The sequence below is a fragment of the Hemitrygon akajei genome, chromosome 12 (genome assembly GCF_048418815.1).
Source record: "Hemitrygon akajei chromosome 12, sHemAka1.3, whole genome shotgun sequence".
NCBI lineage: Eukaryota > Metazoa > Chordata > Chondrichthyes > Myliobatiformes > Dasyatidae > Hemitrygon > Hemitrygon akajei.
In genome coordinates this window covers 12,180,031-12,468,388 of record NC_133135.1, presented here as the reverse complement: position 1 = coordinate 12,468,388, position 288,358 = coordinate 12,180,031, and the positions used below count along the sequence as shown (strand labels likewise).

The window sequence follows — 288,358 nt, the reverse complement described above, 5'->3', positions numbered from 1 at the left end:
CTGAAATAAATAAATCCCTCTACCACCTTCCCAATCACAGACAGCTTGTTTTCACCCAGATGTTGGCAACTTTCCTTTCTATCCCCTGATGTTGGCACAAGCCTAAGTTTGAGTCTGTGAATCATCCAGGGATATTTCCCACATTAGAGGTCGTTTATGAGAAAGGAGAATTGAGCCACTTAGTTTTAAGCCATCTCTATCATCCATCAAAATCATGGCCGATCAATAGATCTGAGTTATACGAAAAGGTTGCCCAGGCAATGGAATATAGGAGAAAGGAGGGGAACCTTATAGGAGAGTTTAAAGTTATAAGGCATAGATAAGGTGGATGGTAATAGAATTTTTCCCAGGTCTTTACATTGTATTCTTGCCATGAAGCAACAGATTTCACGGCATATGCCAGTCATACTAAACCTGATTCGGATTCTATTAGAGTAGGGAGCACTGGGTTCGAGTGGGAGGGGCAAGATTTAAAAGAGACCTGAGGGGCAACATTTTCAGAGGGTACTTGGAATTTAGAATGAGCTGCCAAAGCAAGTTGTTGAGGCAGATACAATAGTATCACTTAAGCAGCATACAGTCGGATGGGGCTTAGAGGGATATGGAGCAAATGCAGGAAATTGGAAGTAGCTGGGTGGACACTGTGATCGGCATGGACTCATTGGGTTGAAAGGCTTATATCTACGCTGTATTGCTCTACAATCCTTAAACATTATTTTCCTGCCCTAACCCCACATCTTTCAGGACCTGAGGGGGTGGGAGAGCAGCCAAGTGTCTTGGATGAGAAACTGGTTAGGAGGGAAAGGGTGAAATATGAAAGCAAGCTAGCAAGCAGTATCAAAATGGATAGTAGAAGCCTTTCCAAGTATGTAAAAAATAAAAGAGAGATGAGAGTGGATATAGGACCGCTAGAAAATGAGAACAGATATAATAATGGGGGCTAAGGAGATGGCAGATGAACTAAATGAGTAATTTACATCAGTCTTCACTTTGGAAGGCACTAGCAGTATGCCTGATGTTGAAGGGTTCTGAAAGAGGTAGTGGTAGAGATTGTGGAGGCATTAATAATGATCTTTCAAAAATCATTTGACTCTGGCATGGTGCCAGAGGACTGGGAAATTGCAAATATTACTCCACTCTTTAAGAAAGGAGGAAGGCAGCAGAAAGGAAATGATAGACCAGTAAGTCTGACCTCAGTGGTTGGAAAGATGTTGGAGTCAATTGTTAAGGATGAGGTGATGGAATACTTGGTGACTCAGGACAAGACAGGACAAAGTCAGCATGGATTTCTTAAGGGAAACTCTTGCTTGATGAACCTGTTGGAATTCTTTGAGGAGATTACAAGTAGTATAGGTAAAGGGGGATGCATTGGATGTTGTATATTTGGACTTTCAGAAGGCCTTTGACAAGATGTCACACATGAGGCTGCTTACCAAGTTAAGAGCCCATGGTATTACAGGAAGGTTACTGGCATGTTTAGAGCATTGTCTGATTGGTAGGAGGCAGCAAGTGGGAATAAAAGGATCCTTTTCTGGTTGGCTGCCAGTGACTAGTGGTGTTCCGCAGGGGTTGGTGTTGGGACCACTTCTTTTTGTGCTGTATATGAGGGAATAGGTGGCATTGTTGCCAAGTTTTCAGATGATACGAAGATTTGTGGAGGAGCAGGTAGTGTTGAGGAAACAGGAGGGCTGCAGAAGGACTTAGGCAGATTAGGAGAATGGGCAAGAGAGTGGCAAATGAAATACAATGTTGGAAAATGCATGGTCATGCACTTTGGTAGTAGAAATAAATGTGCAAACTATTTTCTAAACAGGAAGAAAATCCAAAAATCTGAGATGCAAAGAGACTTGAGAGTCCTTGTGCAGAACACCCTAAAGGTTAACTTGCAGGTAGAGTCAGTGGTGAGGAAGGCAAATGCTTTCATTTCCAGAGGTCCAGAACACAAGAGCAGAGATGTGATGCTGAAGCTTTACAAGGTACTGATGAGACCTCACCTTGAGTATTGTTAACAGTTTTGGGCTCCTCATTTAAGAACAGATATGCTGACATTGGGGGAGGATTCAGAGGAAGTTCACAAGGATGATTCTGGGAATGAAAGGGCTATCATACAAGGAATGTTTGATGGCTCTGGGTCTGTACTCACTGGTATTTAGAAGGATGAGAGGGGATCTCACTGAAACCTTTCAAATGCTGAAAAATCTAGACAGAGTAGACGTGCAAAGGATGTTTCCCATGGTGGGGGAGACTAGGACAATTCGGCACAGCCTCAGGATAGAGGAGCATCCATTTGAAAAAGAGATGCGGAGAAATTTCTTTATCCAGAGGGTGGTGAATTTGTTACCAAAGGCAGCTGTGGAGGCTGGGTATACTTAAGGCAGAGATTGATAGGTTCTTGATTGGCCACGGCATCAGAGGTTATAGGGAGAAGGCTGGGGAGTGGGGCTGAGGAGGGGATTCAATCAGCCATGATTGAATGGCGGAGCAGACTCAATGCACCAATTGGCCTAATTCTGATCCTAACTCTTCTGGTCTTATGGTCTTATATCAATCATGCCTATGTACAGGGAATGAATAAGCAGTTTGTGGTTCATTTTGGAAAAAGATCATATTCCAATTTCTTTCAAAGTACACCGCGCTTATGAATCTTCCCTTGACAGACTTCTCTTTAAAAACATGTCATGAATTCCATTGCAATCTTTTGTCGGTACACTCCTCTGACACAACAAAAGATCAGATGAGAAAATGCTGGAAATAGTCTCTGGGTTGGGCTGTGGATAAAGAGACATGGTTAGGGTAGAGAAGGCTGATGTCCTTTCATTGGGAACATCCTGGGGAAAGGGTATTGGACTGAGATGTTAAATTTGTTTCATTTCTACAGATGATTTGATGACTTGTACTGCCAGCATTTTTTCTTCAGGTTTCATCTCAAGTTTAAGTTTATGGTCATTCAACCATACACATGTATACAGCTAAATGAAATATCGTTCCTCTGGGGCCAAGGTGCAAAACACAGTGTATATAGTTATGATCCAGCACCCATACAGTCACAAAATAATATTAGCACAAGTCCCTGAATGGCAAGGCTGACATAAAGTGTGAGGTGCATGTTTATGCAAGACAGGATAATGACACTATTATAATAAAACAAATAGTCATAGAAATATGTGAAACAGCAGCAATAAAAGATGAAAAGTGTCAAGGGCACGATGAGAGTGTGTCTGTGAGTTGGGGTGTGGGGGTGGGGGCAGCACACCCAGTGAGATAGTGAGACCCGCTGAAAAGATCTTTGGGGTCTCTCGCTCCCCATTTCAAGACATATATCAGGAACCATGCATGCAGAGTGTCTCCAACATTGTCAAATATCCCTCTCTTCCTTCCCACAACCCTTTTGACCACTTCACACACCTTTTGAAAAAATAACAGAAGGATTTTGGGAATGTGAGCTCAGTGGGATTAGTGTGGGAGATGTATTGGAATAGAGGGCTATAAATCACTGAAAATAGTTGGGCATTATTGTTAATGCTAGGAATGTTTCATGTCAGCTAGTGTGCATCCTCTCATAAATCAATGCATTCTACACTTGAGGATTAAATGTAAACAACTGCCAAATGTCTGATGGAATTTTTTTCCATTAACCGTCCTTGCTTTGATATTAGCTGGCAAAGTTGAAACCAGATGCTGAAGAGAAAGTTCTCATTATTCTCGAGACTTCCACAAAGAAGTAGAAGTCCAGTCCCTTCTGCTTTGGTCCAGCCAGTCTGGTGAGACAGGTGAACAGCGGAGTGTACTTTAACTGGCTGCATCACCGCCTCGTATGAAAACAACAATATCCAGGAACAGATATAGTCTACAGAAAGTGGTGGATACAGCCTAGTCCACACCAGTCAAAGCCCTCCTCGGCGTTGAGCACATCTACAAGGAGCCGAGGTACAAGAAAGCATCATCCATCATCAAGGACTCCACCATCCAGGCCATGCTCTGTTCTCACTACTATAATCATGTAGGATGTACAGAAGGCTAAGGTTCCACACAACCAAGTTCAGGAACAGTGATTACCCCTCAACCTACCAGTGAGGATAACTTCATTCACCTCATCTTTGAACGGATTCCACCTCCAAGGCACTCACTTTCATGAACTCTACAACTCATATTCCCAATATTATTTATTTATTTAAAAAACATACTTACATGATTTGCCTTTTGTACATTGGATGTTTGTCAGTCTTTGTTATTTGTAGTTTTTCATAAATTCTATTGTATGCATTTATTTTCCTGTAAGTGCCGGCAAAAGGACAGGGGGAGAAGGCAGGAGAATGGGATTGAGAGGGATAATAAATCAGCCATGATGGTATGGTGGAGCAGGCCCAATGGCCTGAATGACTTAATTTGCTCCTATGTCTTATGGTCTTTTGATCATATAGTCTTTTCATTGTTTTTTTCATAAATTTTATTGTATTTTCTGGTAAATGTCTGCAAGAAAATGAATCTCAAGGTAGGATGTGGTGACATATAACTTACACTGGTTTTGGCTTTGATTTGCAGAATGGCTTGAAGTTGGTAAGACATCCAACTGCTAATAAACAGGGATTTTCACGCTGATCAGTCTCTAGAGTTTACAGAGAATGGTGCAAAGAACAAAAAAAAAACATTCAGTGAGCAGCAGTTCTGTGGGGGAAAACATCTTGTAAATGAGAGAGGGCAGAGGATAGACTTGTTCAAGCTGACAGGAAGGCAACTGTAAATTAAATAACCACACGTTATTTAATATAGTTTCATGGTATTGCATATGGTACATATTATAAAACAGCAGTGCTTGACAGTACATAGGAGTAGAATTAGGCCATTCAGCCCATCTAGTCTATCATGGCTGATTTATTTTCCTTCTCAACATCATTCTCCTGTTTTCTCCTAATATACCCAATGATCTGGCCTCCACAACCAGCTGTGGCAATGAATTCCTCAGATTCACCATCTTCTAGCTAAAGAAATTCCTCTTCTCTGAGACTGTGCGCCTTGGTCCTAGACTTCCCCCACTATTGGGAACATGCTCTCCACCTCCACCCTATCAAGTCCTAACAATATTGGGTAGGCTTCAAAGAAACCCTCCCGCTTCTCATTTTTCTAAACTGCAGTGAGTACAGGTCCAGAGCCATCAACTACTTCTCATATGTTAACCCTTTTATTCCCAGGTTAATTCTTGTAAACCTCCTCTGCACCCTTACTTGGATGTGGAGCCAAAAGGCTAATGAACCTCTGGAATTCGTAGTATCTGTGGGTAGTGGAGTACAGATCACTAGACATTTTTCAAGCGGAAAGAGTAAGTATTTGAAAGACTGAGAAAGTGAATGTAATGGGGAACAGACACAGAAGTGGAGTTGAGTCCAACATAGATCAGCCACAATCACATTGAATGGTGAGATTGGATTGAAGGATGGAATGGCCTACTCCTACCCCTACCAGGCAAGTTGATGAGCTAGTAAAGAATGTGTATGACCTGATTGCCTTCACTATTCAGGGTAATGAGTATAAGAATGAGGTGATGTCACACCTGTATAGGGTGATAGAGAAGTATAGCACAGAAACAGGCCCTTTGTCTCATCTAATCCATACTGACCCATTTAAATTCCCTACTCCCATCAACCTGGACCAAGGCTATTGCCTTCCATACCCTACCATCCATGTACCTATCCAAAATTCTCTTAAACATTGAAATCGGGTTTGCATGCATCACTTGCGCTGGCAGCTCAACACCCTTTGAGTAAAGCAGTTTCCCCTCCAATTCCCCTTAAACCTTTCACCTTTCACCCTTAACCCATGACTTCTAGTTGTAGTCCCACCCAGCCAACCTCAGTTGGAAAAGCCTGCTTGCATTTACCCTATGCATGCCCTCATAATTTTGAATACCTCTATCAAATTTTCCCTCAATCTTACATATTCCAAGGAATAAAGACCATAAGACCATAGGACATAGGAGCAAAATTAGGCCATCTGGCCCATCAAGTCTGATCCACCATTCAATCATGACTGATCCTTTTCTCTTCTCCTCAACCCCAGTTCCCGGACTTCTCCCTGTAACCTTTGATGCCGTGTCCAATCAAGAACCTATCAATCTCTGCCTTAAATACACCCAATGACCTGGTCTCTACAGCTGCATGTGGCAACAAATTCCAGAAATTCACCACCCTTTGGCTAAAGAAAATTCTCTGTATCTTTGTTTTGAAAGGGTGTCCCTCTGACCTAGACTCTCCCACCATGGGAAACATCCTTTCCACATCTACTCTGTTTAGGCCTTTCAACATTCGAAAGGGTTCAATGAGATCCCCCCTCATCCTTCTGAATTCCAGTGAGTACAGACCCAGAGCCATCAAACATTCCTCATATGATAACCCTTTCATTCCTGGAATCATCATTGTGAACCTCCTCTGGATCTTCTCCAATGCCAGCACATCTTTTCTAAAATGAGGGGCCCAAAGCTGTTCACAATACTCAAGGTGGGACCTCACCAGTACTTTATAAAGCCTCAGCATCACATCCTTGCTCTTGTATTCTAGACCTCTTGAAATGAATGCTAACATGGCATTTGCCTTCCTCACCACTGACTCAACCTGCAAGTTAACCTTTAGGGTGTTCTCCTAATTCCCTTTGCATCTCAGATTTTCCAACATTGTATTTCATTTGCCACTTTCTTACCCATTCTCCTAATCTGTCTAAGTTCTTCTGTATCCTACCTGTTACTCCAAATTAGGTCTCACCGATATTTACCCAACTTCAATATAGATTTTTGGTTAGCCCACACTTGGAGTACAGTGTGCAGTTCAGGTCACCCTATTATTGGAAGGATGTGGAGGCTTTGGAGCGGGTGCAGAAGAGACTCACCAGGATGTTGTCTGGTTTAGAGGGTATGAACTATAAGGAAACAGAAAATACTTTTGGTTCATTTTCTCTGGAGCAGCGGAGGCTGAGGAGAGATCAGATAGAAGTTTATAAAATTATGAGAGGTGTAGAGACAGAGTGGAAATGCTTTTCCCAGGGTTGAAATGTCTAATTTCAGACTGCCTGCATTTATGTTCAAAAGGGGTGAAGCTTTTTATACAGAGAGTGTTCGGTGCCTGGAATGCATTGCAGGGGTGGCAATGGAGGCAAATACAACAGAGGCACTTAAGAGGTTCTTAGCTAGGGTCATGTGTGTGCAGAGAATGGAGGAAAATGGACATTGTGTAAACAGAAGGGACAAGTTTAGATAGGTGTTCAGTTGCTATTTTAATTGGCTCAACACGACATTGTGAGCCGAAAGGCTATTCCTGTACTGTACTGTTCTGTGTTCCATGGTCTGTGTGCATTTATGCCATTTACTCTGTGCACTTCAGGCCAGCAAGGAATTTCATTACACTTTCAAAGATTCAAGTTATATTTATTATCAAAGTTTGTATGCAGTATACAACTCTGAGATTTATCTTCCCATAGACGGCTTCAAAACAAGGAAAAAAAAAACACAGAATCTGTTCAAAGAAAAACATCAAACATCCTACGCACAATAAAAAAAAGCAATTCACACAAACAGCAAAAAAAAAGAGGAAGAAACACAGATTATAAAACATCAAACCACAAATCATCAGAACAGTCCAGGCATATTAATTTCAGCTCAGTTTAGTTCAATCTAACACTGTGCCTTCGTTAACTTCAGGCCTGGACAGTCCACCTTAGTGTGTATGACAATAAATTAAGCTGAATCTTGAACATTTCTGAATTGAAACCCTTTGATGCCTGGAATTAACTTGCACAATCTCCATGACTTGGAGTATTACGTTCACCTCTGGTCACCTCATTACAGGAAGGAAGTGGAAGCTGTAGAGAGAGTGTAAAGGAGAATTACTTGGATTGGTTGAGAGAACTAGGGTCTTTCTTTGGAGAGAAGGAGGGTGGAAGGTGAATTGATAAGGTGTACAAGGTAATAAGATACATAGATAGAGTGGAGAACTAGAGACTTTTTTCCAGGGCTGAAAGAGCATAATTTTAAGGTGGAGGGAGTGAATGTCAGAAGTAGGTTTTTTTAACACAGAAATTGGTGGGTGTGTGGAACACACTGCCAGGGGTGGTAGTAGAGGCAGATATGTTAGGGATAGTTAAGAGACTTTTAGACAGGCACCTAGAGGAAAGAAAAATGGAGGGCTATGTGGGAGCGAAGGGTTAATTTGATCTGAGAGCAGGTTTAAAGGTCAGCACAACATTGTGGGCCGCAATGTAAGGGTCACTAGCAAACTCGTGCAGGAATCAAGGATACTTCAGCAATTCAAATAAAACTAAAAATTGATCACAAAAATTAATTAGAAAATCTAACAAGAGCTCAGGCAAACTGTACAGAATTTGATGAACAGAAATCATTGACGATACACAGAAGAACTCAAGTTTGAATTTCACCCGACATGGAACCACAATGACCCAACAAAGAGGGCTTGGCATGTCCTCCCGGAAATGCACCCTCGGACATTGACAGTACCTTGCTAAGCAAATGATGCCAATTTGAATTAGTGATCAAAACAACGAGTTTGACAATGCCCAGGATCCGGAATGACACACCTACAAAACAAAGTGAAAAACTAGAGCCAGTGCAAAGGCAAAAACTAAACATAAACGAAACATAACATAGACATAACATAAATCCAAAAGGACAACGCAGACGCACACGGTGACATTGAGAAATTACAGACTATATACTGACAAAAAAGATGTATTTTTTTAAAAACGATCCCTGCTTGGGACCTGAAGGGCCTCTGCTGGGGTGTACTGTTCTATGTTTTTTGATATGTGCTGTTTTGTAGTGTTCTGTGAGCACGGTGGATGGGGATTAGAATGTGTGGCAACACTTGCGGGCTGCCCTCGGCACATCCTCGGGTGCGCTGGCTGTTAGTGCAAATGACACGTTTCTCTGTCGGTGTCGATGTACATGTGGCAAATAAATCTGAACCTAAATAATCCATGTTCTATGCTCACACCGCTCTCCTCCTTTACAACCTGTGTGCTCAAGTCCATCGTTAGCTCTCCTTTTGGGTGTGAGGTCAATTTGTTTGGAAGCAACTTTGAGAGTTATCAGGATCAGATTTAATATCATTGGCATATTTTGTGCTATATTTCATTAGGAGCTTGAGGAGATTTGGTAGGTCACCCACAGCACTTGCAGGTTTCTACAACTGTACCATGGAGAGCATTCTAACTGGCTGCATTAACGTCTCGTATGGGGGGTGGGCACTGTTGGGGTTCGAAATAAGCTGTGGAGTGTTATAAACTCCATCATGGGTACTATCCTCCAACTATCCAGGACACCTTCAAGGACCAAAGCCTCACCAAGATGGCTTCTGATTCTGATTCTAAAATGTGCTGTCTTGCAGCAGCAGTACGTTGCAAAATATGATAAAACATAAACTACAATAAGTACTGTATATATAAAAATAAATAAGTCGTGCAAAATTAAAATAAGTAGTGAGGTGGTTCATTGTCCGTTCAGAATCTAACAGTGGATGGGAAAAAAGCTACTCGTGAATCGCTGAGTCTGTCTCTTCAGGCTCCGTACCTCAGTGAAGAGAGCATGCCATGGGTGATGGGGATCCTTAAAATGGATACGGACTTCTTGAGGCATCGCCTTTTGAAGATGTCCTCGATTCTGGGGAGGCTATTGCCCCTGATGGAGTTGTCTGAGTTTCTAACTTTCTGCAGCTTGCATTCTTGGAGAAGTCTTGCCTCCAGGACGAGTGGTGCTCAACTCCGCCGCGTCACTGGGCGGCGAGGGGAGCACGGTCCAATCCTGATAAGGAAGCGCACCCGACTCAAGTTTAACTCGGGCTGAGAGGCCAGTTCACTGGGAGCGGGCTCTGCGACGAGCGGCGTCGGGGTTTTGGACCGCACGGAGCATACAAGTAAGCATTTAATCTTTTACGGTATGGACGTTTCTGAAAGCCGAATTCAGCTTATATCGACACTTAAACTGCGAGAATTCTGATTAAAACAAGATTGCGGAAACACCCCTTTAGGAGGCTCTACAACACGTTTGAAACTTCATTTTTACATAATCGAACCTGGAAAGCGGTATATAGATTCCAGATTTAATACAGACCCTGGAACTTCCCGAAGTTCAAAGAGATGCGGCTGTTTGCCTTTCTCTATCCTGCTTTCTCCGTGGCGAGATCTCCCCTCGAATTTACGCACCACCGTTAGTGATCGATGGTCGCAGGTGCAATCTGGGGAGAAGATTAATAACCCGAAGAGAGATGGGGCAATTTTAGGGGGTAGAATTTTTCATTGCAAACCCGGGTCTCGGCAGCCTTGACCGAGATGATGGAGGTTCCATGCAAAGTGGACGGGGCGACAACACTTGCGCTAAATGCTAAATTCTAAATACGTAAATTACCGAAACCAGATCTTAAACTGGGTGTTTCCGCATTTCTCCTGCTCCTGTAGTTTGTTGTAGCAAATTACCTTGATATTTTTCACATTTAGCATCTGCTCCGAAGAACTCAACGTATGTATTTTGGGGAAATCTTTGTTTTTGCGGTATTGGAAAGGATTATGGATTCCCCAATCTGAGTTTATATATTCAGCATAAGTGTTCGTATATATGAAGTATTTTTATATATAAAAGTGTTAAGTAGCGACTGCCCGTATTCCATTGTATTTATCCCTCTGCAGAAAGGTGTAGGATTTTATGGTGGGCGGGGTAGTCGTTAGGAGATACAGTATGTTTCAAAATTCACTGGACCATGAAAACAAGAGGAGCGGAATTAGGCCGTTCGGCCCGTTGACTCATATGCAATTACGTATAAAGAAAGAACTTCAGCGGCTATATTTCTTTAGGAGTTTGAGGAAACTTGAGGACCTAACCTGGTCCCAACATAGCGATGCAGCTGTAAAGAAGGCCAGACAGCGACTATATTTCATTAGGAGTTTGAAGAGATCTGGTATGTCTGCAAAAGCACTCGAAAGCTTCTATAGATGTACCGCGGAGAGCATTCTGACAGACTGCATCACTGTCTGGTATGGAGGGGGTGTGCTGCTACTGCACAGGACCGAAAGAAGCTGCAGAGGGTTGTAAATTTAGCCAGCTCCATCTTGGGTACCAGCCTACAAAGTACCCAGGACATCTTCAAGGAGCAGTGTCTCAGAAAGGCAGCGTCCATTATTAAGGACCTCCAGCACCCAGGGCATGCCCTTTTCTCACTGTTGCCATCAGGTAGGAGGTACAGAAGCCTGAAGGCACACACTCAGCGATTCAGGAGCAGCTTCTACCCCTCTGCCATCCGATTGCTAAATTGAATTTTTGGACACTACCTCACTATTAAAATTATATTATTTATGTTTTTGAGGGATTAAAATCTATTATATATAGATTTACTTATTTTTCCCCTTCTATATTATGCATTGTATTGAAATGCTGCCGCAAAGTTAACAAATTTCACGACACGTGCCGGTGATAATAAACCTGATTCTGATTCTGGTATGTCACCAAAGACACTCGCAAATTTCAGATGTACAGTAGCGAGCATTTTAACTCGTTGCATCCCCGTCTGGAATGGCGGGTCCACTGCACAGGATCGGGAAAAAAAACTGCAGAAATTTGTGAACTCTGCCAGTTCCACCATGGGCTCGAGCCTCCCCAGCACCGAGGAAACCTTCAGAAACTGATACCTGAAAAAGGCGGCCCACCGACCACGCCCACCATCATTCAGGACACGTAGATACATAGAAAATAGGTGCAGGAGTAGGCCATTCGGCCCTTCGAGCCTGCACCGCCATTCAGTATGATCATGGCTGATCATCCAACTCAGAACCCTGTACCTGCTTTCTCTCCATACCCCCTGATCCCTTTAGCCACAAGGGCCATATCTAACTTCCTCTTAAATATAGCCGATGAACCGGCCTCAACTGTTTCCTGTGGCAGAGAATTCCACAGATTCACCACTCTCTGTGTGAAGAAGTTTTTCCTCATCTTGGTCCTAAAAAGGCTTCCCCTTTATCCTTAAACTGTGACCCCTCATTCTGGACTTCCCCAACATCGGAAACAATCTTCCTGCATCTAGCCTGTCCAATCCTTTTAGAATTTTATACGTTTCAATAAGATCCCCCCTCAATCTTCTAAATTCCAGTGAGTATAAGCCTAGTCGATCCAGTCTTTCTTCATATGAAAGTCCTGCCATCCCAGGAATCAATCTGGTGAACCTTCTCTGTACTCCCTCTATGGCAAGAATGTCTTTCCTCAGATTAGGGGACCAAAACTGCACACAATACTCTAGGTGCAGTCTCACCAAGGCCTTGTACAACTGCAGTAGAACCTCCCTGCTCCTGTACTCAAACCCTTTTGCTATGAATGCCAACATACCATTTGCCTTTTTCACCACCTGCTGTACCTACTCATCCTCCTCTCATTGTTATCATCACGGAGGAGGTACAGGAGCCTGAAGACACACACACTTCCCATCCACCCTCAGATTTCTGAACGGGCAATGAACCCCAAAACACTCTTTGTTTCCCTTTTTGTATTACTTATTCAATTCAATTTTCTTTTCTTATGCTGTATATACTTATTGTAATTTATAGTTTTCATTATTATGTATTGCTGCAGCAGGACAACAAATTTCACCACATATGCCAGTGATATTAAACCTGATTCTGATTCTGAGTCTGCTCCACCATTCCATCATGGCTGATTTATTTTCCTTCTCAACTCCTTTCTCCTGCCTCCTTCCCATAATCTTTGACACCCTTACTAATCAAATACTTATCAACCTTCGCTTTAAATACGTACTGTATACCCAATGAATTGGCCTTCAGAGTCATCCCTGGAAATGAATTCCACAGGTTCACCACCCTCTAGCTAAAGAAATCACTCCTCAATTCTGTTTTAAAGGGAGATCCTTTTATTCAGAGACTGTGCCCTCTGGTCCTAAACACCCCCACTATAGGATACATCACCTCCACATTCGCTCTATCGAGGCTGTAGGTTTCAATGAGATCCCACCCTCATTCTTCTCAACTCCAATGATTACAGGCTCAGAGCCATCAAATGCTCCTCATCTGTTAATACCTTCATCCCAGGATCATTCTCGTAAACCTCCACTGGACCTTCCCCAATGCCAGCACATCCGTAGTTGAATGTGGGGCCAAAAGGGAATGAATCTCTGGAATTCTCTGCATCTGTGTGTGGTGGGGCACAGACCATTAGACAATTTTAAGACAGAGATGGTTAAGTATTTATAAGGTATTCCCCCACCATAGGAAATATCCTCTCCGCCTCTGTTCTAACTGGGCTTTTTAATATTTGATGGGTTTCAATGAGATCCCCCTCATTCTTCTAAACTCCAGTGAGAACAGGCACAGAGCCATCAAATGCTCTTGGTACATTAACTCTTCAATTCTGGGGTCATTCCTCTGCACCCGCTTCAGTCCTGTTTTCTTAGCCAAGGGACCCAAACTGCTCCTGGTGTAACCAGGATCGTTAAGAGAGTCTGTAGATGCTGAAGTTCGGAGGAACAAACTAACTGCTGGAGGAACGCAGCAGGCTGAGCAGTGCACCTCGAGGCAGAGGGCTCTGGCCAAGCCCCAACATCAGGGACTTAAATTCAGTTAATGTGATTAAGGTTGTCATAGCCAGGGGTGGTAATGGGGACAGGCTCCCACCACCAATTAATGTTCCCAATGGTGTGTGCCTCAAATAGCCAAGTCCAGCTCCTGATCTTCACATGTGGCTTAGCTACTAAGCCCAGTAGAACCATTTCTACTAACAGGAGCAGGGGCAAAGACAGGTTACTGGTGCTGTAAAACCAGTCACTTCGGGCAGATGGGGCTCATTAGCCGTGGTTGGCAGCTCATCTAGGAGAAGGAAAACTCTGATGTCAAACCTCCAGTGCTTTGTGGCTATACCCACTCATGGGGGAAGGCTCCAGGAGGAAACCCCCAAGGGAAAATTCCAGAGCTGGAGTCCCTAAGGCAGTCCTATGTTGAGTTCAATGCTGACTGGCAACTCCTGCGATGCTGCTGGTGCCAAACTGTATCGGTCTCTGCCATTCCTTTGGGTTCATCAGATGCGTGGAGAGAGGGAGCTTGCTACATGGGCAACAGCTTGCTCTCCATATCGTACTGCCCAGGCTTGTGTATCTAGACAGCTGGAACGCAATGCCTATGGTCAATTCTGACTAACAGAGACCCTCCTCACAATTAGTTCAAAATTGGAGCTGAGAACTACATGTACAGACGTCGGATTCACCAAGGTCTTCTATAGTACCACCATTCTATTTGAAAAGCATTTAAGGGATGTGCTGTATATGTGTCTAAAAATAGATTGTGGGATATTCTAGCACCTGAGGGCACAGCCTCAGGACAGAGAGATGTACAATTAGACAGACATGAGGAATTTCTTTAGCCTGAGGTTGGTGAAGCTATTTAATTCATTGCCACAGGTGTCTGTGGAAGGCAGGTCGTTGGATGTATTTAAGGTAGAGGTTGACAGGTTATTGATTAATCAGGGTGTGAAAGGTTATCGGGAGAAGGCAGGAGAATGGAGTTGAGAGGGAAATGGATCAGATGTGATGAAACAGCTGAGCAGACTCCATGGGCTGAATGGCCCAGTTCTGCCCCTGTGTCTTCTGGTCTTGTGCGGATGTGGAGCCAGTGATGTAGCCTGCTCTGTAACTACGCAAGCTTGCTCTGCTATTCAACACAGAACTGTTACATTGACTTAACCACATTCCTGGCTGAGCCCCTCATCCCCTGATCACCTTAAGGTCCAAAGTCAAAGTACATTTCTTTGTCAAAGTACATAAATATTACCACATAGTACCTTGGGATTCATTTTCTTGTAGGTATCTACAGGAAAATAAAGCAATACAATAGAATCTGTGGAATTCTGTCGAGGCCAAGTATATTGGGTATATTTAAAGCAGTGGTTGATAGGATCTTGATTAGTAAGAGCATCAATGGTTACAGGGAGAAGGCAGGAGAAGAGGTTGATGGGGATAATAAATCAGCCATGATGGAATAGAAGGTCAGACTCGATGGGCTGAATGGCCTGATTCTGCTCCTTTGTCTTATGGCCTTATAGTCTAATGGAGGCTCTAGAAAAGATGGTTTTAGCAATGAGGGATTTCACCAACAGATTTAGAAGAAAATAAATAATGAGTTGTAGAGTCCTTGAAAGTGAGTCTATAGTCTGTGGAACTACAAAAGAGAAAACCTGCAGATGCTGGAAATTCAAGCAACACACATGCTGGGGGAACTCAGCAGGCCAGACAGCATCTATGGAAAAGAGCAAACAGTTGATGTTTTGGTCCAGGGTAAGAAGATACACTGCTTACTCCGACTTCTCATCTTTTTTTCCAGTCCTGATGAAGAGTCTCGGCCCAAAACGTCAACTGCTTGCTCTTTACCATAGATGCTGCCTGGACTGCTGAGTTCCTGCAGCATTCTGAATGTGTTGCATAGGTTGTGGAATCAGCTCAGTGTTGTGGTGAGTAAAGTTATCCATGTCGGTTCTGGAGCCTGATGGTTGAGGGGTAATCTCTGTTCCTGAACCTGTGATGTGGGACTTAAGTCTGTTCTACCTGCTGCCCAATGAAGTGGGAAGAAGAGAAGATGGCCTGAATGATGGGTCCGTGATGATGGATGCTGCTTTCTTGTGGCAGTGCTCCTTGTAAATGTGCTCAGTGGTGGAGAGGGCTTTGTCTGTGATGGACTGTGCTGTGCCATCAATTTCTGTAGACCTTTCCATTCCTGGGCATTGATGTTTCCATACCAGGGTGTGATGCAACCTGCTAGGATACTCTCCAGTGTGCAACTACAGAAGTGTGTCAGAGTTTTTGGTGACCTGCTGAATCTACACAAACGTCTAGTAGACGCACTGCTCTAGCTTTTTTGTAATGGGGCTTGCCTGCTGGTCCCAGGACAGATCCTCTGCTATGTTAATGCTGAGGAATTTAAAGTTACTGACCATCTCTACCTCCGATCCCCTAATGAGGACTAGGCATGTATCGGCCTCCATCTTGGATCTGTGCTTGGCCAGAACTCTTCGGGTTCTGAGGGTTTACAAACCTCCGAGTATGGAAACTTCCCAATCCCGGTTCTTAGTGGCTAGATGCTTTAATGCATGTAAGTGTAAAGTTTCAGTTATGAGGAGGGGTTGGATGGGCTGGGCTTGTTTTCCTTGAAGTGGATTTCTGAACAGTTCATAAACCCATGAATAGCATCTCACTATTTCTCCTGGCACTGTTGTTAGTTTTTCATAACTTACAGTAATTTGAATGACTTGAACTGAACTGCTGCTGCAAAACAACAAATTCCATGACATACGTCAGTAATAATAAACTTGATTTTTCCTCTGCCAGCACTCCTGGCAGTGTGTTCCATCCACCCACCACTCTCTGTGTATAAAAAAAAAACAAACCAAACAGACCTACACTTGACATCGGCCCCCCCCCCAATACTTTCCTTTAATCACCATAAAATTATGTCTGCCTTTAAAAGCTATTTCCACCCTGGAGTAAGTCTTAGGCTGTCCAATCAAAAAATGCCTTTTTTGATATTGTATGTAGCCTCTCATCCTCCTTTGCTCCAAAGAGGAAAACGCTCTAGCTTGCTCAACTTCTCCTCATAAGACATGGTCTCTAATCTAGGTGTTTTCCTGGTAAATTTCCCCTGCACCCTCTCTAAAGCTTCCATATCCTTCCTCTAATGAGGCAACCAGAATTGAACACAATACTTTGTGTGGTCTGACAAGAGTGTTATAGAGCTGCAATCTATCCCCTTTGGTTCATGACTCTTGAACCAAGGGGATAACTTCACTAGCCCCACCATTAAAATGTTCCAATAACTTATGGACTCACTTTCAAAGAACCTTCATATCATGGTCTTGATATTGATTGCTTATTTAATATTATTTATTTCTTTTTTAAGATTTCTCATCCTCCTTTGTTCCAAAGAAAAAAGCCCTAGCTCACTCAACCCATCTTCATGAGACATGCTCTCTAATCCAGGCAGCATCCTGGTAAATCTTCTGTGCATCCTCTTTAAAGCTTCCACACCCTTCCTGTAAGGAGTCAACTGGAACTGAACACGATATACCAATGAATAAATAATCATTAAAATAAATTGCCAATTGCCAAGAGTCCAGCCCAAATCCTTGTGGTGTGAGACTAATAGCTTATGTTAACCTGAAAACAATTTTATTTTGAAACGTTACGGGAGTGTAACGTGTCTTGAGTAGGTCAGGCAGCACCTGTGGGAAGAGAAACTGTTGATGATTTAGGTCCATGACTCTTCATCACTGCTCTAGGCAGAATCAGGTAAAATATCACCAGTGTGTGTTGTGAAATTTGTTGACTTTGTGGCAGCAGTACAATGAAATACATAATAATAGAGAAAAAACTGTGAATTACAGAAAATATATATATATGAAACAGTTAAATTTAATAAGTAGTGCAAAAAGAGAAATAAAAAAAGTAGTGAGTTAGTGTTCATAGGTTCAATGTCCTTTCAGAAATTGGCAGAAGGGTAGAAGCTGTTTCTGAATTGTTGAGTGTGTGCCTTCAAGTTTCTGTACCTCCTTTCCCATCTGCCTATCATCTGGATCCACCTATTACCTGCCAGCTCTTGCTCTACCCCTTTCATTCACTCATTTTTTCCTTACAGAGGGAAATGTGGGTGCTTGGAATGGGCTGTCCAGGGTGGTGGTAGAGGAAGATACATTAGAGCCTTTTCAGAGATGTTTTGATGGTGTGACCAGGTGGAGATATGTCTCTACTTGGGAGGTGCAATGTGCTCTTTTCCTCTGCTAGCCTAATTTAGTTGACCAATTGATTAATAATTTAATTGGTTTTGGCACAACATTGTGGGCCAAAGGGCCGATTCCTGTGCTGTTCTGTTCTGTTTTCTTTATTCTGCCTATTGTCGCTAAATCTTTCAAAGTCAAAGTTGACTTTGTTGTCACCTGCACATGTCCATATACTGTATGCACCAGTGCAACGAGAAACACGTAAGATCATATAAGCAATGTTCACAAAAAATCACAAAGGATACACAATTTTTCACAAGAAGGAACAAAACTAGATCAAAGTGAAACAAAGTCTATTTTAGTGCAGCCTTATCAAAATGGTTATGGTGTTGCTAAATTGAGTGATTAGGGTTGTCCCAATTGGTTTAAGAACCAAATGGTGAGGAGAAGTAGCTGTTCTTGAACCTAGTGGTGTGGGACTCCCTGCCTGATGGTAGCTATAGGAAGATGGCCTGGTGTGTGGGGATTTGAGATACTAGATGTTGCCTTCTTGATGATGCTTCCAAAGGTGGGGTGGATGTGTCGGTATTGATTTATTATTGTCATATGTACCACGATACAGTGAAAAGCTTGACTTTCTTGCAAACAGTTCTTGCAGCCCAGATCATTACACAGTGTATTGACGCAGAACAGTAACGATGCAGAATGAAGTGTAACAGCTACAGAGGAAGGGCAGAATAACACACACAAAATGCTGGAGGAACTCAGCCGAGGAAGTGCAGTGTAGGTTCAAAGTACATTTATTATCAAAGTATGTATAAATTGTACAACTTTGAGATTCGCCTGCTTACAGGCAGCTACAAAACCTGAATGAACCCAATTTAAATAAAAAGACCAACACCCGATGTGCAGAGAGAGAAAAAAGAAAAATAAAGTGCAAGATCATAACAAGGGAAGATTGTGAGGTCAAGAGTCCATCCTACCATACAAAAGGTCCCTTCAAGAATTTGATAACAGTGGAGTAGAAGCGGCCCTTGAGCCTGGTGGTACATGCTTTTAGGCTTTTGTATCTTGGGCCTGATTGGAGAGTTGAGATGAGAGAATGTCCATGGTGGGTGGGGTCTTTGATTATGTTGCCTGTTTTACTGAGGCAGCAGGAAGTGTAGAGAGAGTCCGTAGAGGGTAGGCTGGTTCCTGAGCTCTGTATATTGTCCCTCTGCAGTTTCTTGCAGTCACATGCAGAGCAGTTGCTATACTAAGCTGTGCTGCATTTAGATAGTGCTTGTGATATATTGGGCAGAGTCCAGATGAAGGGTCTTGGCCTGAAATGTTGGTTGTCTATTTCCCTTCACAGATGTTGTCTGAGCTGACAAAAGGTAGTGGATACAGCCCGGTCCATCACAGCAAGCGTCCACCCCACCATTGAGCACATCTGTGAGGCGCACTGTCACAGGAAAGCATCATCAAAACCCCCCACCATCCAGGCCATGCTCCCTTCTCACTGCTACCATTGAAAAGGAGATATAGGAGCCTTAGGTTCCACACCACTAGGTTCAGGATTAGTTATTACTCCTCATCCATCAGGCTCAAGTTCAAATTTATTGTCATCTGACCGTATATCTATACAACCAAATGAAACAGCGTTCTGCTGGACCATGGTGCACCCATATCACACACAGCACATCAAACAACATATTAGCACAGATACGTTCATAAAATATAATTCAAAATGCATGTGAATTGGGAAGCACAGGTAAACAGCTCGCTGTCTTAGTGAAGAGAATTTGGTGGTGGCAGGGTATTCATTAGTCTCACAGCCTGAGGGAAGAAACTGTTACCCAGTCTGGCAGTCCTAGTCCTGATGCTCCTGTACCTCCTTCCTGATGCGAGTGGGTCAAGGAGATTGGGATGCGTGGTAGGGAACTCCGGAAACAGTGTGGATAACTTCACTCACCCCAACACTGAATTGATTTCACAACCTATGGGCTTTCAAGGGTTCTACAACTCATGTTCTCAATATTACTTATTTATTATTTTGTTTTTCTTTTTGTATTTGCACAATTTGCCTTCTTTTGCACATTGGTTGTTTGTCTGTCTTTGTTTGTATACAATTCTTCATTGATTCTGTTGTGTTTCTTTATATCTGTTTGAATGCCATCAAGAAAATGCATCTCGTGGTGTCAGGATCATATCACTAGCATTTGTTGTTTGTGGCAGCAGTAAATTGCAAGACATGATAATAAAACTATAAATTAAATTAAAAAAGTAGTGCAGAAAAGAGAAAAATAGTGAGGTAGTGTGCATGGGTTCATTTTGATAATAAATTTAATTTGAATTTTGAACTTCTAATCTTTGAGACTACAGAGCTGGTGTGTTGCTGAAGGTACCAACCAACACTCTGAAACAGGTCTTATTCTCACCCTTCTCCAATGCCAGGCTTGCTAACACTGTGTCTCACTTTCAGAGCCCTGGGCTGGAAGAATGCTGCAACATGGATTTTGGTGAACCACCCTGAATGGATCTCTTCCGAACAATGTCTGAGGCCAACATCAATTCTACTGATCCCAGCTCCAATAGATCTGTTTGTATGAAAAACTCTGTATCAGTCAGCTTCCCAATTATCTTCATGAGTGTAGGGATATTATCCAACAGCATTGCCTTTGTGATTCTGGTGAAGGCCTACAAAAGATTTCAGCAAAAATGGAGAGCTTCATTCCTCCTGTTTGCCAGCGGACTAGTCTTCACGGATTGCTTGGGACACCTCATCGCAGGGGCCATAACAGTCAGAGTGTATGCACTGGACAGGGACTGGCAGGAGCTTGACCCCTCTGGGTATCTCTGCTCTATTTTAGGGACCTGCATGGTTTTCTTTGGCCTCTCTGCCTTGTTCCTGGGCAGCATCATGGCACTTGAGCGGTGTCTCAAGATCACGCATCCTTTCCTTCACTCGACCAAGATGACCATCCGTTGCGCCAAGTTTATCCTGGGATTCACCTGGTTGTTCGCATTGTGCATCGCTCTGCTGCCCAACTTGAACTTCGGAGAATATACAGTTCAGTGCACCCTTACCTGGTGCTTTATGAAAACAAAAGACATCTCCTTTGGGAAAGAAAGTGGGATTCTGCTCCTGTTCTCCTTACTGGGGTTGAGCTCCCTTGGCATCTCCTTGATATGCAATACAATTAGTGGCATAACGTTGGTGAGAGCACGTGTGAAGAGCAAGTCCCACAGGAAAGGAAAGTCTCAGCATGTGGAAATGTTAGTACAGCTGGTGACCATTATGTGTGTCTCCTGTGTCTGCTGGGGCCCATTCTTGGTAAGATATTGTATCCTCTATTTCTAATCTTTTAAATATTAAGAGTTTGTCTCCAAATATTTATAAGCACTAAATATTTGACTCCAATTTTTTTCAATGGCTGCATAGTGTCCAAGAGAGTCAGAGTTATAATGGATGTCTATCATTATCCAACAATGACAGGAAACTTGTGCAGATTTTTTAAAGTGGGAAAAGCCATTGCACTGGGTCAGATCCACTCTCTCAGCCTCAGCACTCTGGGTCCAGTGGTGTTAGTGGTCATCAGATCTGGGTCTTGCTTGGTTACTGTGACAACCCTTTCTTCCTGTCATGACCTCTGCTCTCCACAGAGCTTGGCCAAACCGGTTTTCCTGGATCTCACTGTAGATCTCATTTGGCTGCTCTGTTGGAGCTGACTTCACGTGCTAGGATGGGCGTGTCCCTATCTCACTGGGGTATGAGGCCTGCTGGCTGCCCTCAGCTGGTTTAGCCCGCAGTACCAGGGTGTGGCTGCTGTTGCATGCAAACAGCTACTTGGGGCCACAGGTGAGAGTTAAGTGTCTGGTGGGGACCAAAGGTGAGTGAGCTGGAGGTGATATCCCTCCCAGGACACCCATACACCCTATACAGCATGGAAATAGTCCTTTCAGTTCTGGCTACCTCATTACAGAAGGACATGGAAGGAAAATCACCAAATTGGCAGTGACTATAACCAATTCCAGCTGATTCCCTGAACCAGTCTTTCCCACATGTTCATCATACGCAGCATAAATCAACTTCATCCGGATCTCATCCACATGGCTTTGTGCTATGCTATCTAGTTCTGCAGTTAGATCAGCTTTAAACATGTTCTCTGGTTTATTTTTGACTACTCTGTGAAGCAAACCACGAGTATGAAGTGACACACATTGGAAGATTGAACTTGAGGACAGTGACGATAGAAGGATTCTTAGCAGTGTGGAGGGACAGAGGAATATCAGGGCCCAAATCCATAGACCCTCATATGTGCCGTGCAAGTTGATCAGGTGGTTAAGAAGTCATATGGTGAGTTGCCCTTCATTAGTCAGGGGATTGAGTTCAAGAGCCAGCTCTATAAAACTCTAGTTAGACCACATTTAAATTATTGTGTTCAGTTCTGTTTGCCTCATTACAGTAAGGATATGGAAGTTTCAGAGGGGGCACAGAGGAGATTTACCAGGATGCTGCCTGGATTAGAGAGCATGTCTAACTGAGGAAAGGTAGAACAAGTTAGGGCTTTTCTCTTTGGAGTGGAGTTACAGAGAGTAGTGGATGTGTGGAATGCCTTGGCAGGGGTGGTTATAGAGGTAGAAACATTAAGGACACTGAAGAGACTCTTAGATAGGCACATGGATGATAGAAAAATGGAGGGTTATGTGGGAGGGAAGGTTTAGATTAACCTTTGAGTAGGTTAAAAGGTCAGCAGAAGGGCTTGTAGTGTGCTGCAGTTTTCAATGCTCCATATTGAATTCTGAATATGCGCAGACTAAATAATAGAACAAACTGAAGAATAGAACTTTATTGTATCAACGCCTTTTGCTGCTCAGAAAGTTATGTGGTTGAGGTAGTTGGTTTATAAACAAATATAATGTGTCTTGAGACTCCAAACAAGGGGAGGCTGTTGATAGTGGATGCTGGATTACAGGAGGGGTATTTCTAGAGTGCCGATGAGATGGCTTTTTAGAGCAGCTCGTGGTTGAGCCCACTAAAGGTTCAGCTATTCTGGATTGGGTGTTGTGCACTGAATCAGAATTGATTAGAGAGTTTAAGGTAAAATAACCCTTAGGGGTAAGAGATCATAATATCATCAAATTCACCCTGAAATTTGAGAAGGGGAAGCTAAAGCCAGATGTTTCAGTATTACAGTGGAGTAAAGGGAACTACAGAGGCATGAGAGAGGAGTTTGCCAGAATTGATTGGAAAAGAACACTGGCAGGGATGATGGCAGAGCAGCAATGGCTGGAATTTCTGGAAGCAATTTGGAAGGAACGGGATACATATGTTCCAAAGATGAAAGATGACACAACCATGGCTAACACATAAAGTCAAAGCCAACATAAAAGCCAAAGAGAGAGCATATAATATAATAAAGATTAAGGGAAGTTAGAGGATTGGGAAGATTTTAAAACCAACAGAAGGCAACTAAATATGTAATTAAGTTAAAGATGGAATACAACAATAAGGTAGATAATAATATTAAAGAGGATACCCAAAGTTTCTTCAGATACATATAGTGTAAAGGAGAGGGGAGAGTAGATATCAGACTGCTGGGAAAACAATGCTGGAGAGGGACAAGGAAATGGTGGACAAACTGAAAATGTATTTTGCATCAGTCTTCATTGTGGAAGACAACTAACAGTATGTTGGGAGTTTCAGGTGACAGGGGTCATGAAGTGTATGAAGTTACCATAACTAAAGAGAAGGTTCTTGGGAAACTGAAGGATCTGAAGGTAGATAAGTCATGTAGACCAGATGGTGTACACCTCAGGATTCCGAAAGAGGTGGCTGAAGAGATTGGGGAGGCAGTACTAATGATCTTCTGAGTCAGCAGGAGACGCTCATGGAGTGAGCATTGTTTCAGATTCGCTCCATAACCTTTACTTTTTTTAACCTATGATCACCCTTATTTAACTTACTTTTACCTGCACCAAAAGATTCTTGCTACTTTTTTGGACTTATCTTTAAGAGTTTATTGTGAATTTTTGAAGAAATGAATACAGAAATGGCTCCTAGATCTAAAGGGCGAGAACCTGGGAAAGATCCTAACGGGAACGGGAAGAAGAAAATGACCAATCCTAAGTGCACTGAATTGACTTATGAAATATTATTGGAGGTTTTAAATGAAAAATTTGAAGAACAACGACAAATTTTCAAACAAGATATAAAGGCTTTTCAAGATTATATGGATAAGACGGATTCAGTAGTTAACCAGCACCAAGTTCTAATCGCAACTTTGCAAGAGGACGCTCGGAAGCGAGACTTGATAATTGAAAAACTGGAGCAGAAATTACTTTCGACGATTAAACAGGTGGAAACACTTAAAGCCAAGAGTGTCGACTTTGAGAATCGGTCCAGAAGACAGAACTTACGCATACTTGGTCTCCCGGAAGGTATTGAACAAGGGGACCCCTCGAAGTACTTTGCTCAACTTTTAAAGGATGCGTTCCCTTCTGTATTCCCAGACAGTCCTCCATTACTTGATCGCGCTCACAGAATTATGCGTCGATCACCAAGTGCTTCAGCTAAACCACCGATTGTAATTGTCCGATTTCATTATGTGCATGTTAAAGAGCAACTTATTCGTGTGGCTCGGCGTGTAGGGATGGTCAAATTTCAAGAATTCAATTTTCGATTAGTGGAAGATTTTAGTCCAGAAGTAATGAAGGCAAGGCTTCTTTTTAAACCTCTGATGTCCGAATGTTATGAGAAAAATCTAAAACCTGCACTCTTATACCCTGCGAAGTTCAGAATATCGCCTCCCAATGCATCTCAGCATGTTTTCTTTTCTACATCTGAAGTGAGAAGCTTTTTGAATGAGAACCTCCCTACTGCTACGGATTCTCATCTCTAATAAATGAGTGATTTTGATCGTTGTAAGATGGGTTTTGTTTCCAAAACCAGATTTTGTTTCTGGCTATTGGTGTAGGTTTACTCTATATTTTATACTCTAATTAAAGTTTTTTTTCGACATACTAATCTTTTTATTTTACTTACTTCAACCACTGTACTTTATCTTTGGTCATTATTATTAATCCTTTGAAGGCGAGTTTTTTTTTACTAAGATGGCGGTTTCTTTAAAATATTTTTGGCTTTTTTTAATTTCGCCTTTTTTCCTCTCGTCTTCTTCCTATAATGCATTTCTTATCACAGTTTAAATTTTTTTTTGGTTTGTTTGGGTTTTAACCCGATTTATAAGTTACTAGTGATTATATTCTTTTTGTTTTTTTTACTACCAATTATATTAAGAAGTTTGGGTTTAGTATAGTGATTATTATTTCTTTAGAGTTTGGGTGGATCTTTTTTATCCTTTATATAAGGAGTTGTCTTCTGCTGATATGGGGGTAGATTTAGTTTCATTTCTCCTTTTTCCCAGCCTTTTCCTGGCTGGGGAGATCTTTCTCTTCTTGGGTGGGGGGTGGTTTTCTTTTTCTAAATCTTATGTTCTTTACACCAGTTTTTTTTAGTTTCTTCATTTGGGCTGATTTTAAACTACTAAAATGTCCGCGATGTCATCACTTCTGGGTCCGCCCCTTATTTTTGTTCCTCTTCCGGGTGCATGAGTTCATAATTTGGTTAACCCTTTATATACCAAAGGGTTGATTTAGAAATATGGCTCAGACCATTAATTTTGTCTCTTGGAATACTAATGGCTTAAACCATCCGATTAAACGGAAAAAGATTTTCAAAGTATTCCAAAGACTTAATGCTCATATTATTTTTGTACAAGAAACTCATGTGAGGAAAGAGGACAATTATCACTTTTTTAGGTTTTGGAGGGGTCAACAGTACCATTCGAATTCGAATGCTAAAGTAAAGGGAGTTTCAATTTTTATTGACTCCCCTATTGCATTTGTCCAACACGACATCTTTTCGGATCCGAATGGTAGATTTTTGTTAATTAATAGCTTTTTAACAAAAAGGTTGCTATGGTTAATGTTTATGCTCCAAATGTGGATTGTCCTGATTTTTTTAAGTCCTTATTTACTTCTCTACCTAATCTAAATGAATATAAGTTAATAATGGGTGGTGACTTTAATTGTTGTTTAAATCCTTTGTTGGACAAATCTATATCTACTCAGACGTTACCTAATAAGTCGGCCACTTATATTAACTCTTTTTTGACTGATAATGGAATTTTTAATATTTGAAGATTTCAGCATTCTAAGGACAAAGAGTTTTCATTTTTCTCACATGTTTATCAATCCTACTCGAGAATTGATTTTTTTTAATTGACTCTTGTTTTATTCCATCGGTAATTGGTTGTAATTATGATATTATAGCCATCTCTGACCATGCTCCATTAAAACTTTCTATTAAATTTATGGATACAGCTTCTAGTGCTAGACAATGGTGACTTGATTCTACCTTACTGCAAGATCTGGATTTTATTAAATTTATGAAGGAACAGATTGATTTCTTCTTTTCAACTAATTCCACGGATGATATTTCTTGCGGAATACTTTGGGACACTTTTAAAGCATATATACGTGGACAGATTACCTCCTACTCTGTTGGTCTGAGAAAACGCATTAAGAAGGAAACTCTTTTATTGGTTGATAAAACTAATGATCTTCCAAGGATCACTAGATTCTGGAATGGTTCTTGAAAACTGGAAAATTTGAAAATGTCACTCCACTCTTCAAAAAGGGAGCGAGTCAGAAGAAAGGAAATTATAGGCCAGTTAGTCTGACCTCAGTGGATGGGGAGATGTTGGAGTTGATTTTCAGGATGTGGTCTCAGGGTACTTGGAGGCACATGATAAAATAGGCCGTAGTCAGCATGGTCTCCTTAAGGGAAAATCTTGCCTGACAAATCTGTTGGAATTCTTTGAAGAAATAAAAAGTAGGATAGACAATGGAGAATCTGTTGGTATTGTGCACTTGGATTTTCAGAAGCCCTTTGACAAGGTGCTACACATGAGGCTGCTTAACAAGTTAAGAGCACATGGTTTTACAAGAATGATTAAAGCAGTGGTTGATTGGCAGGAGGCAAAGAGTGGGAATAAAGAGAGCCATCTCTGGTTGGCTGCCAGTGACTAATGGTGTTCCACAGGTCTGTGTTGGGATTGCTTCTTTTTACGTTATATGTCATTGACTTGGATGACAGAATTTACGGCTTTGTTGCAATGTTTGCAGATGATACAAAAATAGGTGGAGGGGCAAGTAGGTTTGAGGAAATAGAGAGGCTACAGAAAGACTTAGACAGATTAGGAGAATAGGCAAAGAAACGGCAGATGAAATACAGTGTCAGAAAGTGTATGGTCATGTACTTTGGTAGAAGAAGTAAAAGGGTAGACTCTTCTAAATGGAAAGAAAATTCTCAATTCTGAGGTGCAGAGGGACTTGGGAGTCCTCATGCAGGGTTCCCTAAATGTTAATTTGCTGGTTGAGTCAGTGGTGAGGAAAGCAAATGTGAAGTTAGTATTCATCTCAAGAGGACCAAAATATAAAAGCAAGGATGCAAAGTTGAGGCTTTATAAAGTACTGGTGAAGCCTCACTTGGAGTATTGTGAGCAGTTTTGGGCCCCTTATCTTAGAAAGGATGTGCTGACATTGGAGAGGTTCAAAGGATGTTCATGAAAGTGATTCCGGGATTGAAGAGTGTTTAACGTATTCTCTGGAATTCAGAAGAATGACGAGTAACCTTATTGAAGCTATCAAATGTTGAAAGGCCTTGATAGAGTGGATATAGTGAGGATGTTCCCATGGTGGGGGAGTCTAAGACCAGAGGATACAGCTTCAGAATAGAGGGGTGTCCTTTTGGAATGGAGTTGAGGAGGAATTTATTTAACCAGAGAGTGGTAAAACTGTGAAATTTGTTGCCATGTGTGGAAGTCGAGACAAAGTCATTAGGTATATGATTGTTTACTGGTCAGGGCATGAAGTGATACAGGGAGAAGGCAGGAGATTGGGTCTGCGAGGAAAATTGGGTCAGCCATGATGTAATGGCAAAGCAGACTTGATGGGCCAAATAGCTTAGTTCTGCTCCCAAGTCTTATGGTCTTATGGTATATTTAAGGCAGAGGTTGATAGAATTTTGATTGGTCAGCGCATGAAGGTATATGGGGAGAAGGCAGGAGATTGGGGCTGAGAGGAAAAATGGATCAGTCATGATGAAATTATGGAGCAGACTCAATGGGCAAAATGGCCTAATTATGCTCTATATCATATTGTCTTATGGTTTTATGCAACAGTAAGACCTTAGTGAATCAGCTGAAAGAAAATAATTATTCCTGCACTGCCCTACACAAGCTTAGGACTTCTCAAATTATTTTCCAGTGAATGAAACACCCTGCTTTCTGGGTTTAATAGAGGAAATTCTGTGGTCCTTTTATGGCTTTGGGCCTTTATTCATAGGAATTCAGAAGAGTGAGGGGTGGCCTCATTGAAACCTATTGAATGGTGAAAGGCCTTGAAGGAGTGGATGTAGAGAGGATGTTTCCTATGATGGGACTCTCTAAGACCAGAGGACACAGCTTCAGAATAGAGGGGAGTCCTTTTTGAACGGAAATGAGGATGAATTTCTTTAGCTAGAGAGTGGTGAATCTGTGGAGTTCAATGCCACAGGCAGCTGTGGAGGCCAAGTCTTTATATATATTTAAGACAGAGGTTGATAGATTCTTGATTGGTCAGGGCATGAAGGGATACGGGGGGAAGGCAGGAGATTGGGGCTGAGTAAAAATGGATCAGCCAAGATGAAATGGTGGAGTAGACGCAATGAACCAAATGGCCTAATTCTGCACCTATATTTTATGGTCTTATATACAACCCTGAGATTCACCTTCTTGCAGGCATTTGCAGAACAAAATACAACAGAATCCAGAATAAAAACCCACTCAGCAAAGACTGACAAAAAGTATCCAACGTTTGAAAAGAAAAAATAGGGCAAACAATAAAAACGTAAACTAAGTAAACTGAATATGAACTGCAGAGTGAGTCCACAGCCACAGACCAGTTCAGCCCTAAGGCGAATCAAGGGGCAATCCGCTGGCTGCAGGCCGCAGTTGTGGAGGCGAGCGAAGCCAGTCCAGGAGCTCACTGGTCATCGACGCCTTAATCTTTTAATCTGGTTTAGCGGTTAAATTTGCTATATATTGTTCTTCACTCTCCGGCCTTGTCACAATGTGGAGGGGCAAGAATGCTGGAGGAGGACCCAAGTGCAGGACACAAGCACGTTTTGTAAGGTTAACTAAATAGAGTTTATTACTATTGACAAGGAGAGCTGTGATGCAAGGATAGAACAGAGAGAAATTAAGGAGCGCAAAGAGCAAGCAGGAATAGGCGTAATAGACGAGGACTCAGGCCTGGGACTAGGCTGGGACTTAGGGTCTGGGGGCCAGGACTTGGAGCTCGGAGATCAGAGACAGGATTCGGAACCCGGACCTTGGACCCGGACTGGACTTGGACACAGAGCCAGGACTTGATACTTGGAACACCAGAGCCAGGAGGATAGAACAGAGAGAAATCAAGGAGAGCAAAGAGCAAGCGGGAATAGGCGTAATAGACGAGGACTCAGGCCTGGGACTAGGCTGGGACTCAGGATCTGGGGCCAGGACTTGATACTTGGAACACCAGACACAGAGCCGGGACCCCTCCTTAGGAACAGGATGTAGGGCCGGGGCTTTACACAGAGTCAGGACCCCTCCTTGGGGACAGGACATAGGGCCGGGACTCATACACGGAACACAAACGACAGTCCATTTGAGTAGTGGCAAACGGCCTGCCTACTGAGTTGGATATGAGACCACACAACAATGGACGGTACTATAACTGGGCCCAAGTTTGTTCCAAGCAGCGGGAGCTCTTGACTCACCCTGGCGAGTTAACCCTGCCCTGACCCTCTCTGGCAAGGGAAGGTGGCTTGCTGGCACTTGCTTTGGGAGGAGTCTTGGCTTGCTCTGGCAAGAAACTTAGTTGGCTCCGGCTAGATGACTTTGGCTCGCACCGGCTTCGGTGACTTCGTTAACGCTCCATAACGCTCTCGCCCCGAACGGCTGAAGCCGGACATTTATAAACTGCCTGTTTGGTCGAGAGTAAATTGCCTTCAATCACCAAGCCTGAGGGACACGGGAAAACAGGGAATTAAAGGGAAACAAGGAGTCAACGGTCCGGATCGTAACACAAACTAGATAAATTTAAAGGGAACCCAATCCGGACCATGACAGGCCTGGGCCCCAACACTTCAATCTGGCTGAAGTCTGCCCTAGCAACAGTGAGCATTGGTGTGCCTGGATTCTTGGAAGTCCAGTTTACTGAATCCTTCAGATGACTGCAAAAATGCCAGATCGTTCAGACGGTTCAAAAGCACAGTGGCCGAAGGAAAATTGCAGCCTATGGATTGCAGTGGTTGTAGTCTAGAAGAGGTATATTTAGTAGAATAGCTAATAGTTTTGTGAGCTGCCTGTAAAACATTGCCCTGTATCATCAGCTCCATCTTAAACATTAAATGGTGGGTTGTCTTTTTTATAGCTGATAGTGATGCAGGTGGATGCTTTCCTGGTGTCATGGATTATTGATTACCTGATTGGCAGACCACAGTTCGTGCGCTTGCAACACTGTGTGTCAGACAGAGTGGTCAGCAGCACTGGGGCTCCACAGGGGACTGTCCTGTCTCCCTTTCTCTTCACCATCTACACCTCGGACTTCAACTACTGCACAGAGCCTTGCTATCTTCAGAAGTTTTCTGATGACTCTGCCATAGTTGGATGCATCAGCAAGGGAGATGAGGCTGAGTACAGGGCTACGGTGGGAAACTTTGTCACATGGTGTGAGCAGAATCATCTGCAGCTTAATGTGAAAAAGACTAAGGAGCTGGTGGTGGACCTGAGGAGGGCTAAGGCATCAGTGACCCTTGTTTCCATCCAAGGGGTCAGTGTGGACATAGTGGAGGATTACAAATACCTGGGGATACGAATTGACAATAAACTGGGCTGGTCAAAGAACACTGATGCTGTCTACAAGAAGAGTCAGAGCCGTCTCTATTTCCTGAGGAGACTGAGGTCCTTTAACATCTGCCGGACGATGCTGAGGATGTTCTATGAGTGTGTGGTGGCCAGTGCTATCATGTTTGCTGTTGTGTGCTGGGGCAGCAGGCTGAGGGTAGCAGACACCAACAGAATCAACAAACTCACTCGTAAGGCCAGTGAAGTTGTGGGGGTGGAACTGGACTCTCTGACGGTGGTGTCTGAAAAGAGGATGCTGTCCAAGTTGCATGCCATCTTGGACAATTTCTCCCATCCACTCCATAATGTGCTGGTTAGGCACAGGAGTACATTCAGCCAGAGACTCGTTACACTGAGATGCAACTGAGCGTCATAGGAAGTCATTCCTGCCTGTGGCCATCAAACTTTACAACTCCTCCCTCAGAGTGTCAGACACCCTGAGCCAATAGGCTGGTCCTGGACTAATTTTCATTTGGCATTATTTACTTATTATTATTTAATTATTTATGATTTTATATTGCTATATTTCTACACTATTCTTGGTTGGTGCGACCATAAAGAAACCCAATTTCCCCGGCATCAATAAAGTATGTCTGTCTGTCTGTAATTATTTTCACGAAACTTCAGTTCATTCAGGCAGCTGCTTAATCGGGCCAAAATATACTTGTTCTGATGTGTCCCAATTAAACAGAATCTACTTTATTTTCATACATTTCTTAGTGTAATTTATAGTTTAAAAAAACTGCTCTTTCATGCTGCCGCAAAACAACAAAATTTCATGACGTGATATTAAACCTAATTCTGAGGCAAAAAAAAGTGAAATTTGATCCAAGTTGCAACTTAATTCAGATATTTACTCATGGAATATATAACAGGTTTTTCAACCTACCTGCCACAGAGTCATAGAACACTACAACACTGAAACTAGCCCTTTGGCCCATCTAGTTGGTGCTGAACAGTTAATTGGCCTGCTCCCAGCAGCCTGCACGAGGACCATAGCCCTCCATACCCCTCCCATCCATTTACTCATCCAAACTTCTAACTGTTGTGATCGAACGCGCATCCTCCACTAAACCAATGGCACCAATTTAAAACAGCAACACGAGAGTTTGCAATTGCTGGAAATTCAGAGCAACACACACAAAGTGCTGGGGGAACTCAGCAGGTCGCCAAGAAGGGGAATAAACAGTCATTGTTTTGGGTAGGACCTTCATCAGGACTAGAAAGGAAGGGGGCCAGAAAGGAAGCCAGGAGGAAAAGGTGGGGGGAGGAGTATAAGTTAGAAGGTGAAAGGGAGATTGGGTGAGGTGGGTGGGTGAAGGGGGAATGAAGTGAGAAGCTGGGAGGTGATAGGCTGAAATGGTTAAGGGCGGAAGAAGAAGAAATTTAATAGGAGAGGAGAGTGGACCATGGGGGGAAAGGGAAGGAGGAAGGGAACAGAGGGAGATGATGGGCAGGTGAGGAGGAGGGGTGAGAGGGGATCTAGAATTAGGGCTGAACAAAGAGAAAAAGGATGAGGGCAGAGAAATAACTGCAAGTTAGCGAAATTGATGTTCATGCCATTGGTTTTGAGGCTACCAGACAGTATCCCAAGTATCTTAAAAATATTAAGACTATAAGACATTGGAGCAGAATTAGGCCATTCATCCCATCAAATCTGCTTTGCCATTCCATCATGGTTGATTTATTTTTGCTCTCAAACCCATTCTCGGCCTCCACGACCATTTTTGGCAAAGAATTCCACCTTCTGGCTAAAGAAATTCCTCTTCATTTCTACTGTTCGCAATGGCAATATTCTGCAAACAACTGTATAACGTCTCTGGGTGACATGGTACACTGCAGTTAGCGTAATTCAGATTCAGATTTGGATTCAGTTTATTGTCATTTAGAAACCACAAATGCAATGCAGTTAAAACTGAGACAGCATTCCTCCAGAATGATATCTCAAAAGCATATGACAAAACAGACTACACCAGAAAATCCACATAACGTTTGGCAATCCCCAATCCAGAGTCCGGAGAGGATGCTGTGTATTAATATCGTACTATCATCTTAGCAAGTTCCCAGGAAAGGAGATCCAATCACACCAGACAAAACAAGACCAAAAACTAAAGCTACAAGACCTGCCCAAAACCACATAGTTACAACAGTGCAAACAACAGCATAATTGATAAAAAACAGACCATGGGCACAGTAAAAATAGTCCAAAGGTGTTAAAGGACTATAATTTCAAAAGAAATCACCACACAGTTTCCACTAGTCCCCAGGGTCCCGACAGACTCGCCATCCCACGCCGGCGGCAGAAGGGAATACCCCCGCTATGGACTTCCACAACACCGCCCGACTCAGCCTCGCAGACGCAGCCCACACCGAAAGCGACCTGACCGCAGCGGACTCCGAGTCCGTTGAACCTCCGAGCCGACGACCATCCCCTCCGGCACAGCTCCTCCGAGCACCATCGTCTGCCGAACGTATTAAGACGCCCCCGCCAACGGCCATCGGCAACGTGACCCCGAGGACTGGGGGCCTGTTCTTCCCAGCAGAGTCCCGGACCTCACAGCAGCAGCAGCAACGAAGAAGGTCTTCCTAGAGATTTCCAGATGTTCCTCCGTGCTCCCACGTCTGTTTTCAATCGACTATGATTGCGCACGGCACCCCGCTTCACAAATAACAGATAATCAGCTCCGGAGTGGCCGCTGCAAGCTGCGTCGCACCGCCATCTTGGATCACCATCATTATATATATATGGCTAGTATAGCGCCAGAAACGAGTGATCACTGTTCAATTCCTGCCGTTGCCTTTATGGGGTTAGTATGTTCTCCAAGTGGCTGTGTGCATTTTCTCTGGCTGCTCCGCCTTCCACCCACATTATGAGTTGTGGGCTAATGAGTTGTGGGCATGCGATTTTGGCGCCTGGAGCACAGTGACACTTGTGGAACACTTGATGCAAAGTGACGCATTTCACTACATGCTTTGTTTTACATGCGACAAATAGAGTTAATTCTTTATCTTTTTTGAATGATCTGCCTTTGAATTATATCACTGGTAGTCAGCCATGTGGGCTCAATTCCCAGACTGAGGATTGAACCCAGAATGTCTGACTCATTTCTGTCGATAAATCACTACTCCAGGTTGACAGATTATATGCCTAACTATCTCGAAATGTTGTACTCATCTTTACGGTCAGTGATGATGCGTCATTAACCAGTTTACCATGAAAACTCCTGGTAGTTAATGCTTGGTGATGGGGCGATTTCGATGGGGTTTCAGCTTCAGAGTTAAAATCGGAACTCAGGGTTCTTTGAGTTTAATGAATAATGTATTTCTTGTACCTCAAGTCCCAGAAGGAGACAAAAGTGAGATTTTAGATTGCGTACAGAGTGTAACGGAGGTAAAGAAGTGTCCTAATGAAGGGTCTCTGTCCAAAATGTTGAGTGCTGACCCCACTCCATGATGCTGCCTGCCTTATTGAGTTCCTCCAGCACTGCTCAAGATTTCCAGCATCTGCAGAACCTCTTGTGTTAAAGGGAGATTCATGTCAGTGCTCTCATGAGAAGCGTTTGATGCCTCTGGGCCTGTACTTGCTGGAGTTTAGAAGAATTTTAGGGGAACCGAAAGGAAGTTCTGTGGGCGAGAATGAGATTCCTGGATGGTAAGTTGTCAACCAGGTGCCAGGGTTCAGGACACCTCGGATCGAGTCCTCAGCATTGTTGAGTGGGATGGTGGGCAGCCAGAGGTCATCGTCCATGTAGATACCAATGACGTAAGTAGAAAGAAGGACGAGGTTCTGCAAAGTATGTTCAGGACCTGCAGGATTGTGACCTTAGGATTGCTTCCCATGCCATGTGCTAGTGAGGCCAGAAATAGGAGAATCTTACAGCTTAACACGTGACTAAGGAGTTGGTGTAGGAGGGAGGTCTTCAGATTTTTTAGGTCATTGAGCTGTTTTCAAGGGAAAGCAAGATCTGTGCAGAAAAGGTGGCTTGCACCTAAACTGGAGGGTGACAAGTATCCTAGTGGAAAGTTTGCTACTACCGCATGGGGGGGGGGGAGGTGTGGTGGGAGTTTGGTGGGCTATTAAACTAGAGTTTCGGGGGGTGGGAACCAGAGTGCCAGAACAGATAGTGGAGAAGTTGTGGAGACAGATGTTTAAGATCTCAGAGAGAGTCAGGAATCAAAAGGTTGTGCATGATGCAACTAATGTCCTGAGCTGCATATATTTCAATGCAAGAAGTAATGTAGGAAAGGCAGATAAGCTCCAGACGTGACAGAGCAGAAGGGATTAATGTGGGAAACATGGTGTTACTAGTCAGAGAAAATGTCATGCCAATGCTCAGTCAGGACAGACTGGAGAACATGTTTAGTGAGTCTTTATGGGTGGAAGTAAGGAATAAGAAAGGTATGACCACATTAAGGGGGCTTTATTAGAGACCACCCAAAAGTCCGAGAGAAACAAATTTGTAGAGAGATCACATACTGTTGCAAGAAACACCCATACTGTAAAAGGACTAAATGGGATAGGGTTTGTCAAATGTGTTCAGGAAACTTTCCCTAATCTGTACATAGAATCAGTCTAGTCACCATGGGCTCAACTTCACTGCTGAGCAGGTGAGAAGGGCTCTGGGGAAGCTCGGACAGGGCAAAGCATTGGGGCTGGATGGTGTGAACCCCAGGGTCCTACAGGGTTGTGCTGAGCAGCTGTGTGGAGTTCTCCAGTGCATTTCCAGTCTGAGTCTCAGCCTGGAAAGGGTCCCGACTGTGTGGAAAACATCATGTATGGTCCCAGTACCCAAGAAGGGCCAACCGAAAGCCCTGAATGACTACCGTCCGGTGACTTTGACCTCACACATCATGAAGACCCTAGAGAGGCTGGTCCTGGCTCACCTCCAACCCTTGGTCAGATCAGCCTTTTAAACCCCTGCAGTTTGCCTACCAGGAACACATTGGAGTCGATGATGCTGTCATCTAGCTGCTGGACGGAGCCGACTCCCATTTGGATAAGCAGGGCAGCACGGAGAGGGTCATGTTTTTTGATTTCTCAAGTGTCTTCAATACCATCCAGCCCTCATTGCTGGGGAAGAAGCTCCGTTCAATGTCGGTTCACATTTCCATTGTATCCTGGATAATGGACGACCTGACTGGCAGACCACAGTTTGTGCGGCTTCAGAGCTGTGTGTCAGACATGGCTGTAAGCAGCACTAGGGCCGCACAGGTGACTGTATTGGCTCACTTCTTTTTTACCCTGTCTACCTTGGACTTTAGATACAACACTGAGTCATATCATCTGCAGAAAGTTTCTGGTGACTCAGCAATAGTTGAGAGAATTGAAGGATGAGTACAGGGCCCTGGCGGAGGACTTTGTCAAATGGTGCAAGCTGAATCATCTGCAGCTCAACATAGTTAAGACAAAGGAAGTGGTGATGGATTTTAGGAAGACTAAGCCTGCATTGAACATAGAACATGGGTATCTACTGCTCATTACGAGCCATTCGACCCACAATGTTATGCCGACCATGTAACCCAATCTAGAGACTGCCTAGAGTTTCCCCAGCACATAGCCCTCTATTTTTCTAATCTCCATGTCCCTAGCTAAGAGGCTCTAAAAAGACCCTATTGTGTCCGCTTCCACCACTACCGCCAGCAGTGCATTCCACACACCCACCACTCTCTGTGTGAAAGACTTACCCCTGACATCTCCTTGGTACCTATGTCCATTGCTCCCTGTTACTATTGATGGTAAAGACATGGATGTGGTGAGGACCTATAAGTACTGGAGGGTGCACTTGGATGATGAACTTGAGTGGAACACCAACACGGAGGCTGTGTAAAAGAAGGACCAGAGTTGCCTCTACTTGTTGAGGAGACTGGGGTCCTTTAGAATATGCAGACCTCTCCTTCATGTGTTCTACCAGTCTGTTGTTGCCAAAACAATCTTCTATGCGGTGGTGTGCTGAGGCAATGGCATCAACATCGGTGATGCCAACTGGCTTAATAAACTGATTAGAAAGGCTGGCTCTGTTATAGGAGTCAAACTGGACACACTGGAGGCTGTGGTAGAACAAAGGACCCTACAGAAAATCCTGGCAGTTCTGGACAATGTTTCTCACCCTCTGCATGCCACCTTGGCTGAACAGAGGAGCACTTCTAGTAGCAGACTAAGACAACTGCGCTGCTCCAAAGAGCGATAAATGAGGTCATTTTTACCCTCAACCATTAGGCTTTATAATGAGTCAACCTGTAACCGGGGAAGTAATGACCCCCTCTTGCTAGACTGTTTGTGGTAACTTTTTTTTTGTTCTTTCTACTTCTCTTCTAATATTTAAATCTGTGCACTTGTAATGCTACTGTGATAGAGTAATTTCCTTTGGGATCAATGAAGCGTCTATCTATCTAGAAGAGATAGATAGAATGAGACAGGGCAGGTGACAGAAGTCTGTGTAGGGGAACACTTTGCATTGAGTGATCACAATGCTATTTGTTTCAAGGTAATTATGGAAAAGGGTAGGTCTGGTCCTCAGGTTGAGATTCTAAATTGGAGAAAGGCCAATGTTGACAGTAAGGATCTAGCAAATGTTAATTGGGACAGGCTGTTACTGGCAAAGGTGTATTTCGTAATTGGGAGGCTTTCCAAAGTGAAAGTTTGAGAATACAAAGCATGTATATGCATGTTATAATAAAGGGCTAGGCTTGCAGGTTTAGGGAACCTCGGTTTTTGAGAGATATTGAGGGCCTGGTTAAGTAAAAAAGGTGTATTGCTAGTATAGACAGGTGGGAAGAAATGAGGTGCGTATGGGGTATAAGAAATACAAGAGAACACTTAAATAAATCAGGAGGGCTAAAAGAAGGCACAAGGTTGCTGTAGCAGACAAGGCGAAGGAGAATCCAGATGGAATTTGATGAAGGCAGGCAGTGAATGTTGTCTACATGGAATTCAGCAAGGCATTTAACAAGGTCCAACACAGGAGGTTGGTCAAGAAGGTTCAATCATTTGGCATCCATAATGTGGTAGTAAATTGGATTAGACACTGGCATCGCAGGAGAAGCCAGAGAGAGGTATTAGATGATCGCCTCTCTGACTCCAGAGGTCTAGTCATAGAAACATAGAAAACCTACTGCAGAATATAGGCCCTTCAGCCCATGATGCTGTGCCGAACCTGTACTTATTTTAGAAATCACCTAGGGTTACCCATAGCCCTCTATTTTTCTAAGCTCTTTGTCATTGGGTATATTTAAAGCAAAGGTTGATAGGTTCTTGATTAGTCAGTGAGTCAAAGGTTATGAGGAGAAGGCAGGAAAGTGGGGTTGAGAGGGATAGTAAATCAGCCATGATGGAATGGCAGAGCAGACTCAATGGGCTGAATGGCCTAATTCTGCTCCTATGTCTTATGGTCTTATTGTCTTAAAGAAGTGTAAGCTGCCTTTTTCTCAGGGGTAACGTTCATTAATATGCTGAAAACGGATGGTTATTTCAGATTCAGAATCAGGTTTATTATCACCGGCATGTGACGTGATATTTGTTAACATAGTAGCAGCAGTTCAATGCAATACAAAATCTTGCAGAGAGAAAGAATAAATAAAATAAAACATAATAATAAATAAACAAGTAAATCAATTACGTATATTGAATAGATTATTAAAAAATGTGCAAAAACAAAAATCGTTGCCGTTAGGTCGCATCTCGAATTGCCAGTTGGCGGACGATTTCCCTCCACATTGCTCTGGCCCAACACTTGTCCACAACATCCCTAGTCTTGTCCAGCTTGGTCCAATCCTTGATGTTATCCAGCCATGTTGTTCTTTGCCTTCTTCTTCCTTTCTTTCCCTCCACCTTTCCATATAGCAAGTCCGACAAGATGTTATCTCTCAGCGTAACGTGTCCACAACAAGCAACCTTTAACTTCATTATCTTCTCCAGCAATGTCTGTGGTCTATCAACTTCGGACAAAACCCTCTCGATTGAAACTTTCTCTACCCAGCTAATCATCAACATTCGTCGATAGCACCACATTTCAAAAGCATTAATTCGTTTCATGTCATCCTTCTTCAGGGTCCATGTTTCTGATCCATACCTCAGCACTGACCACGCGTAACACTCGAGGAAGCGGGTTCTACTTTGGATGGCTACCTTCCGATTGCATAGTAGATCTTTTAGCTTCATGAACTGGGTCATAGCCATACCTATTCCCCTCTGATCTCAACTTCACATCTCTCGTCATCTGGCAGACAACTGCCAAGATAATCAAACTTTCACACCTGTCGTGTCTTGTCCATTCACTTGTAACGATACCACATGAATGAGTCTTTAGTGCTTGTTTTGTTTACCTCCATCAATTTTGTTTTCTTGGGGTTGTTTTTAAATCCATAGTCAAGGCTTTTCTCATTCACTTTATTCAGCATAGTTTGCAGTTCGCATTTGCTTGTCAGCTAACAACGTGGTGTCGTCCGCATCCCTGATGTTATCCACCTTCCGGCCTCCAATTGGAACACCTGTCTCCTGATGGTCGCATTTCCAAAAAATCCATTCTCCGTAGCGGTTGAACAAATCCGGCGATCCAACATGCCTCATTTACTACATGCCCATGGTGATAGCTCATTTTCTACCCTGACTGCCGCTTTCTGTTTCCAATACAAGTTCCTTATTAGTTGCACATTCTCCCATCCCATCTGGGATGGGAGAAAAACAGAAATACTGGATATTAAAAAAAGTGAGGAAGTGTCCAAAGCTTCAAAAGTCCATTCAGAAATCGGATGGCAGAGGGGAAGAAGCTGTTCCTGAATCGCTGATTGTGTGCTTTCAGGCTTCTATATCTCCTACCTGATGGTAACAGTGAGAAAAGGGCATGCCCTGGGTGTTGGAGGTCTTTAATAATGGACGCTGCCTTTCTGAGACACCGCTCCCTAAAGATGTCCTGGGTACTTTGTAGGCATGTACCCAAGATGGAGCTGACTAGATTTACAACCTTCTGCAGCTTCTTTCGGTCCTGTGCAGTAGCCCCTCCATACCAGACTGTGATGCAGCCTGTCAGAATGCTCTCCATGGCACAACTATAGAAGTTGTTGAGTGTATTTGTTGACATGCCAAATCGCTTCAAACTGCTAATAAAGTATAACCACTGTCTTGCCTTCTTTATAACTACATCGATATATTGGGACCAGGTTAGATCCTCAAGAGATCTTGACACCCAGGAACTTGAAGCTGCTCACTCTCTCCACCTCTGATCCCTCTGAGGATTGGTATGTGTTCCTTTGTCTTACCCTTTCTGAAGTCCACAATCATCTCTTTCGTCTTACTGACGTTGAGTGACAGGTTGTTGCTGTGGCACCATTCCACTAGTTGGCATATCTCACTCCTGTACGCCCTCTTGTCACCACCTGAGATTCTACCAACAGTGGTTGTATCATCAGCAAATTTATAGATGGTATTTGAGTTATGCCTAGCCACACAGTCATGTGTATACAGAGAGTAGAGCAGTGGGCTAAGCACCACACTTGAGGTGTGCCAGTGTTGATCTTCAGTGAAGAGGATATGTTATCACTAATCTGCACAGACTGTGGTCTTCAGATTTGGAAGTCGAGGATCCAATTATAGAGGGACGTACAGAGGCCCAGGTTCTGCAACTTCTCAATCAGGATCGTGGGAATGATGGTATTAAATGCTGAGCTATAGTCGATGAACAGGATCTTGACCAAGGTGTTTGTGTTGTCAATGTGGTCTAAAGCCGTGTGGAGAGCCATTGAGATTGTGTCTGCCATTGACCTATTGTGGCGATAGGCAAATTGCAATGGTTCCAGGTCCTTGCTGAGACAGGAGTTCAGTCTAGTCATGACCAACCTCTCAAAGCATTTCATCACTGTCGATGTGAGTGCTATCGGGTGATAGTCATTAATGCAGCCTACGTTACTCTTCTTAGGCACTGGTATAATTGTGGCCTTTTTGAAGCAGGTGAGAACTTCTGCCTGTAGCAGTGAATGGTTGAAAATGTCCTTGAATACTCCTGTTACTTGGTTGGCACAGGTTTTCAGAGCCTTACCAGGTACCCCATCGGGACCTTCTACCTTGCGAGGGTTCACTCTCTTTAAAGATAGTCTAACATTGGCCTCTGAGATGCAGATCACAGGGTCACCAGGTGCAGCAGGGATCTTCACAGCTGTAGTTGTGTTCTCCCTTTAAAGTGTACATAGAAGGTGTTGAGTTCATCTGGTTGTGAAGCATCGCTGCCATTCATACTATGGGGTTTTGCTTTGTAGGAAGTAATGTCTTGCAGTCTCTTCCAGAGTTGCTGTGCATCTGATATCGCCTCCAACCTCGTTCAAAATTGTCCCTTCACCCTTGAAGTAGCCCTCTGCAAATCATACCTGGTTTTCTTATACAGGCCTGGGTTGCCAGACTTGAATGCCACAGATCTAGCCTTCAGCAGACGACGTACCTCCGGGTTCATCCATGTGTTTTGGTTTGGGAATGTACACTAAGTCTTTGTAAGCACACACTCATCCACACAGGTTTTAAACTTGATTCTTAGGTCAGCAAGGTTACGCAAGGAAGGTTTGAAACCACGATCAAAAAGCACTTTCATTACGCCTTTATACTCAGCGCGCATCTTTAAGGTCTGGGGTGCAAAATCTTCCACAAAGCGAATGGTTGTATCCTTGAAAGGAAGCGACCCTCTGTGATGCGCCTCTACGATCAGACTGTGTTTTACCTGGTATTGATGGAAACACAAGATTACTGGTCGCGGGCGGGAGCCCAGAATTCCGGGGGGAACGTAAACTCTGTGTGCCCGTTCGAGCTCGGGTGGCTTCGGAAGCAAATCTTTCCCGAATAACTCACAGAGAAACTCGGCGAAAAACTTCACGGTTGACCCCTTCTCAGTTGCCTCTGGTAATCCCAGAATTCTGATGTTGCAGCGTCTGCTGCGATTTTCGAGATCCACCATTTTGGAAAGAAGTTTATTAGATTTTTCCTCTAAGCTGGAACAGAGAGTCTCCAAGTATCGAACCCGACTTTCTAAAGCTTCAGAAGTCGAATCGATGCGAGATAAGTGTTCAGCATGTTTGTCCACTTTATCGTTGATCCGATCCAGTTTCTCTTCTAACTGTTTGAAAGCGGTTTTAAGTTCCTTTAAGATTTCGTCTCGGAGATTTTCAAGCGCCTCCATCGTCACGTCCGACGAGGTCATAGTTTCTTTTCTCCCGGATTTAGAACTCTTGCTAGACATTGTAGGTTAGATATATTCACAGGCAAGTAAAAGATACCGAAATAATTCCTAACTAAGCTTTAAAAGATGGAGACATTTAGTGCAAAGGTAGCGACAGTAACGGAACAAAAGTTCAGAGCAGCTAAGCAATCGCCATCTTACCGGAAGTCCATCCACACAGGTTTTAATGAAGTCGGTAACAGCTGCAGCTTACTCGTCCCAATTTGAAGATGAATCCCTGAATACAGTCCAGTCCACCGATTCAAAGCAGTCCTGTAGGCGCTCCTGTGCTTCCCTTGTCCAAACCTTCTTGGTCCTCACCACTGGTGCTGCAGTCTTCAGTCTCAGCCTATACTCAGGGAGTAGAAGTACAGCCAGGTGATCAGACTTCCCGAAGTGAGGCCGTGGAATAGCACGGTAGGCATTCTTGATGGTGGTGTAACAATGGTCCAGTGTGGTGTTTCCTCTGGTATTGCAAGTGATCTGTTGCTGATAATTGCTTAGTGACTTTTTCAGACTGGCCTTGTTAAAATCTCCCAAAATGATGGTGAAGGTGTTAGGGTGCACTGTTTCATGCATGTTGATCCCATTGCTCATATCATCTAAAGCCTGCTTGACATTGGCCTGAGGTGGAATGTAAACTGCAACCAGAATGATCCCAGAGAACTACCGTGGTAAGTAAAATGGATGATACTTTACTGCTAGATATTCCAGGTCTGGTGAGCAGAATTGGGACAGCATTGATATATTTGTGCACCAAGAAGAGTTGATCATGAGGCACACTCCTCCACCTCTGCTTTTAGAGACTCTATAGATCTATCCTGACGGTGTATGGTAAACTGTCGATCTGAATTGCTGCATCCAGTATGGAAAGGGTTAACCAGGATTCCGTGAAACAAAGGACACATGCGGTCCTAATTCACTGATCCTCTGATTCAGCACCCTGGCTCTGAGATCATAGATTTTCACCAGAGACTGCATGTTTGCCAGCAAGATCGTCGGTACAGGGAGTTTAAAATTCCATTTCCTTAAATGCACTTGTAATCCAAAGCTTACACGCTTTCTCCGAGGTTTTCTCAGTGGGACCTTTGGACCACAGACTACAGACATGGAAGCTAAGAGCCTTCTGTGCTTTTCATCTCTGAGAATCCGAAGAACCAGAATCCTGTTTATCGTCACTGTCTTACATGATGTGAAATTTGTGTAAAGACATAAAATTGCAGTGACTTGCAAAATAAATAAGTTGTGTAAAAAAAATAACAAAGTGGTATTCATGATTCGTGGACCATCCACAAATCTGATGATGGAGGGAAGAAGCTGCTTCTAAAAATGTTGAGTATGGGTCTTCAGTCTCCTGTACCTCCTCTCAGATGGCAGTTATGAGAAGAAGGCATGTCCTGGATGTTGAGGGTCCTTAGTGATGGATGCCACCTTCTTGAAGCAACACCTCATGAAAATGCCCTCAGTGTTGGAGAGGTGGTGTCTTGAGAAGTAAACAGTCTTCATTTCCACAGGAAAAGTAATGCCAGTGGTCCATATGTGACCAGAAAGGAAAATCAAATATATACATATATATTTAGTGGGTCCGAACTCAAAAAAATCGGTGAATTGGTTTGTTATTGTCACATGTATCCAGGTACTGTTTAGCATACCATCCATACTTATCCTTTATCATATCAGAACATTGAGGAAGTACAAGGGAAAACAATAACAGTACAGGCAGACAATAAGGTGCAAGGCCATGACGAGGTAGATTGTGAGGTCAAGATTGTACAAGGTTTATTGCTCAATCATCTTATAATGGCAGGACTGTCCTTGAGCCTGGTAGTGCAAGCTTTTAGGTTTTGGCATTCTCTGCCTGATGGGAGAGGGCAGAAGGCTAAACATCTGGGGTGGTAAAGAAATAATGGCCTCAAGGGGCATAGAGAAATAAACAGAATCAGAATTGACAAGATGGCCCTGACGATAAATGTGACTTTAGTGGCAGTTCACTAACCTACTAGGTATTCTACTTGATATGCTTTTTCTGAACTATGATCGCTGCAATCTGCACCCTTTAACAAATAAACTTTAAAACTGTTTAAATGAACTAGCGATTTTACGATCTCCTGAAGGATTCGCCGAACTTGGCTCTCAAGAATGCAGGTACCGCACCTTGAAGCGGATAAGGGTAGGCCGTCCCTGGAAGAGGGAGCGCTGGGATGGACTTCAAGCAGATTAAAGTGTCGAGGTCCGAGAGTGGAAAATGAACCAATGTTCAGCCCCAGTACTCTGTGCTAGCCTAGAGCTCCCCACTTGAGCCCCTACCATCTACCTGTGCATGACCTGTCTCGCTCTCCTCTTGCTACTACCACCGTGTCAGAGGTTCAGGAGTATTAGATCCCACACCATTGGGTTCAGGAAGAGTTGTTACCCTACAACCATTGGGCTCCTAGACTGGCATAGATGGCTTTACTCACCTCAGTGCTGAACCAATGCCATAGCCCTGTAGACCCATTTTCAGGGATCCTGCCTTTCATATGTGTGGTTTTTCATGGAATCTGTTGTATTTTTTTTATTTTCCTGTGGGTGCCCGCAAAAATATGAATCCAAAGGTTGTATATAGTATACGTACTTTGATAATAAATTTACTTTAACTGTGAACATATGTTGTGAAATTTGTTGTTTTGCAGAAGCAGTATAGTGACAAGCATTAAAAATTGTTGTAAGTTACAATAAGAATTATAAAAACAGAACAAAGTAGTGTGAAAAGAGAGCAAAATGTGAGGCAGTGTACATGGGTTCATGAATTGTTTAGGAATCTGATGGTAGAGGGGAGAAAGCTCTTCCTGAAACATTGAATGTGTGTCTTCAGTCTCCTGAACTTCCTCCCTGAAGATTGAAATGAGAAGAAGACATGTTCTAGATGATTCTTTCTTACTTTCTTTAAGCCCATCTCTCCTACTGTGGCATAGGTCATCAACAACAGCTCACCAGAGACCCCTGTCCTGGACCAGTCTTTCAAGTTGTCCCTTAGGTCTTCCAGGCGAAAATCCTTCCTCTCCCAGGGATGAGATCTGTCGAGCTTCTGTTCTCATTTCTGTAGCTCCGGCTGTTTATGGGATGGGGTTACTAACCCCATGTCCTGGATGATGAGGGTCCTTAATGATCGACCCCAACTTCTTGAGTCATCGCAGTTTGAAGATGGCCTCAATGGTGGGGAGACAAGTGCCAATGACGGAGTAGGCTGAGTTCACAACCCTCAGCAGCTTTTTCCAGTCCTGTGTATTGGCTCCTCCAAACCAGATGGTGGGTGATGAAACCAGCCACAGTGTTCTCCATTGTATGGGTCTTTGGTGCCATACCAAATTTCCTCAAACTCCTAATGAATTATAGCCACTGGCATGCCTTCTTCATAATTGCATCAATGTGTTGGGCCCAGGATAGACCCTCAGCGATGCTGACACCCAGAATCTTGAAACTGTTCACACTTTCCCCTGCTGATCCCTTGATGAAGACTGGTGTGTGTTCCCTTGACTTCCCCTTCCTGATGTCCACCAGTAATTCTTTGGACTTACTGATGTTTGAGTGCAAGATTGTTGTTACATCACCAATCAACCAGCTGATCTGTCTCGCTCCTGAACACCTCTTCTAAGGCTCACCAACAACAGCTGTGTCATCAGCAACTTTATAGATGACATCGGAGCTGTGCTTAGCCACACAGACATGGGTGTAGATGGAATGGAGCAGCGGGCTAAGCATGCATCCTCGAGGTGCGCCAGTGTTGATTATCAGCGAGACGGAGATGTTATTTCCAATCTGTACTGACTGGTCTTTCAATGAGGAAGTCAAGGATGCAGTTGCAGAGGGAGTAATGGAAGCCCATGTTTTGAAGTTTGTTTATTAGTGATGAGGAGATGACTCAGGATATGGACCTGGTCCCAGTAATATTTCCTCATTGCACTTGGCAGAGTATATGGAAATTATAATGCAAAGGGTTATGATAACAAGTAGCATTTACTGTCAACTTATTAGTTTTTGGTACAACTAACAACTAATTAGGTAGCTGGCCACTGTTATATAGAACACTGCAACACAGTATTCAATGTCTGACGAATCTTATAGAATTTTTTGAAGATGTAACTAGTAGAGTGGATAGGGGAGAGTCAGTGGATGTGGTAAATTTAGATTTTCAAAAGGCTTTTGACAAGGTCCCACACAGGAGATTAGTGTGCAAACTTAAAGCACATGGTATTGGGGGTATGGTATTGATGTGGATAGAGAATTGGTTGGCAGACAGGAAGCAAAGAGTGGGAGTAAACGGGACCTTTTCAGAATGGCAGGCAGTGACTAGTGGGGTACCACAAGGCTCAGTGCTGGGACCCCAGTTGTTTACAATATATATTAATGATTTAGACGAGGGAATTAAATGCAGCATCTCCAAGTTTGCGGATGACACAAAGCTGGGCGGCGGTGTTTGCTGTGAGGAGGATGCTAAGAGGATGCAGGGTGACTTGGATAGGTTAGGTGAGTGGGCAAATTCATGGCAGATGCAATTTAATGTGGATAAATGTGAGGTTATCCACTTTGGTTGCAAGAACAGGAAAACAGATTATTATCTGAACAGTGGCCGATTAGGAAAAGGGGAGATGCAATGAGATCTGGGTGTCATTGTACACCAGTCATTGAAGGTGGGCATGCAGGTACAGCAGGCGGTGAAAAATGCAAATGGTATGTTGGCATTCATAGAAAAGGGATTTGAGTACAGGAGCAGGGAGGTTCTACTGCAGTTGTACAAGGCCTTGGTGAGACAGCACCTAGAATATTGTGTGCAGTTTTGGTCCCCTAATCTGAGGAAAGACATTCTTGCCATAGAGGGAGTACAGAGAAGGTTCACCAGATTGATTCCTGGGATGGCAGGACTTTCATATGAAGAAAGACTGGATCGACTAGGCTTATACTCACTGGAATTTAGAAGATTGAGGGGGGACCTTATTGAAACGTATAAAATTCTGAAGGGATTGGACAGGCTAGATGCAGGAAGATTGTTTCCGATGTTGGGGAAGTCCAGAACGAGGGGTCACAGTTTAAGGATAAAGGGGAAGCCTTTTTAGGACCGAGATGAGGAAAAACTTCTTCACACAGAGAGTGGTGAATCTGTGGAATTCTCTGCCACAGGAAACAGTTGAGGCCGGTTCATCGGCTATATTTAAGAGGAAGTTAGATATGGCCCTTGTGGCTAAAGGGATCGGGGGTATGGAGAGAAAGCAGGTATAGGGTTCTGAGTTGGATGATCAGCCATGATCATACTGAATGGTGGTGCAGGCTCGAAGGGCTGAACGGCCTACTGCACCTATTTTCTATGTTTCTAGTATAGGTCTTTCGGCCAACAAGGTTGTGCCGACCTTTTTATCTACTGTAAGCCTTTCCTATCCATGTATTTGTCCAGGTACCTTTTAACTGCTCTTATCTATACCCGTCTGCACTACGTCCTCTGGTAGCACATTCCACATACTCAACATCCCCTGTTAGGACAATGTGCCCTTCATGACCCCTTTAAATCTTTCCCCTCTCTCCTTAAACCCCGGCAGTCCAGTTTTAGAATCCCCATCCTGGGGAAGTCTGACCCTTTAAGCCTCTGATGCTGCTGCAAGCAAGTTTTTCATTGTGCCCTTACCTCACCTTGTGAGACTCAGAGACAGGCACATCGGTGGCACGGTAGTGTAAGGCCCTCCATTGGCTGGGCTTGACCGTGGATATCGCGTCCCAGCTGTCTACGTGATATACAGACCAGGGCAGTACAAGATGGAGAGCAACGGCAGAAAGTGATACAGTTGGCATCAGCTGCATCGCAGGAGCTGCCACTCAACATTGGATTGCCTGGGGACTGTAGCTCCAGATTTTCCTCGGGGTTTATCCCAAAGACTTCCCCGTGAGTGAAGGCAGCAGAGTCTGAGATCAGAGTTTTCCTTCTCCTAGATGATCTGCCAACCACGGCTGATAAACCCCATCTGCCCGAAGTAACTGGCTTTAAGGTGCCAGTAACCTGCCTTTGCCCCTTCTCCTGTCAGTAGAAACGGTTCCACTAGGCTTAGTGTCTAAGCAACATGTGAAGGCCAGGAGCTGGACTTGGTTGTCAGAGGCTATTTGAGGTGTTGGCCATTGGGAGCATTTAATAGGTAGTGGGAGCCCATTACCCCATTACCCCCCCCCCCCCCCCCCCCCAGCCGTAACAACCTTAAGAAAGCATAGCTGTTAGCTTAACACTTTACGGCACCACTAATTGGAAGATTGGGGTTCAATTCCTGCCACTGTCTGTAAGGAATTTGTACATTCTCCACGTGAACACGTGAGTTTATTCCGAGTGCCCTGGTTTCCTCTGACAGTCCAAACAAAAAGGCATACAGGTTAGGGTTAGTAAGTTGTCAGCATGCTATGCTGGTGCTAGAAACATGATGACGCTTGCAGGCTGCTCCTGGCAACATTGCAAATGATGACACAAATGACACATTTCACTGTATGTTTCAATGTACACATGACCGATAAAGCTGATCTTTAAATATTTAAAGGTAGAGGTCTATGTGGGATTGAAGGGTTAGGTTGATCTTCGAGTAGATTTATACAGGCCGGCACAACATTGTGGGTCAAGGGGCCTGTAGTTTGTTCTACTCTTCTTTGTCCTACAACATTTCATGTTGAGCTCTTTCATCTGGACTGGAAAGAATGAGGAAAGGTAGCCCCCTTTTCAGTATAAAATGGTGTGGGGTGGGGGGGGGAGCAAGGGTTGGGATGGGATAGGTGGATCCAGGAGGGGCGGGTCGATCGGCAGGTGAGGGGTGGGAAGAGTGGGAATGATGTAAGAAGTGGGGAGATTATAGCTGGAAGCGAGAAAGGGCGGAAGACGATGGGATCGGATAGGAAAGGACAGTGGGCACGGAAGTGAGGAACTGAGGGGAGGAATGGTGGAATAAGTGAAAAGCAGACAGCAAATTGGTGACTGGAAGTAAGAGACATCAATGTTCATGCCTTTGGATTGGTGACTACAAAGGGAGAATATGAGGCGGAGTTCCTCTAATCTGTGAGGCAGTAGTAGTGTACTCTTTATTCAGTACTGGCTGAATGTTTATGGTGGAACCCTAATTAAATACTAAAGCACAAGCTGTGTTTATTGATGTATTCCACCACTTCACTAATGATAGAGAGGAATCTGATCTGTCAGTCTTTGGTGGTTTAGAATCATACCTCTTTTGTCTTCATTAACTTTGCCTCGAGGGTTTTTTGAGGTATTTTACACAAGACTTCTGATGCATGATGATTGTATTGTATATATGCGTGTCTCATATTTTACCTACTTTTAATGAAATTTAGTAAGTGGGCCCTGTTCCTTGCTGCGTTATCAACAAATGGGGGGGGGGGGGGTGGTGGCATGGTAGTGTAGTGATCAGCACAACATTTTACAGTACCAGTGACCCACGTTCAATTCCCGCCACTGCCTGTATGTTCTCCCGGGGACCACGTCAGTTTCCTCCCTCAGTTCAAGGATGTACAGATTGGTAGGTTAATTGGTCATTGTAAATTGTATTGTGATTAGTCTAGGATTAAATTGGGGCATTGATGGGCAGGCACAGCTCAAAGGGCTGGCTGTGGTGTATGTCAAGAAATAAATATAAAAAATTAACCATGGATATAGTGTGCTAGAGATCTATGTGACACACAAGCCAGGGCAGCACAACATGGAGAGCCCATGTAGCAGGATCTCTGTCTCTGTGCAGCTGATGAATCCAAAAGAACGGCAGAGGCTGATACAGTTTGGCACCAGTGACGTCACAGGAGTTGCCAGTCAATGTTGAACTCAATGTTGGACTCCCTTAGATACTCCAGCTCTGGATTTTTTCCTCAGTATTTACTCCAGAAACCTTCCCCATGAGTGGATATAGCTGTAAGGCAGCAGAGATTTGAGTTCAGAGTTTTTCTACTCCTAGATGAGCTGCCAATCATAGCTGATGAGCCTCATCTGCCAGAAATGACTGGTTTAAGGCACCAGTAATCCACCTTTGCTCCTTCTCCTGTCAGTAGAAACGGTTCCGCCAGGTGTAGTGACTAACCCACATGTGAAGGCCAGGAGCTGGATTTGGTTGTCAGAGGCTATTTGAGACACACTCCATTGGGAGCATTTAATAGGTAGTGGGAGCTTATCCCCAATATCCCCTTCCTCCCCTCCTATGACAACCTTAAGGAACCATTGATCTTATGGACGGCTATAAAATCATTAGGGCCATAGACAAGGCAAACGTACTCGGTCTTTTTTTCCCAAGGCTGGGGAATCAAGAACTGGATGACATATCTTTAGAGTGAGGGAGAGAGATTTAATAGGAACCCAAGGGGCAACTGTTTCATCCGGAGGTAGGGGTCAGTACATGGAATGAGCTGCCAGTGGAAGTGATTGGACAGGTACATGAATAGGAAGGGTCCAGATCAGCCTTTCTCAATCTTTCTGTCCTGGAGGAGTCCGTGAAATATTTTTCAGGTCTTGGGGATCCCTGTGTAAAAGTTATATCTACAGCTCACAGTACGTGATCAGGAAGTTGAAGATATAATAATCCAAAAATAATTGTTAGTGCTCTTTTGAGTAGGGAATGAATTTTTAGCCAGCCTTTCTTGAAAGAAAACAGGTAGTTAAGCTGAGCTTACTTTTTTTGAAATTAATCTTTCTCATAACTTATAAGGCACAATTTTATACAAGACTTTGAAAAAAAACATTTTCTTACTAAGTAACATGATCAGGCTCAAATATAGGCCTAGCTTCTGAAATCTGTGCTTGTAGTTTTCCACAGACTAGGCACAATGGAATAGGCCAACTTGGATCTCTAGTCCACGTAAAACCTATTGATAACCAGCTTTCATTGTAAAGATGGAATTATTTTGTGTCTGTTGTTGTACTAGTGCAGTAAAATAACTCAGAAGATTGTAAGTCTTCATCATTAATCTTATCAGAATTGTCCGTAGGCCTGGGCCTAGAATCCTCTTCCATCTCACACCTGTTCTTGAAAAATTGCCATAATGGACCACCTTTTGAAGGAAAATTTCCCCCAATTTTCTATCACACCAGCAGAGTTTGTTTGCTCCCATAAGTCAGTCAGTAATGGCAAGAGGAAGCCGGAGAGGTAATTCGGGGGGGGGGGGGGGGGTGGTGGGTGGGTGGTGGGAGAGACTGCTGACATAGCCCAATTTAGGTGAGTCCTTCCAATGCTCGGAAAATGCACTTCACGCTCCTCATCAGCCGACTGTCCTCCCTTCCATGCAATGCAGCGTTCACCAATTATCAACGGCCCCCCCCCTCATGGACTCACCTAAATAAACACAGTCTAACTGTGCACTGTCGTATTGGGCGGAAAGATTGCTAACGGGGCTGATCAGTCACTGCCCACCACTGTGAGCGCTAACATTGTGCATTGCATGAAGTTCAAAAAACAATGTTTATTTTTAAAAATCATGATCTTAGTCACCTCTCACGGAACCCTAAGGTTCCATGGAATGCCAGGTGAGAAACCCTGGTCTGGAGACAAATGGGCCAATTATGGACAAATAGGACTTGCTTTGATGGGTGTCTTAGTTGGTACAGACCTGTCTGGCCAAAGGGCTTGTCTTTGTGCTTTATGAATTTCTTTACATTGGTAAGGTGTAGGAGATTGTCCTCGTGCAGGCAAATGGGATTAGCATTGATTGGACAAAAATGGGCAAGGATTTTTTGGGCTGAATGGCACATTTCTATTCTGTGTGTTTCTATGGCTTTATGACAGAGTAAAACCTTCTTATGTCTGCAGCATAGTTTTCCATTGTGCCATGCTTGGAGGTATTTGGTGAGGTTATCAGTGGTATGACCAAGGCTGGAGGGTCTAACAAGCCTTTTAAAGTGGCACCACCCAAGTCTGATTGTCATTAATAGACCAAAGTAATTTTGGGCTTTACACAGAACCTGAATTGCAAGATGTGTAACTTTTGGCATGATATAGGGTGTGGAATAGGTTACAAAAACTGCTAACGCCTTCGTTATACTTATTTGTGTATTTTTAAGTGCAGGTTAGTCCTGTTCTCCAACCTATGAGACTATTTATTTAATTTCAGAGTGAAATATTAAATTTGATGTTCTACATTTTATAATCCAATGTGGCCTATGAATCTAAGGCTTTGTTGTGTTGCCTCAAAAGCTGATGGCATATTTGGGCCCCATGGTAGTGTTAGCAGTTAGCGTGACGTTATTATAGCTGGAGAGAGATAGCGGAGTTCGGAGTTGAATTCTGGTGTCCTGAGTAAGCCGGTTTGTCCATTGCTTCCTGTGTGCGTGAGGGTGCTCAGATTTTCTCCCAGGTCCATAGACGTACCGGTTAGTAGGTTAATTGGTCATTGTAAATTGTCCTGTGATAGGCCAGGGTTAATTTGGTGGATTGCTGCGTGGTGCAGTGTAAAGGGCCTATTCTCTAAATAAAATAAAATAAAGATTTGTTTTCATATTGGAGTGAGTATATTGCATTGGTTCTACTGAACAGTCCAATCACATGAATGAATTGGATGAGTTCTGAGCCATCTGATTGGATAACAACACTGCCTGCTCATCTCAGTGTGTCATTCATTATTTTGCAGGACCACATATGGGAGAACCATATCTCGTTCACTAAACAAAAGCCTCGGCAAAGGATGTACTTCTTGAAGCAGTTGTTTAAAATTCTGTCATCCCCAGACATACTGGTGCGATGTCAATAGTGAGAGCATCCTCACATCAGCCATAACTGTCTGATTTGGTGCAACGTCCTCTCACAATATCAAAAACTACAGTGGCCTGTTAGGCCAGCAGAAAAGGTTGTTGGCTGCAGTCTACGGGGCTTGTACACATCTTGGACGTATAAGAGGTGGGCAGGACAGATGCTACCCACCTTGGAAGCTGGCTTTTCCAAAACCTCCTTTCTGGAACGCACTATAGGGGTATTAAAACACAAACTTCACACGATTTTACTTAAATTTTTCTTCTCCCGGGCAGTGAATCTGATCAACCGTTATAGTCAGGCTACCCAGCCCACTCTATCTATTACCCTGTCACCACCCTGCACTTTAAACCATGTTTTATAATGCAATTTACATTGTGACTACTTGCTGGAATCTATGTATTTACGTACATTTTATTCCATCTTCATACTTTAACTTCTTAATTTATTTTTATATAATTCTTTATTCTTTATAAATGCTGGAAGTTGTTGTCTTTGTTGAATGTTGTGCCCTGTCCGGCACACAGCAACAATTCCTAAATCGGGTAAATGTGCATTCAGTTAATGCATATTTCTCACTCATTAATGCAAATATCTAATCAGCCAATCAAGTGGCAGCAATGCAGACATGGTCAAGAAGTTCAGTTGTTGTTCAGACCGAACATCAGAATGGGGAGGGGAAAGTGATCTAAATTACTTTGGAATGATTGTTCGTGCCAGACGGGGTGGTCTGAGTATCTCAAAAACTGCTGATCTCCTGGGATATTCATGCACAGCAGTCTCTAGAGTTTATGGAAAATGGTGCAAAAGACAAAAAAAAAAGTATCCATTAATACCTTGTTAATGAGAGGGACAGGGGCGAATGGTCAGACTGGTTCAAACTGACAGAAGGTGACACTAACGCAAATAACCATGTGTTACAACAGAAGAGTATCTCTGAATACACCACACATCGAGTGTTGAAGTGGATGGGCTACAGCAGCAGAAGACCGCACTGGTCTCCACCCCAGTGGTCACCTTATTAGGTAGATTCCTGTAACCTAAAATTGGCCACTGAGTGTATAAGCAAGCATAAGTGACAAAAAAAGGCAATTTTAAACATCGTCCACCAGCACTTAAGAATGAACCTTAGATGGAGGACAATCAATCCCTTGCTCCTCCCCTGTACTGAGCTCTTCATTTTGAATACTCAGCAGAAAATTGATGATCAGAATCAGGTTTAATATCACTGGCATATGGCATGAAATTTGTTGCCTTTGCAGCAGCAGTACGATGCAATACACAATAATAGAGAAAAACTGTGAATTACAGTAAGTGTATATATATTAAAGAGTTAAATAAATAGGTAGTGCAAGAATAGAACTAAAAAGTAGTGGGGTGGTGTACATGGGTTCAATGTCCATTCAGAAATCTGATGGCGGAGGGGAAGAAGCTGTTCCTGAATCATTGAGTGTGTGCCTCTTTCCTGATGGTAGCAATGAGAACAAGGCATGACCTGGTTGATGGGAGCCCTTAATAATGGATTCTGCCATTTTGAGGTGTTGCTTCTTGAAGCTGTCCTGGATACTATGGATGCTAGTGCCCTTGTTGGAGCTGACTGAGTTTACAAATCTCTGCAGCTTACTTTGATCCGGTGCACCAACCCCCCCCCCCCCCCCCCAATACCAGACGTTGATGCAACCCACACAATGCTCTCCATGGTACATCTGTAGAAATTTGTGAGCGTCTTTGATGACATACCGTATCTCCTCAAACTCCTGATGAATTAATGTTGCTGTTTTTGTAATTGCATCAATATGTTGGGTGCAGGATACATCCTTGGAGATACTGACAGCCAGGAACTTGAAGTCGCTCACTTGCTGTTGATGCTGTTAAATGGCTTCATTTCCATGTCTTCCTTTTCCTTTTTCATTGGTGGAATAGCAGTTGGCGAGACACTTCACAGCTCCAGCGGCATGAGGTCAAGTTCCCGCTGCTGTCTGTAGGGAGTTTTGTGTGTTCTCCCCATGATTGCGTGGGTTTCCTCCAAGTTCTCCAGTTTCCTCCCACAGTACAAAGATGTCACGGTTAGTGAGTGAACTGGTCATTGTAAATCGTCCTGTGATTAGACTAGGGTTAAATAGGTGGGTTGCTGTTCAGTGCGGCTTATTGGGATGGGAGTGCCAGTTCTGCAGTGTATCTCTAAATAAATAAATGTCAAGGACATACAGGTTAGGGCTTATACGCTGTGGGCATGTTATGTTGGCATTGGATACATGGAGATGCTTGCAGGCTGCCCTCAGCACAGTCTCAGACTGTGCTTGTCATTGATGCGAACGACACACTTTTTTTGTATGTTTCGAAGTTTCGGTGCACATGTGACTATTAAGCTAAGCTTTTTCTTTATCTTTTATTTTTATCACTCAGGTAACCATGGCGATGATAGGAAGCTTATATTCGGGCCCCAAGTCCGAAAAGTCACTTCTGATGGGTGTCCGGATGGCTGCTTGGAATCAGATCCTGGATCCCTGGGTGTACATCCTGCTCCGGAGAGCGGTGCTGAGGAGGATTTGCAAGGTGATTCAGCTGTGCTTGGGAAAGAAAGCCGTCCCCCAGCTGAACAGGTGGCGCTGCAGCACCTTCGAGAGCTCCATCAAGATAGCCACAATGGACATGTCACTGAGAAGACAGTCACGAATAAACCAAGCACAGCAATGATGCTGACTGACTTATGCATGACTTATATCAAGGCTTTGTAAGCCTTAGCTAGTAGGCCCTATGGGACATGTGGAATAGTCCAATGCAACTCTCAAAACCCTGCTTTGCACTAAAATCCCTTTGAAGGGTTTTGTCCATGGATCTCCAGCTTTGGTCATGGTTTGAATTGGATGGAGGAATCTGAAACCAGAGTGATATCAGCCATTAGCAATGAATGATGATTCATATCTTCTAAGTGGCCCACATCATGTATGGGACATGTGCCAAGATGGAATCTATGAAGGTTATATGCCTGGACACACCCATTTATTATTTGGTAATGAATGAGCATGATTAAGAGCTACATATTGTATATTGACACACATAAGGGCTTTCTTTGGTTATGTTTTGTATTAACACTTAAGCATGTTTGACCTGGTGGCAGAACTGTAGAAGCCTTGAAGTATCATTGTTGATTCGTGAAGAAAGAAAAATAATTGCGCATGCAGAAAAACTTCTCAGGCAATGAAACCCTTTCCTCGTCCAGTGGAAACCTCCTGATGCGAGGCTCTGCTCATTGGATGAACTCGGGACTCCTGGAGAGCGATCACAAGTGTGACTGACCAGTGGACCGGTCTGCCTTAAAGGTGCTGGTTCAAGGAGGAACATTGGCCAAGAAACTGAGAGAACAACCTCCTCTTCTTCAAATGGCGATCTCTTCCATTTGTTTTCACCGATTAGATAAGATGTTATGGAGGCATAGAGACAGCCCAATATCTCCATGCAACCCATCTCTGATTCCTATTCCTTGCCAGTTCCCCTTAACTTTCAAATATTCATTCTTTCAAATATTTATCATTCTCCACCTTAGACTCTTAAATTGACAACTTGTATAATGCAGATGAACTCCTGATATCTCAGCCTACCTTGACATAGCCCTTAATATCCATTTGTGATCATCATTGCACTTTCTTAGAATCAGATTTGATTTCATGGATATATGTTTTGAAATTTGTTGTTTTTGTAGAAGCAGTACAGTGAAATACATAATAATAAAAAAATTACAATATGAAACAGATATAATTTTTAAAAATTAAATAAGTAGAGCAAAACAGCAAAAAAAAAGGAGACAAAGTACTGAGGTAGTGTGCATGGGTTCATTATCCATTCATAAATCTGATGGTGGTGGAGAGGAAGCTGTTCCTAAAACATTGAGTGTGAGTCTTCAGGCTCCTGCACCTCCTCCTTGATTGCAGCGATGAGAAGAGGGCATGTCCTGGGCGACGAAGTTGTCCGTGATGCTGGGGAGGCTAGTGCCCCTGATGGAGCTGGCTGAGTTTTAACTTTCTGCAGCTTTTTCCGATCCTGTGCAGTGGCCCCTCCCCTCCATTCCAGACCGTGGTCCAGGCTTCACAGCGGCACGACTACATTCTGCACTCTGCTCATGCTTTTCCACTTTGTACTACCTTGATGTACTTACGTTTGGAACGATCTGACTGGAAGGCATGCAAAACAATTTTTTCACTGCTCTGTGCTACATGTGACAATAATAAACTGATTTATTGATTGATTGATTGGTTGTCTATTGTACGCGATGATGACAGTGAAACCTGCCTGGGAGAGTTTTTAAAGTGGAAAAGCCGTAGTAATGGGGAATTTGCACTCTCTTGACTTTGGATGTCTGGGCACAGTGGTATGAGTAGTCGTCACAGCTGGGTTCTCCTTGATTGAAGCGGATAATCGTGACATCTTCTGTGCCTTGTCATGCCCTTTGCTGTCCGTGATGTGTTACAGAGGTGCCTTCCTGGCTGTTGGACCTCACTGTTGTTATCATTCACCCAGTCCGTCTGGAGCTGCCTTCGCATGTTAGGACAGGCATTTCACCACCCCATTGGCATACAAGACTTGCTGGCTAGTATTGCTCAGCCCACCTATCGAAGCAGTGTACTGGGGGTGTGGCTGCTGATATATGTGAACAGGTATTTGAAGCCACAGATGAGAGCTGAGTGTTCAATTGGTGCCAAAGAATGGACACGGGAAGCCCCTTCACCTCCCTAGACACCTCATACATATTACACAAAAGAAAACGATTACCGATTAGTTAAATACATTCAATGGCATCTTTATTAGGAACAGGAATGGAGTCCGGTATGGTGTTCTGCTGTTGTAGCCCATCCACTTCAAGGTTTGACATGTGCATTCAGAAATGCTCTTCTTCTCATCATAGTGGTTACAAATGGTTATTTGAGTTACTGTCACCTTCATGGCAGCTTGAACCATTCTAGCCATTCTCCTCAGACCTCGCATATTATCAAGGCATTTTTGCCTGCAGAACTACTGCTCACCGGATGCTTTTTGTTTCTCACACTATTTTCTGTAAACTCTGGAGACTGTTGTGCATGAAAATTGCAGGAGAGCAGCAGTTTCTGAGATACGCACACCTCCCCAGCTGGCATCAACAATCATTCCACAGTTAAAGTCACTTAGATCACATTTCTTCCCTATCTTGAAGTTTGGTCTGAACAACGACCGAAAGTCTTGACCATGTCTGCATGCTTTTATGCTGCAACATGATTGGCTGATTAGATATTTGCATTAATGAGCAAGTGCTCAGGTGTACCTAATAATGTTCGAATAGAGTGTAGATTATAACAAGTCCCTCATTTTTTTTAAAAAAAGTTTCCCTTATATCACTTTTCTACTTCCCAACCATTGAGCTGATTTCCACGGAAATAGCTTCCATCATAAGAAAGCAGCTTCCATCATGGACTCCCACCATCCAGGTCATGCTCTTATCTTGCTTCTGCCATCAGGGAGGAAGTACAGGAGCCTCAGGTCCCCCACCACCAGGTTCAGGAGCAGTTATTACCCTACAACCATCAGGCTCCTGAACCAGTATAGATAAGTTCACTCACCTCAACCCTGAACTGAATCGACATTCTACAGGCTCGCTTTCAAAGACTCTACAACTTATGTTCTCAGTATTACTTATTTTATTTCCACAATTTATCTTTCTTTGCCCATTGCTTGTTTGCCAGACCTTGTTTATGTGTGGTTTGTTTTTGTAAATTCTGTACTTTCCTGAATTGCCTGCATGAAAATGGATGTGGAGAAGATGTTTCCAGTAATGAGAGCATCTCGGGCCAGAGGACACAGCCTCAAGAGTACAAGGTTGTCCCTTTGGAGTAGAGGTGAGGAGGAATATCATTAGCCAGAGGGTGGTGAACATGTGGAATTCATTGACACGAACGGCTGTAGAGGTCAAGTCATTGGGTATATTTAAAGTGGAGATTGATAGAATGAGGTTGAAATGGATAATGGGGTTGAGTGGCACGACAGAGCAGAGTTAATGGGCCAAATGGTCTAGAAAGTCTCCTTCCAGCTTTCTTTAGTCTAAGGAGAATCAACCCATCTTCTCCAAAATCTTATCCTACTGCCAAAGGTATATTTATTTTTATTTATTTTAATGATACAGCACAGAGCGCTGCCTTCCGGCCCTTCGAGCCCCACCGCCCCACCTACCCCACAACCCCGATCAAACGTAGCCTAATCACAGGACAATTTACAATTAAGTTACCTGGTACATCTTTGGACTGTGGAAGGAGACCTGAGCGACCAGGGAAAACCCTTGCACTCCACAGTACAGACTCCCTTCAGAACAGTGTGGAATTGAACCCTGAACTCCGTAATGCCCCCAGCTGTAACGGTGTTGCGCTAACCGCCACACTACCTTCTGGAAGGGCCGATCTCCAGAATGCCTCTTCTTACCCCTCTTTACTCTTAAGGAGAACCAACCATCTTCTCCCTTATCTTATCCTCATGCCCAAGATTTCTGGAAATGTCGAAGATGAGGGAGGTGAAGCAATAAATTCTAAAGGTGAGGAAGCTGAGAGTAAATTTTCCGAAGAGTTGTGGGCAGAAGCCCAGGGTCTCCGCAGTTTACGTATGACATTCCAGTAGTGGGTGAAACTTTTCTGCTGACACAGTTTTGTAAAATTGATCACATTACATTCTGGCTCAGGATGCACCAGTTTCCTCACGGTAAATTCTGACAGCACACTCAATTCGTTTTATTGTTGTTTTGTATATTTATTTTTCTGTAGCTATAAAATGAGGAGCTATCTCAGTTAGTCCACCAACCTAACCTATTCCGTTATGCTCACTGCTACGCTACCGAGCAGTGGCCTGTATGGCTATCGGAGGGACTACCCCTCATCCCCCCAGTTTCTCTTCAAAGAAACTATGGAGGATTTTACACCCAGCCAAAGTTAGTTGTAATCACACATCTTATTACAGGAATAAGGTGTGGCCTCTCCGTGGCCTCTTTATTAGGTACACCTGTATGTTAATACAAATATCTAATCAGCCAATCATGTGGCAGCGACTCAATGCATAAAAGCATGCAGACATGGTCAAGAGGTTCAGTTGTTCAGATTAAACTTCAAAATGGGGAAGAAATGTGACTTAAGTGGCTTTGACTACGCAGCAATTGTTTGTGTCGGAAGGGTTGGTTTGACTATCTCAGAAACTGATCTCCTGGGATTTTTACACACAAGTCTCCCAAGTTTACAAAAAATCAAAAAGCATTCAGTGAGTGGCTTCTCTGTGGGAGAAAATGCCTTATATTGAGAGATTATGGCCAGACTGGTTCAAGCTGGAAGTAGCTCAAGCAGCCACACGTTACAACTGTGGCATGCACAAGAGCTTCTATGGACACACAACATGTTGAAACTTGAAACTGATGGGTTACAGCAGCAGAAGACCACCCTGGGTTCCTCTGCTTTACCTGATGAAGTGACCACTCAGCGGTATTCCTAAATATTCTAGAAAGGTCAGATAATCTTAAACACAAGAAATTTGGCAGCTGTGGAAATCCAGACCTCAAACACAAAAATTTGGAGAGCTCAGCAGGTTAGGCAGCATCTATGGAGATGATTTGGGCCAAAACCCTTCATCCAGACTGGAAAGGAAGGGGGAAGAAGCCAGAATAAGAAGATGGGGAGAGGGGAAGGAATACAAGCTGGCAGGTGATTGGTGAGTCCAGGTGAGGGGGGAAAGTAGGTGGGTGGAGGAGGAGGGATGAAGTGAGAATCTGGGAGGTGATAGATGGAAGAGATAAAGGGAAAAGATGGAAGAGATGAAGAAGAAAGTATCTGATAGAAGAGAAGAGTGGACCGTAGGAGAAAGGGAAGGAAGAGGGGCAGCAGAGGGAGGTGATGGGCAGGTGAGGACAAGTAGTGGTAAAAGGTGAGCCAAAATGATGAATGGAAAAAAGAGTGAGGGGGGAGGAGAAATTACTGGCAGCTAGACAAATCAATGTTCGTGATGCCAGCAGGCCGGAGACTACCCAGACGGAATACGAGGTGTTGATCCTCTGACCTGAGAGTGGCTTTATCATGGTGGTAGAACAGGCCATGGGCTGACATGTCAGAATGGAATTAAAATGGGTGGCCACTGGGAAAACCTATCTTTTGTATCAGACAGAGTGAAGGTGATTGATGAAGCAGTCCTCCAATCTACATCGGGTGTAGAGGTGGCCAAACCAGGAGTGGTACTAGCTGTACAGCAGCCAACCCAGGTAGAGCAGATGTCCCAGTATACGGAGACGACCCCGACCGTGACTGCAATAAGATAGTCTTCTTTTGGTTTTGCAACACATAAAAAAGCTGATTATTTCTTTATAATAAATCTGAGGAAGAAGATTACGTGAATCAGCTGGAAACCATTATCCATTCCAACCAGTTTTGCTCTCTGCCCCTGGCTTTTGCTGGGGTTGAAGAAATAACAGGCAGGACAGACAAAGTTTGAGGAAGTAAAGTAAGCCAAAGTCAGTATGGCTTCCCTGAGGGGAGATCTTCCCTGACAAAGCTGTTGGAATTCTTTGAGGAAATAAGGAGAGTCAGTGCATGTGGTTTATTGGATTTACAGAAGGCCTTTGTCAAGGTACCACAAATGAGGTTGCTAAATAAGAGCCCACAGTATTACAGGAAAGATACTCGCATGCATAGGAAACTGGCCAACTGGTAGGAGGCAAGGCGTGGGAATAAAGAGCCTTTTCCAAATGGCTGCTAGTGACTAGTGGTGTTCCATAGGGGTATGTATTGGGACAGCTTCTTTTCATATTCCATGTTAATGATCTAGATAATGGAGTTGACGGCTTTGTGGCAAAGTTTGTGGATGATACGAAGATAGGTGGAGGGGCAGGTAGTGTTGAGAGAGCAGGGAAACTGCAGAAGGATATAGACAGATTAGGGGAATATGAAAGGAAGTGACAGATGGAATATAGTTTAGGGAAGTATATAGTCATATACTTTGGCAGAAGAAATAAAGGTGTAGACTATCTTCTAAACAAAGAGAAAATTCAGAAATCAGAGCTTCAAAGGGACTTTGGAGTCCTTGTGCAGAATTCCTTAAAGGTTAACTTGTAGGTTGAGGAAGTGGTAAGGGAAGCAAATTCAGTTAGCATTCATTTCAAGAGGACTAGAATATAACAGTAAGGCTACAATGTGGGCTGTACTTGGAGTATTGTGAGCCGTTTTGTGCCCCTTATCAATGAAAGATTGTGCTGGCATTGGAGATGATCCAGAGGAGGTTTATGAAAATTATTACAGGAATGTATAAGGGGTGTTTGATGACTTTGGGCCTGTACTCATTGGAGTTTAGAAGAATGGGGGTGGGAGTTCATTGAAACCTATTGAATATTGAAAGGGCTAGATAGAGTGAATGTGGAGAGGATGTTTCCTAGTATGCTGGAGTCTAGGACCTGAGGACACAGTGTCAGAATAGAAGGACACCCTTTAGAACAGAGCTGAGGATGAACTTCTTCAGCCAGAGGGTGGTGAATCTGTGGAATTCATTGCCACAGACAGCTGTGCGGGCCAAGTCATTGGGTACATTTAAAGTGGAGATTGACAGGTTGTTGATTAGTCAGGCGTTAAAGGTTATGGGGAGAAGGCAGGAGAATAAGAATCAAGTTTAATATCACTGGCATATGGCATGAAATTTGTTGTCTTTGCAGCAGTAGTACAACGTAATACATAATAATAAAGAAAAACAGTTGCGAAATACAGTAAGTTTATATATATTAAATAGGTAAATTAAATAAGTAGTGCAAAAATAGAAATAAAAAAAGTAGTGAGGTGGTGTTCACGGGTTCAATGTCCATTCAGAAATCAGATGGCAGAGGGGAAGAAGCTGTTCCTGATTTGTTGAGTGTTTGGCTTCAGGCATCTGCACCTCTTCCCTGATGGTAGCAATGAGAACAAAGCACGACCTCGGTGATGGGGGTCCTTAATGATGGATGCTGGTCTTCTGCACAATAGTTGTCAGTCTTTGTTTGTGCATAGTTTTTCATAAATTCCATTGTATTTCATTATTTTCTTGTAAGTAGCAGCAAGGTGGTGATGCACCATCAATAACTCACGCTGAGACTTAGGAAGCGAGATATCGGCTTTTATTGACTGGAAGAATAAACAACACTACCTCCTGGGGAAAATGAGGGAGAGCAGCAGCCCACAGTCGCCTTTATACAGGGGTCTGTGGGAGGAGCCACAGGAGCAGTCAGCAGGGTCTGTGGGAGGAGCCACAGGAGCAGTCAGACAGGTATATCCAGTTCACCACAGGTGGTAATCCTGAATGTTGTATATGGTGATGTAATACGTACTTTGATAATAAATTCACTGACTGACTTTGATCTACCTGTTTCTGCAGCAGGCAAATTTGCAGTGGGCCGAGATTGTCTGGAAGGCTGGAGGTAATATATACCATCACCAGCCTCTCGAACTACTTCATGCTGACCAGAGAGGAAATATTCTAACCGATCTCACCTCTGCTCAGGCCTCAGCTTTGTCAGTGCAATACTAGAGGAACTTCTCCAGGTGGATTCTGTTAAATATTCAACAGGGTTACACTCAATGGCCTCAATATTCTCTCTCAAGTGTTAATTAACCTTCCTTTAGAAGGCGCTGAATGGTTTTAATATCGCCACTTTTGTACACTTAGTGACCACTTCATTAGGGACCTAATAAAATGGCTGCCAAGTGTAGTACCTAATAAAATGGCTGCTAAGTGTAGGCTCTTAGTCCTCTGCAGCTGCAGCCCATACACTTCCAGTCTTGACATGTCGTACACTCAGAGGTGCTCTTCTGCACACCACTGTTGTAACGTGTGGTTATTTGAGTTACTGTCACCTTCCTGTCAGCTTGAACCAGTCTGGTCATTCTCCTCCGACCCCTCTCATTAACAAGGCAGTGATGTTCACTGGTTTTATTTTTGTTTGTTTTTTAATACCATTCTTTATAAACACTGGAGACTGTTGTGAATGAAAATCCCAGCAGATCAACAGTTTCTAAGATCCTCAAACCACCCTGTCTGGCACCAACAATCATGCCACAGACAAAGTTCTAAGTTCAAAGAATGTTCATTACAAGGAATGTATACACTATACAGCCTTGAGATTCGTATCCTTATAGGCAGCCACAAAACAAAGAAATCCAAAAGAACCCATTAAAAAAAACAACAAATACCCAATGCGCAGAGAGAAAAAAACAAATTGTGCAAACAATACAAGTAAGCAAATAGTAGTAAGAACAAAAGTGAGTCCTCAGACGCAAAGCCCGGAGCAGGCCAGCAGCTTCAGCCATAGTTCAGCTCATAGCAGAACTAACGTCATGGAGCCCACAGACAAGATGCCCAGAGCAGCTGGGGCAGGCCACAGCCTCAGGCCCAGTGTAGCGAAGAGCAAATTAAATGTCATGGAGCAGCACACAGAAGCGGCCTGACACCCTGTCTTTTCAGTCCATCTGGCCCAGTGTTTAAGTTGTCCCATCATCAGGTCATTCCTCACTCTAAGACCCGGACTCTGTTGCTTTGATACGCTCTGGGCCTGGACCCTCTCACCACCTTCCAGCCCATACCCGACCGTCCCAAATTGGTCCAATGCTTAGATTGATCAAACCTCACTCTCAGTTTAGGGGTCGGGCCCCAAATCTGTCTTTTCTCCTCTTTGCTCACTCCAACTCCCCCTCAAACATGCCTCAACCTCTCTCTAACTCGGTCTTGCACCCACATGCTTTGACTCTTGACTCAGCTTCGCCTTCGTATGCCAGTTCATTGTTCGCAGTGATCGTTTACCGTAAATTTTTTTTACAGAAGAAGTATTAATAATGTATTTAGTTGTATTTGTTGCTTTGGGACCAACCAGTAAATTGTGGCCTGCCTTCAGCAGTGCCATCTTAAACCAGAAGCCCCATTCTGATGTTTGGACTGAACAGCAACTGAGCCTCTTGACCATGTCTGCATGCTTTGATGCATTGAGCCACATGACTGGCTAATTAATTACTTACATCAACAAGCAGGTGTACAGGTATACAGTACCGTGGCCACTGAGTGTATGACTTATTATTGAAGCAGACGCCTCCACCTGCTGGTCATGGAGTGGAATGACAGTGTAAAGATTAAAGATTGGCTGGATTTGACATCCAAACACACAGTGTTTGTGTCAATGACTGATGCAGTTCTACATGTGCTGGTGTCAGCCTGTGAGTGTCGTCGTGCATGCTTCTGGAGCAAACACAATACGGCGACAGCTTACTAACTCATATGTCTCTGAAATGTGTGAGGAAGCTGGACCCCCTGAGGTCAAAGTTCAAAGTGCATTTATTATCAAAGTATATACACTGTATATTTACACCTTGAGATGCCACTTCTTGCAAACACCCACGAAATGAAGAAACACAACAGAACCCATTAAAAAACCCCACAGAACAAAGACTGTCAAATACTTAAACTGCGAAAAAAAAGAACAAATCATGTCAACAATAAAAAAGTAAACAAATAACACACAGAGAACATGAATTGCGAAATCCCCGAAAGTGGGCCCAGAGCCACAGAGCCAGTTCAGTGCTGAGGTGCTTAAGCGAGGAAATCCATACGGTCACGGAAATGGAATGCCGATCTTACAGCTGGCACTGTAGAACGTTGTGTTAACTGCTATGTAACCATGGAGCTGGGGAGGTTTGTATATCTAACTAATTTATTTATTTATTGACATACAGTGCAGAATAGGCCCTTCTGGTCCATTAAGCCACATCACCCAGCAACCCCTGATTTAACAGTAGCCTAAATCACAGGACAATTTACAATGACCAAGTTAACCTACCATCCGGTACATCTTTGGACTGTGGGAGGGAACTGGATCACCCAGAGCAAACCCACGTGGTCACGGGGAGAACGTACAAACTCCTCATAGGCAGTGGCGGGAATTGAACCCAGGTCGCTGTAGAGCATTGAGCTATCCGCTGCACCACCGTATATGGAATGAGCTGCCAGAGGAAGTGGCCGAGGCAGGTACGTAAACAACATTTAAAAACCAGTTGGACTGGGTACATGGATGGGAGATGTTTCGAGAGATATGGGCCAGAGGCCCATATCTTCAGCCAGAGGGTGGTGAATCTGTGGAATTCATTGCCACAGACAGCTGTGCGGGCCAAGTCATTGGGTACATTTAAAGTGGAGATTGACAGGTTGTTGATTAGTCAGGTGTTAAAGGTTATGGGGAGAAGGCAGGAGAATAAGAATCAAGTTTAATATCACTGGCATATGGCATGAAATTTGTTGTCTTTGCAGCAGTAGTACAACGTAATACATAATAATAAAGAAAAACAGTTGCGAAATACAGTAAGTTTATATATACTAAATAGGTAAATTAAACAAGTAGTGCAAAAATAGAAATAAAAAAAGTAGTGAGGTGGTGTTCACGGGTTCAATGTCCATTCAGAAATCAGATGGCAGAGGGGAAGAAGCTGTTCCTGATTTGTTGAGTGTTTGGCTTCAGGCATCTGCACCTCTTCCCTGATGGTAGCAATGAGAACAAAGCACAACCTCGGTGATGGGGGTCCTTAATGATGGATGCTGGTCTTCTGCACAATAGTTGTCAGTCTTTGTTTGTGCATAGTTTTTCATAAATTCCATTGTATTTCATTATTTTCTTGTAAGTAGCAGCAAGGTGGTAATCCTGAATGTTGTATATGGTGACATAATACGTACTTTGATAATAAATTCACTGACTGACTTTGATCTACCTGTTTCTGCAGCAGGCAAATTTGCAGTGGGCCGAGATTGTCTGGAAGGCTGGAGGTAATATATACCATCACCAGCCTCTCGAACTACTTCATGCTGACCAGAGAGGAAATATTCTAACCAATCTCACCTCTGCTCAGGCCTCAGCTTTGTCAGTGCAATACTAGAGGAACTTCTCCAGGTGGATTCTGTTAAATATTCAACAGGGTTACACTCAATGGCCTCAATATTCTCTCTCAAGTGTTAATTAACCTTCCTTTAGAAGGCGCTGAACGGTTTTAATATCGCCACTTTTGTACACTTAGTGACCACTTCATTAGGGACCTAATAAAATGGCTGCCAAGTGTAGTACCTAATAAAATGGCTGCTAAGTGTAGGCTCTTAGTCCTCTGCAGCTGCAGCCCATCCACTTCCAGTCTTGACATGTCGTACACTCAGAGGTGCTCTTCTGCACACCACTGTTGTAACGTGTGGTTATTTGAGTTACTGTCACCTTCCTGTCAGCTTGAACCAGTCTGGTCATTCTCCTCCAACCCCTCTCATTAACAAGGCAGTGATGTTCACTGGTTTTATTTTTGTTTGTTTTTTAATACCATTCTTTATAAACACTGGAGACTGTTGTGAATGAAAATCCCAGCAGATCAACAGTTTCTAAGATCCTCAAACCACCCTGTCTGGCACCAACAATCATGCCACAGACAAAGTTCTAAGTTCAAAGAATGTTCATTACAAGGAATGTATACACTATACAGCCTTGAGATTCGTATCCTTATAGGCAGCCACAAAACAAAGAAATCCAAAAGAACCCATTAAAAAAAACAACAAATACCCAATGTGCAGAGAGAAAAAAACAAATTGTGCAAACAATACAAGTAAGCAAATAGTAGTTAGAACAAAAGTGAGTCCTCAGACGCAAAGCCCGGAGCAGGCCAGCAGCTTCAGCCATAGTTCAGCTCATAGCAGAACTAACGTCATGGAGCCCACAGACAAGATGCCCAGAGCAGCTGGGGCAGGCCACAGCCTCAGGCCCAGTGTAGCGAAGAGCAAATTAAATGTCATGGAGCAGCACACAGAAGCGGCCCGACACCCTGTCTTTTCAGTCCATCTGGCCCAGTGTTTAAGTTGTCCCATCATCAGGTCATTCCTCACTCTGAGACCCGGACTCTGTTGCTTTGATACGCTCTGGGCCTGGACCCTCTCACCACCTTCCAGCCCATACCCGACCGTCCCAAATTGGTCCAATGCTTAGATTGATCAAACCTCACTCTCAGTTTAGGGGGTCGGGCCCCAAATCTGTCTTTTCTCCTCTTTGCTCACTCCAACTCCCCCTCAAACATGCCTCAACCTCTCTCTAACTCGGTCTTGCACCCACATGCTTTGACTCTTGACTCAGCTTCGCCTTCGTATGCCAGTTCATTGTTCGCAGTGATCGTTTACCGTAAATTTTTTTTACAGAAGAAGTATTAATAATGTATTTAGTTGTATTTGTTGCTTTGGGACCAACCAGTAAATTGTGGCCTGCCTTCAGCAGTGCCATCTTAAACCAGAAGCCCCATTCTGATGTTTGGACTGAACAGCAACTGAGCCTCTTGACCATGTCTGCATGCTTTGATGCATTGAGCCACATGACTGGCTAATTAATTACTTACATCAACAAGCAGGTGTACAGGTATACAGTACCGTGGCCACTGAGTGTATGCCTTATTATTGAAGCAGACGCCTCCACCTGCTGGTCACAGAGTGGAATGACAGTGTAAAGATTAAAGATTGGCTGGATTTGACATCCAAACACACAGTGTTTGTGTCAATGACTGATGCAGTTCTACATGTGCTGGTGTCAGCCTGTGAGTGTCGTCGTGCATGCTTCTGGAGCAAACACAATACGGCGACAGCTTACTAACTCATATGTCTCTGAAATGTGTGAGGAAGCTGGACCCCCTGAGGTCAAAGTTCAAAGTGCATTTATTATCAAAGTATATACACTGTATATTTACACCTTGAGATGCCACTTCTTGCAAACACCCACGAAATGAAGAAACACAACAGAACCCATTAAAAAACCCCACAGAACAAAGACTGTCAAATACTTAAACTGCGAAAAAAAAGAACAAATCATGTCAACAATAAAAAAGTAAACAAATAACACACAGAGAACATGAATTGCAAAATCCCCGAAAGTGGGCCCAGAGCCACAGAGCCAGTTCAGTGCTGAGGTGCTTAAGCGAGGAAATCCATACGGTCACGGAAATGGAATGCCGATCTTACAGCTGGCACTGTAGAACGTTGTGTTAACTGCTATGTAACCATGGAGCTGGGGAGGTTTGTATATCTAACTAATTTATTTATTTATTGACATACAGTGCAGAATAGGCCCTTCTGGTCCATTAAGCCACATCACCCAGCAACCCCTGATTTAACAGTAGCCTAAATCACAGGACAATTTACAATGACCAAGTTAACCTACCATCCGGTACATCTTTGGACTGTGGGAGGGAACTGGATCACCCAGAGCAAACCCACGTGGTCACGGGGAGAACGTACAAACTCCTCATAGGCAGTGGCGGGAATTGAACCCAGGTCGCTGTAGAGCATTGAGCTATCCGCTGCACCACCGTATATGGAATGAGCTGCCAGAGGAAGTGGCCGAGGCAGGTACGTAAACAACATTTAAAAACCAGTTGGACTGGGTACATGGATGGGAGATGTTTCGAGAGATATGGGCCAGAGGCCCATATCTTCAGCCAGAGGGTGGTGAATCTGTGGAATTCATTGCCACAGACAGCTGTGCGGGCCAAGTCATTGGGTACATTTAAAGTGGAGATTGACAGGTTGTTGATTAGTCAGGTGTTAAAGGTTATGGGGAGAAGGCAGGAGAATAAGAATCAAGTTTAATATCACTGGCATATGGCATGAAATTTGTTGTCTTTGCAGCAGTAGTACAACGTAATACATAATAATAAAGAAAAACAGTTGCGAAATACAGTAAGTTTATATATATTAAATAGGTAAATTAAACAAGTAGTGCAAAAATAGAAATAAAAAAAGTAGTGAGGTGGTGTTCACGGGTTCAATGTCCATTCAGAAATCAGATGGCAGAGGGGAAGAAGCTGTTCCTGATTTGTTGAGTGTTTGGCTTCAGGCATCTGCACCTCTTCCCTGATGGTAGCAATGAGAACAAAGCACGACCTCGGTGATGGGGGTCCTTAATGATGGATGCTGGTCTTCTGCACAATAGTTGTCAGTCTTTGTTTGTGCATAGTTTTTCATAAATTCCATTGTATTTCATTATTTTCTTGTAAGTAGCAGCAAGGTGGTAATCCTGAATGTTGTATATGGTGACGTAATACGTACTTTGATAATAAATTCACTGACTGACTTTGATCTACCTGTTTCTGCAGCAGGCAAATTTGCAGTGGGCCGAGATTGTCTGGAAGGCTGGAGGTAATATATACCATCACCAGCCTCTCGAACTACTTCATGCTGACCAGAGAGGAAATATTCTAACCAATCTCACCTCTGCTCAGGCCTCAGCTTTGTCAGTGCAATACTAGAGGAACTTCTCCAGGTGGATTCTGTTAAATATTCAACAGGGTTACACTCAATGGCCTCAATATTCTCTCTCAAGTGTTAATTAACCTTCCTTTAGAAGGCGCTGATTGGTTTTAATATGATTTGGATAGGGAGGTTGTAATAATCCCATCCTCACCCTCATCCAGCTGGTAGGACCTGTAATATTGGCGCAGTGCTGCACTCATGTGGACAATGCTGGTAATGCTACTGCTAACCTCATACAAACAGTCCCTTCAGTCAGCTCCGACCACCAAACATCCACTTACACAAACCCTACTCTAATAGCCGTGTATTCTCCCCAAGTTCCCATCAAATCCCACTGGATTCTACCTCTCACCGGTGCACTATGGGCAATTAATAGTAGCTGGTATTTTGGGCTTTTGGGATCACAGGGAGACTGGTGCACCCTGATGAAAAGCCTTGAGCCGCAGGGAGATTCACACACAATGCTAGTGAAACTCAGCAGGTCAGGCAGCATCTATGGAAGTGAATAAACAGTCGATGTTTTGGGCTTAGACCCTTCATAGGTACTGGAAAGGAAGTGGGGAAAGCTGGAAGGCGATAGGTGAAGCCAGGTGGGTGGGGTGGGAGAGGGTGGGATGAAGAAAGAAGTTGGGTATTGATAGGAGGAAAAGGTAAAGGACTAGAGAAAAAGGAGTTTAGTAGGAGGGGAGAGTGGACCATAGGAGAAAGGGCACCAGTAGGAAGTTGATAGGCAAGTGGGAAGTAGAATTAAGAGGCCAGGGTGGAGAACTGAAAAGAGCGAAAGGGGAGGAAACAAATTACTAGAAGTTGGAGAAATCGATGTTTTGGGTCACAGGGAGAAATTGCAAACTTTATATAGACAACACCGGGTTTCAGGAATGACCTAGGTGTCTGTAACTGTGAAGCCAAGGCTCTACTAGCTGTGTCAATAAGCCAACTTTATTGCTTCTTATACCAGGAAATAGATCAGTGTTAAGCGCAATTCTAGTCATCAAAATAGTTTTGAGCTATGGTTTCCGTCGAGATTGAGATCTTGTTTATTATAGTTCATGAGGACAGGTTTGGGGACAGAGGGGAGTTAGGGGTATGGTTAAGTTTTAGGGACAGTGATGTGGGGGAGTTAGAGGTCAGATTAGGGTTTAGGGACAGGGATATGGAGAGTCAGAGGTTTACCGTCCACTCTGCGCTTGAAGGCCAATGATGTGGACAGGTGACGAAGGGCATATGTGGATGTCAGGCTATCTTAGGTCAGTGGATCCTGGGCTTGGATGTCCATGAAAGCTCGAGGCACGAGGGCCAATGAGTTGCTGCAGCTGGGGTTCAGGCCTGGAGCTTAGGGTTCATTCATTGGTTGGTCCTGGTGTTGTAGACTGCAGCCCAAAGCTCAATTGGAAGTCTCCAAGTCGAGGCCCATTTGCTGACTGGAGGCCCGTTCTGTAGTTGGAGGACTGCCCGTGTGGGTGGGAGAGAGGGAGGGAGGAAAGGGACTTGTTTTGTTGCTTGTTGCGTTCTGTTTTGTGGCGCAGTTCTGTTGAAAATAACATATACTATGTTGGTGCTGGAGCATGCAGTGACACTTGTGGCCAGACCCACCACATCCTTGGGTTGTGTTGGTTGATAACAAATTTTCTACAGAAGTGGTTTGCCATTGTCTTCTTCTGGGCACTCTCTTTACAAGACGAGTGACACTGGCCAATGTCAATACTTTTTGGAGATTTTCTGCCTGATGTTGGTGGTTGCATAACCAGGTGCACCAGCTGCTCTTATGACAATCCACCGCCTGCTCCCAAGGCTTCACGTGACCCTGATCGGGGGGTTTAGCGGCTGCTACACCTTGCCCAAGGATGACCTACGGGTGAGCAGACGGAAGGATAGATAATATAGAGGTGGGAAAATTGTTTGCACTGGTAGGTGAAAATAGAACTAGGGGACAAGGCCTCAAGATTCATAGAATATAGAATACTACAGCAGAGTTCAGGGCCTTTGGTGCATGATCTTGTGCTGATATTTTAACCTACTCCAAGATCAATCTAACCCTTTCCTCCTACATAGCCCTCCATCTTTCTATCATCCATGTGCCTTTCTAAGATTTTCTGAAAAACCCTGAAATTACGTGCCTCCATCACCACCTCTGAAAGGTTGTTTAAGATCTCACCTATCTCCTCCAGCTCCACTCAAAGACAGCCACTTTGGTCTTTAAGGGGACCAATTCCTCCTTTGGTCGGGACATATATCCATCCCACCACCCACAGGGTCCATGTACATGCATCATTGTGATAAATAAATGAATCTGAAGTTACATCTAGCCCTGAGTGAGAAGGTTGGCAGGTTTCACTCCCTGAACAATTTCAAATTACTTTCTAGGATCTGGTCGTTTCTTGCAAAGCACCAATTAGTATTAGAAAAGCTTATTGTTGAGGATTCCTGCTGCCCTGGCTATTCCTTTTTCTCTTCTACCTTATGGGAGAAACCCAGAAGAGGACTACAAACTTGCCGTGGCTTGGAGGCTTGCTTGCATTGATGACCTGGAGAGCTGCTTTGGCTGGAGTCAGGGATTTATGCTTTGGCTTTTGGTAGGGTCACCCTTGCCAAGCAGGTCAAAGGGTAGAGGCCAGACGAAGAGTGGTCAACTGGTCCTCCAGGTTCAGGACTACAACCGTGACTGGTAAAAGAAAATTATTATGGAAGCAGCAATGAAGAATCCTTCAACATCTGAGTGCGACGGTATTCCTGAGTCTTAACCCAGGGCATGCATGGCTGACAGTAGTGACAACTGAGAGGAAGCGACTGGCACGATGAAGGAAGCCCTGAACACCATCAGAGACAGAGGACCTTCATTGCTGCCCTAAATGCTAGTGGTATAACAGGCAGTAAGTAAATAGGTCTGGGAGAAGATACAGGAACTTGAAAGACCAGATGTCCTGACTCAAGACCAGCTTCTTCCCTACAGCTATACGACACTTGAACCAATGAGCTCTTTCACATCCTTTTCCTGGCTGTTCTGCCATGCTCAAACTCTTAATTCTACCCCTACTGTTATTATACTAACCTTAGTTCTTGTTTCTGACTACAGTGCAGTCTCTTCACCACTCTGCCATATTGTGCTCCCGAATGTCTCTATTATATTTATTAATGTTGTTCAGGGTTTTCCCCAATCAGAAGCCCTGGATGAACAATGAAACGTGGACCCTGCTGAGAGCCAGGTCAGAAGCATTCAAGTCTGGGTATCAAGAACGCTACAAGAGGTGCAGGTATGATCTCCGGAAAGCCATCTCTTGGGCAAAGTGGAGATTCTGGACTAGACTGGAATCAACGAGCGAAGCTCATCAGCTGTGGTAGGGTTTGAATGCCATAAACTCCTATAAAATTAAGTCTTTCAACATAGGAGACAGCAGAGCCTCACATCCAGATGAGCTCAATGCCTTCTATGCTCGCTTTGATCACCAGAACAGGGAGGAGCCATTGAACAACCCCATGTCTCCCAAAGATCCTTTGGTCTCAGTATCCGAAGATGACATGTGGGCTTCCTTCAGGAGAGTGAATCCAAGGAAAGCATCCAGTCTGAACGGAGTACCTGGCGGAGTGTGGAAGACCTGTGCTGGTGTATTCACAGATATCTGCAACCTCTTGCTCGTGTGTGGTACCCACCTGCTTCAAACAGACTTCAGTCGTCCCAGCGCTCAAGAAGAGCGTGGTAACCTGTCTAAATAGCTATCGCCCCGTGGTACCCAGTGATGAGAGGCTGGTGTTGAAGCTCCCATCTGAGTGGCAACTTGGATCTGCTCCAATTCGCCTACCGAAGCAACAGGTCTACAGTAAATGCCATCTCATTGGCTCTTCACAATACCCTGGAACATCTGGACAGCAAAGGTGCGTACATCAGGATGCTCTTTATTGATTACAGACTGGCATTTAACAAGATTATCCCCTCTAAAGTAATCAGTAATCTCCAAAACCTAGGCTTCGATAACCTCTGGTGCAATTGGATCCTTGATTTCCTCACTTCAAAGGTTTCAAAGGTACATTTCATGTCAGCGAAATGTATACAATATACATCCTGCTTTTTCTTTGCAACCACCCACGGAAACAGAGGCATGTCCCCAAAGAATGAATGACAGTTAAATGTTAGAACCCCTAAGTCTCCCCCAGCTCCCCTCCCTCCCGTGCGTAAGCAGCAGTAAGCAACGATCTCTCCTCCCCCCACCAGCAAAACACAGCGTTGGCACCCACTACCGAGCTCTCAAGTGTACAGTGAAGCAACAGCGAAGACACAGACTTGCAGTACCCCAAAGACTGCTCATTCACCCGGTATTTGACACACCACAGGCTCTCACTCTCCCTAATAAGGGAGAAGGAGGTGTCTCCGTTTCACAGCAAGAGCATTTCACGGTGAGCTCATTGCCATTCAGACTGGCAAAAACATCTCCTCCACAACCTCCAGTAGCAGCGGAGCACCACTGTGATATGTACTTGGCCCCCTGCTCGACTCGGTTCACACCTACACCTAGGTACCACTCCAGCATCATATACAAGTTTGGTAATGACACCAATGTTATGGGTGTATCAACGGTGGTGATGAATCAAAGGTGGAGACTGAGTAATAACAACAATCTCTCACTCAATGTCAATAAGGCCAAGGAACTGATAGTAGGCTTCATGAGAGGGAAACCAGAGGATCATAAGCCTTTAGTCATTGGAGGATCAGAGGTGGAGAGGGTCAGTAACTTTAAATTCTTGGGTGTCACTATCTCAGAGGACCTGTCCTTGACCCATCATGTTTGTAAATATCAATGTGGAGAAAGCCTCTACTTCCTCAGGGGTTCTGCAGAGATTCAACATGTTATCGAAAACCTTGGCAAACTTCTATGCATGATTGGTGGAATGTGTGCTGACTAGTTGCATTATGGCCTGGTGTGGGAACACCGATGCCTTTGAGTGGAAAATTCTACAAAGGTAGTGGATTCGGCCCAGTACGTCATGAGTAAAGCCTTCCCAACCGTTGAGCACATCTACATGAAACATTGCTGTAGAAAAAGCAGCACCCATCATCAAAGATCCTCACCACCCAGCCCATGCTCTGTTCTCACTGCTACCATCAGGTAGAAGGTTCAAGTGACTCAGGACTTGCACCAGCAGGTTCTATAGATTTGCTAAGTTTGGCCCGCAGAAAAAAGAGTCACAGTGTTGTATGTGGTGACATGTATGCTCTCTGATAATAAATTTTACTTTGAATTTATAGAGAATCATAGAGCACAACAGCACAGAAACAGACCCTACATCCATCTAGTCCATGCCAACCTATTTCTCTGCCATTGACCTGAACTGGAGCCCGAGCCCTCCATACCCCTCTGTTAGTGTACTTATCCAAACTTCTCTTAAACTCCTCCTCAGGTTCATGAACATCATCCTGGGAATGAAAGGCTTAGCATTTGAGGACCGTTTGATCAGAATCAGAACCAGAATCAGGTTTATCATCGGCATGTGACATGAAATTTGTTAACTTAGCAGCAGCAGTTCAATGCAATACATAATCTAGCAGAGAGAGAGAGAAAAAATAAAACATAAGAATAAATAAATAAGTAAATCAATTACGTATATTGAACAGATTATTTAAAAATGTGCAAAAGCAGAAATACTGTATATTAAAAAAGTGAGGTAGTGTCCAAAGCTGCTAAGTCCGTTTAAGAATTGGATGGCAAAGTGGAAGATAGCTTTGGGCCTGTACTCCCTGGAGTTCAGAAGAATGGAGGGGTGGGGGAACCTCATTGAAACCAATCAAGTATTGAAAGGCCTAGATAGAGTGGATGTGCAGAGGATGTTTCCTATAGTGGGTAAATTCAGGACCAGAGTAGAAGGATCCCCCTTCACAGCAGAGATGCAGAGGAGTTCCTTTCTTTATTCAAGGGTGCTGAATTTGTGGAATTCATCATCAGAGTCATTGGTGGAAGCCGAGTCATTGGGTATATTAAAGTGGAGGTTAATAGGTTCTTGATTTGTAAGGACGTCAAATGTTACCGGGGGAAGGTAAGAGAATGGGGGTTGAGAGGGATAATATATCAGCCATGATGGAATAGCAGACAGACTTGATGGACTGAATGGCCTAATTCTACTCTTATGTCTGATGGTCTTAAGTGTTGAAATTGAACTTGCTACTTACCTTGTGTGCTTCACATAAGTAAGAAATTTCATTACACACTGGTGTATATGGCAAAAGAAACTAAGCTATTGTAAAAAGTACTTTTTAGCAAACAAATTGGGTTTTAAAAGTCATGTGGAATTTTTGGGAGAAAATTCATCTTTTCGATTACAAGTGTTTTCTTTTCCAGATCAGTGGTGTTCATTCCACAGAACCTGGACATCAGACCTGCTCTTCTCATCCGAAATCACTGGCCACTTTATTAGATTCACTGGTTCTTTAATTCATATATCAAACCAGCCAATCATGTGGCAGCAGCTCAATTCATGGAGACATGGTTAAAAGGTTCCGTTGCTGTTAAGAACAAATATCAGAAGGGGAATAAATGGGATCTAAATGACTTTGATCATGGACTAATTGTTGGTGCTAGATGGGGTGGTCTGAGTCTAGTAGAAACTGGTGATCTGGAAATATTATACACAATATTCTCCAGTGTTTCTGGAGAATAGTGTGAAAACAAACAAAATAAAATCGAATGAGTGGCAGTTCTGTGGCCGAAAATGCCTTGTTAGTGATGGAGGTCGGAGGAGAATGCCCAGTCTGGTTCAAATTGACAGGAAGGCAATAGTAACTCAAATCATCATGTGTTACAACAGCAGTGTGCAGAAGAGTTCTTTAAACGTACAACACGTCGAGACTTGTACAAGTGGATGGGCTACAACAGCAGAAGACCACGAGCCTACATTTAGCGGTGACTAACAGGTGTTTGCTAAGAGTATTAAATTTACAAAAGCGCGACCAGTTTCAGTTTCGTTTTCCGATGAAGCGAAATCAGTTCAGGAAAGTAGCCACTCCTCGCGTTTCTTGTCCTCCCATCCCTCTCTCCAAACAAGCGGACGGATCCTCTAGCGTTTCCGACATTTGCTTCTCGTCTCTTATCTGGTTGAGCGTTGCTTGTGCGGAAAACCAGGTGAAATGTGATTTTTTCTCTCGCTATTATTGTTATAAATACAATTATATTGTCCTTATTAAGCACCAAAGAGGAGCGATAATCGGGGAAACTAGCGAAGCGAATCTTGCGCGGCAGTTTTTGTGTTGATTATTCGGCGGCCTATTTTAAGTGATTTCGTAAACACAAAGTACACTGCCGATGCTGAACATGTACAACAACACGTACGCGTTACTTAAGTGATTCGTCGGAATGATGGCAGGAAGAAACTTTGCGAACAGACTTTTGTCGGATAGAGCCCTCTAGGCGGACAGTACCTTTGGAATGAGAAACAGCTACGCCCGCGACTCAGTGATCTTCCCCGAGGACCCACCGAGTTGCAGGCTGTCAGGGCGGCGAAAACAAATGATCACTTTTGAAGGCCGACCGCAAAGTTTCTTGCTGAGTTTGTGGCATGAGTGGTGGTAGAATGTGGTACTTTCGGGACATTTAAGAAACTCTTGATAGGCACTTGGATGATGGAAGAATGTAGGGCTATGTAGGAAAGATGGTGTGGTGAACTAGATATACCTGTCTGACTGCTCCTGTGGCTCCTCCCACAGACCCTGCTGACTGCTCCTGTGGCTCCTCCCACAGACCCCTGTATAAAGGCGACTGTGGGCTGCTGCTCTCCCTCATTTTCCCAGGATGTAGTGTTGTTCTTCCAGTCAATAAAAGCCGATATCTCACTTCCTAAGTCTCAGCGTGAGTTATTGATGGTGCATCAGATGGGTTATATGGATCTTGGAGTAGGGTACTCTCACTTAGAGGTTAGACTGTACCAACTACTCCTTAAAGGCTGGGTCACTTCCCTATTTCTCCTCCATGGCATGCTTAGCTGTCAATACCCGCTATTTGAGCAATGGGATCCTCTTCCCTAATAAAGAGGACATACTTCCATCTAACAAACTAGCTTAAACACTGCTAATTTATTTTTAATGATACACATTTAAATCTAGACTAAATTCTTAAAACACATTCAAAACTCATAGAGGATTTTCACCTTATAAAAGATGTCCTAATCACAAATGATTTCTAAAGCACTAAGGATTTCCAAAACACAGGTGTAATTCCTAAAGGTTATAAAGAGAATCTTGTGAGTTGCCAATGAATTAGCCATCTGTTGCAGAAACTGAAGGCAGTAGAAATCATGCCGGTGGGTAGATAGACTGAATACACTCGGTCTTTCTTTCCCAGAGATGGGGAATCAATAACTGAAGTGTGACACACACAAAATGTGGGAGGAACTCTACAGGTCAGACAGCATCTATGGAGGGAATAAACTGTGGGCAATTCAGGGTAAGATCCTTCATCAGGATTGAAAAGTATGGGGGCGAGGGAGGTGTATAGGTTGGAAGTAAGGGGGATGATGAATGGATGGGGAAGGGGGAGAAGTAAGAAACTGGGAGATAATAGGTGGAAAAGATAGAGCTGAAGAAAAAGGAATCTGATTGCGGAGGACATTGGACCATGGGAGAAAGGGAATGAGGCTTCTTCCCAGGGCTGGAATGGTTGCCACAAGAGGATACAGGTTTAAGGTGCTGGGGAGTTGGTATAGAGGAGATGTTGGGGTAAGTTTTTTACACAGAGAGTGGTGAGTACGTGGAATGGGCTGCTGGCAACGGTGGTGGAGGCGTATACAATAGGGTCTTTTAAGAGACTTTTGGATAGGTACGTGGAGCTTAGTAAAATAGAGGGCTATAGGTAAGCTGGGTAATTTCAAAGGTAGGGACATGTTTGGCACAACTTTATGGGCTGAAGGGCCTGTATTATGCTGTAGGTTTTTAATGTTTCTATGAAGTGGGGAACCAGGGAGAGGTGATGGGAAGGTTTTGAGAATGGAGGAAGAGTAACCAGAGCAGGGAATGGAATAAGAGAGAAGGGGGAGCACTTTCCCCAGGGTAGCCATAGCTAACACCAGAGGAGATCCATTTAAGGTGAGTGCAGTAAAGTTAGTGGAGATGTTGGCACTGTTCCCTCTAAGCTAAGAGGGTGTGCAACCGCACGGTAACTGAAATCCTGCCACACACATAGCCTTTGTTGCAGAACAGCTGTAATTTTATTTTATGTAATATTAATATAATTTTGAAATACCCTTTAATTATGTGTTAATGAATAATGTATAATCCATTAATTTTCTAAATAATAAACAACACAACCTTTACTTTGCAACATTTTAGAGCGCAATGTATTTACATTGTCAATGTTTCAAGTTGCAACACTCATAAATTGTAACAATAAGCACAGAATGGAAGTCAGTAGATCAATGTTAATAAACTGCCAACCTACTGAATGCCAATGGTGTCCAGTCAAAATGTTTTACTGTTGCCATTTTGCCTGTCAGTTGCTTTGACTTCCCGACATTTACTTGTGTTAATGAGCTGAGCTTTCTGTTTGATGTGTGTATTACAAAAAAAAAACATTTAAAGTGCCATGCATTTTTCAAACCCTGTTCACAGTAATGATTGGTCTGTACAGCTGTAAAATAAAAAGTCGAGAAGATGTTTGATGTCAGTGGTAGGTGCCTAGATCACACTGTTGGGGGTTGTGGTAGAGGCTGAGAGAGACATTTAGAAAATCCTTAGATTGCCATTTGGAGGTAAGAGAAATGAAGGCTGTGAAGGATTTATTGTGAAGTAGGATTGTATGTATCAGCCCATTGTTGCTTGTTAAAAGTTCCGTACTGTGCTACACTGTTCTATATTCTAAGGTGACCCCTCATTTTCCTGTTCTCCAGGGAATAAACTCCTAGTTTGCATATCTGTTTACAACCCGGGCTCTTGAGGCCTGGAAACATGGTAATAAATCTTGACATCATTCTTGTAAATTGTGCTGTGATGAGCTTGTGAAAGTAGATTTTAATCAAGTGTTTTTACTTTTTCAGCATGTCTGTGATAACATCCCATCTCACAGAAGAAGACTTGAAACTTGTGTTTGAAATTCTGGGTGAAATCAAGTTACACCTTCTCTATAAAGCCAGTGTCCATGGGTTTAGTAACAATTCCTTCAATGCTAAATGCTCTCAGCAGGGACCAACATTAACTGTAGGTTATGTAGACTCAAATTACATTTTCGGAGGTTACATTACCGAAGACGTCAGTTATTCTGTAAAAAACAATAAAGCTTTCCTCTTCCAAATAGCTAACAAAGGGTCAAAAAGAGTGCTTTCTAAGTTTGATGTGAATCCAGGTGCTGAGGCCTTTAGTTATCATTCAAAGGATGGCATCAGTTTTGGTGATAACCTTGAGTTCTTGTTGAATTACAAGCCCACTATGAAGATTAGGACTGGCAAGTCGTACAACCTGGATTATACTGGTCCATTTTGCTGTGATAAACCAATCACTCTCACTGAATTAGAAACTTACAGAGTGGAAGGTAAAGACACCCATTTCATCCAGAATGACTGGGAACTCAGGGGAAAGTCCACAAACAAAGCTAAACTTGATAAATTTCTCATCTTTTGCAGAGTTAAAAGTCCCCTTGAGGAAAATAGATTGGTCACCAAGGTAAGTTTCCTAATGAAAATTACTTCTTAAATAACGGATAGAAAACTAAACTGAGAAAAATCAATATAAAATAAATCAGCAGTGATTTTTTTTCCAAAGTCAAACCATTCATTCTTTTTCAGTGCATGGTTCAGAACTATTTTGATGCATGGAACTTTACAACACAGTGCAGGTGTTCAGTCCAGTGTTGTGCTGACCTTTTCACCTGCTCTAAGATCAATCTAACCCTTCCCTCCTGAATATCCATCTATTTTTCCACACTCCCATGTGCCAATCTGAGTTTCTTGCATGTCCCTAACATATCTGCCTCTACCACCACCCCTGGTGCCTACCACTCTACAAAAAAATACATATCTCTGACATACAACAATTACTGCACAGAAACAGGCCATCTTGGCCCTTCTAGACTGTGCCGAACGCTTACTCTCAACTAGTCCTACCGACCTGCACTCAGCCCATAACCCTCCATTCCTGTCCTGTCCATATACCTATCCAATTTTACTTTAAATGACAATATCGAACCTGCCTCTACCACTTCTACTGGAAACTCGTTCCGCACAGCTACCACTCTCTGAGTAAAGAAGTTCCCCCTCATGTTACCCCTAAACTTTTGCCCCTTAACTTTCAACTCATGTCCTCTTGTTTGAATCTCCCCTACTCCTAATGGAAAAAGCCTATCCACATCAACTCTATCTATTCCCCTCATAATTTTAAATACCTCTATCAAGTCCCCCCTCAACCTTCTACGCTCCAAAGAATAAAGACCTAATTTGTTCCACCTTTCTCTGTAACTTAGGTGCTGAAACCCATGTAACATTCTAGTAAATCTTCTCTGTACTTTCTCTATTTTGTTGACATCTTTCCTATAATTCGGTGACCAGAACTGTACACAATACTCTTTGGCCTCACCAATGCCTTGTACAATTTCAACATTACATCCCAACTCCTATGCTCAATGCTCTGATTTATAAAGGCCAGCATACCAAAAGCTTTCTTCACCACTCTATCCACATGAGATTCCACCTTCAGGGAACTATGCACCATTATTCCTAGATCCCTCTGTTCTACTGCGTTCCTCAATGCCCTACCATTTACCATGTATGTCCTATTTGATTAGTCCTACCAAATTGTAGCACCTCACACTTATCAGCATTAAACTCCATCTGCCATCTTTCAGCCCACTCTTCTAACTGGCTTAAGACTGCATCCACACTACACCGGATAAATCCGTAACCGAAGCTTATTTTTCTTCGTTTTTACCCTCCATGCACGCTAAAGTGGCGTTTTCGTCCCCCGAAACTGGAGATTTTCAGAAACGCTCTCCAAAGTGTGTAATTTTGAAAACATCAGTGTGGACGGGGTAACCGGAGAAATCTGACAATGCTGTCATGGGGTGCCGGAACAGATGGTGACAGCAGCGCAGAGTTTCATTGTTTTCATGAACGAAACCTCCAACACCAAAACAACAATGACGGATGGCTTCATGTGGAGTTTTTCTGTGTATTCCTCGCAGACATTGTTGAAAACTTCCTTTCACTGTTGTTGTATGAACTCTAGTTTTTGACCAACGGAAATAGAACAACGCCACAGCGGAAACGGAAATAGTAAACCGCTTCCTCTTCGGTTGTTTTTGGTAGATGTGTCCTGTGCATGCCCAGGAGAAGGAGATTCGCCGAAATATCCATTTTATTATGGACAGAGATATTTTTAAAAATGCATAGTGTGGACGCCTATCATTTTTATGCGAAACCGGCGTTTTCAAAATTATCCGGTCTAGTGTGGATGTAGCCTAAATCTCTCTGCAAGCTTTGAAAACCTATTTCATTATCTACAACACCACCTATCTTAGTATCATCTGCATACTTACTAATCCAATTCACCACCCCATCATCCAGATCATTAATGTATATGACAAGCAACATTGGACCCAGTACAGATCTCCGAGGCGCACCACTAGTCACCGGCCTCTGACCTGACAAACAGTTATCCACCTCTACTCTCTGGCATCTCCCATCCAGCCACTGTTGAATCCGTTTTACTACTTCAATATTAATACCTAACAATTGAACCTTCCTAACTAACCTTCCGTGTGGAACCTTGTCAAAGTCCTTACTGAAGTCCATATAGACAACATCCACTGCTTTACCGTCGTCAACTTTCCTGGTAACCTCTTCAAAAAATTCAATAAGATTTGTCAAACATGATCTTCCACACACAAATCCATGTTGGCTGCTCCTAATCAGACCCTGTTAATTATATATACCATCTCTAAGAATACTTTCCATTAATTTACCCACCACTGACGTCAAACTTACAGGCCGATAATTGCTAGGTTTACTCTTAGAACCCCTTTTAAACAATGGAACCACAAGAGCAATACACCAATCCTCTGGCACCATTCCCGTTTCTAATGACATTTGAAATATTTCTGTCAGAGACCCTGCAATTCTACACTAATTTCCCTCAAGGTCCTAGGGAATATCCTGTCAGGACTCGGAGACTTATCCACTTTTATATTCCTTAAGAGTGCCAGTACTTCCTCTTCTTTAATCATCATAGTTTCCATAACTTCCCTACTTGTTTACCTTACCTTACACAATTCAATATTCTTCTCCTTAGTGAATACCGAAGAAAAGAAATTGTTCAAAATCTCCCCCATGTATCTTTTAGCTTTTCTAATTTCTTTCTTAAGATTCTTTTTACATTCTTTTAATTCCTCGAGCACCTGATTTACTCCATGCTGCCTATATTTATTGTAGATATCTCTCTTTTTCTGAACCAAGTTTCCAATATCCCTTGAAAACCATGGCTGTCTCAAACTTTTAACCTTTTCTTTCAACCTAACAGGAACATAAAGATTCTGTACCCTCAAAATTTCACCTTTAAATGACCTCCATTTCTGTATTACATCCCTCCCATAAAACAAATTGTCCCAATCCACTTCTTCTAAATCCTTTCACATCTCCTCAAAGTTAGCCTTTCTCCAATCAAAAATCTCAACCCTGGGTCCAGTCCTATCCTTCTCCATAATTATATTGAAACTAATGGCATTGTGATCACTGGACCCGAAGTGCTCCCCAACACATACCTCTGTCACCTGACCTATTTCATTCCCTAACAGAAGATCCAACACTGCCCCTTCTGTAGTCAGTACCTCTATGTATTGCTGCAAAAAACTATCCTGCACACATTTTACAAACTCCAAACCATCCAGCCCTTTTACAGTATGGGCTTCCCAGTCTATGTGTGGAAAATTAAAATCTCCCACAATCACAACCTTCTGCTTACTACAAATATCTGCTATCTCCTTGCAAATTTGCTCCTCCAATTCTCGCTCCCCATTAGGTAGTCTATAATACACCCCTATACGTGTTACTACACCTTTCACATTCTTCAGTTCCACCCAAACAGCCTCCCTAGACGAGCCCTCTAATCAATCCTGCCAGAGCACCACTGTAATATTTTCTCTGACAAGCACTGCAACAACTCCCCCTCTTGTCCCTCCGATTCTATCACACCTGAAGCAATGAAATCCAAAAATATTTAGTTGCCAATCATATTCCTGCAACTATGTTTCACTAATAGCTACAACATCATATTTCCCGGTATCAATCCATGCTCTAAGCTCATTCACCTTTCTGACAATGCTCCTAGCATTAAAATAAATGCATTTAAGACATTTTCCACCTCTTACTCTCTGTTTATTACTAGTGGTGCAAACAACTTTGCTATCTTTTTCTTCCTTCTCCCCTACATCTGTTCCTACACTCCGGTTCCCCTCCGCCCTAGTATCTAGTTTAAATCCACTGGAGCCTCTCTAGCAAACCTACCTGTAAGAATATTTGTCCCCCTCCAGTTCAGAGGTAAACCATCCTGCTGGAACAGGTTCCACCTTCCCTGGAACATTGCCCGATTATCTATAAATCTGAAGCCCTTCCTCCTGCACCACGTCTTCAGCCACATGTTGATCTGCGCTATCTTACTATTTCTAAACGTGCCTGCACGTGGCACTGGGTGCTATCCTGAGATTGCTATTCTGGAGGTCCTGTCCTTTAACTTGGCGCCTATCTCCTTAAACTCACCTTTCAGGAACTCCTCGCTCTTCCTACTCATGTCATTGGTCCCTACATGGACCACGACATCCGGCTGCTCACCCTCGCTCTTGAGAATACTGAGAACTTGATCGGAAATAAGGCAGACCTTGGCACCAGGGAGGCAACAGACCATCTGGGATTCTCGATCTCTTCCACAGAACCTCTTATCTGTTCCCCTAACTATCGAATCCCCTAACACTACTGCTCTCTTCTTTTCCCTCTTTCCCTTCTGAGCTGAGGGTCCAGTCTCGGTGTCAGAGACGCAACCACTGCAACTTGTCCCTGGTAGGTCGTCCCCATCGACAGTATCCAAAATGATATACTTATTGTTGATGGGAACGGCTACAGGGGTGCTCTGCCCATTCTGTCTATTCCCCTTCCCTCTCCTGACAGTCACCCAGCTACCTGTCTCCTGACTCTTAGGGGTGACTATCTCCCTGAAACTCCTGTTTATTTCTGCCTCTGCCTCCCGAATGATCGGAAGTTCATCCAGCTCCAGCTCCAGTTCCCTAACTTGGTTTGTCAGGAACTGCAGCTGGATGCACCTTTTCCAGATGTAGTCATCAGGGACAACTTTCCCGTTGCCTCACGGGCGGACTTTCACGCGCTTGCGCAGTTGTGCCCTGTTCAACTGTCGAAGAAAACAAAACACCCCCCTATACTATCCTCCAAACAGGTTTACATTTATACCCTTGGGGAAAAAGTCTCTGGCTGTCATTCAGTTTATGCCTCTTATCATCTTGTATCAAATCACCTCTGATCCTCCTTGGCTGCAAAGAGAAAATCCTTAGCTCACTCAAGCTATCCTCATACGACATGCTGTCTAGTTCAGGCAGCATCCTGGTAGATCTCCTTTGCACCCTCTCTGAAGCAATGATGAGGAGACTAGAACTGAATGCAGTATTCCAAATCAGGTCTAACCCGATTGAGGTGCCACATGAACTTGGGGCTTTTGAATTCGATCCTCTAACTAATGAAGGTCAACACACCATATGCTTTCTTAATTTCAACTTGCACAGAAGATAGATAGTCCCTTACAGTGGCCTGTCTCATTCTTGCAGGCTGAGTTTCAGATCCTACCATTTTCTGGGTGGAAATAGTTTTCATTGTCTCCTTCTAAGCATGATCTTAAGTTTGTTCCTCCTGGTTGTGCTATTTATGGTTAAAAGATGAAGGATTAGAGATTAGCTTTATTTGTCATATGTACATTGAAACATCGCAGCAGACAGTGAAATCATTTCCTCTGGTGCTGACTTAGCATGCCCACAATTCACTAATAATAACCCGTGCATCCTTGGAATGTGGGATGAAACCAGTGCACCCAGAAGCAACCCCCACGGTCAAAGGGAGAAAGTACAAACTTCTTACAGAGAGTGGAGGGAATTGGTCCCCGATCAGTGATCGCTGGCGCTGTACACATCAATTAAATCACCTCTCGGCCTCTTATTTCCCAAATAAATTAAGCCTTGGCTTCTCTGATCTTTTCTAATGGCTAGAACTCTGACAAAGTCCTTCAGCACCTTGTCCAGTGCAATCTGTAATTCATCAGCCTGATCTGAATGCAGTATTCAGAGTATGTTTCTTTATTCATTCAGGGGATATCATAATATGATAGAATTCACCCTACAATTTGAGAAGGAGAAGCAAAAGTCAGATGTATCAGTATTACAGTGGAGTGAAGGGAATTACAGAGGCATGAGAGATGAGTTGGCCAGAATTGATTGATTGGAAAAGGGAAAGGGATAATGGTAGAGCAGCAATGGCTGGAAATTCCAAAAGCAATTTGAAAGGCACAGGATCTCTGCATGCCAAAGAGAAAGAAGCATTCTAAAAGAAAGCTGTCACAACCGTGGCTGACTAGAGAAGTCAAAGCCAACATAAAAGCCAAAGCGAGATTATATAATAGAGCAAAAATTACTGGGAAGTTAGACCATAAGACCATAAGATATAGGAGTAAAAGTAGGCCATTTGGCCCATCGAGTTTGGTCCGCCATTCAATCATGGGCTGATCCAATTCTTCCAGTCATCCGCACTCCCCTGCCTTCTCCCCATACCCTTTGATGTCCTGGCTAATCAAGAACCAATCTATCTCTGCCTTAAATACACCCAATGACTTGGCCTCCACAACCACTCGGGGCAACAAATTCCACAGATTTACCACCCTCTGACTAAAGTAATTTCTCCGCATCTCTGTTCTAAATGGACATCCTTCAATCCTGAAGTCCTGCCCTGTTCTCCTAGAATCCCCTACCATGGGAAATAACTTTGCCATATCTAATCTGTTCAGGCATTTTAACGTTTGGAATGTTTCTATGAGATCCCCCCTCATTCTCCTGAACTCCAGGGAATACAGCCCAAGAGCTGCCAGACGTTCCTCATACGGTAACCCTTTCATTCCTGGAATCAATCTCATAAATCTTCTCTGAACCATCTCTAATGTCAGTATATCCTTTCTAAAATAAGGAGCCCAAAACTGCACACAATACTCCGTGTGGTCTCACGAGTGCCTTATAGAGCCTCAACATCATATCCCTGCTCTTATACTCTGTACCTCTAGAAATGAATGCCAACATTGCATTCACCTTCTTCACCACTGGCTCAACCTGGAGGTTAACCTTTAGGGTATCCTGCACAAGGACTCCCAAGTCCCTTTGCATCTCTAGATTTTGAATTCTCTCCCCATCTAAATAATAGTCTCCGCATTTCTTTCTTTCACTGAAGTGTCTGACCATGCACTTCCCAACGTTGTATTTCATTTGCCACTTCTTTGCCCATTCCCCTAAACTATCTAAGTCTCTCTGCAGGCTCTCTCTTTTCTCAACACGACTTGCTCCTCCACCTATTATTTTATCATCGGCAAATTTAGCCAAAAATCTATTAGTCCCAATCATTGACATACATAGTAAAAAGCAGCGGCCCCAACACCGACCCCTGTGGAACTCCACTGGTAACCGGCAGCCAGCCAGAATAGGATCCCTTTGTTCCCACTCTTTGTTTTCTGCCAATCAGCCAATGCTTCACCCATGCTAGTAACTCCCCTGTAATTCCATGGGCTCTTATCTTGCTAAGCAGCCTATGTGAGGCACCTTGTCAAAGGCCTTCTGAAAACTCAAGTACACCACATCATCTGCATCTCCTTTGTCTACCCTTCTTGTAATTTCCTCAAAAAAGTGCAGTAGGTTTGTCAGGCAGGGTTTTCCTTTCAGGAAACCATGCTGGCTTTGGCCTATCTTGTCATGTGCCTCCAGGTATTCTGTAATCTCATCCCTAACAATTGATTCCAACAACTTCCCAACCACTGATGTGAGGCTAACAGGACTATAGTTTCCTTTCTGCTACCTCCCACCCTTCTGAAATAGAGGAGTAAAATTTGCAGTTTTCCAGTCATCCGGTACAATGCCAGAATCTAGCAATGCTTGAAATATCATTACTAATGCCTCTGAAATCTCTCCAGCTACTTCCTTCAGAACCCGAGGGTGCATTCCATCAGGTCCAGGAGACTTATCCACCCTCAAACCATTCAGCTTCCTGAGTTCCTTCTCAGTTGTAATTTTCACTGCACAAACCTCACTTCCCTGACACTCTTGAATATGCTGCCAGCGGTGGTGGTGGAGGCGGAAACGATAGGGTCTTTTAAGAGACTCCTGAATGGCTACATGGAGCCTAGAAAAATAGAGGGCTAAGGGTAAAGCCTAGGTAGTTTTAAGGTAGGGGCATGTTTGGCACAGCTTTGTGGGCCGAAGGGCCTGTATTATGCTGTAGGTTTTCTATGCTTCTATGTCCAGTATACTGCAGATGTCTTCCACTGTGAAGACTGATGCAAAATACGCATTCTGTTCCTCTATCTCTGCATCTCTCATTACAATATCTCCAGCGTCATTTTCTATTGGTACTTTATCTACCCTCACCTCTCTTTTACCCTTTATATCAGGTGTGACCAACCTCATGCGTCAATTTTTTCATGCACGAGTTCAGATGGGCCATACAACTCTTGTACACCCATTCAATTCTTGCAAAAATATGTTAATATAGACATATTTAGCATTTTTACATGATATATTGATTTAATATAAAAACAAGATAAACATTACTTACCTTAAGACTTTTTACAAATATATGTTGTCTTCTTTTGATTTCTTCCTTTTTACTGCTACTATGTTGACTCAGGCGTGGGGGCCTTTTTCTTAATCACATATTCCAATGTTGTCAGGCCGAGGTGTGGTAGTGGGGACAAGCTCTCACTACCTAAAAGTGCTTCTCACGGCATGCGCCTCAAATAGCCTCTGACAACCAAGTCCAACTCCTGGCCTTCTCATGTGGCTTAGCCTCTAAGCCCGGCGGAACTGTTTCCACTGACAGGAGAAGGGGTGAAGGCGGGTCCAGGTGCCTTAAAACCAGTGCTTTGGGTAGATGGAGCTCGTCAACCTAGGAAGGCAGTCCATCTAAGAGGAGATTTGTCCTCTGATTTCAAACCTCCGCTGCCTTGTGGCCATACCCACTCATGGGAAAGGCTTTGGGAGTAAACCCTGAGGACAAATCCGGAGCTGGAGTCCCTAAGGCAGTCCAACCTTGTCTTCAACTTCACTCTGGCAACTCCTGCAACAGCACTGGTGCCAAGCTGTATCGGCCCTTGCCCTTCCCTTGGACAACATTAGTGGGGTGGTAAACAAAAAGTATACTGCAGATGCTGTGGTCACATCAACACATACAAACAAGCTGGATGAACTCAGCAGGTCGGGCAGCATCCATTGAAAGGAGCAGTCAACGTTTCAGGCCGAGACCCTTCGGCAGGACTGAAGAAGGAGGGGGCAGGGGCCCCATAAAGAAGGTGGGGGGGGAGGGTAGAAAGCCAATCAGAGGAAAGATCAACGGGTGGGGGAGGGGATAGGCAGGAGAAGTGAAGAAGGAATCTAAGGGGAAAGCACTATGGGTAGTAGAAAAAGACAGAATCATGAGAGAGGTGATAGGCAGCTAGAAGAGGAGACAGTGAAAGTGGGATGGGGGAAGGGAGAGGGAGGGAATTACCGGAAGTTGGAGAATTCGATGTTCATACCAAGAGGCTGGAGACTACCCAGACGGTATATGAGGTGTTGCTCCTCCAACCTGAGTTTGGCCTCATCATGGCAGTAGAGGAGGCCATGTATGGACATGTCCGAATGGGAATGTGAAGCAGAGTTGAAGTGGGTGGCAACCAGGAGATCCTGTCTGTTGTTGCGGATGAAGTGGAGGTGCTCGACGAAGTGGTCCCCCAATCTGCATCGGGTCTCGCTGATGTAGAGGAGGTCACACCAGGAGCACCGGATGCAATAGATTACCCCAACAGACTCACAAGTGAAGTGTTGCCTCGCCTGGAAGGACTGTTTGGGGCCCTGAATGGTGATAAGAGAGGAGGTGTAGGGACAGATGTACAGGGATAAGTACCAGGTGGGAGATCTGTGGGGGGGGGGGGGTCGTGTGGACCAGGCAGTCACGGAGGGAACAATCCCTGCCAAAAGCAGAGAGGGATAGAGAGGGAAACAGTCTGTTCCCAGGATGAGGCTTTCCGTTCCAGGACATCATAAATGTCTTCTTTCTTTAAGAATCGTGGTTTCCCTTCTGTCATCATCAATGATGCCCTCACCTACATCTCCTCCATTTCCTGCACTTCAGTCCTCACCCCATCCTCCCGTCACCACAACAGGGACTGTGTTCCCCTTGCCCTCACCTACCACCCCACCAGCCTCCGGATCCAGCATATTATCCTCGGCAACTTCGCCACCTTCAACAGGACCCCACCACTAAGCACATCTTTCCCTCTCTACCTCTCTCTGCTTTTCGCAGGGATCGTTCCCTCCGTGACTGAGCTAAGCTAAGCTCACCTTTCCATAATAAGCTGTAGGTCATCAAGCCGCAGCTCTAGATCCCTAACATGGTCTCTCAGGAGCTGTATCTCGGTGCACCAGGTGCAGGTGTGGCCATCTGGAAAACTCAAAGATTCCCAGGATTCCCACATCTGATACCCAGAGCAAAGTAATAACCCTACAGATATGCTTTCTAATCCTCAAAAAATGCAAGGAGAAATGAAGTCCACTTGTCCGCTTGCCCACTTACCTCACCAAAGCCCGCTTTTGCCGAAGCCCGAATGAGCCAATGCCCTATCACTCTAACTCAGACCACTCTGATCATGACTGCTCACTAGGCTCTGTCTCCCTTTTATGCCGGAACCTTTCCTGCTCTCCAACACAGGATTGGTGCGCCGGTTATGGCTGAGTTTCCGCAAAGCTCTCCCTTCGCGCCCGGACCTGTGCGCTGCCTGTGTAGGCGGCTTCTTTTTTGTTAGTAGAGGATTGGGAAGCTTTTAAGTACTAACAGAAGGCAACTAAAATAAAAATCATTAAGAAGAAAAAGATGGAATAGGAAGTGTGGCTAGCTATTACTATTAAAAAGAATACCTAATGTTTCTTCAGATACATAAAGAGTAAGAGAGGTGAGAGTCTGGAAAATGATGCTGGAAAGGTAGTAATGGGGGACAAACTGAATACATATTTTGCATCACTTCACTGTGGAAGACATTAGCGGTACACTGGAGGTATCAAGGGGCAGAAGTGTGTGAAGTTGCCATTATTAGGGAAAGGTTCTTGAGAAAATGAAAGGTCTGAAGGTAGATAAGTTGCTTGGATGAGATGGTGTTTAGAGGGTTTTGAAAGAAGTGGCTGAAGAGATTGTGGAGGCATTAGTAATGATCTTTCAAGAATCACTAGACTTTGGTGTGGTTCCAGAGGACTGGAAAGTTGCAAATATCACTTCATTCTTCAAGAAGGGTGATAGATAGAAGAGAGGAAATTACAGGCCATTTAGTCTGACCTCAGTGGCTTTGGGGTACTTGGATACACATGGTTAAATAGTCCATAGTCAGCATGGTTTCCTTAAGGGAAAATCTTGCCTGAAAAATCTGTTGGAATTCTTTGAAGAATTAACAAGCAGGATAGACAAAGGAGAATTATTTGACGTGTACTTGGATTTTCAGAAGGTCTCTGACAAGGTGTCACACATGAGGCTGCTTAACAAACTACAGTGAGCCCGTGGTATTACAGGAAAGATTCTAGCATGGTTAAAGCAGTGGCTGATTTGTTGTTGTTCCTTTCTGCACCTTGTGTCACATCGGGCAGCAACCTTGCCATTTCTTGTGCATCTTTGTCTTTTTTATGAGGCAGAATTGCTAGGTCGTTGCTCAGCCAGCACGGATGGAAAGTGTGCAAGAAGCTAGCCAGATTTGAACCCTGGACCATTCGCCTTGAAGCCCAGTGTGGATGTCACTACACCACCAGTTGGCTAGTGGCTGATTGGTAGGAAGCAAAAAGTGGGAATAATGGGATCCTTTTCTGGTTGGCTGACAGTGTTTAGTGGTGTTCCAAAGGGCCTGTGTGGGACCACTTCTTTTTCGTTATGTCAATGACTTGGGTGATGGAATTGATTGCTTTGTGTCCAAGTTTGTGGATGATATGAAGATAGATAGAGGGCATATTGTTTTGAATAAGTAGAGAGACAATGGACTAAACAAATTAAGAGAATAGGCAAAGAAGAGGCAGATGGAATACAGTGCCAAGAAGTATATAGTCATGTACTTGGGTAGAAGAAATGGAAGGGTCAACTATCTTCTAAATGGAGGGAATATTCAAAAACAATCTGAGCTGCCAAGGGACTTGGGAGTTCTTGTGCAGGATTCCTTAAAGGTTAATTTGCAGGTTGAGTCAGCGGTGAGAAAGGCAAATGCGATGTTAGCATTCATTTGAAGAGGACTGGAGTATAAAATCAAGAGCGTAATGTTGAGGCTTTATAAAGCACTGGTAAGGCCTCACTTGGAGTACTGTGAGCAGTTTTGTGCTCCTTTTTCTAATAGAGAATGTGCTGACATGGGAGATGGTTCAAAGGACATTCACAAGAATTATTCTACAATTGAAAGACTTGTCAAATGAGCAGCGTTTGATGGCTCTGGCAATGTACTCACTGGAATTCAGAAGAATGAGGAGTGATCTCATTGAGACTTATCAAATGTTGAAAGGCTTAGAAAGAGTGGATGTGGAGTGGATGCTTCCTATGATGTTGTGGTCTAGGACCACAGGACACAGCCTTGGAATGGAGGGGTGTCCTTTTAGAATGTAGATGAGGAGGAATTTCTTCAGCCAGAGACTGGTGAATCTGGAATTTGTTGCCAGAGGCAGCTATGGATGTCATGTCATTTGGTGTGTTTGAGGCAGAGGCTGATAGATTCTTGATTAGTCAGCAAATGAAGGGATATGAGGAGAAGGCAGGAGGTTGGGGCTGAGAGGAAAAATTGGATCAGTCATGATGAAATGACGGAATAGTCTCGATGGGCTAAGTGGCTTAATTCTCCACCTATATGGATCTTATGGGATGTAGGCTTCACAGGTTGAACCGACATTTAATTGGTCCTCCCTACTTGCCCTTGAGAAGCTGGTGAGCTTCCCTCTTGAACAACTGCAGTCCTTGAGGTGTGGGTACATCCACAGTGGCATTAGGGAGGGGGTTCCAGGAGTGACAGTGCAGCAATGGCAATATATTTCCAGGTCTGGATGGTTTGTCCCTTTAAGGTGACTCCTAGGTAGTGGTGTTCCCCTGTTTTTTCAATTCTTGTCATCTAGCTGGCAGAGGTGGTGGGTTTGGAGGGTGAGTTTCTGTAGTGTGTTCTGCAGATGGTATAAACTGCTGCTGCTGTGTGTCTGTGATGGACTGAGTGAATAGTTGTGGAGTGGGCTTCTTATATGGTGCTAAGCTTAGAACCATAGAAAATTACAGCACAGAAACAGGCCCTTCGGCCCTTCTTGGCTGTGCCAAACCATTTTTCTGCCTAATCCCACTGACCTGCACCTAGACCATATCCCTCCATACTCCTCTCATCCACGTACCTGTCCAAGTTTTTCTTAAATGTTAAAGGTGAGCCCGCATTTACCACTTCATCTGGCAGCTCATTCCACACTCCCACCACTCTCTGTGTGAAGAAGCCCCCTCTAATGTTCCCTTTAAACTTTTTCCTTTTCACCCTTAACCCATGTCTTTTTTCTTCTCTATCCTCAGTGCAAAAAGCCTGCTTGAATTTACTCTATCTCTATCCATCATAATTTTATATACCTCTATCAAATCTCCCGTCATTCTTCTATGCTCCAGGGAATAAAGTCCTGACCTATTCAACCTTTCTCTGTAACTCAGTCTCCCAAGTCCTGGCAACATCCTTGTAAACCTTCTCTGCACTCTTTAAACCTTATTAATATCCTTCCTGTAATTAGGTGACCAAAACTGCACACAATACTCCAAATTCGGCTTCACCAATGTCTTATACAACCTCACCATAACATTCCAACTCTTATACTCAATACTTTGATTTATAAAGGCCAATGTACCAAAAGCTCTCTTTACAACCCTATCTACTTGTGATGCCACTTTTAGGGAATTATGTATCTGTATTCCCAGATCCCTCTGTTTTACTGCACTCCTCAGTGTCCTACCATTTACCTTGTATGTTCTACCTTGGTTTGTCCTTCCGAAGTGCAATACCTCACACTTCTCTGCATTAAACTCCATCTGACATTTTTCAGCCCATTTTTCCAACTGGTCCAAATCCCCCTGCAAGCTTTGAAAATCTTCCTCACTGTCCACTACACCACCAGTCTTTGTATCATCAGCAAATTTGCTGATCCAATTTACCACATTATCATCCAGATCATTGATACAGATGACAAATAACAATGGACCCAGCACTGATCCCTGTGGCACACCACTAGTCGCAGGCCTCCACTCAGAGAAGCAATCCTCCACTACCACTCTCTGGCTTCTCCCATTGAGCCAATGTCTAATCCAATTTACTACCTCACCATGTATACCTGGCGACTGAATCTTCTTAACTAACCTCCCATGCGGGACCTTGTCGAAGGCCTTACTGAAGTCCATGTAGACAACATCCACTGCCTTCCCTTCATCCACTTTCCTAGAAACCTCCTCGAAAAACTCTATTGGATTTGTTAAAAATGACCTACCATGCACAAAGCCATGTTGACTCTCCCTAATAAGTCCCTGTCTATCCAAATACTTGTAGATCCTATCTCTTAGTACTCCTTCCAATAATTCACCTACTACTGATGTCAAACTTACTGGCCTTTAATTTCCTGGATTACTTTTAGATCCTTTTTTAAACAACAGAACAACATGAGCTATCCTCCAATCCTCTGGCACCTCATCTGTGGATATCGACATTTTAAATATATCTGCCAGGGCCCTTGCAATTTCAACACTAGTCTCCTTCAAGGTTCGAGGGTATACCCTGTCAGGTCCTGGGGATTTATCTACTCTGATTTGCCTCAAGACAGCAAGCACCACCTCTTCTTCAATCTCTATAGGTTCCATGACCTCCTTACTTGTTTGCCTTATGTCCATAGACTCCATTCCAGTTTCCTTAGTAAATACAGATGCAAAAAACCCATGTAAGATCTCCCCCATTTCTTTTGGTTCCATACATAGCCCATCACTCTGATCTTCAAGAGGACCAATTTTATCCCTTACTATCCTTTTGCTCTTAATATACCTGTAGAAGCTCTTAGGATTATCCTTCACCTTGACTGCCAAAGCAACCTCATGTCTTTCAGCCCAGCTGATTTCTTTCTTAAGTATTTTCTTGCACTTTTTATACTCCTCAAGCACCTTATTTGCCCCTTGTTGCCTATACCTATCATATATCTCTCTTCTTCATCAGATTTCCAATATCCCTCGAAAACCAAGTTCTTTATTCTTATTTACTTTTCCTTTAATCTTGACAGGAACATACAAACTCTGCACTCTCAAAATTTCTCCTTTGAAGGTCTCCCATTTACCAATCACATCCTTGCCAAAGAACAACCTGTCCCAATCCATGCTTTTTAGATCCCTTCTCATTTCTTCAAATTTGGCCTTTTTCCAGTTTAGAACCTCAACCCGAGGACCAGATCTGTCTTTATCCATGATCAAGTTGAAACCAATGGCGTTATGATCACTGGACCCAAAGTGTTCCTCTACACACACTTCCATCACCTGTCCTAACTCGTTTCCTAATAGGAGATCTTGAATGTTGTGGAAGCTACACTTGGCCAGGCAGGTGGAGAGTGTTCCATCACACTCCTGACCTGAGGTGTTGAACAGGCTTTGGGAAGTTACTCGCTGTAAGTTCCTAGCCTCTGACCTGTTCCGGCTTGCTCTTGTAGTCACAGTGCCAATGACTACCCCAGCTCAATCGTCCAGCGTATTGCAACACACAAAATGCTGGAGTACCTAAGGGGGTCAGGAGGGAAATTGGTCATTAATATTTTGGCTGGACACCCTTTAGCAGGACTGGAAAGAAAGCGGTGAGAAGTCAGTATATACAGGTGAGGGGAAGAGGCAGAGTAAGAGCTGGTGGGTGATAGGGAGGGGCAGTGAGGAGTGGTGTAATTTATTGCATTCCGATGCTTCCAGTGTGGCCTCTGCTACATCACTGGGACCCAACGCAGACTACATCAAGTGGCCACACAATGTCTTTCATAACAGCCAGGATCATTTGGCGCCCAACTATTTTAACTCCATGTCTCATTCCCACACCTATATGCCTGAAATTGACTGATATAAATGTGCTTGTCAACAGGAGAAAAAATGAACTAATTGACATTATCAAGACATACAAGCCATTCCTAAACTCAAGCACTCGGCCAACAATTTTACTCATTGGACCACTAGGAGCAGGAAAATCCAGTTTCATCAGCTCTGTGGACTCGGTTTTCCATGATTATGTGACCAATCGGGCTTTCGCTGGAAATACCACCACCAAAGTAAGAATACAAATGTACTTCAGAACCAGAAACGCAATCAGGTTTAATAACATTAAGTTTATTTGTTGCGAAATTTGTTGTCTTTGCGGCAACAGTGGTATGTAGTATATAATAAAGAAAAAACAGTGAATTACTCTGTGTGTGTGTGTGTGTGTGTGTGTGTGTGTGTGTGTGTGTGTGTGTGTGTGTGTGTGTGTGTGTGTGTGTGTGTGTGTGTGTACACACATATATATGTATAATATTAGTTTAATTAAGTAAATTGGAAAATTAGAAATAAAGTACAAAAATACTGAGCTAGTGTTCATGTGTTCGGAAATCGGATGGCAGAAGGGAAGAAGCTGTTCCTGAATCACTGAGTGTGTCCCTTTAAGCTTCTGTACCTCCTTCCTGATGGTAGCAATGAGAAGAGGGCATGCCCTGGGTGAGGAGGGTCCTGAATGATGGATGCTGCCTTTTTAAGGCATTGCTCCTTGAAGATGAGCTGGATACTACAAAAGCTAGTGCCCATGATGGAGCTACCTAGGTTTACACATTCAGCATCTTCTTTTGATCGTGTACAGTATTCCATCAATACCAAACAGTGATGCAGTCAGCCAGAATGCTCACTGTGGTACATCTGTAGAAACTTGTGAGTGTCTTTGGTGACATACCAAATCTCCTCAAACTTCTAATGAAACGTTGTTGCTGTTGTGCCTTCTTTGTAGCTGCATTGATACATTGGGCCTAGGATAGATCTTCGAGAGATTGACACCCATGAACTTGAAATTGCTCACTCTTTCCTTTGATGATCCCTTGATGAGGACTGCTGTGTGTTCCCTTGTCTTACCTTTTCTGAAATCCACAATCAGTTGTTTGATATAATTGACATTGAGTGCAAGGTTGTTGATGCGACACCACTCGTCTAGCTGATATATCTTGCTTCTGTACGCCTCTTCATCACCATCTTATGCTCTATTATGGTCTTAAGCAATACAAATGCTCTCTGGCCTCCCACATCATGCCCTTCTGACATCCTGACAGATCAATGGCCATCGACAGGCTTTGAATCATAGAAAAGTACAGCACACAGACCCGCCCTAGACCGTGCCAAAATCATTTAAACTGCCGACTCTCATTAATCTGCTGGACCATAGCCCAACATACCCCTACCATCCATGTACCTAGTCAAACTTCACATAAATTTTGATATTGAGGTCACATGCACGACTTGTGCTGGCAGCACTCATTCCACACTTCCACGACTCTCTGAGTGAAGGAATTTCCCCTCATGTTCCACTTCAACTTCTCACCTTTCACCCTTAACCCATGACCTCTAGTTGTAGTCACAGTCAATCTCAATGGAAAACATTTGCTTGCATTTACCTTATCTGTACGACTCATGATTTTGTAAACTTCTATCAAATCTTCTCTCAGTCTTCAATGTTCTAAGGATTAAAGTCCTAACCTATTCAATCCTTCCTTATAACTCAAGATTTCCAGACTTTACAATATAGTTGAACATTTTTGCTGTACTCTTTCAATTTTACTTACACGTTTCCTGTAGGTAGGTGACCAGAACTGCGTACAATACTCCAAATTAGTTCTCACCAATGTCTTGTATAACTTCAACATAACATCCCATCTGATGTGCCAAATACTTTGATTTGTGAAGGCCAATGTGCCTAAAGCTTTCTTTACAATGCTACCTACCTGTGATGCCAGTTTCAATGAATTATGTACCTGTATTCCCAGATGCTTTTGTTCTATCACACTCCTCAGTGCCCAACCATTCACTGTGTAAGACCTACCCTGGTTGGTCCTACCAAAGCACAAGACCTTGCACTTATCTGCATTAAATTCCACCTGCTATTTTTCAGCACATTTTTCCAGCTAATCCTGATCCTTCAAGCCATGATAGTCTTCTTTGCTGTCCAGTACACCCAAATCCTGGTGTCATCTGAAAATTTGCTGATCCAGTTAACCACGTTATCACCCAGGTCATTGATATAGATGATAAACAACAATGGACCCAGCACTGATCCCTGTGGCACTCCACTAGTCACAGGCCTCCAGTCAGAGAGGCAACCATCTGCTACCACTCTCTGGCTTCTCCCACAAACTCATTGTCTAATCCAATTTTCTACCTCATCTTGAATGCTGAGCTACTGAACCTTCTTGACTAACCTCCCATGTGGGACTTTGTCAAATGCCTTGCTAAAGTCCATGTAGACAATATCCATTGCCTTGCTTCCATGTACTTTTTTGGTAACTTACTCAAAAGTCTATAAAATTTGTTAGACATGCCCTACCATGTGGAAGCCATGTTGAATATCCAATTGTACAGAATACCTTCCAATAACTTTCCCACAACTGATGTCAGACTCACCAGCTTATAATTTCCTGGTTTATGTTTAGAGCCTTTCTTAAACAGTGGAACAACACTGGCTATCCTCCAATCCTCTGGTATCTCTCCTGTCACTAAGGATAATTTAATATGTGCTAGGGCCCCTGCAATTTCTGCTCATGCCTCCCACTGAGTCTGAGGGAACACCTTGTCAGGCCCTGGGGATTTATCCACCCCGATTTGCCCAAGGACAGCGAACTCCTCCTCCTCTCTAATCTTCATAGATGAAGTTGGTGCTGCTTTGCCTCACTTCTATAGACTCTGTCTGTCTCCTGAGTAAGTACAGATGCAAAATATTTATTAGATAATCCCTTGTATAGGAGAATTTCCTGAACATTTGAGGAATCTGCAGCACGATCTTAGCTAGAGGTAAAGACTGTTTACGAATCTTGATAGAGAAATTGCCTTCCAACTTCTCCAGGGATGATTCCCACCACCCTCCTGCTGTCGGGTTGACCTGTGAATTCTGTATTCAGTACCAGTAGGCAGTGTTAAACCATGGGGCAAGTGGGCTGTTGGAAAGTACAACTGTTGAAACTTCAGTCCATCCGTACTCCCATTCTAGAAGTTGGCAGGTTTCTCCAATACGTCTTTAAATGACGTCAGAGTTGACAATGCAACCTTGTGTTTCAATTACAGTTTTCAAAGTACTCCTTCCAGGCAGGAAAAGCGACAGCAAGCCTAATCCTCTGTGATACATTGGGCCTTGCAAAAGTTGGAGAATTTGGGATTTCCGATGAAGAGATTATCAACATTCTTAATGGATTAATTCCCAACCAACATCAGGTATCGATGACTCTCTGACTCTAATAATAAATTCAATAGTAGATACAGAAGGGAAGCATGGTATGGCATAGAGCTGAGAAGAGTACAGCACAACAACAGGCCATTCAACAGTGTCACATCGAACCAGCTAAAAAGCAAATTGAAAACACCCAAGCACTATACCTTCCTACCTAATTCCATGTCCATTTCCCTCTATCTTCCTTACATCCATGTCTGTCCAAACATTTCTTAGAAGCCCCCAATGTATTTGCCTCTACCACCATACCAGGCAGCGCATTCCAGCCATCCATGACTCACTGAGTAAAACCAAACATACCCCTCACATCCCCCTTGAACCCACCCCTTCTCACCTTCACTGCATGCTGTCTGGTAAAGACTGGCTCTGAATCCTGCCAGGGGAATAGCCTTCAAAGTGCTCCAGCAGTGATTCCTGCTGTCAGAGTAACCTGTGATTTGTGTATTCAGTACCAGCAATCATTGTTAAACCATAGGGCAAGTGGGCTGTTGGGTTCTGTGTTGTTCTACCAAGCATTGTGGGAATTCTGTGTTGGCACCGGAACATGACGACATGTATGGCAAAGATGATATTGCAGTTCGAAATATTGCTAGAACAAGTCCTAAAGTGACAATAGTGGAAAAGGTAGAATTAAGGATTTGAGAACTTGACGACACCATTGGGAAGAAGATGTAAACAGGTAATTATGTCAGCAGTGGGGGTCCTGGGTCTGAATATCTTGGCTTTCAAGCTCATGCATCTTATCCTGGAAGGTAGAATAGAGAAAAGGGAATGGCTAGGGTGGCAGACATCTGCGACAACACTGTTCGCTTTCCTGATGCTAATTGTTGCATTACATGACAAGATCCCAGAAAAGAACTTGAAATCCTACAGGAAATGAAGTCTCCTATCCTAGAACATAGAATAGTACAGCACATTACAGGCCCTTCAGCCCTCAATGTTGTGCCGACCCTCGAACCCTGCCTCCCATATAAACCCCCACCTTAAATTCCTGCATGTACCTGTCTAGTAGTCTCTTGCACTAACTTCACTAGTGTATCTGCCTCCACCACTGACTCAGGCAGTGCATTCCACGCACCAACCACTCTCTGAGTAAAAGAAAACTTACTCTAATATCCCCCTTGAACTTCCCTCCCCTTACCTTAAAGCCTTGTCCTCTTGTACTGAGCAGTGGTGCCCTGGGGAAGAGGTGCTGGCTATCCACTCTTTCTATTCCTCTTAATATCTTGTACACCTCTATCATGTCTCCTCTCATCCTCCTTCTCTCCAAAACGTAAAGCCCTAGCTCCCTTAAACTCTGATCATAGTCCATACTCTCTAAACCAAGCAGCATCCTGATAAATCACCTCTGTACCCTTACCAATGCTTCCACATCCTTCCTATAGTGAGGTGACCAGAATTGGACACAGTACTCCAAGTGTGGCCTAACCAGAGTTTTATAGAGCTGCATCTTTACATCGCAATTCTTAAACTCTATCCCTTGACTTCTGAAAGCTAACACCCCATAAGCTTTCTTAACTATCCTATCTACCTGTGAGGCAACTTTCAGAGATCTGTGGACATGTACCCCCAGATCCCTCTGCTCCTCCACACTACCAAGTATCCTGCCATTTACTTTGTACTCTGCCTTGGAGTTTGTCCTTCCAAAGTGTACCACCTCACACTTCTCCAGGTTGAACTCCCATCTGCCACTTCTCAGCCCACTTCTGCATCCTATCAATGTCTCTCTGCAATCTTTGACAATCCTCTACACTATCTACAACACCACCAACCTTTGTGTCATCTGCAAACTTGGGTGCAAACCCACCCTTCTACCCCAACATCCGGGTCATTAATAAAAATCACGAAAAGTAGAGGTCCCAGAACAGATCCTTGTGGGACACCAGTAGTCATAACCCTCCAATCTGAATGTACTCCCTCCACCATGACCCTCTGCCTTCTGCAGGCAAGCCAATTCTGAATCCACCTGACCAAACTTCCCTGGATCCCATGCCTTCTGACTTTCTGAATAAGCCTACCATGTGGAACCTTGTCAAATGCCTTACTAAAATCCATGTAGTTCACATCCACTGCACTGCCCTCATCTATATGCCTGGTCACCTCCTCAAAGAACTCTATCAGGCTTGTTAGACACGATCTGCCCTTCACAAAGCCATGCTGACTGTCCCTGATCAGACCATGATTCTCTAAATGCCCATAGATCCTATCTCTAAGAATCTTTTCCAACAGCTTTCCCACCACAGATGTAAGGCTCACTGGTCTATAATTACCCGGACTATCCCTACTACCTTTTTTGAACAAGGGGACAATATTCACCTCCCTCCATTCTTCCGGTACCATTCCCATGGACAACGAGGACATAAAGATCCTAGCCAGAGGCTCAGCAATTTCTTCCCTCGCCTTGTGGAGCAGCCTGGGGAATATTCCGTCAGGCCCCAAGGACTTATCCGTCCTAATGTATTTTAAAAACTCCAACACCTCCTCTCCTTTAAGTACAATATGCTCCAGAACATCAACCTCACTCATATTGTCCTCATTGTCATCAAGTTCCCTCTCATTGGTGAATACCGAAGAGAAGTATTCATTGAGGACCTCGCTCACTTCCACAGCCTCCAGGCACATCTTCACACTTTTATCTCTAATCGGTCCTACCTTCACTCCTGTCATCCTTTTGTTCTTCACATAATTGAAGAATGCCTTGGGGTTTTCCTTTACCCTACTCGTCAAGGCCTTCTCATGCCCCCTCCTTGCTCTTCTCAGCCCCTTCTTAAGCTCCTTTCTTGCTACCCTATATTCCTCAATAGACCCATCTGATTCATGCTTCCTAAACCTCATGTATGCTGCCTTCTTCCACCTGACTAGGTTTTCCACCTCACTTGTCACCCATGGTTCCTTCACCCTACCATTCTTTATCTTCCTCACTGGGACAAATTTATCCTTAACATCCTGCAAGAGATCCTTAAACAGCTACCACATGTCCATAGTACATTTCCCTGCAAAAACATCATCCCAATTCACAACCGCAAGTTCTAGCCTAATAGCCTCATAATTTGCCCTTCCCCAATTAAAAATTTTCCTGTCCTTTTTAATTCTATCCTTTTCCATGATAATGCTAAAGGCCAGGGAGCGGCGGTCACTGTCCCCCAGATGCTCACCCACTGACAGATCTGTGACCTGACCAAGTTCGTTACCTAATACTAGATCTAGTATGGCATTCGCCCTAGTCGGCCTGTCAACATACTGTGACAGGAATCCGTCCTGGACACACTTAACAAACTCTGCCCCATCCAAACCCTTGGAACTAATCAGGTGCCAATCAATATTAGGGAAGTTAAAGTCACCCATGATAACAACTCTGTTATTTTTGCACCTTTCCAAAATCTGCCTCCCAATCTGCTCCTCAGTATCTCTGCTGCTACCAGGGGGCCTATAGAATACCCCCAATAGAGTAACTGCTCCCTTCCTGTTCCTGACTTCCACCCATACTGACTCAAAAGAGGATCCTGCTACATTACCCACCCTTTCTGCAGCTGTAATAGTATCCCTGACCAGTAGTGCCACCCCTCCTCCCCTTTCCCCCCCTCTCTATCCCTTTTAAAGCACTGAAATCCAGGAATATTAAGAATCCATTCCTGCCCTGGTGCCAGCCAAGTCTCTGTAAAGGCCACTACATCATAATTCCATGTATGTATCCAAGCTCTCAGTTCATCACCTTTGTTCCTGATGCTTCTTGCATTGAAGTACACACAGTTTAGCCCTTCTACCTTACTACCTTTACACCCTTTATTATGCTTCTCTTTCCTCAAAGCCTCTCTATATGTTAGATCTGGCTTTACTCCATGCACTTCTTTCACTGCTCTATCGCTCCAGGTACCATCCCCCTTGCAAATTAGTTGAAACCCTCCCGAACCTACCTGTGAGGATATTGCTCCCCCTCGAGTTCAGGTGCAACCCATCCAATCTGTACAGGTCTCACCTTCCCCAGAACAGATTCCAATGATCCAAAAATGTAAAACCCTGCCCCCTGCACCAAATACTTAGCCCCAAGTTAAAATGGTATGATCTTCCTATTTCTGCCCTTACTAGCGCGTGGCATGAGTAGCCACACATTCAACTGCCATCTCCTCCAATTCTTACCATCATTATCACGTAGCACTGGCAGCAATCCTGAGAATGCCACCCTTGAGGTCCTGTTCTCAGCCTTCTGCCTAGTTCCCGAAACTCACACTTCAGGACCTCATCCCTCTTCCTGCCTATGTCGCTGATCCCAACATGTATCACGACTTCTGGTTGCTTTCTCTCTCGTGCCAGGATGTCTTGCACCTCGTCAGAGACATCCTGGACCCTGGCAACAAACCATGTGGGTGTCCTTCTCACGTCCACAAAATCTCCTGTCTGCTCCCCTGACTATTGAGTCTCCAATGACGACAGCTCTCCTCTTCTCCGTTGCACCCTTCTGCACCACAGGGTCAGACTCAGTGCCAGAGGTCCTGCTACCATGGCTCACATCTGGTCGGTCGTCCCCGCCAACAGTATCCAGGATGGTAAACTTATTATTCAGGGGAATGGCTACAGGGGTGCTCTGCACTACCTGTCTACTCTCCTTCACTTTTCCCCCTCTGACTGTCGCCCAACGACCTGCTTCCGGCAGCCTAGGTGTGACTAGCTCCCTGTAGCTCTCATCTATGACTGCCTCATTCTCCCTTATGAGTCGAAGGTCATCCAGCTGCTGCTCCAGATTCCTCACGCGGTCTTCCAGATCACCCAGCCGCATGCACCTCTGGCAGATGTGACTCTGCAGGAGAGGGGAGTTCCCCCAAGACTGCCACATCTCACAGGAGAGGCACATCACCGTCTCAGGAGGCATTGTAAAGACTAACTGGGAACAAACTTGTCCTCTGCCTCTTCTCGTCGAAGCCTCTGGAGTCAAAGCCTCAAAGCTCCACTCCTTCACTGGCCCACTCACTCACTGGCCGCTATCCTTCTCATCCAGGGCTACGTGTGACTTCAGATTCAGATTCATATTTATTTCTCATGTGTACAGCAAAACTTGCAGTGAAATGCATCATTTGTGTTAACAGCCAACACAACCTCGAGGATGTGCTGGGGGTAGCTCACAAGTGTTGCCATAACAACACAGAACCCAGAAACGTGGAACACAGCAGGCAACAGAACAACAACAAGATTCACCAAAGGTCAATTTGCCGGTGGAAGGCAAATATGATGTTAACATTCATTTCACGAGGACTAGAATATGAAAGCAAGGATGTGATGTTGATGCTTCATAAAGCATTGGTGAGACCTCACATGGATAATAATGAGCAGTTTTGGGCCCCTTAGAAAAGATGTGCTGAAACTGGAGAGGGTTCAAAGGAGTTCCACAAAAATGATTCCAGGATTGATCAGGTTGTTATATGAAGAGTGTTTGATGGCTCTGGACCTGTGTTAACTAGTGGGGTGACCTAATTGAAACCTATCAAACAGTGAAAGACCTTGATAGAGTGGATGTGGAGAGGATGAAACCTAGGACCAGACGGCACAGCCTTGGAACGGCGGGACATACATTTTCAACTGAGAGGAGGAGGAATTTCTTCAGCCAGAGTGGTGAATCTGTGGATTCGTTGCCACAGGCAGCTGTGAAGGCCAAGTCAATGGGTATATTTAAGACAGAGGTTGATAGATTTTTGATTGGTCAGGGTATGAAGGAATGTGGGGGCAGGAGATTGGGGCTAAGGGGAAAAATGGATCAGCCATGATGAAATAGCGGAGCAGACCCGATGGTCCCAATGGTCTAATTCTACTCCTATATCTTATATTCAATGGTCTTAAGAAAGCTATCTCCTTTCCTCCTTCCCATATCCCTCCAAACTACTGACACAAACAGGCCCCCAGGCCTCCAGTCTCTACGTGCCAGCCATCGGGGTACAACTTGGACTACTGATCAGATTATTTTATTCTTGCCATATGATCTCGCCTCCGCCTGTTCTCACTGAAGCCTGTTGAGCTGAAGCCTCACCACTCTGACTCAGACCACCCCCATGATGACTCTGCTCTGCCAGGTGGTACCTCTCTTTTATGGAGACTGGGGTTTTCAACCTCCACTCCAGGCCTTAGCAAAAATGCTTCACTGTATCTGTGCTGCTGTCCACTGACGACAAGTAGAAAATCTCTGAAGAGTGTTGATAACGGCTGGGGTCATCGTCTCGTAGAGACACTGTCCAGAAGAAAGCAATGGAAAACCACTTATGTAGAAAAATTTGCCAAGATTATCGTCATGGAAAGACCATGGTCACCCACATCATACAACAGCACCAACAAACAAATACATAAAAAAATGGCTGACTGACAAACAACCAACATGCAAATGAGGATAAATTTTGAAAACAAAAAAATACTGAAAGCACAAGTTGTAGGCTCATGAGTTGCAGAGTCATGAGGGACTGGGCCCATTAAAGATTGTCTATGTGTGGGGCCAGATGAGTTTGAGATCCTAATTAACCTGCCAGAGGTGGTAGTGGAGGCAGATAAATTTGGGACGTTTCAGTAAATCTTAGATAGGCACATGGATGATAGAAAAATGGAGGGCTATGTGGGAGGAAAGGGTTAGGTTGATCTTGACATAGGTTAAAAATGATTGCACACATTTGCAAGTCAAAGGGCCTGTACTCTGCTGTAGTGTTCTATATTCTGTGAATTTTTGAGACTATGTCCTCTAGTTAATTGTAGGGGTCCATGGCAATTTAAAATGTTGGAAAACCCTGCTCTAGAGGGTAATGAATTTCAGGCAATAAATTAATGCTTCGATACTGTATTGTTTAAACATTTCTCTTGCAGTTCAATTCACCTTCAAAAATTGAACGTGAGGAAAACAGTCCCACTGGTCCAACTGTGCACTGTGTTGCCTACATCATCGATGCAAGCCAATCTCCCATTCTTTCCGGGCCAATGAGAGCAAGAGTGCTTGGCATTCAGTCACAAATTAAAAAACTGGGTGAGTTTTGTGGTCTTATCTATCCATAGTGGATTATAGTCCCGTGGGGGCTGTCGGCACACATTTTACATGCCACAGTCCTGAGGAGACGCCGGATTGCTTGGAGTGAGAGTTCTGGTCTCCATACTCGAGGAAGGATATACTGGCTTTGGAGGTGATGCAGAAGAGGTTCACCAGGTTGTCCAGAGATGAGGGGGTTAGACTATGGGGAGAGATTGAGTCGCCTGGGACTGTACTTGCTGGAATTCAGAAGAATGAGAGATCTTATAGAAACATATAAAATTAGCAATGGGATAGATAAGATAGAGGCTGAAAAATTGTTTCCACTGGTAGGTGAGACTAGAACTAGGGGACATAGCCTCAAGATTCAGGGGAGTAGATTTAGGATGAAGATGAGGAGAAAATTCTTTTCCCAGAGGGTGGTGAATCTGTGGAATTCTCTGCCCAATGAAGCAGTGGAGGCTACCTCAGTAAATATATTTAAGACAAGGTTGGATAGATTTTTGCATAGTAGGAGAATGAAGGGTTATGGGGAAAAGGAAGGTAAGTGGAGATGAGTCCATGGCCAGATCACCCATGATTTTATTGAATGGTGGAGCAGGCTCGACAGGCCAAATGACCTACTCCTGGTCCTATTTCTTATGTTCTTATGACACAGGTAATTGGGTGACCATCAGGAGCAGAAAAGGGAATAGGTAGACTACCCCTGTGCCCATTCCCCTCAACATTTGGGACTGTTGGAGGGTGTGACCTAGCAGAGAAAAGGCACAACAATCAGGTCTCTGGCACTGAGTCTGATTCTGTGGCTCAGGAAGAAAGTGGAGGGAAGAGGGGAGCTGTAGTGATTGGTTAGGGGAACAGAAAGGACGTTCTGTTGATGAGAATGAAGTTCCTGGATAGTGTGTTGCCCTCTGGGTGTCAGGGTCCAATCCTGGGGATTGAATCCTCAGCATTCTCAAGTGGGAGGGTGAGCGGCCAAAGGTTGTGGTCCATGCTCCAGGGTTCTGAAATCAGGATTGCTACCAATGCCACGCGCTAGTAAGGGCAGAAATAGGAAGATCATACCATTTTAACTTGGGGCTAAGGATCTGGTGCAGGAGGAAGGGTTTCAGATTTTTGGATTATTGGGCTCTCTGCCAGGGAAGGTGGGACCTGTACAGAAAAGACGGTTTGCACCTGAATTGGAAGGGGACTAATATCCGAGCTGGAAGGTGTGCTAGTGTTGCATGGGGCTGGGTGTTAGGGTTTAAACAAATAGGGGATGTTGTTTAGACTACAAACAAAGTCAGAACTCAAAAGTTGAATTGGCGAGACTAATGCTGGAGCACACTTTGTTGGACTGGACTGTGTCAGAATGGTTCTTTGAGGCTTTAGCTCTTCATAGGTTCAGCAAGGAGAGGCTTGAGTGAGAGAAGGCAAAAAATAAACTGGAGATAGATTTTTCCAGTTTATTTAATTTTTTTTAAATATTTGTACAGTTAGAACTGTAGGGATGCCAAGCAGGATAGTGAAATGCTCCTCTTGTGGGATGTGGGAAGGCAGTGCCAGTGTCCCTGACGACTTCACCTGCCAGAAGTGGATCCAGCTGCTGCTTCTAACGCTCGGTGTTAAGGAGTTGGTGCTGGAACTGGATGAACTCTGGATCATTCGGGAGGCTGAGGGGGTGATAGATAGGACATATAGAGGTACCACTGAGATGCAGGACAGGAGATTGGGTGACAGGAAGGGGGAAAGGGATTAAACCGCCAGTGCAGAGTACCCATGTGACCATCCCCCTCAACAACAGGTATATCACTTTGGAAACTGTTGAGAAGGTTTCTAGTACTGCGCAGGGTGGTGGTTTAAACCAGTTTCAGGGTGATGGGAACCAGAGAGCCAGAATAGATAGTGGAAAGGATGTGGAGTCAGATGGTGAAATCACAAATTGAGCGTGGTGCGACTAATGCTCTGAGCTGCATAGATTTCAAAAAAAGTATTGTCAGAAAGGCAGATAAGCTCAGGGCTCAGAACACCACATAGAATTATGGCATCGTAGCCATTAGTGACACTTTGTTGCAGGACTGGCAGCTGAATATTCCAGGGTTCCATTGTTTTAGATGTGACAGAGCAGGAGGGATTAAAGGGGATGTGTGACGTTACCATTCGAGGAAAATGTCACAGCAGTATTCATTCAGGACGAATTAGAGAACTGGTCCAGTGAGGCTTTATAGGTGGAACTGAAGAATAAGAAAGGTATGACCACATTAGTGGGGCTACTCATAGATCACCCAACAGTCCATGCAATTTAGAGGAACAAATTTGTAGAGTGATCACATACTGTTGCAAGAAACATTTGGTTGTTATAGAATCAGAATCAGAATCAGACTTTAATCGCCAAGTACCTATGCACATACAAGGAATTTACTTCCGGCAGATGTTGTCTCTCTGCTCATAACAATAATAATGATAAATATAAATGAAAATATAAATTGTACATACAGGTAGTGCAATCCAAGTAATAGTTAGCTGACAGTTAACCGGCAGTTAACTGTTCAGCAAAGTGACCGCAGTAGGGAAAAAACTTCTCCAGTGCCTATTAGTCTTAGTCTGGAGGGATCTGAAGCGCCTACCAGACGGAAGCAGATCAAACAGTCCGTGTGCAGGATGGGAGGAGTCCTTTATGATGTTCCCCGCCCTCTTCAACCTGGAAGAGTACAGGTCCACAATAGAGGGCAGGGAGGCTCCAATAATGCGCTCGGCAGTCCTCACTGTGCGCTGTAGTCTGGTTCTATCCTGCTTGGTGGCGGCTCCAAACCACACAATGATGGAGGTGCACAGGACAGACTCAATGACTGCAGTGTAGAATTGCAGCAGCAATTCCTGAGGCAGACCGTATTTCCTCAAGAGCCGCAGGAAATACATCCACTGCTGGGCCTTCTTCAGGATGGAGCTGATGTTCTGCTCCCACTTCAGATCCTGAGAGATGGTGGTTCCCAGGAACCTGAAGTTCTCCACGGTGGACACAGGGCTGCTGAGGACTGTGAGGGGAGACATAGCGGGGGGATGTCTCCTGAAATCCACTATCATCTCCTTTGTCTTGAGCGTGTTCAGCTCCAGATTGTTCCAACTGCACCAGAGTGCCAGTTGGTCCACCTGCTGTCGATATGCAGACTCATCACTATTCTGGATGAGTCCGATGATGGTAGTGTTGTCTGCAAACTTCAAAAGCTTCACATAGGGGTTGGAGGAGGTGCAGTCATTGGTGTAGAGGGAGAACAGCAGTGGAGAGAGGACACACCCCTGAGGGGCGCCGGTGTTGGTGATTCGAATATCCGAGGTGACCTGTCCCATCCTTACCTGCTGACTTCTGTTGGTCAGGAAGCTGTAAATCCAATCGCAGAGGTCAGGTGGCACAGTAAGGTGAGACAATTTGGAGCAGAGGGTATGAGGGACGATGGTGTTAAACGCCGAACTGAAATCCACAAACAGCATCCGAGCATAGGTCCCAGGACGATCCAGATGTTGCAGGATATAGTGCAGTCCCAGGTTGACTGCATCGTCTACTGACCTATTTGCCCGGTAGGCAAACTGCAGGGGATCCAGTAAGCTGCTGGTGAGGGTCTTCAGGTGGTTCAACACCAAGCGTTCAAAGGATTTCATGACTACAGATGTCAGTGCAACAGGTCTGTAGTCATTCAGACCTGTGATGGTGGGTTTCTTGGGGACCGGGATGATGGTAGAGCGCTTGAAGCAAGTCGGAACCTCACTCAGCTCCAGAGATCTGTTAAAGAGCTGAGTGAAGATGGGAGCCAGCTGATCAGCACAGGCTCGTAGACAGGAGGGGGAGACCCCATCTGGGCCTGGAGATTTTCGGGTCTTAAGTCGCTGGAACAGTCGACATACTTCTCCTTCGCTGATTCTAAGTTGTGATCCAGGGGGTGATGTTTAACTTTCCACATTGACTGAGAATCCCACACTGTAAAAGGACTATATGTGATTGAAGTGACTTTGAGTGTGGAATAATTGATGGTGCTAGTTTGAACCAATCTGGCCATTCTTCTCTGACCTCTCTCATAAACAAGGCTGTTTCATCCACTGAACTAGAATTTTTTTCACACCATTCTCTGTAAATTCTAGAGACTGTTGTGCACGAAAATCCCAGCAGCTCAGCAATTTCTGAGGTACTCAAACCACCCTGTCTGGCACCAACAATCATTCTAGTCAAAGTCACTTAGATCACATTTCTTTTCCATTCTGGTGTTTGGTCTGAACAAAAATGGAACCTCTGGACCATGTCTGCATGCTTTAAAGCACTGAGTTGCTGCCACGTGATTGGCTGATTAGATTTTTGCATCAATGAGCAAGTGTATCTAATAAAGTGACCACTGAGTAGACCATAAGATATAGGAGTAGAATTGGACCATTTGGCCCATCAAGTCTGCTCCACCATTTCATCATGGCTGATCCAATCTTCCTCTCAGCCCCACTTTCCTGCCTTGTCCCTCTATCCCTTCATGCCCTGACCAATCAAGAGTCTATCAACCTTTACCTTAAACAATCATACAGTTTTGTCCTCCACATCTACCTGTGGTAATGAATTCCATAAATTCAACACTCTCTGGCTAAAGAAATTCCTCCTCATCTCTGTTCTAAAAGGATGCCACCCTCTCCTGAGGCTGTGTCCTCTGGTCTTGGGCTCTCCCACCATAGGAAACATATTTTCCACATCTGCTCTATCAAGGCCTTACACCATTTGATAGGTATCAATGAGGTCACTCTTCATTCTTCTGAATTCCAGCAAATACAGGCCCAGAACAATCAAGTGCTCTTCATATGACAAGCCTTTCAAACCCGGAATAATTTTCGTGAACCTCCTTTGAACCCACATCAGTTTCAGCATATGCTTTCTTATATAAGGGGCCTAAACCTGCTCATAATATTCCAAGTGTTTTATAAAATCTCAACATCACATCCTTTTATATTCTAGTCCTCTTGAATTGAATGTTAACATTGCATTTGCCTCCCTCACCACAGACTCAATCTGCAAATTAACCTTTAGGGAAACCTCACATGTCCCTTTTCACCTCAGTTTTTTTTGTATTTTCTCTCCATTTAGAAGCTACATGTCACTTCCTGACACTGTATTCCATCCGTCATTTCTGTGCCAGTACTCCTAATCTGTTTTAAGTCCTTAAGTAGCCTCTCTACTTCCTCAGAACAAATTGCCCCTGCACCTATCTTCGTATTGTCTGCAAAGTTTGCAACAAAGCCATCAGTTCCATCATCAAAATTATTGTTTATGTTTGTATACTCATGGATGCTTGTGGTTTACATTTTGGCTGCCATATTTCTTTTATGTCAACAGCAGCTTCACTTCAGAAGTAGTTTATTTGCTGTGAAGCATTTTAGTTTTGAATATCTTTTCACTGTGAAATGCTGTTGATAGGGTGGAGACCCTAACAAACAACTTGCTTCTTCTTTTAGACATACCGCAGATCGTTTTACTAACAAAGGTGGATAAAGCATGCAGTTTAGTTGCAAAAGATTTGAAATATGTTTATCGGAGTGAACACATTACCAAAAAGGTATTTGCTTCATTTCAATACCTTTATTATAGAGATAAAATGATATAAGTTAAAACGCACTTGATGGTGGATGTGATTTGGAGGGATGTGGACCTAACATAGGAAATTGGGAGCTGTGCCAGGCATGGATTGTTGCATCGACGGGCCTATACCCATACTGTATTGCTCTTTGACTCTGTGTCCTTTATTTAAACCTTAATTTGCTCATAGAGAGTTTCAAGGCAATGCAGGTGCTGGAATCTGGAGCAATGCACAAAAAGTCAGAGGAACTCAACAGGTCAGTCAGCTTCTTTGGAGGAAAATAGACAGCTGACATTTAGCCAAGTCCTCTCATGTGGGCCAATGAGATCAACTGGAAAGTCGATGCTTCATTTCCATTTGTAAATGTTACCAAAACCTCCAGCTTTTTGTCTACTACTTTTATGTAGAATTTGTTCTATTTATTGCCAGTAACTGAGAACACAACACAGGCACTTGATGGAAATTAATTTCTAGAGCTTGGGAGAAAAACTGGAGAATGGGACTGATTAAATTTGTCTGCAGAGGTAGGATTGCCTCAGTGGTTGACTGGCTTTCCTCTGTGCCTTAAAGTCTCTGCCCTTTGCTTCACAAAATGTCTGGTGCTGAATCTAGAGGGTAAGATCTGGTATGGATGGAAGCCTTGAATTGTCAATACAGTTGGACAAAATTTCCCTTCCTGTTGAAAAACTGTTAACGGCAATGAAGGTAATTGAGAGCAGGGTTAGGAATAATTTGTCTCAGTGCAAGATTGATGAGGAAAGCTTATCCTCCCACATTCTAAAGATGTACAGGCTTGTGTTGGTCTGTTGTAGGCATGGTACTTTGGTATTTGAAAAGTGGCACACTTGTGGCACTCAAACAATGCATTTGACTGTAAGTTGGAATGGGTGCAGAGAAGATTCACAAGGGTTTTTCTGGGACTGGCTTGATTATAAACAAGAGGCCGGATAATTATTTGCTTAAGCTCAATGTCCATATTGGGGCATAGATTGCTGACAGCAGCTCACTAGGTTCCTTTGTCCAGGGCCAGTTTTACAAGTTGTCCCCAGTTGTAGACCCTCTTTGAAGATCCTTCCTCTCCCAGGGATGAGGTGCTTGGAGCTTCTTCTGGCATTGCTGTAGCTCTGGGATTTTTACATGTTGCTAGCCCCATGCCCAAACCTCCTCCTTTCACATCGTGTGTGGGACCAACCATGGCGGACTGAGAGACTGGATAGGCTGGGTGATGAATGAGGTCCTTAAGTTCAAAGTTGAAAAAAGGTCAAAGTTCAAAGTAAGATTTATATTACCAGAGTACATACATGTCATCACATACAACCCTGAGATTCTTTTTCCTGTGGGCACACTCAGCAAATCATCAGAACAGTAACTGTAAACAGGATCAATGAACCACAACCTGTGCAAATGTAAATATGAATAACTAGCAATAAATGAAATGATAGAGCATGTATTAACAAGATAAAGAGTCCTTAAACTGAGACCATCGGCAGTGGGAATGCCAGAAATAGAATGAGTGTAGTTATCCCCTTTTGTTCAGGAGCCTGATGGTGGAGGGGTAGTAACTGTTCTTGAATCTGATGTTGAGGGGTAGTAATTGTTCTTGAATCTGGTGGTGCGAGTCCTGAGGCTCTTGTACCTTGTACCTGATGGCAGCAGTGAGAAGAGAACACGGCCTGGGTGGTGGGAATCTCAGGTGGGTGGATGCTGCTTTCCTACGACAGTGTTTCATGTAGATGTGCTCAATGGTTGGGAGGGCTTTACCCGTGATGTACTGGGCCGAATCCACTACCTTTATTAGGATTTTGTAGGATGTTTCAGAGAAGGTGTACCATCACCTAACATCTGTCCGACAACAAACCCAGGTGTATATGGTTGAGCATCAAAAACATTACTGACAATTCAAGGAAAAACTGTGCTGATCGTAGCAGTGACACCCCCCTTCCTGACCCCCTGAACAACTTTTATGCTCGCTTTGAGGCCTGCAACAGAATGCCAGACATGAAAACTAGCCCCCTCCCAGGTGAGCAGCCATTGTGTGTAGCAGCAGCAGACTTGAAGTAGTTTGCAAAGAGTTAACTCCCATAATGTTGCTGGACCAGACAACATCTCAGGCTGGGTACTCCGTGTGCACATCAACTTACTCGTGTCTCCGCAGACATCCTCAACACTTCACTCATCCAGGCTGCTGTCCCCACATGCTTCAAATCATTTGCCATCATCCCTGTACCAAAGAACTCTATACCTTCAGAACTAAACAATTGCCTGCTGGCACTGACACCAGTCATCATGAAGTGTTTTGAATGGCACATATCAAAACTCCATTCTGGCCACACTGGACACTCGACAATATGCTTACCGAAAGAACCGCACCATGACAAATGTCATACACCTGGCCCTTAAGCCTCTAGAAAATAAGGACACTTATGTCAGAATGCTGGTTCTGGATTTCAGTTAGGCATTCAACACTATTGACCGCAGTGAACAATTTCCTACTCCTCGGTCTAAATACACCTCTGGGCAACTAGGTATTGGACTTCCTAACTAACAGACTTCAGAATCAGGATGCAGAACCACTCCTCCCTCCCCATATTGCTCAACATGTTGCCCCCCCCCCCCACCCAGGCTGTGTAGTGAGCCCATTGCTGTACACTCTGATCACACATGTCAGCACAGCCAGACATCCGAGTATCATGGTGTCAAGTTCGCTGATGACATGACAGTGGTGGGGCTCATCACCAATAACGATGATATGGTCTACAGAGCGGAAGGCAAGTAACGTCATCCACAATATCAATGAGATGGTTGTCGACCTCAGGAGAATTTGCACCATTCACACCTCTCTTCACAGGAGTGGGAGCTTTGAGCGGTTTCAAAACTCTTGTGAGCAAACCTCTCGTGGTCGCAGAACACATGTGACACAATAAAGAAAGCTCAACAACATCTCTGCTTTCTTAGGAGGCTGAAGAGAGCCTCATCTATAGATGTGCAGTAGAGAGCATCCTAACAATCTGCGTCACTGCATGGTACAAGAAGGTGCTGCAACTGGTAGACAAAACTGCCAACGCAACACTGGAACAGGTCAAGGACAAGTATACAGAAAGGTGCCGGAAATAAAAGCGTGTAACATGATGAAGGATCCTACCCACCCTGTTTGTCCCATTCCCATAGAGTCATAGAGAAGTACAGTACAGCCTCAGCCCATCTTTCTTTTTCAGGTGCATTGCCATTAGCCGTGGGTGATCATGTCTCTCCATCCATCACGGTCCCTGACCCTCCGAATTGTAGTTGTTGCCTCCCCTGTTTCTAACCGTGATGTTAATCCATCTATCATTTTCATTCTCTGTCGGCCTCTGCTTCTTTTTCCTTCCAGCTTTTCAGTTGTAACTAAATGTCCTAATGTCTCTCTTTGCATGATGTGTCCAAAGAAGAAGAGGTATATCGTGGTGATAAGGGATTCGTTATAGGCATGGACAGGAGGTTATGTGGGCGAGAATGAGATTCCTGGATGGTATGTTGCCTCCTGGGTGCCAGGGTCTAGGACATCTCGGATTGAGTCCACGCCATTCTTAAATGGGAGGGTGAACAGCCAGAATTCATGGTCTGTGTAGGACATGGGTAGGACAAGTGACAATGTTCTGCATTGGGAGTTTGGGGAGTTGGGTGCTAAGTTAAAAGGAAGGACTTCCATAGTTGTGATCTCAGGATTGCTACCCCGGCCATGTGCTAGTGAGGCCAGAACTAGGCAGATTATGCAGTTTAATATGTGGCTAAGGAGTTGGTGTAGGACGGAGGGCATAAAATTTTTGGATCATTGAGCTCTCTTCCAGGGAAGGTGGGACCTGTACAGAAGGAATGGTTTGCACATGAACTGGAAGGGGACTATTCTCCTAGCAGGAAGGTTTGTTAATTCTACATGCAGGGGTTTAAACTAGAGTTGTAGGGGGTGGGAACTAGAATTCCAGGATAGTTAGTGGAGAGGTTGTGGAGGCAGATGTTGGTAAGACCTCAGACAAAGTTAGGAATCTCAAAAGGTTGAGCATGATGCAGCTAGTGTCCTCAGTTGTGTATATTTCAATGCAAGAACTGTCGTAGGAAAGGCAGATTATAGTGCTGAAGAGGAGGTAGCTGGTTTACAAACAGAGGCAATGAGTAGTGAAGAGAGACTGTTGGTAGGGCAAAACTATGGTCAACAGGATGATTTGCAATGTAAAAGGTGGACAAAATCAAAAAGGGTGAAACAGGACTGAAAGTGCGCACAGTATATGGAATGAGGTAGATAACTTATAGCACAATTACAGATTGGCGTGTGTGATGTTGAGGTCATCACTGAATGACGGCTGAAAGAAGATTATAGCTGGGAGCTTAATGTCCAAGGATACACATTGTATCGAAAGAAGAGGCAGGGAGGCCGTGGAGGTGGCTTGCTCCATTGGTAAAAAATGAAATCAAATCATTTGAGAGAGGTGACATAGGGTTGGAAGGTGTTGAATCATTGTGGATAGAACTAAGGAACTAAAGGGTAAAAAGACCCTGATGGGAGTTGTATACAGACCCCCAAACAGTAGTAAGAATGTGGCCTACAAATTACAATAGCAGATAAAAAAATGCATGCCAAAAGGGCAATGTTACAATCGCCAAGGGGCATTTCAATATACAAGTAGACTGGGAAAATCATGTTGGTGCTGGATTCAAAGAAGGGGACTTCCTAGAATGGCTAAAAAATGGCTTTATAGAGCAGGTCATGGTTGAGCCCACTAGAGGATCAGCTATTTTGGATTGGGTGTTCTGCAATGAACCTGAATTTATTTGAGAGCTTAAGGTAAAAGAACTCTAAGGTAATTGTGATCATAATATGATTGAATTCATCCTAAAATTTGAGTAGGAGAAGCTAAAGGCAGATGTATTGGTATTACAGTGGATAAAGGGAATTACAGAGGCATGAGAGGGAAGTTGACCAGAATTGATTGGAAAGAAACACTGGCAGGGATGACGGCAGAGCAGCAAACACTGTAATTTCTGGAAGCAATTTGAAAGGCACAGGATATAAGTTTTTTCAGATACATGAAGTATAAAAGGGAGGTGAGAGTGGTTATTGGACTGCTGGAAAACGATGCTGGAGAGTTAGTAATGGTGGCCAAGGAAATCAAACTGAATAAATATCTTGCATCAGTCTTCACTGTGGAAGACACTAGCAGTATGGTGGAAGTCCTTGGTGTCGGGGTCATGAAGTGTGTGAAGTTGCTATTACTAGAGAGAAGGTTCTTCGGAAACTGAAAGGTCTGAAGGTTACCGGGACCAGATGGTGTACACCCCAGGGTTCTGAAAGAGGTGGCTGAAGAGATTGTGGAGTCATTGGTAATGGTCTTTCAAGAATCACTAGAACATAGAATAGTACAGCACATTACAGGCCCTTCAGCCCACAATATTGTGCTGACCCTCAAACCCTGCCTCCCATATAACCCCCCACCCGAAATTCCTCCATATACCTGTCCAGTAGTCTCTTAAACTTCACTATTGTTTCTGCCTCCACCACTGACTCAGGCAGTGCATTCCATGCACCAACCACTCTCTGAGTGAAAAACCTTCCTCTAATATCCCCCTTGAACTTCCCTCCCCTTACCTTAAAGCCATGTCCTCTTGTACTGAGCAGTGGTGCCCTGGGGAAGAGGTGCTGGCTATCCACTCTATCTATTCCTCTTAATATCTTAAACACCTCTATCATTTCTCCTCTCATCCTCCTTCTCTCCAAAGAGTAAAGCCCTAGCTCCCTTAATCTCTGATCATAATCCATACTTTCTAAACCAGGCAGCACCTTGGTAAATCTCCTCTGTACCATTTCCAATGCTTCCACATCCTTTCTACAGTGAGGCAACCAGAAATGGACACAGTACTCCAAGTGTGGCCTAACTAGAGTTTTATAGAGCTGCATCATTACATCGTGACTCTTAAACTCTATCCCTCGACTTATGAAAGCTAACACCCCATAAGCTTTCTTAACTACCCTATCTACCTGTAAGGCAACTTTCAGGGATCTGTGGATGTGTACCCCCAGATCCCTCTGCTCCTCCACACTACCAAGTATCCTGCCATTTACTTGTACTCTGCCTTGGAGTTTGTCCTTCCAAAGTGTACCACCTCACACTTCTCCAGGTTGAACTCCCATCTGCCACTTCTCAGCCCACTTCTGCATCCTATCAATGTCTCTCTGCAATCTTTGACAATCCTCCACACTATCTACAACACCACCAACCTTTGTGTCATCTGCAAACTTGCCAACCCACCCTTCTACCCCCACATCCAGGTCGTTAATAAAAATCATGAAAAGTGGAGGTCTCAGAACAGATCCTTGTGGGACACCACTAGTCACAACCCTCCAATCTGAATGTACTCCCTCCACCACGACCCTCTGCCTTCTGCAGGCAAGCCAATTCTGAATCCACCTGGCCAAACTTCCCTGGATCCCATACCTTCTGACTTTCTGAATAAGTCTACCATGTGGAACCTTGTCAAATGCCTTACTAAAATCCATGTAGATCACATCCACTGCACTACCCTCATCTATATGCCTGGTCACCTCCTCAAAGAACTCTATCAGGCTTGTTAGACACGATCTGCCCTTCACAAAGCCATGCTGAGTGTCCCTGATCAGACCACGATTCTCTAAATGCCCATAGATCCTATCGCTAAGAATCTTTTCCAACAGCTTTCCCACCACAGAGGTAAGGTTCACTGGTCTATAATTACCCGGACTATCCGTACTATCTTTTTTGAACAAGGGGACAACATTCGCCTCCCTCCAATCCTCCGGAACCATTCCCATGGACGAGGACATAAAGATCCTAGCCAGAGGCTCAGCAATCTCTTCCCTCACCTTGTGGAGCAGCCTAGGGAATATTCTGTCAGGCCCCGGGGACTTATCCGTCCTAATGTATTTTAACAACACCAACACCTCCTCTCCCTTAATATCAACATGCTCCAGAACATCAACCTCCCTGATATTGTCCTCACCGCCATCAAATTCCCTCTCATTGGTGAATACCGAAGAGAAGTATTCATTGAGGATCTCGCTCACTTCCAGGCACATGTTCCCACCTTTATCTCTAATCGGTCCTACCTTCACTCCTGTCATCCTTTTGTTCTTCACATAATTGAAGAATGCCTTGGGGTTTTCCTTTACTCTACTCATCAAGGCCTTCTCATGCCCCCTTCTTGCTCTTCTCAGCCCCTTCTTAAGCTCCTTTCTTGCTACCCTATATTCCTCAATGGACCCATCTGATCCTTGCTTCCTAAACCTCATGTATGCTGCCTTCTTCCACCTGACTAGATTTTCCACCTCACTTGTGACCCATGGTTCCTTTACCCTACCATTCTTTATCTTCCTCACCGGGACAAATATATCCCTAACATCCTGCAAGAGATCCTTAAACATCGACCACACGTCCATAGTACATTTCCCTGAAAAAACATCATCCCAATTCACACCCGCAAGTTCTAGCCTTATAGCCTCATAATTGCCCTTCCCCAATTAAAAATTTTCCTGTTCTCTCTGATTCTATCCTTTTCCTTGATTATGCTAAGGCCAGGGAGCGGTGATCACTGTCCCCCAGATGCTCACCCACTGAGAGATCTGTGACTGACCTGGTTCGTTACCTAATACTAGATCTAGTATGGCATTCGCCCTAGTCGGCCTTTCAACATACTGTGACAGGAATCCATCCTGGACACACTTAACAAAATCAGCCCCATCCAAACCCTTGGAACTAATCTGTGCCAGTCAGTATTAGGGAAGTTAAAGTCACCCATGATAACAACCCTGTTATTTTTGCACCTTTCCAAAATCTGCCTCCCAATCTGCTCCTCGGTATCTCTGCTGATACCAGGGGGTCTATAGAATACCCCCAACAGAGTAACTGCTCCCTTCCTGTTCCTGACTTCCACCCATACTGACTCAAAAGAGGATCCTGCTACATTACCCACCCTTTCTGCAGCTGTATCCCTGACCAGTAATGCCACCCCTCCTCCCCTTTTCCCCCCTCTCTATCCCTTTTAAAGCACTGAAATCCAGGAATATTGAGAATCCATTCCTGCCCTGGTGCCAGCTAAGTCTCTGTAATGGTCACTGCACCATAATTCCATGTATGTATCCAAGCTCTCAGTTCATCACCTTTGTTCTGATGCTTTTTGCATTGAAGTTTCTAGATTCTGGAATGTTTCCACAAGTTGGAAGTTTGAGTTGGTTATTAAGGATGAGGTCTCAGGTTACTTGGAGGCACAAGATAAAATAGGTCATAGCATGGTTTCCTCAAAGGAAAGTCTTGCCTGACAAATCTGTTGGAATTCTTTAAAGAAATAACAAGCAGGAGAATTGGTGGATGTTGTGCATTTGGATTTTCAGAAGGCTTTTGACAAGGTGCCACACAAGAGACTGGGTAACAAGATATGACCCCGTGGTATTACAAGGAAGATTCTAGCATGGATAAGGCAGTGGCTGATTGGCAGGAGGAAAAGAGTGGGAATAAAGGGAGCCTTTTCTGGTTGGCTCCCAGTGACTAGTGGTGTTCCACTGGGGTCTGTTTTGGGACAGATTCGTTTTACTTTATATGTCAATTGATATGGAATTGATGGCTTTGTTGCAAAGTTTGCAGAAGATATGAAGATAGGTGGAAGCACATGTTGCTTTGAGGAAGTAGATGAGGCTACAGAAGGAGTTAAGACAGATTAGGAGAATGGGCAAAGAAATAGCAGATGCAACATTGTGTTGGGAAATGTGTGATCATGCACTTTGGTGGGAGAAATGAAAGAGAAAATACAAAACAGAGACAAAATACAAAAAACTGAGGTACAAAGAGGACTTGCTAGTGCTTGTGCAGGATTCCCTAAAGGTTAATTTGCAGGTTGAGTCTGGTGAGGAAGGCAAATGCAATGTTATCTTTCATTTCAAGAGGATTAGAATACAAGAGCAAGGATGTAATGTTGAGACTTTTTAAAGCACTGATGAGGCCTCATTTGGAGTATTGTGAGCAGGTTTGGGCCCCTTAGAAAGGGTGTGCTGAAACTAAAGAAGGTTCAAAGGAGGCTTATGAAAATAATTCCAGGATTGAATGGCTTGTCATATGAAAAGCGTTTGATGGCTCTGGGCCTATATTCACTAGAATTCAGAAGAATGAGGGGTGATCTAATTGAAACCTGTCAAATGGTGAAAGGCCTTGATTGAGTGAATGTGGAGAGGATGTTTCCTATGGTAGGACTGTCTTAAGACCAGATGACACATCCTCAGAATATGGAGCACCCTTTTAGAATGGAGATAAGGAGGAATTTCTTCAGCCAGAGAGCGGTGAATCTGTGAAATTCTTTGCCACAGGCATCTATAGAGGCTAGGTCTTTTTGTATATTTAAGGCATAGGTTGATGGATTCTTGATTAGTCTGGGAATGAGGGGATAGGGGGAGGAGACAGGAGTTTGGGGCTGAGAGGAAAATTGGATCAGCCATGATGAAATGGCGGAGCAGACTCGATGGGCCAGATGGCCGAACTCTGCTCCTATATCTTATGGTCTTATGGGTAGCAATCCTAAGATCACAACCCTGGAGGTCCTGCCCTTTAACTTGGCACCTAACACCCTGAGCTCCCTATGCAGAACCTTGTTACTCATCCTACCCATGTCATTGGTACCTACATGGACCATGACCTCTGGCTGTTCACCTTCCCACTTAAGAATACTGAGGATTTGGTCTGCAGTATCTCGTACCCCGGCACCCAAGAGAATCCATTCTCACCCACAAAACCTCCTGTCCATTCCTCTAACAAATTACAGTGTGCCTCTTCTCAGCCCCTTCCCTTCTGAGTCACAGAGCTGGACTCAATGCCAGAGACCTGACCACTGTGACTTTCTTCTGTTAGATCAAGCCCCCCAACAGTATCTAAAGTGATATACCTGTTGTTGAGGGGATGGCCACAGGGTAATCTGTACTGGCACCTTAACCCTTTTCCCCCTCCTGTCACCCAATTTCCTGTGTCCTGCACCTTGGGTGTAACAGCCTCTCTATATGTCCTATCTACCACCCCCTCAACTTCCTGAATGATCTGGAGTTCAACTAGTTCCAGCTCCAACTTCACGTGTTTGTTAGAAATTGCAATCTTCAGGGACACTAGAGGTCTCCCTGCCTTCCCACATCCCACAAGAGGGGCATTCAGTTATTCTGCCTGGCATCTCTACTGTCCTCGAAGGAAAAAAAGATTACCCATAGCTTTTTTTCTGCTGTCTCTGACTGAAGCCTCTAGATCACAACTTTTAACTGTCCACTCCGATGAGTGCCACTGTGCTTGCCAGTGTTCCTTTAATTTGCTCTTGCTAATTATTTTCAAACGTCAGATTGTCAGTGGTCAGAGCTCATTTACACTGCTGTGATCAGCCCCTTGCCTTTTTCTACTAAGGCTGTGGACGTCAATGAAATCCCCTCCTTGCAAACTTCTGATGTCTGGATTGTTTGCTGGTCAGAGCTCAATCAGGGAGGAGGCTACATAGCACCCTACTAACTCAAAAATCAGTTACTTTCCCTAAGTGGTAAGGATGATTAACACACCCCCAATGTCCTCTAATTTATCATTTCCTGTCAGTCACCTTATGTACACTCTTGTGCCTAGCGTCTCTTTTTGGACATACAATCAACGTATATAAGTTATCTTGCGTATTTATTTGTTGTGGCTTTTTATTATTGTGTTCTTTACTTTATTGTGATTTTTTTGCTGCATCAGATCTGGAGTAACAATTATTTTGCTCTCTACACTTGTGTACAGGAAATGACATTAAACAATCTTGAATCTTAATGAGATTAAAGACCTAGATAAGGAATAACCATTGGGAAAGGAGAGCTTGATGAGCAAACTGTCTTAGTCTGTTCACACACTCCTAATAAACTGTATGCTCTTATTCTCAGATAATGGAAGTCGGAGAACAACTCAGAATCCCAATTTCCTGCGTAGTCCCCGTGAATAACTATTGGTTCTCTCATGAGCTGGATTGTGTGACTGATATTCTAATACTCTCCGCCATCAAGCTGATGCTGCAGTCTGTCGATACCTATTTTGAGAACATGGCTAGTTTATCTTTAGAATGATGCAATTTTGGGTGATGGTCAAGCTCAATGTAAATTTTATTATCCAAGTACATATATATCTGAGATGAATATTCTTGTGGGCATACTCAACATATCTATAGAACAGTAACTACAATAGGATCAACGAAAAACCGCCCAAGCAGGTCTTTCAACCAAAGTGCAGAGGGGAACAAACTGTGAAAATGCAAAAAGAAGAAACAATAAATAATAATAAATAAACAATGAAGTTGTATGGCTGTTGTTGAGGAGAACTGACTGCTTAACCTATTTCATTCTTCCGACTGTCACCCAGTTTCCTGTGTCCTGTACCCTGGGTGTAACTACCTTTCTAAACAGTTCATCCTATCTATCACCCCCTCAGCCTCCTGAATGATCTGGAGGCCAGTTCCAGCTCCAGCTCCTTAACGTGGAGTGTTAGAAACTGCAGCTGGATGCACTTTTTGCAGGGACACTGGAGATCTCCCTGCTTTCCCACTTCCTGCAAGAGATGCCTTCAACTATCCTGCCCAGCATCTCTACTGCACCAACTGTGCAATTATAAAAAGGAAATAATATATAAACAGAGAAAAATATCTACCAACAACTTTTCACCCTCTCTCACTGAAGCCTTTCCTTGCTAAAGCCTCAATTCCCTACTCTAACACTCTCCACTCCATCGAAGGCTGCTCCAACAAAAAAATACCCTGCCTGTACTGAATGTTAACATTGCATTTGCCTTACTCATCACCAACTCAATGCACAAATTAATTTTTAGCAAATCTTGCTCAATGACTTCCAAGTCCCGTTGAACCTTGGATTTTTGACTTTCTCTCCATTTAGAAAAGAGTCTATGCTAACATGTCTTATATAAAAATACACTTGCCAACATTGTATTCCATCTGCTAATTCTTTGCTTATTCTCCAAATTTAAGTCATTCTGCAGCCTCTCTGCTTCCTCAACAACACCTGACCCTCCATCTATCTTCATGTTGTCTGCAAACTTGGCCACAAAACCATCAATTCCGTCATCCAAATCATTGACATATAGCGTGAAAAGAAACAGTCCCAACACAGACCCCTGTGGAACTCCACTAGTCTCCAGCAGCCAACCAGAAAAGGCTCCCTTTATTCCCAATCTTTACCTCCTACCAATCAGCCACTGCTTTATCCATGCAAGAACTTTCACTGTAATACCATGGCCTCTTAACTTGTAAAGTAGCCTCATGTGTGGCACCTTGTCAAAGGCCTTCTGAAAATCCAAGTGTACAACGTCAACTGATTCTCCTTTCTGATTGCTATTTCTTTAAAGAATTCCAACAGATTTGTCAGGCTTAAGGAAACCATGCCTCCAAGTACCCTGAAATGATATCCTTAACAATTGAATCCATCATCTTCTCAACTACTGACGTCAGTCAAGCTGGGCTATAATTTCCTTTCTTCTGCTTCCCTCCCTTTTTGAAGAGTGGAGTGACATTTGTAGTTTTCCAATCCTTCAGAATCATGCCAGAATCTATTGATTCTTGAAAGATCATTACTAATGGCTTCACAATCTCTTCAGCCACCTCTTCCAGAACCCTGGCGTGTAGACCATTTGGTCCAGGTGGTTTATCTACCTTCAGACCTTTTAGTTTCCTAAGCACCTTCTCCCCAGTAATGGCAACTTCACTCACTTCTGCCCCATGACACTCTCGAACATCTGGCATACTGCTAGTGTCTTCAAAAGTGAAGATTGATGCAAAATACTTATTTAGTTCAACCATCAATTCTTTGTCCCCTATTACTGCCTCTCCAACATCATTTTCCAGCCATCCGATATTCAATCCCTGCTCTTTTACACTTTATGTATCTGAAGAAACTTTTGGTAACCTCTTTAATGTTATTCAGTAGCTTACCCCTTTACCAGTTTCTCAGGTCACACGTTCATCTGCCAAATACTCCTATTCTTACCCTTACTAATGTACACATGGCACAGTTCGCAATCTGGAGGTTACTAGAAGTCCTGCTTTTCCTCTTCCTACCTTGCACTCAAAAATCTCTCTTCAGGACCCCCTCATCTTTCCTACCTACGTCATTGGTGCAAATAGGTACCAAGTTTCTAGTTGCTCTCCCTCCTCCTTTAGAATGCTGTGGACCTGATCTGAGACATCTCCAACCCTGGCACCTGAGAGGCAACATATCATCTGGTGTCTCTATTGCCCCCCCGTCCCTGTTCAACTATTACCACTGCAGTCTTCTTTATCTTTCTTCTCTTCTGAGCAACAGTGCCAGAAGACGAGAGGTGAAGAGGATTGCAGTGGTGATAGAAGATTCCAGTGCCAGACTGTGTGCCAGAGACCACTCCCTAATAGCTTGTTCCTCTCAACAATATCCAAAATGCTATACTTATTATTGAGGGGATGACCCCAGAGATACACTTTACTGGCTGCCCATTCCCCTTTCTCTTCTGACAGTCACTTAGTTACCTGCCTTCTGCAACCTAGGGGTGACTACCTCCCTGTAGTTTCTATATAACACCTCCTTATTCTCCCATATGAGCTGAAGCCCCAGTTTCTTAACGTTCTCCGAAGAGCTGCAGCTTGGGAGGTTATAGCTCTCCCAGAATTCCAATATCTTACACAAAGAACGTAACACTGCCTCTGAAATCATTCTCACTGCTCTAATAGATGAGGAATGAAGAATATAGAAGAAGAAAAAATACCTACCTCGCCCAAGCCTGATCTTTTCAAAGACAAAGACTCACTACCCTAACACTGGCCCACTCCAACAATGGCCACCCTGCATACCCCTGCCTTACTTTTATTTGCCCTTGGTAATACATTTTATTCACTGATTGGCTGTAGTTCAAATTTGGAAAAGTACTGTGAAGTGCTGCTTCAATCTTCAATCTTGGACTGAGTGAAATTGCATCCCCTTATGCTCCCGTTCACTGAGTGACCACAGTTCAAACTCCAAAACTTGTCTTGAAGCACTGGTTTTTAAATCTTCTATCATGAACTGTGTGAAACTACCGCTTCTTCTCTTGCTCCCATTCACTGATTGGCCACAGTCAAACTCCAGGCCAGTCAGGACATTTATGTCCATATCAGAGACAAGTACATCTCTGCCTTTTTCTGTCCTGCTACAAGTACACTCAGTGGTAACTTTATCAGGTATCCCCTGTACCTAAAGAAGTGGCCACTGAGTGTATGTTCATGCTTTACTACTGCTGTAGCCCATCCATTTCAAGGTTTGCAGTGTTGTGCATTCAGAGAAGCTCTTCTGCATACCACCCTTGTAAGGCATTCCTGACAACTTGAACGAGACTGGCTATTCTCCTCTGACTTCTTTCAAAGTGTTTTCACCCTCAGTACTGCTGCTCCTTTTTGTTATTTTGCATTGTTCTCTGTAAAATCTAGAAACGATTGTGAGTGAAAATCCCAGGTTCTGAGATACTCAAATCACCCCATCTAGCACCAATAAACATTCCATGGTCAAAGTAACTTATATCTCATTTCTTCCCCATTCTGATGTTTGGTCTGAACAACAGCTGGATCTCTTGATTATGTTTATATGCTTTTATGAATGGCTGATTAGATATTTGCATTAACGACCAGGTGTACAATAGACCTAATAAAATGGCCTCTGAGTGTAAATTGAAGATCAAGGGTACTTTATGGCAGACTCAAGAGGCAGCAGATGCTGGAGTTTGGAGTGATAAACAGACTGCCTGATATGGAAACATCAGTGCTTCAGAAGAGAAAAGCTCACAAAATGTGGATACTGTCCAGTCCGTCACAGGTAAAGCCCTCCCCACTATTGAATACACCTCCAAGAAGTGATGTCACAGGAAAGCAGCATCTACCATCAAGAACCCCCACCATCCAGGCCATACTGTCCTCTTGCTTTTGCCATCAAGGAGTCATCTTTGGTTCCACACCACCAGCTTCAGGAACAGTTACAGGTGCCCCCTGCTTTACGAAAGTTCGCTTTACGCCACTTCGCTTTTATGAAAGACTTACCTGTTTTTGCTAACTGAAAGAAATCCGAAGAAGATTTTCACTTTTATGAAAACGGCGCCCCCTTTAAACTTGTGTTTACCCCGAGAAAGACTACCATGACCGTGAACCCTTGCACGGGCAGGTGTGTGCGCATGCGTGTATGTGCCGATTTTTTTCTACAAATCGGTTTTGGCTAATTCTGCCCGATTCTGTTCAGTGAAACTACACTGTACATACATTATTTCTACTTTATACAGGCTGTGTATTTAACATATCATTCCTGCTTTTACTATATGTTAGTGTTATTTTTGGTTTTATGTCTTATTTGGTAGGTTATTTTTTTGGGTTTGGGAATGCTCAAAAATTTTTCCTATATAAATTAATGGTAATTGCTTCTTCGCTTTACACCATTTCGGCTTATGAAAGGCTTCATAGGAACACTCTACTTTCAGATAGCGGGGGAAACCTGTATTACCCTACACTCTCAGGCTGCTGAACCAGCATGGACAACTTCACTCATTTCAACTCTGAACTTTCACAACCTATGGAACACACCCAAAATGCTGGGGGAGCTCAGCAGATCAGGCAGCATCTGTGGAAAAGAGTACAGTTGATATTTCGGGCCGAGGCCTTTCATCTGGACTGGAGAAAAAAAGATGATGAGTCAGTGTTAGAAGGTGGGGGGAGAGGGGGAAGAAACACAAGGTGAAGTAAAGAGTAGGGAAGTTGATTGGTGAAAGATAAAGTGCTGGAGAAGGTGGAATCTGATAGGAGTGGACAGAAGGCCTTGCAAGAAAGAAAAGGGAGAGGAGCACCAGAGGGACAGGTAAGGAGAAAAGGTGAGAGAGGAGGAAATGGAAATGGGGAATGTTGGGATGGGGGATTACCAGAAATTCAAGAAATCAATGTACTTGTCATCATGCTGGAGGCTACCCAAACAGAAAATAAGGTGTTTCTCCTCCAACCTGAGTGTGGCCTTATCGCGACAGTAGAGGAGGCCATGGACCTGTATGTGGAATGGTTTTGGGAAGTGGAATTAAAGAAGGGTGGCTACTAGGATATCCTACTTTTACTGGTGGATGGAGCATAGGCACTTGGCAAAGTGGACTCCCAATCTATGTTGGGTCTCACCGATATACAGGAGGCCACACGGGAGCATCGGACACAGTAGATGACCTCAACAGACTATAGGTGAAGGTAATCTCATTTGGAAGGACTGTTTGGGGTCCTGAATGGTAGTGAGAAAGAAGGTGTACAGGCAGGTGTCGCACTTGTTCCGCTTGCAGGAATAAGTGCCAGGAGAGAGAACAGCGGGGAGGGATGAACGGACAAGGGAGTTATGTAGGCAGCGATCCCTGAGGAAAATAGAAAGTGGGGGTGGAAAAGATGTGCTTGATGGTGGGATCCTGTTGGAGATGGCGGAAGTTACGGAGAATTGAGTGTTGGATGCAGAGGCTGGTGGGGTGGTTGGTGAAGGCAAGTTGAACCCTATCCCTGGTGGGGTGGCAGTAGGATGGGGTGAGAGCAGGCATGCATGAAATGGAAGCGATGCAGTTGAGGGCAATGTTGATGGTGGAGGAGGGGAAGCCCCTTTCTTTGAAGGAGGAGGATATCTCCGTTGTTCTAGAATGAAAAGCCTCATTCTGAGAACAGATGTGGCAGAGATGGAGGAAGTGAGAGAAGGGAGTGAGATTCTCACAGTTAACAAGGTGGGAAGAGATATAGTCCAGGTAGCCATGAGAGTCCGTGGGTTTATAATAGACATCAGTAAATAAGCTGTCTCCAGAGATAGAGACAGTTCGAGAAAGGGGAGGGAGGTGTTGGAAATGGACCTGGTAAATTTCAGAATCAGGTTTATTATCACTGGCATGTGTCATGAAATTTAACTTAGCAGCAGTAATTCAATGCAATACATAATATAGAAGAAAAAAATAAGTAAATCAATTGCAGTATACGTACATTGAATAGATTAAAAATTGTGCAAAAACCCAGAAATAACATATATTAAAAAAGTGAAGTGGTGTTCATGGATTCAATGTCCATTTAAGAATCGGATGGCAGAGGTGAAGAATTTATTACTGAAATGCTGAATGTGTGTCTTCAGGCTTCTTCGCCTCCTACCCGATGGTAACAATGAGAAAAGGGCATGCCCTGGGTGATGGGGGTCCTTAGATAGATAGATAGATAGATACTTTATTCATCCCCATGGGGAAATTCAACTTTTTTCCAATGTCCCATACACTTGTTGTAGCAAAACTAATTACATACAATACTTAACTCAGTAAAAAATATGATATGCATCTAAATCACTATCTCAAAAAGCATTAATAATAGCTTTTAAAAAGTTCTTAAGTCCTGGCGGTAGAATTGTAAAGCCTAATGGCATTGGGGAGTATTGACCTCTTCATCCTGTCTGAGGAGCATTGCATCGATAGTAACCTGTCGCTGAAACTGCTTCTCTGTCTCTGGATGGTGCTATGTAGAGGATGTTCAGAGTTATCCATAATTGACCGTAGCCTACTCAGCGCCCTTCGCTCAGCTACCGATGTTAAACTCTCCAGTACTTTGCCCACGACAGAGCCCGCCTTCCTTACCAGCTTATTAAGACGTGAGGCGTCCCTCTTCTTAATGCTTCCTCCCCAACACGCCACCACAAAGAAGAGGGCGCTCTCCACAACTGACCTATAGAACATCTTCAGCATCTCACTACAGACATTGAATGACGCCAACCTTCTTAGGAAGTACAGTCGACTCTGTGCCTTCCTGCACAAGGCATCTGTGTTGGCAGTCCAGTCTAGCTTCTCGTCTAACTGTACTCCCAGATACTTGTAGGTCTTAACCTGCTCCACACATTCTCCATTAATGATCACTGGCTCCATATGAGGCCTAGATCTCCTAAAGTCCACCACCATCTCCTTGGTCTTGGTGATATTGAGACGCAGGTAGTTTGAGTTGCACCATATCACAAAGTCCTGTATCAGTTTCCTATACTCTTCCTCCTGTCCATTCCTGACACACCCCACTATGGCCATGTCATCAGCGAACTTCTGCACATGGCAGGACTCCGAGTTATATTGGAAGTCTGATGTGTACAGGGTGAACAGGACCGGAGAGAGTACGGTTCCCTGCGGCGCCCCTGTGCTGCTGACCACCGTGTCAGACGCATAATAGATGCTGCCTTTCTGAGACACCGCTCCTTGAAGATGTCCTGGGTACTTTGTGGGCTGGTACCCAAGATGGAGCCGACTAAATTTACAACCCTTTGCAGCTTCTTTTGGTCCTGTGCAGTAGACCTGTCCCCACCCCCTGCCCCGCCATACCAGACAGTGATGTAGCCTGTCAGAATGCTCTTCAAGGTGCACCTATAGAAGTTTTTGAGTGTTTTTGTTGACATACCAAATCTCTTCAAACTCCCAATGAAGTACAGTCACTGTCTTGCCTTCTTTAAAGCTGCATCAATATGTTGGGACCAGGTTAGCTCTTCAGAGATCCTGACACCCAGGAACTTGAAACTGCTCACTCTCTTCACTTCTGATCCCTCTATAAGGATTGGTATGTGTTCCTTTGTCTTACCCTTCCTGAAGTCCACAATCAGCTTTCGTCTTACTGACATTGAATGCAAGGTTGTTGCTGCAGCACCACTCCTCTAGCTGGTAAATCTCTCTCTCCTGTATGCCCTCTCATCTCCACCTGAGATTCTACCCACAATGGCTGTATTATCAGCAAATTTATACAGCAGATGGTATTTCAGCTCCACTTTCCGGCCTTCTCCCTGTAACCTTTGGTGCCATGGCCAATTAAGAACCCATCAAAGTCCGCTTTAATATACACTGGTCTCCACAGCTGCCTTTCTACAAATTCACCATCCTCTGGTTGAAGAAATTTCTCCACATCTCTGTTTTAAATGGATGCCCCTCTATCCTGAGGCTGTACCTTCTTGTCCTGAACTCCCTCACCACGTGAAACATCCTTTCCAGATCTACTCTGTCTTGGCCTTTCAATTTCAACATTCTAAATTCCAATGAGTACAGACCCAGAGTTATCAAATATTCCCCATATGATAATCCTTTCTTTCCTGGAATCATCCTTGTGAACTCCTCTGAACCCTCTCCAATGACAGCAAATCTTTTCTTAGATAAGGAGCCCAAAACTGTTCACAGTACTCAAGGAGAGGCCTCAGCATTACATCTCTGCTCTTCTAGTCCTCTTGAAATGAATGCTAACATTACATTTGCTTTCCTCACTTCTGATTCAACCTGCAAGTTACCCTTTGGGGTGTTCTGCACAAGGACTCCTAAGTCCCCCTGCATCTCAGATTTTTGGATTTTCTCCCTGTTTAGAAAATAGTCTGCACATTTATTTCTTCTACCAAAGTGCATGACCATGCATTTTCCAACATTGTATTTCATTTGCCACTTTCTTGCCCATTCTCCTAATCTGTCTAAGTCCTTCTGCAGCCTACCTGTTTCCTCAACTCTACCTGCCCCTCCACCAATCTTCGTATCATTTGTAAACTTGGCAACAAACCATCTATTCCATCATCTAAATCATTGATATACAGCTTAAAAATAAGTGGTCCCAACACCGACCCCTGCGGAACATCACTAGTCACTGGCAGCCAACCAGAAAAGGATCCTTTTATTCCCACTCACTGCCTCCTACCAATAAGCCAATGCTCTAACCATGCTAGTAACTTTCCTGAACTACCTTCTTATAAGGAAGGGGCTTCCCTTTTTTCATCATCAATGCAAAATGTCTTCCTCCTTTAAAGAAAGGGGCCTCTCTTCCTCCACCATCAATGCTTCCTTCAACCACATCTCTTCCATTTCACACACGCCTGCCCTCACTGCATCCTCCCATCACTTCACCAAAGATAGGATTCTCTTGACCTCACCTACCAACCCACCAGCCTCCGCATCCAGCACATAATTCTCTTGGACTTCCACCATCACCAATGGAATCCCATCACCAGGCACATCTTTCTTTCCAACCAACCTTCTGCTTTCCGCAGGGATCGCTTCCTTCGTGACTCCCTTCTCCATCCCTTCTGATCTCTCTCCTGGCACTTACCCTTGCAAACAGAACAAGTGCTACACCTGCCCCTACACCTCCTCCCTCACCATCATTCAGGGTTCCAAACAGTCCTTCCAGGTGAGGCGACACTTAACCTGTGAGTCTGTTGGGGTCTTATACTGTGTCCGGTGCTCCTGGTGTGGCCTCCTGTATATTGGTGAGATCCAGCGTAGGTGGGGAGAAAAAGCAAGATCTCCCAGTGGCCACCAATTTTAATTCCACTTTCCATTCCCATTCCAACATGTCAGTCTATGGCCTCCTCTACTGTCGTGATGAAGCTACACTCAGATTGGGGGAGCAACACCTTATATTCCGTCTGGGTAGCCTCCAACCTAATGACATGAATATTGATTTTCAAACTTCTTGTAAAGCCTGCCCCACCTCTCTTTCACCATTCCCCATTCTCATTTTCCCCTCTCACCCTATCTCCTTACCTGCCCATCGCCTTCCTCTGGTGCTCCTCCCCCTTTTCTGTTTCTCATGGCCGCCTGTCCTCACCTATTTTGACGTAGGTTCTGATGCAGCATCGTGACCTGAAGCAAGAACAATTCCACTTCCGCTACAGATGTTCTTCGGCCTGTTGAGTTTCTTGAGCAAAGTGTTCTCTGCCACTTCAAGGTTGCAATCAATAATCAAATTCTATTCACAATGATTAGATCATTTTACTTTGTAAATGCAGATTTATTGAATTCAACAAACGAATGTTTCAATGTATCTAAAACTAACTCATTAAAAAAATTTATTAGGTGCATTTTTGCTTCATTACATTATTTTCCCCCTCTAACTTGCACCTAAGGCTTGTGCTTTGAACCAATAAGAGAGAAGTTCTCAGCGCTCTACTTATTTACATTCTGAACTGCATGAACATTCAACAGGAACATCAAAGGGAATTGTTACATCTTCACTCTTCTGGGCAAAGGTGGCAGATTTCAGCTGTTCATCTGTAGGGCTTGTGTGTGAATCTGCAAAGTATTAAGTCATGTTTAATTCACTGTGAAGGAAATGAGATAGTTGCGCATTGTAATAATGATAATTATAATAATAGTAATAATAATACTTTATTGATTCCAAGTGGGAAATTATTTTGTTACAGCAACAACATTTAAAAACACACTTAGCAGTGTGCAGACTTAACTAATAATAAATGCAGAATAATAGTATACACAATAGTTTACCGTTGTGCAATAATAATGTCTGAAATAGTAAAACACAGACTATTGTACTGTGATGTGTGTTCTCCTGTCGCACAGGGATGAACTGTTTTATGTGCTTATTGTGGAGCTGAATGAGTCTGTTTAAAAGGGTGCTCAGCTGCTTATTCAGTAGGCCACGGAGAGGATGTGCCTGATTGTCCATAATGGATAACAGTTTGTTTAGTGACCTTCTCTCCACCACTAACTCAGAAGAGTCTGCTTTGCAGCCAAGGACAAATCCAGCCTTTTTGATGAGTTTATTTAGTCTTTTTGCATCACTCGTACTGATGCTGCTTCCCCAACATAAAGCAGCAAAGAAGACTGAACTCACAACAACAGACTGGTATATGTGTCTGAGATAATGTAATACCGAGGCTTTACAAGGCATTGGTCAGACCGCATCTGGGGTATTGTGAGCCGCTTTGGCCTCTTTATCTAAGAAGTGCATTGGAGAGGGCTCGGAGAAAGTTCATGAGAATGAACCAAGAATGAAAGGGTTAGTGTATGAGGACCGTTTGATATCTCTGGGCCTGTGCTCATTGGAGTTCAGAAGAATGAGTGGGGATCTCATTGTAACTTATTGAATATTGAAAGGTTTAGATAAAGTGGATGTGGAGAGGATGTTTCCTATAGCAAGGGAGACTAGGACCAAAGGGCACAGTCTTGGAATACAAAGATGTCTGATTAGAACAGAGATGAGGAGGAATTTCTTAAGCCAGAGGGTGGTGAATATGTGGAATTTATTACCATAGGTGGCTGTGAAGGACAAGTTAATGGGAATATTTATGTGGATGTTGATATGTTCTTGATTAAGACCATAAGACATAAGATATAAGAGCAGAATTAGGCCATTTGGTCCATCGAGTATGTTCTGCTATATCATCATGGCTGATCCATTTTCCTCTTAGCCACAAGCTCCTGCCTTCTACCCGTATACCTTCATACCTGGACTAATCAAGAGTCTATCAACTTCTACCTTCCTCCTCATCGCTGTTTTAAAAGGACATCTCTCTATTCTGAGGCTACGTCCTCTGGTCTTAGACTCCCCCGCCATAGGAAATATCCTCTCAACTTTATTGAGGACTTTCAACATTGAATAGGTGTCAATGAGGTCACTCCTCATTCTTCTGAATTTTGATGCGTACAGGCCTAGAGCCAGAAAATGCTCATCATATGACAAGCCTTCAATTCCAGAATAATTTTCGTGAACCTCCTTTGAACCATCTCCAATGTGACGACATCCTTTCCTAGATAAGAGAACTAAAACTTCTCACTGTACTCCAAATGAGGCTTCACTAGTACTTTATAAAGCCTCAACAATACATCCTTGCTTTTATATTCTAGTCCTCTCAAAATGAATGCTAACATTGCATTTGCCTTCCTCAACACTGTCTTAACCTGCAAATTAACCTTTAGGGAATCCTGCATGAGGACTCCCAAGTCCCTTGGCACCTCAGCTTTTTGAATTTTCTCTCCATTTAGAAAATAGTCTATGCTTTTATTTCTTCTACCAAAGTGCATGACAATACACTTCCCAACACTGCATCTGCCATTTCTTTGCCCATTCTCCTATTCTGTCTCTATCCTTCTATGACCTCTACTTCCTCAAAACTATCTGCCAGTTCACCTATCTTTATATCGTCTGCAAACTTGGCCACAAAGCCATCAGTTCCTTCATACAGGGGTGTTAAAAGTTATGGAAGAAGGCAATCGTGAGGGATAATAAATCAGCCATGATGGAGTGGTGAAGCAGACTCGGTGGACCCAATAGGCTTATTCTGTTCCTATGTCTTATGGAATTGGGGTATTATGGTCAAAGTATACTGCTGTTATTGACCTTGCAATAGCAAGTCTGTCCATGACTAGCAATAGAGCTCAGCCCATGTTGAAAACCTACCACCTCACTCTGGACTCTGCTACAGTTCTTGGTGCCTTGGAAAAGCAGCCAATATAATCAAGACTCCACACACCCAAGACATTTTCCCTTATCCAACCCTCCATCAGAAGATAGAAAAGCTTGGAAACATTCACTACTAGGTTCAAGGGCACCTACTATCCTGTTTCAGACTTTCAAATCTACATCTTGCATGCTAAAGATGAAACTTAAGATAAAGATAAATGTTAAAGTTACAGTTTTAAGATAGCTATCGATGAGAATAAGTATTGACTTTGCAGGAAAGTATTAAATTGGAGCAGGGCAAATTATCAGAGCATTAGGTAGTAACTAGGGAAAGTTAATTTGAGGCAAATATATTTGGGCAAATCCACATCCGATATGTGAAGGGTTTTGAAGACCAACTGCACAGAGTACAGGACAGGTATGTTCCAGTCAGAAGGAAGACAAGTTAAGAGAACCTTGGATATCAAGAGAGGTGATGAATTTAGTCAAGAAGAAAATGTAAAGCACGTAAAGCTTAGGAAGCTTGAATCATGGGCGGAAGGACCTGTATTGTGCTGTAGCTTTTCTATGTTCTATGTTCAGAGTCATTGAGGATTATAAAGAAGTCAGAGAAAATCTCAAGAAGGGAATTCGGAAAGTCAGAGGGGCATGAGAAGTCCTTGGCAAGTAGGATTGAAGAGACTTCCAAGGCCATTCTATACATACATCATCAGTATTTAACAAGGAGATGGATGTGGAGGATAGGGAGATCAGTGCTAGGCATATTAATTGTTAGGGCATTTTGAGGTAAAGGAGGGAATAGTGTTGGGTCTCTTATAGAGCATTAGGGTGAATAAGTCCACAAGCCTTGATAGGACATACTCCAGGTTATTGACGTAGACAAGAAATGAGATTGCTGGAAACCCAAAGCTATAAACACAAAACGCTGGAGGAATTCAGCAGGTCAGGCAGCATCTATGGAAAAGAGTAAACAGTTGACATTTTGGGCCGAGACCCTACATCAGGACTGGAAAGAAAGAGAAGTCAAAGTAAGAAGCTGGTAGGTGATAGGTGAAATCGGGAGAGGGGATGGGGGTGAAGTAAAGAGCTGAGAAGTTGGTTGTTGAAGAGATAAAAGGCTGGAAAGGGGGGAACCTGATAGGAGAGAAAGAAAGGGAAGGGGGAGCAGCTCCAGAGGGAGGTGATGGGCAGGTAAGGAGATAGGTGAGAGTGGGAAACAGGGAAGGGGAATGGTAAAGGAGAGGAGGGTGGGCAATTACTGGAAGCTCGAGAAATTGATGTTCATGCCGTCAGGTTGGAATATAAGGTGTTGCTCCTCCAGCCTAAGTGTGGCCTCATCACGGCGGTAGAGAGGCCATGTACTTATGAGGTTGCTGGTGCCTTTATCTTTATATCCTCTCCACAACAGCTGAGTTCCCAGAGGATTGGTGAGTAGCTCATGTTCCATTATTCAGGAAGAGAACTAGGGATAATCTTGGAAATATTGACTGCTGAGTCTCACATCAGTGGTAGGGAAGTCACTGGAGAGAATCCTTAGGGATAGAATTTAGGAGCATTTGGAAAACCCTGGCCTACTTAGAGAGTGCTGGCATGGATTTGTGTGGGGCAAATCATTTCTTTGTAACAACTGAGATTTTTGATGAGATGACGAGGGTGACTGATGAAGGTAGAGCTGTGGATATTGTCTACATAGATTTTAGTAAGTCATTTGACAATCATGAGAGGCTCAGCTAGAAGATTAAGATTCATGGGATCTATGGTGAAATGGCCATTTGGATTCAGAACCAAATAGAAAGGTAGTGGTCGAAGGGACTTTATTCTAGCTGGTGGTCTGTGATTTGTAGTGTTGTAGTGATCGAAGGACTTATTCTAGCTGGTGGTCTGTGATTTGTAGTGTTGTAGTGATCGAAGGACTTATTCTAGCTGGTGGTCTGTGATTAGTAGTGTTGTGCGGGGATTGGTGGTGTTTCGAACACCATAGAAAACTGGCAAAGAATACTATGGGATGTCGATCAGGTACAGGTTTAGGCAGAGGAATGTCAGGTGGAGTTTAACCCGGCCAAATGCGAAGTGTTGCACTGTGGCAGGTCAAATGTAAAGAGATAGTACACTGTTAAGATCAAGACCCTTAACAGTGTTGATGAGCAGAGGGAACTTGAGGGCCAACTTCATAGCTCCCTGAAAGAGGATACACAGGTTGATAGGATGGTTAAGAAGGCATATGGCTGGTTGCCTTTATTAGTTAAAGCAATGAGTTCAAATGTCAGGAGGTTATGTTGCAACTTTATAAAACTCTGGCTAGGTCTCATCTGAAGTATTGCATACAGTTCTGGTCACCCCATTACAGTATAGGAAGAACATCGAGGCTTTATAGAAGGTGCAGAAAAGATTTACCAGGATGCTGTTTCAATTAGAGCATGTGCTATAATGAGATATTGGACAAACTTGGGTTGTTTTCTCTGGAGTGGTGGAAGCTGAGGGCAGATCTGATAAAAGTTTATAAGATTATGAGAGTTATAGATAGAGTAGACAGACAGCATCTTTACCCAAGGGTTGATATGTCTAGTACCAGAGGGCATGCATTTAAAAGGAGAAAGGGTAATTTCAAAGGAGATGTGAGAGGCAGGTTTTTTTTAAAACACAAAAATTAATTTATTTAGAGATACAATGTGGATTAGGCTCTTCCAGCCCAAGAAGCTACACTGCCCAGCAACCCACCTATTTTTAATCCTAGCCTAATTCATAATGACCAATTAACCTACTAACCAGTATGACTTTGGATTGTGGGAGGAAACTGGAGCACCTGAAGGAAACCCATGTGGTCACGGAGAGAACGTACAGACTCTTTACAGAGGGCGCCAGAATTGAACTCCGAACTTCAACGCCCTGAGCTGCAATAGTGTTGTGCTAACCGCTACACTACTGTGGCACCCCCGTGAAGGGTGATGCCTGGCGTGCTGGTAGAGACAGATCCAACTGGGGACTTTTGAGAGACATTTAAATAGGCATATGAATGTGAGGTAAATGGAAGGATGTGTAAACAGAAAGGATTAGTTTTGATGGTAATTTGTTTACTAATTTAATTGGTTCAGCACAATGCTGGGGCTGCAGGGCCTGTTCCCGCATTGTACTCTTCTATGCTCCATATTCTGCACTCCGTCATTGCTTTTCCCTCATATAGTCTCAAAGTACTTAGGTTTTGAAATGATCTGTGTAAATGGTGTGCAAAGCAAAACTTTTTCTTCATTGTACAATAATAAACCGTTTCCAATTCTACCTGCAACATTGGATATTGTCAGCATTATTCTGCCCTCATTCAAGAGTTTTCACCATTCTCTTAAGATAGGCATATAGGTAAACTCCAGTCCCGGTGTAGTTGTAGTTTGAAGCCAATTTTGTTGTTCATGAATGCGTTATAGAATGCAAGGAGTTGAGAAATAATACAGGCTTCTAGGTGTTCTCATGAGAGATGGATTCAAATATTGATTAAAATTCCTTCAAATCGTAGCAAAGCACTTTTAACTAATAGTGACTAAATGAAATGTACAAATAATATAAACAATGGCTGACCTGATGTCAAAGTTCAATAGCTTAGCAACACAGTAATCAGTAATGAACAACAGCTGTAAACTTACGAGTAGTCAGTGAGATCTAGCGGCTAGAAATAAAATAGCAAACTGAATCGGGTGGGGACATAATAAGCATATTGCTAGGTCTTGATGAAGCTTATTAAGAATTCTTAGGTCATTTCCTCACTATCTTCAACCAGCTCTCTTCAGGGGGCAGTGAAGTGTCAAATAGATTACAAAGAGTTCTTAAAATTCATTTGCATGATATGGTTGTCAGAGTAGACTCACATTTATGGCTCATTCTTATTGCCCTTGAGAAGATGGTGGTCATAGAAAAAAACATATTCCACCAAAGCACGCAGTGTAGGTCCTTTGGCCCACATGTTGTGCCGACCTCTTCACCTACCTCCTCACTTCTCCCCATAACCTTTGATACCCTTACTAATCAGGAACCTAACAACTTCTGGTTTAAATGTACCCCAGTACATAGCCATACTTGGCCTCTGTAGTCATTTTTGGCAATGAATTCCACAGATTCACCACCCTCTGGCTGAAGAAATTTATCCTCATCTCTGTTTTAAAGGGACATCCTTTTATTCTGAGGTGTGCCCTCTGATCCTAGACTCCCCCACAATAGGAAACATCTTTTCCACACTGCTCTTTAAGCCTTTCAATAATTGATATTATATTACAGCACAGTGCAGGCCCATCGGTGCATAATTTTCAGTGGACTTTTTAACCTACTGTAAGGTTAATGCAACCCTTCCTGCCCACATAGGCCTCCATTTTCATCCTCTGAGTTCCATTAATCTTGCTAAATAATGGAACTCGCGTTCATGATTGTCCACACTGGGAATTTGCTTTTGTATCTCCAGGTATTAAATTTTAACAACAGCCTTTCATCCATGTACGATCCAATTATCTCTTAATTAGGGAAACACGAGGGGGTATTTCTTTACTCAGAGAGTGATAGCTGTGTGGAATGAGCTTCCTGTAGAAGTGGTAGAGGCCAGTTCAGTTGTGTCATTTAAGGTAAAATTGGATAGGTATATGGACAGGAAAGGAGTGGAGGGTTATGGACTGAGTGCGGGTAGTTGGGACTAGGTGAGATTAAGAGTTCGGCACGGACTAGGAGGGCCGGAATGGCCTGTTTCCGTGCTGTGATTGTTATATGGTTATATGTTATATGGTTATCACCAGGCTCAGGAACAGTTCAATCATCAGGTGTGGATAACTTCACCTGAACACCTACCACGACCTAGGAACTCACTTTCAAGGACTCTACAACACATGTTCTCAATACTATTAGTTATTTATCTATTTATTAATTTTTTTGGTATTTGAACAGTTTGTCTTTTGCACTTAGTTGGTATGTGTTTTTTCATTGATACTATCCTTGCTGTGTACAGGAGGGGCCCGAGTCACCTCTACTTCCTGAGGAGACTGAGGTGCTTTGGAGTGTGCTGGCCTCCCCTTCACATGTTCTACCATTCTGTTGTTGCCAAAACAATCTTCTATGTGATGGTGTGCTAGAGAAATTACATCAACATGGGCAATGCCAACAGGTTCAATAAATTGATTAGAAAGTCTGGCTCTGTTATAGGAGTCAAACCGGACACACTGGAGGCTGTGGTAGAACAAAGGACCCTACAGAAAATCCTGGTAATTCTGTACAATGTTTCTCACCGTCTGTGTGCCACCTTGGCTGAACAGAGAAGCACTTTTAGTAATAGACTAAGACAACTGCGCTGCTCCAAAGAGCGCTATATGAGGTCATTTCTGCCCTCGGCCATTATTTCCTTTGAGATCTTTGTATCTACTGTGAATGTCCACAAGAAAACCTCATAGTAGTGTATGCTGATATATTAATAGTTTGATAATAAATTTATTTTGAACTTTCAATTTAAACTATTTTGTTGTTATTTTGGGTGATATTGATTGGGGTGGTCTGAAGATAATGAATGAGACAGTACCGGATTGAACTAGAACTGAGTTGAATTGAATAGGCCTGAAATCTCTCAATTTTGTGTTTTATATTCTGTGTTTTTCACTTGCTTTTGCCGCTTGCATGATTTATTTGTTTTGTATGTTGATGTTTTTCTTTGAATGGGTTCTATTTTTTCTTTGTTTCGTGGCTGCCTGTGGGAAGATGGATCTCTTGTTATATATTGCAATATATACTTTGATAATAATTGTACTTTGAGTCTTTGAATCTTCAAAGTTCAAAGTAAAAATTTTATTATGAAAGTACATATATGTCATCATGTGACATGCAGTTTGGCATTTGATCGAATGTTCTAGCACTCTGCTGTCCCTGGGGAGGACCAAGAGCACGAGCTGCCTCGTGGTGAAGATCAGAGACCATGGTCGACTCCATTTTGAAGCGTTGAGGAAGATTGAAGCATCAATATTAATGCAGAGGATGTCAGCGGTCACTCTCCACGGTGGCCATGGGGTTGACGGTAGGCGGTAGCTGAGTTGGCACGGTGTTTCGGATCTGGCATGGTGGTTGCTCTTCAGGGAAAGACTGCGTTTGTGCAGCCACTCTCCTCAATGCTGACGAGAGGATGTTTTCTAAGTTCTGAAATTGATGTGGTTATTGGACTGTAGTTGATATTGGCCTCCTTTTGTCTTCTGTGTTTTCTTTCTTGTTGCTGATCGGCGGAAGGGCGATACTTTTTACATGAAGTAGGATTTGGGGTCTGATGTTCTTATTGGTGTTTTTCTGTGTGGGCGATCTGCTAGTTTTTGTGTGTGAGAGAGAGGTTGGGGAGAGGTTTGATGCTATTGTCGATGGTCTTTCTTTGAGAGGGAGGGGGTTGGGGTTTGATGTTACTCGATGTTTTTTGCGAGGGAGGGTGGCTGGGCGTTTGGGGTTTGATGTTCTAGCTGCTGTTTTCTGGGTGTTTGATCTGTTAGTTTTTGTGTGAGGGAGGAGGTTGGGGGTTTGGAGTTGATGTTCCAGCTGGAGGGTGATATACTAGATTTTTATGTGAGGGAGAGGGTGGGGGGTTTGGGGTTTGCTAGTTTTGCTTCTTATTCTTTTTCCTTTTTGTGCATGTGGGGAGGGGGTTAATTTCTTTTCTTTCAAAAACGTCCATGTTTTTCTGTATTTCGTGGCTATCTAGAGAAGACGTATATCAGAGTTGTATTGTACATGGATAGTTTAACAATAAAATGAACCTTTGAACCTTTAAATCATTTATAACCTTGAGATACATTTTCCTGTGGGCATACTCAGCAAATCTATAGAATAGTAACTATGACAGGATCAACTGGAGTGCAGAAAACAACAAACTGTGCAAATGCTAATATGAATAAATAGCAATAAATAATGAGAACATGAAATAACAAGATAAAGATTTCTTAAGGTGAGATCATTGGTTGTGGGAACATTTCAGTGGATGGGCAAGTGAGTGTAGTTATCACCCTTTGTTCAAGAGCCTGAGGGTTGTGGGGTAGTAACTGATCTTGAACCTGGTGGTACCTTCTTCCTGATGGCAGCAGTGAGAAAAGAGAATGGCCCAGGTGGTGAGGACCTCTGATGATGGATGCTGCGTTCCTATGACAGTATTTCATGTAGATGTGCTCAATGGTTGGGAGGGCTTTACCTGTGATGTACTGGTCTGAATCCACTACCTTTTGTAGGATTTTCCATTCAAAGGCATTGATGAATCTAGTCCATGTTGTGAACAAGGCCATGATAGAAGCATAGAAACATAGAAAATAGGTGCAGGAGTAGGCCATTCGGCCCTTTGAGCCTGCACCGCCATTCAGTATGATCATGGCTGATCATCCAACTCAGAACCCTGTACCTGCTTTCTCTCCATACCCCCGATCCCTTTAGCCACAAGGGCCATATCTAACTTCCATGATAAATGGGACGTTCTTGATGGTATATAAAACTAGGCACCGATGTATAGGTGTTGGGTGAATAAGTGACACCTACCTTCTCTTCAGTCATGATTCACACTGGACCATTGGCAGTAGTAATGAGATGGAATAAATCAACACAATAACTCAAGTCTCGGAAACCTACTTACCTATTGGTATGCAATGGAAACTATAGTTGATTGGGACAGTCTTAAATCGTGAACATCCACGATCACAATCCACTATTGGCTCCGTTGAGTAGCATTGCACATCTTTCCCAAGTATTTTCACTGGCTCATCGAGTTTCACATGTTGTTTTATTAGTTTACAGGCTGCAAAAATGGTAAAGCACGAGTTAGATAATGACTCTACCATGGATAGTCCCTAGCCCGGCTGCGAAAGAAGGAGGGCCAGACATGGGGCTAGCAACTGTAAAAACCCAGTGCAACAGAAACAGCAACAGGTTCTCCAAAGATCTCATTCCTGGGAGAAGGAGGGTCTTTGCTGAGGAGATGTTGGTGTCAAGTGGTGGAAGCAGAAGCCCCAGGGCTGAGCAAACTTTGGCTCAGGACTGAGGACTCTGGCAAGCTGCTGTCATCAGCCTATGCCCAGTAGAGATGATGGCTTAAGAAGGAAAAGGGAAGAAGAATTAGATATGAACACATTGGAGGCTGGTTCTTTCTGATGGCTGTGATGTCAGGGTGTTTGAGCAGGAAGCCATTTTGTTACCTCCCCTTGGTGTTCCCAGACTCAGATGAAGCATAATGAAATGAGATATTAATGACGGGACCTGTGACAGAAGCCATCAGACAAGAATGTGATTCATACTGCAGTACACCATGGAAATAGGCCATTCAGCCCATCATTCCCTTTAGCTGGGAAGAACATAGGGGAGATTCATGAGGATGTTGCCAGGTCTTGATGGGCTGCCTTGTGGAGAGAGCATTCTTTGGAGCATAGGAAAATGAGGGAATGGCCAATATAGATTGGCCGTGGAGAGCATGCTTCCAGTAGTTGGAGAGTCTAGAACCAGAGGGCCAGCCTCCAAATGAAAGGGTGTCCCTCTAGAACAGAGAAGAATATATAGAACAATACAGCTCAGGAAGAGGCCCTTCAAACCACAATGTCATGAATAACCAAATAAATTAATAATCAAATGGCCAACTAAACTAATCCTTTCTGGCTATACAATGTCCAGGTCCTTACATTTTCTTCACATTCATGTGCCTAGCTAAACATCTCTTAAAAGTCTTTTATATTTCTGCCTCTGCTAACCCCACCCCCAGGCAGTGCATTCCAGGCACCCAGCACTCTCTGTATGAAAACCTTGCCCCTCATACCCTCTTTGATATTGCTCTTTCTCATTTTAAATGCGCACCCTCTGGTGTTAGATATTTTAACCCTGGGAAAACTGCGGAGGAATTTTGTTAGCCAGAGGATGGTGAATCTGTGGAATTCATTGCCACAGATGGCTGTGGAGGCCAAGTCATTGGGTATATTTAATGCAGAGTCTCATAGGTTCCTGATTAGTAAGGGCGTCAATGGTTTGGGGAGAAGGCAGGAGAATCGGATGGAGCAGGAAAATAAATTAGCCATGAGTTAATGGCAGAGCAGACTCTACGGCTGAATGATCTAATTCTGCATCAATATATAGGTGCTGGAAGCATGGCGATACTTATGTGCTGTCCCCAGCTCATCCTCAAACTGTGTTGGCCATTGATGCAAATGATACAGTTTACTGTATGTTTTTATGGTTTGATGTACATGTGACAAATAAAACTAATCTTATGACCTGTAGTTTTAGACCTCCCCTCCCTGAGATAAAAAAGACTGTGATCCAAGATGGCACCAGCGACCAACGCGACTAATGGTGTCGTCTTGCAGAGAGCTCAAGGGATGACTTCTTTTTCTTCTTTTAGATATTCTTCTACTGCTAACCTGTGTGCGACTGGAGCCTGTAATTTACACGTTAATGATGTGTTTTTAGGCTGATGGAGTGATCTGGCGCTTTTGCTGTGTCTGAGAGAACTCATCGAGGCTGGGAATGGAGCGTGCGGCCTAATGGCAGAGTGCAACCCATGATCAGCGGCAATTTTTGATCAACTCGCCGATTAAAGCATTGGACATGTTCGGAGTCAGCTAGGATGAAAGTGGAAGGTGAGCAGGTGCTTATCGCCATCTGCCTGTGTTTAATCGATCTTTCTCTCCCTCTCGTTTGGTGCTGCCAAGGGACCGTGCAGAAGTCTTGAGTATTGGGGAAGGTTTGATTGGTGCAGTTTGTAGATTTGACAAACTTTTAGGGGAATCTGCAGTTCATGTTGTAAGTGTTTCTGGTTACTTCTTACTTTAATTGCTATGTTCTGAGATTTTGATTGGGGCAGACTGGCTCTGCAGACTACAATCAATGACCGACACAACACTTAAAATTAACTGTACTGAATGAAACTGAGCATTTCTAGACTGTTTCAAGGTCTGCTTCGATTTGATGTTTAATATTCTGTGTGTTATTCAGTCATTGTTTGCAATTTGCACGTTTGTCCTTTTTTAGTGCTTTGGGTGTGTGATGGTATCAGAAAGGATCTGGCAAGTGTGGATTGGGACAGGCTGTTTTCTGGCAAAGGTGCACTCGGTAAATGGGAGACCTTCCTAAATGAAATTTCGAGAGTACAAAGCTTGTACGTGCCTGTCTAAACGAGATAAAGATAACACGTGCAGGGAACCTGGATTTTTAAGAGATATCGAGGTCCTGGTTAAGAGAAAAAGGAGGTGAATAGCAAGAATAGGCAGGGAGGAACAAATGAGGTACTTATGAAGTATAATAAATGCAAGAGAACATTTAAGAAAGAAACCAGGAAGGCTAAAAGATGGCACTGAGTTGCTCCTGCAAACAAGATGAAGGAGAATCCTATGGGATTCTACAGATACATTAAGAGCAAAAGGATTCCTAGGGACAAATTTGGTTCTCTGGATGACCAGAATGGTAATCAATTTGCAGAGCCAAAACTGATGGGAGAGATGTTTACATCTGTATTTACTCAGTAGATGGATACAGAGTCTATAGAAACGAGGGAAAGTGACATCAACTTCATGGACCCTGTACAGATTACTGAGGAGGATGTGTTTGCTACCCTGAGGCAAATCAGGGTGGATAAATCCCCAGGGCCTGACAAGGTGATCCCTCGGACCCTACAGGATGCAAGTGCAGAAATTGCCAGAGCCCTAGCAGAGATAGTTAAATCATCCTTAGTGACAGCAGATGTACCAGAGGGATTGGAGTATAGCTGATCACAAACAAGCAAAAATCTGCAGATGCTGGAAATCCAAACAACATACACAGAATGCTGAAGGAAATCAGCAGGCTGGTCAGCATCTATGGAAAAAAGTACAGTCAACATTTCAGGCTGAAACCCTTCAAGGAAGTTACCAAGAAAGCGGATGAAGGCAAGGCAGTGGATGTTGTCTACGTGGACTTTAGTAAGGCATTTAACAAGGTCCTACATGGGAGGTTGGCCAAGAAGATTCAGTCACTCAGCATTCAGGATTAGGTAGTAAATTGGATTAGACATTGGTTTTATGGGAAAAGCCAGCGAGTGATGGTAGAGGGTTGCCTCTAATTGGAGGCTTGTGACTAATGGCGTGCAGCAGGAATCGGTGCAGGGTTCTTTGTTTGTCAACTATATCAATAATCTGGATGATAATGTGGTTAACTGGATCAGCAAGTTTGTGGATGACACCGAGATTGAGGGTGTAGTGGGCAGTGAGGAAGACTATCACGGCTTGCAGAGGGATCTGCATCAGCTGGAAAAGTGGGTTGAAAATGGCCGATGGATTTTAATGCAGACAAGTGTGAGGTTTTGCACTTCAGTAGGACCAACCAGGATAGGTCTTACAGACTGAACAGTAGGACACTGAGAAGTGTGGTAGAACAAAGTGATCTGCAAATACACGTACATAATTTGTTGAAAGTGGTGTCATAAGTTGATAAGATCGTAAAGAAAGCTTTTGGCACATAGGCTTTCATAGATCAATGTATTGAGTACAGAAATGAGATGCTATGTTGAAGTCGATTAAGATCTCGGTGAGGCCTAATTTAAAGCATTGTGTGCAGTTTTGGTCACCTACCTACACAGAATATGTAAACAAGGTTGAAAGAGTACAGAGAAAGTTTGCAAGGATGTTGCCAGGTCTGGAGGAACTGAGTTATAAGGAAATATTGAATAGGACTGTATAAGGACTGTATTCTTTAGAATGTAGAAGGTTGAGCGGACATTTGATAGAGGTATACAAAATTATGAGGGGTATGATTAGGGTAAATGCAAGCAGGCTTTTTCCACCGAGGTTGTGTGGGATTGCACCTGGAAATCATGGCTTAAGGGTGAAGGGTGAGAAGTTTAAGGGAAACATGAGGGGGGAATTCTCAGAGAGTTGTGAAAGTGTGAAATGAGTTATCAGCACAAGTGGTGCATGTGAGCTCAATTTCAACATTTAAGGGAAGTTTGGTTAGGCACTTGGATGGCTATGGTCCTGGTGTAGGTCTATGGGAGTAGGCAGTTTAAATGGTTTCGGCATGGACTAGATGGGCCGAAGGGCCTGGTTCTATGCTGTACTTCTCTAACACACTATATTTTCCCTGGCGTTTCTTTGTTTCATGGCTGTCTGAAGGAAGACGAATCTCAGGGTTGTATATTGCATACATACTTTGATAATAAATACACTTTGAATCTTTGACCTCATAATCCCCAAAAATGAATGCCAGATTTCTCCTTAGCTGTTCCTGCTTATTTTAAATGCAGGAGATATTTAGTGTATCAGATTGTATCACTGGAGCGAAGTCATGTTAATGATTCAAATCCACAACGCTTCATCAGAACCAGATAACGTAAGTGAACTTCTTACTGTCATTGCAGCGTTCTCTGGGTATGAGCCAAGAGTGTGTGAACTTGAGAACCTCCTTGGTTTTCCGCCTGTTTGGTTGCTGATATTCGTTACTCCCTTGGATGCTGCCTTGCCCGCATAATCCACATGTGGTCCCAATTATCGATGGCATTGTGGCCACCTGTTTGAGGCAGGTAAAGAGAAATCAGAGTCAGGGAAGCTTAGTCAAATCATTCCATCTCCTTCATTATGGTTTAAGAACTTAATTATTGTCATTTAACAATAGACATGTATACGGCTAAACAAAACATTGTTCCCTTGAGGCCAAAGAGCAAAGTACTTAATACGTATAGTCACACACATCACAGGTAGTTATGATCCAGCAAATATAGTCACTACATAATATTAGTACAATTCTCTTAGCGGCATGGCCTGACGATCGACAGGTTGACATAAAGTGCAAGGTGCATTTTTGTGTAAGGCAGGATAATGTTACTGGCACTACTATAATAAAAAAAAAGCATATATATAAATATGTGAAACAGCAGCAATAAAAGATAAAAAGTGACCAGTGCAGGATGAGAGTGGGGGTGGGGGTGGTGTCAGCGCATTCAGACAGGGTGCTGCGTAGCAGCAGAGTGTTAAGAAGTCTGACACCCTGGGGGAAGAAGCTGTTACCCAACCTGAGAGTTCTGGTTCTTATACAGTGGTATCTTCAGCTTGACGGCAGGAGGTCAATGAAATCTCCTTGCCCAGTCATGGTGTTCTCAGTCGTTGAGTTGTATGAAAGAAACAGGCCCTTTGGCCCAACTTATTCCTGCTGAACATTGTCCTTCAAGTCAAGTCAAGTTTATTGTCATGTGCGCAAGTACAATATGTACAGGTCCAACCACAGCAGCATCATGGGCCCAGACGTACAGGCTACATACAGAGTCGAGGGCAACATCATGGGCAAGGTGGTACAGACCACACACCAAATCACAGGGAGACAGGTACAGACCACACACCGAATCACAGGGAGACAGGTACAGACCACACACTGAATCACGGTCAGACGGGTGCAGACCACACACTGAATCACAGGGAGACAGGTACAGACCACACACTGAATCACGGTCAGACGGGTGCAGACCACACACTGAATCACAGCCAGACAGGTACAGACCACATACCAAATCACAGGCAGATGGGTGCAGACCACACACAGAATCACAGGGAGACAGGAACAGACCACACACCAAATTACAGGCAGATGGGTACAGACCACACACCAAATCACAGGGAGACAGGAACAGACCACACACCAAATTACAGGCAGGCGGGTACAGACCACACACCGAATCACAGGGAGACAGGAACAGACCACACACTGAATCACAGGGAGACAGGAACAGACCACACACCGAATCACGGCCAGACGGGTACAGACCACACACCAAATCACAGGCAGACAGGTACAGACCACACACCAAATTACAGGCAGGCGGGTATAGACCACACACCGAATCACGGCCAGACAGGTACGGACCACACACCGAATCACAGGGAGACAGGAACAGACCACACACCAAATTACAGGGAGAGAGGTACAGACCACACACTGAATTACGGTCAGACGGGTGCAGACCACACACTGAATCACAGCCAGATGGGTACAGACCACACACCAAATCACAGGCAGACGGGTGCAGACCACACACAGAATCACAGGCTGACGGGTACAGATCACACACTGAATTACAGGGAGATCAGTGCAGACCACACACTGAATCACGGGCAGACAGTTACAGACCACACACCAAATTATGGCCAGACGGGTATAGATCACACACCGTATCACAGGCAGACGGGTACAGACCACACACCAAATCACAGGCAGATGGGTACAGACCACACACCAAATCACAGGCAGACGGGTATAGATCACACACCAAATCACAGGCAGACAGGTACAGTCCACACACCGAATCATGGACAGACGGGTACAGACCACACAACAAATCACAGGCAGACGGGTATAGATCACACACCAAATCACAGGCAGACAGGTACAGTCCACACACCGAATCATGGACAGATGGGTACAGACCACACACCGAATCACAGGCTGACGGGTAAAGACCACACACTGAATCACAGGCAGACAGGTATAGATCACACACCAAATCACAGGCAGACAGGAACAGTCCACACACCGAATCATGGACAGACGGGTACAGACCACACACTGAATCACAGGCAGACAGGTACAGACCACACACTGAATCACAGGCAGATGGGTACAGACCACACACTGAATCACAGGCAGACAGGTATAGATCACACACCAAATCACAGGCAGATGGGTATAGATCACACACTGAATCACAGGCAGACGGGTATAGATCACACACCAAATCACAGGCAGACAGGTACAGACCACACACCAAATCACAGGGAGACAGGTACAGACCACACACCGAATCACAGGGAGACAGGTGCAGACCACACACTGAATCACAGCCAGACAGGTACAGACCACACACCAAATCACAGGCAGACGGGTGCAGACCACACACAGAATCACAGGCTGACGGGTACAGACCACACACCGAATCACAGGGAGACAGGGACAGACCACACACCAAATTACAGGCAGATGGGTACAGACCACACACCAAATCACAGGGAGACAGGAACAGACCACACACCAAATTACAGGCAGGCGGGTACAGACCACACACCGAATCACAGGGAGACAGGAACAGACCACACACCAAATCACAGGCAGACGAGTACAGACCACACACCGAATCACAGGGAGACAGGAACAGACCACACACCGAATCACAGGGAGACAGGAACAGACCACACACCAAATTACAGGCAGGTGGGTATAGACCACACACCGAATCATGGCCAGACAGGTACGGACCACACAACGAATCACAGGGAGACAGGTACAGACCACACACTGAATCACGGTCAGACGGGTGCAGACCACACACTGAATCACAGCCAGATGGGTACAGACCACACACCAAATCACAGGCAGACGGGTGCAGACCACACACAGAATCACAGGCTGACGGGTACAGATCACACACTGAATTACAGGGAGATCGGTGCAGACCACACACTGAATCACGGGCAGACGGTTACAGACCACACACCAAATTATGGCCAGACGGGTATAGATCACACACCGAATCACAGGCAGCCGGGTACAGACCACACACCAAATCACAGGCAGATGGGTAAAGACCACACACCAAATCACAGGCAGACGGGTACAGTCCACACACCGAATCATGGACAGACAGGTACAGACCACACACTGAATCACAGGCAGACAGGTACAGACCACACACTGAATCACAGGCAGACGGGTACAGACCACACACTGAATCACAGGCAGACAGGTATAGATCACACACCAAATCACAGGCAGATGGGTATAGATCACACACTGAATCACAGGCAGACGAGTATAGATCACACACCAAATCACAGGCAGACAGGTACAGATCACACACCTAGTCACCGGCAGACGGGTACAGATCACACACCGAATCACGGGCAGACGAGTACAGATTACACACCGAATCATGGCCAGATGGGTACACACTGAATCACAGCCAGGTGGGTACAGAGCACACACTGAATCACAGGGAGACAGATACAGACCACACACTGAATCACAGGCAGACGGGTACAGACCACACACCAAATCACAGGCAGATGGGTACAGATCACACATCAAATCACCGGCAGACGGGTACAGATCACACACCGAATCACGGGCAGACGGGTACACATTGAATCACAGCCAGGTGGGTACAGAGCACACACCAAATCACAGGCAGACAGATACAGACCACACACTGAATCACAGGCAGACGGGTACAGACCACACACTGAATCACAGGCAGACGGGTACAGACCACACACCAAATCACGGGCAGACTGTTACAGATCACACACCGAATCATGGCCAGACGGGTACACACTGAATCACAGCCAGGTGGGTACAGAGCACATACAGACCATACACTGAATCACAGGGAGACAGGTACAGACCACACACTGAATCACGGTCAGACGGGTACAGACCACACACCAAATCACAGGCAGACGGGTATAGATCACACACCAAATCACAGGCAGATGGGTATAGATCACACACCAAATCACAGGCAGACAGGTATAGATCACACACCAAATCACGGGCAGACAGATACAGATCACACACCGAATCACAGGGAGACAGATACAGACCACACACTGAATCACAGGCAGACGGGTATAGATCACACACCAAATCACGGGCAGACGGGTATAGATCACACACCGAATCATGGCCAGACGGGTACACACTGAATCACAGCCAGGTGGGTACAGAGCACATACAGACCACACACTGAATCACGGGCAGATGGGTACAGAGCACGCACCGAATCACGGGGAGATGGGCATAGAGCACAGAATGAATCTCTGACAGGTAGGTATAGACTACACAGAAAATCAATGGCTTCATCACAGGCACATAAGTTCAGACTGCACACAGAATCATGGGCATGTTCATGGGAACATAGGTACAGACTACACAGAAAATAGTTTTTACCTAAATATATATTGAATTACACTCAGTGGCCACTATATGGCCACCAGTAGCCCTGCTCATTAATGCAAATATACACTCAGCCAATCATGTAGCAGCAACTCAATGCATAAAAGCATACTCGCATGGTCAAGAACAGACCTCAGAATGGGGCAGAAATGTGATCTAAGTGACTTTGTGGAATGATTGTTGGTGCCAGATGGGGTGGTTTGAGTATCTCAGATACTGTTGATCTCCTGAGATTTTCACACACCATAGCCTCTAGATTTTACAGAGAATGTGCATAAAACAAAAATATACCTTCAGTAGCTGAAAGGTCAGGGCAGCATTATTGGCCAAAGAGCCTGCACTTTGCTTTAGTGTTTTATGTTTTTAATTAAATAAAAAATCCCTCACTTGCTACATTGGGATTTGAACTCTGGCCACAACAATGCTTTTCCAGACACATAAGCAACATAACATTTGGCATAACCAGCATGCTACCTTTTCCCATACAGGAACAGACTGATCTGTGTTTATCTGTAATCAAGGTTACCCCATGGAATATTTAGTACCTTAATCATTTTGCCATCGAAGAAGAGACTTTCAAGGCCAAGTTCAGGGTCTTTTATCTTCAGCCCATTGTCAGTCTGCTCAATGGACAAGGACTCTGCAAGTAACATGGTTGCCATCAACAGTTGTGCCCAGAGAGCAGACGCATTGAATTTGTTTTTGCTATTTAGAGATAGATGCAGCACTGTAATGGGAACTCTTATCAGGCCCACACCTCCCAATTACACCCATGTGATGAAGTAACACCTAACCGGTATGTCTCTGGAATGTGGGAGGAAACCTGAGCACCTGGAAGAAACCCATGCAGCCATAGGGAGAACGTATAAACCCCTTATAGACAGCAGCAGAATTGAAACCGAGTCACTGGAGCTAGTGGTTACACTACCACTGTGAAAGCAAATATGATTTGAGCCAAATTATTGTTGTTGATATGTTAGAGTTATAGAAATTCACGACAAAACACTTTCCAGAAAGGAAATTTTGGTTTAAAGATTTGTTAATTAACCTTGTTTTAAATTAACATTATTTTTGTCTTTTATTTTTATGTTTGCACTCTATTGCATTTGTAAAGTACTTTGAACTACATTGTTTATATGAAAGTTCTGTAGAAATAAGTCCTGAAGAAGAGTCTCAGCCTGAAACATCAGCTGTTTACTCTTTTCCATAGATAGTGCCTGACCTGTTGAGATCCTCTAGCATTTTGTTGTGTGTTGCTTCTGATTTCCAGCATCTGCAGACTTTCTCGTGTTTGTACGTTATTGTTATTATTATTAAAGAATTTCTGTGAACACATTGAATAAAGGTTGGTTAGCATGATGTTGTTTCAGTTTGGGGTGTCACAGTTCGGAATTCAATTCTGGTTTCCACTGTAAGAAGTACGCCTTCCCCGTGTGTGCACGGCTTTTCTCCCAGAGTCCGAGGGAGAACCATGAAGTAGGTTAGTTAGTCATTGTGAACTGTCCTGTGATTGGGTTAGGGTGGCTGAGCACAATAATATATGTTGTGAAAGTGACTTGCAAGACAGTGCTTTATGTTTGTGTAAGGAACAAACGCTTTGTGCCCATATGGTAGTAAATGTGGTCAGGACCATGGTGTCAAACAGTGATGGGACGGGGGATGGGTGTACACTCAATGGACACTTTACTAGGTATATTTAACATGGAGGTTGATAGGTTGTTGGTTAGTAAGGACTGTAAAGGTTATGGGCAGAAGATGGGGTTGAGGGGGATTATACCCTCAGTAGCCACTTTATTAGGTACACCTGTACATTAATGCAATTATCTAATCAGCCAATCACGTGGCAAAAACTCAATGCATAAAAGCACGCAGACATGGTCGAGAGGTTCAGTTGCTGTTCAGACCAAATATCAAAAGGGGAGGAAATGTGATCTAAATGACTTTGATCATGGAATGATTGTTGGTGCCAGATGGGGTGGTTTGAGTATCTTAGAAGCTGCTGATCTCCTGGGATTTTCACGCACAACAGTCTCTAGAGTTTACAAAGAATGGTGCAAAATACAAAAACATCTAGTGAGTGGCAGTTATGTGGGCAAAAATGCCTTGTTAATGAGAGGGGTCAGAGGAGAATGGTGAAAGTGGTTCAAGCAGACAGGAAGTTGACAGTAGCTCAGATAAACACACACACACACTACAACAGTGGTGTGCAGAAGAGGATTTCCAAATGCACGGCATGTTGAACCTTGAAGTGTTTGGGCTACAGCAGCAGAAGAGCATGACTCTGTGACCATTTTAGGAGGTATCTAATAAAGTGGCCACTGAGTACCTTTGTCTCATATGTGTCATAGGTATTGTCCATGCCACTTGAATCATGCTCCGTTGTTACCTAGAGGACTTCCTCTTGCCAAAAGGCTCTTGGTCACTTATTGTTCCCTGTCGGTCACCTTATGTTCAGACACTCCTGCATCTAGCTTCACTTTCTGTGCTGTATATACAGTCTATGTATACAAGTTAAACTTGTGTATATACTACTGCATTCAACAGTTATTTTTACACGGTATTTTAAAAGGTTGCTTTTATATTTATGTTTATTGTGTTTTTATGCTAATTATGTTTTTAATGCTGCATCGGATCTGGATTAACAATCATTACTATCTCCTTCATGCTCATGTACTGAGGAATTGCAATAAATAATCTTTTATGCACAGTAACACTCACAAAATGCTAGAGGAAGACAGCAGGTCAGGCAGCATCTATGGAGAGGAATAAAAAGTTGACACTTCATTCATAACCAGGCTCTTCAGCTCATGTAGTCCATGCTGATCTGATCTTCTGCCTAGTCCATTCTGCCTGCATCCAGACCATACTCTATCCATATACTGATCCAAGCTCCCCTTAAACGTTACAACTGAAACTATATTTACCTCTTCTGCTAACAGCTTGCATACTTGCATCACCCTCTGAGAGGAGTTTCTTCCCAAATTCCCCTTAAATATTTCACCATAAACCCACAACCTCTATTTCTGGTCTCATCCAGCCTGAGGGGAAAACGCCTGCAAGCATTCGTCTTATCTATTCTCCTCATACTTTTGTTTATCTCTATAAAATCTTCCCTCTTTCTCCTATGCTCCAGGGAATAAAGTCCTAACCCTTTTCATCTTTCCCTATAAATCAGGTCCTCAAGTCTTGGCAATACACTTGTAAATTTTCTCTGTACTCTTTCAATCATGTTGATATATTTTCTGTATGTAGGCGACCAGAACTGCACAGAATACTACCAGATTGGCCTTTCTGATGTCTTATGCAACTTCAACATGAAATCCTATCTCCTGTACTGAGTGCACACAAAATGCTGGTGGAATGCAGCAGGCCAGGCAGCATCTATAGGGAGAAGAAATGTCGACGTTTGGGGCCGAGACCCTTCATCAGGGCTAACTGAAAGGAAAGATAGTAAGAGATTTGAAAGTAGGAAGGGGAGGGGGAAATCCAAAATGATAGAAGACTGGTAGGGGTGGGGTGAAGCTGAGAGCCAGAAAGGTGATTGGCAAAAGGGATACAGAGCTGGAGAAGGGAAAGGATTATGGGACAGGAGGCCTAGGGAGAAAGAAAGGGGGAGGGGAGCACCAGAAGAAGATGGAGAACAGGCAGAGCAATGGAGAGAAAATTCTCTGTAACTTCCGCCACCTCCAGTGGGATCCCACTACCAAGCACATCTTTCCCTCCTTTCCCTTTCTGCTTTCCGCAGGGAACGCTCCCTACGCGACTCCCTTGTCCATTCGTCCCCCCCCATCCCTTCCCATCGATCTCCCTCCTGGCACTTATCCTTGTAAACGGAACAAGTGCTACACCTGCCCTTACACTTCCTCCCTCACCACCATTCAGGGCCCCAGACAGTCCTTCCAGGTGAGGCGACACGTTACCTGTGAGTCGGTTGGTGTGGTATACTGCGTCCGGTGCTCCCGGTGTGGCCTTGTATATATTGGTGAGACCCAACGCAGACCGGGAGACCGTTTCGCTGAACACCTACGCTCTGTCCACCAGAGAAAGCAGGATCTCCCAGGGGCCACACATTTTAATTCCATGTCCCATTCTCATTCTGATATGTCTATCCATGGCCTCCTCTACTGTCAAGATGAAGCCACACTCAGGTTATATACTGGCTGGGTAGCCTCCAACCTGACGGCATGAACATTGACTTCTCTAACTTCCATTAATGCCCCTCCTCCCCTTCTTACCCCATCCCTGATATATTTAGTTTTTTTTTCTCTTTTTTTCTCTCTCTGCCCATCACTCTGCCTGTTTCCATCTCCTTCTGGTGCTCCCCTCCCCCTTTCTTTCTCCCGAGGCCTCCCGTCCCATGATCCTTTCCCTTCTCCAGCTCTGTATCACTTTCGCCAATCACCTTTCTGGCTCTCAGCAGAGGCAACCATCTACTATCGCTCTTCAGCTTCTTCCCTGAGGCCAATATTTAATCCAATATACTCCCTCTTCTGCCTTCCACCACCTGGTCCAGATCCTGCTGCAAGCTGCATGCTTTGATAGCCTCCCTCACTCTCCACTATACCTTCAATGTTGGTGTCAACTGCAAATTTGGGAGTTTGTGCATTCTCCCTGTGACCACGTGGCTTTCCTACGGATGCTCCAGATCCCTCCCACAGTTCAAAGATGTACCGGTTGGTAGGTTAATTTGTCATTGTAAATTGTCCCAGGATTATGCTAGTAGTAAATAGATGGGCTGCTAGGCAGTGTGGCTCGATGAGCCTGGAAGGGCCTGTTCTGCACTATATCTCTAAACAAAATTTTTAAAATTGCTGATCCAATTTACCAGATAATTATCCAACTCATTTCATCCTGTCTGCTGTACTCAATGTTACAGATGCTCAGATGGCCATCTGTAGTCGGCATGAACCAGTTTTTCTGTGCTGTATGACCCTCTTACTCTTTTTCCATCTTCTGCTTGGATCTGAGTCCTTTCTCATCTCAGATCAACCTTATGTCACTTTTTTCATCACTTCCTGTGCTAGTGTTGAAGCAAAAATCTCATATATGGGAATATTAAACCAAGGATGTATGTAATGTCGCGGCTTTATAAAACACTGGTGAGGCCTCACTTGGAGTATTGTGAGCAGTTTTGGACCCCTTATCTAAGAAAGCGTTCAAAGGAAGTTCACAAAAATGATTCTGGGATTGAAAGGCTTATCATATGAGGAGCATTGGATGACTCTGGGCCTCTACTCACTGGAATTCAGAAGATTCAGAAGAATGGGTGGGGGAGAGATCTCAATTGAACCTGTTGAACGTTGAAAGGTTTCGACAGAGTGGGTGTGGGGAGGATGTTTCCTATGGTGGGAGAACCTAAAGTTGGAGGACACAGCCTCAGCATAGAGGGGTGTCCTTTTAGAAAGGAGATGAGGAGAAATTTCTTTAACCAGAGAGTGGTGAATCTGTGGAATTCATTGCCATAGGTGGCTGTAAGGGCAAGTCTTTATGTATATTTAAGGCAGAGGTTGATACATTTTTGATTAGTCAGGGTATGAAGGGATTTAGGGAGAAGGCAGGAGGTTTGGGCTGAGAAGGAATTGTGTCAGCCATGATGAAATGGTGAAGTGGACTCGATGGGCTAATTGGCCCGATTCTGCTCCTATATCTTATCTATGTATTTCTCTACATTGAAGGAATGATTTTACTCACTTAAACTGACTGGCAGGCTCTCGATTGGTACTTTGTTTTCATCAATTGTCAGCTGGAGATCTCCTGTCGTCGTGGACTCTATCTTTATTATGCTTTAACAAAAGGAAAGACAATTCATTATCTAAAATATGAATCAGTGGAAAGCTTCTCACACGCTGACTACATGGGCGTTGCTTACCTGTAATGCAAATTCATCTGTAGGGTCAGAGATTCTGCATAACGAGTTATCAGTACTACAAACTTCATGTCTGAGGTACAGTCCTGGACGAGTATATGAGAACATCCTTCAGGCATTTTATATTTAAAACTGTTCTCACTAAATGGTGTGACCATGTCTTGGACAACCGTGCATTCAGCTGAAAAATAAATGATTTGTTCATTTGAGAGACAGCGCGGAATAGGCCCCTCTGGCCCTTTGAGCCATGCTGCCCAGCAATCCCCCAACAACCCCCAATTTAATCCTGACCACAGGACTCATACCATCAGGTTTAGTGTGAGGGGTAATGAAAGTTCCTGAACCCGGTGGTGCGAGTCCTATACTTCCGGTACCTTCTTCTGGAAGGCAGCAGCGAGAAGAGAGCATTCCCTGGGTGGTGAGGGTGCCTAGCGATAGATGCTGCTTTCCTGTGACAGTGTTTCTTGTAGCTGTGCTCGATAGTGCAGAGGGCTTTACCTGTGATGGACTGGGCTGGATCCACTACATTTTGAAGGATTTTCCTTTTTAAGGATAACCAGCCAATATACTCTCCACCACGTATCTATAGAAATCGGTCAAAGTTTTAGAAAGAAATACAATAGAATCTTGAAAAGCCATACATAATCAAAGACTGACAAACAACAAAGGTGCCAAAGAAGACAAAATGTGCAAAAAATACTGATGGAGTATGAGTTTATTGATTTATTGACAGACACCATGGAGTGGGCTCTTCTGGCCTAGCATTCTCCCATTTAATCCTAGCCTAATCACACGAAAATTTATAATGACCAATTAACCTACCAAACAGTATGTCTTTGGACTGTGGGAAGAAACTGGGAGCCTGAAGGAAACCCACGCTGTCACACAGAGAATGTACAAACTCCTTACAGGCAGAGGCAGGAACTGAACCAGGGTCACGTGTATTGTAAAGCGTTGTGCTAACCACTAGAAGAAGCTAAAGTCAGATGTATCAGTATTACAGTGAAGTAAAGGGAATCACAGAGGCATGAGAGAGGAGTTGGGCAGAATTGATTGGAAAAGAACACTGGCAAGGATGGTGACAGAGAAATAATGGCTGGAATGTTTGGAGGAAATTCAATGGGATGTACAGTATACATCCCAAAGCGGAAGGAGTATTCTAAAGGGAAGATGACACATCCATGGCTAACAAGAGAAGTCAAAGCCAACATAAAAGCCAAAGAAGAGCATATAATAGAGCAAAACTTAGTTGGAAGTTAGAGGATTGGGAAGCTTTCAAATACCAAAAGAAAGCAACACTTCATTAAGAAAGTAAAGATGTAATACAAAAGTAAGCTAGCCAATAATATTAAAGAAGATACCAAAAGTTTCTTCAGATACATAAAGTGTAAAAGAAAGACAAGAATGGGTGTGGCGGGCCACTGGAAAACGATGCTGGAGAAGTAGTAATGGGGGACAATGAAATGGTGGATGAATTGAATAAGTATTTTGCATTAACCTTCACTATGGAAAACATTATGGTGAGAGTTCCAGGTGTCTGAATAGAAGGAAGAGAGTAGTTGGGAAGACTTTGGAATTGATTGTTAAGGATGTGGCTTTGGGGTACTTGGAGGCTCATAATAAAATAGGATATAGTCAGCATGTTTTCCTCAAGAGAAAATCTTGTCTGATTAATCAGTTGGAATTCTTTGAAAAATAACAAGCAGGATAGATAAGGGAGAATTGGTTGATGTGTATTTAGATTTTCAGAAGTTCTTTTACAAGGTGCCACACATGAGGCTGCTTAACAAGCTATGAGCTCATGGCATTACAGGCAAGTGGTCAGCAGCACTGGGGCTCCACAGGGGACTGTCCTGTCTCCCTTTCTCTTCACCACCTACACCTCGGACTTCAACTACTGCACAGAGTCTTGCCATCTTCAGAAGTTTTCTGATGACTCTGCCATAGTTGGATGCATCAGCAAGGGAGATGAGGCTGAGTACAGGGCTAAGGTGGGAAACTTTGTCACATGGTGTGAGCAGAATCATCTGCAGCTTAATGTGAAAAAGACTAAGGAGCTGGTGGTGGACCTGAGGAGGGTTAAGGCACTGGTCACCCCTGTTTCCATCCAAGGGGTCAGTGTGGACATAGTGGAGGATTACAAATACCTGGGGATACGATCTAACAATAAACTGGACTGGTCAAAGAACACTGAGGCTGTCTACAAGAAGGGTCAGAGCCGTCTCTACTTCCTGAGGAGACTGAGGTCCTTTAACATCTGCCGGACGATGCTGAGGATGTTCTACGTGGCTGTGGTGGCCAGTGCTATCATGTTTGCTGTTGTGTACTGGGGCAGCAGGCTGAGGGTAGCAGACACCAACAGAATCATATCTTGGACAATATGGTTGCATGCCATCTTGGACAATATCTCCCATCCACTCCATAATGTACTGGTTAGGCACAGGAGTACATTCAGCCAGAGACTCATTCCACCGAGATGTAACACTGAGCGTCATAGGAAGTCATTCCTACCTGTGGCCATCAAACTTTACAACTCTTCCCTCGGAGTGTCAGACACCCTGAGCCAATAGGCTGGTCCTGGACTTATTTCCACTGGGCATGATTAACTTATTATTATTTAATTATTTATGGTTTTATATTGCTATATTTCTACACTATTCTTGGTTGGTGCAGCTCTAACAAAATCCAGTTTCCCTCGGGATCAATAAAGTATGTCTGTCTGTCTGTAAAGAATGGATAAAGCAGTGGCTGATTGACAGGTGGCAGAGTGGGAATAAAGGGAGCCTTTTCTGACTGGCTGCCAGTGATTAGTGGTGTTCCACAGCCCAATCCATTTTATGTTATATGTCAGTGATTTAGATGATGGAATTGATGGCTTTGTTGCAAAGTTTTCAGATGATATGAAGATAGGTTGAGGGGCAGAGAGACTGCAGAAGGACTTAGACAGATAAAGGGAATTGGCAAACAAGTTGCAGTTGGAATACAGTGTCGGGAAATGTATAGTCATGCACTTTGGTGGAAGAAATGAAAGGGTTGATTATTTTCTAAATGGAGGGAAAATACAAAAAAACTGAGGCACAAAGGGACTTGCCAGTGTTTGTGTAGGATTCCCTAAAGGTTAATTTGCAGGTTGAGTCTCTGGTGAGGAAGGCAAATGCAATGTTAGCATTCCTTTCAAGAGGACTAGAAAATAAAAGCAAGGATGTAATGTTGAGACTTTATAAAGCATTGGTGAGGCCTCACTGGGAGTATTGTGAACAGTTTTATACCCCTTATCTTAGAAAGAATGTTCTGAAACTGGAGAGTGTTCAAAGGAGGTTCACGAAAATGATTCCAAGTTCGAATGGCTTGTCATATGAAGAGTGCTTGATGGTTCTAGGCCTGTAAACTCTGGAATTCAGAAGAATGAGGAGTGACGTCACTGAATTCTATCAAATGGTGAATGGTATTGATAGAATGGATGTGGAAATGATGTTTCCTATGGTGGGAGAGTCCAAGAGCAGACGACACACCCTCAGAATAGAGGGGTGTCCTTTTAAAACAGTGAAGAGAAGGAACTTCTTTAACCAGAGAGTGGTGAATCTATGGAATTCGTTGCCACAGAGAGCTATGGAGGCCAAGTCTTCCTGTATATTTAAGGCAGAGTTGACAGAATCTTGATTGGTCAGGGAATGAAGGGATATGGGGAGAAGCCAGGAGATTGGGACTGAAAGGAAAATTGGATCAGCCATGATGAAATGGTGGGACAGACTCGATGGGCCAAATGGCCTAATTCAGCTCCTACATTTTACAGTCCTATGGTCTTATGAATTGTAAAAGTCCTTGAAAATGAGTATGTTGTTTGTAGAATCAGTTCAGAGTTGTAGTCAGTGAAACTATCCACATCAGTTCAGGATCCTGATGGCTGTAGGGTGATAACTGTTCCTGAAAGTGATGGTGTGGGACTTAAGGCTTCTGACCCTGCTGCCTGATGGTAGTAGTGAGAAGAGAACATGGCCTGGATGGTGGGGGTCTTTAATAATGGGTGCTGCTTAGTTATGGCAGCATTCCATGTTAATGTGCTCAGTAGTGGTGATGGCTTTGCCAGTGATGGACTGAGCTGTGTACTTCTACGTTCCTGAAGTTTCTTTACCAGGCCATAATGCAAAGAGTTAGAACGCTCTCCACTGTCCATCTATAGAAGCTTATCAAAGCTTTTGGTGACATGTGAGGTATTGCACTTTGGAAGGAAAAACCAAGGTAGAACATAAAAGGTAAATGGTGGGACACTGAGGAGTGCAGTAGAACAGAGGGATCTAGGAATACAGATACAAAATTCTGTAAAAGTGGCATCACAGGTAGATAGGGTAGTAAAGAGAGCTTTTGGTACATTGGCCTTTATAAATCAAAGTATTGAGTATAAGGTTTGGAATGTTACGTTGATGTTGTATAAGGCATTGGTAAGGCCGAATTTGGAGTATCGTGTGCAGTTTTGGTCACTGAATTACAGGAAGGATATTAATAAGGTTGAAAGAGTGCAGAGAAGGTTTACAAGGATGTTGCCGGGACTTGATAAACTGAGTTACAAGGTTGAATAGCTTAGGTCTTTATTCCCTGGAATGTAGAAGAACGAGGGGAGACTTGAAGGGGGAAAAGTTTAAAGGGAACACTAGGAGGAGCTTCTTCACACAGAGAGTGGTGGGAGTGTGGAATGAGCTGCCAGATGAAGTGGTAAATGTGGGCTCACTTTTAACATTTAAGAAAAACTTGGACAGGTACACGGATGAAGGTGTATGGAGGGATATGGGCAAGGTACAGGTCAGTGGGACTAGGCAAAAAAATGGTTTGGCACAGCCAATAAGGGCCAAAGGGCCTGTTTCTGTGCTGTAATGTTCTATGGTTCTATGGCAATGCCCTTTAGTTCGTAACTGCTTGGATGTGTGCAATTTAAGGAATTCTCATGAAGCTAAATACATTTCAGAATCAGGTTTAATATCAACAGCATGTGACGTGAAATTTGTTAGCAGCAGCAGTTCAATGCAATACATAATCTAGCAGAGAGAGAGAAAAAAGTAATAAATAAACAAGTAAATCAATTACGTATATTGAATAGATTATTAAAAATGTGTATCAACAGAAGTATTGGCTTGATTGACACCCTGTTCAACATCTTTAACATTAATTTTTTGGCACACTATCAGGCAGCATGCATTGTCCACAGAATACGTTGCAGCTACTCACCTAGGCTATTCTAACAGCATTTCTCTGACTTGTAACCTCAACCACCAAGGAGGACAAATCCGTCAGGCACATGGAAATATCCCCACTGCAGGATCTCCTCCAAATAGCCCATCGAATGGGGGCAACACCATTGAGCACATTTACAAGGAGCACTTGTAAAAAAGCAACAACTACCACCCAGGCTATGCTCTCTTCTCACTGGGCAGGAGGGAGAGAAGCCTTAGGTCCCACACCACGAGGTTCAGAAATACTGTAGTTATTACACCACAACCATCAGGTTCCTGAACCAGTGTGGATAACTTCACTCTCCTCAAATCTGAACAGATTCCACAATCTCTGGACTCACTTTCAAGGACTCTATGACTCATGTTTTCAATATTGTTTATTTGTTTTATTTGCTCATTTTGTTTTCTTTTATACATTGGTTGTTCATTTTTCTTTATGTATAGCTTTTCATAAATAATATTGTATTTCTTTTTTCCCCTGTAAATGCCCGCAAAGAAATGAATCCAGATGCATTATATGGTGATATACTGTATACATACTTAAATAATAAGTTTACTTTGACTTCGAAATTGTCACAACCAGGCGTCATTTTTAAAAGAAAGAGAATTGCTTTTAGTTAGTATATGAACTGTGTTTTCTTGGTGTCATCTTGTGGGTATGCAGTGTTCCTTGGATTGTTTACCTTTTATGTCTAATTGTTTGTCTTTAGACTGGCTCTGGTTTTTCACTTTGATCTGCTGATGTCTCATTTGTGATCATGAGGATTGTGCAGCTCTCTATCTGTTTGTCACTTTTATTCAATTTGGGGTAACTTAATTAACACGGCATTTTCAATGTCCTGTATTGTCTTTGGGGATTATTGCTTCGTCTGGACACTGGGGCAGTCTGATTGGTCCTGAACTCCTATGTGCTCAGGGGGACTTGCCAACACATCTTTGCTCAGTCGTTGGGGATCTTTGTCTGATGGAATTCAGACCCAGTGCTTCTGTGAATCATGAGTGATTTCAGTTCTTCCTGCGCTCTTGTTTGTTTTGCTGGCTAATATCCATACCAAATATTTTGCTTTGTTTGATTTGCTGAAGTCTCTGTGATTCCTCCACTTTGAGTTCATAGGACATAGAACATATAAATCTACAGCACATTACAGGCCCTTCAGCCCACAATGTTGTGCCGACCATGTAACCTACTCTAGAAACTGCCTAGAATTTCCCTAGCACATAGCCCTCTATTTTTCTAAGCTCCATGTACCTATCTAAGAGGCTCTTAAAAGACCCTATTGTATCCACTTCCATCAGTGCTACCGGTAGTGCATTCACCCACCCCCTCACTCCCTGTGTGAAAAACTTACGTCTGACAGCCCCTCATTGCCTGTTTCCAAGCACCTTAAAACTATACCCCATCGTGTTAGCTATTTTAGCTCTGGGAAAGTGCCTTTGGCTATCCACATGATCAATGCCCCTCATCGTCTTATACACCTCTGTCAGGTCACCTCTCATCCTCTGTTGCTCCAAGGAGAAAAGGCCAAGTACACTCAACCTATTCTCATAAGGTACACCCTCCAATCCAGGCAACATCCTTGTAAACCTCCTCTGCACTCTCTCTACAGTATCCACATCCTTCTTGTAGTGAGGTGACCAGAACTGAACACAGTACTGCAAATGGGGTCTGACCAAGGTCTTACAAAGCTGTAACGTTACCTTATGGCTCTAGAACTCAATACCATGGTTGATGAATGCCAACACACCATACGCCTTCTTAACAACACTGTCAACCTGTGCAGCAGTTTGAGTGTCCTATCGACACGGACCCCAAGATCTCTTTGATATTCCACACTGCCAAGAGTCTTACCATTTATATTACATTCTGTATTCAAATTGGATCTTCTAAAATGAGCCACTTTACACTTATCTGGGTTGAAATCCATCTGCCAGTTCTCAGCTCAGTTCTGCATCCCGCTGTATCAATGTCCTGCTGTAACCTCTGACAGCCCTTGAGACTATCCACAACACCCCCAACCTTTGTGCCATCATCAAACTTACTAACCCACCCTTCTACTTCCTCATCCAGGTCATTTATAAAAATCACAAAGAGGAGGGGTTCCAGAACAGATCCCTGTGAAACACCACTGGTCACTGACCTCTATGCAGAGTATGAACCATCAACAACCACTCTTTGCCTTCTGTGGGCAAACCAGTTCTGATCCACAAAGCCAGGTCTCCTTGTGTCCCATGCATCCTTACTTTCTGAAGGAGCCATGCATGGAGAAACTTATCAAATGCCTTACCAAAATCCATATACACTACATCCACTGCTCTACCTTCATCAATGTGTTTTGTTACATCCTCAAAGAATTCAATCAGGCTCGTAAGGCACGACCTGCCCTTGAGAAAGCCTTGTTGACTATCCCTAATTGGATTATGTCTCTCCAAATGCTCATAAGTCCTGCCTCTCAGGATCTTCTCCAACAACTTGTCCACCATTGAAGTCAGACTCACTGGTCTATAATTTCCTGGGTTATCTCTACTCCCTTAATTGAGCAAGGAAACAAAATCTGCAACCCTCGAATCCTCTGGTACTTCTCCCGTCCCTTTTGACAATGCAAAGATCATCGCAAGAGGCTCAGCAATCTCCTCCCCATAGTAGACTGGGGTTTATTTCATCCAGTCCCAGTGACTTATCTAACTTAATGCTTTTCAAAAGCTCCAGCACATCCTCTTTCTTAATGTCTATATGCTCAAGCGTTTCAGTCTACTGAAAGTCATCTCCACAATTGCCAAGGTCTTTTACCCTGGAGAATACTGAAGCAAAGTATTCTTCATTAATTACCTCTGCTACCTCCTCCAACTCCATTACATTTTCCCTATCGCACCTGATTTGTCCTATTCTCACACGGCTCATCCTCTTGCTCTTCACATACTTGTAGAATGTCTTGGAGTTTTCCTTAATCTTGCTCACCAAGGCCTTCTCATGGCCCCTTCTGGCTCTCCTAATTCCTATCTTAAGCTCCTTCCTAGCAACCTTGTAATTTTCTAGAGCTCTAACAGTATCTAGTTTCTTGAGCCTTTCTTTAAGTTCTTTAGTAATCCTTACAGAAATGTATTGCTGGACTTCCCTCATTTCTGTGTCTTAATCTCGGGACTCCTGATCCAATAGCACCTGTGGTGTACCATCATGAAGGGCTGAGAAACTTTAACATAGTTCACCATAACCTTCTCAGGAGGAGTTAGGGAAGGCAATATATGCTGGCCTTGTCCGAAATGCCCAATCACAAAAATAAATAAACAGCTGTTAACCGTCTCCATGACTATTCTCTGCCCCTAAGGTGTTTCTTTCTTGCTTCTCTGGTTTCTCACCAATTTTCATAGATGCACCAGGGAAGCACCTGGATGCATCACAGCTTGGTATGGCAACTGCACTGCCTAAGACTGCAAGAAATCAGAGGGTTCTGAACATAACCCAGTCCATCATGTAGACCAGCTTCCCTCCATTGGTTCTGCCTAAACTTTCCACTGCCTCAGAAAAGCAGGCGACATCATCAAGGATGTCATTCTCCTGTTTCCCTCTTCCCATAAGGCCAAAGAGAGAAAGCCTTGAAAACACACACCACCTGGCTCAAGGACACCCACCATCCTGCTGTTAGAAATCTCTCGAATAGACTTCTCATCACAAAAAGCCGAACTCTTGATCTCCCAATGTACCTCGTCAAAGCCCTTGCATTTTATTTGCCTTCTCGCACGGCACTTTTTCTGTAACTGTAACACTGTCTTCTGCATTCTGTTTGTACTTTTGTATGACATAATCTGACTGGTTGTTATAGCCAGGGGTGGTAATGGGGACCCCAAGTAACGGAGAGCGGTGGGTGTGTCTAACTCGATGCCATGCATGGTGGTAGAGGCGGATACATTAGGAACATTTAAGAGATTATTAGAAAGGCACACGGATGAAAGAAAAATGGAGGGCTATGTGGAGGGAGGGGTTAGATTGATTGCGGAGTAGGGTAAAAGGTTGGCATATCATTGTGGGGCAAAGGCCTATACTATGCTGTAATTCATGTTCTATGTATCTCAATACATGTGACAACAATAAACCAATCCCACTTCAGCCTTTTCATAAACAAGAGAAAATCTGCAGATGCTGGAAATCCGAGCAGCACACACAATATGCTGGAGGAACTCAGCAGGCCAGGCAGCATCTATGCAAAAGAGTACAGTTGATGTTTCAGGCCAGAATCCTTCTGAAGTCCTGCCTGGCTTGCTGAGTTCCTCCAGCAATTTATGTGTGTAGCTCAGCCTTTTCATATCTGCTCCATCCTTCTCAAGACATTGACATCCTTGCTAAATATAGAAGTCAAAATTATGTATTTCAGCTATCCTATTTATTTATATTTATTGTGTTTAAAAAAAAATTATTGTGCTCTTTTTCTTGTGTTTTTTTGTGTTGCATCAGACATGGAGTCATAATTATTTGGTTCTCCTTGAAAAAGACTAAACAGTTGATGTTTTAAGCTGAGACCCTGCGTCAGGACCTGATGAAGGGTCTTGGCCCAAAACGTCGAATATTTACTTTTTTCTGTAGATGCTGCCTGGCCTGCTGAGTTCCTCCAGCATTTTGTGTGTGTTGATCTGGACTTCCAGCATCTGCAGATTTTCTCTTGTTTTGTTCTCCTTTACACTTGTGTACCGGAAATGACATTGAACAATCTTGGATGCACTTCTCTTGAGTGTACTCAGACAAGTGGAGCTGAAAATCAGGTGACAACAAAAGTGACATACCTGTGGAAGTTGATGAGAACATGACAGGTAAGTAAGGAAGGAAGTGAAACCCTTTCGGTTGCTTTGAAGGGGATTTGACATCAAATGGGAGAGATGCTGGGATGAGGAGAGCTGTTCGGCTGTATACATGCTGGAGGTGAAGAGAAAACACTATGATCAAGCTGAGTTGGAGAAAGGAGTCTGAGTATATATTTTTCATGACTTTCTATAGGTTTTCGTATGCCACAGAACAGGCCATTGAAACTATGCTAGCGCTTAGAGCAATCCCAGTAACCCAATTCCCCAATCTATTCTCTCATGCCCATCAATTCTCCTGATTCTCTGACTACCCCATCACCACAGGGACAAAATGGTAGCATAGGAATTATGACAATGCTTTCACAGTGCCAGTAATTGAGGTTCAATTCCTCCCTGTGTGTTCTCCCTTTGAGTGAGTGGGCTTCTTCCCAGTGCCCTGGTTTCCTTCCCTGTTCCAAAGACGTACGGGTTGGTAGGTTAATTGGTCACATGGTTGTAATTGGGCAGAATGGACTCATTGGGCTGGAAGGGCCTGTTACTGCGCTGTATCTGTAAATAAAGTAAAATACATTTGGGTTTATTCATGCAAACCAATTAATCCAACAACATAGAGGAAACTGGAGCACGTGGAAGAAAATATGGCCGCAGGGAGAATGTGCAAACTCCACGTATGATTCCTGAGGCCAGCATTGAACCAGGCTGACTGAGGCTATGCAGCAGCACTGATGGCTGCACCATAATGAAATATTACCATTGCTGTCAAATAGGAAATGAGGCTCAGGATTCCACAAGTGGAAAGGGAAAGGTTCAAAGGTTCATTTATTATCAAAGTATGTGTGCAGTGTACAACTCTGAGATTCATCTTCTCACAGATAGCCATGAAACAAAGAAAATCTTAGAGTTGTTCAAAGAAAAACAAGCATCAACCCTCCCATGCACAAAAGGAAAACAAATCATGCAAATGGCAACAAAAGCATCAACCCACCCACATGCTAAAAATAACATTGCCACCCCCCATGCAAAAAAAATTGCGCAAACGGCAACAAGAAAGAATGAAAAAAAAGCGCATAAAAACATAAAACTGAAGAAGTCCCATTGGAACTACAGTCTACCCATAAATCGCAGCACTAGATAGTCTGCTTCTATAAATGCTGGTTCACTTCATGAATAGTCAACTTGCAAGGACCTCAGAACCATGAGTAGGATGATTCAGTTGTGGTGATGGGTTCTAGATAGTGTAGACATTGAGAGGATGTTTCCTATAGTGGGGAAGTCTAGGACCAGAGGACACAGCCTCAGAATAAAAGGGCATCCTTTTCGAACAGAGATGCGGAGGAATTTCCTTAGCCAGAGGGCAGTGAATCTGTGGAATTCATTGCCACAGATGGTTGTGGAGGCCAAGTCATTGGATAGATTCAAAGCAGAGTCTGATAGGTTCTTGATTAGTAAGGGTGTCAGAGGTTACAGGGAGAAAGTAGGTGAATGGGGTAAATCAGCCATGATGGAATGGTGCTGCAGACTTGATGGGCCAAGTGGCCTAATTCTTCCCTAATGTCTTAGGGTCTTAAAAAGAAAAATACCTTAGAGTCTTTGATCATGATATCAAAGGTTCGTTGAGATGTTGCAGCCAAAATGGCAGATATTTGACGAGGTGTTCCCTTTATGTGCCTTTGGGAGAATCCCATCAGGAAGAGAATCCTGGCCAGTTGGTCACCAATCCTGTAATGGAATTGACAGGAATTAATACTCCTTCTCACGCATGGAATGTGCAGTAATCCAGTGAAAAATGAGTGTTACGTGCAATGATGCCTACACTTGGGCGGTATCTTTCAAGGACTGCGGCAACCTGCCCCACTTTGCCTTGAGCAGAACAGCAGGATGAATCTTTACATGACCCATGCTTGCTTTTCCTGCAATCTTGTAGTCCTGGCAATCCTGGCCCCATCTCAGTGTTCCCTGAAATGTTACACAGGAAAATCAATCAATATTATTTCCATTCTTAGGATTCATTAAAAAATACTTCTTCTATAAAATGTCCCATGCCTTTTCCCAGTGGAGTGTATTCTAACTGGTTCATCACCATTTGTTATTGGAGGGGGGGGGGGCACGACTGCACAGGATCAGAAAAAGCAACAGAAAGCTACGAACTCAGTCAGCTCCATCATGGGCACTAGCCTCCTCAGCATCCAGGACATCTTTAAAAGCCTCAAAAAAGCGAAATCCATCATTAAGGACCCCCATCGCCCAGGACATGCCCTTGTCTCATTGCTACCTTGAAGGAGGAAGTACAAGAGACTGAAGATACACACCCACTGTTTTAGGAATAGCTTCTTTCCCTCTGCCATCAGATTTTTTAAGAGGACAATAAACCCGTGAACTCCACCTCACTATTTTGCTCTCTTTTTACATTATTTACTTAGTTTTTAATATAAATCTTATTGCAACTCACAGGTTTCTTTTTAATGTATCAGACTGTACTGCTGCCACAAGACAACAAATTTCATGACATATGTCAGTGATAATAAACCTGATTCTGATTCTAGCATGGTTAATAAGGCATTGATGGAGTGGACAGTCAATGCCTTTCTCCAGGGTGGAAATCACTAATATGAGAGTGCATAATTTTAAGATGATTTCAGGGAAGTATAGGGGGAATGCTAGAGGCAAGTTCTTTACACAGAGAGCTGTAGGTGTGAGGAACACCCTTACCAGGGCTGGTGTTAATGGCAGATACATTAGAGGTATTTAAGAAACTCTTAGATAGGCACATGGATGATAAAAATGGAGGGTTATGTAGGAAGGAAGGTTAGATTGATCTTGGAGTGGATTAAAAGTTTGTACAACATTGTGGGCCTGTACTGTTCTGTCACGGGCGGGGACAGGAATGGACCCAAATGCAGGATGCAGACACTGAAGTACTAGGGGTAGGACAGGATGGGGATGCCATGGCATTTAAGGGGTAATGCAGGCAGGGCTGGATCCCAGAGGTCAGACAGGCAGGAGAATCCCAGCATTCATGGCAGGGCAGGAGGATCCCCTTGGGCGGGCACATAATCCCTGGGCAGGGCCACCTCCCAGGCAGGAACAGAGGCCTGGGCAAGACACAGAACACCTGGGCAGGTGCTGGCACAACCCATAGGGAGCAATGGGTGGAAACGGTCAGAGTCCCCAGGACGGGCCGCATGGATCCCAGACAGGGCCAGATCCCAGGCAGAAACACAGATGCCTGGGCAAGGCGCAGACACCTGGGCAGGTGCGGGGCACAACCCATCAGAGGTGAGGGGTAAGGAAGGGAACAGACTCCCTCCGCCAGGCAATGGCAGACAGCCTGGCTTCCCCAATGGAGGCAAGGGAACAGAAGGGAGCTGGGTCCAGGGTGAGCAGCAGGACAACCGGGATACACCGGTAAATAGGGAGAAGCAAGCAGACAGCACAGGCAAGGCAAATACAGCAGAACCGCAGGACCAGCGCACACGAGAGAAGCAAGAAAACACGACGAACCAGGCAGAACAGGTACAGAGCAGGTTGCAGAGCAGAATGCAGAGCAGGCAAAGAGCAGGCAAAGAGCAGGATACAGCACAAACAAACCAGGTTCAGAGCAGGCAAAGAGCAAAACAACCACTCAACTAGGCTCAGTCCCCGAGCCCCTTATAAACACCTGCCCCCCCTAATAGGCAACAGGTGTACCTCCTTAAGCCAAGATGATCCAGTGGCTCCGGGTGACAGGAGGGCTGGCTGCAAGGCCCGGAGTCCGTGGATCGGAGCAAGACCCGGAAGGCAGGCTCTGGACCGGACCCTAACATGTCCTATGTTCAACCTCTCATATTAATCATTTCTTCCATCACCCATAAGTGTGAAGTGATGCATTTTACAAAGTCAAACCAGCTGAAAGCTCTTACTATGAATGGTAGTGCACAGAAGACCATAATGGAATAGAGAAACCTGGGAGTACTAGTACATAGAAACAGAGTCACAGGTGGACAGGGTTGAAGTCTTTTTACCTGGGTGGTAATGGCAAGTATTAGATGGCATACGTTTACAGTGAGAGGGAGAACGCAGGAAGGAGAATTGTGGGGCAAGATTTTTTAAAATTTAAAAATGCAGAGAGTGGTAGCTACTTGGAACAAGCTGCCAGGGGATGGGGAAAGAACCAGACATGGTATGAGATCAATGTTTAAAAGGCATATAGACATGTGTGAACAGGCAAGGACTTGAGGGATATCCATGTGTTGTACAGTTGGAAGTCGAGGCTCAACAGCCAGAGCTGAGGCTGCGGTTCTCTGTGAAGTCAAAACCCAATGTCTGCAAATCTGAGCCCAAGACTACTGGCTGTAGGCTTGAGGCCAAAGAAGGTTGCCAGTCCTGGAGTTAAAGGACTGTGGATGTGCATGAGTAGAGGAGAGGAATGAGGCTTAATTTGCTGCTGTTGTTTGTTGCTGCTTGTGATCTGTGTTCTTCTGTTGAGCATCGTGAGCATGTTAGGTTGGTGCCAGAATGCGTGGCAACAGTTGTGGGCTGTCTCCAGGTGCGCTGGTTGCTAACACAAACAATGCATTTCACTGTATGCTTTGATGTACACATTAATAAATTGAATCTTGGACTGAATTACTTTGAGAGGTTGTGCAGGTTTTATTAAAGTGTAGAAGAACTAGAGGTGATCTTACAGATATGCATAAAATCTAGAGGGGTTTAGATAGGGGAATGCACAGTCTTTTACCCAGAGCTGAGGAATCAAGAACTAGGCTTAAGGTGAGGGGGGGGGGTGATTTAATGGGAACTTGAGAGACAACTGTTCACCCAGAAGTTGGTCAGTATATGGAAGAGACTGCTAGAGGAAGAGATTGAGGTGGGCACATTAATATGTTTAGAAGGTACTTGAGCAGGTACATCGATAGGAAATGATATGGGCTAAATGGGATTATCGTAAATGGGAATCTTAGTCAGAATGGACCAATTGGGTTGAAGGACCTGTTTCTGTGCAGGATGACTCTGTGGTTCTACCAGGTATAATTTTAAATTAAATAGAGCCTTTGTCAAGAAGAGAAGTACTTCTTTACCAATGCCAGGCGATCATAGGGCAACTCTGCATTGATACAGACTTTCCATTTTCCACCATCTTGAATTTCGTCCACAACAACTTGCCACAATCGTATGTCCATTAAATTGTCCGCAAAAAATCTCGTCTGGTAGCCCTTTTCTTCATTATCGGTGGTAATGGCTCGAGTGAACAAAGTGAGTATCGGTGGCATTAAACCTCCAAGGAATGTGGACTGGAGAAGACAAAATACCCGGGAACATTTGTGTTATTGTTTGGAACTGCAAGAGGTCGATAGATCTAGTTTATAATGTCAGATCTAATTTATAATGATAAGTTGACAAAAAAAAGAATTATCAAATAACAATTTGGATAAAATTATGATGAGGTGCTTTGGAAGAGATATAAAAGAAATTATTAGGACAGGTCGCCTGTTCAATACATGGGTCATGACCAAAGCCAAAATTGGCTGGAGTCGCTTAGGACTTTAGTGCAAGGGTGTTTATTACAAAATTTACAAAAATTAGCGAAAGTAGTGAAAAGAAAACTGCCAATATTTATAAAACGATATCTACCAGAAGGTTCAATAGTAGTTCCATACTATTTTTGTCCATTGTGAACTCCTGGCAAACCCAATTTCTCTCTCTCACTGAGAGCGATGAGTCACATTTATTGGACACCAGGACATACTACCTTTAATTACCCACAAAGTTAACAAGATTACACATGAATTAGAATATGGTGCACCCCACAATGTGGATACAAGCATATTACAAAATAAACAGAAGTATCTACCTTAAATACAGTATATAAATAATATATACACATTTACACATCCCATTACTAAAGAAATGGAATATTCTGCTGTGTATGGTGAGAAAGGCACCACAAAGCCAACTCAAGCATATCAGCTTAGTTTAGAACCCATTATGAGAATACACCAGGGAAGATATTGAAGTGTGTACACTCACTCACACACACACTCACTCACACACACACACACACACACACACACACACACACACACACACATACTCACATGCACACACACACACACGCACTCACACACACACGCACACTCACACTCACACACACTCACACGCACTCACACACACACACACACACTCACACACACACGCACACTCACACTCACACACACACTCTCTCACACACACTCACACGCACACACTCACACACACATTCACACACACACACTCACACACATATATATATGAATCTCACCATGGCAAATGGTAAATCAAAGCTCAATTAATTAAATAAATCTAGAATTACAAGGTGATACTAACAAAATATTAGTATTTTGATACTAAAAACTCTCTAATATATGTAGATATATATTGATACCCTCACTATAGTGAGGTTATACTGTATCAAGGACTAGCTTACTTTCCTGTCTAGTCTCTGAGCTGATGCCCAACTGCCAATACCCACGCAAAATGCTGGTAGAACACAGCAGGCTAGGCAGCAGCTATAGGGAGAAGGGTCTCGGCCCGAAACGTCGACATCGCTTCTCCCTATAGATGCTGCCTAGCCTGCTGTGTTCCACCAGCATCTTGTGTGTGTTGTTTGAATTTCCAGCATCTGCAGATTTCCTCGTGTTTGCCAATACCCACTGCCTGAGTTGGTATTTCATTGGGAGTTTGGAATGTCACCAAAGACTCTTGCAAATTTCTGCAGATCTATCTTGGAGTGGCTATATCACTGTGTGTGTATATATGCGCACACACATACACACTCTGTACATACATCACTGCAAAGAAGTCATAGGCACATAAGTTGTTGATGCCCAAGGTTTTTGCATGGTACTGTAGTATTGCACCATATTGCACACTGGTGTGGTCTTTCATTGATTCTATTATGGTTATTATTCTATTATGGATTTATTGAGTATGCCTGCAAGAAAATGAATCTCAGGGTTGTATCGGTGATATTTATGTACTTTGATAATAAATTTACTTTGAACTTTGCTGCCGCAAAAAAGTCATGCCACATGTGCGGGATGATAAACCTGATTCTGATATGGGTCTCCATTGTGGACTGAGAGTGCGAAGGGAGCAGGGAGAGGGGCATCATGGCTGGGGAAAAGAGAAGGGAGAGGGGATGGAGTGGGAATCATCAGAGAGACATTCTATAATGATTAATAAATCAATAGTTTGGAATTAAATGACATTGGCTGGTGTCTCAGGGCTGGGTGTGTCTGCACCTGTGTCATCTCCCCGATCCCCAGGCACTCCTTCTCTGCCACCTGCCCCACACTCCTCCCGGGGCATTCCACTCTCGCCATTCCTAACATTCTTTGCTTCTGCCAGATTTACAAATTTACCATTGCTCCATGTTGAAAAATACAGTTCTGTGCAAAGTCTTAGACACCCTAGGGGTGTGCATATATGCATATGTATTTCTGATTGTAACTTATAGTGTTTTTAATGTATGCACCATACTGTTACTGCAAAACAACAAATTTCATGCCATATCTGATTCTAATTCTTATTATTGAGTCCAATTTTTAATTAAGTTCCCAAACTGTTGAGGTGTGATTCAAATTCATGCCTTCATCCGTTGGATCAGAAGCTTCACCTATGCATGTCTACCTTGTATGGATCAATGTCTGCAAGCAGTAATCTTCAGTGTGAGAGGAGGGGAACGGTCCAGAGGTGAACAGAAAACTCTGATTCCTGGCAACTAGTTATCAGAAACTCTTTCAGGTCTAATTAATCATCTTACCTGCTCCAGTGAATTTGAAGATGAAGATGAAGCTGAGCTGGAGAAACTCATTGTTGTGTCGAAACTGGTTTCAAATGAACGTAATTGTTTGTTTTGTGACTGAAATCAGAGATCACCCATATTAACAAAATAAAGTTTCTATGTATCCCCACTCATTTATCAGGAACACTGCATACAGAGTCCTTAGATGGCATAAACATGGATTTCCCAAACTTCTGGTAAATAGCTCCCTCCTCTTTCACCATTCCCCATTCCTGTTTCTCTCTCACATCTTCTCTTCTTACTTGCCCATCACCTCCCTCTGGTGCTCCTCTTCCTTTCCTTTCTTCCATGTGTCTTCCATCCTCTCCTGTCAGATTCCCTCTTTGCCAGCTCTTTACCTCTTCCACTAATCCAATTCCCAGCTCTTTACGTCACCTCCCCCCCCTCCCAGTTTCACCTATCACCTACCACTTTGTACTTCTTCCTCCCCTCCCCCTCACCTTTTTATCCTGACTTCTCCCCCCTCCCCCTTTCAGTCCTGATGAAGGGTCATGGCCTGAAACATCAACTGTTTATTCCCATCCATAGATGCTGCCTGACCTCCTGAGCTGTGCCTGCACTTTGTGTGTATTGCTCTAGATTTCCATTGTCTCCAGTCCCTCTTGAATCCTTAGCATTGTCAAAGATTCCTTCTATCTGTCCAACAAGCTCTTTGATCCCCTACCAGCAGCCAGGGGGTACCATAGCATTAGGACAAGGACTATTAAGAAGTCCTAACAGGCTGGGAAAGTTCATCTTTCCCAGGCTGTGAGACTACTGAATTCCCTGCCACCATAGGTATTATCAAGTACAAAGTGCCAGTAGTATTATACTGCCCACTTTTTAACTTGCATTGTATAATATTTGTGGTAATATTACTTTAAGTTGCATGTGAATTATACGTACTCAATGTTTCGTTTGGTGGTATACGTGTATACTGTTGAAATGACAATAAACTCGAACTTGAACTACCTTTAACAATAGCTATCTGAACTTTATTTAATCACTTGTATTTAAATTCCCCAGCAGAATTTGAACTGATACCTTTGAATTAATGGTACCTAATGCCCAGTTCTTTAGATACCATCAAGTTAAACACTTCATTAATACTTTATTATCCAATTTTCCTACAATGCCCGAGATAAATGTTGTGGACCTGTTTCTTTCTATTAATCCATTGGGCCAAGGCTTAGTATCTTTTATTTGTGATAAATTAGTGACCCTAAGGCATGCCCCCTTTGACAAAATTAGAACTGCTTGGGAGCATGATTTAAATATTTGTTTATCTGATGCGGTTTGGGACTCAATTCTCAAGTCAGTTAATTCAACCTCTCTATGTGCTTGCCACTGTCTTTTACAGTTTAAGGTTGTACATAGGGCTCACATGTCTAAAACTAAATTGTCCTGATTTTATCCTGACATTAGTCCTGTTTGTGACAAGTGTAAAGGGGGGGGGGGGGGGGGGAGGCTTCTCTTATCCATGTGTACTGGGCCTGTCGTAGTCTAGAGAAATTTTGGAGAGAAGTTTTTTTAACTTTATCCCATATTCTTATTGCCACTTAGAACCTAATCCTCTGATTGCTCTTTTTGATACCTTGGGTGAGGCAGATATACATTTGAGTCTGACTAAACGTCGAACATTATCTTTTGCCTCTCTTTTGGCTAGATGCTTAATTCTTCTTAGGTGGAGAGATATTGCCCCACCCACCCATGCTCAATGGCTTAATGATATTATGTCCTGTTTAGACCTTGAAAAAATTCACTACACACTTCTTAACTCGGACATAAAATTTCAAAAGGTGTGGGGATCTTTTCTTGAATACTTACACAACTCCTCTTTAGATTGTCTATTTTTCTAAATCCCTTACTTTCAGCTTTTTTCACGTCATATAGACAGTGACAAGACACCTAATTGTGATTCTGGTTCAAGATGAAGATACTATTGCTGGAACTCTTTACCTCTTTCCATGGTTTTGAATCAGAAATCCAGACAAAATGATGCTCTTTAGTCTTGTGAGTTGTGGCTGAGAATGTTTTGCGTTTGGTATAGATGCATCTACCATTCTTACACATTCTCTCTGAGCCTGTTTGATACGTCGAGGTTGGCCACGCATCCACTGTATCACTACGCGCGGAAGATGAGTCAGTGGTGGAGTCTCCCCGCACTGAAGAACTGGATTGCCCGTGAGCCGTTTGCCTACTGTGCTGCCGCTTTGACTCAGCAGACGATGAGACACTGGAGCTGGGCTCGCTCGAAGACGATGAAGTCGACGAGGAGTCCCTGACCAGGTCACCATGACCCTCTTCCGACTGTGCAGAGGACGTGACAGAACTCGAAAGGCTGAGGGAGTCAGTCGAAGACAATGAGCTGTTCCTGATCGAGGGCCGGCCGAACTTTTCGCCTCTGCAGCTGGAACTGTGACATCTTTTGGTGCTGCCTTGGTAAAGCGGTGACTGGGTACTGACCCTCCTGTGCCCTGAATTCAATGCAGATGCACTGCTGGAAACTCGATGGCCTCTCGATTTCCTAAAGGAGCTGTGTCGAGACAGCCTTTCCTTTGATAGACCAGGTGATGAGCTGGAGGAAAGATGAACAGTTGTATGATGTTCATCTTCTGAAGGCACACGTCGACCTGGCGTGTCATGTCTACGTTCTTGACCGAGTTTTTGGTGTCTTCCATACTTGTTACGTTTAGGTTCTTGTCTGTTCACTGGTGAGTGCATACCATAATTTCTTAGGTGTTTATTATAATGTTCCTTTGAGCTTCTCATTCTGCTCGATGACTGGGAACTTGACGTTGAATAGTGACGTGGCTTACTGTGTTCCTCCAGCTTGTGTTTGCCACGCCTATCACGACTGCCATGTTTCTTGTCTCTGCTCCCTGACTTTAATGAGTGGATACCACGAGTCCTTGAGTATTCTACCTTATCCTGCTCTGATCTTCTTCGTGAACTTCTGCTTGACGTCTGGGAACTCGACATAGAACTGCTCAAAGTATACTTATGCTCTCGTCTTTCCTGCTGTTAAATGACATGTTTGTGACAGTTATTTTGGCAGTACATGATTAAAAAAAAACTTAACACCTTTTAAGCAAAGCTGCCCACATGGCACCATCCCTTGGGGAATTAAAATACACTCACTGGCCACTTTATTAGTTAACTCCTGTACTAATCAAGTAGCCAGTGAGTATCTGTTTGAGGTTTTCTGCTCCTGTAGCCCGTCACTTCAAGCTTTGATGTGTTGTGCATTCAGAGGTGCTCTTTTGTACATCACTGTTGTAATGTGTGGTTATTTGAGTGACTGTCACCTTGAACCAGTCTGGCCATTCCCTTCTGACCTCTCTCATTAACAATGTGATTTTGCCCACAGAACTGCCACTCACTAGATTTTTTTGGTCTGTTGCACCATTGTCAGTCAACAAACTATAGCCCCTCGGCTTCCTCAAAGCTACCTGCCCCTTCACCTATCTTTGTATCATCTGCAAACTTTGCAACAGAGCAAAGACCGAGGCACTAAGTGACTTCTGAGTCTTTGTGCAGGTTGAGTCTGCAGTGATGAAGTCAACTGCGATGTTGGCATTAATTTCAAGAGGACTAGAATATAAAAGCAAGGGTATAATGTTGAGGCTTTATAAGGCACTGGTGAGGTCTCACTTGAAGTATTGTGAACAGTTTTGGGGCCCTTATCTTAGAAAGGATGTGCTGAAACTGGAGAAGATTCAAAGGAGGTTCACAAAAATGATTCCAGGATTGACTGGTTTGTCATATAACCATATAACAATTACAGCACGGAAACAGGCCATCTTGGCCCTTCTAGTCCATGCCGAACATTTACTCTCACCTAGTCCTACCGAGTTGCAGTCAGCCCATAACCCTCCATTCCTTTCCTGACCAACCTTTCCAATTTTTTTAAAATGACAAAATCAAACCTGCCTCTACCACTTCTACTGGAAGCTCATTCTACACAGCTACCACTCTCTGAGTAAAGAAGTTCCCCCTCGTGTTACCCCCAAACTTTTGCCCCTTAACTCTCAACTCATGTCCTCTTGTTTGAATCTCCCCTACTCTCAATGGAAAAAGCCTATCCACATCAACTCTCTTTATCTTCATAATTTTAAATACCTCTATCAAGTCCCCTCTCAACCTTCTACGCTCCAAAGAATAAAGACCTAACTTGTTCAACCTTTCTCTGTAACTTAGGTGCTGAAATCCAGGTAACATTCTAGAAAATCTCCTCTATACTCTCTCTATTTTGTTGACATCTTTCCTATAATTGGGTGACCAGAACTGTACACAATACTCCAAATTTGGCCTCACCAATGCCTTGTACAATTTTAACATTACATCCCAACTCCTATACTCAATGCTCTGATTTATAAAGGCCAGCATACCAAAAGCTTTCTTCACTACCACATGAGATTCCACCTTCAGGGAACTATGCACCATTATTTCTAGATCACTCTGTTCTACTGCATTCCTCAATGTCCTACCATTTACCATGTGTGTCCTATTTTGATTAGTCCTACCAAAATGTAACACCTCACACTTATTAGCATTAAACTCCATCTGCCATCTTTCAGCCCACTCTTCTAACTGGCCTAAATCTTTCTGCAAGCTTTGAAAACCTACTTCACTATCCACAACGCCACCTATCTTAGTATCATTTGCATACTTACTAATCCAATTCACCACCCCATCATCCAGATCATTAATGTATACGACAAGCAACATTGGACCCAGTACAGATCCCTGAGGCACACCACTAGTCACCGGCCTCCAACCTGACAAACAGTTATCCACCACTACTCTCTGGCATCTCCCATCCAGCCACTGTTGAATCCATTTTACTACTTCAATATTAATAGCTAATGATTGAACCTTCCTAACTAACCTTCTGTGTGGAACCTTGTCAAAGGCCTTACTGAAGTCCATATAGACAACATCTACTGCTTTAGCCTTTTCAACTTTCCTAGTAACCTCTTCAAAAAATTCAATAAGATCTGTCAAACATGACCTTCCACGCACAAATCCATGTTGACTGTCCCTAATCAGACCCTGTCTATCCAGGTAATTATATATATCACACGAGCAATATGCCAATCCTCCGGCACCATCCCCGTTTCTAATAACATTTGAAATATTTCTGCCAGAGCCCCTGCTATTTCTACACCAACTTCCCTCAAGGTCCTAGGGAATATCCTGTCAGGATCTGGAGACTTATCCACTTTTATATTCTTTAAAAGCGCTAGCACTTCCTCTTTTTTAATCATCATAGTTTCCTTAACTAACCTACTTGTTTCCCTTACCTTACACAATTAAATATCCTTCTCCTTAGTGAATACCAAAGAAAAGAAATCTTTCAAAATCTCCCCCATCTCTTTTGGCTCCACATATAGCTGTCTACTCTGATTCTCTAAGGGACCAATTTTATCCCTCACTATCCTTTTGCTATTAATATAACTGTAGAAACCCTTTGGATTTATTTTCACCCTACTCACCAAAGCAACCTCTTTTAGCTTTTCCAATTTCTTTCTTAAGGTCCTTTTTACATTCTTTATATTCCTCGAGCACCTCATTTACTCCATGCTGCCTATATTTATTGTAGATCTCTCTCTTTTTCTGAACCAAGTTTCCAATATCCCTTGAAAACCATGGCTCTCTCAAACTTTTAACCTTTCCTTTCAACCTAACCAGAACATAAAGATTCTGTACCCTCAAAATTTCACCTTTAAATGACTTCCATTTCTCTATTACATCCTTCCCATAAAACAACTTGTCCCAATCCACTCCTTCTAAATCCTTTCGCATCTCCTCAAAGTTAGCCTTTCTCCAATCAAAAATCTCAACCCTGGGTCCAGACCTATCCTTCTCCATAATAATATTGAAACTAATGGCATTGTGATCACTGGACCCAAAGTGCTCCCCAACACACCTCCTACACCTGACCTATCTCATTCCCTAACAGGAATTCCAGCACTGCCCCTTCTGTAGTCAGTACCTCTATGTATTGCTGCAAAAAACTATCCTGCACACATTCTACGAAATCCAGGAATATTTAGTTGCCAATGTTACGAAGGATGAACCACTCTGATGGGCAGAAGGGTGCAGGGTTGCCCATGTCCCCCTCCCCTGGGAGAATTACTAACCGTTACTGTTGCCAGGCTGCTAATGAGAGAGAAAGAGATGGAACAAAAACATACTTGGACTGGAACATTTGCTTCAGATAAGGGAGAGATAACACAGGGAGGAAGAGACTTGTTGATCCACCATATTATGACTCCTGTAAGACTTACGGCTCCGGAGAGGGCTGTTTACTTGGTACCATTCTGTTCATTAAAATTCCTCAGTGGACAGCCGGAGTGGGCTGGTTTGATGGGCTAAGCCATTCAAAACTGATTGACACCTGAGACCCTGTGAGTAGGGATAAAAGTGAGGTCTGGGGAGACACCCCTCAGACGCACCAAGAGACACACTAGTGAGCACTGCTTAAGTGTTGGAACCCATGAGAAAAGTGTGGGGCATCGGACACCGAACGAAGGATCGGTCAATTTTAACTCACAGTGTTTATAGCGAGGCCGGTGGGGGCTTGTGTGTGTGTCCACCCTTGCCTGGGTGACGAGTCCACCATAGAAGAACGGTCTAGCTAAAGGACAGAGGGGTCATACCTGAATGGCCACAACAACACATCGACGGATCAAGAAAATAAAGGAAGGTTTGAATGACTGTAGCTGTCACTGCTTGCTCTCTCTCTCTCTCCCTCCAAGTTACAACAAAAGAATCAACAACTACCTCAGCCTACATGAACTGAACTGAACTTTATACTTTCCCATGATAATTCATTATCCCCTAGACAACAATAGAGCTTGTTTATTATTATTATACCCACACTTTTAGGTTTAGTATTGCTAACGTGTATTATCTGTATATTTGCATTGTTGATATTGATTTGTATATTTTACTAATAAACACTGTTTTGAAAATAGTACCAGACTCCAACAGATACTTCTATCTTTGCTGGTAAGACACCCAGTTACGGGGATCGTAACACCAATTACACCCCTCCTGCAACCATGTTTCACTAATAGCTACAACATCATATTTCCAGGTATCAATCCATGCTCTAAGCTCATCCACCTTTCTTACAATGCTCCTAGCATTAAAATAGATGCATTTAAGAAATTCTCCACCTCTTACTCTCTGTTTATCCCTAACGGTGCAAACAACTTTACTATCTTCATTTTCTTCCTTCTCCCCTACATCTTCGGTCTGAGCGCTCCCCTTCTCTGTCACCTGCCTATCCTACCTTACACACTGTCTACTAGCTTTCTCTATTTGTGAACTAACCTCCTCTATCCTAGTCTCTTCAATTTGATTCCCACCCCCCAACCATTCTAGTTTAAAGTCTCCCCAGTAGCCTTAGCAAATTTCCCCACCAGGATATTGGTCCCCGTAGGATTCAAGTGCAACCCATCTTTTTTGTACAGGTCACACTTGCCCCAAAAGAGGTCCCAATGATCCAGAAACTTGAATCCCTGCCCCCTGCTCCAATCCCTCAGCCATGCATTTATCCTCCTCCTCATTCCATTCCTACTCTCACTGTCACGTGGCACAGGCAGTAATCCCAAGATTACTACCTTTGTAGTCCTTCTTCTCAACTCCCTTCCTAACTCCCTATATTCTCCTTTCAGGACCTCTTCCATTTTCCTACCTATGTCATTGGTACCTATATGTACCACGACTTTTGGCTCCTCACCCTCCCACTTCAGGATATCTTGGACGCGATCAGAAATATCCCGGACCCTGGCACCAGGGAGGCAAACTACCATCCGGGTCTCCTGACTGCATCCACATAATTGCCCTTCTGACCCCCTAACTATCGAGTCCCCTATTACTACTGCCTTCCTCTTCCTTTCCCTACCCTTCTGAGCTACAGGGCTGGACTCTGTGCCGGAGACACAGCCATTGTTGCTTCCCCCAGGTAGGCTGTCCCCCCCAACAGTACTTCCCAACAGGACTCAAACTGGACTGTCTGATTACATGAAGACTGTCTGATGTCTCTGGGCCTGTATTGACTAGAATTTGGAGGAATGAGGGGTGACCTAATTGAAACCTGTGGAATGGTGAAAGGCCTTGATAGAGTGGATGTGGAGAGGACGTTCCCTATGGTGGGAGAGTCTAAGACCAGAATACAAAGCCAGAGAGATGTCCTTTTAGAATGTAGATGAGGAGGAGTTTATTCATCAAGAGTAGTGAATTTGCAGTATTAATTGCCGCAGATGGCTGTGGAGGCCATGTTATTGGGTACATTTAAGGCAGAGACCGATAGATTCTTGATTGCTCAGGGCATGAAGGGATACTTTACTTTATTGTCACCAAACAATTGATACTAGAGCGTACAATCATCACAGTGATATTTGTTTCTGCGCTTCGTGCTCCCTGAAGTACAAATCAAAGTAACTATAATAAAAATTTAAATTATAAGTCATAATTAGAAAATAGAAAAGGGGAAGTAAGGTAGTGCAAGTTAGGTCTGGATATTTGGAAGGTACGGCACAGATCCAGGTCAGGATCCGTTCAGCAGTCTTATCACAGTTGGAAAGAAGCTGTTCCTAAATCTGGCTGTATGAATCTTCATGCTCCTGAACCTTCTCCCGGAGGGAAGTGGGACAAAAAGTGTGTTGGCTGGGTGGGTCTTGTCCTAGATTATCCTGGCAGCACTGCTCCGACAGCATGTGGTGTAAAGTGAGTCCAAAGATGGAAGTATGGTTTGTGTGATGTGCTGGGCTATGTACACCATCTTCTGCGGCTTCTTCCGGTCTTGGACAGGACAACTTCCATACCAGGTTGTGATGCACCCTAGAAGAATGCTTTCTACGGTGCACCTATAAAATTTAGTGAGGGCTTTAGGGGACAGGCTAAATTTCTTCAGCTTTCTCAGGAAGTAAAGGGATACAGGGAGAAGGCAAGAGATTGGGGCTGAGAGGAAAAATGGATCAGCCATGATGACATGGTGGATTGGACTCAATGGTCCAAATGGCCTAATTCTGCTCCTATATCTTATGGTGTTATGGTCTAAACCAGGTGTTGCCCACCCAATTTCCATTGGTCCAAAGGCATTTTAATTTTAAAACTGTGGTCCTTGTATTGAAATCCTTCAGTTCCCATCTTTCTTTGTAACCCTGCTGGCTTTTCTGGTCCTACACCCTATATCTGAGGTGTCTGCAGTTCTGGCTTCTTATCCCTTCCTGCTGAAGATCATTCTTCCATCTGAGTCCATTTGCTTTGTCTCCCCATCCCTCTGATTGTCATAGAGTGATACAGTAGGGAATGTGGCTCTTTGGTCCACTGAATCCATGCTGATCATCAAACACTCATCTAAGCAAATCCCACATTAATCCATTTTCTTTTTGATTCATCCCAAATCTCATTGAGACCTATTGAACATTGAAAGGCTTAGATAGAGGGGACACAGAATGGATGTTTCCCACGGTGGGAGAGTATAGGACCAGAAGAGACAGCCTCAGAATAGAAGGATGTCCCATTAGAACAGAGATATGGAGGAACCCGCACAAAATGCTGGTGGAATGCAGCAGGCCAGGCAGCATCTATAGGGAGAAGCACTGTCGACGTTTCGGGCTGAGACCCTTCGTCAGGACTAACTGAAAGAAGAGATAGTAAGAGATTTGAAAGTGGGAGGGGGAGATCCGAAATGATAGGGGAAGACAGGAGGGAGAGGGATAAAGCTAAGAGCTGGAAAGTTGATTGGCAAAAGGGATACAGAGCTGGAGAAGGGGGGAGGATCATGGGATGGGAGGCCTAAGGAGAAAGAAAGGGGGAGGGGAGCACCAGAGGGAGATGAAGAGCAGGCAAGGAGTTATTGTGAGAGGGACAGAGAGAAAAAAAAGAGAGAGAGAGAAAAAAAGGGGAAAAATAAATCAGCCATGATGGAATGGCAGAACAAACTTGATGGGCTGAATGACCTAATTTCGCCCAAATGATTTATGGTCTTATGGTCATATTCCCATCAAGTCCTTCCTGATTTTGCCACTTAATGACATTCGAGGACCAATATACGGCAGCCAATTGACCTACCAACTAGCACATTATAGTCATAAAGTAACACAGCACAGAAGCAGGTTCAACTGCACAGTGCAAGACATAAAAATTAATAAGTTACAAAAAATATACAGTGCAAAAGATGAATAATGAGGTAATGTTCATGGATTCATTGACCATTCAGAAATTGATGGTGGAGAGGAATCACTGCTTCCATTGTTAAAGTGTCATAGAATAATGCTGCATGAAAACTAGTCCTTCTGCTCAAATGGTTCATGCCAACCGTGATGTTCCATTCAATCGAATCCCACATAGCAGCGTTTGGCCAGTAAACTTCGAAAGCTTTCCTATCCATTCCCTGTCAAACTATCTTCTAAACCTTTCCTATCCATGTACCTGTCAAACTATCTTCTAAAGTTTTCCAATCCATTCCCTGTCAAACTATCTTCTAAACCTTTCCAATCTATTCCTTGTCATACTGTTTTCTAAACCTTTCCTATCCATGTACCTGTAGAACTGGTTTCTAAACCTTAAGACCATAAGATCTTAAGACATAGGAGTAAAATTAGGCTATTTGACCCATCAAGTCTGCTCTGACATTTAATCAGACATCTACTTTGTCTAGGCATTTCAACATTCAGAAGGTTTCAATGAGGTACCCTGTTATTCTCCTAAATTCGAGTGAGTACAAGTATTCCTTGTATGATAACCCTTTCATTCCCAGAACCATCCTTGTGAACCTCCTCTGAGCCCTCTCCAATGCCAGCACATCTTTTCTAAGATGAGGATCACGGAAAGGCTCACCAGTACCTTATAAAGCACCAGCACCACACCCCTGCTCTTGTATTCTAGACCTCTCGAAATGAATGCTAACATTGCATTTGCCTTCCTCATCACTACCTCTACTTGCAAGGTAACCTGTACTCCTAAGTCCCTTTGCATCTCAGATTTTTGGATTTTCTCCCTATTTAGAAAATAATCTGCACATTTATTTCTTCTACCAAATTGTATGACCATGCATTTTCCAAAATCGCATTTTATTTACTATTTTCTTGCCCATTCTCATAATCTGTCTAAGTCCTTCAGCAGCCTACCTGTTTCCTCAACACTATCTACCCCTCCACCAATCTTAGTATCATCTTCAAACTTTGTAACAAGACCATCTATTCCATCATCTAAATCATTGATATACAGCATAAAAGTGGTCCCAACGCCAACCCCTGCCGAACACCACTAGTCACTAGCAGCCAACCAGAAAGGATCCTTTTATTCCCACTCACAGCTTCCAATCAGCCAATTCTCTAACCATGCTAGTAACTTTCCTGTAATACCATGGGTTCTTAACTTGGTAAGCAGCCTCATGTGTGGCACCTTGTCAAAGGCCTTCTGAAATACAACATCCACTGCATCCCCTTTATCTATTCTACTTGTAATCTCCTCAAAGAATTCCAATGGGCTCATCAGGAAAGATTTTCCCTTAAGGAAACCATGCTGACTTCGTTCTATATTGCCATGTGTCACCAAGTATTCCATAACCTCATCCTTAACATTTGACTCCCAACATCTCCCCAACCACTGAGGTCAGGCTAACTGGTCTATAATTTCCTTTCTGCTGTTCTCCTCCTTTCTGAAAGAGGAGGCTGAAGAGATTGTGGAGGCATTAGCAATGATCTTGCAAGAATCAACAAATTCTGGACTGGGTCCGCTTCTTTTTATGTTATATGTCAATGATTTGGATGATGGAGTTAATGACTTTGTGGCCAAGTTTGCAGACGATATAAAGGTAGGTGGAGGGGCAGGTTGTTATGAGGAAGTAGAGAGGCTACAGAAGAGCTTAGTGAGCTTAGGAGAATGAGCAAAGAAGTGGCAGATGGAGTACAGCATTGGAAAGTGTATTGTCATGCACTTTGGTAGAAGAAGTAGAAGTGTTGACTATTTTCTAAATGGAGAGAAAATTCAAAAGTCTGAGGTGCAAAGGGACTTGGGAGTCCTTGTGTAGGGTTCCCTGAAGGCTAGGTTGCAGGTGAGTCGGTGGTGATGAAGGCAAATGCAATGTTAGCATTCATTTCGGGAGGACTAGAATATAAAAGTAAGGATATAATGATAAGCCTTTATAAAGCACTGGTGAGGCCTCACTTGGAGTATTGTGAGCAGTTTTGAGCCCCTTAACTCAGAAAGGATGTGTTGATATTGGAGAAGGTTCAAAGTAGGTTTATCAAAATTATTCTGGGGTTGAAAGGCTTGTCGTATGAGGAGCATTTGATGGCTCTGGGCCTGTACTCACTGGAATTCAGATGAATGAGGGGTGACCTCATTGAAACCTATTGAATGTTGAAGTGTCTTGACAGAGTTGATGCGGAGAGAATGTTTCCTATGGTGGGGTAGTCTAAGACTAGAGGATACAGCCTCAGAATAGAGGGACATCCATTTAGAATGGAGATGAGGAGGAATTTCTTTAGCTAGAGAGTGGTGAATCTATGGAATTCTTTGCCATAGATGGAGGCCAAGTCACTGGGTATATTTAAGGCAGAGGTTAATTTTTTTTTTAGTGTGTCGCACCAGACAGCCAGCCATTCTTGTCTGGCGCGTGGTGTCAGGATTGGTCTCCTTTTGGATTAACCGGGTCACGATTTGAACGTACCTGACTTGACCCTTTTTCATGAGGCCCAGTGGCTAGCTCGACACTCAACCCAGCACGGATGAAAAGCGTGCTCAGGGAGGGGGTGGCCCGACTTGGATTCAAACTCAGGAGCCTTCGCTCCAGACTCCCGCGCTGATGCCATTGTGCCACCAGAGGTTAATGAATTCTTGATTAGTTAGGGTGTGAAAGGTTATGGGGAGAAGACAGTAGAGTGGGGCTGAGAGGGAAAATGCATCAGCCATAATGAAATGGCAGAGCAGACTTGATGGGCCAAACAGCCTAATTCTGCTCCTATATCTTATGGATCTAATGCAAAGAGGCAGATGGAGTTCAATCCAGAAAAATGTGAAGTGATTCACTTTAGAATACCACATGGAAACAAGTCCTTCACCCCAAATGGTCCATGTTCCCATTGAAGCTAATCATAATTCCTGCATTTGGCTTTCATCCCTCTAAACTTTTCCTATCCATGTACCTGTCCAAGTATCTTTTAAATGTTGCTAATGTACCCGCCTCAATGACTTCCTGAAGCAGATCATTCCATATAATGACCATCCTCTGGGTGAAAAAAGTTGTTCCTCACGTTCCTATGACTTTAAACGTTTCCTCTCATACCCTAAACCTATGTCCCTTTAATTCTTGTTTCTCTGGCCCTGGGGCAAAGGCTAGCATTGGAACTGCCTTCCTCAGAGTTCCAAAGATGCCTGGCCCCCTGACAGAAATAAAATATCACATCCTCTTCACATTCACCCTGACAGGAATACATGACATCTTAAGCGTGATATTGGAATAGCGGTATATCATAAACACGTGAGATTCTGCAGACACTGGAAGTCTAGAGCAACACACAGAAAATAATGGAGCACCTAGGGAGGGGAATAAAAAGTCATCTCTTTGAGTTGAGACCATTGAGCAGCTCTGGAAAGGAAGGGGGAAGAAGCCAGAATAAGAAGGTGGGGCAGGGGAAGGAGTCCAAGCTGGCAGGTGATGGATGAGACCAGGTGAGGGGGAAGATGCGTGGGTGGGGAGGAGGAATGAAGTTAAAAGCTGTAAGCGGTTAGGTCGAAGAGGAAAAGTGCTGAAAAAGGAATCTGACAGGAGAGTGGACCATGGATGAAAGGGAAGGGAGGTGATGGGCAGGTGAGAATGGGTAAGAGGGGAGTCCATAAGAAGTAGGAGCAGAATTAGGCCATTCAGCTCATCGAGTCTGCTCTGCCGTTCCATCATAGCTGATACCAGATCCCACTCAACCCCATACACCTGTCTTCTGGCCATATCCTTTGATGCCCTGACTGATCAGGAAATTATCAGCTTCCACCTTAAAAATACCCATGGACTATGGAACATTCCATAGTTTCATTACTCTCTGGCTAAAAAAATTCTTCCTTATCTTTTTCTTAAAAAGGTCACTCCTCAGTTTTGAGGCTGTGCCCTCTTGTTCTGGACACCCCCACCATAGGAAACATCCTCTCCACATCCACCATATCTAGTCATTTCAACATTTGGTATATTTCATTGAGATCCCCATGCATTCTTATAAGTTACAGCGAGTACAGGCCCAAAGCTGCCAAATGCTCCTCATATGTCAACCCCTTCACTCCCAGAATCATCCTAGTGAACATCCTCTGGGCTCTCTCTGATGACAACACATCCTTTCTAACATACGGTGCTTAAAGCTGTTGACAGTACTCCAAGTGTGGCCTGACTAGTGTCTTATAAAGGCTCAGCATGATCTCCTTGGTTTTATATTCTATTGCCATTGAAATAAATGGCAACAGAGCACTTGCCTTCTTTACCACAGACTCAACTTGTAAATTAACCTTCTGGGAGTCTTGCACGAGGACTCCAAAGTCCCTCTATTGTTCCTTTTATCGAAATGTATTATCATATATTTCCCAGAACTGTATTCCACCTGTCACTTTTTTGCCCATTCTTCCAATTTCACTCCTACTACAATTGTATTGCTTCCTCAGCACTACCTTCCCTTCCACCTGTCTTCATATCATCCGTAAACTTTGCCACAAAGCCATCAATGTCATTATCCAAATCACTGACAATGTGAAAAGTAGTGGTCCAGATACTGACCCCTGAGGAACACCACTAGTCACGGACAGTCAACCAGAAAACCAGAAAAAGCCCTTTTTATTCCCATTCGCTGCCTCCTGCCTGTCAGCCATTCCGCTATCCATGCCAATATCTTTCCTGTAACGCTGCAGGATTTTATCTTGTTAAGTAGTCTCAAGCGTGGCACCTTATCAAATGCCAGGCAGTTGCCCAACCCTGCCATTTGAGAACTTCTTCTGTGGGGCATATCTGTCTTGAACCTTGTTAACCATTCCCTTTAACTTCAGCCACCTCTGCTCTGCCATCATCTCCACCAGAATCCTCCTCCAATCCACCTGGGCAAGCTGTTCCCTCAAGCCTCTGTAATTCCCATTATTCCATCGCGATACTGGTGTATGTAACTTATGCTTCTTCCTCTCAAATTGCAGTATGAATTCAATCATATTATCATATCTAATGGTTCTAAGGGTTCCTTTACTTTAAGCTCTCTAATAAGATCTGGGTTATTATACAACACCCAATTGAATATAACCTTTCCCCGAGTAAATTTAAGCACAAGCTGCTCTAAAAAGCCATCTCAAAGGCATTCAACAGAGTCAGATTGGATAAAAAGAAAAAGAGAGAATGAGAGGGAGAAGAACTTAACAAAGGTTGGACAAATTGATGTTCATGCTGTCAGGTTGGAGGCTACCCCTCAGAAGATGAGCATAACCTGGCTACCTTCATATTCTGGCTCCCCTCTTACCATTTCTCTTTTCCTCTACTCACATGACCTATCCACCACCTCCCCCTGGTGGCCCTCCTCATTCCCTTTCTCCCATTATCCTCTCCTATCTGATTCTTTCTTCTGCCTTTTGCCCTTTCCACTTGTCACTTCTCAGCTTCAATCCCCTTCCAAACCCCAGACATCTTCCTCCTCACCTGATCTCACCTGTCACCAAGCAGTTTGACACCTTCGTATTCTGGCTTCTGTCCCCTTCATTTCCAGTCCTGATTAAGGGTCTCAACCTGAAACATCAACTGTTCATTCCCCTCCATTCGAGTACTGATGTTGTAATTGCTACTCTTGATGTTTATAGTTTAATCCATGACGCTTCAGTTAAACCGTGTCATTTATCAGAAAAGGAGGGACAGAGGTGTAAACGAGCAGCAGGACTTTCTTGTATTTGGAGAAGAATGTTTACCTGATGCTGCCTTTTAGGTTGGAGGATTTTCCTTAGCTTGAGAAGGACTAACTTGCCCTCGGCTTGCATTTTTTCAGAGGAATCTGCATGAGTCCAGTTGCTTCTCATCAGCCGGTGATTTACTCTTGTGAGCGACTCATCCATTTGTAATTCGATTTGAAACTTTTTGATTGGAACGTCAGTAGGAACTAAAAGTAAGTCAAAAATAAATCACATTTCCTGTTTTAAATAGTGCAACAATCAGATGATTAGAAGAATAAAATGGGGATTCAAACCTATGGAATACTGTGCTCAGTTCTGGTCATCTCATTATAGGAAGGATGTGGAAGCTTTACAGAAGGTGCAAAGGAAATTAACCAGAATGCCCGGACTAGAGAGCATGTCCAGTCGTGTAGGTACCATGGTAGCGTAGCTGTTAGTAAAACAGCATTGCAGCTCAGGGTGTCAAAGTTTGAAGATCAATCCCAGCTCCTCTGTAAGGAGTCTCTGTACATCCTCCCCGTGGAATGCACGAGTTATCTGCTGTCCTCCCATGATCCAAAAATGTACTGGGTGGATTAATTGGTCATTGTAAATTGTCCCCATGATTAGGTTGTGGTTAAGTTGGAATTGTCAGGGGTTGCTGGGTGGTGCGGTTTGAAGGACCAGACGGGCCTATTCTGTGCTGTATCTCTAAATAAAATAAAATAATTGTCTTACAAGGCAGGTTGAGTGAGATAGGGCTTTCCTCTTTGGAGCGAAGGAGGTTGAGAGATGACTTGATATAGGTGTACAAGATCATAGGAGGTATTAATCAAGTAGTCAGCCAGAGACCTTTTACCAGGGTAGAAATAGTTAATATGAGGGGGGCATAACCTTAAGGTGATTGGAGGAAATTATAGGGGGTGACCATCTGCTCCAGTCTATGTGGATCATGGGTCAGCTTCCACAAACACTTGAGAACTCACTAATGGAAAAGCCCTTAGAGGATCATAAGTTCCATGGAGGAACTTCTTACAGACAGCATTAGAATTGAACTCCAGACTCTGGTGACTTGAGCTATGATAGTGTTGTGCTAAACCGCTGTACTACTGTGGTTATGAGCACGATAGGTTCTGCAGATGCTGGCAACTTTCTGGAGAAACTCTGCAGGTCTGTGGAAGGGAACAAATAGTTGACTTTTTGGGCCAACAGTTCATCAGGACTGGAAAGGAAGGGTGCAGAAGTCAGAATAAGAAGGTGGCTATAGGATTGGTGAAGGGCCTTTTATCCCAACATTGTTTTTACCTGGTCTGATTGTGATATCCAATGCTTTCTTGCCGATCATTTCGTACAAGGGAGAGTTGGTGGGGAAGTCAGAATTTTCTGCACTGGCGTCATAACAAACTTCAAATCCAAAGGTTTTGGCTGTCGTGCAGATGCGATAGACACTCTGGCTTAGGGTGTCTGGAAGCTCTTCAGCCGAGCACACAGATCCTGGGACAATGGCAAGAGGCAGCACTTTGTCCTGTAACACGGGCACAATTGAGACCAGTCGAAGAACCCTCTGAACACAGGTCAGAGACAAAACGCAAGAAACATTATTTACCATCACTTTGCGATTCACAGTTGAGTTCTTTGCCAATCGGAGAGCTTTGATCCTCAGCACAGACTCCTCACTCGGAAGCAGCGGGAATATGTTCTTTCTAGCGGGCTCTTCCACATTCCTCGAGTATGCAAATGCTTGTGTGCTGCATATATTTTGGAATTGGAATTGGTACAATATCGATACATGTACTGAGATACAGTGGAAAGCTTGTGTTGCCAGTGGCTATACTTCATTAGGAATTTGAGATTTCTACGTACGAATCATGGAGAGCATTCTGACTGGCTGAATCACCGTCTGGTGCGAAGGGCCCACTGCACAGGATCAGGAAAAGCTGCAGAGGCTTGTAGACTCAGTCAGCTCCATCATTGGCACTAGCCTCCCCAGTACATATAATATTACAGCACAGGAATAGGCCATTCGGCCCACAGTGTTGTGCTGAACCAGCTGAAAAGCAGATCAAAAACACCCAGACACTAATTCCTCTTATCTACACCATGTCCATATCCCTCTATCTTCCTTACATCCATGTGCCTATCCAAACGTCTCTTAAAAGCCTCTAATGTATTTGCCTCTACCACCCTACCGGGCAGCATATTCCAGGTATCCACCACTTTCTGAGTAAAAAACTTACCCTCACCTTCAATACATGTCCTCTGGTGTTAGACATTTCAACCCTGGGAAACAAATACTCTTTGTCCACTCTATCTATACCTCTCATAACCTTATAAACTTCTATCAGATCTCCTGTCAGCTTTCGATGCTTCAGAGAAAACAACACAGATTTATCCAGCCCCTTGTGATCGCTCATGCTCTCTAAACCAGGCAGCATCCTGGTAAATCTCTTCTGCAGCTGAGGACATCTTCAAGGAATGATCTTTCAAAAATGCAGTATCCGTTATGAAGGACCCCACCACCCAGGATGTGCTTTCTTCTTATTACTACCATCGGGGAGAAGGTACAGGAGCCTGAAGGTACACACCTATTTAACGCTAGTCTAATCACAGGATAATTTCCAATGACCAATTAAACTACTAACCAGTATGTCTTTGGAATGTGGGAGGAAAGTGGAGCACCTGGAGGAAACCCATGCGCTCACAAGAAGGGCACACGGACTTCTTACGGACGGCGTCGGAATTGAACTCTGAATACAGATGCCCTGAGCTGTAAAAGAGTTATGCCTACTGCTTTAGGAACAGCTTCGTCCCTTTGTCGTCAGGTTTCCGAATGGACAACAAAACCACAAACCTCGATATTTTTGCTCTCATTTTGCACTACTTATTTAAAATTTTACATATTTTTGTATCTCTTATAATAATTTATGGTATATTTTAATAATTGCAACGTACTGCTGCTGCAAAACAACAAACTTCATGACATATGCGGTGTTATTCTGAAATGCTGCCTTCAGCAAGTCACGCAGTATTCATGGAAAGAGATGCAGAGGTTAATGTTCAAGACTCTGTAAGGGCTTTTGATCGGAAACGTTGACCCTATGTTCCTTTCCACAGATACTGCCTGACTTGCTGAGTATTTCCACTATTTCTGACTTTGTTACTAAAGAAACAAAAGTTGCGATTGATTGATTGATCGGCATGTGACTAAATGTTGACCTTCACTACGAGCGGCTATGTTGGCGTTACCTGACAGAGAACAGCTGAATTTCCTGTTGCAGAGGGGGTGATTCAATTTTAATGTTCCTCTTTTTGTAGCTTATTCTTGCAGTGAAGTTCAGTGGGATGACAGTGCTGATCTTCAGCTGAATTTCCACTCCGGTCTGGATCATAGGGCTGTTTATTCCCATGATTCCTTTGACATCTTTCACGGAACTGGGAAGACAGAAAACAGCAGTCAAGTCACAAAGTTGCTTGGTGTGCACATCACAATCTATTCTGAACCCACAACACCTCCTCATTAGTCAAAAGTGCACAGCCGTGTCGATAATTTGAGGTGATCGAGGCATGCAAGGTTCTCACCCCCCCCCCCCCATTCTAACAACTTTCTACAGGAGCACCATCGAGAATGTTCTGTCTGTCTGCATTATTGTGTGGTATGGAATCTGCCATGCATTGGACTGCAAGGCCCTGCAGAGGACAGTAAAAACTACCAAGAGGATCAGGGGTCTTCCTCTCCCCCCCCACCCATGTGACATTTTCTGGGAGCTCTGTATAAAAGTGCTTGAAGCATTATTGAGGATCCCTACCACCTACCCCACAATCTCTTTGACCCACTACCGTCAGGAAGGAGATACAGGAGCATTGGTTGTCATGAACCCTGCTGGTCTTGCACCAGTTTGTTAACCGTTGTTTTATCTAGAGTCATTAAGTCCGTGTGCTTTCTGTTTAACCTTGACAAGTTTATTTTGACTGGCACGGGTTTTCAGTGTACTGCACTCGTTTAAAGCGGACTCCCAATTAGTGCAGTTTGTGTGTGCTTCGACAATGATTCACCTCACGCTCTCACTCGGTCAGGCCTCTGCTGCTCGGCTGGAAATCCTATGAATAAACCTGACTATCATTCCTCTGCACCTGGGTTTGCTCAGAGCACACTGTGGCAAGGCTGGGTAACAGCTTCTTCCCTCAGGCTGTGAGACTAACATATACCTGGCCACCACAGAGGTCTTATCACTAGGACAGTGAGCTGCTTACTGTTTACATTACTGTGCTGTGTACTATATGACAATAGACAATAGACAATAGACAGTAGGTGCAGGAGTAGGCCATTTGGCCCTTCTAGCCAGCACCGCCATTCACTGTGATCATGGCTGATCATACACAATCAGTACCCCGTTCCTGCCCTCTCCCCATATCCCTTGACCCCGCTATTTATAAGAGCTCTATTTAACTCTCTCCTGAATGCATCCAGAGACTTGGCCTCCACTGCCTTCTGGGGCAGAGCATTCCACATATCCACCACTCTCTGGGTGAAAAACTTTTTCCGCATCTCTGTTCTAAATGGCCTACCCCTTATTCTTAAACTGTGGCCTCCAGTTCTGGACTCACCCATCAGCGGGAACATGCTTCCTGCCTCCAGTGTGTCCAATCCCTTAATAATTTTATATGTTTCAATCAGATCCCCTCTCATCCTTCTAAATTCCAGTGTATACAAGCCCAGTCGCTCCAATCTTTCAACGTATGACAGTCCCGCCATTCGGGGAATTAACCTTGTGAACCTACGCTGCACTCCCTCAATAGCAAGAATGTCCTTCCTCAAATTTGGAGACCAAAACTGCACACAATACTCCAGGTGGGGTCTCACCAGGGCCATGTACAGCTGCAGAAGGACCTCTTTACTCCTATACTCAGTTCCTCTTGTTATAAAAGCCAGCATGCCATTAGCTTTCTTCACTGCCTGCTGTACCTGCATGCTTACTTTCATTGACTGATGTACAATATGTATTTTGTATTCTATTTTATTAACTTATTTATAGTAATATCTTGTCTTATGTGCTGTATGTGATATATGTTGGTGCACCATGGTCTGGAGGAATGTTATTTTGTTTGGTTGTATATATGTAGAGTCAAAGGACATTAAACTTGAACTTGACTTGTCTAAGCAGCAATGTTATCAGTAGCTTGTGAGCATGTTCTGTTGGTGCCAGAAGCTCAGTGACACCTGAGAGATGATCCCAGCACAATCCTTGCTGATTTGATTTCATTTGATGCAAATAACATACAATCAGTGGCTACAGTGGCTGATTGGTAGGAGGCAGTGAGTGGGAATAAAAGGATCCTTTTCTGGTTGGCTGCCAGTGACTAGTGGTGTTCCACAGGGGTTGGTGTTGGGACCACTTCTTTTTAAGTTATACATAAATGATTTAGATGATGGTATAGGTAGCTTTGTTGTCAAGTTTGCAGATGATATGAAGATTGGTGGAAGGGCAGGTAGCGTTGAGGAAACTGGTGGGATGCAGAAGGACTAGACAGATGAGGAGAATGGGCAAGAAAGTGGCAAGTGAAATGCAATGTTAGAAATGCATGGTCATGCACTTTGGTAGAAGAAATAAATGTGTGGAGTATTCTTTAAACGGAGAAAATCCAAAAATCTGAGATGCAAAGGGACTTGAGAGTCCTTGTGCAGAACACCCTGAAGGTTAACTTGCAAATTGAGTCAGTGTTGAGGAAGGCAAATGCCATGTTAGCATTCATTTCAAGAGGTCTAGAATACAAGAGCAAGGATGTGATGCTGAGGCTTTATAAGGCACTGGTGAGGCCCCTCCTTAAGTATTGTGAACAGTTTTGGGCCCCTCATCTTAGAAAAGATGTTCTGGCAATAGAGAGGGTCCAGAGGAGGTTCACAAGGATAATTCCAGGAATGAAAGGGTTATCATATGAGGAACATTTGATAGCTCTGGGTCTATACACACTAGAATTCAGAAGGATGAGGGGGGATCTCATTGAAACTCTTCGAATGTTGAAAGGCCTAGACAGGGTAGATGTGGAAAGGATGCTTCCCATCTTTGGAGAGTCTAGGATAAGACGGCACAGCCTCAGGATAGAGGGGCGCTCTTTCAGAACAGAGATGCGGAGGAATTTCTTTAGCCAAGGGGTGGTGAATTTGTGGAATTTTTTGCCACATGCAGCTGTGGAGGCCAGGTCATTGGACGTATATAAGGCAGAGATTGATAGGGTCTTGATTAGACATGTCATCAAAGGTTACGGGGAGAAGGCCAGGAACTGGGTTTGAGGAGGAGATAGTAAAAAAGGATCAGCCATGATTGAATGGCGGAGCAGACTCGATGGGCCAGATGGCCTAATTCTGCTTCTATGTGTTATGGTCTTTATGAGGCGCACCTGTACACACCAGACCATAAGACAGAGGAGCATAATAAGGCCATTCAGCCCATCAAGTTTGCTCTGCCACTTCATCATGGCTGATCCTGGATCCCACTTAACCTCATACACCTGTTTTTTTTGCCATAACATTTGATGCCTTAACCAGTCAGGAAACTGAATTTTCACTTTAAATATACCCATAGACTTGGTCTCCATAGCTGTCCGTGGCGGAGCATTTTGCAGATTCACTACTCTCTGGCTAAAAGAATTCCTCCTTACTGTATTCTAAAGGGTTGACCCTCAATTTTGAGCCCATGCCCTCTAGTTCTTGACACCCCTACCATAGGAACCATCCTCCCTACATCCACCCTATTCAGTCCTTTTAATGTATGTTAAGTCAAGAGGTTCAGTTGTTGTTCAGACCAAATATCAGAATGGTGAAGAAATGCGATCTAAGTGGAATGACTGTTGGTGTCAGACAGGTGGTTTGTGTAATGCCCCGGTTCATTTTTTTTTTGTGCTGTTCCGTGTGAGCTGCTTGGTTTCTGCTTATGTTGAGTTACTGTTGAAGATAAGAGATAAGAGAATTGTGTGACATCCAATTAGGATGGTTGGATTAAGGGGAGGTTTCTCTGGTGAGGGACACTAAGGTTGGGCTTGGGGCTTTTGTTAGCAAGAGATGAAGAGAGAAGAAGCCAGAGAGAGGAGGTCGTAGGATTCAACCCGGAGCGAAAACATGATTCGATGAAGCCCAGGGTGAGATTGATGGAGGATTGGTGATAGGGGAACTGCGAGCTCCAACTTGTGCCCTTTTCTATTGCTTTTGTTCTTTCTTTACTAATGCTCAAGTCAAATTAAGAATTATAAAACTAAATCTTTTAATTGTATGCAGTACACTGTCTGCTATTTCATGGTACTCATTTGTAACGGGGTAACGAATCACACAGCATCCACACAAACGGGGTTTCGGGGTGCACTCCCGCCTCAATCTCACATGTCTGGCCGGAGATTGTTTCCCTTAGACTTACGCAGCTGAATGTTTCATTTGTGTAACTCGGAAACTGCTGATCTACTGGGATTTTCACACATAACAGTCTCTAGAGTTTACAGAAAGTGGTGTGTAAATCATAAAAAAAATCGAGTCAATGGCAGCCTCTGTTGGCGAAAATGCTTTGTTAATGAGAGCGGCCAGAGGAGAACGGCCAAACTGGTTCAAGCTGACAGGAGGGCGACATCAAAAAGCCACACGTTACAACACTGGTGTGCAGAAAAGCACAACACGTCAAACCTTGAAGTGGTTGGGCTGCAGCGGCAAAAGACCACGAGAATACATTCAGTGGCCTCTTTATTTGATTCAGGAAGTACCTAACGAAGTGGCCACTGAGTGTCGATATCATTAGGTTAATCAGTTTGGCTCAACATTGTGGGCCGAAGGGCCTGTTTCTGTACTGTATTCTACCACGTTCTTTGGAGTTACAGCACAACCACAGTGGGCAGCTGGGAGTTACAAGTTGGCCAGACTGGCTAAAATATAATGCAGGTTTTTCTCCATAAGGGCATCTATAAACCAGGTGAGTTTTTAATGATGAACTTGAATGGCCATTTATTTATTGAGATCCAGTGTGGAGTAGGCCCTTCCGGCCATGCCAACCAGCAATCCCTAATTTAACCCTAGCCTAATCGCAGGAGAATTTATAATGACCAATTAACCTACCAACTGGTATGTTTTTAGACTGTGGGCGGAAACTGGAGCACTTGGACGGAGAACGTACAAACTTCTTACAGGCAGCTGTGGGAATTGAACCCTGGCTTGCTAACCTCTACACTACCATGCTGTATTATTAGCAATACAGAATTTTTATTCCATATAAAGTGGGCACTGGGTGTATTCCGCTCTATTTTTTGATGTACACTTGGCAATTAAAGTTAATCTTATATCTTAGCTTCTCATCACCCAAATCCTTTAAATGTATTTGCCCATCTGTTCTGTGAAAGAATTACCTGGCAGTGAGCTGAGATTCGAGATGAATGGTTCTGTTGAGGACGTGAGACAATGTTGTGTTGGAAAGGGGTGGAGTGAAAGTTGCCTTGGCTGTGGGAAGAGCAAGACAATGGTTATTTAGTTCATAAGCCCTTCTTCTCCCCTTCTGATCAAATAAATGTTGCTTTTTAGAACTCTGGAATAAATGATGGGAGTGTTAGAGGTACACAATAGGGCAGTCCATATCAGAAATAGGAAAGATTTGCAAAACATAAACACAAGTGATTTTGCAAATGCTGGAAATCTAGAGCAACACACACAAAATGCTGGAAGAACTCACTGGGTCAGGCAGCATGTATGGAAATGAATAAACGATCAATGTTTTGGGCCGAGACCCTTCTTCAGGACTAAGAAGGAAGGGGGAAAGATGACAAAACAAAAAGGTGGGTTGGTGGGGAAGAAGGCTGGCTGGAAAGAGATAGGTGAAGCCCCGTGGGTAGGAAAGGTCAAGGGCTGGAGAAGTAAGAATCTGATAGGAGAGTAGAGTGGACAATAGGAGAAAGAGAAGGAGGGGAGAACCCAACGGGAAGTAATAGGTGGGTGAGAAGTAGAGAAAGTGGGGAATAGGCAGGGGGGGTGGGTTTGTTCACTGGAAGAAGAAATCAATATTCTGCCATCAGATTGGAAGTACCCAGATGGAATCTAAGATGATGCTCCTCCACCCTGAGGGCGGCCTCATCATGGTACAAGAGGAGGCCATGGACTGGCGAATCGGAATGGGGAGGGGAATGGGAATTGGAATTAAAATGTTTGGCCTTCGGCGGATTCCACTTGTGGTGGATGGAGCTGAGGTGGCTGATGAGGCGGTCCCTCCGATATATGACGGGCCTTACCAATATAGTGGAGGCCGAATCAGGAGCACTGGACACAATAGACGATCCCAGCAGATTTGCAATTCCTGGAAGGACTGTTTGGGGCCCTGAACGGAGGAGAGGAAGGAGGTGTATGAGCAGTGAAGCACTTAAACCACTTGCAGGGATAAGTGCCTGGAGGGAGGTTTGTGGGGAGGGATGAATGGACAAGGAAGTCATGGAAGGATCAAGATTTCATATTCATTGAATAAGAGGTCTATTCAGAGTCTTTTAGAAGTTGTCATCAAGTCTGGTGATACGTGTTCTCAAATTTAGTACCTTCTGCCAGGTGGGATGGGGTAGAGGAGACAATGACTGGGGAAAAAGCTGAGTCACTTATTGCAATGAGATCTTTGCCATGCTTTAAGTACCCCCATTAGTCTACATTGTGGTCACCTCTGCGTCAAATGGCAATTCAGTGAAAATGAGCTAACGACATGATTGGTGACAGATCGATTGATTGAAAATCCTACAGTTTCTCGAGGCATGATACATCACCATTTTCTCAAGGGCAACTAGGAAAGGGCAACAATTGGTGGCCTTCCATTGCAGGAAATCTACAAGTCACACAGCGTCTGTGTTAGGAAAGAGCGGTTGACATTTTGGTCGAAAACCAGCAGTTCCTGTTTCTTTATTTGTCCAGGTTCTGGCACCTGCAGTCAATTGTGTCTGGAATACTCTCCGTTTTATTTCTCCGGCATTTATTTCCAACACTTATTTCAAAGACTTTGCTGTAAATGCCCGGGATAATTACCGTGTGCTTGTACAGCTGACACTGTAGTGTAATAGAAGGCCAGCTCCAAGGGAAGACCAAGTGATGTTGGCACCAGGTGTCGAAGCTCAGATACCAGCAAGGATTTGGTACATTTTATTGAAATCCCACGTTGAAGAGTGTTGATAAATTTCCTGAAAAGTCCATCCAGTTTTCCTTGGTTGCTAATCATCTGCAATAAAGGAAACCAAAGCAGAAGTGAGTGACCTTGCTCAACCCTTATACAGTTAATGACATGAGGGAGTGGGAATCCCTAGCTGGGGAATTCTTGCTTCCTGCCTCACTTGTGAATGAAAGCAAATGGATTGAGTGAACAATGGTCAAGATAGACACAAAAGGCTCTATGCTGGGATTCCAGGCTCCAGAAGTGGTACGAAATTTTAGATCTGGATCCTTAACTAGGGGATGGTTGGGAAAGCATACAGTAGATTATTGCTCGAGCAATCGTCAGAGTGGGAAATGTCAGATTTTGCAACCACTGTGGAAAAGCCTACACTGGTGACCGTCCCGCACTTTTCCTACACTACATCGATGACTGTGTTGGTGCTGCTCCCTGCACCCATGCCGAACTTGTCGACTTATCCACTTTGCCTCCAACTTCCAACCTGCCTTCAAATTTACCTGGTCCATTTTCGACACTTCCCTCCCCTTTCTCGATCTCATCATCTCTATTGCTGGAGACAGCTTATCCACTGATGTCTATTATTAACCCACTGATTCTCACAGCTACCTGGGTGATACCTCTTCCCACCCTATTGTAAAAACACTATCCCCTTCTTTCAACTCCTTTGTCTCCACTGCATCTGCTATCAGGACGAGGCTTTTCATTCTAGAACAAAAGAGATATCCTCCTTTTTCAAAGAAAGGTGCTTCCCTTCCTCCACCATCAACACTATTATATTGTATTGCTTGGAAAAGTATTCCTAGGACATACTGCAAGAATACAAATCAGTTGTCCAGTGGCCTTAAATAAATGAGATGCACTCTTGCATAGAGATATAGAACATAGAACCGACTCTCAGTGACCACTTTACCTCTTGTAATGAATAAAGTGACCACCAAGTTTATACTCATGGTCTTTTGCTGCTGTAGCCCATCCATTTCAAGGCTCAACGTATTGTGCATTCAACAATGTTCTTCTGCACACCTCTGTTGTAACGTGTGGTTACCTGAGTTACTGATGTCTTCCGGTCAGCTTGAACCAGTCTGGCTATTTTTTGCTGACCTCTCTCATTAACATGGTGTTTTCACCCACAGAACTGCTGCTCACTGCATGTTTTTTTCTGGTTCTCACACCGCGGTCTGTAAACTCTTGAGACCATTGTGCATGAAAACCCCAGGAGATCAGCAGTTTCTGAGATATTCAAACCACCCGGTCTGGCACCAACAATCATTCCATGGTCAAAGTAATTTATATCACATTTTTTTCTCCATTCTGTTGTTTGGTCTGTTCAACTGAACCTCTTGACCATGTCTGCATGCTTTGACTTACTGAATACGTATTTGCTTAATGAACAGGTACACAGGTCATAAAGTGACCTCTGAGTGTAGAACAGCATGGTACACAGTACAGATCTTTTGGCTCACAATGTCATGCTGACATTTTAATCTATTCCAAGGTCAACATAATGTGTCTCCCTCACACAACCCTCCATCTTTCCATGAACCTCTCTAAGAGTTCCTTAAATGTCCCTAATGCCTGTGCCTCTATCAGCACCCCTGGCAGGATATTCCATTCACTTTCCGCTCTCTGTGTAGAAAACCTACCTCTGACATCTGTCCCCTATACTTTGCTCCAATCACCTTAAACTTACACCCATTCATGTTAGCCAATGCTGCCCTGGGAAAAAGTGATTCTCTATCTACTCAATCTATGCCTTTTATCATCTTGTATGCCTCTATCAAATCACCTTTCATGCTCCTTCAGTCCAAAGAGAAAAGACCTAATTTGCTCAACGGTTCCTCATTAGACACGCTCTCTAATCCAGGCAGCAGCCTGGTAAATCTCCTCAGAACCCTCTCTAAAGCTTCCACATCCCTCCTATCATGAGATGACCAGAACCAAATACAATACTCCAAGTGTAGCCTCACTGAAACATTACCTCACAGTCCTTGAACTCAATCCCCCAACTAATGAAGGTCAACACCCCATTTGCCTTTCCAACCACCCCATGAACTTGCATAGCAACCCTGAATGATCTATGGATGTGCATCTCAAGATCCTGTATTCTGAGGCCTTCTGGTTCTGGACTCCTCCTCTGTAGGAAACATCCTCTCCACATCCATCCTATCCTATCCCATTCTCCTGCTTTCTCCCCATAGCTTTTAATGCCTTTACTAATCAAGAATCTATCAACCACCACTTTGATTATGACTTGACCTCCAAAGTCATCTTCAGCATTGAATTCCGCATATTCACCAGGCTCTCGTTAAAACAAATTCCTTCTCATCTCTGTTTGAAAAGGACATTCTTGTATTCTGAGCACCTCTGGTCCTAGACTTCTCCGCTATTGAAAACATCCTCCTGTCAAGCCTGCACAGGCAGTCATCTCCCAGTCTCCACCTTGCAAATAGGAGTCACCTGCCGCTGGTGCTCATCACCTGCAGCCTATTTAACAGCCTTTGTTCACTCATATGAACCAGATGCTCTTTGCCTTTGGTTACCTTGTTGTGTTAAGTATCTGCTCCCTCTTGTTTTGTAGCCTCTAATGGCTTGTTATTTTTGTAGTTTATTACTAACATATTGTTTACTGCTAAATCCTCTCCACTGCTCTGCTTTTGGGTCAAGCCTCTTCTACATTTCCTGACACGTCTTCATGTTCACTCGATCTCAGCCTTTCAATACTTGGTAGGGTTCCTCCTCGTTCCTCTAAACTCCTGCAAGTACAGGGCCAGATCAATTTAATGTTCCTCATACATTAATTTTTCTTCCCCAGGATTATTTCATAAACATCCTCTCCAATACCAACACATCTTTTCTTAGCTATGTCCACAACTGCTCACATTACTCCAAATGAGGTCTGATAAAGCATCATTGCTTTTGTATTTTAGTCCGCTCAAAATGAATGCTAACATTGCATTTGCCTTCCTTATCACCAACTCAACCTGCAAGTTGACCTTTAAGGAATCCTGCACAAGGACTCACAAGTCCCTTTGCACTTCTGATTCCTAGTCTGTGCCTTTATTCCTTCTACCAAAGTGATCATACACTTCCTACACTGTATTCAACTGCCACTTTTTTGCCGTTCTCCCAATCTGTCCAAGTGCTTGTGTAGATGCAGCCTGATCTACAGAATTCCTTCAGCTTTCTGTAGTGTTGCTCTTTAATATTTGATATTTTTACTCTTGGAGAAAGATTCTATCTGTCTCCCTGTCTCTTCCTCGCATCATCTTGTCAACTTCTATCAGGTCTTAAATTCTGAACTTTTGCCTATGTTAGAAACCTCAGGTAAATTTGCTCTTAAAAGGATCCAAAAAAACAGCAATTTCAATTTCTCATTTCATACCTTCATGATTTCTTGAATATCATTCTGGTTGAGTTCAACAAAAGTGATCTCTTGGCCAAACAGTTTGATGTAAACGCTCACCAATGGTTTAATTGCAGGCATCGATTTCCAATCAGACACCTAAAGGGGGACCAAGAGAAGAGGAAGAAGCAATGTGGAACCTTTGGAAGTCTACAACAAAAAACTGAGAATTACCCTTAGACACAATCTGATGGGGAATGAATGGTTCATGTGTCTCTTGTAGATAGGAGGAAGGATAATGGCTGGGTCACTGATTGATCTTTCTCAAAATCATAGCCACAGTGTGCACCATTTTCATGATGCAATTGAATAACTCACTAAAGCTTGAGGGGTTGAGGAAGATATGGTTAGAGGGGTTAGAGCTGAGGTCAGGCATGAGACCAAAGGATATCATTGGGTCGGAGGGCTGAGAGTACAAACTGAAGTCCAGATGCAAGATCTTGACTGTCCATTTCCATCATAGATGCTGCCTGACCTGTTGAGTTCCTCCACCATTTTGTGTGTGACTCCAGATATTCAGCAACTGTAGTATCTGGTGTCCCGAACTCACAAAGGTTTTCCAGATCCATGGCTTTGCCCTTCCAAAGGAAATGATCATGGGGCTTTTGCTGACAAGTTTCTCTCCAAGTGACAAATCTGGATGTACCTCTATACTGGGGACATTCTAGAACTTCCCAACAGTGCTTCGGCAATAGATCCACCAGTGATTTAAAGGGAGCTCACCACCTCGCTTGTCCTGAGGTCAGCAAAAAAGTGCTTGAAATAAAATAAACAGGAGTTCCTGGAAATACTCAGCAGGTCAGAAAGGGTACGTGCAGTCACTCAAGTCTGCTGGAATCTAGAGCAACAAGTAAGATGCTGGAGGAACTCAGCAGGTCAGGGCAGCATCTCTGGAGGGAAATGGACAGCCAACATTTTGGGTCGAGTCCCTTCATCGGGACTGCAAGGTAGAGAGGAATTCACCCATATAAAAAGGTGGAAGGAGGGGATAGAGTGTGAGCTGACAAATAATAGGTGGTCCAGTTGAGGAGGGGTGATAGGCAAATAGGGGAGGGTCTTTGACCTGAAATTATAACTTTATCTCTCTCTCTCTACAGATGCTGCTTGACCTGCTCGGTGTTTCCAGCATTTTCAGTAAGAGAATAGAATTTTCAGGGAGGGAGAAGGGAAATGGTGAAGGGGTGGGGTGGGGGGTCAGGGACATTACCAGAAGTTTGAGAAATCTATGTTCATGCCATCAGGTTGAGGCTATCCAAATGGAATATAAGGTGTTGTCCCTTCCTCACCTTACCTCCTTGCTCACCCATCGCCTCCCTCTGGTGCTCCTCCCCCCTTTTCCTTTCTTCCATGGTCTTCTATCCTCTCCTGTCAGATTCCCCCTTATCTCTTCCACCAATCAACTTACCAGTTCTTTACTTCATCCCACCCCCCTCCAGGTTTCACTCATCACCTGTTATTTCTCTCTCCCCTCCCGCCCCACCTTTTAAACCTACTAATCAGCTTCTTTTCTCCAGTCCTGCTGAAGGGCTTCGGCCTGAAACGTCAACTGTACTTTTTTCCATAGGTGCTCCCTGGCCTGCTGAGTTCCTCCAGTATTTTGTGTGTAACCCTCTCCTGCCCCAGCTGTTCAAGGAGGAGGGTTGGACATGGGGCTAGCAACTCCATCCCATTAAAACCCAGTGCTACAGAAACACCAGCAGAAGCTCTAAAGTCCTCATTCTTGGGAGAGGAATTTATCTTCGCCAAGATGACATATGAAATTGTGCAAATGGAAGCCACGGGGCTGGTGAACCTTTGGCCCAGGACTGAGGACCCTGGTGAGCTGTCATTGGTGATCTAACCTCAGGTGGAGTAATGAGTATAAGATGAAGAAATAGATTAGAGGAAATTTGTGGATTTCTCAGGTAATCCACCAACGTGCAATGCTCTCTGAGTTGACATCTCTCTGATAGCTCATGAAAATAGCTTTTTTACTTCTTAATCATCTGTTTTTCACCTTAAATATGTTTCTGGGCCTTTTAGAGCCTGCGATTTACAGCTTGGAGGTTGTTTGAGGGATCCAGCGCTTTGCCGTCTCCGAGAAGATTCCAGGAAGTGAGTGCGTACTTGGATGGCTTCGATGTGAAGAAACTTGGAGACGAGGCATGAACCGATGTTCCACTCTGTCTAGCCACTGAAAGCATCCATTAGAGGCATCGAGGAAGACTGAGACATCGAGATGAATGCAGAAGGCGAGTGAGAGGTTTGGTGCCTTTTGATCAGTTTCAGGGAAGGCACCTGTGAGCAGCCTGTCACTGTGTGGCTCACTGTGGCAGGAGGGTAGGCCTTTGCCTCGTATGGGAACCTGCTCCTTCGATGAATGTTGGTGAGATCGTAGGATGGTATCGGGATTCCGCATTTATGGACTGGACTATTTGCTTTTATGGACTGTGGAATTTTACAGCTTTATGGTTTTTATATTCTGTGTTTTTTATCACCTGTTCCTTTTCCATTTTGTTGTGTGAGGTGATGATGATTGGGGGTTGATGTTCTGTTCTGTTAGTTTTTGTGTGGGTGGGGGGGTTGATGTTCCTATTCCATTTTGTGTGGGGGCATTGGTTTGGGGGGGGGGTGGTTGATGATCAGAACGTCATTCTTTTTTTGTCCGGGGGTGGGGTGTGGGTTTGTTGTTCTTTCTTTGTTTTGTGGCTGTCTGGAGAATCCAAATTTCAGAGCTGTTAATGAATGCATGCTTTGATAATTAACCTTTGAACCTTTAATTGATTGTAGTTTCTTATTTCTAGATTTTTAAAGAACTGAATTCAAATTAGCAAATGGAGAAGGTAGGATTTTAAATCACTTTTTCTTATTTGTCCAGATCACTAGAGTAATTTTCCAATAAATAAATCCACATAGATTTTGGTTTCATTCATCACACATGTATTGAAACAGTGAAATGTATTCTTTTCATTCACAGCCAACGCACCCAAGGATGTGCTGGGAGCAGCCAGCAAGTATGTATATCTTACTTTAATTTGTAGTAATTTTTGTGTATGGCACTGTACAGCCACCACAAGACAACACAGTTCATGACATTTATCAGTGATAATAAACCTAATTCTGAACGTCAGACCATAAGAGAGAGCACTGTGGAATGAAGAATCATCCTCCTTACCTTTTTCAAAATCTGCTCCATGCTGTTTTTCTTCGGTCCCTTCCAGAAGGCTGGTTTGCTCTTTGACAAAGCTTGTTGTATTCCTTCGACCTGGATACCAACCTTTATAAAGACAACCAGATGTTCATCAGTAACCCCGACAGTTGGAGAGTCGGATGCAGGTGACAACTCATGCTGACAGATACTTTGTGGTAGAATTACCTCCAGAGAGTCCATGAGAGCTCCAAGGCCATAATATCTGAAGTTGGCTATGGCTGAAGTCGGAAGAATACCATCTAATTTCTTTAGTAAATAAAGGTTGGTATCGATTCCAGCCAGAAACCGATCTGCAAGAATAGTTCTCAACATTCAAACGGTTCTGCTAAAGAGTTACACAGTCATAAAGCGTGTAAACTGGCCCTTCAGACCAACTGATCCTTTCGATTGTCCTTTCCAACTGTTCATTCAAGCTTGTCCCATGTGCCAGCATGTTGCCCATAATCCTCTAAACCTTTCCTATGCATATACCTGCCCAAACTCTCTTTTAAAAGTTGTTATCACGAGATGTCAGGGGTAAGTTTTTTACTCAGGGAGTGGTGAGTGCATGAAATGGGCTGCTGGCAATGGTGGTGGAGGCGGATATGATAGGGTCTTTTAAGAGACTTTTAGATAGGTACATGAAGCTTAGAAAAATAGAGGGCTATGGGTAAGCCTAGTAATTTCTAAGGTAGGGATATGTTCGGCACAACTTTGTGAGCTGAAGGGCCTGTATTGCGCTGTAGGTTTTCTATGTTTTTATGTAAAAAGACTTGTCTGAGTGTCAGATGCAGAAGGGCAACCCAATAGAAGTACATAAAATTATGAGACATATAAGGTAGAGTGTTTTTAAAGATATAAAAATATAATGATAAAGATTAAAATGCACAAAATGCTGGAGGAACTCAGCAAGTCAGGCAGTATCTCTGGACGTGAATAAACAGTCAGCATTTCAGGCTGACTTTATCACCACTTGGCCTAGAATGTTGCCGTTCATTCAGTTCCATAGAGGCTGCCTAACTTGCCGAGTTCCTCCAGCATTTTGTGTGTGTTGTTCTGGATTTACAGCAACTGCAGAATCTCCTGTGCTTATGAAAAAGATCAAACCTGCCAGATTTGTGCTGTTATCAACACCACATTTTAAACTCGTTAAATAAACAGCCCTCTCTGTCTTAATGATAGCCCAATGTAAGCGGTGTTCTCAATGTGCAGAGAGAGGCAGCAATGGATGAAGAAATTGAGGAGATTTGTGCAATTTTTTATTCCTCATCTGTTGTTTCTTCTTGAGGGCAATGAAATGTCATGGCTAGTTTGGAGTCATGCGGAGAGTGAGTGAGCAATGTCTCCCAGTCTGTGGGTGGACGAAAGGACAATTTGAAAGTCAGATCCCAAAGTTTGATCGGATGTCCCAAAATTGAAGTCCAATTGCAAAAGCCTGGAGACTGGAGGCAGGAGGCCTGTCTTGAAGTTGAAGAACAATCTACACAGGTGGGACGGAGGAAAGGTTTGCTGTGTTGTTTGGTTGCTTGTTGTGTTCTGTGTTGTTCTGCCGAGCATTGTGGGCATGCTATGTTGTCAATAGAAAGTGTGGTGACACTTGCAACCCTCCCCCACCCCCTAGCACATTCCTAGGTTGTGTTGTTGTAATGCAAATGACATATTTCATTTGATGTACATATGATAAATAAATCTGCATTTGAATCTGAAGATTAGACAGATGTTGTGTGGCTGGCAAGGATAATCAGCAGATTTAATGTTTTATTTCCTGATTCTCTGCCATCACCCAGGCCTCTTCATGTATGAAATGCCAGTAGCGTTATACTGTTTACCCTTTAACTTGTGTCGTAAATACACCTTATTATTTGTTAATTGATTTGTGACAATATTACTTTATGTGTTATGTGTGTGAGTTACAGTACAGTGCAAGAGTCTTAGGCACCTTAGATTTTTCATATGGTTTGAGATGGTATGCCCTCCAAAGAGTCCTGATCTCAATATTTTTGAGGCTGACCTGATTAACATGGCAAGAAAGAAGCAGGTGAGACAACTGAAAAACAAAGTCTGCAGAAGTACTGTGACAAGTTCTCCAAGATGCTTGGAACAACCTACCAGCCGATTTTCATAGCAGACTGCATGCCTGTGTACCTAAGAGAATTGATGCAGGTGTAACACCCTGGGAAGGGTTTCACTGCTGATGTAATGGTCTTCCTGTGGAAGCAGTGTTTGGGTTACGGTCAGAGATAGTGGGTGCTTTGGAATGTGAGTATCCAATGAAGGGGGTGTGTTTTCGTGTCGTGTGCCTGACATGGGGGTGTGCCTGACATGGGGGTCTTTTGTTTGGTGGGAAATGAAGGGAGAAGACGCCGGAGAGAAGAGGTTGTAGGACTTGACCCGGAGCGGTGCTGTGATCCGACGAAGCCTGGGGAGATCGAAGGAGGATCGGTGAAGGGGAAACCGTGAGCTGCAACTTGTGCACGTTAGACTGTTTCACTAAAATGGGCCCTTGTCTTTTTTTTGCTTTTTCTTTACTAACTCTTTAGTCAAATTAAGAATTATAAAGCTAAATCATTTAATTGTATGCAGTGCACTGTCTGTTATTTTGTGTTACTTTCTTGTAACAGGGCAACGAATCATGCAGCAGCCACACAAACGGGGTTTCAGAACTAGAGGGTTTCAGTTTTAAAAGCAAAGGGAGGTCACACCAAATATTGATCTGATTTAGTTTGTTTTTACTGTTTACTGCTCTTTATAGTATTTTTTTGATATTCAGAAGCTTTTTGTTTTATTATTTTTGAAAGCATCTTCCCTTTACAGATTTTTTTTAACATGTGCCTAAGACTTTTGCAGATTATTGTATTCTCTGGATGCTTTCAAGAGAGAGTTCGATAGAGCTCTTAAACATAGTGGAGTCAAGGGATATGGGGAGAGGGCAGGAATGGTGTACTGATTGTGGATGATCAGCCATGATCCCATTGAATGGTAGTGCTGGCTCAAAGGGCCGAATGGCCTACTCCTGCACCTATTGTCTATTGTCTATGATTTCTAGGTTCAAAACAGAAACCTGAAGTCCAAGACCACAACTTTGTATTGGTACGCACAAGAGTCAGAACCTGCAGTGAAATGTGCCATTTGCACCAACAACCCAAGGATTGTGTGGAGGGCAGCCTATACGTGTCGCAATGCTTCTGGCGCCAACATAGAATCCCCAGAGCTTACTAACCTAACCATAACCTGTACGTGGGAGGGAACCAAAGCACCTAGGGGACATCCAGTCAGTTATGCGGAGAATGTATAAACTTCTTACAGATAGCGGTGGGAATTGAAACAGGAACATTGGCGGCCGGATCCAATTACTCTAGCTGTCACCCTATCATGCTGCCTACATGGTATTTATTTATTAATATAATTATTGTTAATGCTTTAATAGTATTATTAAATGATGTTAAATTAAATGTTATTATTCGCTATTTGTTTATTGTGACATTGATTGGGGGGATGAACCTCCACCATGTTCACTGCTGAAATTTTCCCCATTGTTCGTTTGTAAAGGTGTGCAAAGAAAGAAACATTGATAAAGGGACAAGCGACAGATTCTCCCTCCCACTTACCACTGAACAAGCCAAAATGAATTCCTTTGCTGTACTGGTAACTGAGAGTGTCACATTTCTGACTCAGTCGTTTGACTGCGACGTTGAAAACAGCAGCCCTGCGGAATTCAGAGGGGAGAGAGTTCAGCTGCAGCTTTTAGGACCACAGAGTCACAGATTTGTACAGCCCAGGAACATCAGTAGATCCATAAGTATTCACAGCAGAGGAGGGCTTTCATTCCCTTGTGATGGTATTGTGCATCGTATACTCATTCCCTCTATCTCAAGTTCTTCTTATCTGAGTGTGAGCTCTTAAAGCTGATCTATCATTCAGGACCTCACTACATGGGGCATATCTTCTTCAAAACCACTATCAGGGAGGAAGTGCAGGAGCCTGAAGACCCATTCTCGATGAATCAGAAACAATGTCTTCCTCTCTGCCATCAGATTTCTGAGCAGTCTATGAACCCTGAACACTATCTCACTATTATGCTCTCTTTTTGCAGTATTTATTTTAAAAAGGTGGCATCCATGATGAAGGAACTCCGCCCTCTTCTCATTACTATCAGGGAGGAGGCACAGGAGCATGAAGATCCACTCTTAAACGCTTTTTCCCCTCCTCAAGTAATAAATAGTGCAAAATTATAGTGACGTTACATCTGCCCTGCACCACTGCTGCAAAACATCAAATTTCAAGTTACACAAGTGAGTGATAATAAACTTGATTCTAATTCTGATTATTTCTAACACGCTAACACTCTCTCCTGTGAGATGCACACCCATTCATTAGCTGCAAAAAAATTCTCCTTATGGACCTTCTGATGTTTCTACAGTTTTCTTCAGCTGAGGAAAGGTGGTCTTGTCATTCCCCCCCCCCAGTATCTTTTTTGATTTTCCCCATTCTGGTAGCCCTCTCACCCCTTCTCATCACCTTCCCTGTTCCCCTTACCATTGCATCACCTCCCTCAGATTCCCTTTCTTGCATGGTCCACTGTCCTTCTCCTATCTCATTCCTTCTTCTTCTTCCCTCTAACTCTTCCACCTGTTGCTTTCAAGCTTCTTATTTCACCCCATCCCCCACCCACCCAGCTTCTCCCTCACCTAGTTTCAGTTATCACCTGTTAGTTTATACTCCTCCCCTTACCCTACCCGCCTATTCTGGCTTCTGTCCTCTTCCTTTCTAGTTCTGGCAAAGGGTCTAGGCCTGGCTATTTACCTTCAGAGATTCTGAGCTCCCCCAGCATTTTGTGTGTGTTGCTCTTGATTTCCAGCATCTGCTGAATCTCTTCTCTTGCCATCTTGTCATACTGTCTCAGCTGCTCATTTAAATCAACATAGAAATATAGAAGGCAGAAGGAGGAGTAGGTTGTTCCACCATTCAATATCATAAGACACAGGAGCAGAATTAGGCCAATCAGCCCAGCAGATTTGTTACACCATTTGATCAACACTGATTCATTTTCCCTCTCAACCCCTTTCTCCTAACTTCTTTGTACCCTTATTAATCAAGAACTTATCAACCTCTGCTTTAAATATGCCAAATGACTTGGCCTCTGCAGCCATCTCTGGTAAAGCATTACACAGATTAACTACCCTCTGGATAAAGAAATACTTCCTCATCTCTGTTCTAAAGGGATGTCCTTCTATTCTGAGTCTGCACTATCTGGTCCTAGACTCTGTCAGTATTGGAAACATCTTCTCCATGTCCACTCTAGGCCTTTGAATATTTGATATTTTTCAATGAGATTCTACCTCATTCTTCTAAACTCCAGGGCTATCAAATGCTCCACATATGTTAACTGAGTCATGTGTTCTCAGCCAAGTCCATCATGGGCACAAGTCTCAAAAGGTGATGCCTCAGAAAAGACAGTGTCCATCATGAAGGACGCTCACAGCCCGGGGCATGCCCTTTTCTCATTATACCCTCAGGGAAGGAGGTACAGAAGCCTGAAGACACAATGTTTTAGGAACAGCTTCTTTCCCTCCCCCATCGTAATTTAAAATGGTCCATGAAACCATGAACACCAAATCATTATTTTGCTCTCTTTTTTGCAGTACTTGCTTATATTTTTATATATTCATATCATAATTCATAATAATTTTTATGCATACAAAGAACTGCTGCCGCAAATAGCAAATTTCACCACATACTGTATGTTAGTGAAAATAAACTTGATTTTGATTCTGATTCACGTCTGTCTAAGAATCTCTTAAATGTCCTAATCTATGTTACAAGCTCCTCCAAGAGGATTACATCCTTGTCGTAGGGTTTGCCTCAATGGCCTGGAGAGCTATGTTGGCCGGAGTCAGAGCCTTGTGCTTTGGCTCTTGGTTTAGGTCACCCATGCCAAGCAGGTCAAACAGTAGAGACCAGGCTAAGAGTGGTCCACTGGTCCTCCGGGTTTGGGGGTTCAGCTCAGGACTAACAACCCTGACTGGTCGAAAGCCAATTGTTATGGAAACAGCAATGAAGAATCCTTCTGTACAGACAGAGATGGAGGACCTTTGTTGCTGCTCTGAATACCAGTAGTCTAGTGGGCAGTAAGTAAATATGTTAGAAGCTACAGTTTAAAAACATGATGGCTCACTGGCGTGAGAATGTTCTGTACTCACAGTGAATGTTGCTCTGGCACTAAGGTTCCTGACAGCGATTTCATGTAGGAATATGCAAAGCTGGTCAGATGCAAGTTGGTGTCTCTGATCAATGAGTCAGTCACTGTGGCCACTAAAGCCATGGATGGTTTGGTTTCCATCAACACAATAAAGGCCCTTATTCGCATTTGTGCACGGTTCTTTTTGTTCATAAGTAACTGCATGGCGATGTTTTGCACCTGTGTGAGAGATTATGGTCAGGATCTTGGTTATGTAGATGGTCACAAGTGGTAAGGCCTATGTTTCTACCATCCCTCTTCAGGAGAGCTTGCACCACTCCTTACTCAGAGGCACAGCAGTGAGCAGCTTCACACATCTCACACAACCACTCATGGTCCCAGGACATACTCTGCACCACCAGGAAAGCTTACCAATGCCTCTACTTTCTGAGGAGGCTGGACAATCGCATCTACACTCACACCATTTTACAAATGCACGGCAGAGAGCATCCTGACAAGCTGCATCACTACATGGAACAGAAACTGCTCCACAGCAAACAGGAAGGCTCTATAACATGTAGTCAAAACTTCCCAAAGCATCTCTGGCACCAGCCTGCCCACCATCACGGACATATATACAGAAAGATGCTGGAATAGGGCCAGCAATGACATAAACGTACCCACCCACCCTGCACATGGACTGTTTGTCCCACTCCCCTCAGGGAGGAGGATATGTAGCATCCACACCAGGACCACCAGACTGAAAAGCAGTTGCTTTCCCCAAGCAGTGAGGCTGATCAATACGTCCACCCCCTAGCTCACACCCCCCAACCACCATCATTTCCTGTCAGTCACCTTATGTAAAGACACTCCTGTGCCTATACAATCAATCCATGTGTATAAGCTATCTTAAGTGTTTATCTTTATATTATTGTGTTCTTTATCATACTGTGTTGTTTTTTTATGCTGATTTGTATCTGGCCTAACAATTATTTCATTTTCCTTTACATTTGTGGACTGGAAATGACATTAAGCAATACTGAATCTTGAATCTTCTATCACACCTCTCACGATCACTGGACCTGCCAGAGGGTTTTAGGGTCAAAGAGCTGTTACACTGGACAACAAAGATTTTGCTTCCATAATACTTTCAGGCATATCTTATAGATCATGAAATTTCTGTCACATGTTTTGAAATTGCCCATATTTGTTATTTCACTTCATAATTCAAGTCAGGGTAACTATTGCAAGATTAAGGAAGCCATTTTTATTAGTCCACAAATCAAACAGGTCATCAGTGACGGGTAATTTGAAAAACTTCTTGTGGGACAGAGAAAATCACATGGAAAGCATTCAAGGATGTTGTTGAAATTTTTCTTGGCAACCAGTGCACCAAACTACATACTTCAAGCATACGAAACCATGAAATGCAACATGTCATTAATTTCCTGCATTCCCATTTAGACTTCCTCCCTGCAAATCTTGCTGCTGTCAGTGATGAGCATGGTGAAAGGTTTCACCAGGACATTGTGGTCATGGAGAAATGGTATCAGGGCAACTGGAAACCATCAATGCTGGCTCAACATTGTTGGACAGTTAAGTGAGAAGCTTCAGACATTGAGTACAAACAAAAACCATCAACAAAACATTTTTAACTTAGTTGAACCATTGCGAAGTAGCAACACCATTATGTAACTTAGCACATTATATTCAATAGAAGTTAATTTCTTCTTTCTCCTAATGCCTATGTGATACAAATAGTCTGAAAATATTTTAATGTTCAGCTTCAAGTACTCTATCAGAAACAAAAAAACAAAATTCTGAGGTAGCAACACTTTCGAAAAGATTAGTTGTCCAGTGTTATTAGTGCACTGCAGAGAAAGATCCCTTTACCAGTTAGAGTCTTCGCATCTTGCAGCACGGAAGCAGGCTCCTCAACCCAACTGGTCCGCGCCGACCAAGAAACCCATCTAAGCTTGTGCCATTTGCCCATGACTCTCCGAATCTTTTCTAGTCATGTACCGCCCAAGTGCTTTTGAAATTTTGTTAATGTATCTGCCTCAATTTAGGAAAAGGGGAAATACAACAAAATCTAGATGTCCTTAGTCATCAGTCACTGAAAGTAAGCATGCAGGTACAGCAGGCAGCGAAGAAAGTTAATGGCATGTTGGCCTTCATAACAAGGGGAGTTGAGTATAGGAGCAAAGAGGTCCTTCTGCAGTTGTACAGGGCCCTGGTGAGACCCCACCTAGAGTACTGTGTTCAGTTTTGGTCTCCAAATTTGAGGAAGGACATTCTTGCTATTGACGGAGTGCAGCGTAGGTTCACGAGGTTGATTCCCGGGATGGCGGGACTGTCATATGTTGAAAGATCGGAGCAACTGGGCTTGTATACACTGGAATTTAGAAGGATGAGAGGGGATCTGATTGAAGCATATAAGATTATTAAGGGATTGGACACGCTAGAGGCAGGAAACATGTTCCTGATGTTGGGGGAGTCCAGAACCAGAGGCCACAGTTTAAGAATAAGGGGTAGGCCATTTAGAACGGAGTTCAGGAAAAAACTTTTTCACCCAGACAGTTGTGGATCTATGGAATGCTCTGCCTCAGAAGGCAGTGGAGGCCAATTCTCTGGATGCTTTCAAGAAAGAGTTAGATAGAGATAGCGGAGTCACAGGATATGGGGAAAAGGCAGGAACGGGGTACTGATTGTGGATGATCAGCCATGATCACATTGAATGGCGGTGCTGGCTTGAAGGGCTGAATGGCCTACTCCTGCACCTATTGTCTATAATCATTTCCTCATTCCATATACAGATCACTCTCTGGGTGAAAAAGTTGCCTGTCAGGTTCCTATTCTCTCCCCTCTGATCTTAAATCTGTGCCCTTTAGTTCTTGACCCCCAAGCCCTGGGGAAAAACTGTGCATATTCGCAATCTATGGCCCTCATAATTTTATACATCTCTCAGTCTCCTAAACTATAATGAAGAAAGTTCCAAGCTGCTCAACCTCTCTAAAATTCTGGTAACAGCCTAATCGAATCACGATGAGAGAGGAGGCAACTTAAAGATCTTTCAGTGAGATACTTTATATTTGTCACGTGTACATCAAAACATACAGTGAAATGCATCATTTGTGTTAACAAACCAATTTTTTCCAACAGCTCAGTTGAATCAGGACCAAGAGAGGAGGTGACTCATAGGACCGTGAGTGAGATCTGGAAATGAACGCTCATGGGCTTTCGACATTTTCCAGTGGCCCAATCAAATCCTGATTCATTAGCAAGGGCAAATAAAGTAAGGCAGGGGCAAGTGGAGTGGCCATTGTTGGAGTAAGCAGTGTTAGAGTGGAGAGGCTTTGGCTCATCAGGCTTGGGTGAGGTACATAGCTGGTAAGTTTCCTCTTCTTCATTCTTCGTCTGTAAGTGCATAACTAGTGCAGTGAGAGTGGCTCCAGGGCTGTGCTGTGTTCTTTGTGTGAGAAGTAGGAATTCTGGGAGACCTCCAGCCTCCTGGTTAGCCACATCTGTACCAGGTACACCGAGCTGCAGCACCTCAGAGAAAGCGTAAGGAACTGGAGTCGTAGCTCAATGATCTTCGGCTCTTACAGGGACTGAGGAAGTGATAGATAGGAGTTATAGGGAGGTAATAATTTCTAAGTTTCAGGAGGCAAGAAAATGGGTGACCGTCAGGAGAGGGAAGGGAACTGAACAGCCAGTATAGAATACCCCTGTGGCTGTTTCCCTCAATAAGAAGCATAGCGTTTTGGATACTGCTGGGGAGGACGACCAACCAGAGGGAGCTGCAGTGACAGGATCTCTGGCACTGTAGCTCAGAAAGGAATGGGGCGAAGAGGACTGCAGAAGTGATATGGGATTCCTTAGTTAGAGTAGTAAGCACGAGATATTGTGGATGTAATAGAGAACAACGCCCGGATGGTATGCTACCTCCCAAGTGCCAGGGTCAGGTATGCCTCGGATCAGTCCCACATCATCCTAAAGGGGGAGGCTGAGCAACCAGAAGTCCTGGTACGTATTGGCACCAATGACATAGGGAGTTCGAAAGCAGGACCTCTTCCAGGGAAGTAATCTCTGGATTGCTGCCTGTGCCACACTCCAGTGAGGATAAGAATAGGATGATTTGGTAGATGAATGCTTGGCTGAGGAATTGGTGCGGGGGGGGGGGGGGGGCAGGGTTTCAGATTTCTGGATTATTGACCTGAACAAAAGTGCGGGTTACACCTGTACCTGAAGGAGACCAATACCCTTGCAGGCAGGTTTGCTAGAGCTGTCCGGGAGGGTTTGAAATTTGGCAGTGGGATGGTAAACAGTGATAGGGGTGAGGAGGGGGCAGTTGGTATACAAATAGAGGCAATGTTCAGTGACACTGTCAGGAAGGCCAGGAGATGATAGGGCAAAATTGAAATCAGTGGGTGAGTTGCAGCATTGATTCGTTCTTGATTAGTTAGGGTGAGAAAGGTTTCAGGGAGATGGCAGGAGAATGGGATTGAGAGGGAAATGGGTCAGGCATGATCAAATGATGGAGCAGACTCAATGGACTGAATTCTCCTCCTGTGTCTTTTGGTCAAATTGTTAATATACCCAACAATGTGCTGAGGGAACATACCCAATCTCCTAATCTCAGGACAGGCCATTTTCTCTGGCCTCCAACCTCCAGATGATTTGTGGACTTGTAGACATTGGAGCTTCGACATCCCCAGTAGATTTGTAGACACTGGGCCTTCGACATTCCCAGTAGATTCGTAGACATTGGGCCTACAAACATACCCAGTGGATTTGTAGACATTGGGCATTCGACGTCCCCAGTAGATTCGCAGACATTGGGCCTTCGACATCCCCAGAAGATTCGTAGACATTGGGGCTTCACTATCCCCAGTAGATTCATAGACATTGGGGCTTCACTATCCCCAGTAGATTCATAGACATTGGGGCTTCACTATCCCCAGCAGACTCACAGAGATTTGCAGTCTTGGGGCTCCAGCCGTCAGGCCTCAATTTTTGGACTTCTGACCAACTTCTGGCCTTTGATCTGAACTTCCGATCAATCGCATATTGAGTGCTAACATTGAAAGGGTGGCAGGAAATATCACCCCACCACCACTACCATCACTCACCCCTCAACCACAGTGCTATCCTCAAGATCCAGTCTTCCAACCCATCTCTCTCACCTTGTGTGGCTCCTTCTTGCCGATATTACGTAAGGCCATCACAGCCTCCATCTGGACTCTGTTTGAGACGCCGTTGGCAGAACTGCTGAATCCTGGCAGGAGCTTCTGGATGCGCTTCAGGCTGGCTGGCTGGCCCGCGTTGCCAATTGCTTTGAGACCCAGGATTATTTCTTCTTCATGACCCCTGTTGCCAGCTTCGACCACAAGGTCGTGGATTGGCTGCAGAGAAAAGAAGACACGGTAGTATAGTGGTTAGCATAGCACTATTACAGCGCTAGTGACCCGGGTTCAAACCCCACCACAGCAAATCATGAACACAGGGGATTCTGCAGATGCTGGAATTCCAGACTAACACACACAAAATGCAGCATCTATGCAAAAGAATTAAAAAGTCCTGATGAGGGGGTCTTGGCCCGAAACGTCAACTCTTTATTGCTTTCCAGAGATGCTACCTGATCCAGCATTTTGTGTGTGTTAGTCTGTCAGCAGTTTGTACGTTCTCCCCATAACCGCATGGGTCTCCTCTGGGTGCTCTGGTTTCCTCCCACATTCCAAAGCTGTATGGGTTAGCAGGTCATTGGTCACATGGGACGAATTGGGCAGTCTGAGCTCATTGGGCACAAAAGAGCCTGTTAACAGGCTGCACCTCTCAATAAAATAAAAAAAAGATGAGAATTCAATAACAAAGAACATCGACAGAGACCACAGAGAAGAGAAAATCTGCAGACGCTGGAAATCCGAGCAACACACACAAAATACAAGAGAAGATGTCCTGCTGAGGAGTTCTGACCTGAAATGTTGACTGTACTTTTTTCCATAGATGCTGCCTGGCCTACTGAGTTCCTCCAGCATTTTGTCTGTGCGTTGCTTGACAGAGACCAGTACAGCACAGGAACAGGCCCTAGGAGCCACAATGTTGTGCTGACCAGATGTACAACTAACCTAATCTCTACTGCCTACATATTGTGCCTTCCAATTCCTGCACATTCACGTCCCCATCCAAGAATGCCTCTTTCATGTTTGTCTTCACACATTTCAGGCACCCAGCACACTCTGTGTTAAAAAAAACTGTCCCACACAAACGTTCTTTGAACTTAATCCCTCTCACCTTAAATGTATTAAACATAAAAATTAACAGCTGGGGCTGGTCAACTGCCCTACCATCCATACTCGCATCCTTCTACAGATGTACAGTAGAGAGCACCGTAACAAGCTGCATCACTCCATGATGTAGAAACGACAGCAGATAGAAAGGCTCTACAACAGGTAGTCAAAACCACCCAAGTCACTGGTAGCAGCCTACCCACCATTAAGGGCACATACACAGAAAGGTGCCAGTAACACCAGGAGGATTGACCAGGAGGATTAATTGTCCCACTCCCATCAGGGAGGAGGCTATGTAGCATCCACACCAGGGTCACCAGATACAAAAACAGTTACTTTCCCCAAGCAGTAGAGCTGATCAACACCTCCAGTCACTAACCTACCCCTCCACAACCCCCCCACCACTTTATCATTTCCTGTCAATCACGTGATCTACAGACACTCTTATGCCTAGTGTCACTTTATGAATATTCAGTCAATCTATGTATATAAGATATCTTATGCATTTATTCTTATTTATTATTGTGGTATTTATCTTCTGTTTTTTTGTGCTGATCTGGAGTAACAATTATTTCGTCCTCCTTTATATTTGTATACTGGAAATGACATTAAGAATTTTGAATCTTGTATCGGGGCAAGCGAAATGCTTGGTATATAACTCCACTTCGTAGATGTAACAGAGAATTCCCTTCTGTCTATGAGATCTGGACTAGTATTTCTACAAGGGCCATTATAGAAACCATCCCCATTTCTCCACACTCTCATACAATCAGCCAGACCAGGTTTCTGATACTCAACATACCTTGATAGCTTGGTCAGGACAAACCTGGACTCTCGAGCAGTATTTCTGCACCAAAGATCCATATGAGAGCAAGGTGATTTTGCGAAGGAAGGGGTTCTTGTTCATGTAAGAGCTGGACAGAAGTTCCTTAAAAAAATAGAGATGTTCACTAACATGAGAGAGTCTACAGTAGCTGGCAACCCAAAGTTCAAAGTAACTTTATTATCAAACTTTATTATGGTTGTCACCATATACAATCCTGGCATTTTTTTTTCTTGCAGGCATACTCAGTAAATCCAGGAACCGTAATAGAGTCAATGAAACAGGATGGGCAAACACCCAATTTGCAAAACACAACTAACTGTGTAAATACATAAGAAAAAGGAAGGAATAAAAATGAATAAATAAGCAAAAAATATTGAGAACATGAGATGAAGTGTCCTTGAATATGAGTCCATAGGTCGTGGGAACAGTTCAACGATGGGGCAAGTGAAGTTGAGTGAAGTTACCACCTCTCGTTCAAGGGCCTGATGGCTGAAGGGTAATAACTATTCCCGAACCTGGTGATGTGAATCCTAAGGCTCCTGTACTTTCTTCCTGATGGCAGCAGCAAGAAGAGAGTACGACCTGAGTGGTGGAAGTCCCTGATGATGGATGCTACTTTTCTGAGACAATGGTCCATGTAGAAGCCCTCATTGGTGGGGAAGGCTTTACTTGTGATGAACTGGGCTATATTCATTACTTTTTGTGCATCTTCCGTTCAAGGGCATTGGTGTTTCTATCCCAGGCTGTGATGCAGCCATCAATACACTCCCCCCACACATCTATAGGTTTGTCAAAGTTTTAGGTGTCATGCGAATCTTTGCAATTCTCTAAAGAAGTAAAGGCATTGCCATGCTTTCTTCATTATTGCACTTGAGAGCTGGGCCCAGGACAGGCCCTCTGAAATGACAAAACTTGCTGACACTTTCCACCTCTGATCCCATGATAAAGACTGGATAATGAGTTCTTCCTCCTGAGGTCATTAATCAGCTCCTTGGTCTTGCTGACATTGAGTCCAGAGCAACACACACAAAATGCTGGAGGAACTCAGCAGGTCAGGCAGCATCTATGGAAATACACGGTTGACGTTTTTGACCTCTTCTTCCCCTTTTCTTTCCACTCTAGATGAATGGTCTCGGCTTGAAATGTTGAATGTTTATTCACTTCCAAAGTTGCTGACTGACCTGCTGAGCTCCTCCACCATTTTGCGTGTGTTACACAGAGATGTCCACTGTCACTTTAGTGGATCTCTTACCTTGAAGACTACAGAATCCTCAGATTAATCGAGGATGGAACATCATCATCAAATATCTCCACCATCTAGGCCTTATGATCTTCTCACAGCTGCCACTGGGCAGGAAGTACAGATGCCTGAAGTCCCACACCACTAGGTTAAAGAATAGTAACTTCCCTTTGACCATTCAAATCCAGTACCAACCTGCACAACCCTAATCTTTATGCAAGTATAGCAACCCTGTCACCACATTGTGTAACAATTAATTTGTTTCTTTTCCCTTTGTGTTCTTTCTACAATTTTGAATAAGGTATGTTTTTCTTGTGAATGTTGTGGATCAGATGTTATGGACCTATGATGCTGCTGAGGCCTGTCCTGGAGTTGGATTACTTTTATCCTTGTTTGTCAATGATTTAAATAATGGAATTGATGGCTTTGTGGTAAGTTTGCGGATGATACGAAGATAGGTGGAGGGGTAGGTAGTGCTGAGGAAGCAATGCGATTACAGCAGGACTTAGATAAATTGGAAGAATGTGCAAAAAGTGGCAGATGGAAGTATATTGTTGGGCAATGTATGATAAAGCATTTTGATAAAAAGAATAATAGTGCAGACTATTATCTAAGTGGGGAGAAAGTTCAAACATCAGATTTGAACAAGGGACTTAGGAGTCCTTGTGCAAGACTCCTAGAAGATTAATTTACATTTTGATTCTGTGGTAAAGAAGGCAAATGCAATGTTGGGATTTATTTCAAGCGTAATAGAATATTAAAAATAAGGGGATAATCTGAAACTTTTGAAGACACAGGTCAGGCCCCACTTGGGTATTGTCAACAATTTTGGGCCCCATATCTCAGAAAAGATGTGCTGTCATTGAAGACAGTCCAGTGGAGGTTCATGAGGATGATTCCAGAATGAAGGGGTTAACATATGAGGAGCGTTTGGCAGCTTTGGGCCTGTACTCACTAGAATTTAGAAGAACGTGGTGGGATCCCACAGAAACATACCAAATGCTGAAAGGACTAGATAGGGTGGATGTGGAAAAGATGTTTCCTATGGTGGGGGTATCCAGAACTAGAGGGCACAGCCTCAAAATTGAGAGGTGACCTTTTAGAACAGAGGTAAGGAGGAATTTTTTTTTAGCTGGGGAGTAGTGAATCTGTGGAATGCTCTGCCACATACTGTGGGTATATTTAAAGTGGAAGTTGATAGTTTTCTGATTGGTCAGGGCATCAAAGGAAATGGTGAGAAGGCGGGTGCATGGGGATCAGCCATGATGAAATGGCAGAGCAGACTTGATGGGCTGAATGGCCTAATTCTGCTCCTATATCTTATGGACTGTTGCTGTACGTGGGTGGGTGGGAGGTATGAAAGGGGCTTGTTTTGCTGTTATTTTGTAAATTGTTGTGTTCTGTTTTGTTCTGTTGAAGACGCCATTTTCTTCCTGCTTCAACGGGTTTACACACATCTCAGTGAGCCAGGCAGCACTATGAGAATCATGTTCCTTGACTTCTCCAGGGCTTTTAACACCATATGACCTGCTTTACTAGGGAGTAAGCTCACAGAGATGCAGGTGGATGCTCCACTGGTGTCCTGGATAACAGGCTACCTGTCCAGATGGTCACAGTGTGTGAGATTGTAGAGATGTGGATCAGATACTGTGGTTAGCAGCGCAGGGGCACCTCAGCAGACTACAGCGTAGAATAGAATGCTGGCCCCCACTGAGTTGTAGATCATCTGCAGCTTAGTATTGCAGATATTGAATAACCAGAACCTCCTCAGGAAGTACAGTCAGCTCTGTCCCTTCCTGTATAGAGCCCCTGTGTTATTAGTCCATTCCAGTTTATTGTCCAGGTGAGTTTCCAGGTACTCGTAGTCCTGGATGACTTCCACACCTGTTCTCTTGATGGAGACGGGAATACAGGGTGTTTTCACCTTCCTGAAGTCCACCACCAGCTCCCTTGTCTTAGTGATGTTGAGCTGCAGGTGATCCAGCCCACATCACTCAACAAAATTGTCCACCACTTTTCTGTACTCAGCCTGTTGACCCGTCACCATCTACACCCCAGACTTCATATACAATTCAGAGTCCTGCCACTTACAGGTGATTTGACAATGCAGAAAAGCGTGGTCAAGAGGTTCAGTTGTTGTTCAGACTAAACATCTGGGAAGAAATATGATCTAAGTGAGTTTGACCATGGAATGATTGTTTGTGCCAGACGGGGCGGTTTGAGTATCTCAGAAACTGCTGATCTCCTGGGATTTTCATGCACAACAGTCTTTGGAGTTTACAGAAAATGTTGCGAAAAACAAAAAAAAAGTCCTGTAAATGGCAGTTCCAGTTGACTGCTTACAGGAAAGGCAACAGTAACTCAAATGACCACATGTTACAACAGTGGTGTGCAGAAGAACATCTCTGAATGCACAACATGTCGAACCTTGAAGTGGATGAGATACAGGGGAAGACTACAAACATACTCTCAGTGGCCACTTTATTAGGTATAAGAGATACCGAATAAAGTATCCACTGAGTACATATTGTATGTTCAATTATTGTAATCTCTTGCCCCTCTGGTTTAACAAGCTTCTATCTACCTTCTTCCATTTCCCTTTGAGGAAGAGAGTTCTAATGATTCACGACCCTCTGAGTGACAGGGTCATTTATCTTAAATGGAGAATTCTATGTTAACTCAGCACATAAATCAAAATATTACCATCAATAAGTTAAGAAAATATAATTTAAGAATTTGCCTGTGCTGCACACTACAAGCATTTTGAATTATACTTTATTAAGTTATTTGTGGTAATATTGTGTTTTATGTGCTGTGTGTGGTATATGTTGTGTGGGTGCACCGTGATTTGATTCTGCATAGTTATTGCTTTATTTTGTTCTACCTCAATACGTTGTTTAATGATTTGATCTGTATGAACTGTGTGTAAGACAAGCTGTTCACTGTACTTCAGTCCATGTGACAACGATAAGCCAATTACCCAATGAACAGTGGAGGGCAAGTTTAGTGTGAATGGTGCGAAGTTAACTCAGACTTGTCTTCTTAGTATGTTAAGAGGAACTCTTGATTTCACAATTTATCTCATTATGATTTTGCACCTTACTGTCTATCTTTATTGGACTTTCTCTCTAACTGTAACAATTTATTCTGCGTTCTGTTATTGTTTTACCTTGTACTACCTCAATGTAACGTGTAATCTATTGATCTGTATGAGCTGAATGTGAAGCAGATTTTTCACTCTACCTTGGTAAATATGACAATAATAAGCCGGTCTTCCAATGAATGACAGTGCCGGTGCAGAGCTAGGGGGAGTAGTATAGTGTGAACAGTGGGTTGTTAATTCAGATTTGGGTCCCGGTGGGGGTCCTGGTCTTCTAAGAGCAGAGAAGTGAATATTTACCGTAGCATTGTCCACACCGTGACAGTCAGGTTTGATGGAGTGCAGGACGAAAAACAGTGCCTGGGCCGCCTCGAACTGCGAAAGTTTGTCCTGCTCAATTTTGTTTTGGATGAATCGAATAGCATCTTGAGTTGCAGTGATGGAGATGCTGTCCAGAATCCACTGTCTACATACACAGGAAAACAGATTTGAGACAGAGTATATCCATTCATTCATTCATTGGCCTCTTTATTAGGTACACCTGAACACCTGCCTGTTAATGCAAGTATCTAATCAGCCAATCATCTGGCAGCAACTCAAAGCATAAAAGCATGCAGACATGGTCAAGAAGTTCAGTTGTTGTTCAGACCGAACAGGGAAGAAATGTGATCTAAGTGACTTTGACTGTGGAATGTTTGTTGGTGTCCGACAGGGTGATTTGAGTATCTCAGAAACTGTTGATTTCCTGGGGTTTTCACACACAACAGTCTCTAGAGTTTACAGAGGATGGCATGAGAAACAAAAAAAATATTCAGCGAGTGGCAGTTCTGTTGGAGAAAATGTCTTGTTAATGAAAGAGGTCAGAGGAGAATGGCCAGACTGGTTCAAGCTGGCAAGAAGGTGACAGTAACTCAAATACTAAGTGTTATGACTGTGGTGTGCAAAAGAGCATCTTTGAAAGTACAACACGTCAAACCTGTAGCTTCTTGCATTGCGATGGTGCCGCTATTCAACATCCACCTCCTACATACACAATACAATAAGCAGCAGAAGACTAAGAGCTATACGTAGAGGCCACAACATCATTGACCAAAGGGCCTGCACTGTGCTGTAATGTTCGATGTTCTATATTATCTGCTGCTGAAGTTATTTTATTACACCAGTGCATAGATTAGTTGTGTATTTGACAATAACTTTATTTATTTATTAAGCTTGTCTTTGAAGTAGCTGGGGATGGAGTAAGAGTGTCTATGGTGGCATGAACAGAAAACATATTAATGGCATGAAACAGAGAGATTGCTCTGTGGTCTGGAGGGAAAGGTACAGTGGAGTTCACTCGGGATTGATGCTGGGACAATGCTTTTCTCTCTGTATGTTAATGATGTGTTTTATTGAGCACCATTTTCAAATTTAAAGATAACAGGAAGTGCAAAAATGTAGTGAACTGTGAGTGGAATATTTGATAATTTTATTTATTTCTTTATTTATCTATCTATCTACCTATCTGTCTATCTATCTATCTACTGTATTTATTTAGAGATACAGCATGGAAAAGGCCCTTCTGGCCCAATGATCTGCATCACCCAGCATCTCACCTTTTTAACACTGACCTAATTACAGGACAGTTTTCAATGACCAATTAACAGGTATGAATTTGGACTGTGGGAGGAAACCAGAGCACCCAGTGTCACTGAGAGGGCACACAGACAACGGTGGGAATTGAACCTGGTTTCCTGACGCTGTAGTAGCATTACACTGGAATTGAATTCCGAACTCCAAAATGCCCTGAGTTGTAACAGTATTGTGCTACTGTGATGACCTCATAGTAAAAGACTTCAGGAGATACAGACGTGTTACAGGAATGAGCAGGTAAGTGGCAAGGGAAACTTAATGATGTGGAAGTGAAATGTTCCAGTTTGATATTGGAACATAGAACTGTACAGGCTCTTCGGCCCATGATGTTCTGCCGACCCTTTAACCTACTGTAACATCAATATAACCCTTCCTTCCTACTTAGCTCACCATTTTCCTTTCATTCATGTACCTATCTTAGAGTTTCTTAAATGCCCTGAATGTATCTTTCTCTACCACCAGGCCAGGCAGGGTGCTCCACGCACCCACATTAGGACGGTGAAGAAGCAAGATAAACTAGAGAGCTCCGTTCAGATCTGGAGGGAGATATGCACAGTATGTTAGAAGTACAGGGCATGTTGAGAAGGCAATTTAAAAAGCTGAGGGAATCCTGAGATTTATAAATATAGGCAGAGAGTACAGCACAGGGAGGTCATGATGAAATACTGAGTCACAGCTTGGAACTGGTGTGTCCACACAATGGACCTGTCCCAAATCTCAAGCATCCATGCACTCTATTCCCGTTATATTTTCCCATATTCCCATCAACTGCCTTGGCATTTTATGACTCACCCACACAGAATGGATTTTTATTGTATTGTTTATTTAGAGACACAGTGCGGAACAGGCCCATCCACACCCGTGACTCACCTATTTAATACTAGCCTTAACACTGGGCAATTTACAATGAACAATTAATCTACTGACCAGTATGGCTTTGGACTGTGGGAGGAAACCAGATTACCGGGAGGAAACTCTCACACACACACACACTGGAAGAATGTGCACAATCTTTCTTACAGAGGATGCTGGAATTGAACTCCGTACTCCGACACCTCAAGCTGTAATAGCATCACGCTAACCGCTACGATTCCATGGTGCCTCATAGTTTACTGTGTCACCCCATACACTACATGTCATCTAATTTACTTGGCCAGTTAACCTACCAACTTTCATGGCTTTGGGATGTAGGAGGAAACTGGAACACCTGCGGGAAGCCTGTAGAGTTATAGAGAGAGAGCCTGCAGATTCTGAGAGAGTATGTCCTCTTGGCCTCCTGGCTTCCATGTACAAATAAATCATATTGTGTGTGACCCCATCACATTACAGTGCACAGCTCCAGTACCCTGAGGAAACCTGAGTAAGGATGTTTAATTGGTCTTTGATGTCACAAGTGACAACAGATGTTGAACCTGGAGCAACACACATTCTGTTGGAGGAACTTTGAGAGGGACAGCATTTGTGGAGGGGAAAGAATAGTCAACACTTCTGTTCGACACCCCGCTTACTGAGTTCCTCCAGCAGATGGCTTGTTGCTTTTACCTCTGCCACACCAATTTTTACCCATTCTCCCTGCTTCATCGTCCATTTTCACCTGCTACTCTGTTTGTTTGCGTTCTTTTCCCACAGGTTTTGGAGGTTAGCCAGGTTTGCTGAGTGCAGCAGCTGAGACAGATGCAGGAACATCTGGGGAGCATCAGGATGAGCTTTGACCTTGTTCTTTTGCACCAACTCTTCCAGCATCTTGGTAACCTGTCAAACAAACCGAGGGAGCATACATTCAGGACCATGGATGTGAGGGGAGCACCTCCAGCTCCATCTCCGTTAAAATGTTTGGAACCACTAATTCTATTGTATTCTTTGTTTTATTGTGAATGCCGTACAAAAATGAATCTCAAGGTAGTGTATCATCAGGAAATGTAGAGGAGGCTTGACTAAAATGCAGAGCAGTAGAGATCACTTAGAAGTAAGTGATCATTTTAAAAAACTGCAAAATAACAAGCCATGGGAGGGGGGGTATAAGACAAAAGAGAATGGATACTTAAAATGACAAGGTAACTGAAGGCTTGGAGCAATTGGTTGAGAGTAGCTAGTCCATATGAGTGAACCAGAACTGTGGATAAGAGCTGGGTAAAATGGGTTGTAGGAAATGAGTTAGAAATGAGTAGCAGGTGACTCCTATTAGCTGGGTGGAGACTGGGAGGTGCCTGCACATGCTGGCCTGACATTATATGGTGATATATATGTACTTCGATAATAAATTTACTTTGGATTGATGGAGAAGAGAAAATCTGTCGTCTTTTCTCGTACAGTGTAAGTACCTCAGAATGCACTGGAGATGGGATGTTATGTTGAAGTTGTATAAGACATTGGTGAGGCCTAATTGGGAGTACTGCGTGCAGTTCTGGTCACCAGGAAATATATCAACAGGACTGAAAGACTGCAGAGAAAATTTACAAGGATGTTGCCCGGACTTGAGGACCTGAGTAATGGGGATGGGAGGAATAGGTTAGGACTTTATTCTCTGGAATATAGGAGAATTATGAGAGATTTGAGAGATATATACAATTTTGAGGGGTATAGATAGGGTTAAAATGAGTTGGCTTTTGTCCACTGAGATAGGGTGAGACTAGATCTAGATGTGATAGGTTAAGGGTGAAAGGAGAAACATTTTAAGGGTAATGAGGGGGAAACTTCTTCATACAGAGGCTGGAGAGAATGTGGAACCAGCCGCCAGCAGAAGTGAAGGATATTGGTCCAATGCAACATTTAAGAGAACTTTAGATAAATACATGGATGAGAGAAGTATGAAGGACTATGGCTCATGTGCAGGTTGATGGGACTAGACAGGATATTTTGGCACAGACTAAATGGGCTAAAGGGCCTGTTCTGTGCTGTAACACTATATGACCCCAGAACACAGCTCAAAAATAACAGACAGCCATGAATTCTAAACTTCATCAAAAGCTGAGACCCCATCCACAGAAGCCAAAATACTAGGACTTACTGTATGCACATGTCAAAATGCATGGATGGCTATCTACCTCACTGAACCTGTTCCTTTGTTTAATAAGGTCATTACTGACCTGAAAAGAATATGATGAGCAGTTTTAAGAGAGGATATGCCGGCACTGGATGAGGAAGTTCACGACAATGCTACTGGGAATGAAAGGGTTAAAGTACGAGGGCTGTTCGATGGCTCTGGGCCTGTACTCGCTGGAGTTTACAAGAATGAGAGGGGATCTCTTTGAAACCTATCAAATACTGAAAGGCCGAGATAAGGTGGATGTGGAGAGGCTGTTTCCTCCAGTGAGGAAGTCTTGGACCACAGGGCACAGTCTCAGAATAGAAGGATATCCCTTTAGACTAGAGATGAGGAGAATGGTGAATTCATTGCCACAGATGCTGTGAAGACCAGGTCATGATATATTTGAAGTGGAGGTTGATAGCTTTTGATTAGTAAGGGGATCGAAGATTACAGGGAGAAGGTAGGAGAATGGAGTTGAGAGGGATAACATAGAGAGTGGTATCATGGGATGCATGGGATGTGCTGCCAGATGGCGGTGGTAGATATATTAGAGGCATTTAAGAAGCTCTTAGATACCACATGAGTGAGAGCAAAATTCAGGGCTATGTGGGAGGGGAAGGGTGAGATGGATTTTAGAGTGGTTAAGGGGTCAGCACGTCATCAAGGCTGTAGTGTTCTGTTCTAGAGACAACTGACATGAGCTTGGCAAGCAAGCAGGTTCTGAGAGGACGGGGGAGGGAAAAGCCTGTGATGTGCTGGATGCCTACGAGCCATGCTGCTGAAGTCATGGCTGCTGTTGATGGAGACCAGAATGTCCAAGAGGCTTGAACTGCAAAGGTCTTGTGCTGGAGGAACTCCCAGATACTGACTTAGGCAAAATCATGGAGAAGGTGAATGTAGAAATTTTCAAAGGTATAACTAGGACATAGTTGCACGTACCTTGGAGTCACTATATGAGGGCTTGACAAACTGCATTGGCATTTGCATCAGCTCATTGGAAAACTGGAACTTCAGACCTCCTCTCTTTTCCATCGAGTTACTGGGCATGGGTAATGACTCATTTTTCAATTCCAACAAGGAGAGGTGTTGCCTGTTTTCAAAATCAAAGACAAGCTCCTTAATGAGAGCGGAAAATAGAGTCATAAAGTCATAGAGTAACATAGCAGTTGAAAAAGCCCTTCAGCCCATCTGGTCCATGCCAACCATGGTTCCCACAGAGCTAATCCCACTTACCTGTATATGGCCCATGTCATTCTTCCGATCCAAGATGTCTATCTAATCTAGATCCAATTGCCTGCACTTGGCAAATACTATATTGCTCTAAGCCTTTCCTTCTCCATGGTGCACTTCAGTTTTTTTAATAGCTTGTCACATTACTTGCTCACTTATGGTCTTTGGTAATATTCAGTTTGGCAAAGGTACAGCATGCAAAGGACTGAAGGACATTTTCAGGTATACTGTAACTAGGATTTTAAAACTGCTTCTTGTAGCAATGTAACCATGTCATGATAGCCTCAAACCCGGCTGCGAAAGGGGAAAGGTTGCGCATTAGGCTAGCAATCTCATCACGCAAAAACTCAGTGCTACAGAAATAGAAGCTCCGAAGATCTCATTCCTGGGAGAGAAAGGATCTTCACCCAATGACTGATCCAAGACAGAGGACTCTGCTAAGTTGCTGTTGGCAACCTACTGTATGCTCCAGTAGAGGTGACAGTAGGTAAATTGTATCACTGGAAATTTTTTCTCTCATCCACTCTTTCTGCTTTACAAGAAATGCCAGCATTTATTTCCTACTTTTCATTATACTCATGATAATATTGTGAGCAATTTTGGGCCTTTTGTATAAGGAAGATGTGCTAACCCTGGAGGCCCACAGGAGGTTCACACAAATCATCCAGGGAATTAAAGGGTTATGAGGAGAACTTGGTGGCTCTAGGTCTGTAGTAAATGGAGTTCAGAAGGATGAGAGGGGGATTTCGTTTAAATCTACCAGATGCTGAAAGGCTTGGATAAAGTGGAGTGGAGAGGATGCTTTCATTAGTAGGAAAGGCTAGGATCTGAAGGCACAGCCTCAGAATAGAAGCATGTCCCTTTAGAAGTGAGATGAAGAGGAAAGTCTTCAGTCAAAGGGTGGTGATCTGTGGAATTTATTTATTTACAATCATAAGTGTTTGAAAGGTTTTTTCAGCTCCTCCTATACATAGCTTTCAGTGACTATCAATGGCTTAGCATCCATCTTCATTCACATGAAAATATTGAGTCTCTTAATGTCTGTATATAAATCCTTAAACATATTTATAGATTGTTCGAACGGTCTCATTAAACAAACTCATGATGCATTCACGCTAATTACTGTACACTTTTGGTCCAGATTCCAGCATCCACCATCTCTTCTATCTCCAAAGGGAAGGGATAGATTAACCTTTTGTTTTAGTTTAAAAAGTCAACACAGCATTGTGGGCTGAAGAGTATTACTGTGCTATATTGTTCTATGTAGAAACATAGAAACATAGAAAACCTACAGCACAATACAGGTCCTTCGGTCCACAAAGTTGCGCCCAACACGTCCCTACCTTATGTTCAAAAATGCAGGTTGGACACAGAGAGAGATTTCAATAAAGGAGATTTCACCTTTTTTCACTCGTATTTAAAAAATGGGGGGTATTACATTGAAACCTATTGAATATTGAAAGGCTTAGATAGAGTTAATGTGGAGAGGATGCTTTGTATAGTGGGGGAGTCTAGGACCAGAGGGCACAGACTTATAATAGAGGGACGTCCACTTGGAATGGAGATGAGGAGGAATTTCTTTAGCCAGAGAGTGGTGAATCTGTGGAACTCATTGCCACAGGTGACTGAGGAGGCTAAGTCACTGGGTGCATTTAAGTTGGAGGTTGATAGGTTGAAAGGTTTGGGGGAGAATGCAGGGGAATGGGGTTTGGAGTGAAATGGATCAGCCATGATAAATGGTGGAGCAGACTCAATGGGCCAAATAGCCCAATTCGACTTCTATGTCTTATGGTCTGGTGATAACAAGATTCAGACTTCATACCCCAAAATAATAAATTCTCATTTTTACGTTCACCTTGAGTCAGTGCTTGCTGCACCATCGAGCTCATTAAATGGTGTGAACTGGTGGGATTCTTTGCTGACAACTTCAGCAACCTCTGCTCCCTGCTCCGCACTTGTCAAGATGTAGGTGTACGTGGAAACACTTCGGAGATTCTTGCCTTTCTGCGTAAGAAGAGACGAGTGTTATTTAGCTTCACTTAGATCACTGAAAGTGCAATCATGGTGGACGGCATGGTAGTATAATGTTCTACAGCGCTGGCAGTCTGGGTTCAATTCCCACCATTGTCTGTAAGGAATTTGTACATTTTCCCCCTGACCCCGTGGGTTTCCTCTGTGTGCTCCAGTTTCCTCCCACTTACGGATTAGCGAGTTGTAAGCATGCCATGATGGCGCTGGAAACGTGGCAACACTTTTCTGCACATTTTCAGATTATGTTAGTCACTGATGGAAATGGTGCATTTCACAGTCCGTTTCGATATTCTGATGTACAAATGACAAACAAAGCTAAAATTTTCATCTCTGCCCCTTCAATGACTGTTTTATTGTTGTCTGGTGACTTGAATCTGAATGGGACCCGAGATTACTTCAATTGAAGTGAATGGAAGTTGAACTTGGCAGAATTTTCAGCTAACTGTGGTGAAGGGAAATACTACTGCATGGTTTCTCTCCTGACATGAGGAACTTCAGCACATTCTTTAGAGTTAATGGGGGAAGTTAATAGGGGAATTTTTTTTATAAAGAGAGGGTTGGGTGCATGGAATGGAAGCAGATTTGATACAAATTTTTAAGGGGCACATGAACAAGCAGCAGATTGTGGGATATAGATCATGCGCAGGCAAATGGGATCAGTTTGGAAAGGTATCGTGGTTGGCACAAATACAAAGAGCTTTGGGAGACCTCATGCAGGATTCCCTAAAGGTTAACTTGCAGGCTAAGTGGGTAGTAAGGAAGGCAAATGCAATGTTAAGCATCCATTTTGAGAGGTCTAGAGTATAAAAGCAAGGATGTAATACTGAGGCTTTATAAGGCCTTGGTCAGACTGCACTTTGAAGTATTGTGAGCAATTTTGGGCCAATTTGAAAGCATGTGCTGACATTGGAACATGTCTGGAGGATGATCCCGACGATGAAAGGCCCAGCATACAGTATGAAGAATGTTTGATGGTTCTAGGCAATGTTCTATTTTTTTTTACAACTGCACAGACCAACCATTGCTCTGAGTAGGAAATGCTTACAGGAAATGGCCTAATTCTGCTCCTATGTCTTATAGTATTCTGGGCCAAAAGGCCTTTTCCTGTGCTGTAATGTTCTGTGTTCCATGTTCACTGCTGTCTTCTTGCTGCACACGTCCAGATGCTATGAACACTACAAGGTGGTTTGCAAAAGGACTTGAGCTCATTAAAAGCCAGCTTACATGGCAGTTTAACCTACTTTGATTTCTCCTTTTCCTCCCTGTCCCTCTCTACAGCTCCTACCCTGCTGTATTAAATAATTCACTAGTATGGTGAGATGGACTCTTGACCTCACAATCTACCTCGTTATGACCTGGTACCTTATTGTCTGCCTGCACTTTCTCTGTAGCTGTAGCACTTTAGTTTTACTGTGTTCTTGTTCAATGCATTATGTAATAGTTTGATGAACAATATGCAAGATAAGATCTTAACTATCTTTGTGCATGTTGCAATAATAAATTGACTTCAATTCCAATTTCAATTTAATATCCCTTTGTATTTTTTCAGGTTTGAAGTAAATTGGTTGCATTTTATTGGCCTTGATCTGGGTTTTCCTATCATGACCTGTTATTTTCCTTCATTTCACCTATATTTCAATCTAGTCATCCTTTAATTATGGGGAAGGCAACCTGTCTTTACTGAGCAAGGATGTTGCTGGGAGTTGAGGACCTGAGTTATAGGGAAAAGTTGAAGATGTTAGGACTTTATTCCCTGAGTGTAGAAAATTGAGGGGAAATTTGTTGGAGATATACAAAATTATGAGGGGTGTAGATAGAGTAAATGCAAGCAGTCTATTTCCATTGAGGTTGAATAAGACTAGAACTAGAGGTCATGGTTTAAGGGTGAAAGGTGAAATATTGAAGGGGAACCTTAGGGAAAATTTCTTCACTCGGAGTGTGAAAGGAGCAGCTTGTGGAAATGGTGGATGTGGGTTTGATTGCAACATTTAAGAGAAGTTTGGATAAGTACATGGATGGGAGTGCTATGGTCAAGGTGTTGGTTGATAGGACTAGGTAGATTAATAGTCAGAATAGACTAGCTGGGCTGAAGGGCCTGTTTCTGTGCTTTAGTGCTCTATGACTCTATAATTCTTGTAGCATAGTCCTTCCAGTCTGCAAAGTGGCTATCGACCACCATGCCCCACGAAAGTGCTTCTTATTCAACGTGGCTGCAGACTAACTTGCATATGCACATCCCACATGCCTTCTGGAAGCCCACTGCAAAACTATCCACAATCAATCTTATCAATCTGTCCATCACCATATTAACTCCTGGCTAAACAGACTTCCTAGGGAAATCTTTAAAGAAGCTGAATTCCGAGGTACACACACAAATTGCTGCAGGAACTCAGTAGGTCAGGCAGCATCCATGGAGACGAATGAACAGTTGACTTTTCAGGTCTAGACTTGATTCTGATGATGAGTCTTGACCCAAAATGTCAACTGTTAATTTTTCTCCACAGATGTTGCCTGACCTGTTGAGAGCATCCAGCATTCTGTGTGTAGCTTGTGATTGCCAGCATCTGCAAAATTTCTTGTGTTTATGGAGGGAAATGGACAGCCAACATTTTTGGGTTGAGATATTAGAGAGCCCAAAACATTGATAATCTGTTCCTCTGCATGAATGCTGCCTGACCCAGTGAGTTCCTCCAATGTTTTTTTCATGTTGCTCCAGGTTTTATGTACCTGCAATCTGTTGTGTCTACAATAAGGCAATAAGACATATGGTGCAGGCATGCATAGGATGCCTTTGCTTTACCAGTTCCTCTTTCATGTCTTGGTAGCTACCATTATTCCACCACTGATTCATCCAATTTTAGCTTCTCCCTTTCAAACTGCAGGGTGAAATCTATCATATTGTGATGATTTTCTCCTAAGGGTTCCTTTACCTTAAGCTCCCTTATCAAATCTTGGTCATTACATAATACCCAATGTAGAATTGTCATTCCCCTAGTGGGATGAACCACAATCTGTTCCATAAAGCCATCTGGTAGACATTCTATAAATTCGTCCTCTTGGGATCCAGCACCAACCAGATTTTCCCAATCCACCTGCATTTTGAAATCCACCATAACCATCCTAACATTGCCCTTTTTACATGCATTTTTAAATCTTGCATTGTAATTTCTACAACTTAGAAGTGATGGGCCAAAGGACCTGTTTCTGTGTTACACGATCCTGTGGCTATTGACCATCAGACTCGGGGGTGGGGGGAAAGTTGCCTACTGAGTTGGGATTGAACTTTGAAAATTGATATGTGTTTGCATGATTCTTTTCTCTTTGATGAAGCAGCGCCATACATTTACCATTTGGCAGGTTTTGCATCGCTGGGAGTAATCACTGCCCTTAGACTCTGAGATCTTTTCCTCACAGGCATTCAGATCCTTGGACTTCGTGATGATAATATGCTTGGCTTTCTTGTCTTCTTGGATGGTGTAACTCGTGTGACAGACGCCTTCCAATCCATTCTAGGCAGAAAAGCAGTTGATCAATGCACGTATATATCAACAAGGGGAGAACACCACCAATACCTGTCCCCTTTAATCACCAACACACTAGACCAGGGGTGGCAAACCTTTCTGAGATCATGTGCCCAAATTGGCTATAAATTATCTAACTTGCTGTGGTAATTCTGAGCAAAGACTGAAGAATCAGTAGCAACAACTATGGACATTTTTAAGGAAAAAGATGGGGTGATAGGGTTTGTTGCTTATTTAGTGTTTTATTATTAATAAAAGTATAATAGAGACAGATTGAAATACATGAAGTATTGTAGAAACCCTATTCAAAAATTAATCTTTAAAAAAAAATAACATAATTTCAAAATAGTATTGTTATTGCACCATTTGCAATCCAAATACTGTTGCATACACCAGGTCTGCGAAGATTTCAAAGCGTATCATTTGAAGTCATTTGAACTTGAACTTGAATTTGAATTGACTTTATTCACATACACAAGGAGTAAAAATCTTTATGTTACGTCTCTAAGTGTGCAATGTGTAAATTATAGTAATTTGTAGTAAGTAGTATGTACAGTAAGATATACAACTGAGGAGTAAATGTAGATTAGAAATACAATTGCGTCGGCGTGAATTAATCAGCCTGATGGCCTGGTGGAAGAAGCTGTCCCGGAACCTGTTGATCATGGCTTTAATGCTGCAGTGCTGTTTCTGGGATGGTAGCTGCTGGAACAGTTTGTGATTGGGGTGACTCGGGTCCCCAATGATCCTTCGGGCCCTTTTCATGTGTCTGTTGCTATAAATGTCCTGAATAGAGGTAAATTCACATTCACTGGGCTGTCCACACCACTCTCTGCAGAGTCCTGCGATTGAGCGAAATATAGTTCCCATACCAGGCAGTGATGCAGCCGGTCAGAATGCTCTCAATTGTGCCCCTGTAGAATGTCCTTAGGATTTGGGCACTCTTCTTCAACCGTCTGAGGTGAAAGAGGTGTTGTTGTGCTTTTTTCACCACACAGCTGGTACGTACGGACTAAGTCAGATCCTCGGTGATGTGTATATTGAGGAACGTGAAGCTGTTCGCTCTCTCATTGATGTCAATAGGGGTGAGCCTGTCTCCATTCCTCCTGTAATCCACAACCAGCTCCTTTGTTTTTGCGACATTAGGGGAGAGGTTGTTTTCTCGACGCCACTGTGTCAGGGTGATGAGTTCTTCTCTGTAGGCTGTCTCATTACATGTGGCAAGTCCAATCAGTGCAGTATCATCTGCAAATTTAATTAGCAGATTGGAGCTGTGGGTGGCGACAGTCATGGGTGCACAGAGAGTACAGAGTGTAAAGGATCAACATCATGTTTTCTTGCAACCATATATTTGGCATCAAACTGGTGTGAAATGTTTCCTGTAAAAACATCTCACAGCTCTCGGGTTGTAAAAAAGCATTTGCTGCTTCACTTTACAGTAAGGATGATTTAATTTGTTTTTTTAAATTATGGGTTGGGTTTATAGAATCTAAGGGCAGCACTGCAAACCATGTACTAACAAAATTTTTGCATGTACCATAGGTTCACCATTGCTGCTAAGAGAATGACAGCTGCATGAAAACATGATCAAAGTTAAAGTTATTATCAAAGTACCTATATATTCAACTATACTACCCTGAAATTCATTTGCTTTTACATGGAAATAAAGAAATATAATAGAACTTATGAAAAACTATACATCAACAAAGACTGACAAATAACCAATGTGCAAAATGATGAGAAACAGTTTCTTCCCCAGGCCATTAGACTTCTGAACTCCTGACTGCATAGTATTCAAAGGGTCTCTGATTAATCTGTTCCATACCTTCCAATATTTAAAATTAATGTACTTTAGTTTGTTATTTATGTGTGATTTTATCTGTACCTTCATAAGTTATATTGTGTTATGTCTGTCATGCGTACTATTGTCCTTTACACCCTAGTTTGAAGAAATGTCTCATTTCTATATACATTATATGGTTATATATGTTTTATATATATAGTTAAATGACAATAAACTTGACTTGAAAAGAGAAATGGTGCAAACAGAAAAGTATGTGTAGTACCGAGAACATGAATTGTAGAGTGCTTGAAAATGAGTTCATAGGTTATGGAATCAGTTCAGTGTTGTAGTGAGTGAAGTTATTCATGCTGGTTCAGAAGACTGATGGTTGTCAGGTAATATCTGTTCCTTAACAGTGGTGTGGGACCTAAGGCTCTTCTACCTCTTGCCTGATGGTGGTAGTGAGAAAAGAGCATGATGTGATGGTGGAGGTCCTGAATAATTGATGCTGTTTCCTTGTGACGTGTAAATGTACTCAGTGGGGGGGAGAGCTTTGCCCATGAAGGATTGGGCTGCGTCCACCGCCTACTGTAGGCTTTTCCGTTCCCATGCACTGGTGATTCAAAGTAGTATCGAAGAATGTATAAATTATACATCCTTGAGATTTGTTTGCTCACAGGTAGCCACAAAGCAAGAAACCCCAAAAGAAAAATTTTAAAAAAAGACCAACACCCCATGCACAAGAGAAAGTAAAAAAACCCCGCAAATCATGCAAACAATTGAAGTGAACAACTACATATAGCCATTGCAACAACACCTTCCACACCAGGCTATGATGCAACCAGTTAGGATACTCAACATGATGCATCCATCGATCATATGCAATTTGACCTGGAAGTATATCCCTCTTCCTTCATTGTCATTGGACCCAAATCATGGAACTCCCTTCCCAACAGCACAGTGGGATTCCTTCACTACACGGACAATTATAGTTCAAGCAACCTGCTTATTGTTCCTCTCTCAATGGTGGGCAGAACAAGTCAGAAGCTAGGTGTTCAACGTCAATGGATCAACCTCATGACTGTCGCAAGCTTTTTCATTGAGATGTTGTTTCTCTTGCTGGGATAAAGCAGCTGCAGCAACACGTAGCAAACTCAGCACAATTTAAGCCAAGTAATCCCGCTGGTTTATTAACCAAACAAATATTGTATCTGCAACAAGTGACGGGTGTGGTGAAATAATCTGTATGGATGACATAGAAAACAATGTTTTCACTGTACCTCATTATGTGGGCACTAGCCTCTAACTCCTGCAGTCAATGCCCTGATTTATGAAGGCCAATAGACTAAAAACTCTTTTAACAACCATATTGAGCTATGATCTCAGTCTCAGGAAGCTATGTTGTTCTTCACTTTCTTTGGATTCATATCTTGGAATTCACTCACCAACCTACAATGAACAGGATCAGAGGCACAATCCTCCCCACCCTTGACAACATCTTTAAGAAGGCAGCACTTATTGTTAAAGAACCTTTAACATTCGGAACACGCCCTCTTCTCATTACTACCATCATGGAGGAGGTACAGGAGCCTTAAGACACATAGTAAATGATTTAGGAACAGCTTCTTCCCCTCCACCATCCGATTTCTGAACTGGCAATGAACCCATCAACACCACCTCATTATTTTGTTCTCTTTTTCCACGGCATATTTATTTTAATTTTTTTTATTGTAAAGTAAAAAATTATGTATTCTTTTGCAGCTGCAAAATAACAAAATTCACAACATATCTCACTATTTTTGCTCTCTTTTTGCACTATTTATTTATTTCTTATATAGTCTTATTGTAATTTATAGTATATTTTCTGAATTTCACTGTACTGCTGCCAGAAAATAACAGATCTCCTGAGCTATGTCAGTGATAATAAACCTGAAAATATAAGCTAATCTACCAATTTCTTGCACAGCAAGTACCCACCAAGGTTTCATTTAGAATGAAGTGAACATCATTGTGATGTGAATATAGACCGCTGTTCCTTCATTAGCGCAGTGAAGATTTGCTACCTCACACCAGCAGAGACCCGGTCATGTCTGTGTGGAGTTTGGCAATCCCAAAAATCCAAAAATTGCAAAATGTTAGGTTTGCTGACTGGAAGTTGCCCCTAGTGTGTTGGGTAACTGGTTGAATCTGACGAGTGTTGGTCAAGGGTCAAGAATCAGCTTTATTTGCCACATGTAACAGGAATTTGTTGAGATGTGTTGGTGCAACATGCAACGGAAACAACATTCAACTACTATAAAGAGTTATCTAAAAAAAGTTAGAAGTATGGATATGGAATAAAAGTGCTTAAATATATAAATACCAGCATGTATTTACAATGTAAGCAGCATTACAAATAGTATTTACAGTGCAGATGCTCTGATTTCCTCCCACATAGATAGAACGGGGTGAGGCTAACTAGAATGGTTGATCAGATTAAATGCCTGGGGAAAGGAATTTTTAAGATGGTGTGAAGTTTGTTTGTTTTGTTTTTTTTTGGTTTCAATAACCCTGTAATGCTTTCCGGAAGGGAGATTTTGGAGAAGATAATTTGCAAGGTGGATAGTATCCAGAACGTTTTCTTCTGCCTACTTCTTTGTCGTGGACAAGTCCTGCAGGGTTGGTAGGTTACAGCCAATAATCTTTTCTGCTGTCCTGAAAATGGTTTTGTAGTTTTGGGACACTGGGGAGAATAAAAACGGATTAAGAAAAGCATTTGTAGGCAGCGCGGTCGCATAGTGGCAAACAAGCACTTTACAGAGCTAGCAGTCACTGATTGGGGTTCAAGCCCTGCCGCGGTCTGTAAGGAGTTTGCATGTCCTCCCCATGAACACATGGGTTTCTTTCAGATGCTTTTATTTCTTGCCACATTCCAAAGACGTATGGGTTGGAGTTAGTAAGTTGGGGGGCATGCTTGGTTTGCACTGGAAGTGTGGTGACTCTTGCAAGCTGTGCCCAGCACATCTTAGACTGTGTTGGTCCTTGATGCAAACAGATAATTTCACTATACGTTTCTATGCATATGTCACAAATAATGCTAATCTCCAATCTTTAAACCTTTTGGAAAGGATTTGTGTATAAATGGACATTTGTCTAGGAGTAAAGACGTGATGGGCCAAAAGGCCTGTTTCTGAGCTCAATCCCTGTATGCTTCCATGAATATAGTGGTATTTCATGTCGATGGCAATCTCCTCATCGTGTGGAATCCTGCTTGTCATTAACTATACACAGAAAATTATATCTGAACAATTAATGTCCTTCATCCTGTAAGTGGTGACAATCGGCAACAAAATACCTCTTGCAACTCATAGATGTTCTGATTCCTCTTAATGCTGATCTGAAACATGTTGAGGATGCCTCGGTGGATGTTGAGGATGTTTTCGGAAATGCCTCGAGGGGCAAAGAGATTTCCAACGCGTCCCCGGTTGTACTCAAATTCGACAGGCTGGGTCAGTTGGGGAGTCAACTTTCGAGTCAGTTTCCAAGACGGAATGAACTCCTCATCCGGCCAAGATCCACTGAACTCTTGGATTTCAGGTGACAAGATCTGAAGATAGAAAAGAGTAATATGCTTTTTATGATATGTCTTTTTACAGAGTATTGTCTACACTTCCTGCCACCTCATGAAAGAAGCCAATGTGATCAAGGACCCCTCCCACCCTAATCATTCTTTCCTCTCCCCTCTCATCTGGCAGACGACAGAAAACTTCAGGTGCGGGTACCACCAGACTCAAGGACAGCTTCTATCCCACTGTTATCAGACTCTAGAAAGTTCACTTGCACCTCCACTTCCTCAGGAGGTTAACAAAATTTGGTATGTTCCATTTGACCCTCACCAAATTCTTTTGATATAGCACAGAGGACATCTTATCCTGATATTTATGGCAACTGCTCTACCCATGACCACAAGAAATTGAAGAGATTGTGTACACAGCTCAGCACATCATGGAAGCCTCCCCTCCATGGACTCTGTCTACTCTTTCTGCTGCCTTGAGAAAGCAGCCAACATTATCAAGGACCCCTTCACCCTGGTCGTTCTCTCTTCTCTGCTCTCCTGTCTGGCAGAAGACATAAAGGTTTGAGAGCATTTATCATCAGGCTCAAGGACAGTGTTTATCCCATTGTTATCAGATTCTTGAATGGATCTCTCATATGCTAAAAGATGGAAGTCTGTCTCTCCAAGTTGCCCCACTGTGGCCCATGTACTTTATTTGTGGACCTGCACCTTACATTCTCTGTAACTGCAACACAAACTTCTGACCCGCCCAGGTGAAGGCTCTTGACCCAAAACATCGACTTTCTATTTCCTTCCATAGATGCAGAGTTTCCTTCCCAACCTGCCGAGGTTCTTCAGTGTTTTCTGAGTTACTCAGATTGCAGCATCTGCAGACAGAAGTTTAAATTGTGTCCGGTGCTCCCGATGCGGTCTCCGCTATGTTGGTGAGACCAATCGTAAATTGGGGGACCACTTCGTCAAGCACCTCTGCACCATCTACCAGAAGTGGGGCAGCCTAGTGGACAAACATTTTAATTCTGTTTCCCATTTCCTTTCCGAAGTGTCAATCCATGGCCTCCTCCTGTGCCAAGATGAGGCCACCCTCAGGATGGAGGAGCAACACCTTATATTTCATCTGAGTACCCTCCAACCTGATGGCATGAATATCGATTTCTCCCACTGGTGAACAAAACTTCCCCCTCCTCTATTCCCCAATCTGGCCTTTTACTTCTTCACCTGCCTACTACTTCCTCCTGGGACCCCTCCTGCTTTCTTTCCTTTCTCCATTGTCCACTCTCCCCTCCTATACAATTCTTTCTTTTACAGCCCTTGGCCTTTTCCATCCACTTGGCTTCAGCTTGCCTCATTCCCCTCCCTCCACTTTTTCATTCAGGCATCTCGCCCCTTCCCTCTCATTCCTGAAGAAGGGTCTTGGCCCAAAACATGAACTGTTAAATCTTTTCCATAGATGCTGCCTGACCTGCTGAATTCCTACAGCATTTTGTGGGTGTTGCTTTGGATTTCCAGCATCTACAGATTTTCTTGTGCCTGAAGTTTAAATCATCTTGTGTTTATGATTTCCTATGTTGTGATGTGTCAGAATCATAGCAACACTTGTGGGCAGCCCCTAGCATAATCCTCAGATTGTGTTGGTTGTTGACAGAAGTGATACATTGCACTGTATGTTTCAATGTACTTAAGCTAAATAAAGCTAATCTTTAAACTCTATCTTTAAACAACTGCAGATGCTGGAAACCTGAAATTAAAAAAAAAACATAGAATGGTAGAACCATTCAGCAGGTCAGACAGCATCTGTGGAAGGAGATTGCCTTTGGCATATGCAGTTGTTAACATTGTTTCTCTTCCCACAGATGGTGTCTGACCTTCTGTGTTTTTCCTACATTTTCTGTTTTCATTCCAAATCTTAATTGTGTTTTCTATTGGTTGACAAGACTGGTTGTGGAGACACAAGAGACTGAGGTGCTGAAACCTGGAGCAAGAAACAAAATGCTGGAGGAACTCAGTGGATCAGGCAGCATCTGTGGGTGTCCCGAGCCCTGCGGGCCTGTGAAGCATCTGGAGCATTGGGCTCCAAGGTGTCTAGTGCCCCTGTATTTGTTATTTGTTGTCTTAGCAAGCCATTGTGTTTTCTGTTCAATCTTATCAAGTTTATTTTGATTGGCATGGGTTTTCTGCATACTGTGATTATTTAAAGTGGACTCCTGATTAGCACTTATCATGGCATACTTGTGTTGAGAATGGTTCGTCTCACGGGGTCACTTGATCAAGCCATCAATGTCAGGAAGAATTCCTTTGTGTAAACTCTTGTTTCTGTCTCTACATTAGAGGCTGTCATTCCTTTGCATCTGGATTTAGTTATTGCCAACACTCACCATGAGACAAAGATCCCGCGATCAGTGGACCCAGTGGAGCTTCATCAGCAGCTTGGACAACATTTGGCTGAAGGTGAGAGTGCTTTCTATTCTTGGTACTTGTCCCCAGCTTGAGTTTCCCCAAGCTATGTTCTGAGCTTTCCAAGTCTACATTCCGAGCTAATCCAGTTTATGTTCATAGTTTCTTCCTGGTCTCCAGGTTGACAAGTTTTGCTAGGTCTCCCATTGCTTACCATGTTTCAAACTTAAATGCAATGTCCCTCAGTTTACCAACCCTGTCTCAGAGCTTACCAGCCCTGTCCCAAGTTCCCCAAGGCTCCCTGAACCATCCAGGCTGAAAGTACAGTCATGAGTCCCTGCGGACTTGAGCGTTGAGTCATAGTGCATTGGGCTCTGAGGTTTCTAGGGCACCTGTATTTGTTAATTGTTGCCTCACTTAGAGTCATTAAGCCCTTGTGCTTTTTGTTTAATCTTGTCAGGTTTATTTTGACTGGCACGGTTTTCAGTCTACTATGATTATTTAAAGTGAACTCCTAATTAGCGCTTATCGCGGCTGTTCTTGTGTTAAGAACGATTCATCTTGCGGTGTCACTTGGTGGAGTCACTGATCTTCTGCTGGAATTCCTATGTCTAAGCCTTTGTTTCTGTCTCTACATGGGTTCAGTTATTGCCAACACTCACTGGGACAGTGGGGGCAGAGCAATAGTCGACAGTTCGCTCCAGGCCCTTCATCATGGCCCTCTGTAGAATTCGAACCTCAGTGTCAGCCCCTGCCTCCACCTGTGCGACTTATGTTTCCAGGGTGTTGTTTTTTATTCAGTGCAAAAGTAAATAGAAATCTGAATTGACGCAAATAGTACATTGGTTGGTGGGGTGGAGATACATCTGTTTCAAAGGAGGTGTAAGGCGCTCTTTCCCTCCACTAGCCTGCAGGTCACCCTAGGGTAAGGTGTAGTACCTGCTTAGCTCCCTATCAGAGCAATGGGAGCAAGTGGTGTATATCACAAGTCCTGGTTATGTGACCACTGACGCCAGGCAGGCAATCTCTGAAGAGTATTGATAATGGCTGGGGTCACCCGTCTTGTAAATACGCTGCCCAGAACAAAGCAAACCACTTCTGTAGAAAAGTTTGCCAAGAAAAGTCATGGTCATGGAAAGGCCATGATCACTAACGCTATACGACACAGTGCATAATGATGATGTTGGCCCTGGGAGAAAGACTGTAGATGCTACCTCTCTAGCCTCTTCATGATTTTATAATCCTCTCTAAGGTCACCCCTTGACCTCCTTTACTCCAGAGTAGACATCCCCACCCTATCCCCACCTTATAATTCAATCCCTCCAGTCTATGAATCATTCCTGTGAATTTTTCTGCACCCTATCTTGCTGATATCACAGCACGGTGACCAGAAGTGCACTTAATACTCCAGGTGGACAAGTGTAACATGACCTTTATAACTGATGAAGGCAAACATACCGTATGTATACCTTCTTGGTCGGTCTGTGTTGCCAATTTCAGAGATCTATATAGATGTACCTGGAGGTATCACTGTTCAATAACTCTCCCCAAGGCTCTACCACCTTCTCTTCATGTCCTGTCCTGCCTTAACATATGAAGACTGTTTTGGTTTACCTAATGGTGAGGCCACCCTCAGGCTGGAGGAGAACAATCATGCTCTTGGAAACACCATGATCGCCCACATCATACAACATGACACTTAACGATAGAACAAATGTGTTTCACTGCACGTTTCAATGTACGTGTGACAAACAAAGCTGATATCTTTATTTAAACACAGATTTCTGACTCACAGCTGATATTGTGACTTGGCTTCCAGTGAGATTTCCTGAGGCCTCAAACAGAAAGCATGCTGTACCTTCTGATTTAGTTTAGTTCATGTCATGTACAGCAGGGTGAAATGAGATTCATTGTTCATGTGAAACTCGCAGAGTAAAATGGCAATAGTTCCTTCAGTTTGTTATAGTGGGGGGGGGGGTGTGATAATGGGGATAAGCTTCCACAACTTATTAAATACTCCCAGTGGCGCGCTCCTCAAATAGCCTCTGACAACCAAGTCAAGCTCTTGGCCTTCATGAATGGCTTAGCTACTGAGCCAGGTGGAGCTGTTTCTACTGACAGGAGAACGGGCAAAGCCAGGTTACCGGTGCCTTAAAATAACTTGATTTGGGCAGATGGGGCTCCTCAGCCGAGGTTGGCTGCTTCTCTAGGAGAAGGAAAACTCTGATCTTAAACCGCTGTAGCCTCGTGGCTATACCCACTCATGGGGAGGATTTCGGGAGTAAACCCAGAGGAAACTTTCCAGAGCTAGAGTCCCTGAAGCAGTCTAACATTGAGTTCAACACTGACTGGCAATTCCTGTGATGCTGCTGCTGCCAGACTGAATCGATCTCTGTCCATTCCTTTGGTTTCATCAGATGCGTGGAGAGGGGGAGCCTGCTGTGGGGGCAACAGCTTGCTCTCCACGTTGTACTGCCCTGGCTGGCATATCATATAGACAGCTCGGACACAAAATCCATGGTCTACAAGGACCAACGGAGGGCCTCCAAAACATGGCAATAATAAATACAACACCAATTACTGCAACAAGAACATAATAGATCAGAACAGTGCAGAGATCACAGTGCACACTGAGGCAGCGCTAAAAGAAATGCTGAAGTAACAAGAGCAGAGGAGATAGACTTAAGGACTCGTCAACATGGCAGCTCCGCCGGGAAGGGGACGTGAGAGAGGTGTTCGGTTCAGGAGGCTGACAGCTGCGGGGATGAGGATGTTTCTGAGGCTGGTCATCTGGGCTTTCAAACTCCATCATCTTCTCCCAGAAGGTAGAAGAGAGAAAAAGGAATGGCTAGGGAGGCAGGTAGCCTTGATGATACAGTTAATCTTTCTGAATGAACACATTACGATGATGGACTAGATGGAAGGATACGGGGGGGAGGGGGGTAGCATGGTTAGCCTAACAGCATCACAATGCTGGTAACCCGCTGTCTGAAATGAGTTTGTATGCTCTTCCTGTGACTGCCGGATGGTTTGGTTTCCTCCCACATTCCAAAGACGTACAGGTCCGTAAGTTAAATGGTCACATGGGTATAACTGGGCAGCGCAAGCTCATTGGGCCAGAAGGGCCTGTTAACATACTGTATCTCCAAATAAGTAAATATCTAGACATTCGCAGAAGGTAGAAGCTCCTTACCTTGAGGACGTAGGTCCTCTGCCCCTTCGCTCTAATTTCCACTTTGCTGGTGAGCTTTAGACCTCCTTTAGTCAAGCCTTTTTCTGGAAGCCCCGTAAGAATGACCCCTTGATACTGGTAAAGGTAAACTTTCTTTGGATTGAAAAATGGCTCTGTAAGTGAAAAGCACTCAATGAGTGATTAACTACCACTAGGGCCTGTATAAAGGATTGTGAGGACTGCTGAGAGGATCATTGGGGTCTCTCTTCCGCCCACCTGAGATATTTATCATGAGCACTGCATATGCCGGGCTCCTAGCATTGTCAATGATCTCTCCCATCCGTCCCACAATCTTTCTGATTCCCTACTATCAGGGAGGAGATACCATGGCATTAGGACAAGAACTGTCATGAAGGGAAACAGTTCTTCACCCAGGCAGTGAGATTACTGAACTCCCTGCCACCACCTAGGTCTCAACATGTATTGTATGAAGCACTAGCAAAATTAAACTGTTTACTTTTTAACTTGTGTTGTAAATGCACCTTATGCCAAATGTCAATTGCCTGGAATTTATTTTATTATTTATTAATTTACTTGTATTCATTTTACATTATGTATTGTGTATTAATTATATGTACTGCATTGTGCACCTTGCAATAAGATTAGAGTTAGGGTCCGGATTAATATTTTTTTGTTTGGCGGTATGCATGTATATGGTTGAATGACAATAAAGTTGAACTTGAACTTCATAAAAGCTGGCATGCTTAAGCGAAGAGGTCCTTACCATACTGTAGTTGCTGGCTTCCTGTGGGATAAAAAAAAGAATCTTAAAACAAATGCGAAGGTCACAAAGCAATTTGCAAATTTACTCTTAGTCTGTACTTAATACTTTACTTGAATAATTAGAGTCATGGAGTATAAAAGGTCTTGGCCCAAAACATCATCTGTTTACTCCTCTCCATAGTTGCTGCCTGACCTGGTGAGATCGTTCAGCATTTGTGTGTGTTGCCTCATGGTCACAGAGAAACAGGTCTACACCGACCATAAACCACTCAATTAGGCAACCCTACACAAATCTTTTCACTATTCTCTTTATTTTCTCTCAATTCTTTCCATTCATCAACACTTAGGGACAACTTACGGTTGGCAAAGCAACTACCAATGTGAACACCTCTGGTATGTGGCTGGAGCTCAGGTAGGGGAGAACATGCAAACTTCACCTAGAGAGCACCTGAAGTCATGAGTGAACCCACGTCTCTGGTGCAATGAAGCGAAGACATTACTATTTGTACCTTCTAGTAGAAGAGGTCATTTGATCCATCAGGTTCATGCAGTGCCCAATTTCAGATGGTGATGAGAGGAGGTACAGGAATGAAATATATCAGCTGGTTGAGTGGTGTTGCAGCAACAGACTTGGACTCAACGTCAGTAAGACCAAGGAACTGATTGTAAACTTTGGAAAGGAGAAGATGAGGGAACACACACCAGTCCTCATAGAGGGATCAGAAATGGAAAGAGAGAGTAACATCAAGTTCCTGGGTGTCAATATCGCTGAGGATCCATCCTGGGCCCCACTACAAATATCAATGTAACTACAAAGAAGGCACAGGTTTACTGGTGCAAGTGGTAAAGGACCCCAGGTACATGGAAGATTTTAAAGGGTGTAGAATATATTGAATGGTTCCAATAGAGGAGTCTGAGATATGGAAAAACAGTGAGTTGAAAGAGGGTTCTAAAAAGTGACAAAAAGGGAAAGGCGATTGATTGATCAGTCACAAGATTGGTCGGTCTCTGGAGTGGCGGAGGCTGAGGGGAGATTCACTAGGAATTTGAGGAGATTTGGTACATCATCAAAGACACTCATACATTTCTACAGATGTACTGTGGAGAGCATTTTAACTGGCTGTATCTGTCTGGTATGGGAGGGGGGTGGTTACCGCACAGGACTGAAATAAGATGCAGAGAGTTGTAGACTCATTCAGCTCCATCTTGGGAACAGCCTCCGTAGTATCCAGAAAACCTTCAAGGAACACACCTGAAAAAGGTGGTGAGGATGGGTCGAAATGACGATAAAAAGTGACTTGACTTGACTTGATCCATGACTAAGGACTCCCATCACCCAGGATCCTGGTTCTCATCCTTATTTTCACCCATCACCCTTGTTCTCATTGTTACCATCAGGAAGGAGGAGCAGGAGCCTGAAGGCACTCACTCAATGATTCAGGAGCAGCTTCTTCCCCTCTGCCATCAGATTTCTGAATGGACATTGAACCCATGAACACCACCTCACTATTTCTATTTTTGCACTGTTGATTTAACTATCACACACACACACACACACACATTGTACATACACGCTATAGTTTATTTTTTTCTATTATCAGCAAATTGTACTGTTGTCACAAAGAACAAACTTTGCCACATATGCCGATGATATTCAACCTGGTTCTCATGCTGATTAATCTCAATCCAAAACTTCCTCCTCTGCTGAAGGGGAAAGAATAGTGGGGACTAATAACCAGTAAATAGGGACATGGATTGTTTTAATGTGGTTCAGGGCAGTGCAAACAAAACCTAGAGTTAGAGATGTGGAATTCAGCAGCAATGACACCCAGGTTTCAGGAACTCCACTCATTATGATATAGAGTGCCCCCATTGTTGTAATGGAACATTCAATCAATTTATTGTTAGATCTGTGCATAATCATTTTGTTTTGTAATCCGGACCTAGTCTGTTGCTTAATTAAGTCTTCCAGTAGCCACCATTCTGTTATCAAAACGTAGTTTTACAGATAATCTTGTCAACGGAGAGTGTAAGAGGTGTCCCAAATTCTTGCTCAGGTAGATCAGCTTTGGCTCATCTCCCAGTGCACATTTTTAATAAATTGTCTTGTATTTTGAACACCAACTCCATGTGATATTGCAGTTTGCTCCTACATCCTCATAAAAAGGGGCTGAAAAATGGCCGATGGAATTGAATGCAGGTAAGTGCGATCTTTTGCACTTCTGCAGGACCAACCTGGGTAGGTCTTACATAGTGAACAGCAGAGCACTGGAGAGTGTGGTAGAACAAAGGGATCTGGGAATACAGGTACATAATTAATTGGAAGTGGCATCACATATAGATAGCGTCCTAAAGAATGTTTTTGGCACATTGGTCTTCATAAATCAAAGTATTGGTGTAGGAGATGGGACGTTATGTTGAAATTGTATAAAATATTGGTGAGTTTTGGTCATCTACCTACAGGACAGATGTAAATAAGGCTGAAAGACTACTGATAAAATGCACAGGGATGTTGTTGTGTCTGGGGGACCAGAGGGAAGATTGAATAGGTTAGGAATTTATTTCTTGGACTGTAGAAGATTGAGAGATTTGATAGAGGAATGCAAAATTATGAGGGTATAGATAGGGTTAATATAAGTAGGCTTTTTCCATTGAGGTTAGGTGGGACTACAACCAGAGGTCATGATTAAGGGTGAAAGGTAAAATGTTTAAGGAGAACATGAGGGTAGACTTACTCCCTCAGTGGGTGGTGAGAGTATGGAATGAACTGCCAGAGCAAGTGAGGCATGCGAGCTTGATTTCAATGTTGAAGCGAAGTTTAGATAGCTATATGGATAACTATGGTCATAGAGTCATAGAGAAACAGATCCTTTTGCCCATCCAGTGCATGCCAAAACCATTTAAACTGCCTACTCCCATCAACCTGCACTGGGAATATCCCTACTATCCAGGTGCCTATCCAAACTTCTCTTATGCATGCACCATTTGTGCTGGCAGCTCATTCCACACTCTTACGAGCCTCTTAGTGAAGGTTATTTACAGTGCAGGTCAATGGAATGGGCAGTTTAAATTGTGCAGCATGGACTAGATGGGCCAAAGGGCCTGCTTCAGTGCTGTACTTTCCTATGACTCCATGACTTCAACCCCACAAGACTATTTCTGAATAGCAGCTATCCGATTTCATTTTATAACCCACTGTAGAATTAGTTCCCCACATTTGGTAATATACTCTAAATTGCAAAAAGAAAAGGAAAATGAAATAAAGTCCCCTCATCTAGAACATAGAATGCAGTGCCATCTTTTAGCCTTCTCTATGATTAGAGAACATGAAACGTTGAACAGTACAACAGAGGAGAAGGCCCTTCAGCCCATAATGTTGTGCCGATCCAATTAAATTAGTAATCAAATGGGCCACCTTACTCATCCCTGATGTCTACAAAATGCCCATATCCTTCCATTTTTCTCACATTCATGTGTCTATCTAACGTCTCTTAAAAGTACCTAATGTACCTGTCTGTACCACCACCCCAGGCAGCGCATTCCTGGTACCCACTACTCTGTGTTTAAAAAAAAAAGTTGCCCCCCACATCTCCTTTGAAATTACCCCTTCACTTTATATGACTGCCCTCCTGTATTAGACATTTCTACCCTGGGAGAAAGATACTCTCTGTCTACTCTATCTATGCCTCTCATAATCTTATAAACCTCTATCAGATCTCCCCTCAGCCTCCGCCACTCCAGAGACCGACCAATCTTGTGACTGATCAATCAATCGCCTTTCCCTTTTTGTCACTTTTTAGAACTCTCTTTCAACTCACTGTTTTTCCATATCTCAGACTCCTCTATTGGAACCATTCAATATATTCTACACCCTTTAAAATCTTCCATGTACCTGGGGTCCTTTACCACTTGCACCAGTAAACATCACTGGCCCCCCTCTCCCCTAGACCAGAATAATAGGACGTTTTAAACTTACCCACAACGCCAAAGGCGAGTGCAAGAATAATCCACCTCATTGTTATCAACAGCAAGGTGACCGTAGGCTCACTTTCTGCCTCTTTATAGCAGGTCCTCAGGCGCACGTGACTGCATTCACCCTCCTCAATAACCAATCGCTTTCTTTTGTGGTTGGCTTGACTTCTGCTCTGATGAAGGGAAAGATAACAAACTATTTTCAAAGTGGCAGAAGTCTGCCTGGAATCAAGGTCCTTGGAAGCCTGCTGCTGCAGTGATTCTGGGGAGTTTGGCTGCCTGATTTAAAGTTTTATTTGCCGTTACTCTCTGCCTTGCTTGGCAACGTAGGCCTGTGTGGGTTAGGGTGACCTCAGTTTTTTGTAATTTGTCATCTCAAAGTGCTGTTACATCTTTAAATATTCTGAATATTCCATCTCTTTTCCCATTGCATTTGCTAAGTTTATTTTTAAGTGCTCTTATGCTCCATTTAAAGAAATTTTATTTTAGTAGGGAGTCCTGACAAAGGATCTCAACCAGAAATATCAAATGGTTCAAATGGTTCAATTTAATATCAGAGAATATATACAGTATACAACCTGAAATTCTCACTCTTTACAGACATCCATGAAACAGAAGAATTACACTGAAGAATGAATGACAGAAAAAACGTTAAAACCTCAGTCCTCTCCCTCCTCCTAGAAGCAAAAGTATCAACCCCCCCACCCCCCACCATCACTCACCATGCAAGGAATAGCAAATCCTCCAATGACTACTTATTCCTCTCCATCGATGCTGCCTGACCTGCGGAGTTCCTCCAGCATTTGCACGTGTTGCTCAGGAGTGGAGGAGGCTTGTGGAAGGCAAAGCTGGGGACGATCAGTGTGGTGCACTGATCCTTTGGCGGAGTCTATGGAGTCACTACTGAGGGGTTGAGTTTGAGGGGAGGGAGATTGATGACATCAGATCTAATAAGGCATACCAAGGGTGGCTTCCTTGGGGGATGCAGTTGGTGACTGCAATTGGTAATGAGAACAATCCCAGTTATGTTGGGTCTTCATTGTCCTCTTTCTTTGTTGTGGCGGTGGATCTAAGAAGCCTTACTTTTTGTTTAGTCAAATAGCTAATTAATTTGTTCAGCGCATTGTTCAGCAATCAACACTCTCTCTGAAACCTTGCACAAAGCTTCCTCATGGTCTTGGTATTAAGCAGTTTATTAGGGCAGCCCTCTTTCAGAGACACAAATGAGTGCAGGTACTGGAATCTAGAATTATTCAGTGGGCTGATCAGCGGTTGTGGAGGTAGAGGAATTGTGGATGTATCACCTAGAGTTCCTGAGTGCTGACAGCATCTCTACTCCAAATATTCTGCTCGACTAACTGAGTTCCTCTATCTGTCAGTGTAATCCAGTGTCTGCACCCTCCCTCAGGAGATGAAAACCAAAAGTCCACAAGCCATTCCTCATCAGAGGATCAAAGGGGGATAGGGTTAGCAACATTAAATTCCTCCGTGTTATTATTTTGGAGGAGCTGTCCTGGGCCCAGCACGTAAGTGAAATTATGAAAAAGCATAGTAGTGCCTCTTCTTCCTTAGGAGTTTGTGAAGATTTGGTATGACATTTAAAACGTTGATGAACTTCTATAGAGGTGTAGTGGAGAGCATATTAACTCGCTGCATCACAGCCTGGTATGGAAACACCATTGTCCTTGAATGGAAAATTCTACAAAATATAGTGGATACGGCCCAGGCCATCACAGGGAAAGCCCTTCCAAGCATTGAAAACATCTGCGTGAAATTCTGCCGCAGAAAAGTAGCCTCCATCATCAGGGACCTCTACCGCCTCGCACCTGGTCTCTCCTTGCTGTCATCAGGAAGAAGGTACAGGAGCCTTAGTACTTTCATTACCTGGTTCAGGAACAGTTACTACCCCACAACCATCAGGCGCTTGTGCAAAGTTTCAGAGGGAATGTTGATTGCAAAACCAATGTACTTCACTGTATGCTTCAATGTTTTGATGTACATGCATGTGACAACTAAAGGTAATCTTTATCTTAAAGATAGATAGATAGATAGATAGATACTTTATTCATCCCCATGGGGAAATTCAACATTTTTTTCCAATGTCCCATACACTTGTTGTAGCAAAAACTCATTACATACAATACTTAACTCAGTAATAATATGATATGCATCTAAATCACTAACTCAAAAAGCATTAATAATAGCTTTAAAAAAAAGTTCTTAAGTCCTGGCAGTTGAATTGTAAAGCCTAATGGCATTGGGGAGTATTGACCTCTTCATCCTGTCTGAGGAGCATTGCATCGACAGTAACCTGTCGCTGAAACTGCTTCTCTGTCTCTGGATGGTGCTATGTAGAGGATGTTCAGGGTTTTCCATAATTGACCGTAGCCTACTCAGCGCCCTTCGCTCAGCTACCGATGTTAAACTCTCCAGTACTTTGCCCACGACAGAGCCCACCTTCCTTATCAGCTTATTAAGACGTGAGGCGTCCTTCTTCTTAATGCTTCCTCCCCAACACGCCACCACAAAGAAGAGGGCGCTCTCAACAACTGACCTATAGAACATCTTCAGCATCTCACTGCAGACATTGAATGACGCTAACCTTCTAAGGAAGTACAGTCGACTCTGTGCCTTCCTGCACAAGGCATCTGTGTTGGCAGTCCAGTCTAGCTTCTCGTCCAACTGTACTCCCAGATACTTGTAGGTCTTAACCTGCTCCACACATTCTCCATTAATGATCACTGGCTCCATATGAGGCCTAGATCTCCTAAAGTCCACCACCATCTCCTTGGTCTTGGTGACATTGAGACGCAGGTAGTTTGAGTTGCACCATATCACAAAGTCCTGTATCAGTTTCCTATACTCCTCCTCCTGTCCATTCCTGACACACCCCACTATGGCCGTGTCATCAGCGAACTTCTGCACATGGCAGGACTCCGAGTTATATTGGAAGTCAGATGTGTACAGGGTGAACAGGACCGGAGAGAGTACGGTTCCCTGTGGCGCTCCTGTGCTGCTGACCACTGTGTCAGACCTACAGTCTCCCAACCGCACATACTGAGGTCTATCTGTCAAGTAGTCCACTATCCAATCCACCATGTGAGAGTCTACTCCCATCTCTGTTAGTTTGTGCTTTAACAGTCCGAATATGCGTTCTGAGCAGCCCCGTGTCGCCATGTTTACAACACCAACCTAGCATGCCCTCAGCTTGCCATTCCTCATTAGCATGTCCCCCTTTGGAATATGGGAGGAAACCAGAGCACCTGGAGGAAACAATTACAGGGAGAACATACAAACTCCTTACACACAGCAGCAGGAATTCAATCAGTGGTCGCTGATGTTGAAAAGTATTGCGCTAACCACTATGCTGCCATGCTGACCTGTTGAATTAAAATCTCCACATTTCCCAAACACCCAGCACAAGCAATAATAATTAAAACTAGGTGAATGATCAGTGAAGCTGTGTTTTGGCTTGAGGGAGAAATGTCAACATGTGCTCCAGGGGATCTCCCACTGGTCCCTCACCAGAAGTGCTGATCACATGATTTGAGAGCTCACTCCCCACCAGAAATTATCTCCATCTATAATGCCCTATGGCTTGTGTGTGGGGTTTTGAATCTTCGACATATTGACTTGCAATTAAGTGTAATCTGCCAAGTCAAACCAACACTCGTTTGGACAAATGTTAGGGTTTGTGTTACACAAGCCTCCAGCTCCAGGTCATGGAAACCTTCTGTCATATCTGGTTCACACAGACTGCAGACCTTGGAGAGGTTTACTCAATAAAATAAATAATCACATTGGACGGTAGCCCTAACTGGGTGGTAAAATGTTCAATAATTTTGCAGTTAGAGATTCTTTGCTATGAATTGCTGTTCAGTTTGTGAAGGTCACAACTTTCATCAAGGAGAAGTTTCAGCTGGAGTCATAGAATACTACAGCACAGAAACAGGCTCTTCAGCCCATCTAATCCATGCTGACCCATTAATCTACCTCATCCCACAGACCTCCACCCAGATCATAGCCCGCCATACCCCTCCCATCTCTGTACCCATCCAAATTTCTCTTAAATATTGAAATTAAACCCAAAATCAAATCAAACATTCACTATTGTGCTGGCAGCTCATTCCTCACTCTCACTACCCTCTGAGTGAAGAAGATCCCCTGCACGTCACCTTAAACATTTCTCCTTTCACCCTTAACGCATGACCTCTAGTTGTAGTCTTACTCAATCTCTGTGGAAAAAGCCTTCTTGCATTTACCCTATCTATACTCCTCATATTTTATATACCTCTATCAGTCTTCTAGGGAATAAAGTCATATCTATTCAACCTTTCCTTATAACTCAGGGGGTCTTCAAGTCCCAGAAACTTCCTTGTAAATTTTGTCATTGTTCTTTCAATCTTACTTACATCTTTCCTGTAGGTAGGTGACCAAAACTGCACACAATAATCCAAATTAGGCCTCACCAATGTCTTATACAGTTTCAAACATAACATCCTAACTCCTGTATTGAATGTTTTGATTTATGAAGGCCAATATGCCAAAAACCTTTCTTTACAACTCTGCCTACCTGTATCATTTTAAAGGAATTATGGAAGTTCTACCCACTCCTCAGTGCCCTACCACTCACCATGCAAGGCCTACCCTGGCTGCTCTTCCCAAAATGCAACACCTCATACTTCTCTGCATTAAATTCCATGTACCATTGTTCAGCCCATTTTTCCAACTGGTCCAGATCCCACTACAAGCATTGATAATCTTCTTCGCTGTCCACTACACCCCCAATCTTGGTGTCATCCGCAGATTTGCTGATGCATCCAATTTACCACGTTATCATCCAGATCTTTGATATAGCTGACAAACAACAATGGACCCAGCACCAATCACTGTGACACACCACTAATCACAGGCCTCCAATCAGAGAGGCGACCATCTACAACCACTCTCCGGCTTCTCCCGCAAAGCCAATGACTAATCCAATTTACTACCTCATCTTGAATGCCAAGCGAATGAAGCTTCTTGACCAACCTCCCATGCGAGACCCTGTCAAAGGCCATGCTAAAGTCCATGTAGACAACATCAACTGCCTTATCTTCATCAATATTCTTGGTAACTTCCTCAAGTATCTCTAAGATCGGTGTTAGACATGACCTACCACACACAAAACCATCCTGATTATCCCTAATCAGTCTATCTCTCTCCAAATACTCATATATCCAATCCTTTAGAATCGCTTCCAAAAACTTTCCCACGTTTATTTTTAGAGTATTTCTTAAACAGTGGAACAACATTAGCTATACTCCAATCTTCCAGTACCTTGCCTGGATGATTTAAATATTTCTGCTAGGGCACCTATAGGTTCTGCAATTGCCTCCCACAGGGTCTGAGGGAACACCTTGTCAGGCCCTGGTGATTTATCCACCCCGATTTGCCTCAAGACAGCAAGCACCTTCTCTTCTGTAATCCGTATAGGGTCCAAGACCTCACTGCTGCTTTGCCTCACTTCTATAGACTCTGCATCTGTCACCCGAGTAAAGTAGCTGGAGGAGCGGGTAGTGTTGAGGAAACAGAGAGCCTGCAGAGAGACTTAGATAGTTTAGGGGAATGGGCAAAAAAGTGGCAAATGAAATACAATGTTGGAAAGTGTATGGTCATGCACTTTGGTGTAAGAAATAAACAGGCAGACTATTATTTAGATGGGGAGAGAATTCAAAATGCAGATATGCAAAGGGACTTGGGAGTCCTTGTACAAGATACCCTAAAGGCTAACCTTCAGGTTGAGTCGGTTGTGACGAATGCGAATGCAATGTTGCCATTCATTTCTAGAGGTATAGAATATAAGAGCACGGATGTGATGTTGAGGTTCTATAAGACACTCGTGAGACCACACTTGAAGTATCGTGTGCAGTTTTGGGCTCCTTATTTTAGAAAGGATATACTGACATTGGAGAGGGTTTGGAGAAGATTCATGAGAATGATTCCAGGAATGAAAGGGTTACTGTATGAGGAACGTCTGGTAGCTTTTGGACTGTATTCCTGGGGTTCAGAAGAATGAGGGGGATCTCACAGAAACATTTCGAATGTTAAAAGGCCTGATCAGATTAGATATGGGAAAGTTATTTCCAATGGTAGGGGATTCTAGGACAAGAGGGCACGATTTTAAGATTGAAGGATGTCCATTTAGAACTGAGATGCTGAGAAATTACTTTGGTCAGAGAGTGGTAAATCTGTGGAATTTGTTGCGACGAGTGGCTGTGGAGGCCAGTTCACTGGGTGTATTTAAGGCGGAGATAGGTAGGTTCTTGATTGGCCAGGGCATCAAAGGGTATGGGGTGAAAGCAAGGGAGCGGGGATGACTGGAAGAATTGGTTCAGCCCATGATTGAGTGGCAGAGCAGACTTGATGGGCTGAACAGCCTAATTCTGCTCCTATATCTTATGGTCTTGAGTACAAATGAAAAACATTGATTTAGGATCTCCCCCATCTCTTTTGGTTACGTGCATGGATTATCATTTTGATCTTCCAGAGAACCAATTTTGTCTCTTTCAATCCTTTCGCTGTTAACATACCTGTATAATATCTTTGAATTCTCCTTCACCTTGTCAGCTCAAACAACCTCATACATTATTTTAGTCCTCCTGATTTAAGTCCTCCACATCTAAGTGTTCTCTTGCATTTCTGATATTCCTCAAGTGAATCATGTGTTCCTACCTACCTATACCTGTGATGCACCTCCTTCTTTTTCTTAACATGGGCCTTAATACATCTTGAAAACCAAGGTTTCCTAAACCTGTAATCCTTGCCTTTTGTTATGACAGGAACATACAAACTCTGTACTCTCAAAATCTCACTTTTGAAGGCTTCCCACTTACCAAGTACATCTTTATCAGAAAACAACCTGTCCCAATACACACTTGCCAGGTTGTTTCTGATACCAACAAACTTGGCCTTTATCCATTTTAGAATGTCAATTCAAGGACCAGGCCTATCCTTTTCCAAAATTAAATTGAAAACAATGGAATTATGATTACTCAATGCAAAGTGTTTCCCTACACAAATTTCTATTACCTGCCCAGTTTCATTTCCTAATAGGAGATCTAGTATCATTCTCTCTCATTGGGACTTCTCTGTACTGATGAAGGAAACTTCCCTGAATACATTTGAGAAACTCTTTCCCATCTAGTCATTTTACAATATGAGCATCCCAGTCAATATGTGAAAAGTTAAGATCACCTGCTATCACAACCTTTTGTTTCTTTCAACAATCTGTGATCTCTCTACAAATGTGTTCCTTTAAGTCCCACAGGCTGTTGGGTGGTCTATAAAACGATCCCATTAATGCGGTCATACACTTCATATGCTTCAGTTGTATTTATAATGCCTCACTAGATGAGCTCTCCAGTCTGTCCTATCTGAGCACTACCATGATATTTTCCTGACTAGTAATCTCTCCCCTTCCTTTTTTAATCGCTCCTGCTCTATTACATCTGAAACAGTGGAACCCCGGAAAACTGAGTAGCCAATCCTGCCCCCCCACCCCCCTGCAACCAAGTCTCCATAATGATTACAATGCCATAATTCCTCGTGTTGATCCATGCCCTAAGTTCATTGGCCTTTCCTATAATACTCCTTGCATTGACATGAATGCAGCTCAGTCCCACTATGCTTAACCTTTCGGTTCCTGACTTTGTATGAAGGCATAACATCTTTCTCTTCATCCACTCCACTATCCGTTCCAGAGCTCTGGTTCCCGTGCCCCTGCAGCTCCTATGCAGCACTAGCAAACCTTCTCACTAGGATGTTAGACCCCTCCAGTTCAGGTGGAGACTGTCCCTTCTGTACAAGTTCTGCTTTCCCTGGACGAGAGCCTAATGATCTGAATAATGTTTGAAGATATTCTGGATGTGGATACGTGAGAGTTTTATGGTGGACAGGATTTGTGTGGAGGGAACAGGGAGATATATCCTTCCCTAAACATGTTGATATACAATACTACGTAAAATTCTTAGGCACTGTTACGTATTCAGGCAACAATAAATATATGTGGGTTAGGCAAGGGTTTTCATAACAAATAACACGTTTATTAAACACTGAAAACAAACCCCCCAAAAGTAAACAAACTCAAACGTAACTGGAAAACAGCTGCTGTGCGACAGCTTAAACAGTTCTTAAAGTGATGCAGCTCAAACAGTTCTTAAAGCGATGTTGCAAAAACAGTTCTTTAAAGTGGTATTGCCAAAAGTTCAAAATGCTCACAGTCCATTTAAAAAAAAACACTTTTTAAGACGATTTAAATTCTCTTTCACGTCGTTTTTCTTCAGTTTCCAAAGTCGAACTCTTCCCCCGAAGAATTTTATGAAACGTAACGGCTTAAAGGCACTGACCTTTCCTTTATCACCATTCTCAAATCCTTTCTGGTCATCCCAGGGATTAACACGAGAATAGTCAACAAAATCCTTCCGAATAAGGATCAAACAAGGTCGAACCTGTTTCACCGTCGAAATTCGATTCTCCTCGATCTTTAACTCCTGAACTCCAATCTTCACTCTCCACTGATTCTTAACTAGCAGTATTGTAAAGAAACTGCTGGCAATGACCTTTTAAACTTTAGGCATTAGATAAAACTTCATCTTTCAACTAAACTGCGTCATCACATTAAATCACGCAGCGGCATGAAGTCAACATGGCAAATCCAGCCACGAACTGCCCCACCTCACAGGGAGGGGTCCTCCTTTTATACCCTGAAAAAGAAAATCTGTCACATGATCTCTACTGGCGGGAAAATGACATCACTCCACCATCACAAGATCATTACCTCAAGTCCAGTATAGCTTCAACCCCAGTCACGTGACAAGGGTACCACTGTCACGTGTCACGGGTACGTAACAGGCACATATACAGTACATACCCAGGGTGTCAAAGACTTTTGTACAGTACTATAGACCATTGAGAGTGGAGTCAAAGTCAAGGTCAAAGTAAATTTATTATAGATGTACAGTACATTTCACCATATGCTACCCTGAGATTCATTTTCTTGAATACATTTAGTACAGAAATAAAATGGAATTTATGAAAAACTATACATAACCAAGACTGATAAATAATCAATGTGCAAAATACAAAATGTGCAAATGCTGAGAACATGAGTTGTGGAGTCCTTGAAAGTGAGTCTGTAGGTGGTGGAATTATAACCATATAACCATATAACAATCACAGCACGGAAACAGGCCATTCCGGCCCTCCTAGTCCGTGCCGAACTCTTAATCTCACCTAGTCCCACCTACCCGCACTCAGCCCATAACCCTCCACTCCTTTCCTATCCATATACCTATCCAATTTTACCTTAAATGACACAACTGATCTGGCCTCTACTACTTCTACAGGAAGCTCATTCCACACAGCTATCACTCTCTGAGTAAAGAAATACCCCCTCGTGTTTCCCTTAAACTTTTGCCCCCTAACTCTCAAATCATGTCCTCTCGTTTGAATCTCCCCTACTCTCAATGGAAACAGCCTATTCACGTCAACTCTATCTATCCCTCTCAACATTTTAAATACCTCGATCAAATCCCCCCTCAACCTTCTACGCTCCAATGAATAGAGACCTAACTTGTTCAACCTTTCTCTGTAACTTAAGTGCTGAAACCCTGGTAACATCCTAGTAAATCGTCTCTGCACTCTCTCTAATTTATTGATATCTTTCCTATAATTCGGTGACCAGAACTGTACACAATATTCCAAATTTGGCCTTACCAATGCCTTGTACAATTTTAACATTACATCCCAACTTCTGTACTCAATGCTCTGATTTATAAAGGCCAGCGTTCCAAAAGCCTTCTTCACCACCCTATCTACATGAGACTCCACCTTCAGGGAACTATGCACTGTTATTCCTAGATCTCTCTGTTCCACTGCATTCCTCAATGCCCTACCATTTACCCTGTATGTTCTATTTGGATTATTCCTGCCAAAATGTAGAACCTCACACTTCTCAGCATTAAACTCCATCTGCCAACGTTCAGCCCATTCTTCTAACCGGCATAAATCTCCCTGCAAGCTTTGAAAACCCACCTCATTATCCACAACACCTCCTACCTTAGTATCATCAGCATACTTACTAATCCAATTTACCACCCCATCATCCAGATCATTTATGTATATTACAAACAACATTGGGCCCAAAACAGATCCCTGAGGCACCCCGCTAGTCACCGGCCTCCATCCCGATAAACAATTATCCACCACTACTCTCTGGCATCTCCCATCTAGTTCCGAGATGAGGTGAGTGAAGTTATCCACACTGGTTCAGGAGCCTGATGTTTGTGGGGTAATAACTGTTCCTGAACATGGTGATGTGGGATCTAAGGCTCCTGTATCTCCTGACTGTAGTAGTGAGAAAATTGGACAGTATTGCAGAGACACAGTAAGACCATTGCCACACAGGTCCAGAGCAAGGCTTGAAGGGTAGGGAACTGAAGGGGATGGCAACAGTAACAGGGGACTCTAGTTAGGGGGACAGATAGGCGATTCTGTTGATGTGAAAAAGAAACATGGAAGGTAGCTTGCCTCCCTGGTGCCAGGGTCTGTGGTGTTTTTGAACACGTCCACAATATCCTGAAAAGGGAGGGTGAACAGCCTGAAGTTGCGGTACATATTGGTACCAAAGACATAGGGAGAAAAAGGGTAGAGGTCCTGAAAACAGAATACAGGGAGTTAGGAAGGAAGTTGAGAAGCAGGACCTCAAGGTTAGTAATCTTGGGATTGTTGCCTATACCATGTGACAGTGAGGATGGGAATAGAATAATGTGGCAGATAAATGTGTGGCTGTAGAATTGGAGCAGGGGGCAAGAATTCAGATTTCTGGATAATTGGGACCTCTTCTGTGGCAGATTTCACCTGTACAGAAGGGTAAGGTTGCACTTGAATCTGAGGAGGATCAATATTCTCGCAGGCAGGTTTGCTAAAGCTGTTGGGAGTGGTTTAAACTAGTATGACGGGGGATGGGAACCAGTATGATGGAGCTGAGGATGAGACAGCAGGTTTACAAGTAGATGATGGGTGTAACAGGAATGTGAGGAAGGACAAGCCAATGATTGGTACAAATGCAGAGTGCAAATGGTTAAATTGTACTACAGAGGCAACATTCAAAAGGGAGAAGAATGCAGGTCTGAAGGTGCTCTGTGTAGCATTTGGAATAAAGTGGACGAACTCATGGTGAAATTAGATTGGTTGGTGTGACGTTGTAGGAATCACTGAGTCATGGCTGAAAGAAGGTCATAGTTGGGAACTTAATATTAAAGAATATACTTTGATTGAAAGGACAGGCAGTAAGGCATAGGTGGTGTGACTCTGTTGGTAACAGATAGAACAACATCTTTAGAAATTGGTGACATAGGGTCAGAGAATGCCGAATCTTTATAGGTGGAGTTAAGAAACTGCAAGGGTATAAAAAAAATTATGGGAATCGTACATAGGCCTCCAAATAGTAGCCATGGTGTAGGGTTGAGATTGCAAATGGAGTTGGAAAGGGCATGTAATAAGGGTAATGTCACAATTGTAATGGGGGACTTCAATATGCAAGGGGACTGGGAGAATCAGATTGTTGAATTGCAAGAGAAAGAATTTGATTAATGCCTACAAGATGGCTTTTTAGAGCAGCTTGTGCTAGAGCTTACTTGAGGAAAGACTATCTTAGATTGGGTGTTGTGCAATAATCCAGTTTTTCTTAAAGAGCTTAAGACAAAGGAACCCTTAGGAGACAGTGATCATAATATGATTGAATTCATACTGCAATTTGAGAGGGAGAAGCATAACTCACATGTAGCAGATTTGCAATGGAATAAAGAGAATTAGAGGCATGAGAGAGGAGCTTGCCCAGGTGGATTGGAGGAGGATACTGGCAGAGATGGTGGCAGAACAGAGGTGGCTGAAGTTTCTGAGAATAGTTCACAAGGTGCAGTATAGGTATGTCCTATAGAAGAAGTTGTTCTCAAATGGCAGGGGTAGGAAACTGTGGCTGATAGGGAAGTTAAGACTCCATAAAGGCCAAGGAAAGGGCATATAAGGTAGCAAAAGTGAGTGGAAAGTCGGATGATTGGGAAGTTTTTAAAATCCAACAAAAGGCAACTAAAGAGCCAGAAGAAGGGAAAAGATGAAGAATGAGGGAAAACTAACCAATAATATAAAGCAGGATACTAAAAGTTTTAACAGTTATATAAAAAGTAAAAGGGAGGTGAGAGTTAATATTGGACCATTGGAAAATGATACTGGTGAGGTAGTAATGGGGGACAAAGAAATGACAGATGTACTTAATGAGTACTTTGCATCTGTCTTCACTGTAGAAGACACTAACTGTATGACAGAGGTTTGTGAGTGTCAGGGAGCAGGAGTGAGTGCCATTGCTGTTACAAAGGGAAAAGTACTAGGCAAACTGAAATGTCTTAGGGTGAATAAATCACCTGGGCCAGATGGACTACATCCCAGAGTCCTGAGAGAGGTTGCTGAAGGGATAACGGATGCATTGATCATGATCTTTTAAAAATCACTTGATTCTGGCATGGTCCCAGAGGACTGGAAAATTGGAAATGTCACTCCATTCTTTAAAAAGGGAGGAAGGTGAACAAGAGGAAATGATAGGCCAGTTAGCCCAACTTCAGTGGTTGGGAAAGTGTTGGAGTCTATTGTTAATGATGAGTACTTGGAGACCAATGATAAAATGGATCAAAGTCAGCATCGTTTCTGTAAAGGGAAATCTTGCCTGACAAATCTGTTAGAGTTCTTTGAGGAAGTAATAAGCAGGGTGGATGAAGGAAAGATAGTGGATGTCATTTACTTGGATTTTCAGAAGGCATTTGATAAGTAATTACACGAGGCTGGTAACAGGATAAAATCCTATGGTGCTACTGGAAAGATACTGGCATGGATAGAGGAATGGCTGACAGGCAGGAGGCAGCGCGTGGGAATAAAAGGGGCATTTTCTGGTTGGCTGCTAGTGACTAGTGGTGTTCCACAGGGGGTCAGTTGATGGCTTTGTGGTAAAGTTTGCAGATGATACGAAGATAAGTGGAGGGGTAGGTAGTGCTGAGGAAGCAATGTGATTGCAGGAAAACTTTGACAAATTGGAAGAATGAGCAAAAAAAGTTGCAGATGGAAGACAGTGACGGGAAATGTATGATAATAGATTTTGGTAAAAGGAACAATAGTGCAGAATATTATTTAAATAGGGAAAATTTTCAAAACTCAGAGGTGCATGAGACTTATGCAAGATTCCCAATAGGTTAACTTACAGGTTGAGTCTGTGGTAAAGAAGGGAATTGCAATGTTGGCATTTATTTCAAGGGAAAGAGAATATAAAAACAAGATAATACTGAGGCTTTTTAAGACACTAATTAGGCCACCCTTGGAGTATTGTCAACAGTTTTGGGCTCTATATCTCAGAAAGGATGTATTGTCATTGGAGAGTGTCCAGAGGAGGCTGACAAGGATGATTCCTGGAATGAAGAGGCTAACCTATGAGGAGTGTTTGGCAGCTTTGGGCCTGAAATCGCTGGAATCTAGAAGATTTCTTGAAACCTACCGAATGTTGATAGGAATACTTAAGGTGGATGTGGAGAGGATGTTTCCCGTGGTGAGGAATTTATTTAGCCAGAGACTAGTGAATATGAGGAATGCTCTGCCACAGACAGCTGTTATGGCCAGATCGTGGTTATATTAAAATCAAAAATTAATAGTTTCCTGATTGGTCAGGTCATCAAAGGTTATGGTGAGAAGGCAGATGTATGTGGTTGAATAGGATCCAAGATCAGCCATGATGGAATGGCAGAGCAGACTCAGTGCACTGAATGGCTTAATTCTGCTCCTATGCTTTATTTCGTAAGAGAGCATGGCATGGATGGTGGGGATCCTTGATGATGGATACTGCTTTCCTGTACTCAGTAGTGGGGAGCACTTTGCCTGTGAAGGACTGGGCTGTATTCACTATTTTCTGTAGGCCTTTCCATTCCTGGGCCATGATGAGCCAGTTAGGATAGATTTTTGGCGACATGCCAAATTTGTGTAAACTTCTCAGAAAGTAGAGGTGCTGTCCTGCCTTCTTTGTGATGGCACTTACGTGCTGTCCCTAGGACAAATCCTCTGATGTGATAACACCAAGGGATTTAATGTTACTGACCTTCTCCACCTCCAACCCGCTAATAAGGATTAGTTCATGGACCTCAGGCTTATTCCTCCTCTCGTTGATCACCAGCTCTGTTTTGCTGAGAGCAAGTGCAAAGTTGTTTTTTGTGGCACCATTGAACCAGATTTTCAGTCCCTCTCCGTGACACCACCTATGATTCCTCCAACAGCAGTGGTGTCATCAACAAACTTAAATAATATAACAAGGTTTGCAAGATTATGAAAGGCATAGAGAGAGTGGACAGTGTGTATTGTTTGCCAGGGTTGAAATGTCTAATACCAGAGTACCTGCACTAAAGGTGAGAGGGGGACAGGATCGAAGAGGATGTGAGGGGTAAGTTTTTTTACTCAGAGAGTGGTGGATGCCCGGAATAAGCTGCCTGGTATGGTGGTAGAAGCAAATACATTAGAGGCTTTTAAGAGACTTTTGGATAGGGTCATGGATGTAAGGAAGGTGGAAGATATGGACATAGTATAGGTAGGAGGGATTAGTATTTGGTATTTTTGATTTGCCTTTTAGCTGTTTCAGCACAACATTGTACTCTTCTGCGTTCTAAGACATATGACAGTCACTGTTAAATAGGTTTGGAAAGGCTTGAATTTACCAAATTTTACTAAGCACAAAAGATCATATTTAAAAGATGAAGACAAGATAACAAAATACAAACAATGCTTGACATTAGTCAGCTTGTTGCCAACTATTAGTTACTTATCAACTATTAGATACTTAGGTTGATAGGTTCTTGGTTGGTCAGAGTATGAAGGGATATGGGAGAAGGCAGGAGATTTGGGTTGAGGGGAAAATTGGATCAGCCATAATGAATAGCAGAATAGACTCGATGGAAACCCATCATCTCTACTCTGGCATGGGCTGCTTGCCAGAGTCCTTTGTCTTGGGCCAATTTTTTAAATTGTTCCCAGGTGAAACCCATCTTCTTGGTGCATCCTTCCTCTCCCAAGGGGGAAGTCTTTGGAGCTTCTGTTGGTATTTATGTAGCTCTGGACTCTTATGGGATTGGGCTGCTAGTACAACCCCGCTCCTTTCCCAACTGGGCTTGGGACCATCTTTGACCGAGTTGTCAGCTAATAGAAAGTGAAGTTATAGGAAATGCATCATAGTGTACTCCTGATGAGTGCGTTTTGAAAGTGTTACATAGAACATGGGTGGCAGGGTAGAGATACATCTCTCCTAAAGGAAGTGTGAGATGCTTCTTCCCTCTGCTAGTCTGCAGGGTACCCTTGGGCAAGATGCTTAGCCACCCTGATCAGGGTCACATGAAGCCAGGAAGCAGGTGGTAGATGGTAAAATTTTGCCAAGAACAATCGCCTATACTATAATCGCCTATGCCATGTGACATGGCACATAATGAATGAATGAACATCATGACAAGAGACATACGTTTGTAGATAGAGTGGGCAGTCAGAGACTTTTTCCCAGAGGACAAATGGCTAGTACAAGGAAGGGAAGTGTAGAAGCGATGTCAGAGGTAGGTATACTAAGGTTCAAGGTTCAGTTTATTATCAAAGTATGCACGTACAATCCAACTCTGATATTTGTCTTCTCCAGATAGTCATAAAATACACAAAAAAGTAAATTAAACAAAATTCGTAGACCTCAGAATCCCTCACCACCTCCCCATAGAAAAACAACAGTGACAATAACAATCCCTAAGCTCCTCCCCCACAGAAAAACAGCAGCAATACAACGCCAAACCCCCTCACTCTCAGGAAAAAATAGACAGCGACAGTAGCATCAAAATCCCCCTTCCCCCAACCCAGACATAAAGAACTTACAGACCACCCACCTGCCAATCGGCCACAAGAAAGAAAACGCCGAAAAAAATGAAGGAGACCAATATAAAGTACAGCCCAATCACATAAATCTCAGAGCATCGGACATTGCTTCCGTGACTCCGAACTCACGCCTGGTCGGAAAGTGGCGTGTAGTAAAGGCAGTTAATTAGGAACATTTAAGAAACTCTTAGACAGGAACATGGATGAAAGGAAAATGGAGGGCTAATGTGGAAGGGAATTGTTAGATTGATCTTAGATTAAGTTAAAAGGTCAGCACAACTTTATGGGCCACAAGGTACGTACTGAGCAGCATTGCTCAATGTTCTATGTTCATTTTTTTTGTTATGTGGAATGTCGAATTGCATGGGTGTTTGTTGCCTTTCCATGACCATGATTGTTCTTGGCAAACTTTTCTCCGGGAATGGTTTGCTATTGCCTTCTTCGAGACAGTGCATGTACAGATGGGTGACCTCAATCATTATCAATTCTTTTCAAAGATTGTCCACCTGGTGTCAGTGGTTGCATAACCAGGACTTGTGATATGCATCAGCTGCTCAAACGACTATCCACCACCTGATCCTTTGGTAGAGACTTATCTCCACCCTGCCACTCTTATCATCATGTATTCCTCTATAAAGTCATCTCTCATCTTCCTTCACTCCAAAGTGAAAAAACCCAATTGATCCTCGTAAAATATTCTCTCTAATCTGGGAAGCATCTTGGTAAATCTCCTCTGCAACCTCTTTAAAGCTTCCATATCCTTCCTGTAATGAGGCAACCAGATTTGCACATAATACTCAAAGTATGGCCTAACCAGGGTTTTATAGAGCTACATTACTTAACAACACTTGCTATACCAAAATGGAGCCAAAGTTTTTGGCTATATTATGGCAGTGCAATCACTCGAGCTGAGTATAATGTCCTCCTAAGCGGTTGTCTTTGGTGGGTTCTCAAGTGGCAGTAGGGGGCATTCTGGGATCCACATATTCTGGTGCAGTGTGGGCAAGAGTAAGTGGTGTCTGTGGTTTGTGGTTGCTCAGTCTCTCCTTTCACAGTTGCCACTTGTTCTCTGCAGCACAGCAGCAATTGCCCTCATGTAGTGCAACCCCCTCTTGAACAGATTTCCTCCATCTGTACTGTATCTATTGAAATATACTATAAATTATAATAAGAAATATATATCAGTTCAAGGTAAATTAATGAACTATATATATATATCATCTAATACAACCCTGTGATTCATTTTCTTATGGGCATATTCAATAAATCCATAATAAAATATTAACCGCAACAGAATCAATGATAGACTGTACCAACTTGGGCGTTTAACTAATGTGCAAAAGACCACAAACCGTGCAAATACAAAAAGAACAAAATAATAATAATAAATAAATAGGCAATAAATATTGAGAACATGACATGAAGAGTCCTTCAAAGGGAGTCCATAGGTTGTGGGAACATTTCAACGAAGGGGCAAGTAAAGTTGAGTGAAGTTATCCCCTATGGTTCAAGAGTCTGATAGTTGAGGGGTAATAACTGTTCTTGAACTTGGTGGCGTGAGTCTTGAGGTTCCTGTACCTTCTTCCTGATGGCAGCAGGGAGAAGAGAGCATGAGCTGGGTGGTGGGGATCCCTGATAATTGATGCTGTTTTCCTGTGACAATGCTTCATATAGATGTGCTCAGTGGTGGGGAGGGCTTTACCTATAATGGGCAGGTCCAAATCCAAAACTTTTTGTAGGATTTTCTGTTCTAGGGCATTGGTGTCTCCATACCAGGCTGTGATGCAACCAGTCAATATACCCTCCACCACACATCTATAGAAGTTTGCCAAAGTGTTGTGTCGAAACTTTGCAAACTCCTAAGGAAGTAGATGCTCTGTGTGCTTTTCTTGTTATTTCACTTACATGCTGGACATGGATAGGCCCTCTGTAATAACAACAATGAGGAATTTAAAACTGCTGATCCTCTCCACCTCTGATCCTCTGATGAGGACTGGCTCAAGGCCTTCTGTGTTCCTCCTCTTGGAGTCAATAACCAGCTCCTTGATCTTGCTGACGTTGAGTGAGAGGTGGGTTGTTTTGGCACCACTCAACCAGATTTTCAATCTCCCTCCTATATGCTGATTTGTCACCACCTTCAATTTGGCCTACAACAGAGAAAGAAAAAAACATTAACCAGCCAGCTCTGGTCTTTGCTCTGTGAACTCCATGTGATTTGTTGTTTTACCTTATCATTGAAAGGCTCAGGTCAGGCAGACCTTCATGATGCTATGTTTGTTCTTCATTTTGGGTGGGTGGGTGTTAAAGAGACACCGTTATCTGAAAGAATTAGTTACAACTATTGTGTAACTACAGACAAACTAAAGCAGAGAGAATCTTTTGAAACCTTGACATGAGACCTCAAAGAGGTTTTAAAGATTTTTTTTATTAAACATTAGCTTTATTTGTCACAAATACATTAATACATGCAGAGAAATGTGTCATTTACATCAAATTAAATCAGCTAGGATTGTACAAGCAGCCTGCAAAGAATAAATTATAGAGTCATTGTATCAGAGTTGTCAGCACAGGAACAGGCCTTTTGGCCCATCCTGCCTATGCCAACCTTTATGTCCCTCCACTCTAATTCTATTTGACCCTATTAGGAATGTATTCTTAAAGGTAGGTTCTATTTGTCACATGGGCAGTTAAATGTGTTGTTTGCATCAATGACCAACATAATCTGTGGATGCACGGGTGGCGGGGGGCAGCACACAAGTGCCGTCCCCAGTATAACATGTTCACAACTTGCTAACCCTAACCTTTGCATCTTTGGACTGTGGGAGGAAACCGGAGCACCTGGAGGAGACCCACATGATCACAGGGATACTGTCACCGAGCTTATGTAAAGCAGGGAATCAAGATTTAAGATTCAAGATTACTGAATGTCGCTTCCAGTACACAAGTGTAAAAGAGAATGAAATAATTTTTAATCTGGCAGCAGAAAAATAACATGATAAGATAAAGAGTAAAATAATAATCAAAAAACAGAATAAATACAAATACAGAAGCAGTGTCTGTACATAAGGTGACTGACAGGAAATGATAAAGTAGTGGTGATGGAGGAGTGAGTTAATGGGTGGAGCTGTGAATCAGCCTTTCTGCCTGGGGAAAGTAACTATTTTTGAGTCTGGTAGTGCTGGTACCGATGCTACATAACCTCCTCACTAATGAGAGTGGGACAAACAGTCCATGGACAGGGTGGGTGGGATCCTTCAAGATTTGCTGGCCTATTTCCAGCAGCTTTCTGTATACATGCCCTTGATGGCAGTTAGGCTGGTACCGGTGATGCACTGGGCAGTTTGGACTACCTGTTGTAGAGCCTCCCTGTCTGCTGCAGTGCAGTTTCCACATCATCCAGTGATTACAGCATGTTCGGATGCTCTCTACTGCACATCCGTAAGAGTTTGTGAGTACTGAATTGTATAGTCTTAGCAGAGGAAACATCCTCCCTGCACCCATCCTGTCACCCCATGTCACCTCTGTAAGTATTTTGTAAAGAGATCTTCTAAACCCTTGTGGATAGACACCGAATCCACACAAACTCCCCTATGATGGAAAATGGGCCATTAAGGAAGTCAGACACTTCCTTCAGGTACAGGTAAGGAGACCATGTCTACAGGCAGGTCTCCAGGAATGATCTCACAATGAGATATCTTCCCTCCTCTACTCCAGTCCATGGACTATTCCTGAGTAACACACACAAAATGCTGGAAGAACTCAACAGGTCAGGCAACATCTACAGAGCGGAATAAGCAGTTGATGTTCTGGGCAGAGATCCTTAATTAGTCCAGATGAAGGGTCTTGGCCCAAAACTTTGACTGTTGGTTCCACTCCACAGATGCTGCCTGACCTGCTGAGTTCTGCCTACATTTTGAGTGTGTTGCTCTTGATTTCCAGCGTCTGCAGAATTTATGGACTACTCCTAATTAAGTCAAGAACAGCACATGCAGTGTCTCCCAGACCAATGCTTTTAAGTTTCCTAATTCTCTGAAGGAAGAGGCTCAAAATTTGAATTATCCAACTCCTATTGGACAAATTCCTGATGGCTAACTCACTAAACTAGCCAATCATTGAGGTTGTGGAATGGCAATGACATCATCAAATGGTTTAGACTCTCTTCCCTGGTACAAATAGCTTCAGGAGTCACTGGTCTGGGTGTTTTAAAAGGAGATACAGGGATGCTGATTTCCTGAGCTTCCATAGTTTGAAGAATGGGGTTATTTGGTGAAGAGACTGGCCACTCTGATTTCATTAGAGCTGTTTGCTGTTCTAATAATTTGCAGCAGTTTAGAAGTTGGAATGTTGAGAATTCAATGTCAGGGAAATTTATACAATATACATCCTGAAATTCTTTTTCTTCGCAAACATCCACAAGAACAGAGGAGTGCCCAAAGAATGAATGACAGTTAAATGTTAGAACCCCAAACCCCCCCCCCACTCCCACACATAAGCAGCAACAAAGCAATGATCCTCTCCCCACCGGCAAAAAAACACAAGGATTCTCCTGTATTGGATTCTGATGTTTATAGTCCAAAGTTCTTTCTGAAGTCAGGAAAGAGGCACACACTGTGTTACTTAACAATCATGTTATTAAGTGCTAATTGACCAATGAAAATTAAGAATGGACAGTAAAGGAGTGGAGATTAGTGAGTGAATGGAGAGAGAAACAAATGATGCTGTGTGGTCAGCTCTTTTTGTACACCATCGATAAGAAACACTCCATTCAAATTTGGAGATAGGAGGCAACCAAACAGATAAAACCATAAAACACAGAAGCAGAATTAGGGCATTTAGCCCATTTGGTTTGCTCCGCTATTCAATCATGGCTGATCCTTTTTCTTCCCCTGTCCTCAGCCTCATTCTCCAGCCTTCTGCACATAACTTATGATGCTTTGGCCAATCAAGAACCTATCAATCTCCACTTTAAATACACACAATGATCTGGCCTCCACAGCTGCTTTTGGTAAGAAATTCCACAAATTCACCACCCTCTGGCAAAAGAAATTTCGTTGCATATCTGTTTTAAATGGATGCCCCTCTATCCTGAGGCTGTGCCCTCTTGGCCTAGACTCCCCCACCATGGGAAACATCCTTTCCACATTTACTCTCTCTAGAGCTTTCAACATTTGAAAGCTTTCAATAAGATCCACCCATCCTTCTAAATTCCAGTGAGTACAGATCCTGAGCCATCAAGCGTTCCTTATATGATAACCCTTTCATTCCCAGAATCATCCTTGTGAACCTCCTCTGAACCTCTACACTCCCAGCATATCTTTTTTTTTAAGATAAGGAGCCCAAAACTATTCACAATACACAAGGTGAGGACTTGTAGGGCCTCAGCATCACATCCCTGCTCTAATATTCCAGACCTCTTGAAATGAATGCTAACATGGCATTTGCTTTCCTCACCACCTTCCTCACCTGCAAGTTAACCTTTCGGGTGTTCTGCACAAGGACTCCCAAGTCCCTTTGCGTCTCAGAGCTTTGGATTTTCTCACCGTTAAACAAAAATAGTCCGTACATTTATTTCTTTTACCCAAGCGCATGAGCATGCATTTTACCACACTGTATTTCATTTGCCACTTTCTTGCCCATTCTCCTAACCTGTCTAAGTCCTTCTTCAAATAATGCAGAACCAGAGCTATGCAGAAGGATACAAAGAAAGGTAAACAGCGGGGTACTCACATATTGCATAGTCATACTGTAGCCTCTAGAAAATGTACGAAAAAGTTACATGTATATAAGTAATTATATAAATTACAAGAAGGCATAAATTGTTAAGTTGAAAAGAAAATAATTAAACAGTCTAATTGAAAACCTGCTCACTCCTTGCCCCCCCGACCTTCCTTTGGTCTGGTTTCCCTGTGTCTGGGGGGGGGGGTGAAGTGTGTTTCTACTGTAGACTGCTATTAAACAGTGTGTGGAGTACAGCCTGGGCTTCAAAAGCATTTCACATCTTAAATGACTTCTTAAATAAGATGACATTCTTGAATTTAATTGCCCCTTCCTCAAATTTTCCAATGCCAATGTATTCCTGAAGGACGACACAGGAGAAGTGTTCATTTAAAATCAACATGGCTTTGTGAGCATCAGGTTGTGCCCGATATCCTGATAAAATTCTCTGAGGAAGTGACAAAACAGATTGATGAAAGTAAAGTCAAATCTCAAACAAGAGAAAATCTGCAGATGCTGCAAGCTGTTTGATAAGGTTGGAGCTCAGAAAATTAAGAGGAATGGTACTTAGGGGAACTTGGCTGTGTGGATACTGAATTGGTTTGCCCATAGAAGGCAGAGGGTGGTTGTAGATGGAGTGTATTCTGCCTGGAGGTTGGTTACTAGTGGTGTTCCGCAGGGATCTTTTCTGGGACCCCTGCTCTTTGTGATTATTATGAAGAGCTTGGATGAAGAACTGGAAGGGTGAGTTAGTAAGTTTGCAGGTGACATGAAGGTTGGTGGAAATGTGGATAGTGTAGGCAGAAAGGATGACTTAAATGATTTGTTATTAAAATGTTCATGACAATCAAAAATATTGCTTTAAAATCCATTGAATTTTGAAATGTTTATACTGAAGTATTAGATTAGAAGCTGTGGGAGCAAACTTAAAAACCACATGGAGTTTGTGTTCAAAATAACAGGCAATTTATTAAAAACTAGTGCACACCAGGAGACCAGCCAAAGCTGATCTACCTGAGCATGAATTTGGAGAATTTTACACCCCCGTTCATGAGATTACCAGTAAATCTACATTTTCATAAGAGTGGTGGCTACAGGAAGACTTAAGATGGAATTTAATGCAGTTAAGTGTGAGGTGTTGCACTTTGGAAGGACCAGCCATGGTATGACATGAATGTTGAATGGTAGGGCACTGAAGAGTGTGGTAGAACAGAGGGATCTGGGATTACAGATCCATTATTCCTTCACAGAGGCATCACAGGCAGATAGTGTGAAATGAGCTGCAATGGAAGTTGTTCCCAGTCCCTGGTCACTTCACCTGTTTTTCATGAGATCTTCCCATATGGAAATTGTTATTTTCTGTATTACAACTGTAACTGGGTGTAGTGGAAAACAAGGAAGGCCATCAAAGCTTGCATTGAGATCTGGACCAGCTAGGAAAAGGGGCTGAAAAAAAGGCAGATGGAATTTAATGTAGACGAGTTTAATTCTTGCCATAGAGGGAGTACAGAGAAGGTTCACCAGATTGATTCCTGGGATGGCAGGACTTTCATATGAAGAAAGACTGGATTGACTAGGCTTATACTCACTGGAATTTAGAAGATTGAGGGGGGATCTTATTGAAACGTATAAAATTCTAAAGGGATTGGACAGGCTAGATGCAGGAAGATTGTTTCCGATGTTGGGGGAAGTCCAGAACGAGGGGTCACAGTTTAAGAATAAAGGGGAAGCCTTTTAGGACCGATATGAAGAAAAACTTCTTCACACAGAGAGTGGTGAATCTGTGGAATTCTCTGCCACAGGAAACAGTTGAGGCCGGTTCATTGGCTATACTTAAGAGGAAGTTAGATATGGCCCTTGTGGCTAAAGGGATCGGGGGTATGGAGAGAATGCAGATACAGGGTTTTGAGTTGGATGATCAGCCATGATCATACTGAATGGTGGTGCAGGCTTAAAGGGCCGAATGGCCTACTCCTGCACCTATTTTCTATGTTTCTATATTTCTATGAGTGGGAGGTGTTGCACTTTGGTAGAAACAACCATGGTAGGACTTACACAGTGAATGGTAGAACAGAGGGACCTGGGGATACAGATCAATAATTTCTTGAAAATGATGTCACAGGTGGATAGAGTCATAAAGAGAGCTTTGGCACGTTGGCCTTCATAAATTAGAGCAGGAGTTGGGATGTTATATTGAAGTTGGATAAGACATTTGTGAGGGTTAATTTGGAGTATTGTGTGCAGTTTTCAATAAGATTGAAAGATATCAATAAGATTGAAATAGTTGAAAGACATTTTACAAGTATGCTGGCAGGACCTAAGTTATAAGGAAAGGCTGAATAAGTTAGGACTTTATTTACTGGAATGCAGTAGAATGAGGGGGGATTTGATAGAGGTATACAAAATTGAGGGATATAGATAAAGCAGACATTTTCCACTGAGGTTGGGTGAGAATAGAACAAGAGGAGATAGGTTAAGGTGAAAAAAGTGAAGAATTTAAGGGGAAACTGAGGGGGATCTTTGTCTCTGAGGGTCATGTGAGTGTGGAACAATCTGTCAGCAGAGATGATGGACATGGGTTTGTCCAACATGTAAGAGAAGTTTCCGTGACAACTAACTAGTCTAGTGATGCCATCCGTTGACCAGCACTTTGGTCCCTCCACATGCCACCAAGGTGGCTGTACCATTGACCCTTTTGGATTCATCTGCCTGAAGAGGCATAACCTACAAAGTAGCAAAGGTATGCCTACCTCCTTGACTTAGCTAGCCATGATCCTACTACTAGATCTCGTTTATTAGTATACCGATGAACGTCATCTTCACGGCTAGGTTAGACCTGCCAGAGAATGAATCTCCACCGTATTTTGCTGATGTTCGGCCAGTGTCACTCCTACGCCACGGTGAGGTGTCAAAATAGGATTTTTCAAAGGCTGCACCTAACGAGGATGCTGGCAGCAGGGCGTCTGGTGGTGTCTGTGGCAGATGAATCCAAAATGGTACAGCCACCTTGGTGGCATGTGGAGGAACCAGAGTGCTGGTCAACGGATGGCATCACTAGACTAGTTAGTTTTCACTGTGGGGCAGCTTCCTTATCCGCTAAGTCTGTTACACTCCCGTGTACCACTTAGCATCAGATTTGGAAGCCCAGAGAGACTGTATGGTGGGGGCACGACACCATCTGTCTTATTACTGTGCTGGCTCACCACAGCCAGCGGGTCTTCACCACTGCGGTAAGAAATTTAAGAAGATGAAACTAACTGTTGCCACATGGAATATGCGAACAATGCTGGATAATGACTCAAGACCGGAAAGGAGAACTGCTTTGATAGCTAAGGAATTGGCAAGATACAACATTGATATTGCTGCGCTCCAAGAGACAAGGATTGAAGGACAAGGCCAGATCCAAGAAAATACTCATACTTTCTTGGAAAACCAACAAAAGGAAAGATGCAGGTATGGCCTTTGCTATTTCCAACAAGATTGCTAGCAAATTGCCAACACTTCCGATAGGGATATCTGAAAGGATTATGCGACTATGTGTTCCCATTGGAAAGGATCGTTTCCTGAGTTTGATCAATATATATGCACCAACCATGGCATATTCTGACGAAGACAAGGAGTTTTTCTATCAGGAACTGGTTGAAGTAACTGATAATGTCCCTAGGGCAGACAAATTGTTCATCTTGGGAGATTTCAATGCCAGGGTAGGCAAGGATCACAGTACCCATGAAGGTGTAATTGGCAAATTTGGTAAAGGCAAGAAGAACACCAATGGTGACCTTACGCTAAACTTTTGTGCTCCGAGGGTTGCCAATACTTTTTTTTTTGTCAACCCGAGAAGAACTACTTCACCTGGATGCACACAAGGTCAAAGCATCTCCATTTGCTTGCCTATGTTATGACTCGCAGAGCAGATACTCCGGAGGTTCTATCGACAAAAACAATGTGTGGAGCAGAGTGCTCATCTGATCATTACACGGTACAATCACAACTTAGACTTAAACTGCTGCTGCCAAGGAGAAAAACATCCAGTGAAGCACCCAAGAAATTGGATGTCAACAATGTTGGCCAGTGAGGAACATCAGAGGAGACTTGTCACAGCATCGATGTTATCTCTCCAAGAAGACAAAGACCCTCTCAAAGACCCAACCAATAATGAAGAATGCTGGAAGCAGCTCAAGAAAACCATCCATTCAACTGCAAGTGTGGTGCTTGGCCACCCCAAGAGAAAAACTGCTGACTGGTTTCAAGAACAAATTGATTCAATTCAAGAACTGTTGGAGATGAAACCAGGGCTTTATATGTGTCACCTGAAAGAAGCAAAGCAGCATTTAAGGTCGTGAAAGCCAAAGTTCAAAGGGATAACAGGGCTATGAAGAACAACTGGTGGAATAAGAAAGCGGAAGAACTGCAAGCAATGTCAGACAAGAATGACTACCATGGGCTCTTCTCAGGACTGAAAGCTGTCTATGGTCCAAGAAGCAATACAGTGGCCCCAGTAGAAACTGCAGATGGGAGGAAGCTATGCACTGACAGGAAAGACATTACTGAGCGATGGAGGGAACACATCTGTAACCTTCTACAATGGGACATTGGAAAAAAAGTTGAATTTCCCCATGGGGATGAATAAAGTATCTATCTATCTATCTATCTATTCTAAACCAACAAGGTGCGGCTGACCGCATTGCATGTTCAAGGCTCACAACTAGACTGGTAAGAGAAGAGCTATGTGGATTCATCACTATGACAGAACTTAATGAGGCTTTAAAAGATACCAGAAGTGGTAAAGCACCCAGGCAAGATGGCATTCCATCAGATGTGATGAAGCAAGGTGGTCCTGCTCTGAAGACTGAACTGTTGACCTTATATAACGCTTGTTGGCAGAACCAATTTCTCCCTCAGGACTTCAAAGATGCACTGATAGTCATCATCTACAAGAAGAAAGGCGACCTTAGTGTTTGTGGAGACCACCGAGGAATCTCCCTTCTGTCCACCACTGGCAAGATTAGGGTGAAGATACTGCTCGACCCGCTCAAGATCATCTCAGAAGATGTGCTTCCTGAAAGCCAATGCGGCTTTAGGGCTGGACGAGCAACCACTGACGTGATTTTTACTTTGAGGCATCTCCAGGAGAAGGCGGTAGAACAGCAGCAACCATTGTACATTGTCTTTGTTGATTTCTCACAAGCATTTGATACGGTGGACAGAGAAACGCTCTGGGAAGTGCTCAAAACTTATGGCTGTCCAGATAGGCTGGTTACGATGATCAAGTTGTTTCATGAGAACATGCCTGGCAAAGTATCTATTGGAGGAGACATCAGCAAAGCCTTCACCATCAACTGTGGGGTAAAACATGGATGCATTCTTGCTCCAACTTTGTTCACACTATATCTTGCTGCAGTTTTGAAATAATGGACCATAATTTGGACAAAGGTGTGGACATCAGGACTCGCTCAGATGGAAAATTGTTCAACCTGTCAAGACTCAAAGCCTCAACCAAATCAAGAGAGATATGTGTCAGAGAGTTTCTGTATGCAGACGACTCAGCCCTGGTTGCTACTGATGTTAACGTGATTCAAGAAATTGTAGACCACTTCTCATTTGCTGCCACCCTTTTTGGCCTAAGAATCAATGTCACCAAAACTGAACTTCTGAACCAGCCTCCTCCTCTGTGTAGTCCCAGTGAGACCCAACCACCAGTCATATCGGACAATGGGGTAGCACTGAAATGCTCTGACTCTTTCACATACTTAGGAAGCGCTGTGACCAACACCAACTCATCAGATCTGGAAGTTGAGAGGAGAATTCAATCAGCTACAAAAGTCTTTGGTGCTTTGCAGAAGCGACTTTGGTCTCACCACGACATTAAAATGGCAGCCAAGGTCAAAGTGTATAACTCAGCCGTTTTACCATCTCTGCTTTATTCAACTGAAACGGTGACATTGTATCGGAAGCACATCAAGAAATTGACCAAGACACAACTCAGGCATTTATGCCAAATATTGCACATCAAGTGGCAAGAGAGGGTACCAGATGTGGAGGTGCTCAAACGTGCTGGGACAGTCAGCACAGAATCGCTCATCACAGCTTCTCAGCTGCATTGGACCGGTCACGTCAAAAGGATGAGCGATGATCGTTTACCCAAAGCTGTTTTCTATGGCGAGCTACATGAAGGAAAGAGGAAGCATGGTGGTCAGAAGCTGCGCTACAAAGATGTGCTCAAGCACCATTTGAAGACACTGACATGAATGTCAACACCTGGGAGAAAGATGCTTTGCACAGAAGAAGTTGGCACTGCATTGTCAAGAAGTCAATCCCAGCTATCGAGGAGAAAAGGCAAAAGAAATATGAAGCAGGTCATGCACGCAGACATTCAGTGCTAGACCAGTCAAATCACAAATGCGACCGATGCGGGAGACAGTACTGATCCAATGCTGGTCTTGTGGCCAATAAACGTGCCTGTAGAGACTAAACTCTCAGTACTGATTACAATGTTGACTATGGACAGCCAAAGAAGAAGAGAAGTTTGTCTAAGTACATAGATGGGAGGGGCATAGAGTGCTCTGAATGAGATGCATGTCAATGGGACTAGGCCAAATAATAGTTGGGCATGGACTAGATGGGAAGAAGGGCCTGTCTTTATGCAATAGTGCTGTACGACCAAGTAACAGACAAACTTGATTACAGGAATACAATTATTATCTACAGACTATCGTAAAATCCAATGTTCTATTACAGCAAGACGTGTATGCTCAGACACAATGAGTGAAGTTCCTGAAACCTCAGTGTTATTGCTGCTGCATCCCATGTCTCTTCCGCTAGGGCTTTTCTGTGGTACCGTTACCACATTAGCACAATCTACATCCCTGTTTACTAGTTAGTAGCTCCACTATTCTTTCACATACAATACATAGAAAACAAGTTATTTGGGTACAGGAAATGTCAGAAATAAGCCCATAAGACATAGGAGCAGAAGTAGGCCATCTGACCCATATAGTCTGCTCTGCCATTCAGTTATGGCTGATCCTTTTCTTCCCTCCCCAGTCTTCTCCCGTAACCTTTAATGCTGTATCCAATCAAGAACCTATCAAGCTGTACCTTAAATACACCCAGTGACCTGGCCTTCACAGCTGCCTGTGATAATAAATTCCACAAATTCATCACCCTCTGGCTAGAGGAATTTCTCCACATCTGTTTTAAATGGATGCCCATCTATCCTGGGACTGTGCCCTCTTGTCCTAGACTCCCCCACCAATGGAAACATCCTTGTCTAGGATTTTACTGTCTAGGCCTTTCAACATTTGATAGGTTTGCATGAGATACCCTCATCCTTCTAAATTCCAACAAGCATAGATCCAGAGCCATCAAATCTTCCTCATACGATAACCCTTTCATTCCTAGAATCATCCTTATGAACCTCCTCTGGACCTTCCCCAATGCCAGCACATCTTTTCTAAAATGAGACTAAAAGTGTACACAATACTCAAGGTGAGGTCTCACCAGTTGTCAGGGCACAGGAGCAGGGATCCAATCACAGACTCAGTACTGTGGCACACAGTGATATTAATTGAGTAAGAAATCCTGAGGTGCGAACAAAGTCAGCGTCAAAGTTCAAGCAGAGATCAAAACATCCAGAGGAATCCAAAACCAGAATCGGGAAACAGGCAGAGTCAACATTAAGACAGACAGGGTACAGATACAAATGCTGGAAAGGCTCAGGAAAATTCACCTGCATAATCTAGCAACAAGCAGCTGAAAACACAGGACTGAAATACACTGAGCAATAAACAGAGAGGCAGATGATAGGTGGAGCACAATGAGACGTGGGTGGCAGCAATACAGGTAATAATGAGAAACAGGTGAGAGACGGAGTACTCAGTAACACAGGGGCCGGAGTAGAGTAGGAGCAGAGACAGGAGCACATGGCAATACAAAACCACAGACTGACAGCTAGGGGGATACATCCAAAAAGACAGAGTTCAACTGGAGGTACTGACAACAGTGCCTTATAAAGCCTCAGCATCACATCCCTCTCTTGTATTCTAGACCTCTTGAAATGAATTCTAACATTGCATTTGCCTTCCTCACCACTGATTCAACCTGCAAGTTAACCTTTAGGGTGTTCTGCACAAGAACTCCCAAGTCTCTTTACATCTCAGATTTTTGGATTTTCTCCCCATTTAGAAAATAGTCTGCACATTTATTTCTGCTACCAAAGTGCATGGTCATGCATTTTTGCAACATTGTATTTCACTTGCCACTCTTGCCATTCTCCTAATCTGCCCAAGTCCTTCTACAACCTACCTATTTACTCAACATTACCTGCCCCTTCACCAGTCTTCTTATCCTTGGCAAACTTGGCAACAAAGCCATCTATTCCATCATCTAAATCATTGATATACAGCATAAAAGGAAGCGGTCCCAACACCGACCCCAGCGGAACACCACTACTCACTGGCAGCCAACCAGAAAGGATCCTTTTATTCCCACTTGCTGCCTCCTACCAATCAGCCAATGCTCTAACCATGCCAATAACTTTCCTATAATACCCCGGGCTCTTAACTTGGTGAGTAGCCTCATGTGTGGCATCTTGTCAAAGGCCTTCTGAAAGGCCAAATATACAACATCCACTGCATCCCCTTTATCTTTCTTATGTGTAATCGCCTCAAAGAATTCCAACAGGTTCATCAGGCAGGATTTTCCCTTAAGGAAACCATGCTGATTTTGTCCTGTGCCACCTAGTACTGCATCACCTCATCCTTAACAATTGACTCCAAATTCTTCCTAATCACTGAGGTCAGGTTTACTGGTCTATAGTTTCCTTTCTGTTGCCTTCCTCCTTTCTTAAAGTGTGGAGAGACATTTGCAATTTTTCAGTCCTCTGGCTCCAAGCCAGAGTCCAATTATCTTTGAAAGATCATTACTAATGTCTCCACAATCTCTACCGCTACCTCATTCAGAAATCTAGGGTGCAGTTCATGTGGGCTGGGTGACTTATCTACCCTCAGGTCTTTCAGCTTTTTGAGCACATTCTCCCTTGTAATAGTAACTGCACTCACTTCTCTTCACTCACTTCCTCAACATCTGGCATACAGCTAGTGTCTTCCACAGTGAAGACTGATGCAAAATACTCACATAGTTCATCTGCCATTTCCTCGTCCCCCAATTATTATTTCTCCACCCTCATTTTCTAGTGGTCCTATATTTACTCTCATCTCTCTATTTTTTATATAGTTCAAAAAGCTTTTACTATCCACTTTGATATTGTTTGCTAGCTTGCTTTCATACTTCATCTTTTTCCTCCTAATAATTCTTTTAGTTGCTCTCTGTAGGGTTTTTAAATGTTTCCAATCCTCTGTCTTCCCACTAATTTTTGCTTTGTTGTATGCCCTCTCTTTTGCTTTTACATTAGCTTTGACTTCACCTTGTCAGCCACAGTTGAGTATTTCTTCATTTTTGGAGTACATCTATCCTGCAGCTTCCTCATTTTCCCCAGAAACACACACCATTGCTGCTCTGCTGTCATCCCTGCCAGTATCTTCTTCCAATTTACTTTGGCCAACTCCTCTCTCATACCACGGTAATTTCCTTTAATCCACTGAAATACTGCTACATCAGACTTTACTTTCTCCCTATCAAATTTCAAGTTGAACTGAATCATGTTGTGATCACTGTCTCCTAAGGATTCTTTTACCTTAAGCTCCCTAACCACCTCTGGTTCATTATATAGAACCCAATCCAGTATAGCTGATCAAGTAGGCTCAATGACAAACTGCTCTGAAAAGCATTTTCATAGGCATTCAACAAACTCACTCTCTTGAGATCCATTTCCAACCTGATTTTCCCAATCGACCTGTATGTTGAAATTTCCCATGACCATCAGAACATTGCCCTTTCAACATGCCTTTTCTATTTCCTGTTGTAATCTGTGGTCCACACCCCAGCTACTGTTGGAAGACCTGTGTATAACTGCCATCAGAGTCCTTTTACCCTTGCAGTTTCTTAACTTAACCCACAAGGATTCAACATCTTCTGATCCTGTCATATCTTTCTCGTGGTTTGATGCGATTCTTTACCAGTAGAGCCACGCCATCCCTTCTGCTTACCTTCCTATCCCTCCGATACAATGTGTAACCTTTAGCTCCCAGCTACAACCATCCTTCAGCCATGATTCACTGATGGCTACAGCTTCATACCTGACAATCTGTAATAGTGCAACAAGATCATCCGCCTTATTTCTTATACACTGTGCATTGAGACATAACACTTTGACTACTGTATTTGCTATCATTTTTGATTCTGTATCCCTAATAAAATGACACTCACCCTGCTGGCTGCAATTATCTCCTATCATCTGCCTGCCCTCCCTGACAGTCTGACTGCACGCATTCTTTGCTTTTTACCATCTGTCCTATCCTGAGTTCCTTCACTCTGGTCCCTACGCACCCCCCCACCCCCGCCAAATGAGGTTAAATCCTTCCCAACAACTCTAACAAACCTGCCCATGAGAATATTGGTTCAGGTGCAACCCATCACTTTTGAACAGGTCATACCTCCCCTAGAAGATATCCCAATGAAGCCCTGCCCCCTGCACCAGCCTCTCAGCTGTGCATTAATATGCCACATAACCCTACTTCTACCCCCATAGGCAGCAATCTAGAAATTACTACCCGGGAGGTCCTCTTTTCTCAACTTTCTTCCTAGCTCTCTAAGTTCTCTTTTCAGGACCTCTTTGCTTTTTGTTCCTATGTCATTGGTACCAATATGTACTAAGACATTTGGCTGCTCTCCCTCTCTCTCCAAAATGCTGTGGATGTGATCTGAGACATCCCTGACCCTGGCATCTGGGAGGCAACCTACCATTCGGGTGTCCCGTTCATGTCCAGAGAATCTCCTATCTGTTCCCCTAGCTGAAATGTTCTGTGTTGTATATTCTAAAAAAAACAATTTTGCAATCATTCAATAAATCGGTCAGCAGCTGTGGGAGAGAAACAAGGTTAATGAGAGGCGACCTTTTTGAAAGGTCTTGATAAAGTGGATATGGAGAGGATATTTCTTATGGTGGGGGAGTCTAGGCCAGAGGACACAGCCTCAGAATAGAGGAATATCCATTTAGTACTAAGATAAGACCATAAGATATAGGAGCAGAAGTAGGCCATTCAGCCCATCGAGTCTGATCTGCCATTGAATGATGGGCTGATCCAATTATTCCAGTCATCCCCCCTCCCCTGCCTTCTCTCCATACTCTTTAATACCCTGGCTAATCAAGAACCTATCTATCTCTGCCTTAAATACACCCAATGACTTGGCCTTCACAGCCGCTTATGGCAACAAATTCCACAGATTTACCACCCTCTGACTAAAGTAATTTCTCTGCATCTTTGTTCTAAATGGACTTCCTTCATTCCTGAAGTCGTGCCCTCTTGTCCTGGATTCCCTTACCATGGGAAATAACTTTGCCATATCTAATCAGTTCAGGCCTTTTAACGTTAGAAATGTTTCTATGAGATCCCCCCTCATTCTCCTGAACTCCAGGGAATACAGCCCATGAGCTGCCAGACGTTCCTCATACGGTAACCCTCTCATTCCTGGAATCATTCTTGTGAATCTTCTCTGAACCCTCTCCAATGTTAGTTTATCCTCCCTAAAATAAGGAGCCCAAACCAACCCACAATACTCCACTTGTAGTCCTGATGAAGGGTCTCGGCCCGAAACGTCGACAGTGCTTCTCCTATAGATGCTGCCTGGCCTATTGTGTTCCACCAGCATTTTGTGTGTGTGGTTAGACATTTCCAGCATCTGCAGATTTCCTCGTGTTTCCACAATACTCCAAGTGTTGTCTCATGAGTGCCTTATAGAGCCTAAACATCACATCCCTGTACTTATATTCTATACCTGTAGCAATGAATGCCAACATTGCATTTATCTTCTTCACCACCAACTCATTTTAGGATTTTATCACATGTAGAACAGTTCTGGCAATTTATTTTTTTTTTAAATTTCTATGATGAGTCTGCCAGGTTTGGCACCAGTTAGGGTAATCAATCCACTGATGGTGTGCCAAATGCAATCGAAACCGGATTTAAAAATCAAGAAGAAGAGATTGAACAAGTGCAGACTGATGAAAATTGCAGATTATCCATTATTCCTGTGCTACAAGAGATGCTGCATATGCTGGAAATCCTGAGCAATGCCCACAAAATGCTGGATTTGTTCAGCAGTTCAGGTGGCATTGAAGGGTGGATCAAACAGTCTGAATGGACATTGAACCCATGAACACTACCTCACTTTTTTTAAAACTTCTACTTCTGCACTATTTATGTAATTTAACTATTTACTTAAAGTGTTTTTTTTTCTATTATTATGTATTGCATTATACTGCACCACAAAGACAACACACGTAACCTTGCTCTCCTGACCGGGCAGGTTTTAGCACCATCTTCTGGTGGCAGAAATAATAGCAGGAAACGCATCAAAGTTTCCAGTTTTGGAGTTAAACCAGAAGCCCATGAGATATAGGAGTAGAAATAGGCCATGTAGCCCATCGAGTTGAATATCTTACAAATAAGTTATCATGATTTTGTAAACAAATAACTTAAAATCTATTTTTAGAAGAACCTGGCATAAAGGAGATTGAGGGGTGACCTGACAGCTTGTATAATATTACAAGATATTTATAGCACATATATATAGCTCAGCTGCCTAAGACTTTTGCACAGTACTGTAGTAATTTTATGTATTGCACTATACTGCGGCCACAAAAAGAACAAATTTTATGAAGAATATGAGTGATGATAAACCTGATTTCAATATGGATCTCCATTATGGACTGAGACTGGGAAGGAGACAGGGAGAGGAGGAGGGAGCAGGAAGCACCAGAGACACTTTCTGTAATGATCAATAATCCAATTGTTAGGAATCAAATGAACTTGCCTGGTGTCTCAGTGCTGCCTCTGTATGTACTCACGCCGTCTCCCGCTCCGTCACTCCTTCCCTGCCACTTGTCGCACAGCCCTCACATGTCACTCCACCCTCACCTTTCCCAACATCCTTTGCTTCTGCCAAATTTATAAACTTGCTCTCCATGCCTTGTTGACAAATACAATACTGTGAAAGAGTTATAGGCACCCTAGCTATATATGTGCCTAAGACTTTTGCACAGTACTG

At 43.4% G+C, this 288,358-nt stretch overlaps 3 protein-coding genes across 4 annotated transcripts; 2 read left to right on the top strand and 1 right to left on the bottom strand.

The window, feature by feature from the left end:
- Positions 1 to 9,609: 9,609 nt before the first annotated feature.
- Positions 9,610 to 56,902, top strand: LOC140736710 (prostaglandin F2-alpha receptor-like). Of its 2 annotated transcripts, XM_073062564.1 has the most exons (4): positions 9,610 to 9,911; positions 15,364 to 15,490; positions 20,214 to 21,065; positions 55,064 to 56,902. In XM_073062564.1, the coding sequence occupies exons 3-4, from the start codon at positions 20,265 to 20,267 to the stop codon at positions 55,352 to 55,354; spliced, it is 1,092 nt and encodes a 363-aa protein (XP_072918665.1). In that variant the 5' UTR covers positions 9,610 to 9,911; positions 15,364 to 15,490; positions 20,214 to 20,264; the 3' UTR covers positions 55,355 to 56,902. The 2 variants fall into 2 exon arrangements, with proteins under 2 accessions (XP_072918665.1, XP_072918664.1); XM_073062563.1 differs by lacking the exon at positions 15,364 to 15,490.
- A 20,041-nt stretch (positions 56,903 to 76,943) lies between these two features.
- On the top strand, positions 76,944 to 123,618 carry LOC140736709 (interferon-induced protein 44-like). Its single transcript, XM_073062562.1, has 8 exons — positions 76,944 to 77,073; positions 79,976 to 80,466; positions 80,558 to 80,597; positions 96,336 to 96,519; positions 99,542 to 99,688; positions 106,539 to 106,695; positions 112,159 to 112,259; positions 123,217 to 123,618. The coding sequence occupies exons 2-8, from the start codon at positions 79,977 to 79,979 to the stop codon at positions 123,394 to 123,396; spliced, it is 1,299 nt and encodes a 432-aa protein (XP_072918663.1). The 5' UTR covers positions 76,944 to 77,073; position 79,976; the 3' UTR covers positions 123,397 to 123,618.
- Positions 123,619 to 133,204: 9,586 nt separating this feature from the next.
- On the bottom strand, positions 133,205 to 253,548 carry LOC140737429 (vitellogenin-like). Its single transcript, XM_073063916.1, has 34 exons — positions 253,509 to 253,548; positions 249,534 to 249,554; positions 248,771 to 248,922; positions 242,965 to 243,216; positions 237,674 to 237,835; positions 234,151 to 234,299; positions 232,005 to 232,155; positions 229,632 to 229,789; positions 226,706 to 226,871; positions 222,042 to 222,167; positions 220,136 to 220,354; positions 214,972 to 215,189; positions 212,380 to 212,477; positions 208,958 to 209,082; positions 208,757 to 208,858; positions 205,582 to 205,701; positions 202,058 to 202,247; positions 200,413 to 200,503; positions 195,280 to 195,465; positions 193,640 to 193,781; positions 193,339 to 193,558; positions 192,073 to 192,260; positions 178,087 to 179,148; positions 176,107 to 176,205; positions 173,384 to 173,596; positions 170,140 to 170,282; positions 169,907 to 170,045; positions 168,309 to 168,438; positions 158,314 to 158,491; positions 158,136 to 158,227; positions 152,990 to 153,084; positions 147,857 to 148,016; positions 143,131 to 143,292; positions 133,205 to 133,387 (listed from the first exon to the last, which is right to left on the bottom strand). Exons 1-34 carry the CDS (start codon positions 253,546 to 253,548, stop codon positions 133,266 to 133,268), a joined length of 5,871 nt encoding a protein of 1,956 aa, XP_072920017.1. The 3' UTR covers positions 133,205 to 133,265.
- Between the last annotated feature and the right edge of the window lie 34,810 nt (positions 253,549 to 288,358).

Bases quoted from the DNA above. Each gene is read 5' to 3' on its own strand.
- LOC140736709 (XM_073062562.1), top strand. From the start codon at position 79,977: ATGTCTGTGATAACATCCCATCTCACAGAAGAAGACTTGAAACTTGTG. The intron at 96,520-99,541 runs GTAAGAATACAA...TTTCAATTACAG, and splicing joins CTGGAAATACCACCACCAAA to TTTTCAAAGTACTCCTTCCA. The intron at 112,260-123,216 runs GTATTTGCTTCA...TCTTATTCTCAG, and splicing joins GTGAACACATTACCAAAAAG to ATAATGGAAGTCGGAGAACA.
- LOC140737429 (XM_073063916.1), bottom strand. From the start codon at position 253,548: ATGAGGTGGATTATTCTTGCACTCGCCTTTGGCGTTGTGG. The intron at 215,190-220,135 runs GTGAGAGAGATG...TCTCTCACACAG, and splicing joins GCAAGAAGGAGCCACACAAG to GTGCAAAACATCGCCATGCA. The intron at 170,046-170,139 runs GTAGGCATCATT...ATTCCATTACAG, and splicing joins TTGAAAGATACCGCCCAAGT to GATTGGTGACCAACTGGCCA.
- LOC140736710 (XM_073062563.1), top strand. From the start codon at position 20,265: ATGGATCTCTTCCGAACAATGTCTGAGGCCAACATCAATTCTACTGAT. The intron at 21,066-55,063 runs GTAAGATATTGT...TTTATCACTCAG, and splicing joins TCTGCTGGGGCCCATTCTTG to GTAACCATGGCGATGATAGG.